Genomic DNA, 206,608 nt, shown 5'->3' on the forward strand with positions numbered 1-206,608 from the left:
AGGAGCTCAGGGGCGTAGGACCAAAAGATCCAACCCTCTCATCACCTGGTTGGTTCCCCTGGCAACCAGCCCCCTTCCTCAGGTGCTTTCCAAAAGTCACCATAGTAACATAAACTCAGGTGTGGTTGAAAGTGGCTTGTTAAGAATAACAAGACACCTTCATCACTCTTATCACAGGAGATTCCAAGAATTTTAGGAGCTCTGAGCCAGACACAGGACTGAGACCAAATATGTAGCATAGCATGCATGCTCAGTCATGTCTGACTCTTTGTGACCCTGTGTACTGTAGCTCAGGAGGCTCCTCTGTCCATGGAATTCTCCAGGCAAGAACACTCAAGAGGGTTGCCATTTTCACTGGGTAAGCCTGAGAGCAAATATATTCCTTACTATAAACCACGACATCACAGGCATCTTACACAGCAAAAGAGACTTTGCAGATGGAATCAAGTTAGGAATCTTGAGATGAAGAGAGAATCCCGGACAATCCTGTGGGCCCAATGTAATCACAAGGGTCCTTATCAGACAGGCGGGTGACTTTCCTGGTGGTCCAGTGGCCAAGACTCTGAAATCCCAATGCAGGAGGCCCCAGGTTCGATCCCTGGTCAGGGAACTAGATCCCACATGCTGCAACTAAGAGTTCACATGCCACAACTAAAGATCTCACATGCCACATGAACACTGAAGATCTTTACTGCCATAACTAAGAGTCAGCGCAGCCACATGTATATATTTACATGCATGTGTGCTCAGTCACTTCAGTCGTGTCTGACTCTTTGCGACCCCATGGACTTCAGCCCACCAGGCTCCTCTATGGGATTCTCCAGGCAAGAATACTGGAGTGGGTTACCATGCCCTCCTCCAGGGGAGCTTCCTGACCCAGGGATCAAACCCATGTTTCCTGCGTCTCCAGCAAGGCAGGCAGATTCTTTACTGCTGAGCCACCTGGGAAGCCTTTTTTATGTATATATAAAAGAGGGGCACAGGAGGGTCGGAGTCAGAGAGAGGGGATGTGATGATGGATACAGAGGTTGGAGTGATGTTGGGCCGTAAGCCAAGACATGTGGGCAGCTTTCTAAAAGCTGGAAAACCTAAGAAAATAGATTCTTCCTTAGATCAGTAGCAATAAGAAATTAATACAGATTTAATAGAGATTTTACTTTTCTATTGCTGCTGTAACAAATTACCACAACTTAGGGTCTTAAAACCATCCCAACGTGTGATCTTATTGCCCTGGATGTCAGAGTCTCAAGTGGGTCTTAGGAGACTAAGCTCAAGATGCGGCAGAGCTCTGTTCTTTGTGGAGGCTCTGGGTGAAACCCTTCCTGGCTTGTAGAGGCTACTTGAATCCCTTGGCTCATAGCAGCATGACTCCAACCCCTGCAGCAATAAAGTAGCGTGCCAGGGAGATGTTGTGACTGTTTGTTAGGCAGCGTTATTGTGGCAACAGATAATGGATACGCAGAAGCAGGTAGAACACACACACACACACACACACACACAATTGCAAAGCAGTACCTCCACTATGCCAAGCAATTGGTACAGGCAGGAAGTATAGCTGGACGGTGGAGGAGGGCTTCTCTGAAAAGGCAGTGTTTGAATCCTGCCCTCAGCAATGGAAGTGGGATCCGCAGAAATGAGAGGGCAGGGTGGGCTCTCTAGGTGAGGGGCGTGGCAGAAGCAAAGGCAAGCTAGAAGGAAAATAAAAGCTGTGTTTAGGGCCCCTGGGGGCAAATCAGAAGACTGGATGGTTTGGGTGGAGCAGTGGCCTAAACAAAAACGCAAAAGACTGCTTGTGGCCAGAGCAGGCACCGAGTGTTGGCCAGAGAGGTTGCTCTTCCCCCTCTGGTCCCTGGTGGTCTCAAATGCCTTTGAGCAAAGGCGAGGGGGGCTGAATGAGACGGTTCTGGAAGGGGCAACCTGGGGGCAGTGTGAGCTTTTCAAGGAAGGTGATGTTATTAGCACCAGCTTGGAGGAGCAAGGAACAGGTGTCTCTCCCCACAGATTTTCCCTGAGGCTTTTCTGCTAGTAACTACATATCCATTAGCGACTCTTTTCAAAGCCTTCAAAACAGAACTAATTCAGTTACTCACTGCTTAATGTTTAATGCCACAGATACTACACCTTGAGTTGGTAGTGTGTCTTAGAGGCTTTCTTGCCTTTAATAGTTTCTTTTCCCCAATATATCCTTGTGGCACATAGGACTCATCACTAAGATCTCAAAATTCCTTGAAACAGTAAATTAGGGAGGAGAGAGTGGGGCTTCTAACACCAACTTCCAACCTCGACTCTGACTTCCAGCCGAGAAAACGAAGATGCCAAGAAGCCGGGAGACCCATCCACCCTTGTCCTCCCACCCTGCCCCCACCCCAGTCTAGTAATATAAAAGATTTGCATTTTAAAAAAAATCACTTTACTAATTTACTATTTACTCTGGTTTTACTCTTCCGCTATTTGATTAACTTAATCTTATTTTCCTCCAGAGGCTATTGCTAAAGTGATTTCCTTCTACTAATGTGGGTTAAGCTCTGTATTGATTGTAAATACGTTCCCTGTTTTTTGCCTCCTCAGCGGTTTTGCAAAGGGTACAATGAAAAACAGAAGTACATTTTTTTTTTTACTATTCAACTGACTGCGAAGGCCATATTCTGTATTGATCTGCTGTTACTCAAAATTCCTTTTTTTCCTTCCCCCACTTGTTTCCTACTCCCTTCTCCTTTGATTTGTGGTTGGGAAGGTTTTGTTTCAGTGTAAATTTGGATTTTTCACCTGGTTGCCAGGCTACAGAAGCCACCCCAGTCAGGAGGCACACAAATGTTAAATTGTCCCCAGCCACCTCTCGAGGCTGGGCCTGTCAAAACTCCAGTGTGTATACGGGTCACATGGAAGAACTGGTTAAAAATGCGGCGGTGGCAAACCTGAATCCCCAGCAAGCACTAATGAGCAGGTGTGGGGAGAGGGCAAGGATTTGGCTTTTAAAACCAGTGGCCCCTGTGATGGCAGGTGGTCTGAGAAACCCAGCACCTAAGTGTCAAATGGCAAATAGCAACAAGATGAGGCTGTTTTGAGTTTCAATAAGGAAAAAGGACTGGGACTTCGCTGGTGGTCCAGTGGTTAGGAATCCGCCTGATGTTGCAGGAGACACGGGTTCAATCCCTGTTCCAGGAAGATCCCACATGCCATGGAGCAACTAAGCCTGTGTGCCACGACTACTGAGCCTGTACTCTGGAGCCCTTGAGCCACAACTACTGAAGCCCACGTGTCCTAGGGCCCCGTGCTCTGCAACAAGAGAAGCCTCCACAATGAGAAGCCCGCACACCACAACTAGAGAGTAGTCCCTGCTCGCTGCAAATAGAGAAAGCCCACACACAGTAATGAAGACAGCACAGCAATAAATAAATAAATAACTACGTATAGAAAAGAGATGAGAAAGTAGGAAGGAACCAGAGCTAGTTTACTCATGTATAGGACTATTCTGTTCTGTCCTATTCTATTCCATTCCATGCTGTTATGTTCTGTGTGTGTTGTATATATTAACTCATTTAATCCTATCGCAACGCAATGAAGTCAAAATCATCACAACCTATTTTACAGTGAAGAAATGAAGGCACAGAGAGGTTAGGCAACTTATCTAAAGTTGCACAGCTCAGAAGTGGAGGAGCCGGGATTTGAACTGTGATAGTCTCTTAGCAGCACTGTGTCAACTGGAAAAAAAAAAAAAAAGGCACAACCTAAAAGATTGCCAGGAGAAATATCAATAACCTCAGATATGCACATGACACTACCCTTATGGCAGAAAGTGAAGAACTAAAGAGCCTCTTGATGAAAGTGAAAGAGGAGAGTGGCTTAAAGCTCAACATTTAGAAAACTAAGATCATGGCATCTGGTCCCATCACTTCATGGCAAATAGATGGGGAAACAGTGGAAACAGTGGCTGACTTTATTTTTTTGGGCTCCAAAATGACTGTAGACGGTGACTGCAGCCATGAAATTAAAAGATCCTTATTCCTTGAAAGGAAAGTTATGACCAACCTAGACAGCATATTAAAAAGCAGACACGTTACTTTGCCAACAAAGGTCCATCTAGTCAAGGCTATGGTTTTTCCAGTAGTCATATATGGATGTGAGAGTTGGACTATAAAGAAAGCTGAGTGCCGAAGAATTGATGCTTTTGAACTGTGGTGTTAGAGAAGACTCTTGAGGGTCACTTGGACTGCAAGGAGATTTAACCAGTCTTTCCTAAAGGAGATCAGTCCTGGGTGTTCATTGCATGGACTGATGTTGAAGCTGAAACTCCCATACTTTGGCCACTTGATGTGAAGAGCTGACTCATTTGAAAAGACCCTGATGCTGGGAATGATTGAGGGCAGGAGGAGAAGGGGACGACAGAGGATGAGATGGTTGGATGGCATTACCAACTCAATGGATGTGAGTTTGGGTAAACTCTGGGAGTTGGTGAAGGACAGGGAGGCCTGGCGTGCTGCAGTTCATGGAGTCTCAAAGAGTCGGACACGACTGAGCCACTGAACTGAACTGAAAAGTTAAGAATTATGTTTTAGGACAAATTCTTAGAAAAGTATAACTTTCCAAAACTGAACCAGGAAGAAATAGAAGATCTTAACAGACCCATCACAAGCAAGGAAATCGAAACTGTAATCAAAAATCTGCCAGCAAACAAAAGCCCGGGACCAGATGGCTTCACAGCTGAATTCTACCAAAAATTTAGAGAAGAGCTAACACCTATCTTACTCAAACTCTTCCAGAAAATTGCAGATGAAGGTAAGCTTCCAAACTCATTCTATGAGGCCACCATCACCCTAATTCCAAAACCAGACAGAGATGCCACAAAAAAAGAAAACTACAGGCCAATATCACTGATGAATATAGATGCAAAAATCCTTAACAAAATTCTAGCAAACAGAATCCAACAACATATTAAAAAAATCATACACCATGACCAAGTGGGCTTTATCCCAGGAACGCAAGGATTCTTTAATATCTGTAAATCAATCAATGTAATACACCACATTAACAAATTGAAAGATAAAAACCATATGATTATCTCAATAGATGCAGAGAAAGCCTTTGACAAAATTCAACACTCATTTATGATTAAAACTCTCCAAAAAGCAGGAATAGAAGGAACATACCTCAACATAATAAAAGCTATATATGACAAACCCACAGCAAGCATTACCCTCAATGGTGAAAAATTGAAGGCATTTCCCCTGAAATCAGGAACAAGACAAGGGTGCCCACTCTCACCACTACTATTCAACATAGTATTGGAAGTTCTGGCCACAGCAATCAGAGCAGAAAAAGAAGTAAAAGGAATCCAGATAGGAAAAGAAGAAGTAAAACTCTCACTGTTTGCAGATGACATGATCCTCTATATAGAAAACCCTAAAGACTCTACCAGAAAATTACTAGAGCTAATCAATGAATATAGTAAAGTTGCAGGATATAAAATTAACACACAGAAATCCCTTGCATTCCTATATACTAACAATGAAAAAACAGAAAGAGAAATTAAGGAAACAATACCATTCACCATTGCAAAAAAAGAATAAAATACTTAGGAGTATATCTACCTAAAGAAACAAAAGACCTATACATAGAAAACTATAAAACACTGATGAAAGAAATCAAAGAGGACACAAACAGATGGAGAAACATACCGTGTTCATGGATTGGAAGAATCAATATTGTCAAAATGGCTATTCTACCCAAAGCAGTCTATAGATTCAATGCAATCCCTATCAAGCTACCAACGGTATTTTTCACAGAACTAGACCAAAGAATTTCACAATTTGTATGGAAATACAAAAAACCTCGAATAGCCAAAGTAATCTTGAGAAAGAAGAATGGAACTGGAGGAATCAACCAGCCTGACTTCAGACTCTACTACAAAGCCACAGTCATCAAGACAGTATGGTACTGGCACAAAGACAGAAATATAGATCAATGGAACAGAATAGAAAGCCCAGAGATAAATCCACGAACTTATGGACACCTTATCTTTGACAAAGGAGGCAAGGATATACAATGGAAAAAAGACAACCTCTTTAACAAGTGGTGCTGGGGAAACTGGTCAACCACTTGTAAAAGAATGAAACTAGAACACTTTCTAACACCATACACAAAAATAAACTCAAAATGGATTAAAGATCTAAATGTAAGACCAGAAACTATAAAACTCCTAGAGGAGAACATAGGCAAAACACTCTCTGACATAAATCACAGCAAGATCCTCTATGACCCACCTCCCAGAATATTGGAAATAAAAGCAAAACTAAACAAATGGGACCTAATGAAACTTAAAAGCTTTTGCACTACAAAGGAAACTATAAGTAAGGTGAAAAGACAGCCCTCAGATTGGGAGAAAATAATAGCAAATGAAGAAACAGACAAAGGATTAATCTCAAAAATATACAAGCAACTCCTGCAGCTCAATTCCAGAAAAATAAATGACCCAATCAAAAAATGGGCCAAAGAACTAAACAGACATTTCTCCAAAGAAGACATACAGATGGCTAACAAACACATGAAAAGATGCTCAACATCACTCATCATCAGAGAAATGCAAATCAAAACCACAATGAGGTACCATTACACGCCAGTCAGGATGGCTGCTATCCAAAAGTCTACAAGCAATAAATGCTGGAGAGGGTGTGGAGAAAAGGGAACCCTCTTACATTGTTGGTGGGAATGCAAACTAGTACAGCTGCTATGGAAAACAGTGTGGAGATTTCTTAAAAAACTGGAAATAGAACTGCCATATGACCCAGCAATCCCACTTCTGGGCATACACACTGAGGAAACCAGATCTGAAAGAGACACGTGCACCCCAATGTTCATCGCAGCACTGTTCATAATAGCCAGGACATGGAAGCAACCTAGATGCCCATCAGCAGATGAATGGATAAGGAAGCTGTGGTACATATACACCATGGAATATTACTCAGCCATTAAAAAGAATTCATTTGAATCAGTTCTAATGAGATGGATGAAACTGGAGCCCATTATACAGAGTGAAGTAAGCCAGAAAGATAAAGAACATTACAGCATACTAACACATATATATGGAATTTAGAAAGGTGATAACGATAACCCTATATGCAAAACAGAAAAAGAGACACAGAAATACAGAACAGACTTTTGAACTCTGTGGGAGAAGGTGAGGGTGGGATATTTCAAAAGAACAGCATGTATACTATCTATGGTGAAACAGATCACCAGCCCAGGTGGGATGCATGAGACAAGTGCTCGGGCCTGGTGCACTGGGAAGACCCAGAGGAATCGGGTGGAGAGGGAGGTGGGAGGGGGGATCAGGATTGGGAATACATGTAAATCCATGGCTGATTCATATCAATGTATGACAAACCCACTGGAAAAAAAAAATTAAAAAAAAAAAAAAAGAAATGACAAAAAAAAAAAAAAGAATTATGTTTTATGTGGGACCTTGCTGAGAACTCTAGCCTGGGAAAGGCAACATCTCAGATTGGTCTGTGGAACTGTTCCAGAGAAGAAAGATGTAGGGGTATGTAGGCATTTTTGCTGAAGACAAATGGACATGAAGTCAAACATCAAAAGATTACTGCTAGTCACACACATGCACAAAACCCAAGCCCTCTCAAGTTAATGATCTTAGTGGTGTTCTATGCATGGGAAGATGTAAGAGTCTAGGTGCATTGAAATTATTCCTTGAATATGTGTCTTTTAACTATCCAGGGCCAGTATCCTGTTTTTCTCCATCCTGACTCCCCATCTGGGTACGCTGAGGGGAAGGGGTGGGTTGTCCAGTTGTTTACATAGGAATGGCGGGAACATTCTTTGTTTACTGAAATGGCAGGCAGCTTTTTTTTTTTTTTTGGTCTGAAACCAGGTGGTGGTTAAAAATGCAGATTCTCAAGCCAGACGGTCTGGGCTCAAACTCCATTTCTAATACTTACTGGCTGTGTTGACTGGTTGAGCTGCTTTCGCTTTGAAAGTGAAAGTGTTAGTTACTCAGTCATGTCCAACTTTTTGTGGACCCATGGACTGCAGCCTCCAGGCTTCTCTCTCCATGGAATTCTCCAGGCAAGAATACTGGAGTGGGTAGCCATTCCCTTCTCCAGGGGACCTTCCTGACCCAGGGTTTGAACCTGGGCCTCCGGGTTCAACTGCAGGCAGAGTCTTTACCATTTGAGCCACCAGGAAAGCCCCAAGCTCTTGCCTTAGTTTCCCAAGTTTTAAGCTGTGGAGAGCAATGGTAACATGTCAGAGTATTCTGGTAAAGACTGGCATTTGATAACTGTTAGCCATTATTTTAATTGATTTCTGAAGGGCAGTGTGGATTGAGTGCTGACTTTCTGCTTCCTTGCTGATCAGCATCTCCTGTTTGAACTTGGCCCTGAGGCTCAGGGATGGGGCAGAAGAGTCAGAAACAGTGTGAAGGATATCACTGCTGTTGGATAAATAACTTTGTAATTTAAAAGGTTGACTATCTAATAGCTTGTGCTTTTTGACTGGGAAATAGGTGTGAAGGTCAAACTGGCCACAGCATCTAAATGGCCATGTTCAAAAGGGTTTGCTTGATAAAGGCCACCCTTTACTTGATCCTTTCATATTAGCCACTCTGTCAGGGTATTTGGGATCGCTTCTTTTCATCTGTCCTTTAAATGCTTTTTTTTTTTGATGTGGACCATTTTTAAAGTCTTCACTGAATTTGTTACAATATTGTTTCTATCTTTTGGTTTTTTGGCCAAGAGGCATGTAGGATCTTAGCTCCCAGACTAGGGATCGAACCCACATCCCTTGCATTGGAAGACAAAGTCTTAACCACTGGACCGCTGGGGATGTCCCCTTTTATTGCTTTGGAAGTCTCTTCCTTTTGGAATAGAGTCTGAAGTCAGCTGGGAATTAGGTTCAGGGAGAGAGGACTGAGGGAGAAGGTGGTACTCTCCCTTTGGGGTCCTTTCTAGGGATGCAGCCGTGATGGGGCAAAGGTGTCGGGAGGAGGGTGGACAGGACACTGAGAACTGCCCTCCAGATCCGTGTCAGGAGTCCACAGCTCTTCCTCTGGACCCTGAGAACGCCCTCCTGCCCTTGGGGGATGGCTTCAGCTGCAGAGCGCCAGGGCTTCTTGTCCTACACTGGGGACAGCCCTGCAAGGCCATCTTCAGAATTCGCGGCAAGGTTGGTGGAAGTTTCTGTTGAGACATGGCAGCTCAGGTTCCCTCCCCGCCCCATCCCCACCCATCAGCCTCCTGCCACCCCTATCTCAGACTGGGCTTCCTGGGGGCACCCAGCCAGCCGCACGTAGTGAGCAAAAGACGTGAGAAATCCTAGGCCAGTCAAACAAAAGGCCACAGCCAGTCGAGTTGAGTCCACTTTTTAATATTTTGACCATGATGCAAACAGGCATAAATAGACTTTTGTTGAATTTCATCAAATTAGAAGAGTGATACAGAAGAGCATGCGGCGAGCACAGCCTGGACAACCTTGCAGAGCGCGTTCTGGGAAGGTGCTGGAGCGCACGGGACACTTGGCGGCGTTAGCAGCATCGAGAGCTCAGAGGTAGGGGCAGTCCGAGTTTTCTGACGGTGCAGTGTGGTGAGAGGCAACGACACCCGCTCGGCCCACCTCCCTGGCTTCCCAGACCCGGAACAGAAACCCACCACCTGCCCAGCGACACAGGGCGACCCCCACCCACAAACCTGTCCGGCGCCGCCTGGAAAACCACTGCTGAGCCCGGAGTGGGCCTTACAATCACAATGACAACATGAGAGCAAGGACAGGAGGGTGGAGGCGGGGTGGGGGTGGGCACAGGAGAGCACTGGGCCTCCGCGAGTCTTCATCCGAACTGGACGCCAAGGGCACAGCATCTTACTGAATCGGGGCTGCCATCTTTCTGTCCTGGGAGGGAGTTGGTGAAACTGTAATTGTCCATTTCCTCTTGAAATCCTTTGAGTCTCCGTTAGGCAGCAGATAATGGAAGGAAAACCAGCGGGCTGAGAAATGCCTCGCTTATTCCAGGAGGTGGATGGTAAGAAGGCCTGGGGCAGCTGGTAGACAGTCTGTTGTCCCCAGGCTTCATCTGGCAAGGTCTGAAGACACAGTTGGTTGTCACAACTTTCGGGGGGGTTGGGTGGGTGGGTGGGTGCGTGGAGGCCAGGGATGCTGGTCAACATCCTACAAAGCCCTGGGCAGCCCCCCACCCAAAGAATTATCCAGCCCCAAATGCCAACAGTACTGAGGTTGACGGACTCCAGACTAGAGCCTCCGAGCATCTCCTGGGAGCCAAGTCTGGGCACTTAGATGTCCTGGGGCCAATTTCTACAAGACTTTGGAAAGCTATATCTTCAGGCAGATCTGTTCCCGTCTGCCAGGGCCACCTGCTTAAGAATGGTCTCTGCTTGGGACCAGACACGCAAGCCCTGCTTGCTCAGATATTCTAGGAAATAGCGAATTCAGAAACATGCCGAGGTGTGTTTACTCCCAATCACCTCCCATGCACACGGCTCAGACAGTATTAATAGAGAACAGACCCCCAAACAGTTCCTGCTTTCCTGGCATGAGAGTTTACCTGAGTCCTTGCACCCGAAACACGTCAGCGTGTTTGTGCCACCAGGCAGAGACTGGCAGGTGGACCAAGGTCTGGGAGGGTGTGGGAGAAAGAGGAGAGGCCAGGCTGCTGTTAGTCTGCCAAGGCTTCAGGTTTGTGGGAACCATCTGTGTTGAGTCCCTAGGGAGGGGGGCAAGGTTGCTTTCACAGCCGCTCAGATTCTTTATCCTCCATCCCTGCCTTTGGGCTTTCATTCTTGAGTCAAATGGCACACTCAGATGCAGGAGAGGGCTGGGAGAAGACAGGGAGTGTGGGCAGGTCCCAAGGGAAGCCCAGATTAATATTTCTTTTTCCTTGTCTCTGGCAGGTGGTCTCAGATTAACGTGCCTATTCAGACAGCAGGCTTCGAGGGTAAGGCAGGTACAGCGCCATGCTGGATATTGGTGGCAGGGGCGATGGACATATACAAGGAAACATGGTCAGCCTAAGATCTGAAGTCCATGCTTTTCCAAATGGCATGAATTTAAAGGGACCAGGGTCACAGTGGTCAGGGGTCCAGACATTGGCTTGCTGATAATCATTCTGGCACCATGATCTGGGTCAGAGAATCTTGTGGCAAACCTGACTTAGGGCAAAACCTGACCTCCTTTTGGAAGCCCCAAGCAGGTGGCTGCAAAGAGTGTGTTTGGCAAGAAATTCCTGTGTTCTCGGGCCGATGTTTGGTGGCCTGGGGTCAGTTCTCTTTCTGCCCATCTAGGCGTGGACCTTGGAAGAATCCACCCTTTTGACTTGGGGGGAACCTGGCACTCCTGTCAGCTCTGAAAACTCGGTTCTCCTTGGAGCCTGTTTTTTCCTTCTGAGACCTGTTTCTCAGCCTAGAGGCAAGACTCTTGACTTTCCCTTTGTTCTCCTTGTTCACAACAGGTCGGAGTCCAGGTCCTGGTAATTCAACCCCTGGAATGTCTTTATCGCCATAATCTGCCCCCTTCCCTCATTCAAGTCTTGGGTTTCTGCAATAACTAGCCGATAGTTCAACAGGTCAGCAGTCCATGCTCTATGCTGTAGCCAGAACATTCTTTTCCAAGCAAAACCCCCATCACCTCATCTTCCCCTTAAAAAAAAAAACAACACTCCTAAGGACTCCGTGTTGCCTACCAAATAAAGTCAAAATCCCTTGACAAAATTCCATCTGTTCCCTGCCTGTCTCTGCTGCGTACCTCCATCTTCCTCAGCCTCCCAAAGCTGGGCTATGTCAGAAGCCAGACCTGCTCCATCCTGCATGCTCTCCATCCATGTATCACCGCCACACCCCCTGCCTCCACTGAATTCCTACATCCTGGCAATCTCGTTCCCCCAAACCTGCCAGGGGAATCCTGGCGATCGCTCAAACCCCAGACCTGCACATTGATTCTAAGACCTGCATCTCTGCATCACAGATCCTAACCGTCTGTAAGAGAGGAACTGTGTTTTGCTTGTACACTTGACTGTGCCTTCCAGATACTGGAGAGGTAAGATGACACAGATTAAGTGAAACAAAATTCGATCACTTATCATGGGCCAAGTATGGTAACGGGCATTTTGTGGACATTATCTCATCTAGTCCACTTTGTGATAAAGGGGGGCATATAGACTCAGAAGGATTAGGTCACCAGGTCAGGGCTGTCTGCAGAAATGGTGGCAGAGTTACTGTTTGGACTCAGGACTGCTTTTAAAACTCCACTTTGGTGGGTCTGAAGCATTGCCCCCAAAGCAAAGACACCTGACTGTCTCATTCCGTAGAAGCCAAGGGGAAGCCTGTATCCTCTTTGGGAGGTTAAAGACTTCTGCTTCTTTTGCAGCACAACCGTAGGAATAGGATTCACAATGACAACCAGAGAGCATGACTGTCCCACTTTCCTGTGGCAAGGGATTTCATGTCCCTCCAGGCCAAACTTCACTTTTGTTAAACGGAGTTGGAGCTACTGCTGGCCAGCTTGAGAGGTAGAGGGAAATAAGAGACCTGCAACTAGGGTGAAGCTCCCCCCGGCCAAATCAAACGCCCAGTCAACCCCATTTTTGCTCACCAATTGTTAACACCAAAATTTGCAGGCTGCTGGGACTGAACTACACAGCACCACAAGAGGGCAGTGTTTAGCTACTGTGGATCAGAGCTGAGCCTGAAATCGGGGCTCCACTCCTGCCTCTTGATGGCTCATTCATTACAGCGAGGCTTTGGGTATCAGAGATTCTGTCAAATAAGAGACACACATCAGACTAATCTCCTGTTCTCTAGCCAGCAGTTATGAATCAGCTTGTGTTGAGGGTTGAAAGGTACTTGCTTAAAAACCAAACCAAACAATCGTTCTTGGGAAGAAAGATGAATCCTGGTGATAAGATTATTTCTTTAGGCTACCTGATAAAACAAGACGTTATTTCCCTCGGCCTGCCTGCTACTAGATGGGCAGGGCTATATGAGGAAGGTGCCTGGCATGGAATAAGTGCTCTTAAGTATTTACCTGGCGATGGAAAAGCATTCATGCATAAAACTTGATTTGGAAAGGGGAGCACTGGTTCATTTCTCTGTGATGGGGGTAGGACACAGGAGTTCAGTCCCCCAGAAGCTAGTGACATCTTAGGAGCTATCTCCAAAGGGCTCAAACGGCTGGAAAGAAAGCTGCTGGGAGGAGAGCTCCTAGCCAGGATCATGTTTGCAGGAAAGAAAGGGTTTAGAATGGGCTTCCCTCCAGGTCAGAGAGGGTCAGCCGAGCATGCTGAGCGCTTGGTCTCTGTACCATGGAAGCCTGAGCGGGAGAAAATAGGATTAAAGGCAGGCAGGGTAATCAGAACTGGCATGAAGTCGAACTCTAAGCGCCAGGGATATGACACCAGCGGGGGCTGCCGGGAAGGGTGGAAAAAGGGAGACAGAGTTTGCTCTTTGTCTTTAAGGGCACCTCCTGGGGACACCTCTGGCATCCCAGATCTAAGGCCCTTCCAGAGAGGGCCAGGGCTCTCTCCCTTTGGCAGAGAAAGAAAGAAAGAAATGCTCATGTGCTGTATAGAAAGAAAAGGGCTAGCTTTCTGTAGGACAAGACAAAATGAAATAAGATGGAAGTTCCAAACTGGCTGGCTGCTTGCCTTTCAACCTTGGGGAAGAGGTTCCTGGGGGCAGCAGCTGTCTCTGGGCACTGCTCACCATTGACTTTTAGCTAAGTGTAGAAAGGGACCTTTCCATCCCATTTCCTCGGAGAAGGTGAACTTGGAAGGTTGTCTGCCTGGGACAAATGGTACCCACCCTGATGCCTGCCAACGACTTTGCTGCCTGCTTTTTGATCTGAGTTGAGGATCATTTGTCAAGATGATCTTATCAGGTTAAAAGCTGGGGGGAATCTCTTTTAGAAGACCAAAAGCATGAAGGCATGAAGGCAGGTCTCCCCACCCTGGCTGTAGAGGAAGCCATGAGATGCCTCATGACAGATTCCCTCTCCAGCCTGATCTGCCTTCACCGGCTTCCATTACTTTATCCCCAGGGATGAAACAGCAAGCCCCATGTGGGAGAAAAAAAAACAAACAGTGTTATTCTTCCTTGATATTGTTTCCAGTTTTCACAACTTTAAAGTTTGATCCATTCATACTTTTTAGCTTCATAACACTATGATTAGGGGAAATTAAGCAACAAGTAATGTTTCCAAAGTTACCCAGCAGCAAAGACAGGAAGACCCTTATTTCCAGTTCATTCCCTTGGACGATGTTGCTTAGGGTCTTGGGTGAGAGTGCCCGAGAGGGCCGATTAGGTGATCCTGGCTGGGGTGGGTGGGGCTGGGAAGTGGGTTTGCCCAATCCATCAGATGGGTTAATCTCCCAGTAAGAGCTCCGCTAACTGGTGCCACTACCTAAATGCATCTAATGTCCCCTTTCACTAGAGATTTCCCCCTTGGTCATCAAATCCCACCTCCATGCTCTGATCCTTTATAACCAGAATTAGGATGCGTCCATGTGTTTCAGGTATGCTAGCACAGACCCTTAATTAGGGATGTGTGAGGCTCCAGTACGGGTTAGGGCATATTTCTTGGCACCGAGGGTCTGGAGGCGACATGCTTGCACAGGCAAGAGGACAGAGGGAGACCCAGGCCCATCACGCGTGCACGCACACACACACGCACACACACACACGACCGGAACGTCATCATAAAAAAGGATCGGGTGGGATTCAAATGGCTGAAGGACTAGCTCAAAAACCTCTTCTGTCTGGTCCCTGCAGCCTCTCCAGGGCAAATCCCAGAAAACACCCTAACCCGAGCCCTGGCCATGTTCCAGTGGTTTCATGCACTGGTGATTTGCCCTTGTTGGAAAGAGAGAGAGAGAGGGAGATGGTTTTGTAAGAGCCACTGCGGACTATAAAGGCATTGCACTGCAGCACGAAAACTCAAGGGGAAAACCCAAGGGGGCCGGGAAACCACTGAGAGGCGAGAACCCAGGAGAGGAGGACCAGGGCATGGCGACAGGACGAGAGGCAGAGCGGGGCCACGTGGGGGTGCCCGAGGGGAAGGTTCAGCAGTGTCCGTGCTTACAAAACCTGCAGCCACCCCGGCCGAGTGAAATGGGGCGGCCACCCTGCCATCCGTCTGGGCAAGAGGGTCCAGTTAGGAGCTGAAAACCCTGTAGGAGGAGAAGTGGGGAAGGAGTTAGTGCCAGAGGAGCAAGGCTGCTCTGTTTCCTTAAAGAGACTCAGAGAAAGGCTCCTGAGTTCTGGACTTTGTCTCTTTCACTTCCTCGGCAGCCCCAGTGACTGGGACAGGCCCTGGCACCCAGGTGGGACTCATCTTGAGTGAATGAAGAATGAATCAATGAACAGATGAATGAGCCTGGCTCAGCCATACAATAAGACAGGATGAGCTGTGATCTTCAAGGCAATAATGTCAGCCTGCTAGACACCAAAGTATGTTTTCAAGACTGCCATGTTGTCATAAGGGGGAAAATAATGAGGAAGCTTATGAAATGGAGTGTGTGTGCCCTAGGCTACTGAAAACGAGGAAACTGAATTCCCGCCTAATTTTAAGGGCACTTGGTGGTCGTTTCGAGGCCCACAATGCAGGGAGTGAGCTTACAATGAAGGGTGACGTGTCATGGCATTAATGTAAGGTTTGAAGAGTTATGCTCAATCCCAGTTGTGTGGTACCTCAGACCATTTCCAGCAATTTCTAGAGGACAAGTGGAATTGTCAAAATAATGGAGATTGGAATTTGCATCCATGAGAATGCTAGCAATATTTGGGGGGTGAGGGAGGTAGTATAAACCCTAGGAGCAGTGAATAGGAACACAAATTTTGCAGTGGTGAGAGCCATCATTCAACTTGGAGGTGCCCTGGTGGAAGCTGACATCCATAGCTGGGGTTCCCACACTTGAGGGGAACTCAGAATGCCCTGCAAGGGTGGTAAAAACACCAACTGCTCAGTGCCCTGACCCCAGAGATTCAGATTCAGCAGGGCTGGGGCAGCCTGGGAATTTGCATTTGTAACACATTCCCAGGAGATGCTGATGCTGCTGGTCTGGGGCCCCAGCGTGGGAAAGCCATGGTCAGTGGAGTCAGACGTCTCTGTCTGTTAGGGCTCTGCCCGCCCCTCACCCTTGGGAAGGAGCCAGCTTACTCATCGGTGTCTTTTTTGCTCTCCTCAATGAAGGCAATGGATTCAGATCTAAGGCGGTTGGTCACTTCATATGTGCGCAGGGTGACCCCGAAAATATCCTCATGGTAGCGGTTGTCATCCTAGGGGACAGAAACAACCAGGAATCAGACTTCAAACGCTAGCTGAGGGCATGGAGAAGGGCGGACACACGGACACCCTGGAATGGAATATCTGTGAAGAAGACGGTTCCTTAAGATACTGGGTGTAGGGAGTTCCCTGGCGGTTCAGTGGTTAGGACTCGGTGCTTTCCTTGGAGTGGCCTGGGTTCATCCCTGGTCAGAGAACTAAGGTTTGGCAAGCCCTGTGGCATAGCCAAAAAAAAAAAAAAAGAAAGAAAGAAAAAAGAAATGAGATGTAACTCAGGGCCCCCTGGAGGCTCCTCTGGTCTCCAAGACCGTGTTTCAGCAAGAGCCTCTGCCCTATAGGGCATCGGGGTCTCTCTAAGCCCAGATGGCAACAAACACTTTTGTTCCCATCCAGAAAGAGTGCTGCTGCTTTGTGGGTGCTAAGTACAGAACAGCTGAGGGGGTCCAGGGGAAACTTCAGCTCATTTCCCCATTTCCTCCCTCCTCCTTGTTCCCACCAGTTCAGATCTGGGGCACGGCTGGGTTTAGTGTGAAACATCACCATCAGTAGAGATCAGCAGAGACAGAGGAAGGACAAAGTGCCCACTTAGCTCTCAGGAAACACCACGGTTGCCAAAGTGAAGGCTTCTCCGGACATAGTTTATCTGACGATGAGTATCTTAGCTCAGCTTTGCCCAGAAACAAACAAACAAGAAAACTCGAGAAACACCATGAGTGAGGATGAACTTGGGGCATCCAAGGGTTTCTGGAGCCACTGGAGCTCCTTTGGCAGAACTGAGGGATAGGCATTAAGGGGATCCCAGAGGGCATTGTCGCTGAGAATTAAAAAGGGGGTAAGGTGTCCCCCCACCCTCACTGAGGAAAGGCGGTGTTTGGGGAACACGCATTGAGCAGAGTTAAGTTCTTTCTGGCATCCACGGTCCCAAAGGTTTTGAAGAAACTTGCCCATCTGGAGAGTGGATTCATTTTAAGTTGGGGTGGTTTTCCGACCTTCTTCTGCAGAATCTATGAAAATGTGTCCCAAGGACTTAGAGCAAAGAGACAGAGTGGTAGGGGACTCTGAAGCTCTCCAGGGTACTCTGGCATTTCTACTAGGAAGCTGTTATTGTTTTAACTTAGGAGGGGTTTAATATCAAAATTAGAGCAAGGGTTTCTTCTACAAAAATGTTTGACTGCTGCTTATTTAGGGAAGCAGGGAGAAGAACGGGGTCACCTTTGGAGCTTTGAGGAGGCCTGCGGCTCAGTTTACTCTGTTTGGGGCAGCTGACCACAGACTTGGGACTTTGCTTCCTGAGCTGCTACTAGCCTTTCTGCAAATTAGGAAAAGACACCCCTCCTTCGGGGGGAGAACACAGTTCCATGCCAAGGCATGCTGCTTGGGAAGCCAAGCCTGGTGGTGACTTTCATCCCCTACTTGCCCTCTTTGGACAAACCCTTTTGTGCAGTGGCCAACCTGCACAACTGCCCAGGGCAGTCCTGCAGCTTGGTTCTGGGGACAGGAATGGTTGGGTTAGGATCGTTTCTAACTACTATGGTCCACCCGCTTTGTCATTTTCATACACCACAGCTCTCTATTCTATTTAATATATGCACTGCATGCCCAGCTGTCTTTCCTTCTCTCTCTACTATGGTTTGGGATCACCTGCATCCTCTACCCCCAGTCATAAATGGGAAGATGGGAGCAGGGATGTCATCACGGGTCCCCCGAGTCACTGAGACAGGTAAGACAAGGAAGAGGAGACAGGATGCCAGAAAAGGGCTCCCAGGAGCCAGTCCATCACTCACCCTCAGCCTGCTGATGAACACGCCAGCATCCTCCACCGAGAGCTTGCCCTTCTGGGTCATGATGCGCTGGATGGCTTTGAGGACATCGGCCGCCATGGTGACATCCCCGCACACGTAGATGTGGCCCCCTTGCTCCTTCAGGGCTCGGTACACAGGTTCCGCCAGCTGCTCTTGTAGGATATCTTGCACGTACTTCTGTGGGATGTGGGGGGGGGGCGGGGAGTGGGAGCACTGGTGAGGAGGAGCCAGGCTGTGTAGCTCCCCCCTCTCCCCCCCACCACCCTGGGAACAGAGCCTGACCCAGGGGCTTGGGGGCAGGTCTATGTTTTGTGCAGCGATGCAGGGGACTGGGAAGAATGAAGCAGGGGAGGAGGGAACGTCAGTCTGAGAGAGTGATGAGCAGTGCCTCTGCTCTGCAGCTCACCTCTGCTGAGGACCCTCGAGGGGGCCAGGCTGCCCACGCCCCAGAGCTGTCCCCTGAAGGCGTACCAGCTCCTCTCTCCCGTGGCCAGTGGTCACCCCGGGGGTGTTTACACCTGTGCACCCTGAGGTGCGGGGCTGGTACTGCAGGCATCCTATGCCCGGCTGCCGGAGAAGCCCCAGACAGACAGCAGGACACGGGAGAGGGGCTCACAGCTGACACCTGAGCAAAGCCAGCTGCTGTGGGAATTGCTGGAATAAATGGTGGGTTAAGGAAGTATCGGGTGGGCACAGGGGGTGTCCAGTGCAGCCTCTGGGGAATTTGTCTGGGTTGTTCAGGAAACCCCCCCAGGTGAGCCTGGCATTCAGCTGGTACTTTCAGGCACGACCATACCAGCTGCTGAAACACTGATGAACTCTCATGCCAGGGGTCCAGTAGCTGCTCCAGTGACCGGACCCTCGAGGACCCCCTTCCCCGGCTGTCCTGGGTCCTTTCCTGGGACACCCCTGGGGTCCAGTTGAAGTTCCCTAAGATCCAGCAGGGATGTGCCCCTGTCTTGTAGCCCCTGTCCATTCTGACTTGGAGTGCCTCTTATGGGCTGTTTAATTTTTTTTGGCAGGGGGAGGTGCTGTTTAACTTTTTAAAATTTTTTATTTAATTACTTTATTTTAAAAATTTATTTTTTGGCCCCGAGGCATGCGGGATCTTAGTTCCCTGACTAGGGATTGAACCCGTGTACCCTGCATTGGAAGCAAGGAGTCTTAACCACTGGACCACCAGGTAAGTCCCTTTTAATTCATTTTATAAATATTTTTATTGTGATAAAGTGCACATAATGTAAAATGCAGGTGTGTTTTACAATGTGCAGCCCAACGCAGTGGGATTGAGCACATTCATGGTATTGAGCAACCACCCCTTCTATCTAGGTCCACAACCTTTCCACCTGCCTCACAAGGACACCCTGTACCCATTAATTGTCAATCCTCACTCCTCCCTTCCCACCGCCCCTGGAGACCACAAATCAGCCTTCTGTCTCTATGGATCTAGCTGTTCTGGATATTTCATGTAAGTGGCATGATAGAGTACAGGCTGTTAAATATTTTAGGTTGAATGTTTATGCTCCAAGCTTCCTGAAGTTCAGAGCGATGTCATGGAAGAGAATTCAGAAGGGGTGAGGGTGTTTTGGGAGCAGGGTGTGCATGTGTGGATGGGCACATGTGTGTGATGGGCTGGGCTTACCTTTGGTTTATCTGGCTCCCGGGAGTAGGCCGTGTACAGTTCTCTGAAGACCCCCTTGCTCTTGGCCTGCAGGGTCTCCTCCCTGTAGATGTGGTCTGTCTTGGACTGCCGGCACCCGAAGACCAGGACCATGGGGCAGGGGCTCATTCCTGGGGGCCGGGGAGATCTCCTGTCGGCTCTGATGCCTGATGTAGGGGTGCCAGGGTGCTGGGAACCTTAGCACATGCGACACTGGGGCAGGGGGTATGTGTTCTGTCTCTCTCTCACACACACATGCACAGGGGTACACACACATGCACACACTAAGGGAAGTAGGTCAAGCATGTGCAGACTTCAGCAGACCTCTTTTCTCTGGGTCTCAATTGTTCCTCTGTCCCTCCCCAGCACTGGTAGCACCAAACCCCCAGACTTGGAAGCTAGACTGCTTGGGTTAAAATCCCAGCTCTGTGTGATGCTGAGGAATTAACTTTCTATGTCTCCGTGTGCCCATGTGAAAAATGGAAGCAATAACAGCATCTAACCTCATAGGGTTATTTTAAGAAGTAAATGTACATTAGACCCCTGCCCAGTACATAGTGAAGTCCCTTGGTATCCCAGGGGGTCACTTCCAGGACCCACCCCGATACCAAAATCCACTGATGCTCAAGTGCTATAGTTGGTCCCCTGAACCCGCTGGTTCCACATCAACGGGCTCTCAACTGGCCTCGGATGGTACATATGTATTTATATGAAAAAAATTCTCATATAAGTTGACCCATGCAATTCCCATGTCAGTCAAGGGTCAACTGTACTTTGTAAATGTATGTTTGCTATTCCACTAGAATGACAATTCCACTGGGGCAAGAGAGAGAGAGAGAGAGAGAGAGAGAGAGAGAGTGTGTGTATGTGTTTCCAGTTGTTTCTGTCTTGTTCATTGCTACGCCTCTAGCACCTACAATAGTGTTTGGCATCCATGAGATGCTCAGTAAATCTCCGTTTAACGCATGTCAGAACTGTATTTTTTTTTTTCTCCCTCTCTCCTCCCAAAGCTGATCTGTTGTGTTTCTCGCACAGCAAACCCTGCACTTCAATAACCGCCTTTGCAACAGTCCCAGAAACACACATCCATTGGATAAGGCTTAATGCATACCCCTTCTAGGACTGCTTACATTTTAAGATGGGGTTCCTATCTTAATAGTCCAAGAAATGTCTTCTGGGGATGGGCTTTCAGGCCTTGCAACAAGCTGTGTGGATGACTTGTTTGGATGGGTCCTTTGAGTTGCACCATAAACTTCGCCTGTGGCTCTGATTGCTACAGTATTCCCCGTCCCTCCCCAGGCAGTGATGCAAAGGAGACAGAACAGCATCATGCCTCCTGGCTGCTAGGATACAGGCGGCCCTCCGAGGATCCAGGGGGAGGAAGCCATGTGCTTGCTGGACCACAACCCACCTTTGTGTTGGATATCAAATTGCCGCTGCTGCCAGAAGCTCCGGAAGGGGGCGATGCCAGTGCCTGGGCCAACCAGGATACAGGGCACTTGGGGATTTTGGGGCAGGTGGAAGCTGGGCGCTCTGGACAAGGAAGGGAGAGTCAAGAGGCTGGCTGAGTTCAAATCTGATCAAGAACTGTAGTTCTTGATCAGATTTGAGCTCAGCAACAGCACTGTGAAACAATTATCCTCCAATAAAAAAATTAAAAAAAAAAAAAAGAAAAACCCTGTTAGATCTTAGGTAAACCAGATGGCTGATCTGGGTAGAAATACAATGGGACTTAAAGCTCTTCAGTTGGGGTCAGGTGGCCCTTTTCATGGTTGGGAGGTCCCATAAATTTGGGGAATTTCCCCAAACAGGAGACCCTCAGGATCTGCCCATCGCTCCACTTTCTAATTATCCACATTGCTGAGCTAAGCCACAAAAGGGAGTGGGATGGATCAAATGCACGGCTTGCCTACCTCAGCCCTCCTGACACTGGGGGCTGCACAATTCTCTGTATACAGTCCCACCACCAAGAAGGGAGGGCTGTCCTGTGCATTGTAGGATACTGACTGGAACCCAGGACTCTATCTATTAGATGCCAGGAGAACCCTCCAGCTGTGATAGCCAAAAATATCTCCAGACTCTGCCAAGGGCCCCTGGGGGGCAAAATCACCCTTGGCTGAGAACTACTGAATTAACCATCTATGAGATTTTCCAAATCTGGGAGCTGCAAATGTCAGTGTACAAAAGAATCACGTGGGGATGTTCAAAGTGGGTGTAGATTGCTGGCAATGTAGTCAGTCTAGGCTCAGGACTCAGCGTTTTTGAAGCACCCCAGGGGATTCTGGTGCTGGTGGTATGTGGACCATACCATGACCATTCTACCCTTCACAGCTGAGAAAAATGACTATCCAAGTCCACAGTTTAGGTAGGGAAGTTATCAGCTGACAAAGCAGGTAAGTACAGAAGGCCTAAGCTCAGGCATATCAATGATTTTTAAAATTTTTATGTTTTTAAGGCTATATATTTTTTGATTGACTGATTGTGGTAGGAACACTTAACATGAAACCGATCCTTGTAACATGTTTTTAGAGGCACAATACAATACTGTTAACTGTGGGCAGAAATATCGTTTAAAACTGAGTTTGGAAGGGGAAGGTGGTTGACAGGGAGGGTGGTTAAATCTTCCTGGTCTCTAAGAAACTGGGAACACATGGGGTGGCCAGCAGGTTTCAGATAGAAATTTCACTGGCCTGCAAATTCCAAGAAGGCTGAAACTGCATTTGCCTGGCTGTCTATGGCAGCCCCAACTAGCACAGGGCATGCACTTGATAAATATTTGTTGCACTGACCTGAATTTGACCACAGGACTTGCTTAGTTCCTGCTATGTTGCTCTGTCCCAGTGAGCCTGTTGCCTAAAAGCTGGGAGTGATGCTGAATGTTGATCTCAGTCCTGCCTGACTCGGTCACCTCTCTAGAACCCTTCCAGCTTGTCCACCGGCCCCACCCACCCCATCTCAGGACCTCAGGATGCAGATTCGGGATGGCTGCTTCTTTCTTTTCATTTGCTACTCACCCTCTCACGAAACAGGGCACCACTTCATCAGCCTGGATCCGGTTGAGCCAGGAGGAGCACACGCCGTGGTGAATTGGTCCTTCTCCATCTAACAGGATAACCGAGGTGATCTGGCTCATCTACTGTCCCTCACGCTCCCCCATCCCCAGCCTCCCCATCCTCCAGCACAGGAGGCCCACAGCCCCGATGCCAAGTTTCTGCCTTGGGGTTCCCTGTCTGGATCCCTTGTTCTGATGGTGAAGAGGAAATGGTAAAGCTGGGGTGGGTCCATGGCTGTGAAACTGTTGGGTGGGGGTGGGTTGGATTCCAATTCTGTCCACTGCAAGGGCCTGCCAGGACCCCGGTCTCAGTGGTCTCTCAGGCACCGCACACTTTTTTTCTTTTGGCTGTGCCTTGTGGCTTGCAGGATCTCAGTTCCCTGACCAGGGAGTGAACCCGGGCCCCAGCAGTGAAAGCCCACAGTCCCAACCATGGGACCGCCAGGGAATTCCCAGGCACCATGCATTTTCACCTCTTTACCAAGGATGGAAAACACAGGCACAGAGGTCAGGCTATCTGGCTGCCCTGCAACCAGCTGGGTGTCATGGAGCACAGAGCTCCCCCTCCGAGGGAAGAGGGGGTGGTGGTTTGTTCCAGTTGCTACCTTGGGGGTACACAGGGGGGAAGGGAGTAAAAGGGGGTCTTGGGCTTTGGGAGCAGAGGCTTCCAAATGCACAGCTCACTTCTTCCCTAACTCTGCACAGAGCTGGCTCTGCCTAAGGGGACAGTTTGCTGCACTGGATCTTCTCCCAGTTTTCCTGACCTTGGAGGGGGGTGGGTCTCCTCCCCGGGGTTTGGGTCTTGAAAGAGGTTTAGGCAGATGTCCAGGGGCCCCTGGAAGTTGGGTGGGAAATGCAAAGCCGGGGGCTCTCCCAGCGCCTCTGCCCACCTCGGGTGCGGTAGGAGACGATGGCCACGGTGAGGTGCACCTCATCGGGGTACATGTCTGGGGAGGAGCTGATGGAATAGTAGCGAGGCTGCAGCAGGGACAGCTGGGTCAGGAGCAGGGTGGAGGGCATCTGGATGGACGGGAACTCCTCCAGCACCTCCACGATGTTGGGGTTCTTGCCCCATTTCCACTCCTCGTACTCCTGCAGACCCTGCACCATGGATAGGGACAGAAGGGAACCTGCAGCCAGACCCTGGAGTGAACTTTCAAGGCAGGCTCGCACGCGGAAGTTCAGGGAAGAAGGGAAATTAAAAAATAGTTATGAGAGAAGCCAAGATGGCAGAGGAATAGGACGGGGAGACCGCTTTCTCCCCTACAAATTTATCGAAAGAACAATTGAACGGAGAGCAAACTTCACAAAACAACTTCTGATCGCTAGCTGAGGTCATCAGGCGCCCAGAAAAGCAGCCCATTGTCTTCGAAAGGAGGTAGGACAAAATATAAAAGATAAAAAGAGAGACAAAAGAGCTAAGGACGGAGGTCCATCCCGGGAAGGGAGTCTTAATAGAGGAAGTTTCCAAACACCAGGAAACCCTGGCACTGGTGGGTCTAGGGGAAGTTTTTGAATCTCGGAGGGCAACCTGACTGGGAGGGGAAGAATAAATAAAACCCACAGATTACTTGCCTAAAAGCAACTCCCAGCAGAAAAGTACCCCAGACGCCCGCATCTGCCACCAGCAAGTGGGGGCGGAACGGAGAGGAGCGGGCGGCATTGCTTAGGGTAAGGACCAGGCCTGAGTGCCCTGAGGACAATCGGAGGGAGCTTTTGTGAGTTACCAACTTAAACTGTGGGATAGCAAGAGAGAGAGAGAGAAAATTAACCAGCCTGAACACATTACCGGCCGTTCGCAGAATAAAGGGTCTGAGCAAGTCCAGTGAAGAGCTCGCAGGCTGCGGACTGGCCCAGCCCCGCCGGAGGCAGAAGGCAGCGGGGAGGGGAAAGGGGCAGGCTCGGCCCCAAGGACCGCATCCCCTACCGCACTGCAAACAGGCCTCCAGTTTCTAATCAAAGACCTCCTTAGATTCTGGATGGTCGACATCCGCCGGGAGGGTCGCGGCGAGACACAGGGCGCGGCCGGGGACTGGGGCTGGGGACACCGAGGGGCGAAGGCGCACGCACCCGACCGGCGCAGGCAGAAACTGAGACTGGGACCGCGGAAGGGAGTGGGCGCGCCGCACCCGGGGACAATGCGCCCGTCAAGCCCCTGGCTGCCTGAACCGCTCTGACGGGGAAGGCACAAAAAGCAGGCACAGTTTTTTATTCCGCGCTTTTGTGGAACACCTGAGGGCTGGAACCGCATGCAGCGCAGGGCACGCTCCATATAGAGCAGCCGGGAGCCTGAGCAGCATAGACCGGGAAAGCAGCACAGGTCCCTCCCCGCAGCGCGATGGAACTAGCAACCTGAACAAGAGACCATCTCCGCCCGCCTGTGTCAGGGCGGAAATTAGGCAATGAAGAGCCCCGGCAAACAGAAGCCAAATAAACAAAGGGAACTGCTTCCGAAGGGACCAGTGCAACAGATTAAAAGCCCTGTAGAGAACACCAACTACACCGGAAGGGGCCTGTAGATATCGAGAAGTGTAAGCTGGAACGAGGAGCTATCTGAAACTGAACCGAACCGACACTGACCACAACAGCGCCAGAGAAATTCCTAGATATATTTTTACTTTTTTTTTTTTAATTAAAAAAAATTTATTTTCTTTTTTATTTTCTCTTTTATTTTCTTTTAAATTCCCTATTACTCCCCCATTACTCCTTAACTTTCACTTTCATAGATTTTTATGATTTTTTTTAATTAGGAAACATTTTTTTTCTTGTTTTTTTTTCTTTTTCTCCTCTTTTTTCTATTTTTCTTTTTCTCTTATTTCCTTTTAAAGTCCTCTATTACTCCTCTACTACTCCTTAATTTTCATTTTCATTACACTATAACCTTGCAAAAAAAAAAAGAGAGAAGCCCTATTTTTAAACCGAACTTCATATATATTTCTAAAATTTTTTTTGTGTTTTGGTTTTTGAATATTGTATTTTTAAGAGTCTAACCTCTACTCTAGATTTTTAATCTTTGTTTGTCATATGATATAAATCATGGACATTTAAGAATCCAACATTCAGTTCCCATTTTTATTCAGGAGTGTGTTGATTACTCTCTCCCAATCTTGACTCTCCGTTTTCTACCTCAGAACACCTCTATTTCCTCCTTTCCCCTTCTCTTCCCAATCCAATTCTGTGAATCTTTGTGGGTGTCTGGGCTACGGAGAACACTCTGGGAACAGACAACTGCGTAGATCTGTCTCTCTCCTTTTGAGTCCCCCTTTTTCTCCTCCTGCTCATCTCTATCTCCCTCCTCCCTCTCCTCTTCTTCATGTAACTCTGTGAACCTCTCTGGGTGTCCCTCATGGGGGAGAATCTTTTTACCATTAACCTAGAAGTTTTATTATCAGTGCTGTATAGTTGGAGAAGTCTTGAGACTACTGGAAGAATAAAACTGAAATCCAGAGGCAGGAGACTTAAGCCCAAAACCTGAGAACACCAGAAAACTCCTGACTACATGGAACATTAAATAATAAGAGACCATCCAAAAGCCTCCATACCTACACTGAAACCAACCACCACCCAAGAGCCAATAAGTTTTAGAGCAAGACATACCACGCAAATTCTCCAGCAACGCAGGAACATAGCCCTGAATGTCAACATACAGGCTGCCCAAGGTCACACCTAACACATAGACCCATCTCAAAACTCATTTCTGGGCACTCCATTGCACTCCAGAGAGAAGAAATCTAGTTCCACACACCAGAACACTGACGCAAGCTTCCTTAACCAGGAAACCTTGACAAGCCAAACGTCCAACCCCACCCACTGGGTAAAACCTCCACAATAAAAAGGAACCACAGACCTCCAGAATACAGAAAGCCCACTCCAGACACAGCAATCTGAACAAGATGAAAAGGCAGAGAAATACCCAACAGGTAAAGGAACATGAAAAATGCCCACCAAGTCAAACAAAAGAGGAGGAGATAGGGAATCTACCTGAAAAAGAATTTAGAATAATGATAATAAAAATGATCCAAAATCTTGAAAACAAAATCAAGTTACAGATAAATAGCCTGGAGACAAAGATTGAGAAGATGCAAGAAATGTTTAATAAAGACCTAGAAGAAATAAAAAAGAATCAATTAAAAATGAATAATGCAATAAATGAGATCAAAAACACTCTGGAGGGAACCAAGAGTAGAATAACGGAGACAGAAGATAGGATAAGTGAGGTAGAAGATAAAATGGTGGAAATAAATGAAGCAGAGAGGAAAAAAGAAAAAAGAATCAAAAGAAATGAGGACAACCTCAGGGACCTCTGGGACAATGTGAAACGCCCCAACATTCGAATCATAGGAGTCCCAGAAGAAGACAAAAAGAAAGGCCATGAGAAAATACTCGAGGAGACAATAGCTGAAAACTTCCCTAAAATGGGGAAGGAAATAGCCATCCAAGTCCAAGAAACCCAGAGAGTCCCAAACAGGATAAACCCAAGGCGAAACACCCCAAGACACATATTAATCAAATTAACAAAGATCAAACACAAAGAACAAATATTAAAAGCAGCAAGGGAGAAACAACAAATAACACACATAGGGATTCCCATAAGGATAATAGCTGATCTATCAATAGAAACCCTCCAGGCCAGAAGGGAATGGCAGGACATACTTAAAGTAATGAAAGAGAATAACCTACAACCTAGATTACTGTACCCAGCAAGGATCTCATTCAGATATGAAGGAGAATTCAAAAGCTTTATAGACAAGCAAAAGATGAGAGAATTCAGCACCACCAAACCAGCTCTTCAACAAATGCTAAAGGATCTTCTCTAGACAGGAAATGCAGAAAGGTTGTATAAACGTGAACCCAAAACAACAAAGTAAATGGCAATGGGACCACACCTATCAACAATTACCTTAAATGTAAATGGGTTGAATGCCCCAACCAAAAGGCAAAGACTGGCTGAATGGATACAAAAACAAGACCCCTATATATGCTGTCTACAAGAGACCCACCTCAAAACAAGAGACACATACAGACTAAAAGTGAAGGGCTGGAAAAAAATATTTCACGCAAACGGAGAACAAAAGAAAGCAGGAGTCGCAATACTCATATCAGATAAAATAGACTTTCAAATAAAGGATGTGAAAAGAGACAAAGAAGGACACTACATAATGATCAAAGGATCAATCCAAGAAGAAGATACAACAATTACAAAAATATATTCACCCAACCTAGGAGCACCACAATATGTACAGGAAACGCTAACAAGTATGAAAGAGGAAATTAATAGTAACACAATAATAGTGGGAGACTTTAATACCCCACTCACAACTATGGATAGATCAACTAAACAGAAAATTAACAAGGAAACACAAACTTTAAATGACACAATGGACCAGCTAGACCTAATTGATATCTATAGGGCATTTCACCCCAAAACAACTTCACCTTTTTCTCAAGTGCACACGGAACCTTCTCCAGAATAGATCACATCCTGGGCCATAAATCTGGTCTTGGAAAATTCAAAAAATTGAAATCATTCCAGTCATCTTTTCGGACCACAGTGCAGTAAGATTAGATCTCAATTACAGGAAAAAAATTGTTAAAAATTCAAACATATGGAGGCTAAATAACATGCTTCTGAACAACCAACAAATCATAGAAGAAATCAAAATATGCATAGAAATGAATGAAAATGAAAACACAACAACCCAAAACCTATGGAACACTGTAAAAGCAGTGCTAAAGGGAATGTTCATAGCATTACAGGCTTACCTCAAGAAACAAGAAAAAAGTCAAATAAATAACCTAACTCTACACCTAAAGCAATTAGAGAAGGAAGAAATGAAGAACCCCAGAGTTAGTAGAAGGAAAGAAATCTTTAAAATTAGGGCAGAAATAAATGCAAAAGAAACTAAAGAGACTATAGCAAAAATCAACAAAGCTAAAAGCTGGTGTTTTGAAAAAATAAACAAAATTGACAAACCATTAGCAAGACTCATTAAGAAACAAAGAGAGAAGAACCAAATTAACAAAATTAGAAATGAAAATGGAGAGATCATAACAGACAACACTGAAATACAAAGGATCATAAGAGACTACTACCAGCAGCTCTATGCCAATAAAATGGACAACTTGGAAGAAACGGACAAATTCTTGGAAAAGTATAACTTTCCAAAACTGAACCAGGAAGAAATAGAAGATCTTAACAGAGCCATCACAAGCAAGGAAATCAAAACTGTAATCAGAAATCTTCCAGCAAACAAAAGCCCAGGACCAGATGGCTTCACAGCTGAATTCTACCAAAAATTTAGAGAAGAGCTAACACCTATCTTACTCAAACTCTTCCAGAAAATTGCAGAAGGTAAACTTCCTAACTCATTCTATGAGGCCACCATCACCCTAATTCCAAAACCAGACAAAGATGCCACAAAAAAAGAAAACTACAGGCCAATATCACTGATGAATATAGATGCAAAAATTCTTAACAAAATTCTAGCAAACAGAATCCAACAACATATTAAAAAAATCATACACCATGACCAAGTGGGCTTTATCCCAGGAATGCAAGGATTCTTTAATATCCGCAAATCAATCAATGTAATACACCACATTAACAAATTGAAAGATAAAAACCATATGATTATCTCAATAGATGCAGAGAAAGCCTTTGACAAAATTCAACACCCATTTATGATTAAAACTCTCCAGAAAGCAGGAATAGAAGGAACATACCTCAACATAATAAGAGCTATATATGACAAACCCACAGCAAGCATTACCCTCAATGGTGAAAAATTGAAAGCATTTCCCCTGAAATCAGGAACAAGACAAGGGTGCTCACTCTCACCACTACTATTCAACATAGTATTGGAAGTTTTGGCCACAGCAATCAGAGCAGAAAAAGAAGTAAAAGGAATCCAGATAGGAAAAGAAGAAGTGAAACTCTTGCTGTTTGCAGATGACATGATCCTCTACATAGAAAACCCTAAAGACTCTACCAGAAAATTACTAGAGCTAATCAATGAATATAGTAAAGTTGCAGGATATAAAATTAACACACAGAAATCCCTTGCATTCATATACACTAACAATGAGAAAACAGAAAGAGAAATTAAGGAAACAATAACATTCACCATTGCAACAAAAAGAATAAAATACTTAGGAGTATATCTACCTAAAGAAACAAAAGACCTATACATAGAAAACTATAAAACACTGATGAAAGAAATCAAAGAGGACACAAACAGATGGAGAAACATACCGTGTTCATGGATTGGAAGAATCAATATTGTCAAAATGGCTATACTACCCAAAGCAATCTATAGATTCAATGCAATCCCTATCAAGCTACCAACAGTATTTTTCACAGAACTAGAACAAATAATTTCACAATTTGTATGGAAATACAAAAAACCTCGAATAGCCAAAGTAATCTTGAGAAAGAAGAATGGAACTGGAGGAATCAACCTACCTGACTTCAGACTCCATTACAAAGCCACAGTCATCAAGACAGTATGGTACTGGCACAAAGACAGAAATATAGATCAATGGAACAGAATAGAAAGCCCAGAGATAAATCCATGAACCTATGGACACCTTATCTTCGACAAAGGAGGCAAGGATATACAATGGAAAAAAGACAACCTCTTTAACAAGTGGTGCTGGGGAAACTGGTCAACCACTTGTAAAAGAATGAAACTAGAACACTTTCTAACACCATACACAAAAATAAACTCAAAATGGATTAAAGATCTAAATGTAAGACCAGAAACCATAAAACTCCTACAGGAGAACATAGGCAAAACACTCTCTGACATGAATCAGAGCAGGATCCTCTATGACCCACCTCCCAGAATATTGGAAATAAAAGCAAAAATAAACAAATGGGACCTAATGAAACTTAAAAGCTTTTGCACAACAAAGGAAACTATAAGCAAGGTGAAAAGACAGCCCTCAGATTGGGAGAAAATAATAGCAAATGAAGCAATAGACAAAGGATTAATCTCAAAAATATACAAGCAACTCCTGCAGCTCAATTCCAGAAAAATAAATGACCCAATCAAAAAATGGGCCAAAGAACTAAACAGACATTTCTCCAAAGAAGACATACAGATGGCTAACAAACACATGAAAAGATGCTCAACATCACTCATCATCAGAGAAATGCAAATCAAAACCACAATGAGGTACCATTACATGCCAGTCAGGATGGCTGCTATCCAAAAGTCTACAAGCAATAAATGCTGGAGAGGGTGTGGAGAAAAGGGAACCCTCTTACATTGTTGGTGGGAATGCAAGCTAGTACAGCCACTATGGAGAACAGTGTGGAGATTTCTTAATAAACTGGAAATAGAACTGCCATATGACCCAGCAATATCACTTCTGGGCATACACACTGAAGAAACCAGATCTGAAAGAGACACGTGCACCCCAATGTTCATCGCAGCACTGTTTATAATAGCCAGGACATGGAAGCAACCTAGATGCCCATCAGCAGATGAATGGATAAGGAAGCTGTGGTACATATACACCATGGAATATTACTCAGCCATTAAAAAGAATTCATTTGAATCAGTTCTAATGAGATGGATGAAACTGGAGCCCATTATACAGAGTGAAGTAAGCCAGAAAGATAAAGAACATTACAGCATACTAATACATATATATGGAATTTAGAAAGATGGTAATGATAACCCTATATGCAAAACAGAAAAAGCGACACAGATGTACAGAACAGACTTTTGGACTCTGTGGGAGAAGGCGAGGGTGGGATGTTTCGAGAGAACAGCATGTATATTATCTATAGTGAAACAGATCACCAGCCCAAGTGGGATGCATGAGACAAGTGCTCAGGCCTGGTGCACTGGGAAGACCCAGAGGAATCGGATGGAGAGGGAGGTGGGAGGGGGGATTGGGATGGGGAATACATGTAACTCCATGGCTGATTCACGTCAATGTATGACAAAACCCACTGCAATGTTGTGAAGTAATTAGCCGCCAACTAATAAAAATAAATGAAAAAAAATAGTCATAGTTAACTCTTACATAGGAATTATTCTGTGCCAAGTATTTACTTATTTCATCTTATGAAATAAACCTGGTTGTCACCCCTATTTTATTGATGGGGAAACTGAGGGATATAGAGATCACACAGCTATGAGGCGGTGGCAAACTTTAGCCCACAAACCACCTGCTCATATGGCCTGTGAACTAAGAGTTGTTTGTATATGTTTTAATGGCTGGAGGTAGAGAATCAAAAGAACAATACTATTATCTGATGCAAAGAACTAACTCACTGGAAAAGACCCTGATGCTGGCAGGGCAGGAGGAGAAGGGGGGTGCAGAGGACGAGATGGTTGAGTGGCATCACTGACTCAATGGATTTGAGTCTGAGCAAGCTCTGGGAGATGGTGAAGGACAGGGAAGTCTGGTGTGCTGCAGTCCGTGGGGTTGCAAAGAGTCCAACACAACTAAGGAGCTGAACAACAACAACAAGGGTTCCAAAGGAAGGAGGAAAAAGTGTTACCAATTTCTACTGCCGTCAGAGAACGTGGAGATTCAATGGGATCGCTCTTTGGTCCTTTTAGACCTTTGTTAGAAGGAGGGGAGATGGCCAGGTCCAGCCAAAATGGATTAGCTAATATGGTGACCTGCAAACTAGACGGTGGCAGCCCTCGCTCAAGGCTACCATCTGCTGAAACACTGTTGTAATAACCACACAGGGAAGAAGTGAAGTTGCTTAGTCATGTCTGACTCTTAGCAACCCCATGAACTGTAGCCTGCCAGTCTCCTCTGTCCATGGGATTTTCCAGGCAAGAATCCTGGAGTGGGTTGCCACTTCCTTCTCCAGGGGATCTTCCCAACCCAGGGATTGAACCCAGGTCTCCTGCATTGCAGGCAGACTCCTTACCAGCAGGGCCACGAGGGAACCGTAAAATTCTCCAGGGAGCAGGGGGTGAGGTTGAATGAGGCCAGGGACCTACCTTGCTGAGGACCAGCAGACGCTGCTTCTCTTTCTCACTGGTGGCCAGGGAGGCAAACTGCTGCAGCTGCAGTGGCGTCGGAGGCGTGGTGATGTCCAGGTAGTACTTGAAGGCCTGGAAGATGGTGCAGGGCGGCAGGCGATGCTCATCGGTCCAGTTACTGATAACCCCTGCAGAGGAAAAACAGAGATGAGAGATGGGTGGGGGAGGGACAGTGTGGGCCCTGAGGGTTTGGGTCCAAGTCAGGGAGGCCAGACCTGCTTCTGGAGCAGAGGTTGGGGCCCGAAGAACCGACTGCCCCAGAGCCAACTGACCCCTTGGCTGGCCACCTCCATCCCACATCTACAGCCAGGTTTCCTGGGGACCCTGTGATCGCCTCCTGTATGCAAGGAGCATGTCCAAAACCAGCTGAGCAAACTAGTGCCAGAATTTAAGAGTAAATATTAAAATAGCACGAGACCATGCTTTGATATTCTGAGCAACGAGCCATCAACTGAGCACGAACTATGAATCCATTTTTTTCCCTGCCTCTCTCCTCATGGTGTCAGCCTTTTGCTGCTCTGCGTGCGATTCTAGCATTTAAAATGACAAACATGCCAAACACTTACCTAGCCCTTCCTATGCACCACGTCATTTCCTCAGCACTTTCTATCAGTAACTCTTTTAATCCTCGCCACAATCCTAGGTGGTGGGTGCTATCATTATCTCCACTTTGCAGTTGAGAAAACGGAAGCACAGAGAAGTTAAGGAATTTGCCCAAGGTCACCAGGTGACGCTAGTGAAGAACTCCCCTGCCAATGCAGGAGATGTGGGTTCCATCTCTGGTTTGGGAAGACAACCTAGAGAAGGGAATGGCAACCTGTTCCACAGTATCCTTGCCTGGAGGATCCCATGGACAGAGGAGGCTGGTGGGTTACAGCCCCTAGGGTCACAGAGTCAGACTTGACTGAGTGCAACAACAACACAGCTCACATTCATAAAGTCAGGCAGTACTGCTCCAGACAATATTTGAACTACTGCCTCTGTGTACTTCAGTGCAATAGAGGCCCTGCACACAAGCCTTTACTTCATCAGGAGCTCAACTCAAAAAGATATAAAATACTGTTCCAATGTTGAGGAAGAACTGGCTGGGTTGGATTTCATAAGAGCAGGTGTGTTTCTCCAAAGCGGTACCTTCCTAAGGGATGTTCAGCAGGGTTTTGACTACGTACTGTTTTCACATTCTGCCCTGACTTTATGTCCTGGCTCCCTTGTAGAGGAGATGTATCACTGTATCATGGGCTACCACATGCAGTCACTGCAGTTCCTTAAGTCCTGAGCTCACTCATGACTACTGAGATGAAGCACGCAGACCCATTTGCCTTGCAAAGTTCTTTAATAGGAATGTCAAGGGTAGTCCCCCAAACAGGTTGGGACTTGATCTAATGATATCAGAAATCAGGTTTGATCCCAATGGGCCACCGAGCTTCATATAGTGCTTTTGGATTCTAAGAGAAGGTAGAAGTGGACTTCAGATGCTATTTTCTCTCAGTGGGCGGTGAGGCTGGGGTGATGAAGGAAGTCAGACAAGTAGCCTTTGCTAAGATCGGTGTCTAGCTGATGAAGGAAGGTAAGATTCTTTCCCTCAAGGGTGAACCATCAGTGTCCTGGCTTAAATGGACACTTGCTCGGCTAGTTGGGTCAAGGTTGTTCAGCCATGAGGAAGGGGAGCCTTCAGTCTCATAAGCAGGGGGTGACAGAGACCCACTCTCCTGCCTGGACTGGCAACTGGGAAGAAAGGGTTTCCTCTTCCCTGGATACCCGCTGGGGAGGGAAGGCCCAGACAGACCCTGGGACTCCTCGGAGAAGGAAAGGGCCCTTGGGAGTGGCTGGGTGGGGTACTAGCTTGGCCATAGTTACCCAAAGCCGTGTTCCGCTCCTCCAGAAGCTCCACCTTCACCAGCTGGTTGACAGGGGGGGCGTCCTCCAGTCGCTCAATCAGGGCATTCACCAGATCCTCGTGGTTGCCGGGGAAGACGCCCAGGTGGTCCCCGGGCTGGTACTGCAGCTCCTGATTCCCGTTGGTGTGGAGACGCACGAAGATGGTCGATCGACTGGAGGGAAGGGTGGGGGAACAACAGGCTGAGGGCCACCAGCTTGTGCCCCTTTTCTTTGCTCCTCTGTCTTTGTGGCTACACCTCCCCTCCTTCCATTCTCCTTGGGGCTCAGGCCAATCAGACTTCCACCCCCACCAGTTCCACAGGGCGGGTTTCAGCAAGGTCACCCATGAGCTCTTCTTTGCAAACCCAACAGCCAGTTCCCAGCACTCACTGTGCTCATCAGAGCAGTACTGGACGTGGCTTCTCACGTCCTCCTTCTCAATCCCCTTCTCTCCAGCTCCCCAGGCTCTCCTGGTCTCTTCTCTGGCTGTTCTTCCTCGGTCCCCTTTGTTGGTTCCATCTCATCTCCCCTAACTCTGGACATTGGAGCACCCTGAGATGCAGTCCCCAGATCTCTTTGCTTTTCTGACTTCTTGTCCCTGCTTTCCTTTTCTCCATAGCACTTACCAAACTCCATAGAATGGAGAGTTTACTCCATACTATGGCATGTGGTCTGTCTCTCTGCCTGCCCCTTCCCCATCCCCACTCCGAGGACAATAGAAGAGACTAGGAATCTGTGTAAACTCTAAGATCGGCAAGGAACTTGTCTATTTTCTCCACTACTCTATTCTAGCACCTAGGGCAGTGCATGACACATAGTAGATACTCAAGAAATATTTATCGATTGAAGGAACCTCAGACCCTCAGGGTTAACCAGCTGCTGGAAGAGGCTCTATTTTTGATACCCAATTTCTACCAGGAACCACTAAACCCCACTGGAGCTGTGGCAGTGATGTCCCCATTCTGTGAAATTCCACCTCTCCTGGGAATCCAAAGCTCCACCTCCTTTTGCAAACTGGGGTCCTCACCTTGTCCTAGAAAAGGGAAAAGGGCTTGACCTTAAGCTCAGGTTCTTATTATCCCCAATCCACTGATACTATAAAGTTTATAGAACAAAGGAGAAAACCCAGAGGGAAACTTGTTTAGGCCTGCCGAGTCATGCCCTTTCCTTCAATAGTTGGATTTCAAGTGCAGGAGGTCTATGAATGAATCCTCAGAATAGGATTATTCTGGTTCTTTTAAAGTTTTAGTACCAATACACTGCATTTTTATGCCTGAAAACTTCGGGATTGATGACTACACTTGGGTAAATCAAATCTTTTTGTATTCTTGGAGTTACATTCGCATTTTCAGATCCGCTTTTTCTTCCTTGCCAACTGGTTTTCAGTTGATAGCGACACTTGATATTCAACATGAAGTTTCTACATTCTTCGTGGTATGTAAATCAGCACTTGAATAGACCAATGGGACTCGCTATTTGAAGGAGTTTTTGGCACAACCAAAAGTTCTTTTGTGCTGCAAATAGCCACCATTATTAAAAATAGTTGTGCTGGCATCTCTGCTTTTTTGGGTATATTTTCTTGAAGCACGACACCCCTGTCCTTAGTAGGGTGGGGAACTCGGTGACTGAGATTGTGAATGATGGTGGTGGGGGTCTGGGCTCCCACTCTCCTTCCCTGGGCAGATTTTGTCCTCCCTGGGACACTGATGTTACCTATTAAATGGGCTTGCGTGGATGACTCTGCTCTGAGCTCATGCCAGTCTATCGGTTCCTGGAGAGCTAGAGAGACATGGTCACCCTCCTGCCAGCTCCAGGAAGGGATTGAGCAGAGGCTGACAGCCAGCAGGGGGCGCTGTGGGGTTGAGAATTTGGGAACCTCCAATGCCAACCACGGGAAGTCTTTGAAAGGCCCACAAATCAATTCCCACTTTCTCCCAGATCATCACGAGTTGTTGTTGTTGTTGTTGTTTTTTTTTCAGAAGTATATTTGCCTCCGTTCCTATGGCCGGTACAAAATAGAAACGTGGAGGCCCCAAACTTGCTGAGCTGGCTTGTGCTCACAGCCGTTTCCCCTAAGTCCTCTTGAACGCGGCTGAGGGTGGTCAGGCAGAGAACGGGCAGGGATGAGGATGGACCTGGCCTGTGGGCCACGAGGTGGGGGTAGGCTCTGCTGGGAGTTGGACCATGGACACTGTGCACGCGTCTGACTGGAGAACCCCAGCAGTGAATGGCTGCATGGCCTGAGGACCCCTCTGTGGGCTGGTCCTTGAAGCTTTGCTGGGAGCTGATCCCCCAGTGGGTAGCACTAGCCTGGAGACCTACTGCCTTATATCTCTGTTCTGCTGGGGATTTCTAAGTATGGGACTTTCTAACCTTTTTCTTTTTTTAAAAAGAAAAAAGCTTGGGATATACATGGGTTGTCGGAAAGTATTAGGGGAAGGACTTCCCTGGAAGTCTAGTGATTAAGAGTCCACACTTCTACTGCAGGGGGCATGAGCTCAATCCTTGGTCGGGGAAAGAAGATCCCGCATGCCACGTGGCGTGGGCAAAAAAAAAAAAAAAAGTCCTTTCCCAAGCTTAAAAAAAAAGTAAGTATTTGGAGAGGGGAAAAAAAGTAGCATTGGAAAGCCAACAGCCATTCAAATGCCTGTCCCCTGAGTATGGCCTGCTTGTGACGTATTTACATCCACCTACAGCAACATCACACACACACACACACACTCATGCACACACACAGTTAGCAATGGTTCAATGACAGGTTCACAGGGCAAAGAATAGTCTGCTAACATCCAGCATTAAAAGGAGGGGCGCTGGGAAACAGCTCACGTTCGTTCATTCATCAGTGAAAAGAGTAAACATGGTCTCTTGTGAGCACTTTGAGGTGATAAGGCTCATAGCTTCAACGAATTTGTTAACACTTTCTAGGCCCTGATGAGAGAGTGATGGATGAAGAAAACACAGGGCCCCATTCTCACTGAGAAGCAACTGGAAAAGATCATGGATGGGGCTGGTGATGTGGAAGGGTGGGCGCTGACAGGTTGGGGGCAGTGGGCTCAGTGACCAGCAGATAAGGATGGTCGGGGAGGCCTTGCTGGTGATTTGATGTCGGAGCAGAGATCTGAATGATGAGGAGGAGGGGACGTGCAAAGATTTGGGGGTAGAGTGTTCCTGAAAGGGGGAGCAGTACATGCAAAGGCCCTGAGGTGGAAAAAGCATGACATGTCCGAAGATGGCAAAGAAGGCTGGAGGGTTTGGAAGGGGGTCAACACAGGGCTGAGTGGCACAGGAGGAGGTCAGAGAGCTGGGAAGAGGCCAGATCAGGAGGGTCTCATTGTAATCTGTCCAGGCAAGGACTTGGGAGGTTTCCTGAGATCAGTGGGAAGCCATTGGAGGGTATGAAGCTGCAGGAGGATGGGTTTCCATTTCCGTTCTTAAAAGATTAGTCTGGCTGCTATTTGGAAGATGAATCTTTGAGAGAAAAAGCAAGAAACAGAAGGACAAGTTAGGTGGCTTTGGGAGGCCCTCAGACCACAGATGATTGTGGCCTGTCTTATGGTGGCGGCTGTAGATCTGAAATAATGTATTTGAAAGACAAGCCCACTGTATCAGCTGAGAGTTGGATGGATATTAGGAGGGAGACAGAGGAGGCAGAGAGGAAGCCTGAGTTTGGGGCTTACACTGAATGTTGATGTCCTGTGTTGAGATGGGGAAAGCTGGAAAGAAGTTATTTTATTCAAGAGGAGCTGGGAATTGAGAGTACTCCCATGCAGAACTCTCCATTACAATGTCCCATCTTTCTCTGATGTACCACAGCACTCAGGCCCTTTCAGCATCTTTGCTCCTAGATGGCCCTGTCTGTTCTCTATCTTATCTAAAGCCAACCCAGCGTCTCCCCTCCTCCTCCTGACTTCTAGGACTTATGTGGCCCATACCCCACCCATTAGTGCTCCATTACACTCTTTTCTGTATTGTTTGCTACTTGCCGCACACAGAAAAGTTTATTTCCTGGCCAGGCAGTAACTGCGGTCAGTTGCTTTTCTCTTTAGAGTTGCAAGGATCACCCTCAAAAGGTGGTTTATTTCCTCTTAAGCACTTTGTTTGCTTAAGGGTCTTTTGTTATGGGTGGGAGCGGGGTGGGGAGGGTGTTTCATAGTATCTTTATGCGGTCTCCTGGCTCAAACATCCTGACTTTGGCTGTGGGCAGGGGAAGATGGGAGAAAGGGTCATACGTTTTTACTCAGTCCTTACACACACACACACACACACACACACACACACACACACACACACACCCCTTATAAAGCTGGGCAGGGTAGTAAGGCCTGAAAATAGGCTCAGTCCTTACACACACACACACACACACACACACACACACACACACACACACACACACACCCCTTATAAAGCTGGGCAGGGTAGTAAGGCCTGAAAATAGGCTCAGTCCTTACACACACACACACACACACACACACACACACACACACACCCCTTATAAAGCTGGGCAGGGTAGTAAGGCCTGAAAATAGGCTCAGTCCTTACACACACACACACACACACACACACACACACCCCTTATAAAGCTGGGCAGGGTAGTAAGGCCTGAAAATAGGCTCAGTCCTTACACACACACACACACACACACACACACACACACACACACACACACACCCCTTATAAAGCTGGGCAGGGTAGTAAGGCCTGAAAATAGGTAGTGCTGTGGAGTCTGATTTCAAAGGGTTAAACACCGAGACCCCATTTGATTCTTTTAAAGCTAATCTATAACTGATTTTAATACTATCTTCTGGTTACTAACCTTTCTGAAATGCCCTCTTGCAAGTCACTCAGCACAGTCAGCTGCCCTTTCCAGAGGTGGATGGTTTGGTGGTGGGGGGTGGGGGGTGTTTATTCTGGGACTTGGTCCAGCTTAGCATCAAAACATTTGCAAATTACCTTGCTTTTTATGTGCTATGGTTTGGGAGTAATTTTTATCATCTGGTCTTTCATGGTTGGTAGCTGAGAGAAATGTCCAGTAGATTCTTAGTCCCTTCTTTTCCAATGCCACTGAGACTGTACTTTTCCATGGGACAGAAATAGGGAGTAAGATGTATATAGAGTCCCTTTCTATTGGGTTGGCCAGAAAGTTCATTCACTTTTTGGCCAACCCAATATATCAGAGATTATTATGCTCTGAATATTACATGTAACTAATTATTCAATTACATTAATTTCCAAATCCATTTCTTCAGTGTTTGAGGGTGTCTGGGGGAGAACACGAGCGCCATGGGGCTCCATCCTGTTGACCACATTGACCACTTTATCATAAGTTTTACATCCAGGCATAGAGAACAGACTTTTGGTTGCCAAGGGGGTAACGGGTTTGGGGAAGGATGGAGTGGGAGGTTGGCGTTCACAGAAGTAGCTTTTATATGTAGAATGGATAAACAAGTTCCTACTGTATGGCACAGGGGATTATATTCACTATCCTGTGATAAACCATAATAGGAAAGAATATTTAAAAAGAATGTATATGTATAACTGAATCACTTTACTGTACAACAGAAATTAATGCAACATTGTAAATCAACTACAGTTTCATTGAAAAAAAGGTTTTATATCCACATAGAAAGCACACATATTAAAATGTGCAGATGTATGAAACTGGGATGGGTAAAGGATAGTAACAGAAACATAGGATACCCGAGCTGCTCTGTGTGTGTTGTTTTTAATATAGCAGTCTTGTGATGCTGTTGATGCCACAGGTATAGCCATTTGGCGTTTTGACTTTGGAGTCAGAGAACTGAGTCTGTGTGACCTTAAAAAGGTCACTCGCATTTTCTAATTGTCATTTTTCCTATTTAAAACATGGGTGATAACAGTACCTATTTCCTGGGCTGTTCCGAACTCTGGGAGAGCCTGCACAGACAGACCTCAAAACTGTGCTTGGAACACAAAAATTACTAGATAAGTACTAGTTCTCATTTTAGGTAAGGAGACAGGTGTTCTGAAGGCCTAAGGGACTTGTCCAAGGTCACAGGGCTGGGGGATGGCAGCACCGGGGTAAGAACCCAGAGTGGTCTGGCTCGAGAGGCCACCCTTTGCACCACACCATGCAAAGAACGAAGATCTCAAAAGACCTTCATGGGCTAGAACTGCTAAGTGAAGAAGATTCCATCCGATGGGGATTCAGGCAAAGACTTTTGTAACTGCTAAAAAATGTACTTATACATGGAGTGATGCAGAGATATGGCCTGATCATTTTGAAAAGATTCAGATCCAAGAGCAGAAAGGACATAAGCTTAATGGGAGAGCGGCAAGGCTGTTAGGACAACCCTGGGCCGCTTTAGCACCTCCTGTCCAGACTGAGGATGGTAATAATAGCCTTGGTGCACTTGGCATTGATCACAGGACCTCCACTGCGCTGGGGCCAGGTCCGAGGATGACATTTCCAGTAGGACAGAGTGTCCTTCTACTACAGCAAAAGGTCTGGGAAACCGGGTCTCAGGAGAAACAGTTGGAAGGAACAAGGATCAGGGAGAGTGGCTTGCTGTCCTTGGCTATTGGCAGCTCTCTCATTTGGAAGAACTGACTTTGTTTTAGGTGTCACTGGAGAGTGTAACATAGGACCAAAATGGAAGTGCTAGGAACACAAGCTTTGGTTATAAACAATAGGAAGAGAATTTCTAACAACTGGGACCTCAGAACACAGAAGGGGCTGTTTTGTAGGTTAATAAACCTCCCATCATCCCAAAGGACTTAAAGTAGAGACTGAGCAGGCATTTCTCAGGACACCAGAGAAGAATTATCTGCAAAGAGGAGCTATCTGGACTAAGTGATTTCTGACTAAGGTACACATTAGAGTGAATATTAGGAGTTCAACGAAGGTGTGGTCTCTATTAAAAAAAATTCCTCATAAAACCCTTCTCTTTCCCCTTTCCACAGAGATTGTCACCATTCATTTTTTTTTCTTTTCTTTTTAGCTGTACCAAGTGGCTTGTGGGATCTTAGTTCCCCGACCAGGGATCAAACCTGCACCCCCTGCTGTGGAAACCTGGAGTCTTAACCACTGGATCACCAGGGATGTCCCAACCAGTTACTTTTTCCATCCCTGCACGTTGGAGCTTGGCAAATGGAAAGCAGGAAGCCAAGATGCTGCAAGGCAGCAAAGGGGGTCTGGAGGACCCTTCCAATGGTAATAGGAAGTCAGTCCCTGGAGCCAACAAGGGTTCATTCCTTGCTGTGGGTGGCATCTGGGGCAGAGGCGGGGAACCCGAAGGGACCAGGATGTTCCTACCTGGATTTTGGACTCTGAAGGTTTTGGCGGCTGAGGAGTCGAGCGGCTGAGACCCGCTTTTTGTGGACATTGGATAGACCTGGGGGGAGAAGAACAAAGGTGCTCCTGAGATTGGGTAAAACAGTTGTTAATACAGAGTCTCCAGCTTCTCCTGACCCTCTGCATGAAGCAAAGAGACAAAAGAAAAGAGGTCAGACAGGCATTGGGGTGGGTGGTTGTGGATACAGCAAAACAGAAAGCAAACCTGGCTTAACTTGGCAGAGAAGAGGAGGTTTAGGGTAACATGCTGCAGGGCTAGAGAGAGAGCCCAGAGCAGCAACAGCATGTTTATTTGGGTGGCCTGCACGTGTTTATTTCGGTGGAGGTGGGCACGGCAACCCACTCCAGTACTCTTGCCAGGAGAACCCCATGGACAGAGGAGGCTGGTGGGCCATGGGGTTGCAAAGAGCTGGACATGACTGAAGTGACTGAGCACGCATGCATGCACTGCAACGGAGACCGAAGCAACGAAGCCCACCTTCTCTAAGGACCTTTCGGAGGTGAGAACTGCTGTCTCCTCTCCCCACACCAGGGTCTTGGGTGTCTCCCCCGGCGGGTGGTAGGAGGTACCTTGTGTGAGTTCCGGAGCTTCCGCCACGTAGGTGAGACGGAACTTGTTCCTCTTCCAGCTGCGGTCATTGCTGATGAGGGAGTTGTTTGCCTTCTCAATGTTGACGTCATCACCCACGCAGAACACATCACAGGCTGCCTGTGGCACACATTATACACGTTAGGAGTCACTCCCATTTTCCTCTCCCTGTCTCCCCTGCCCCTGGGAATCACTAGCCTACTTCTTGTCTCTCTGAATTTGCCTGTTCTGGACGCTTCATCTACATGGACTCGGACGGTAAGTGTCCTTTTGTGTCTGGCTTCTTTCACGTAGCACATGTATTCATCAGTACTTCATTCCTTGTTGTGCTCGAACATTCCATTGCAGGGACACACTACATTTTGTTCATCCATTCATCATATTTAATGCTAAACAGTTTACACTTAAATCTAAATGACCACGTGTGGCCAGTGGCTACTGTACAGGTCGTTGGAGAGCTAGCACAAGAGGAACAAGATTGTCAAAGCAGACAGATTGGTGAGATCTGAGATCCAGCCTGAGGCATGGCCCCCTGGGTTGGTTAACCAACTGTATGTTTTTTATTTACTTGTCTATGGAATGTGAGTGAAGGATGGGTTCCTCCCAGCTCTAAAATTCCAAGGCTCTATAATTTTTCATAGACTAACTCTTTACCCTTAATACAGGAGGCTGGATTCCAGGTGGAAAATGTGTCTTAGGACCACCCAAAGTTATCTGACTTGTTTAAAGCTGTCTCCTGGTTGGATACATAAGGGAAGTACCAAAGATTTTCTCAAGTTTTTTCTATATTTGATGGTTTAGGTGATCTGTCCTTGGGGGTCCCTGGGGACATGACTCCTCCCCATGGGTCTCTAAGATTGGGGTAGATGGTTACCTTGAAGACCTTCTTAGCCCAGGTCCTGAAAGCCTCTTCCTGCCCACAGAGCTCGTCCCCCTCCCTCATCTTCAGGATCCTCTCTCCTCCAAGCTCTTCCAGGAGGGTGTCCACGGCGTGTCCAAAGGCGCAGAAGTGAGGGTATGCCCGTGAGCCAAGGCCGAACACAGAGAACCTGCCAAGAAGACAACAGAAGGTCTAGAATAGGGGACTGTGGAGAATGCAGCAGGGGTTCTGGGGTCATGGACTGTTAAGTCCCCATAAATTCACATGTGAAGCCCTGTCCCCCAGTGCGACTATTTGGAGATGGGGCCTTCAAGGAGGTAATTGAGGTCAAAAGAGTGGGGCCCTGATCCTTCTAAGAAGAGGGAGAGGCCCCTGAGAGCTCTCTTCTCCACCCCCAGTGACAGGCTCACAGAGGAAAGTCCACGTGAGGACACAGCAAGCAGATGGATGTCTGCAAGCCAGGAAGACAGGCCTCACCAGAAACCTTGATCTTGGACTTGCAGCTTCCAGAAGTGTTAGAAACAAATTTCTATTGTCGAGGCCCCCAGCCTGTGGTACATTGTGATGGCTGCCCAAGCAGATAAAGACAACTGGTACCTCCAGAAGGGCAGTGTTTAGCCTCTGGCGGTCAGACCACCCCACACCCCTTTGGGGAAGGCCATCTTTAAGCCTGGGAGCCCCTAAACCCTGCTCTCCCTTCCTTCTGGTCTCCGCTAGGTACCACTGTCCTCAGGAGAAAACTCCCAGTTGGTCCTTAGGAGGATGGGTGACCCAGGACCATTGGCTGTTTCTTGAGTGTCCTTTTCTAAGCTGGACTAATTGGGGCAATAAATCTACTGGATTAGCCAAAGTTCGTTTGAGTTTTTCTGTAAGACATCACGGAAAACCCTGAATGAACTTTTTGGCCAACTCAGTACATCAGTGGAAGACTTGACTCTACTCAGGATACAACTAAATTAGTTTCAAGTACAAAGGGAATGAAAACTCTAGCATAGCAGTTCTTGGGGACATGTGCTAACAAGGAGATCAGAAGAACTGGTCATTAACACATCCAGTGTTGGTGTGTAAACAGGTTCTTCTAAAAGGGATTGAAAGATTTATAGATATGCTGGCTCCACCCTTTGCAGCGTCTGTGTAATTGATTTGTTTCACAAAGCCTCTTTGCTTGGAATGGACATATACACTCTGCTATATTTAAAATGAATACAACAAGGACCTACTGTACTGCACATGGAATGCTGGTCAATGTTATGTGGCAGCCTGGATGACAGGGGAGTTTGGGGGAGTTTGGGGAGAATGGATATATGTATATATATGGCTCAGTCCCTTCACTGCTCACCTGAAACTGTCACAACACTTGTTTGCTAATTGTAGAAAATTGTAGAAAATAAAAAGGTTTAATTTAAAAAAATGTCTGTTTGCATAGATGCCACAAGAAAACGTTGGGGTTTGAATCGATGGGGGTCAACTTAATGAGAATTTTCTGAAGTCTGGGAAGTGGAGGGCTGTGTCCCAGATGACCCCCCCAGTCCTGCAGAGACTTGACACCACACTTCCAGGACTTGGTCCTGGCTGTGGGTCTTGACCTCACTGGCCCTAGATGGACAAGTGAACAAGTGGGATATGAACAACACCCCAACTTGCATTTTTTTTTCCAGGTTGGAATGTGACTATCCTGTGGGTGACTGTCATTTCAGACAAGTCAAGGAGTGGAGCTGTTTAACTGGCTCCTTACAGAATCTGACTCTGTCCCTGAATCTCTTTCTTGTTAAAGAATGATGGAGCCAGCCATCGCATGAAAGATTGCAATGGGGGATGAGGGGAAAACAGCAGAGCAAGTTGGGAAGGGACCCTCTTGTTATTGGAGAATGAGCTTGAGATGGGGTCCAGGTGTCTCAAGAGATCATGTGAAAGTTAACATAGAGTAATATCCCCTCCTTTGATTGATCCTTCTTCATCTTATCCTCCTGCCCTTCTTTCCTGGGCATTCCACAGTCTTCCCAAGGGAGGGATGTAGGATTAGGTAGCATGTTTCCCCATCACTCCTTCACCCACAATCCTCCTTTACTTGGATTCCTCACCTTTTCCCTGCAGGTGGTGAGAACTGGTGGCCAGCATGGGACTGCTTGGATGGGGGCCAGGAAGCTGCTCTCCTGCCCCCAGCCAAGGCCTGAGCCTAATGCAGGTTTGAAAACTCAGTGCTAGTCATGCCTTGTGGTTAGAGAGTTGTTCCCTAAACCTCTATTTATTTACTTATTTTAATATTTATTTATTTATCTGGATGCACTGGGTCTTAGTTGCGGCATGTAGGATCTTTAGTTGTGACATGTGGGATCTAGTTCCCTGACCAGAGACTGAACCCAGGCCCCCTGGATTGGGAGTGCAGAGTCTTAGCCACTGGACCGCCAGGGAAGTTGCTCCAATATTGATTATGTTTGAGATATCTGCCATACTTGACTACCTCTCACACTGTTATTTACTTAATAGTTGCTATTTAATTTGCTTTTAATTTGTACTCTATTTGCACAAATTATTTGTACAATTATTTGTACTAGCTATTCAAACCCACTGGTGTTCACTAAGATACGGCCCAGGGAATTAATTCATTAACATGCTTCCCAATGCATCTGAAGGCCTGTGTCACAGTCACCTCCTATATACACATTTCATCACAGTCTAAACCATATGATTGCAAAATTCCTATTTTAAGCTTCCAAACCAGAAAACTTGGCAAAATTATAATAGGGGCTAGATAGTAAATATTTTCAGGCTTGTAGGCTAAGAAGCAAAATTGATGCTATTATGCAGATATCTGTATAATAAGGAAGAAAATAAATTTCTGTATGCTTTTGGATAAAATTAAAAATATAATAGCAACAGTTATGGGGTACATTTTTCTAGTTATATATAGCTACTAGTGAGAAGAATGGAATCCTTTTTTGAGGGGGATATAGCATTTTGCTTAATTGGGGCTTGAAGGGAATATTTTCTATCATTAAATAAATTGTAGATATTCATCTGTAAAAACCATTCTGGGCTGTACAGAAGTATACAGTGGCTGGGCTGGATTCAGCTCATGGGCTGCAGTTTGCCAACCCCTGCTCTTGGGCATGATAGATTTAATAAGGGAAAAATGGGTCTGACTGTCAAACCATGGATGTTTCAATGTCAAGCTAAAGAACACAAACTGATGTCAAAACCCATCAGTTCGAGGGTGAACCAAGGGGGAACCCTAATGCAAACTATGGGCCCTGGGTGACAATGATGTGTCAATACAGGTTCATCAACTGTATAAATGTACCACCATGGCAGGGGATGCTGATGATGGAGGAGGCTCTGTGTGTGTGTGTGTGTGTATGTGTGTGCACACGCACCGAGGGTTGGGCAGATAGTACACGCAAAATCTCTGTGCCTTCCCTTCAATTTTGCTGTGAACCTAAAGCTACTTTAAAAAAAATAAAGTTTATTAAAAAGTGTACTGATGGGGAATTCCCTGGTGGCCCAGCGGTTAGGTCTTTGTTGTTCAGTTGCTCAGTCATGTCTGACTCTTTGCGACCCCATGGACTGCAGCGCCAGGGTTCCCTGTCCTTCACCATCTCCCGGACCTTGCTCAAACTCATGTCCATTGAGTCGGTGATGCCAACCAATCAAGTTACGTGGTAAGGCCAAAAAAGGAAAAAGTGTACTGATAGAAACAATACTCAAATATCTGGGAAGCCTGTGAGCTCCATCATCTTCTGAGCATTGCCCTGAGCCGGCGTGAAGGAGGCTGCACTGGTGAAGGTCTAAGAGGTTCCTGGCCGGGCCTGAACACTGCTTACACAGTAGCCTCATCTTGACCAGTATCTATGAAACCAAGGGTTTGACATCCAGTTTTCTTCCTTTCCAAATACCCATGAAACTGAATCCACAACCACTGAAGTAAAAAATACCTGTCCATGTACTACCTAAAATGTTCTTGTGGGATGTGACTATGCTTTGGCAAACAAGGGGTTGTGACAATATTTTTTTGAATCTGTACATTGGAGGCAATTAGGGAGATTGAAAAAAAAAACAAACAAACAAACAAGCAAAGCTTGGGTCCAAGTTTAGACCCAACTACATCAAAGTCTCTGGAGGTGGGGCTCAGGTATCTGTACATTGTGAACATGTAGTGGTTCAATCTCCAAGTGATTCTGATGAGCATCCGAGGTTGGGAACCATCAGGCCCCAGTGGGGTGTCCCCATAAGCTTCTAATAAGTAAGATGTAGTAGCACTCATGAAGGGAACTCGCTGAGTTACATCTGGGGGATTAGCATCCTTTAGCACAAATGATATGAAGTTCATGCAAAGGGGTGAAACTTGGGTGATGGTGGCTCTGAAGGAGTGTGATTTGGGAAGAGGTCATAGGAGGGGTCCAGGTATGTGCTTTAATGAAGCAGGGGGACATCCCCAAACAGCGAGAGTGCAGCTGGTTACTCAAGGGATGAACGGACACGGAAGGGAGACCCCTCCCCAAACAGAGAGCCCACTCTGTTACTCTGTCCGGCTCCCCAAGAGCCTTCATCATCCCTGATGCCCTGGGCCCCTCTCTCACCTCACGTTGGCCAGGGGTCCAGTGCTCTCAAAGTTGTCTCTGAGGTCTGGCCCATCACCCGACGATTTGCGGGAGTCGGAGTACGAGGAAACGCTGTTGAAACGCACTTTGTAGCTCCTGCCAAGACGAAAGAGAATCTGTGAACTCTGGTTCAGAGCCCCCGTCCTGGGGTCAGCACCCCCATGGCTATCTATGTTGCCAGTCCTGGTTCTAGGACCTTCCTCTGAGTGTTGGGTGAGATCATAACACATCCGTGGCCTTGACCAGAACATATCAACTCACCCTCGCCCAACACAAGGACACCTAGACATCACTTGATGCTATGTGTATTGAAAAGGTTTTAGCAGAAACAGAATCATGGACACAGAGAACAGACTGGTGGTTACCAAGGAGGAGGGGGTGGTGGAGGGCTGGCGTGGGAGGTTGGGGTTAGCAGGTGTGAGCTTTTATACAGAGAAAGGATAAACAACAAGGTCCTACTGTATAGCACAGGGAACTATATTCAATAGCCTATGATAAACCATAATTGAAAAGAAAATTTAAAAAAGAATGATTATATATAACTGAATCACTTTGCTGTACAACAGAAATTAATACAACATTGTAAATCCACTATACTTCAATTAAAAAATGTTAAGACTGAAAAAAAAAAAAGGAAAAGGTTTCAGACCACATTAATTGTCCATTCCTTAACCCATTAGATGATGTTTCCTTACTTCCCACATGTTAGCCAGGACAAGAATCATTCTGGGATCTTGTTAAGATGCAGATCCTGACTCAGTAGGTCCAGAGTAAGGCCTATGATGCTGCATTTCTAAGAAGTTCCCAGGAGATGCCACTGGTCCCCAAACCTTACACCAACTAGTGAAGAATTACACTCCTGCAGTCTGCTATAGTAACCATGAAAGAATGACATTTCTGCTGTCTGCTACAGTAGCCATGGGTTGTGTGTAACTGTTTAAATTCATTCAGATTGGATATAATGAAACATTCTGCTCCCCACGGTGCACTAAACTCACATCAAGGGCTTGACAGCCATGTGTGGCTAGTGGCTAATGTACAGGATGACACAGACATAGAACATTTATGTGCTCGTAGAAAGGCTTATTGGGCAGTGCAGGACTGTCTCACTCAACAGTCTCTTTTTTTTTTCCTAAACAGAAAAATTGAAGTATATTGGATATACAGTATTATAAGTTACAGGTGTACAACATAGTGATTCACAATTTTTAAAGGTTATACTCCATTTAAGGGCTTCCCTGGTGGCTCAGTGGTAAAGAATTCACCTGCCAATCCAAGATACACGGATTCAGTCCCTAGGTTGGGAAGATTCTCTGGAGAAGAAAAGGGCAACCCACTCCAGTATTCTACCTTGGGAAAGTCCATGGACACAAGAGCCTGGTGGGCTAGTCTACAGGGTTGAAAAAGAGTTGGACACCACTTGGTGACTAAACAACAACAACTCCATTTATAGTTATTCTAAAATATTGACTACATTCCCTGTGTTAGACAATATAACATTGTAGCTTATTTTACACATAACAGCTTGTACTCCTTAATCCCCTACCCCTATTTTACCCCTTCCCCTTCCCTCTCTCCACTGGTAACCACTACAACATTCTCTTTCAATAAAGTTATCGTCTTTAGACATTTCAAGGGTCTTTCACATTTCACATTTCAAATAAACATGAAAACTGTTCAGACACAGCCTGAAAAGAGATTGGATTTCTAATGTTGTTTCAAAGAAGGAGAAAAATGTCACTGGGACTCAAACCTTGGCATTGGAGGCTCAGGAGCCTCGAAATTAAAAAAAAAACAAAAAACAAAAACGGTCTCCCAGTTTTCCTCTAAAAGTGGTAAGTTCTGTTCTCAGACAAGGCAAAAACCAAACCAAACCAAAAAAACTCCAAGACCAACAAAACAAAACAAACCCCCAAACAACAACAACAAAAGACTTCCATAAAATGCTCAAATCAAAACCCCAAACACAAAAACTCAACACACAAATCTGAGTGCAAAAGACAAAAAAAGAAATTGCGCATTCTGGCAGCAGGATTTCTAAGCTGGATGTTCTTCAAAGTTTTTGCTCCAGCATCAGGAAAGTTCTAAATATATGTAAGTGTATTTTCTGCCCTAAAATAGTCTCACATTGAGTCACATCTCCAAATAAGTCCTGTAACATATCAGGGGGTGGCTGTGTTGTTAGTGTGGGAGGGAGGGTTGATGGTTGTGGGGTAAAAATATCAGCGCATGTATTTGTATGAGGTGTGAGGCTTTTCCAAATGTGTTCCTCTTTGTTATCATCCTTCGATCCCTGCACCAGCTCCCAGAGATGGTCAGGGCAGAGATAGTTTCTCCCTGTTTGGAAGGTGAGAAAGATGGAGAAGCCCAGAGAGGTCAAGTAACAAGCTCAAGGTTACTCAGCGTGTTAGTGGCATGGCCTGCGTTAGAACTCAGGTCTCCTTGAGACCTGGGAGTGGCCTTCGATGCCGCAGTATCGGGCATGCGCACGTACATCCTCATCACCATGCGCGCGAGGGCTTACACCATTCACGCACGCACATGAACGCCGGGCAAGCACGATCACACGGGTGCATCCTACACATGCATGTGAGCACACACACACACACACACGCACACATGTGCACATATGGATGCTCTACCTGCGCTGGCTGTCACGAACTGCAGCCAGACCGTGGACTTCTGTGTCACCACGGGAGAGGGGAGGCCCTTTACGGGGAAAGAAACGCAAGGGTTCCGGGTACCTAGAGGGGAGAATGGATGGTGCCCTATCTCTCCCTGGAGGAGGGGTGAGGGGGGCCTGCTGAAGGCCACCAGGATGGGGTGGGGAGGAGAGAGGCAGAGAGGGTGAGGAATAAGATGCTGGTCTTAAAAACAGAAGGAGGGCTGACGACCAGGGACTCAGCTGTCCCCTGGGTATGGGATGTAGGCAAGTTTGGCAACGTGTGCTTGGCTGAAAGAGAACCAAGAGGGATGTTCTGCAGAATGCAGCCTCTGAATGCCAGTCAGGGAATTCCCTGGCAGTCCAGTGGTTAAGACTTCACCTCCAAGCGCAGGGGTGCAGGTTCCAATCTTGGTCAGGGAGCTAAGATCTCACATGCCTTTTGGCCAAAAAACCAAAACATAAAACAGAAGCAGTACTGTAGCAAATTCTGTAAAGACTTTAAATGTGGCCCACATTAAAAAAAAAAACAAACAAAATAAACAACAAATAAAATGCCAGCCAGGAATGACATCCAATGCTCAGCTTAAGACCTACTCCATGGTGGAAGCAACACCACGTGTCATGCTCTTGAAGAAAGGCAGCTTATTACTCACAGGTTGTATGTCCTCTGCTTTGAGGGGATTTAAGGGATTTTCAAGGGTAATTTTGGTTATGAGTGTTTGTCACCTTATGAAATATCTTTAGAACCCAACCCCATGTTAGGTGCAGTTTTACCAGTAACATCTTTTGACCTCAGGCATTTTCTTTGCCTTAGGAGGTATCTTGTTTGAAGTCAGCCTCCACGTGAGTGGATGCAACTCCGCCATGAACATCAGATGGACAAGTTCTAGGGAAAGAAGCTCACTGATTCTGAATGTAAGCTTCCAAAGGGTGGAGTAATAAGAACTATATTTACATGGCACTCAGCTTCTTCATGGGGCTTCCCTGATGGCTCAAGCAGTAAAGCATCTACCTGCAATGCAGGAGACGTGGGTTCTATCCCCAGGTCAGGAAGATCCCCTGGAGAAGGAAATAGCAATCCACTCCAGTATTCTTGCCTGGTAAATCCGTTAGAGGAAACTGGCAGGCTGCAGTCCATCGGGTTGCAGAGTTGGACATAACTGAGCACACATGCACAGCTTCTCATAGGATGCTATCTACTTTTTACCTTGATTCTTACAAATTAGAAAGTTCACGCAGGTAGAATAAACCCAATTTGATGGAAAAAGAAACTGAGGCACAGGGCTGTAAGGTGATTAAAGACCAGAATGTCCACCTCAGTGGACCACAGACACCCACTGGCTAAAATAAGTCATAGATGAACTTCAGGTCACAAAAGTATCCAGAACTCAGAGGCGAACCCCAGATGCCAAGAGACAACTTTCGGTTTCCCCCCCAGAGTGTCACGGGACACTGGTGGGTCGTTTACTTACTTCCTTTCCTCGTGCACAGAGTTAGGGTTCCTCATTTCCATCAAAGCGCAGCCAAATTTCTGGAGGTCAAAAGAGACAAGCGGGATGTGAGGCAGATATGGTTAAATTGGGAATGGGTTTGGGCAGAGGGTCTGGGAGTCCCAGCTGGCAAAAGAGGAGCCTGATGCCTGGGGGCCAGGGTGTCAGGGGCTTGGGTCAGGCAGCAGTGGTGTGTGTGGAAGAGGACTGTTTATAAAGGGCTATAATTGTGGATGCCCCCCCGCTCCCCGCCCCACCTCAGCATGCAAATTCCCTTTGTGGTGGTTTTCTACAAAATATTGTCCCTGCTTCTCTCATCTGGGGCAGGGGACACCAAGCTCTTGACTGGAGCATCCATTCCAAAGAAGTAGTGAGCTCAGGTGACAACATTTTCAGGAGGGCTAGGCTGGTCAGTGGACGCCAACAGACTGAGGACTTGGAGTTGTCCAGTCTTGGCACAGCCTGGACCCAAATCGAGGTCACTGGCTTTGAGATTCTGGGAGGATTTGCTACTGAAGAGCAGGCGTCACTGCTGCCCCTCTTCCCTGCAGATGGAAACGGGTGCCAGAACAGGTAATAGGGGCTCATCTCACCTCCCCATTCTCAGGGGGGTCTCCATTGCCGAAGGTGCTGGTAACCACCAGGACCAGAGTTTCATGTTCCAGGTGTACAATGTCATATTCTTCCATAGACATCACCTAGGTGGGAGATCAAGAGGGGAGAAGGGAGAAGGTGATGAGGAGAGAGAAGAGGTAGGAGAGAAAAAGTGATGGGGGAAGAGAAGAGAAGAGAGGAAGAACAGGAGTTATCTTGAGCCATCTCCTTAGGACAGAGATCCAAAGGTTGTGGGTGCCGCTGTTTCAGTGGGCCCAAGTGGGCAGAACTAAAAGCTTGTTGGTAGTATGGGTTGCCTGTGGGGCCTGAAGGACCACAGAGAGTCTGGGGCAATGCGTTGGCTGCCAGTAGAGGCAGATCTTGATTGGGACTCCTGGGCCTCTTACAACCAAAGTATGCTGGAGTCTTCTTGACCACATGTAGGCTGGGAATGACCCAGCTGGATCTGACCAACTGTGTGCTCAGGTTCCTTTCTAATCCTCCATCCAGCGGTGTGGAGGACCTGAGCCAAACACGTCAGTGCGCTAAGTCACTTCAGCCCTATAACTGTTTACAACCCTATGGACTGTAGCCCATCAGGCTCCTCTAACCATGGGATTCTCCAGGCAAGGATAGTGGAGTAGGTTACCATACTGTCCTCCAGGGGATCTTCCGACCCAAGGATCAAACCTGTGTCTCTTTAGTTCTGCACTGGAGCACCACCTGGGAAGCCCACCTTGAAGACTGCTTTGCCCTATGTCTTAGAATTCCTTGGGTACCATTTCTCAAAGTAGGTCCTAGGAAAACACTGTCTCCTTAGATGCGCTTTAAAAATAAGTGAGCCATAAGCAAACATCTTTGGGAAACATTTATATTCTCTCCTCTCCTCTTTTGGAGATGGTAACACACATGTGCAGAGTAAAGGCTCTCAGAATTCCTGCAGCAAAGAAACCCACTGAATTGTATTAAATGCGGGGCTTTCCAGACTGACTTCCAGATTTGCTTTTCAGAAACTTTCTAACATTTTGGTCTAGAACTGGGGGTTATGATTCCTGAACTCCTGAAGAGTTCACAGGGAGAGAGGCATCACTGTCCCTTGAAATACATGCAGGTGGGCTGACGGGCATCTTCAGATGCGCTATTACCCACTCTCAAAGGGTTCTTCTCTGCTGACTTCCTCTGTTCCCTCCCCAACTTCACCAGGAGGGCCCAGAGAGCAATGGAACTGCCTGCTACCTACCTTGGCATCAAAGGCGTGTTTGAAGATCTCACATAAGGTTTTGGCATAAGCCTGCGACTTGCCCGTCTCTGTGGCATAAAGGATGGTAGCCTTAACCCTCTTGGCCATAGCCTGCCCCATCAGTTTGGCTGAGAACTTGACGGCTCTGTGGGGGAAGAGGGTGGAGAGAAAGACGGGAAGTGTAGAAGGGAGGGAGGATGTCAGGCTGGGACTTGGGGGCAAGAACCATGATCCATGAGATACAACGGGAGGAAACATACTCTCCTCATCTCTGATGGTGTCAGGGATACTCAAAGTGTGAGTTGAGGAGCCATATTGATCCCTTTCTTAAGTCCCTCCAGAGCAACTAGTCATGAGCTAACATGGTTGGTGAGCTTTGTTAGTTTGTTACTTGATGGATCAATCCCAGCCATGAGAACCTTGGTTTGCCAAGCATTGCCTCAAAAGATGACCATTCATTCATCCATTCACTCATTTGGTCATTCATCATGTGTTCTGTTGAGGCCTAGCTATGTGTCAGGCATTGTTATAGGAATGGAAAAACAGAGAAATGGCTGTCATGGGGCTTCCATTCTTATGTGTGTGTGAGAGAGACAGACAGAGAGAGAAAATGAATCACTAATAAATGAACAGGCATTGAGCTTGAGGGGATTTTAGAGGTTTATAACTCCACAAAAGAAGGACCAGGTCTGGTTTAGTCAGCCTTGCACATCCAGAGTTTTGCAAAGGGTGATTCTTAATAGGCACTAAATATCTATCAAGAGCAGAAACGGATTTTAAACCTGCTGCTACCACCAAAGCCCCTGGGAGCTTAAAAGTCAAGTCAGGGCTCTTTCTGGTTAAATGGAGGATCCAGAAACAGTGTTTCTTCTTTCTCATCTATGAGGGTGTGGGCTTGGCAGGTGGGCCAGAGGCTCAGGAATGCCTGTGTTCACCTTCCAAGCAAGCATCCCTGTTCTAAGTAGGAATCTCTTTGAGTAGATAAATTGCTAATTACCCTCACCTGGGGATTATTGGTGGTAAATTCATCATTTTTTAGACTCAGGGAAACCACCCACGCTGCCTGAGAGTTAAGGGGGAGAAACAGAAAAGAATAAAAGGCACCTGGAGGGTTCCCTTTGAATGATCAGAGCAGAAAAAAGCATCTGTAATTAACTCCCATTGTTTCTACCTCAAACTTAATAGTGCAATTAATGCTTTAGATTTTTCCCTCCCTTCTTCCCTCAGAGACAGGCTGAACTGAACTGAAGCCAAAGGCTGCTATGCCTGAGAACTGGTGATGCTCTCGTTAGGGAAGGGATGGCTGCTGATGTGGTCCAGCTTGGCTGGAAGAGAACTGTTAGGTAGAAGGAGAGAGAGGAGGGAGGGAAGGAGAGATCCCATGGACCATATGGGTGGAGCCAAGGCCTAGGTTTCAGTCCCTGCAAGATCTACCAGTCACCTGTAGAGAGCAGAGAGTTCTAGAACCAAGGGGCTGAGAAAGTGAGTGAGTAGCTCAGTGCACACTAGCTCCTCTGCCAAAATAAGGGGTCTGTGAGGAGTGGATCAGGGAGTTCTCTGTCTTTAGACAGAAGGCAGGCATCCCCATTAAACCATCTCAGTCGACCCCACCCCACTTGTCCCCTGGCTGACCACAGTTCTTCAGGACAATGACTCTTCAGTAGCCTTGGTCCCTAACCCTCTCCCCTCCCTCCTTCTCTCAGTGAAATCTTTCTTCATTTCATTCATTAACTCAATTGGCATCTCCTGAAGGAAGGCCCCTTTGACCTCTCAGACTCGGTGACGTCTATGTTGGACTTCCATGAATCCTTCCTCGAAGGTAGCTGTGAGCTTCATGCCGGCAGGATCGTATTATCAGGCTTGTCAGTGCCTGGCACTGAGTATCCATTTTTGTTGGCCAGATGAGTGAATTGAAGGAGCGAGATGAGATTCAGTCCTGATGACTGTCCACTCTAGGCAGTGGTGTGCTGGAGCCAGCTCATCCCAGCTCCTCCTGACTCTGGCTTCAGTGACTTCCTGTTGGGGGCTTAAAACTGGCTATAGTGGGAATATTTACACCATGGAAATTGGCGAATGTTACAAGTCTATTAATGTTATATTACTGTGGCCACCATTATTATTAGGAGAGCTGGTTTATCAACACAACACTGCCTCCAGGACAAGAATTTGGGAACCTGGGGGTGGGAAGAGAGGTTGGGAAGGAGAAGGGTCATGGCAATGTTCACATCCCAGACTCTGGGGCAAAGGAGGGACAGGGGTGTTGGAGAAAATGGAGAAGTCACGTTACCCAAGAGGTCAGAGGCACAGCATCCTCCCAGCCTTCTTTTCTGGGGACACATACATCACCCCTCCCTACCTGCTTTAGGAGACTTACTCTGCCAGCTTCTTGAAGCCGATGGCTCGCCGCTTTGTGGGGGTCCCGTTGGTGCCTTTCCAGACATGGGTGTTCCAAGGGTCAGGCTGGGGAGAGAGGACCATGGTCACCACAGTGAGGGAGCCTGGTTCCCCTTGGGAGATGCCCAGGAACCCTGGGGGCTTATGGCTGCCTGGCCACGCCCAACCCTTAGCCCTCGAAGGGAGTGAGTCTGCCAGCGGTGACCCCAGGGGACCAGGCAGAGTGGCTGGCCCAGCCTCCCTGCACTGTCCTGCCAGACCTTCCCACTCAGACCCTCTCCTACTCATGACCCCTGACTACTTGTTTCAGTTTCATTTGTCTTTCAGCTCGAGCTGTATTGTCCAATCTCATGGCTGCACTTGAGAGTCTGAAATGCAAGTTTGAACTCAGGTGTGCTCTAAGCCAGCAGACCCCAGCCTTTTGGGCACCAGGCACCAGTTTTGTAGAAGACAATTTTCCCACAGACCTGGGTGGGCGGGGGATGGTTTCGGGATGATTCAAGCGCATTCCATTTATTGCACACTTTATTTCTATTATTATTACATCAGCTCCACCTCAGCTCATCAGGCATTAGATCCTGGGGTTTGGGGACCCCTGCTCTAGTTGTAACATGCACACTGGCTACTGGAGATTTAGGACCAAAGAGGTGAAGAGGGGTGGGACCTGGTATTCGAAGGAGGGTGTGAGTCGGTAGTTGAGCATCTCCTGGTGGAAGACGGGGGTGATGCTGCCCGACATGGGGGGCACGATCCACACCCAGTCAGCGGGGCAGCCCCCCCGGCAGCGGTATTCGTTTTCCATGTGCTTAATGAAGGACTCAGTGGCGGAGTGGTGGTCAACGATGGTCACCTTGTCACTCTGTGGGAGGAGACGACACCAGGAGTCAGGAGGAAAGACAAGCTGGGCTATTTCGGGGCTCCCTCACCCCCAGAGCAGTGTTTCCTAAAGGGTGGTCCTGGGGATGATTCTAGGCAGTGTAAAGCGATTCTCTGCATTGGTTTTTTTTCGATCCTGATCATATCCAGGAAAAAAACTCTGTGCTGTGCTTGGTCGCTTAGTTGTGTCTGACTCTTTTCGACCCCATGGACTGCAGCCCATCAGGCTCCTCTGTCCAATGGGGATTCTCCAGGCAAGAAGACTAGAGTGGGTTGCCATGCCCTCCTCCAGGGGATCTTCCCAACCCAGGGATTGACCCCAGGTCTCTCTCATTGCAGGTGGATTCTTTACTGTCTTAGCCACCAGGGAAGCCCAGAGAGACTCTATTTGATGCTAATTCATCTTTAACATTTCTCTTGCCAATATTCCTCTCTCCTTCCTCCCTCTTTTTTTTTTTTTTTTTAAATGAGAGAGGAAACTCAGGCAACTAGAATATGACAAATTGGTGCTGTTTCCCTTGTATTTGTTTATATATTTATTTAAGTTTACCATTCTCTTCTGTTTATGGCAAACGATACTGGTTCTCCATTTATGAAGGTGATACAGAATCCTTTTTTTAAAATTGGAGTATAATTACTTTACAATGTTGTGTCAGTTCCTGCTGTACAGTAAAGTGAATCAGCCGTATGTACACATCGAGCCCCTCCCTCTTGAACCTCACCCTTCCCCACTCCTCCCCTCTAGGTCCTCACAAAGCACCGAGATGAGCTCCCCGTGCCTGACAGCAGGTTCCCACTAGCTGCCCGTTTTACACATAGTATATTATATGTCCTCTCACATCTCTGCTGTCTGTGGCTCACCAACCTTCATACCAGTCCACCAGACCACCAGAGCATCCGCCTTCATTTTCAGCAACTCCCCAAACTTCACTCCTCCGTGGTCAAGAGTGAAGGGAGGGGGCTTCTTGCCCCTTCAACCCCATCTCAGCTGGTTTCTGCCCTGGGATATACATTTCCCAGTTTGCCCAGTCTCCCTGTTCCTGACATGGGGACCTGTGGTTCATATTCAGGTCTTTATATGCTCATTCTGCTGCCTGTGGGTGCCTCCCACGTATGTCTATGAGGGTCCAGCTCTGCAGACTGTCACTCCTAGAAGACAGAGCTGGTCTCTACTACAGGAAGTGGCCTCTCTTCTACGGGTCTCCTGCTTTGCCCAGGAGAATCCCAGCTTATGCCCATGTGCTGTCACAATTATTAGTGGTGCCCCCACTTTGCTCTCTAAAGTGTCATGGTTTAGCACATAATCTTTTATTGGCTGTGCTGTATGGCATGCAGGATCTTAGTTCCCTGACCAGGGATCAAACTTGGGCCCCCTGCAGTGGAAGCTCAGAGTCCTAACCACTGGACCACCAGGGAATTCCCTAGCTGCTAATTTTTAAAACCATCATACTATATATATAATGGGCTTCCCTGGTGGCTCAGTGGCAAAGAATCCGCCTGCCAATGCAGGAGATGCAGGTTTGATCCCTGGGTCAGGAAGATCCCCTGGAGAAGAAAATGACAACCCACTCCAGTATTCTTGCCTGGAGAATCCCATGGGCAAAGGAGCCTGGTGGGCTACAGTCCATGAGGTTTCAAAGAGTCAGACATGACTTAGCAACTAAACAACAACTCAACTATATATATTTTAGCATTTACCATGGAGCCACATGCACTGGGGGGCCTATATGTCTCTGATCACGACGATGAATATTTGTCTCTGCTATGTGAAAGTCTGAGTGTCTAAGAGGTCAAGACACAGAGGATGTTTACCATTTCAATTCTAAAAAAAATCAAGCAACAAGTCATAAACCCTCTATCTTTTTGTCTCTCCCTCAAATGGTCCCCCTCCCCCAAGATCCATGATGGAGAGTCAAGCATACATGATGGGAATGACACCTTGCTTATGAGCAGAGCCCTGCAAACAAGGTTCCTGGGAGCTGGGCTCTTCATCTGCCCTACGACTCTGAACGTTTTTAGTTCCCCTTTGCGGCCTGGCAGCCGGGAGGCGGGCCCTGGCGCTACCTGGAAGCTGTATAGAACCGCAATATTGATCTCCACCAGGGCCTGGTCCTTCCACAGAGAGGATGTCTTCCTCATGTCCAAGTTCATCTTCTTGGCCACGTCCTGAAAGGGGAAGGAAACACAGACTCACAGGCCGGGCTCCCTCTGGGTTTCAGACTCAAGAGGGACTGGGCTAGCATCACCAATAAAATTCTTCATTAATTAATGAACTCATATGCAGACTAATTCACTCATTTTTTTTTTTTTAATTGAGGACATACTGGTAGCAGGAAACTAGAGGGACTTGACTGGCCCTTTGGTTACTGAGCTTACCTTCTAGAGGGGGGGAGAGACAGAAAATAATACTGTGATGAGTGTTAATTCCTAGGAAGAAAATAAGGCAAGGAACTAGGAGAAAGAGGGATATAGGGGTAGGATGCATTGAACCAGGATAGTCACTGAAGGACCACTGCAACGGTGGCACACACATGAGATCCAAATGATGAGAAGAAGCAAGACATTTGAAAAATCTTGGGAGCAAATGTTCTAGGCAGAAAGAACAGCATGTGCAAAGACCCTGGGGTGGGATCAGGCTGATGTTGAGATACAGAAAGAAGGTCAATGTATTTGAACGGTAGGGAGTCAGGGGGACGCAGGACTCTGATGAAAAAGAGAGATGCAGGACTGGATTATGCAGGGTGTGCAAAGGGGTCAGGATTTTATTTCAAATATGATGAGGAGGGTCTTTGAAGGGCTTTAAGGAGCTATTCAGGTCTGGGAGTGATAGCAGTTGCTTTCTCTTTTTTTTAAAATTCTTTTTCTTTCTTATCATCACTACTTTCTATTGGGGAAAACTCTCCACCCATTCCATTTCATCTCTGGAGTGGCCGCTACTTGTAATCTAGATCATGAGTATTTTGAGTTTATGGAGACACCTGTCGACTCCATTTGACAGATGAGGAAACTGAGGTTCAGACTGCTGCACAGACTTGCTTGCAGTCCACAGAGCCAGTTGGCCTCAGAGCTGAAGCCCAGGGAGTTGAGTAACACCCAAGACCTGGGAATGGCTCCCTAGCCAGCTGACTCCTCTGGCAAAACTGCTTGGCAAAAACAACCCCTGACATTTAAGTTACGGCTCCAGCTCCAGTAGGAGCTGATGTCAGAAGCAGGGAAGACCCAATAGCAAATCCATTAATTAGAGCCTGGCTTCTCACTTCCTCTGTCAATTCTAGTCATTTGTGGGAACCTAGGTCTCATTATGGGGCTAGAATGTGACAATTTCTCAAGTTTGAGTAAATTGCTTCGCAGGCCCAGCTGTCAACATTTGTACATAATGGCAGTTAGTGTCGGAAGGCTGGGGCGGGAGCGAGTCTCACTTAAGTTACCCAGTGACTACTCTTTGCAATCGAAATGTGAACCTGAATCATGAAAGCAGACATTAATTTACTCTTTGGAGACTGGGGCATTAGGTTCTGTTTGGGGGTCTTTTAGCGGTGACACAAACGCAAAGAGTAGGAAATTGGCTGCTTTACATAAATACATATAAAACTTGAGTTATATAAGAGAGTGTGTACAGTCAGTCATGCTGCTATTGTTATTTCTACCACATTATTTTGGTTAAAACAATAGAAATTAGTTGCAGCGTCATCTAATGACTTCTTTTAAGTCATATGTATTAAGTCAAATACATAAGACTTAAAAAAATCCCCAAACATGACTTGAGCCACATCTCTGGAAATTGCCTAGAAATGTTTTTTCCTTTCTGTCAGGAGTTTGTATAGATCAAATGTCAGAGGTATTGGTTTGGTAACATTTATATATTGCAGTATAATCACTGCTGTAGGGTGAGTTAACACCTCTATCCAGTCACATAATTACCATTTCTTTTTTCTGTGGTGACATTAAGATATAGTTTCTCTGCAACTTTGAAATTCATAACACAGTATCATTATTGACTATAATAACTACACTGTGCATTAGATCTCCAGGACTTATCTGCAAGTTACAAGTCTGTACACATCAAAAAATATCTTTCCCAGTTCTCCTGTCACCTGCCCCTGCCAACCACCCTCCCTGCCACCCCCTCACAGCCCCTGGTAACCACGGACTCGCCTCTCTGTCTTATGGAGTTTGGCTTTTTTAGATTCCATATAGAAGTGAGATCACCCAGTAACTGTCTTTTTATGTCTGATTTATGTCATTAGCATAATGCCCTCAAGGTCCACCCAGGTGAATGTCCCTGGATTTTTAACACTATAAACCTAACGCTTGGCTCTGAATTCGAATTTTGCTCTGTGCTCCGTTTACTGTGTGACACGGGCTCAGCGCTTAACTTCTCTGTTCCTCAGTGTTTTCTTTTGAAATAAGGCCAACCACAGCAGACTGTTGTTAGAGACAGCATTTGCTGACAAAACCGCAGCGATGCTGACACATTCAGCAAAGCGGAGCTCCAGGGAGCAGTCCGCCCCAGCAATGTTCAGTAGATGAAGATGACTCAGCCTGGGGTGGGGGTAGCAGGGGAATGGGGGGTGGGGAGTCAGACCCTCCACTGAGAAATGCACATGGTGGGAAAAATCACTGCCAATGCTCCCTCCTTGTTTTTTTCAGAAAAGAGACCAAAAAATGCCCCAAGTTCATGCCCCTTCCCAAAGCTTCTAACCAGGTTTGACCTGGACAGGCAGGGCAGTAGAATGGTTATGAACTTGGGTCATAATACCAGCCTGGGTTCACACCCCAGCTCTGCCACTCCCTAGCTGTGACTCTGAACTTGTCATGTTAATCCACCAAAAGGCCTCAGTTTCCTCACCTGTGAAGGGGGGATTTTCACACCCGGAGGATGTGATGAAGATCAAATGAGTATACAATAATCTGCATAGCGCTTGGAGTGGCACTCAGCATATAGCACACATACTCTTAATGCCACGGAAGCCTTCAGAGAGGCCAGGGGCTTCCTTATAGCTGCAGGTTCTGTGTTAATTTCTTCTAGTTTCTGAGCCTCAGAGCTCAGCTGTGGGGAAGGACCACTGAGCCCACGCCCCCCACCACATGCATCCCCCATCAGGATGGCCTGGGAAAGGCCTCACCTCCAGGATGTTGTATCGGGAGCTGTCGCAATAGTCGCGGACGCCAATCTCTGTGCCCATGTACCAGCCGCTGAAGGGACAGGCGCTGAACTCCAGGCCGCCAATCTCCAGGAGCATGTTGGACACAGCGGGGAGGCCATACCACTTCAGTCCAAGGTCCTTGAACCACTCGAGCCTATGGAGAGCAACACAGCCCAGCTTGCTGTGGGACGTGGGACGGGAGCCTCAGGGGAAGACACGTGGGCAGGATCTCCTTTGGAACCTGATTTCTGGGCTTGCGTCTGACCTGTGGAATCACACTGCCATCCACATCAGAGGCCAGAGAATATGCACTTTCACATATTTCCCAGGTGATGTGCATGGACATCCAGGCCTGGGAACCACTGCCATGGGCTGCTCTTTATCCCCTAAACTCACCTGGAAGGTGAATTCAGGAGAAAGTGAGCATCGCTGAGTTCCTTTTTCTTTTCTATTTTTAATTAACTTTTTGTTTTGTATTAGGGTAGAGCCAATTCACAATGTTGTGGTAATTTCAGGTGAACAGTGAAGAGACTCAGCCGTACATTTACATGGATCCACTCTCCCCCAAACTCCCCTCCCATCCAGGCTGCCACAGAACATTGAGCAGAGTTCCCTGTGCTACTCAGTAGGTCCTTGTTGGTTATCCATTTTAAATATAGAGCCGCTGAGTTCCTTCTGACCTCAGGGCCTTTGCGTGGCAGTTCCTTCCTCCTCTTTTCCTCCTGTGCCTGTCCAGCTCTTACCCACACTTTTGTTCTCAGCTAAAATGCTGCTTACTCTGGGAAGCCTTCTCTGATGCACGATCTGGGATGGGTCAGACACCTTTATGCCTCTAGGTACCATAACATTTATTTTGCAACACTTGATTGGAATTAAGTGGTTTGTTTGGGTAACTGATCTCCTTTTTGAGATTGAAAGCACCACAGAGGTGGGGAGCAAGTCAGTGACAAAGGCCTGCACAATGCATGACCCAGAGTGGGAATAATAAACAGTTTTGAATGACAAGTGAATGAATGAATGGAGGCCAAGTCTCACCGTTGAAGATGGTTGAGCTCCCAGATATCGGGCAGTGTCAGGAGCCTTAGGACACTTGCTCCATCTCCAGGGCCTGGAGCAGGGTGGGCAAGTAAGGCCCTGGCCTTGGGTGCAAAATTGAGGGGCACCAACCCAGAAATCAAGATCAAATATTCTAAATTAATTCAGTGTCTTTTAAAAAAAAATTAACACAAAACCTCCACGATGAACAAAACATCAAAACTTTACATAAAGACAGGATCTCACTCCGCACTTGCATACTTTACCTCACCTGCTTACCTTAATCTCAGCCCTGCACTTTTCCTTGTTTAAGAATTTTGATACATTATGTATCACGGATTTAAAAAGCTAATCTTGATTTTTTTAAATTACATTAAAATACTATTTATTTGATGACTGATTTTTTTGGTGCTTTCTCCATCAATTTCGCTTCTGAGGCCAGGTCTTATTGTGGAGTTCTTTTATTCTCAAAAACTGTAAATTCTATTTGCATTGCTGGCCTCAACCCTCACAGCCCCATCCCAACTCCAAACTACTTTTGAACTTGAGCCGCATCAGGTCACATAGTTTTCAATGCTTCCCTCTATTTAAAATTTGCACCCATAACAATACAGGAAGTGCTTCTGCTCTTTCGCCCCTTGTGTGTGTGTGTATGTTGGTCGCTTTAGTCATGTCTGACCCTTTGTGACCCCATGGACTATAGACCACCAGGCTACTCTGTCCATGAGATTCTCCAGGCAAGAACACTGGAGTGGGTTGCCATTGCCTTCTCCAACTTCAGCCCTTCGGGTTGGAAAACGGATAGGTCTAGGTTGATGGCTTAAAAGGGGTGGGGTAAAGAGGGAAATTTTTGAAGAATTGAAGTATAGTTGATATATAATATTATATAAGTTAAGGTGTACAATATAGTGATTCACAATTTTTAAAGGTTACATTCCATCTATAGTTGTAAAATACTGGCTATGTTGGGGCTTCCCTGGTGGCTCAGAAAGTAAAGAATCTGCCTACAATGTGGGAGACCTGGGTTCGATCCCTGGCTTGGAAAGATCCACTGGAGGAGGGCATGGCAACCCACTCCAGTGTTCTTTCCTGGAGAATCCCATGGACAGAGGAGCCTGGCAGGTTACAGTCCATGGGATCTCAAAGAGTCGGACACGACTGAGTGACTAAGCACACAGCACTGGCTATATTCCCTATGTTGTACAATATATTCTTGTAGCTTATTTATTTTATCCATAATGGTTTTTACCTCTTTATCCCCTATACCTCTACTGCCCCTCACCTATTTCATCTCCCCACTGGGACTATTATTATTCTCTATATCTGTGTGTATATCTGTATTCTCTATCTCCTCCTTTTTTGTTATATTCACTAGCTTGTTGTATTTTTTAGGTTCTACACCTAAGTGATATCATATAGTATTTGTCTTTCTCTATGTGACTTATAAGGAGGGGGATTTTGATTCAGAAAATATGATGGTCCCTCAGATGGTGAAGGAGGAATTACTGATCTCGAGGGAACCCGCCTTGCCTTGGCCCCATGGTGAGGATAGGAACCAAAACCCCCTTTCAGCCTCTGTCTGGGCTGGAGAGACAGGAGCGGGCTCCGGGGTTGGGCAGAGAGGGGTACTGGGTAGAGAGGGGCACTGGGTAAACTCCCTCCCCCTCCCCACGCCAGGCCTCTTACTTGGGGTGCCTGATGGGGACTTCCAGCACCAACTCTGGAGGGATCTGGAAGAGCTCCGGGTCGTTGCCGTTAGCCTGGAGCAGGAGCGGCAGGACATCAAAGCGGCTTCGTGGGGGTTTCCAGCCCTGCTGTATGCAGATCTGCAAGCCAAGCCACCAGGTCAAACCACTGAGCCCCAGGCCCTCCAGAGGCAACAGCGGTGAGGGGAGGGGCAGAGGTCCCAGGGCCCGCCCCCCAGCGGCCCCTTCCTCTGGAGGCTCCAGGCCAGGCCACCTCCTTCATGAAGTTCTCCCTGACATCATCCCGTAACTAGTACAACTTCCCGTTCTTCCACGGGATGGAAGACAAACCCGTCCTCCGGCCCCTCACTTGGTGATGTTTTCCGGGCCTTCCCTGCCTTCTGGGAACTCCCAGAGCAAGGATTGAACTGACACTTGCATTGGAAGTATTTGCACTCAGTGCCCTGAGTGCAAAGACATGAAGAAAATCTACCAAATTGGATGAGGGCAGATCTCTCAGAATGACCACAGAAAAATGCACCTGTTAAAGCAGCTATCCATCGAAAATATAAAGCCAGCCATGCAAGTAATTTAAAATTTTCTAGCAGACACATTTTAAAACGTATTAAAAAGACACCCCAAAACCCTAAAGCAAAACCAGGCAAAGATAAATTTAAATAATATATTCATTTGAAATTGTTTTAATTTCAATAATATTTAATTAGTTATTAATTATAGCATGATATTGATTATATAAATAGTAGTAGTAATTTATTAACACTATACTAAAACATTAATATAAAATATGAATAATATAACCACATGTTAAAATAGTATTATCAATATTATATTATTAATATTTATATAAAATATTAATGATATATAAATATTATATGATATTGATAGCATATATAACTATAAACTATAATATTAGTATTCTAATAGGGGCAGTGGTGAAGAACCCACCTGCCAATGCAGGAGACAAAGACTCAGACACGACTGAATGACTGAGCAGGTGCAGAAGTGTGCAAGCGCACACGCGCGTGCGTGTGCGCGCGCACACACACACACACACACACACACGTGGTGTGGTTCAGTCACTAAGTTGTATCTGACTCTTCTGTGACCTCATGGACCGTAGTCCACCATTCTCCTCTGTCCATGGGATTTCCCAGCTAAGAATACTGAAGTGCTTTGCCATTTTGTTTTCTGGGGGATCTTCCCAACCCAGGAATAGAACCCATGGTTCCTGCGTTGGCAGACAGATTCTTTACCTCTGAGCCACCAGGGAAACCTTATTAACAGTATATTTGGCACTAAAATTAGATATGAAAATATTAATTCAATAAAATACATATAATTAAAACACCATTAACTGATTAATGATAAATAATATATTTAAAGATATTTAACATAAAATTAACTATATGTGTTAATACAATAAATGCATTTATTAATAAATAGAAATAAATTAGTCCCATATTACCCACAACATTATTTTTCATATTTTTCAGGTAATCAAGATACAAATTACTAATGAGATCGTTCCACTCTTTTTTTGTTCTCCATCTTGCAGACTGTGTGCCTTACACTTAGGGCACATTTCCATCTGGACTCACAGCATTTCATGTGGTCACTGGCTAGGTGCGGCCAGTGGCTGCCATGCTGGGGCTTTCGAAAGTTACAGTTATGTGGTAGTGTTTGGGGTGATTCCCTCTGCTGGGCTGGTGGACAGAGGAAGCACAGAAGTGTAGGTTTGGGAGAGCATGTGGTATCAGTGAGGTTCCTGGAGACAGAAGGAGAGGAAGAGGCTGTGGCATGTCTGTCCTGGCCGCCACAAGGACAGGGTGAGCCAAGTATACAGTTAGAGCTCAGCCAGGTGGAGCAGAGAGTCTGGCCGAGGCTAAATGGCGCAGGTGTGGCTCCTGGTCGCCCTGCTCACAACCCCCTTCCCAGGATAATAGCATTTTAACAAGAAAAGCTCCCTGCAAATGAAGTTGGCAGCCAAGAGGATGGGGGGCAGCTCCCTCATGGGGAAGGTACTGGGGTGAGGCATGAGGGTGGTTTGAGGAAAGAACAAGGATGAAGCAGAATGGTGGCTGAGTGGGTGACAAGTAAAAGGGGGTACCAGGCCTGTATGCCTGAGGTGCTCCAGGAGTGGGGTCAGCCTATGATACCTCCTGTGGGCGCAGGTGTTGGAAGCTTCCAGGCCGTACCTGTGCTACCTGTGTACACCACCACCTGGAAGGAACCTGGATGGGGAGAAGGTGGTGTTCGTGTTCCCAGGGGCTTGTATGAACTGACTTGGGCTGCCAGCAAGAGTGGGGTGTTGGAGAGTCAAGTTCATCCGGAGAGGGGTTGGGAGGGTGGGCAGCAATGCTGTACAGAGACATGAATGAAAGGATGAAGGGGACGAGGCTGACATATACCTCACTCAGAAAAGAGGGCTGGGACTCTGCACTCCCAAGGCAGGAGGCTCGAGTTCAATCCCTGGTCAGGGAACTAGATCCTACATGCCGCAACTAACAGTTTGCATGCCACAGCTTAAGAGTCCACGTCGACTAAAAGACCCCACATGCAGCAACGAAGACCTGGTGCAGCCAAATAAAGAAGTATTTTTTAAAAAAGAAAAGATGATGCTAGATATGACTTCCACATATTAGTTCCCCTCCTCCCAGGGGAAGGCAGGAGATTTGGCTTGTACTTCTGGCTTTCCCTTTGCTAGTGCAGGAGCCTTGGATAATGCATTTGGCCAGCCTGAGTGGGACTCAGTCTACTCATCTGTGAAATGGGACAACAGTTCCCATCATGAGGTCTGGGTGACATAATGACATGAAAACGACCAGCTGTAACAGAACCAGCTGGACTGGAGGCAGGCAGACACAGCAGGAGGTCTGGAGGTGAGTAATCTGCCTACTATCTCTCTGATGATGTTAAACAAGAAAAGTCTGTGGATAAAGAGAGTTTGGGGGATGAGAGTCTGTGTGGGGGAGGGGTGGGGGCACGTACCTCCGTGAACTCCACGTTGGCTGGATCCCCCAGGATGGAGCCATCGGGTTGCTTGTAGCCAGCGTAGCGGATGAGTTGAGAGTTCCAAACACGGAAGTCGTGCTTGCCGTCGGTCCTCTGGGGAAATATGGTGATTGCAGATCTGTGGTGGAGAGAGGGGGACATTTGGCATCGGGGCTGGGCTTGCACTTTGGAGAAAGACTAAAAGAAGAGCTGCTCAGGTCCATGGTGCACAAGGCTCAGGGTGGATCCCCATCTGCTCTGAGGCCCCCAGGGCCCATGGAGCAGTTGTTGGAAGGGGTGGGACTTTGTTCTGTCCCTCCACTGACCACTAGGTGAGGAAGGGGGGAGGAAGGGATGCCCTGGGCCAGCTCACAGAAGGAAACAGAATGCTTCTCCAACTGGAGTCTTTTGAACAATCTTGACTTGGGCCATTTTTCCAGAAAGTTCTTTTGCAGCAGGTAATCCTCAGGGGGAGAAAAAATCATCAGACTCTGTTTCCTGTTAAGAACTTACCACTGATTCCCAGTTTCAGTCTTTCTTTTACCACCATCATTATTGCCCCAGTTGCTCACCCCCTCTACAGATTTATGATTAATAGGAGATCAACTTTCATTTGTACTGATATTTATTGACTTAAAAAAAGTGAAGACTGCCCCTGGCCTCACTCACCCAAACAGGCAACTGTGAGACCCTGTATTATTATTAAACTGTAGAAAGATGTTGTTGCCTGCAGAAGGCAGCTCACTGGAGCCCTGCCCTCTTTTTGTTAAAAGGGAGACCAGCAGTCTGGAGAGATGTTAATGATGCCTTATTCTTTTTGGCACCATCAGAAAGACTGAAAAATATGGAAAGGAGAGTAACTTTTTCACAAAGTGATTCAGTGTAGGGATTTCCCTGGTGGTCCAGTGGTTAAGATTCCATGCGCCCAAAGCAGGGGGCCTGGATTCAATCCCTGGTCAGAGAACTAGATTCCACATGCCACAACTAAGAGCCAGTGCGGCCAAAAAAAAAAAAAAAAAGAGTGGTTCAGTGTTATCTCCTGTCAGGAGCTCTTGTTACTTGGATTCATCAGTTCCATCCATGGACCAAACCCAAGGCTATGGAAGCCACATCCTGGCTTATGTCAACATGGGGGTGACATCGTAGGTCCAACTCCATGCTCACAGATCTGCTCCCATTCATATCTTGCCCTGGAGCCCTACTCCTGCTGCCTGCCTTGGTTGGAGTCCGTTTCTGCTGTCATGTACCTGATTTCAAGGCCCAACTCAAATCTGCCTTCTTCACACAGCATCACCTGTCTTATCTGGTTCCTAGGGCCTCCTTTGTAAGCACATTTAGGTCTTGCTGTCTGCCCAAGATCGTATGTCATTTAATTCTGCAGGGAGTGGTGTGTCACACCTTGGGGTGAATCTGGAATCCAGGCTGCAGGTGAAGTCACAAAGAGCCAAAGACGCTCTTAAGAATCTCTTGGCAAGGGTGCCATATTGGAGACGAACACAGACTGAGTCAAATTGTCAGCATTTCCCTCCAGTGTTAAAACACATGGCTGTTTGGCTGAGCAGCAGATAACACATGTTTGTGTTTGTTTACATATATTTTAAAAGTATGTTTAGAAACTTCAGAATCACACGCAGTGGGATGGGATGCTTACTCTGTGCAAGAATGAGCCCAGAGGAAGACACGGGACAGCTTTACACCTCCCATCTCCCAAGTCTCCTGAGCTTGTCACAAAACGGCAAGTCAAATGCCCGTCCTGTTTAAATTTCATCTCTCCCCTTCCCTTCCTCCCGCTTGCCTACCTTCCTCTCTTATTTTAGATTATTTCTATATATGGCATACATCCTCTTATGGCCTCTCATTGTGTCCAGATGTGTAGTTTAAAACTTGTTAAAAAAAAAAAAGAATCAGCTGAATATTTCATCAATAGAAGATCTCATTTAGACCTCCACCAAAAGAAAATTGAAAAAAGTAAAGTGCACTGCTTGGCCTCTGGTGACCCCTGTCCCAAATCACTCCATCACAGCATCATTTGAAAACTTTCAAAATAACTCACAAGCTCCTTGAGGCCAAGACCTTGGCTAGGCCATACTTTGATGCTTAGGATATGCAGTTGAGAGGGGTTCTTTGTTGTTCTCTGAGGGGCAAGGTCTTTTTGGGAAAATTTCTGAATACTAATTTCCTCAGCAGGCCTTAAATGACAGGCTCTTTTCCCACTGGTGGGCTCAGGTGGCAAACACAATTTCCTTCTCAAGGAAGAGACATGCCCAAGAAAAGCCATGCTTAATGCCAATAAGCCACTTCATGGATGAGCTCAGCATAGCCCAAGGGCTTGTGGGAATATCTTTGCAGTGGTCCTGTGCAGCCCCAAGGTGAGGCTGGTCCTCAGCTGCTGGGAACAGATGCAGGGGCAGGACTGAGGGAGTACGATTAACAAGTGTCACCGACTGTCTGCGGGGCCTCAGCTGTTCCTTCTCAGCTGCTCTTCTCCCAGCTGAGACTTGCCAGTGTGGAAGCCACCAGCTCACATCAGCGCCTGTCTGCTTTGGCCTGCACCCTGCAGCTTTGTTCTTGGTGGGAGGTAACAGAAGTCCCAGATGTGGCTCAGCTTGGTGAAACCAGAAATGGTGATCCCCACGGCAAAGGGAAAAGACATTGCGTTTGAAACCCAGGGGACCTCGGGGTGGCTCTAGGCAAAAGAGCAGGTGCTGGTGAAAGCGGGTCACCACCAGCAAGGGGGTTTTCCTCTTCCTGGGAATCTGAAACATCTCATCCTGCTTCCTCTAGAGGCTGATGTTAAACTGTGGGATGAATGTGACTGTGGTTGCTATACTTCTGCAAACCACAGGGGAGTCTGTGTCTCTCGGGAGAGAAGGCACGTGGAGGTCAGAATGAGGAGGCCAGGCCACCTCTCCCCATGTGGCACTGGCCCCGAGGAAAGAGGGGGAGCATTTCCATGGCAGGGGAGCCAACTCCAGACTCAAGGGTCAACACCGTGGGGATGTCAGTTTCCCTTTCCCCAAGCTGGTTGGCTCACCTGAGGTTCCCTTTGTTGGTGGCATACTTGATGTGGTTACAGATGTAGTTGAACATCCCGTGAGCAGTGGTACAGTCTCGGGCATCAAACACCTGTAAGGGGTACATTGTGGGAACGACTGCCTCCTCTTTCCCCATTCAGCCCTGCCCAGGGCAGCCCTCTCATTGGAGAAGCACCCAGAGCCCACCCCAGTTGCTGCCCCATTGGGGTAGTGAGCATTTCATTACTGAGCCTCCACCCTGTGTTTTATAGTATCTTTTTATAATCTAATAACCATGGGCTAATCAAACCAGGAAAAAATCCCCTAAAAGCAGGCATGGGGTGTAAGTGAACGTGGGAAAGGAATACTGAGCAGAGGAGTGACTTGTAATGGACTGCCTGTATCTCCTGTGAGGTTGCTAGGGATTAGGGACTTTGTCACTTTGCCAACAAAGGTCCGTATACTCAAAGCTATGGCTTTTCCAGTAGTCATGTATGGGTGTGAGAGTTGAACCATAAGAAGGCTGAGGGCTGAAGAATCAGTGCTTTGAAATTGTGGTGCTGGAGAAGACTCTTGAGAGTCCCTTGGATAGCAAGGAGATCAAACCAGTCAATCCTAAAAGAAATCAACCTTGAATATTCATTGGAAAGACTGATGCTGAAGCTGAAGCTTCAGAACTTTGGCTGCCTGATGAGAACAGATGACTCATTGGAAAAGACCCTGATGCTGGGAAAGATTGAGGGCAAGAGGAGAAGAGGACAACAGAGGATGAGATGGTTGGATGGCATCATTGACTCAACGGACGTGAGTTTGAGCAAACTCCGGGAGGTAATGAAAGACGGGGAAGCCTGACGTGCTGCAGTCCGTAGAGTCACAGAGTCATACAAGACTTAGTGACTGAACAACACAACAGGGACTTAAAAATAAAACAAACAAAAATCAGACAAACTCCCCCTGAGACTGATAACTAATCTATTTCCAACTTACAAATATTCCCCAAGGGAAAAAAGTCATACCAGGAGATGCAGAATCTAATGCTTTCAGGGAGTAAGCAAATAACGTAAATAAGGAATGAGAGTAGGTATAAGACAAAAGGGACGAATGGGGTCTGTGGTAACCTGGAGAGTATAAGCCTTACCTAGAGACGTCAAATTCAGGTTTTAAAAAAGATTGCTTTGGCTGAATAAAACATGACTACAAGCCAGATTTGGTCAAGATCTGAGAATCTGGGACCCCATGATGACCACTTGATAGCTCCCATGGTCACCAAGGGCCCTCGGTAGAAGCTGACCTCTTTTAAAGCTCATTTCCCCCACACCAGCCCCCACCAAAGGGGTCTTCACAATATCTGAGCCTGACTGCCCACCTGCAGCTTGGACCACTGGATCCTGCCAACGCAGCGGGAGGCGTTCCGCCAGGCGTGCTTGGCCCCGTAGATGAGCTCTGTGTCCTTGAGCTGGTAGGTGCTGGTGGTTTCAATCTCTTTGTTCACCTCTTCCAGCCTCTCCATGTGGGCTTTGGAGCCGAACCTGAGGGAAGAGGGAAGGGACATGGGAGCATTACTTTCTCTCCTCAATTAGAGGTTGGTGGAAGGAGTGAGCTATTACAGGAGGCCAGAAGCCACGGAGAGTCTGAATTGATATCTGGACACGATAGTTTGTGCATAAAGCAAACGTTGGCAAATTCAAATGCCTCCACAGGTCCGAACATGGGACTGAACTGGCTGGGTGGGGACTGTGGCAAGCAGGCCAGCCCAAGACTAGTCCACAGAAGGCAGTCTCAACTCTGTTCCAGACCGCTGCTGTCTGACCGGGGGCCGGTACTGCCAGGTCTTCTTTCAAGAGAAACTGGGAATCTGATTTTTAAAGGGAACTCTTCCCATTTCTAAACAAAATTTTAAATTTGTTTTTAATTAAATTCACTTTGAGAAAGTTAAAAAAATTCTTATGAAAAGTTGCAGGCTGAAAAAAGGTATAGAAAATAATATAATGAACATTGGAATCCCAAGCCTGAGAAATCATTAATAAACAAGAAAATATTTTATAATTCCTTGGGGACTACTCCTTACCATAGCTCACTTTCTTTCCAGAAGTGGCTGCTATTTTGAATGTGGCATTTAGCATTCTTTTGCTCTTGTCTAGATTTTTGACACTTGTGCATTGGGTTGACCAAAAAGTTTGTTCAGGTTTTCTGATGTTATGGGAAAATGAATGAACTTTCTGGCCAGCCCAATATATATCCCCCTAAATCATGTATAGTATTATTTTTTATGAATGGTGCTGTCCTAAATCTATCTTCTATAATAGATACACTGTATCTATTGAGTAGGATATATCTATCTTTTCTTCCCTTTGTTCAAAGTTATTTGTGAGCTTCATTTCCATGAACACACAGAGCTTTCACTTGCTCATTTTCATAGCTGTATAATATTCCATTACAGAAACTGCAACAGTTCACTTACACATTCTCCTAACAATGCAGTTGAGGTCATTTCCAGCTGGTTGCTTAATTTCATTTTTTCCTATAATAACTATGCTTCAGTGAACATTCTTATGCTGACCTTCTTGTGAACAAGTGTGAGAGTTTCTTGAGGGAATATACCCAGGTGTGAAATTGCTTGAAGAGTTTCAGAGTTAAGAGACACTCTTTAGGCTAAACAAAAACATTTCTAGGGGCCAGATCTGGCCCTTGTACATGATCAGGCTCAATTTTCCACCTTTGTGCACGGCGGGCAGAGGTGCTATGCTCAGTCTTGGTTCAACTGAGCAGAGTTGGACCTGAAGTCTTCGTACCCAGTACTGGGGCTCCCCAGTGTAGACATGAACTTGCCTTTTAATTGATGAGTAGTACTGATCAATGAACTCTTTGGCAAGAGGAAAGAGCTGTTCTTTTGTGCGGACGTCTTCAGGCTTTCGTATTTGCTGAGAAGGGAGCATGACAGACCCCATGCAGATGTGCTCAGTGCATCCTGTTCCCTGGAAGGAAAAGAGGTTTGGGCTGTTACTTAGCTTCACCCAAGTGTGGCATGTGTAGGGCTGAGGACTTGGCTCTGACATTCGTGGTAGAGTTTCCCTGGCCTTTAATTCCCAAAGTGAATTTCTCACATACCAGCTTCCAGTCACTGTTGTACCTGGTGATTAGCCCAGGTGAGGAAAAGATAACCAGCATTTTAGTGTGTGTTAGTCACTGAGTTGTGTCCAACTCTTTGCGACCCCATGGACTGTAGTCCGTCAGGCTCCTCTGTCCATGGGATTCTCCACAGGCAAGAATACTGGAGTGGGTTGCCATTTCTTCTCCAGGGTATCTTCCTGACTCAGGTCTATCAAACCCAGGTCTCCTGCATTTCAGACAGACTCTTTCCCATCTGAGTCACATCTGAGTTAGGGGAAGCCCTAACCAGCTTTTTAAGGTTCTGTAATTATTTGCTCTACTCAATGAGGTGGGGTGAGGAGAGGGGCTTTATGACTGTCATTCTCTGGGAATCAGAACCATTGATGTTGAATCTCCCAATATTTAAAAAAAAAATTTTTTTTTTTGGCTGCACCATGCGGCATGTAAGATCTCATAGTTGCCAACCAGGGATCAAACCCATCTCCCTTACATTGGAAGCATAGAGTCATAACCACTGGGCCATCAGGGGAGACCCCTCCCAACTATTTTTTGACCCCATTTTGATCAAGAAGGACTAATAGAGTGATTACAATAGCTCTTTTGAACAGGTCTACGGGATGTTGATTGCAGAAAATAGCCCCAATTCTTTCCCTCCGTCTATTCATGCCCTTTACTATGTAACTTTACAGCAATTCTCATCAAGAGGAGAAGCCTGCTCCCTCTCCTTTTGGATCTGAGCTGGTCTGGGCCAACAGAAAATGGCAGAGGTGACATTGTGCCCATTCTGATTCTAGGCCTCAAGACATCTTACATGTTTCTGCTCATTCTCTCAGGACCCTGCATCCAGTGTATGGAGGAGACCAAGCTACCTTACTGGAGGCTGAGAGGCCCCATGGAACAGAGCTGACTTATCCCAGCCAAGGCCCTCCTAGCTCAGCCTGCCCAGAGCTGACCCCTCAGGATAATCGCAGAAGCATGAGATCAGCAGAAGCATGAGAACCACCCTGCCAATCTGTAGGTCTTGGAAAATAATAGTAGTAGTTGCTTTAGGTCACTAATTTTGGGGTGGTTTGTTACACTGTGATAGCTAACTGATACAACATTCCTCCAAGTGTTAGTTGCTTAGTCATGCCCGACTCTTTGCGACCCCATGGACTACAGCCCACTAGGTTCCTCTGTCCATGGGATTTTCCAGGCAAGAATACTGGAGTGGGTTGCCATTTCCTTCTCCAGGAGATCTTCCCAACCCAGGGATAGAACCTGGGTCTCCTGCACTGGAGGCAGATTCTTTACTGACTGAGCTATGAGGGAAGCCCACTTTCTACAATATAAAGAAACTGATTGATTGATTGACTTTAAAATACATAAAAATTTAGAGGACAGTTTGATAACTAAGAAGGGTTTGTTCAAAACTCCATCAGTGGTTGGATTGTGAGATGTAAAAAGAATGTACTTAGGAGCAGCAATCCCCTTTTGGATACAGGGGACAGAAATAACTAGTATTTGCACAGGTAAGTATCCACCAGTGGTTCTCAAACGGGGGTGGATTTCCCACCCAGGGGGCATCTAGTAATATCTGGAGACAGATTTGGTGGTCACAACCGGCATCTGGTGGGCACAGGTCAGGGGTGATGCTCAACATTCCACGATGCACAGGATGGTCCCCACAACGAGAATTATCCTGTCCCATGCGTGGATATTGCTGGGGTTGAGAAAAGCCTGGTCTCTCGCCGTGCTGGGATACTCACCAACGTGCTCTTGAGGTGGAGGGTGTCAGAGAGAACCACATCAGTCTCCCAGTTCTTGACCTTGAGGAAGCGAGGGCACTTGGAGGGGCTGCCATTCTTCGTGGGAGACTGTTTTCCCGAGGCAGGAGGCTGGAGGAGAGAATGAAGATGGCATATTAGGCACTGGAAGATTGTCTCCACTGGGGTGGGAAGAGGTGATGTTCTTCCTGGACTCTGCCCCTAGTCACCATCTGTCTGTGACTCTCTGGGGTGGACAAGTGCAAGGTGACTGTCCCTCTACTTATACAGAAGGAGGTGCCATGGAAGAAGGTCTCAGGATCTGTCCTGGGGAGAGGGGTCAGGAGCTCAAAAGCTGGTCTCTCTGGCCTCTCGTACAGGGTCTGGCACAGAGCTGGGACTCAATGAATGCTTGTTGAATGAATAAGTGACTGAAAGAACTATGGTAACAGCCCTCAGGGCTGAGGAATCAAACCTGAGGTTGGGTCAAGTTACTTGGATTTCTGGGCCGTCCTGCCATAGTCCAAACTCACCATTTTAGGCAAATACTGGGAAAACAAGAAGTCTAAGTGAGAAAGGTTTGAAGCATAGCATTCTCAGTCATGTCTGACTCTTTGTGACCCCATGGCCTGTCCCGCCAGACTCCTCTGTCCATGGGATTCTCCAGGCAAGCATACTGGAGTAGGTAGCCATTCCCTTCTCCAGGGGATCTTTCTGACCCAGGGATTGAACTCTGATTGCCTGCATTGGCAGGTGAATTCTTTACCACTGCACCACCTGGAAAGCCCTGGAAGCATAGAATATCTTCCTCCAATTTCAGGTTTCTGTTTTTCAAAAAGGCCAAGCATGTCCCTGCCTCAGGGCCTTTGCACATACTATCCTCGCCATCTTGCACATCGTCAGTCCCCCATTTGTCTTCACCTCTGTAAGCAAACTGCCCAGTAGGTGAGAGGGGAGAGGCCTGGCTGACACATGTTGCCCATCCATTTTAAGCCTCACTGATAAGGATCACCTTCTGTTCTTAGGTGATTCTGAGTGGGTGTCTACCAGCCTGGAGAGAGGTGTGCTTGTGCATTAGACAGGCATCAGCAGTTCTAAGGGAGAGGCATCAGGTATACCCTGATGCAACAGCTGAGCAAGGGAGGGGACGGGATGAAACAGTGTTGAGTGACACTCATGTCAAAGAGTAGTGCAGTGGGCAGTGACCTAGAGCCAGGGTATTCACACATTCAAACTGTATTTCTTGAGCATCTACTATGTGCTAGGCACTGCTAGGTGCCGGGGACACCAAGGTGAACAAGGCAGTCAGGATCCTTGTTCTTCTGGAGCACTGTTTTTGGAGAAGTAGAGATAAATATTAAGTAAACTAATACATGGATGATATAATTTACGGAGGTAATAAGAATATAATATATAGAGAAGTAATGGTGACAAAGTGGAGTGGGCAAAGGCCCTGAGCTAGGGATGAGCTTGTAAGTTTAAAGGACCAGCAAGGAGGCCAGTGTGGCTGGGGTGTTTGAGTGTGAATGAATACAAAGGAGATGAAGTCAGAAAGGGGGCAGGATCCACATCTCATCAGCATGGAGGTGCTCAGGCTGGTGAGAGAGCTATGAATTAGGACTGAATTGGGTTAAGTCTGGGACAGAAATCACAGAGAACCCTGAAGGACAACTACTGAAAACTAGCATCCACTGAACACTCGCTATGTGCCAAGCAACAACCTTATCATCCCCATTTTACAGATGAGGAAACTGAGGCACAGAGAAGTTAACTAAGTTGAACAAGATTGTAGAACTAATAAACTGGAGCCAGGAGTCAAATCCTGGCAGTCTGGCTTTCAAACCATGCCCTCCACTGTTTGACCACTCTGCCTCTTGGCCATCATGTACAATTCACTCATTCACTCATTCATTCATTCATTCACCCAGCACAGGTTTACTGAGTATCTCCTATGTTCCAGGCAAGTCAGTAAGGGCAAGGGCTATAGTAACAAACACAACAGACATGATCTGTGCCCTCATGGAATTTATGTAGCCCAATGGGGATGATGATTAAATGAACTATTATAGTTGAATGAAATGAGTATCATAACATGGGATGTTGGCAGTGTGCAGGGGACTGTGAAGCACACAGAAGGGGCATCTGACCAGGGTCATTTGACTTCTAAGTCAAGGCCTGTTAATCAGGTAAAGAAGAGGGAGCGGAGTCTTGCTGGTAGAGAAGTGAGAGGCATAGCCACCTTTCTGCAAGTGGAGCTGTATGCTAAAGCATCTGTGCCACCATGTTGGATTTTGGGGAACGGGAGGCAAGTGGCAGCATGCCACCATTGAAGACTCCCAGCACAGAGCAGGGAGCGAGAACAGAGAACAAAAGGAAGGTCCTGTGACTCATGATCCTCCAGGCCTGGTTGTCCCCAGTGGCTCCCATCTCAGCACCAGGTACCAACATCCACCCACCACCTGTGCACGCCACAGGAAGGAACTGTCCTGAACATCATCTTCTTTATCCCCCACACCCAGACCACCCCTGACTGCCATCCATTTAGCCTTCTCAATGGCTCCAGAATCCTCATTCTCTCCATCTACTGTGTAGCCCTCTATCCAAGCTCCCACCATCTTTCATCTGGGTGATTGCAACAGCCTCCTAAATGTTAGCCACTCCTCATCATTGTTGGTGTCATTATTCTACTCTAGTACAACTTGCAGTCTTATTACAACTGTGCTTGTGTGCTAAGCCACTTCAGTCGTGTCCAATTCTTTGCAGCCCCCATGGACTATAGCCCACAAGACTCCTCTGTCCATGGGGATTCTCCAGGCCAGAATACTGGAGTGGGTTGCCATGCCCTCCTCCAGGGCATCTTCCCGACCCAGGGATTGAACCCACGTCTCTTACGTCTCCTGCATTGGCAGGTGGGTTCTTTATCGCTAGCGCCACCTGGGAAGCCCTGTTACGACTACTACTCCTTTAATTGTTACTACTGCACTATCACCCTGGGAGCAGGAGAAGGATTTGAATGAATTCTTCCCTCCATTCCCTATCTGCCCTTCTATCCCACTAAACTCTTAAGTTCTTTTACTTATGTCCCCACATGAAGCCATGTACAGACGACTCTACTTCCTTTGAAGGCCTGTCTAGACATCCTGAACTTCTTTATTTAGGATTCTATTTCTACTCCCGTCTCTCCCAGCAGATGTCCAGGTGATGGAGGTCGCCTCTAGGTGGGCCTTTGTGGTGACAAATTCCTCTGATCATGCCGGCAATCTGCATCCCTAGGAAAATAAAATCCTACCTTGTCCATATGGGAGGCACTGTAGCCATCCTTCCTAAATACTGGGCATCCATTAGCCAGTAAAGAAACTCTCTCTTGACACCCCAGAGTTTGAGGAGCAGCTGCAGTCCCAGAGTGGGGATAACAGACGTGGTGTTGGCATTTGGGGTCAGGCCCAGGGCCCGTGGGGGTGACAGAGGGGCAGAAGGCAGGGGTGGGGGGACCCTGACAAGGTGGGAGGAAGCCAGAAGTCTTCACAGGCAGGATGGATGGAGCGAGATACAGGCAATCAAAGAGGCCATCTGTTGAGGGTCCAGATGTGCGAGGGGTGGTCATTACGAGACAACTAACTGGGGGCTCAGGCATGGGCCATGCCACTCTCCGCCCTAGGCTGTGAAGGGCACACTTGAAACCAGGCATTAGGAGGCCTCTGGCAGGGCTGCTGTACTTGGGTTTTGATGTTTTAATTAGCCAGCAGTAATATTAGATGACTCAGGAGGGGACAAACGGGGAGATTAATATAGCAGTCGGGGGCCTGGCGTGGGGGATGCAAATGACTTTTCTGAGTGGGGACTGAAGTGCTTGGTCTAAAAACTCAGGATAGTGGCACTCGTGGGTTGTTAGGCTGGCGACACGGCACAAGCGGGCTTGGTAACAGAGTGTGTTCTTCCCTAGATTTGTGTTCAGGGTAGACAATGGAAACTTTTCAGGTGGTGGGAGACACTGACTCGACTTCAGTGGGTTCAACAGGAGGAATCCTCGGTGCTTGCTTCTAAATTTGCAAAGTAGGCTCTGAGCTCCTGGGAGTTTCAAAGGCTTTGTCAACACCTCTTCACTCTGGGAGTCTTTAGAGAGGTCCTGAGGAAATGGAAGGAAATGATCTTGCAGCCCAAGAGGAGATAGCAGGTGAGGTGTTGTCAGCCTTGGGCTCTGAGCCAGGAATTCAGCTTGTAGGATCGCTGGCAACTTGATTTCCACACCCCCTCCATGCCTCCCTTCTTTCTCTCTTTCAGCAAATACACAATGAGTACCTACCGCGTGCTATGGACTTGTGTTCTAGGCTCTACCGCGATCCCCACTCTCTTGGCAGCAGCATCTTACAGCGGCATGCTCTGAAGCAGGGGTTTGCAGACGGCGGCCCATGGGCCACATCTGGTCTACCCTCTCTTTTGGTATAGCCCATGGGCTAAGAATGGTTTTCCCATTTTAAACTTGTTGAATAAAACAGTCAAAAGAAGGATAATGCTCCACGACATGTGAAAGTTATATGATGCTTGAATTTCCGCGTCTGTAAATAGAGTTTTATTGACACCCAGCTACCGTCATTTGGTTCCATGTTGTCTATGGCTGCTTTTGAGATACAGCGGCAGGAGTGGGGGTAGTTGAGATGAAGATTCAGATGGAATGGCCCACAAAGTCACATATATTTCCTATTGCCTCCTTTCCAGGAAAACTTTGCAGACTTCTGATCAAAAGGATTGAATTCCAGTGGCTGAAAGCTAACCTATCTTACTTAAGTCTCCATTAACTTAAACATTAGTTATCTGTTTTATATATGTGAAAGTGAAAGTGTTAGTTACTCAGTGGTGTCTGACTCTTTGCAACCCCATGGACAGAGGAGACTGGCAGGCTACAGTCCATGGGATTTTCCAGGCAAGAATACTGGAGTGGGCTGCCATTCCCTTCTCCAAGGAATCTTTCCGACTCAGGGATCAAACCTGCATCTCTTATGTCTCCTGTATTGGCAGGCGGGTTCTTTACCAGTAGTATATATATGTCAATCCCAATCTCCCAATTCCTCCCACCCCTTTTTCCGCTTGGTATCCAAACATTTGTTCTTTACATCTGTGTCTCTATTTCTGCTTTGCAAATGAGATCATCTCTATAATTTTCTAGATTCCACATATATGTGTTAATATACGATATTTGTTTTTTCCTTTCTGACTTACTTCACTTTGTATGACAGTCTTTAGCTAGGTCCATTCACATCTCTACAAGTGACCCAATTTCATTCCTTTTTATGGCTGAGTAATATTCCATTGTGTGTGTGTGTGTGTGTGTGTGTGTGTGTATGTGTGTATCATATGTTCTTTATACATATATCTTTATAGATGTTTGTATATAGATACCACTTTTTGCTGACACATCATTCACTTTGCTCTATCTCCAGTGCCAAGCCGGAGAAGGCAATGGCACCCCACTCTAGTACTCCTGCCTGGAAAATCCCATGGACGGAGGAACCTGATAGGCTGCAGTCCATGGGGTCGCTGAGTCGGACACGACTGAGCAACTTCACTTTCACTTTTCACTTTCATGTATTGGAGAAGGAAATGGCACCCCACTCCAGTGTTCTTGCCTGGAGAATCCCAGGGATGGGGGAGCCTGGTGGGCTGCTGTCTACGGGGTCTCACAGAGTTGGACACGACTGAAGTGACTTAGCAGCAGCAGCAGCAGTGCCAAGCACACACTACCTGTTCAACAAACATTTGAGGTCTGCTATGGACTGAACTGTATCCTCTCAAATTCATATGTTGAAGCTCCAACTCCCATTGTGACATATTTGGAGATAGGGCTTTTAGAAGGTAATTATGGTTAAATGAGGTCACAAGGGTGGGCCCCTAGTCTTACAGGATTAGTGGTCTTATATGAATAGGAAGAGACATCCATTTCTCTGAGTGCACAGGCTGTTTAAGGACACAGTGAAGGTGGCTGTCTGCAAGCCAGGAAGAGAGCCCTCACCAAATGTGACCACTTTGGTACCCTGACTTTGGATCTCTACCCTCCATAACTGTGAGAAATAATTTTCTATTGTTTAAGCTGCTGGGTCTGTGGTCTATTATTGTGGCAGCCTGAGCTATTTAATATAAGACCTAAATGTATTTCTAAATTGTGAAGTCCCTTAAATGTTAAGCTGAAAGCTTTGACCTTGAATGAGTAGACAGTGAGAACCCCTGAAGCTGCCTGGTGAAGAGGGTGGCCTTATCAAAGCCATTTTAGGAAATACATGAGTGCAAGGACTGTAGGAGGGAGAGGGTGAAGGCTGAGAGACCCAGGAGGGAGCTGCTGCACCAGGGCAGTTGAGAGGCCAGGAGAGGGGAAAACACAGCAGCAGCAGCAGATGACAGGAAGGGAGGAGATGGGAGTTGGGGTGTCAGGAGCAGGACAAGAGCTCTGTGGCTTGAGAGGATGGGAGAGAAAAGAACAAGTCAACACTGACGCAGAGGTTTTCCATCTGGGTAAGTGGGAGGATGTGAGACTTTTAGCAGAAGTTGGGAAGTGAGGAGCTAAGGTGAGGGGAATGTGGAGGGAGGATTTAAGGCTGGAAGATATACACTAGACATCAGAATCTTGGTGGTCTAAAAAAAGAGAGCAGGCACCCCATCCTTCAATCGCGGGCAGGAGGGTCACAATGAAATCAGGACAAGAGCTTGACAGAAGGGAAGAAGGGAGGTACCTGTGCACCACCGAACATCTTAGGATGTCCCTCCAATTCATATCTTGATGTCCTAACCCCCAGAATCTCCAAATGTGACCTTATTTGGAGTCTTTAAAGAAGCAATTAAGTTAAAATGAGGTCGTTAAAGTGGCCCTAATCCAATATGACTTGTGTCCTTACAAAAAGGGGGGAATTAGGAGACAGACGTGTACACCAGGAGAACGCCACATGAACATGAAGACCATCATCTACGAGCCAAGGAGAGGAGCCTGGAGCAGAACCTTTGCTCACAGCCCTCAGAAGGAACGAACTCTGTAGCCACTTTGATCTCAGACTTTTGGGTTTCCAGACTCAGACAATAAATTCTGATTGTTGAAGCCACACAGTTTATGGTGCTTCCTCTAGAAAACAGCTCGAAGAGATGAATCCAGGAGCTGAGGCCCAAACCTGTTCAAAGCGAGCCAGTTCTTATTTCTTTCACTGTTGGTACCAGTGCCAGCTCCTCCCTCTGAGGCCTGCAGCAACTTGCCCTGCTTGGCTTGCTGTAAAATGAGGGCAGCACGTTGGGGCTGAGCTGGGCAGCGGGCCATCCACACCAGGGGCCAGATGCCACACACCATGCCACAGCCCCTTCGCTGCAGCTCCAGGCAGTGCTGCTCCAATCTGTGGGTACCACCTTTTAGAGCAGCAAGCGTAATTATTAGGAGCTGCGGCAGCTCAGGTTCTAGAACAACAGGCCTGCAAACCAGCAGGTATGCACCCATCCATGCAATTAAAAAATTGCTACTTATAAAACTTAACCAACAGTGTTAAGTACACTGGAGTATAATTTCCTTGTAGTGTATTCAAAGCATGATTTCTAAAGTGATTCATTCTTTATAATAACTCCACAGAAGCTTGAAATTGCTTATTCTTCACCCCTCTTCTCTTTCCCCCCTATTCAATGGTCCATGTTCTCTATGGAGGATGGTTACAGAAGGGAGTGCTTGGGAGTCAGACTCATCATGGTCTGGGTTCACAGACAAGAGCCTCTGGAGATGAGGATTTTTGTTTGTTTGTTTTAGCCATCCTGTGGCATGCAGGATCTTAGTTCCTCAACCAGGGAGTGAACTCATGCCCCTAACAATAGAAGCACTGGGTCTTAACCACTGGATCCAAGGGGTCTTTAAGTTAGATTGTTGATGCTTTCTCCAAATGAGGTGATGCTTACAGTCATGATGACCTCATGAGAGAATTCGATTATTAGACAACTTTAAACCTGATCCCATTACCAGATCAGAATGTATATGTGCACTATGAATTAATTTTGAGGAATCCTGTGAGTATCTCGGGGCCCATCCCTCTTATATTGCATTGTACTATGTGTGTTTATTAAAAGCATTAAACTGCTAAATGTAAATATTTAAAATGCATGGCAGAAATAGAGACAGAGATGTAGAGAACAAACTTATGGATACCACGGGGGGCGGAAGGAGTGGGATAAATTAGGGGATTGGGATTGATGTATATACACTACTATGTACAGCACATATAATTAATGAGACCCTACTGTGTAAACCCTATTCAATGCTCTGCGGTGACCTAAATGGGCAGGAAATTAAAAAAAGAGGGGATGCATGTATACATAGAGCTTTGTAGTACAGCAGAAACTAACACAGCATTGTAAGGCAACTCTACCCCCAAAAAAATTTTTTTTAATTAAAAAAAATGCACAACAAGCTTTGTGATTAATGTTTCGGACTTTTTACCTTTTAAAACATCCTGGGACCCTCAGAAAATAGAAGTGGGTTGTGGCTCTGTGGGGCTCTGAGAGTCTCTGTGTGAAGGGAGTTTTGATGACTGATAACCATTTGTAAAGAGAAGAAGAAAAAAATGGTTTTGATCAAGGGGAAGAATCTGAATATGGTTTGAAGCCATAAATGAGCATCCAGAGTGCTATCACTGATTCACGAACCAGAATGCCATTGTCCTTCTCGGACAACACTCAGACAGCCTGCGTTGAATATGCACGCTCAGTCACTCAGTCGTGTCCAACTCTGCGACCCCATGGACTGTAGCCCACCAGACTCCTCGTCCATGGCATTTCCCAGGCAAGAACACTGGAGTGGGTTGCCATTCCTTCTCCACAGGACCTTTCAGACCCAGGGATGGAACCTGGGTCTCCTGCATCTCCTGCATTGGCAGGCGGATTCTTTACCACTGTGCCATCTGGGAAGCCCCTGCATTGAATATGCCCACTGTTAAAATAAACAGTTAGCAAAATATGTGGAAATTCCAGCAGGGCTGAACCCAAACACCCGTCAATTCAGGCCCTACTTCCTGGTTCCACCCTGCCTCTGACGGAAACAGGTGGAAGGACATGGAAGGCTGGTCCCCTGACTAAATGACCTGCAACGACCCTGGAGGTCACTGGGTAGGTGATGGTCCAGGTGGAGGGATGTGAAACATCAGCAAGACTGGGATTCTGCCACTGGGAACTGAGGGACTCTGTTCAATATAAATTCCTGGAAAGCATCCTTTGTGCCTGTTTGAGGGTGCTCCAGGAACCCTCAAACAGGTGGAGGAAGGGGTGGAACATGCTTTGTGGAAAATTTGACCTGAATGTCTCACTTCAGCCATGAGCCAGATCAAGGCCAAGGATACCTGGCCAGATACAGTTGGGGGCAGAAAAGTGCTTAGTCGCAGCTTCTAGTAGGGATTGGGACACTTTCTCACAGAGAGAAATGAAGTTCAAAATAGAGGAGGTTTCTCAAGTACTTAGAGACAGGCTTACGGCAGGGAGCAGTGAGCAGGCGCCCCCAAGGAGGCAACGTAAATGCAGCCGACGAAATCTGCTGGAGCCAGGCAGGGGGCACTCTGCGTGGAATGTCTGCGCATGATCCTACAGAACCCTAAATATCATGGTGTGCCAACTACCGTGTATGTGGCTATGTCTGGAGCTTGTCTAGGGAGCGGGAGTTTCTGGACACTGAGACAAATATGTCTCAGTTCTGAACTAATGTCTAGGTTCTGAACTCGAGGGCTGTGATTTCAATTTCATTTTGAGTGACATTTATTAAATGCCTATTGTGTGCCTCCTCTAGGCTAGGCCACTGTGTACCCACCAGTTCGTGGACTCCTCCTGGTAACCCATTTTTCAGATGAGGAAATGGAGGCTCTGAGATGTAAAGTGACTGTCCCTAAATTAACAACTGACAGGCCACAGAGCTGTGCATGGGCTCCAGGCCCTCGAAGTTCCCATTTTTTTTCCCCATCCAGGTCTTTACTGCTTCCCTCCTCTGCATATTCCTAGAGTCTGGCCCCGGAAGATAAAGACCAGATGCTACATTGATCTGAATGATTGACAAGGATGATGATGTCGCCATAAAGGGAAAGAGGTGTGCCTTTGCCACCAAGACTCAGCGGGTGGTCACCTTCCCTTTCTAGGCCATAAGGGTGTCACCTGCAAAATGGGGCAGTGCTTCTTGCCCTATCAGCCTCACAGGAGCAATATAACCATTAGCAACACTCCTTTACCTAAATACACAGTATGATGCCTAGATCAGCAATATGATAATCAGCTAAACAACGACAATAACAATAATGAACTTTTTGGGGAAGCACTTATTTTGCGCAAGGCCTTGTAGAGTTGAGAGTGGGCTGTAGAGCTCTATGGCCTGGGTTCAAGTCCCATCTTGCCCACTTACTAGTCAAGTGACCTGCCTCAAGCTATTAAACTCTCTGGGCCTCAGTTTATTCATCTGTAAAATGGGAGCAGTAACAGTACTCCATTGGGTTGGGTTGGAGATTAAATGAGATTGTGGATCTAAACTGCTTGGCACAATGTCTGCCATCGCTTAACACATATTATTTCTTATCATGAACAGCAGATGCAATTGTTTCGTATGGTATCTTCTTCCTCACAACTCCACGAGCCTATTATCCACTATGAGCTTCAGTGTGGATGCTAATCAGCTGTTTGACCAAGGTCACCAGGAGGAGAAGACCAAGCCTGGGTTGACCCCTGAGCTGAGATCGTGACCCCAGTGCTGTGGGTGAGAACAGGGATTAGAACGGCCGCACCCTCACAAGGTGGTATTGTTGTCAGCGTTATTGTTATTTTTATCCTGACATCATTAGCGTGCAGTGAGTCAGGGCTGACTTAGAAAGCTTCCCTGAAGCATGCTGGGTTGTCGCTGAGAAGCAGAGGGTTGGAATGGTTTGCCTTCATCCAGACACAGCCTGGAGGGGTCTGGCTGCCTGCTTTCGGTCTTCAGCAAAGCCAGCAGCACTGGCCACTTGGGATGCTTGCTCCTGAAGAGAGGGGCCCTGGACACCTCTGACCCTCTGAAGACTGGGAACCCATAAGCACTCCCCTTTATGCCTTATAGTTTGGAGCTCTGCAGAGAGGCTAGTGGAGGAGGCTGATACTTCCCTGGAAGGAGGGAAAAGCTTCTCAACAGATTTTGACATTTTGAAAGGCAACAAGCCCTATGTCCCCAGGGGTGAGGAAATGCCAGGTTGCTGATGAGGTGGTGGGGATGGGGTGGGCAGGGAGATTTCAAAATGAAAATCATCTCTCTGACTATCTGGCTGCCTTTGTCAGCAAGAGGCTGGAGAGAGGGGCAATGGGCTAAGTAAGAAAGAAGAACCCAAATGGAAATGCCACTTCCCCCAGACCCAAGACCCCTTACACTCACTAAGGGTTGGATGGATACTTAATTTGTATCTGAAAATAGACATTCTACCTCCAAGCATGACACAGTTCCACTCCTACAGTTCCACTCCTTAGGAAAGCAAATCAGGCATGCAAGAGAAATAGGTGCTTAATAGGAAAGGAAGCAGAGAAGGGCTTGAGTCAAATCCTAAGGTTTTGTGGGAAGAATGAACAAATAGCACCTTCTTACTAATCTAGGGGAACATTTCCACTTAGGAGGGTTATTATGTATGGGGCTTTTAGAATGGTGTCAAAACTCAAAGTATCTCAGGTGGAATTAGCACCAAAGACAACCTCAGCAATCAAATAATAATCCTCAGTAAGAAAAAGAAACATAGTTTGTCAGCCCTCGCGGTTTCTTTGAAAACTATAATGCTTTCCCCAACTTTCTTCTAGGCAAACTCCTACATGATCTTCAAAACCCAGATCAAAATGTCACCTCTTCTGGTAAATCTTTTCTTATACCTGCTGAGGTATTTATGGCCTCATAGTGTCTTGTGCCCCTCCCTATCTTAGGATTAACTGCTCTGTCCATGTGTGTATCTCCCCACACTCATCCGTGAAGGTCTTGAGGGCAGGGAGGGCAAAGTTTGCTAGCCTATGCTTCTACCCCAGAGGTGTGTACGTGGCAGTATTGAGTGACTATCTATTTGTGCAATGGGTGAATGGATTCATTCTACCCACCAGTGCAGGCCAGATATAATTTGTCAGGGGATGTTAAAGATAAGCATCACCAAGTCATTCACACACTATGTTCTAGTGACCAGGAATTTGAGTCTCACTGGCTCTACCCACTGCTGACCCAAGCTATCAGCAAGAGAGATGACCACTAGATATAGACGCGCATCCCAGATTTCTGAGGCTAACTTAAGAGAAGGTGCTTTTACGGCTGAATTTCTGTTGAATCTGGACAAACGAGAGTATCAGGGAGAATGGGGCAGACCATAATATTCCTTCAGGGACCTAACAGTTGTCTGAGTCAGGAAGTCCTTTCTCATGTCTAGCCTGCATCTCTCCCACTTTCCCTGGGCTCTGTTGCCTTTTGCCAAGTCTTTGCATGGAAAATGCAGACCAGCTGCTCTTCCACCAGCTCCTGTTGGCAGGTAGTAGCTGGGCCTTTGTGTTCTTAACAATGCTACCCCCTCCCTGGATGTCTAAAAAATCAGCAAATGTGGGTTACAACTGGACAGAAGGGAGCCGATTCCAGGCACTGCAGGTAAAGTGGCTTTGAGCAGATAGAGAAGAGGCGGAACATAGGAGCTGGTCTTTCAGGCCAGAAAGAAACTCATTGGGTTTTCTACTAATTTGCTTCGCTTGGGAAATGTTTCTGAGCCCTGTGGCTGTGGAGGTGTCTAGCAGGAGGTCGCCGAGCTGTTTGCTTAGCTCTGGGACTTCAATATAACTGAGCACTTGGGTCTCTGCTTCCTTTTCGCTCTATTTCTGAGAGGCATTTGGAAAATTGAGTCTCAGACAGCAGAGCCTGGATAATCTCACAGGCCAGTGATTTTGAAGCTTATTTTGGGTCACAGACTAACAGCAACGTTACTCCTTGATAACGGTCAAGGAGTAAGTCCAAGCACTGCTGGTCTGTATGTCAGGAGCTCCCTGTCTAAAACTGTTTGGCCGTCTTAACCTCAGGAAGACTATCTTTTCCCCCTTTCTCCAGCACCCTTTCTCCTCCACAGAAATGGAGTTTCCATTTTAGAGGCAGCCTTAAGGCAAGTTCTCAGTGCCTTCCCCTAATTGCTATGGACTGAAAGTTTATGTTCCCCCCTTCCACCAAATTCATCAGTTGAAACCTAACCTTTATGTGATGGTATGTGGAGGTGAGGCCTTTGGGAGATGATGAAGTGATGAGGTTGGAGCACTCATGAATGGGATTAGTGCCCTCATAAAAGAGATCCAGAGAGAGCCTTTGCTCTTCTGCCACGTGAGAGCACAGTCATAAGAAAGCAGTCTATGAGCCAGGAAGCAGGTCTGCACCGAACGTCAGATCTACCGGTGCCAGCCTCCAGAACAGTGACAAATACATTTCTGTTGTTTATGAGCCACCCAGTCTATGGTATTCTGTTACAGCAGCCCAGACAGACTAAGACACTGATCATTTCATCATGATGCCCCACAAAGGTCCCTGAGCCTATTAACCCTCCTGTCCTGTCCTCAGTATTGAGCCCTACTACTCAGGCTTGAAGTTCAAGGTTATATATTTTTTAACTGGTCACTGTCTGACCAAGGTGGAAGGAAATAGTCATCAGACTGCAATGGCTCAGATTTCAGCAGGACTTTAAGGGTCTTTCTGGTGGGGTCAAGGCCTCCTCTGCTTCTTCCCTACAGCACAGATCTTAGGAGTTACTGCAGGCCAGTGATGATAAACTCTGATACCTAGAGCAGGTAGGTAAGGCAAATCAGTAAAGCCAGCTGGGTAATCTTGAGACAGAACACTTGCTTGCATATCAAACACATAAGAATATTCTTTATTCTTACAAAACATTGAAATCTTTCTCATCTTCCCTGAAATGTGTGAATCTCTTGGTCCATATCTACCTACCACTTATCCTAACTATTATAAGAAAACCAACAGTGCTAATGTTATGATAAATGACAACGAACAGTTGGTGGTAATAAGAGGAGCATACTGGAGAGTGGTGGGGATTGGGGCAAACTGGAGAGCCCATGCCCTGTGTAGTGGGGGCAGCAGTTACTCAGTCTGGGCAGACTATTTCCCCATAAGAATATAGGCTCAATGTGGTCAGATTGTCCATGTTCGTAAGAGAAGTTGCAAATATGATAGTTACATAAAAAATTGAAACACTGGCAATAAATTCAAAATATAAATATAAGTTATCTATAGGACAATATAGTGCAAACCTAACAAATCATGTCTACAGCCTGGATCTGGCCTGAGTCTGCCCCTCTCTGCCCTCCTTTGTCTTGGGAGGGTTTGCATTATGGCAACACCCTTTACTTTCAACTGAGAAAATATGAAGAAAACTCAAGCTCTATTTGTTCACTTAATCATTGATGGATAACAATAGTCCTCACACTCACAATATGACCTGGATTTTTGAGGACAGCATAATAGAAAACTAAAATTGTGCCTTGTCCACCAGACATTCCTAGGTGTCATTGTAGGAGACAGAGTGCTTGGCCACTGGCATCATGGGTCTGGCCTACTATTGCATCCCTGATGTCCTTTTCCTGGCCAGCCATTGGCAGCTAAGGAAAGCAAGTTCCACTGACGCTCTGGAATGTACCATCCTCCCCCATGAAGCTACGTACAGAGGCTACGGGTCACTGCTTACATGGGTTGGTGGTGAAAAGTGCTGTCCAAAGACTAAGCATTGAAAGAACGAGCTTGGCAACCCAGCCTGTGCCATCCAAGGCTTGAGGTGGGTGGAGGGAAGGAAGAAGATGGCCATTCCAGTAGTACTTTGCTGCAGCGCAGGGGAGGGGTGGGAAATTCACATGCTTCACCAGGGTTGCTCTGTTACCTGCCTGGGCAGGTGAGAAACAGGCTCTGCTAATCTCTAGCCAGATCTAGACACTCTCAGGAAACCATATTGACTCTGTTGTTAAAACCCTCCTCAGCAAATTGGCAAAGACTGAAAAGTCCGGTAACACTCCAAGCTGGAAAGGCTGGGGGGAAATAGTCATTCTCCTACTTATCAGATAGGAATGGTGCAACCTCTGTGGTGAGCAATCTGGCCATTTCTGTCCAAGTCACAACTGTATATGACCTTTGACTCAACAACTGCTTCTAGGAATTTATTCTTTTGATAAGCCCACCCATCTGCCAATGAGGTATTTGCACAAGGTCATTCATTATAGTGATGTCGTGGCAAAATATTGGTGATAGGCCATGTGTTCATTTTGGAGGCCTGGTTCAATAAATATGGCAGAGCCACAAAAGGGAATATTATGCAGCCATGAAAAGAGAACCAGGACTCTCTTCACCTACTAATCAGGACTAGTCTCCAAGATACATTAATACGTGAAAGAACAAGGTACAAAACAACACAGGCATATGGTGGAGATATTGTGGGTTCATTTTTGGACCAACAGTAATCCAGCAAATATCACAATAAAGTGAGTCACATGAGCTTTTTGGCTTCCCAGTGCATATAAAGGTTACATGCATTTTTATACTGTACTATGTGTGTGTGCATAAGTCACTTCAGTAGTATCTGACTCTCTGTGACCCTATGGACTGTAACCCACCAGGCTCCTCTGTCCATGAGACTCTCCAGCCAAGAATACTGGACTAGGTTGCCATACCCTCCTCCAGGGGATCTTCCCAACCCAGGGATCAAACCTGCATCTCTTACATCTCCTGCATTGCCAGGCGGGTTGTTTACCACTAGCACCACGTGGGAAGCCCATTCTGTACTTCTTATGCTGTAGTCTATATGCTGTGCAATAACCTTGTGTCTAAAAATGCACATACTTTAGCTTAAAAATAATGCAATTGGAAGAATGGCACCAACAGACTTGCTCAATGCAGGGTTGCCACAAACCTTCAATTCATACACACACACACACACACACACAAATTATACATGTAATAAAATGAAGTGCAATAGCATGAGGTTTGCCTATATGTGTGATGTGTTCTCATCTGTATAAAAACATAAGAAAATAATGTGTATGTATTTGTTTGTCTATGCATAAAACATTGCTAAAAGGGCTACAAAAATGATGAATAATGAATACTGCTTGCCTCTGGGGAGTGAAGCTATGTGGCTGGGATGAGGGAATGAGAAGAAGCTTTTACCATCTATCTTTTTTACCTTCTAAATTCAGAATCATGTGAATATCTTTCCCGGTAGAAACAATGAAAATTTGAAAACTGGCAAGCTAGCAAAGAAAACCCACCAAATCAAAGCCCAAAGCCACAGTCCAGGGTAAGTGCTGCTAGCCTCAGCCCCCACGCCATTTCTCCAGCCACGAAGGCTGGTTTTTTCCCCAAGGTGGCTTGGCACTTGTCTTTCCAAGAACATTCAGGGAACCGTGGAGTGTGGGTACCAGGCTGACACCACCACATACCTGCTCCTTCTCTGAGTACGGGTTGTTGAGGACGACGGGCATGTTGCCCTTCCCCCACAGATCATTGAAGACTCGGTCGTTCTCCACGCCGAGGGGCAGAGGTTTATGTGATTTGCCGTCCAGGTCTCTGAAAGGCAAGGCAGGAGAGGTTGAGGAAGACGCGACATCTGGAGTGACCGGCTGGTCACCCTGGTCTGAAAGCCCTGAGTCCGTGACGAACCCTCAGGGTTTCACCCACATGACCCTCCATGTAGCCAAGGAGCTTTGGGTCCACAGCCTGCTGCTTCGCAGGATCAAGCGTGAAGGTGAGCTCAACTGACTTGGCACCCACGGCTGGCACATACCCGTTGTGCGGAGACAGTTTCAGGATGACTGTGACATAGACTTTGTTTCTCCCTCCCCTGCCCCCAATTTCCTGATCTAGGAAGCCAGGAGGCCCCTCTCCTAGCAGAATCCCCTGCAGAACCCCTGGACGGCTTAGCATCTATGAAACCTAATGGTAGAAGATACAGGAAGCAGGAGGGACAGGTCAGAAAACCAGTCCTGTGGGCCAACGGCAACTAAGCACTGATCACAAGGCTAATGGTACCAGCCCAGGATACACAGGAATGATTCTGAAAATAAGGGGAACACAGCGACAAAAAAACTATTAATACTGTCGGTGTTGATTAAGAACTTACTGGTGTGTCAAGCACTTATATGTTTTAGTGAATTTAGTCCTTGGGACAGCCCGATGAGGTCAGAATGAATGTTTGTCACCATTGTACAGACGGCATAAGTGAGACAGAAGCTAAGTCACTCAAGGTATTGCAGTCTGTCACTGTTGTTCAGTTGCTAAGTTGTGTCCGACTTTTTGTGACCCCCATGGATTGTAGCACGCCAGGCTTCCTTGTCTTCCATATCTCCCAGAGTTTGCTCCAATTCAGGTTCATTGAGTTGGTTTTCCAGCCTACTCGTCACGTTTATTCTGAAGTGGAGGCTGTTACTATTACCCTCACTTATCATCACCACCATCATTCTTACAATCGGTAACATCACCATCCAACTTTTCCTTATCAGCATCAGCATCGCTGTCACCACCGCCATCAAAAGTGCCCTCATCAACACCAATGTTGACATCATCATTTTCATTATCACCAACATTATTGCCAAAATCATTCTCATCCTTCTCATCACCATCACCTTCGTCCCATCAGAATCTTCATGACCATCACCATGTTCATTACCACCATCACCACCCTTGTGATCATTATCAGATGAGGAAACTGAGGCTCAGAGAGGTTAAACCACTCACCTAAGTCTCATAGTCAGGGTTGAAGGAGTTGGGGTTCAAACCCAGGCTTATTCCTGACTCTAAGCATGAAGCTTTCCTGGCTCTCTGCCCTTGAACTCAGATAGGTTCAGGAAGAGGCTATCTTGGCTAGACCATCCTCTGAGCTGGAGGGAAGTCGTGGCTGAGATGGGACTGACTGCGTCAAAATCCAGACCTCCCAACCTGCCCCACCTCGTCTCCATCCTTCTGCCCTCCTGCTTTCTAACTGTCTGCCTCTTTCTAACCTCCCTCCATTTCACTCAATGGCATCTGTCTGTTCCCCAACTTTGGGCAATGTGGCTTGCTCTGTGGTCCATCTCACTTTTGGTCCCAGGTGTGGAGGCTGGCCGTATCCAGCTCTCCATCCTATGTTCCCAGCTTCGGGGACTCTTGGCTCCATAAATTCCCCCAGCTCCCAACCTGGTGCTGACAGTCATTTGGGATGACTCAGGGGCCAGGGCCTGGGCTCTGAGTGTAAGGCCCTAGGTGGCCCCTCTGGCTGCTCGGACGGAGCCACCCAGAAGGCCCTCCTTGCTTTGTCTGGCCGCTTCCTGGTGGCCCATGCTGAAACCACTTCTGCTCATCTTGCTTGGAGAGGTCTGCAGTTGTAAGAGGGAACATCATGTTTTACTCTCTTAAAAATGTCACCAAAACACAGCAGGAGTGGTTCTTGATTACAGACATTTCCCAAGCCAGCGGTTTACCTACATGGTGATAAACAGAGCCATTGTCTGCGGAGACGGATGTTCTAAATGTCACGCAGCCCCTCTCAGTGCTAAAACTCCAGCTCCGAGGATGTCATGTGACCATAAGTGGGGAATCAGCAGAGAAGAGAGGAGTTTAGCGCTGTTTGAGTGTTGGTAATGTACCAGGTACCAGCACAGAAGTTATTTCATTCCTCTCAGTAGATATTAAAAGCCTCCCTATTTTACAGATGCAACAACTGAGACCAGAGGGGTTATGTTAATTTCCCAAGGTTTCTCAGCAAACACAAAGCAGAGCTGGGATTTGAAACTAGGTCTGACTGATGCTCGGCCCAGATCCTTCCTTTTTTGTAAACAGACTGGGAAAACGAGTCAGGATGCATAGGATAAGCCAGAGGCTAAAGAGCTAGGAATCCAGCATCTCTCACTGAATGAGGCCAGTTTACAAAGATTACAGGCTATGATTACCCAGGTGACCCTTAAAACGGCTCACACAGCTTGTCTTGTGTGAATCTGCAGGGAGAGGTGCTTTTATCATCATCCTTTGCTTTTTTTTTTTTTTTTTTAAAAAAAGCCTTTAACACTTTTGTTTAAATAATATATTTGAAGTGTTTTGTCAACACAAACTTAGGTAAGAGCCCTGTGATGAGCCGGGGAAGAATATTTTTATTTGAGACAACTGTAATGAGGTGAACGAAACTAGAGCCTGTTATACAGAGTGAAGTCAGAAAGAGAAAAGCAAATGTTATATGTTAACACATATCTATGGAATCTAGAAAAATGGTACTGATGAACCTGTTAGCCTGGCAGGAATAGAGATGCAGGTGTAGAGGATGGTCTTGAGGACATGGCAGGGGAAGGAGAGGCTGGGAAGAATAGCAGAGAGCAGCATGGAAATATATACACCACCGTGCGTAAAAGAGAGAGCTGATGGGAAGCTTCTGAGTAACACAGGGAGCCCAGGCCCCATGCTCTGTGATGACCCAGAGGAGTAGGATGGGGGTGGATGGGAGGGAGGCTCAAGAAGGAGGGGGTATGACTTGCTTTATTGTACAGCAGAAACCAACATAACAGTGGAAAGCAATTATCCTCCAATTTAAAACAAGAATATTTTTAACATGGGACCACAGGGAACATCCTTCAGCACCTGACAAGAAGTTATTTTGCCTCTCTGCATCCAGGGACAAAATCAGGAGTAGATTTACGTAGATTCTCCCGGCCCCAGGTTTTCAGTAAAAGTCAGCTCTGAGGAAGATGAGCAGTTTATTGCCATGAATTTGCTTAGCCTGGGATGTGTCTGTTTGCTAGGTTTATACGGGCAGTGGGATCCATGGGCTGTGGATTGGGTGGAGCTGGGTTCAACTCTCAGCTTTGCTGGTTGTAAGCTGTGTGACTTTGGATATTATGGTCACTTAAGCTTTCTAGTTCTCAGCATACTCATCTCTAAAAAAGGGTTAATAATAAAACCCAGTTCATGGGGTTACTGCAACAGGAGGTAAGGCTCACAGCACTTAGCCTGTGGCATCTGCTACTGCTTTGACTACTGATGTGTCTGTAGGCTGATCAGACAGAAGCAGAGAAAGGAAAATGCTAGTTCTTTCTAAAACAGTCAAGATTCCTCTAAGTCAGCACGGTCTAGGAGAACTTTCTGAGTCAATGGAAACATTCCACGTCTGCTTGCGTTTTTGGTATTTTAGCCATGGACCACATGAGGCAACCGAATACTTGAAATGTGCTTAGGGACTTCCCTTGTCATCCAGCGGTTAAGACTCTGCGCTTCCACTGCAGGGGTCATGGGTTCAATCCCTTGGTGGAACAAAGATCCCCTATGTGGCTCAGCTAAAAAAAAAAAGCACCTATTGTCACTGAGGGATTAATTGAATTTTTAATTTTATTTCACTTTAATTAGCTATATATAGTTAGTGGCTATAGCACTGGGTGGTGCTGGCCAAAGCCTTAATGTCTCTAAAGACTGAAGGCATATACGGCTCCTAACTGAGAAAGGGGCATCTTCCCTGGGGGCTTATGGGGACACAGGCAGGGATGTCTGCACTCAGACACTTTCTTTTTTAATTGAAGGATAGTTGACTTACAATGTTGCATTAGTCTCAAGTGTACAGCAAAGTGATTCAGTCATACATACATACATTGCTATTGTTTAATCATTAAGTTGTATCCAACTCTTTTGGGACTCCATGGACTGTAGCCTGCCAAGGTGCTCTGTCCCTGGGATTTCCCTGGCAAGGATATTGGAGTGGGTTGCCATTTCTTTTTCATGGGTTCATATACATATATATGTGTATATATACTACATATACACATATATATGTACATATATATATAAATGCACATATATTATATACAAGGATTCCCAGGTGGCTCAGTAGTAAAAAATCTGCCTGCTAATGCAGGAGCCATGGGTTTGATCCCTGGGTTGAGAAGATCCCCTGGTGTAGGAAATGGCAACCCACTCCAGTATTCTTGCCTCGAGAATCCCATGGACAGAGGAGCCTGGCGGGCTGTAGTCTCTGGGGTCACAAAAAGTCAGACACCACTGAGCTACTCAGCACAGCAGAGAGTATATTTGATTTACAGTGTTGTGTTAGTTCAGGTGTCTAGCAAATCGATTCACTGATACACACATACAGACACACACACATATATGTTTTCAGATTCCTTTCTATTACAGGTTATTATAAGATATTGAGTATAGTTTCCTGTGTTATGCAGTACAACCTTGCTTTTTTTAAAAAACTATTTTCTATACAGTAGTGTGCAAATGTTAACCCCACACTCTTAATTTATCTCCCCCTTCCGCTAGATAAATTTGTTTCCTATATCTATGAGTCTATTTCTGTTTTGTAAATAAGTTCATTTGTATCATTTTTTCAGATTCCACACATAAGTGGTATTATATGGTATTTGTCTTTGTCTGACTGACTTCACTCAGTACGATATTCTCTAGGTCTATCCATGTTGCTGCAAATGGCATTATTTCATTCTTTTTTATGGCTGAGAAATTGCCCATTGAGCTATTATGTCTTGTTTACAGAGCCTAGGGATTTGGGAATTCTCTGCTTCCTTTCCAGACTCCCACCTTCCATCATTCTTAGCCCCGGCCTCCGCTCTCCTCTCTTCCCAGGGAGCACACTATGTCCACTCCTACATCTATCCTTGCCCTCCCTGGAATGCCCTTTCATCTCCCCTCTGTTAAGAGTCAACTCCTACTCACTGTTACAAGGCCCATTTCACACACCACCTCTCCTGGGAGTTAAATAAGATCATGCTTGTAAAATGCCTAGTATACAGTCAGCTCTGACCAAACATGAACTGTATGTGATCCCTGGGTCAGGAAGATCCCCTGGAGAAGAGAATGGCTACCTATTCCAGTATTCTTGCCTGGAGAATCCCATGGAGAGAGGAACCTACTGGGCTACAGTCCACGGGGTTGCAAACAGTTGGACACCACTGAGCAACTAACATTTAACTTGTGGTGATTGAAGTCCAGAGAGATTAGGTAACTTGTCAAGATCATACCACCAGTGAGAAGCAAAGGACGTTTTGCAATCAAATGTCTCTTTCTCGCTGCCTTCCTCATTGAGAATCACTGAGAACAGGGCTTGGGGGGGGGCATTTGATTGGATTTCACACTCACGAAGAACCTCAAATTTAGATATCGAATGTTTCCCCCCAAATGAGGTGGTGGTAGGTAGGTAGTTAGTGAATGTGTTTATCCACTAAATGCAATTTTGGTAACTCCGGGTTATCATTTCTTCATTTAAGTTAATACACTGGGAGCCCACAGATGGAGGTAGATGGGGCCTGGCTTGACTTCTGAGAAGCCTGAATGGTGACTCTCCTTGGCCAGTTACTTTTGAGTCTTGGTCCTGCCCAGCTGCCTGAGGGATCTTGGTTTAGATCAGAAATTCTCAGCCTGTAACTACTGGAATTTGGGTTCAGATAATTCTTTATAGTGGGGGCTGCCCTGTGCATTGGAGAATGTTTAACAGCATCCTTGGTCTCTCCTCACTAGACACCAGTAACATCTCTATCACCAGCTGTGACAAATGAAAACATCCCAGGACGTCGATCAATGTCCCCATGGGGAGGGGAGGAACTAGACTCCTCCCTATTGAGAAGCAGGGCTTAGCTTCAATCAAGGACCCCAAACCCATGCTTCCCAGCTCTCCCATCCTTGACCCATACCCACCCGGGGGTCTATGAGGATTTATTTACTAGCTGTCCCTTGTTCCCAGACGAGACTGAGGAACCTGCCTTTGCTCAGCGGCTCCCACATCTGCTTGGTGTTCTTATTCCCCTGAAAAGACATCCTCCAGTGAATCTGGCATTGTGGCAGACCAGCAAGGCCAGAGCCATCATGTGGTCAAGCTTGGTGGTTCTCAAACGTCAGGGTGCATCAGAATCAATTGAGGGGCTTGTTAAAATTTCCCCTAGCCCATCTCCGGAGAGTCTGAAATAGTGGGAAGCCTGGACTCTGCATTGTCAAAAGCACCCACATCAGCCAGAGACAGCTGTGAGGACCTCTTTCCCTGGGAGAACTCTGGGCTAGACGCATGCAGTGAGCAGCCAGGTGCCCTCCTGGCTAGAAGCGCCGCCCGCCCCCAGCTCTTCTCCCCTCCGGCCCCCGCCTTAGTGTGAGGCCCTCCCTCCTACCTGGCGAGCATCTTCTGTGCTTCTTGGCAAGAACTAAACTAAAGCCCTTTCCTTCCACTTCACTAGTTGGATCCTCATACTCAAGCCAAGAGTCGGTCTAGCATCTCTAAACCTTCTGAGGATCTTTGCCAGATCCTTTCAACCGAGGCTCCCTGATCTCTCAGGCATGGGGATGGGGGTCCCAGGCTGGACTCCACAGGCAGTCTGCACGTGTATCGGCTGGCCCCATGCTGACCACCAATCTCCCCCGACCAAGGACCCAGGATGGGGAGCAGGTGGGCCAGGCCTGGGTGCAGGGCGCAGCCTGGAGGTGGGGGCCGCCCGCTCTGGCCCAACCAGGCGAGGAGGCCGCCGAGGAGCAGCTGGTCCTGGCAGGAAGCCCTGCCCGTGTCTCTCCGCAGACACCACGCTCTCTCCGACTCCCCCGCCTCGCCCTCCACACTCCAATGGTCTTTGGCTTCTGCTTCTACCTGGTTGCAGATTCTGAGAGCTGAGTCGAAGCAGGAAGATTTGGGGGGCTGTGCAAGCAGGTGTGGGGTCTCTGTGCAGCTTTCTTTCTAGATTCCATCATGTGGGAGTTGGGAGGGGTGGTTCTTGATAAAGGTACGCTCTTCAGAGCAGGAATTCCATGGTGAGCGCTGTAGCTGAGAAGTGAGGCAAGGGCCTCTGGGCTCAAAAACAACCATGACTCTCATTCCTAAGATCACAAAAGCTGGGCAGGATTCTCCAACTCATGTCTGTAGGTCCCAGGCTATGGGGGATGGGGCTGAATTTGGATCCCAGCTCCTGAGGCCGATTGTCTTACTGGGATGTGACTTCTTGCTAACAGCCCCTCTGATATATCTTTTTTTTTTTTTTTGAGAGGCTGGGAATAGGTTTTAATGTAAAATATCTTGATTTATCTGTTTTGCCACAAATTCACTTTTTAAGAAAAAGTTTTTTTGGCTATGCCCCATGGCATGTGGGATCTTAATGCCCCGACCAGGGATTGAATCCACGTCCCTTGCATTGCAAGGTGGATTATTAACCACTGAGCCACCAGGGAAGTTCCAAGGTGTGTTGTTTTAAGGCACCAAGGTTGTGGTCATACGTTAGCAGCCACAGGAATGATGGCGGATACAACGAGCGAGGGGGGGATGGCTGATGGTCCTGCCCCGGGGTCTATGTCTGACCTTACTGCTTATCACTCTCCTCCTACTTGCTACACTCAAGGCCTCCCAACCTCGTTCCTGCCTCAGGACCTTTGCTCCGGCTGTGCCCTCTGCCAGGAACACCCCTGCCTAGATTTTGCATGGTTCTGGCCTTGGTACAGATGCCTGCAGAGAGGTTTTCCCCAACCTTCCAATCTAACATGCTACCCAACCCCAAGCCACTTCTCTTGAAACCACTGTATTATCTCCTTCGCAGCACGTATCACTATCTAAAACGACTGCATGTGTCTATTTATTATTCCTTGCGTGTTGTCTATGAGATGACTCTGTAGTGGATCATCAGTGGATCCCCAGCTCTGAGGACAGTATCTGAGGCAGAATAGATGCTCCATAAATATCCAGTGACTGAGAGATGCTGAGAAACCATCAGTGACATGCAATTTGAGGTGAGTGAGCTTATTTCTCCTCCAGAATGAGGGGCTGGGTGCCCACCAGACCAGGTGGCAGGGACATCCATGGGAGGAGGGCACAGAGCAAGCACATTAACTGGTATAAATAGGGCCCCTGTCCCCTGCCTGGGAAAGAGTGCATGGTGTTGGGGGGCGGTGCTGGAAGTCACTCACACTCGAACGGTCAGGGTGAGCATGAAAAGTTGCTCCCAGATTCTGCATGATGGCAAAGTTATCAGAGTTAATTCCTGAGTTGAAAAATGCCCCCGAAAATAGAGAAAGAATTAAAAAAAACAGTAGAAAAGAAAAAATGAAAATGCCACCAGAGTGATCCACAGCCATGAGAAAGGTCAAGTGCAGCCTAGGAGGAGGGTCTCTAAGGCAGACAGTCCTGGCATCAGTGCTGACATTGGCTAATCTGAAGGTCATCTCTCTAGGGAGGCTGTCTTTAGTAGATGGCAACCTCAGGGCCTTGGTTTCCCCTCCAGTCTGAGAAAATACTCTGATATCCTCAGAAATTTGATGGCTAGTGGTTAAGGGCACTGTGGCCAACAGTGCCATCTACAAGCTTATTAGAGGTCAAGAACGTGGGCTTAGGCTCAAGTTCTGGCTTTGCTGCAGGCTGGCTGTGTGACCTGGCACAAGTGACTGCACCTCTCTGAGCCTTGGTTTCCTATCAGGAAAATGGGGTGCTATGTGCAGTAAGTGAATTACTTGATGTGAAAACCATAGCCTGGGGCCAGGCCCACCTGGAGTGCTCAGCAGAGGCTGGCTAACATGACGGGGATGAAACTCAGGCTTGTCACAGGAGGAGGCCCCCTCCCCACCAAAGAGCTGATTCTCTAGGGTTAAAATCAACTTCTGTTCCTCCAGCCACATTGGCTTGTCTGGTTTCTTTTTAAACTCTAGACACTCACTGTGAGATTTCTAGGTGGAACCTGGATAGAATCCTGTGGCGAGTGCTGTGTGACCCTGGGCAAGTTGCTTCACCTCTCTGAGCTTCAGTTCCTTCTTCTATAGGCGGGGGCTAGAACCACAGGTCCTACGTTGGGAGCTGCATTCATACAGGTTCTAAAGAGGTGACTGTTGTGAAGGTACTCCTATAAGTAAGCAAGGGAGGGCCCTGCAAGCGGATGAGGAGTTATCAGAGCGCAGGGCGAGGTGGCTGGCCGGCTGGTCCAGATGGATGCTGGACCGTGGACCTTGGCCTCTTTAGAACCCTCCTTCAGGGCAGCAAGCTGAGCAACCTGGATATCCTCTGATATGCAGCATTTTAAAGTGACCGCTCCCAAGTACAGAAGGCCCCGAATTCGCCGCCTCCCTTCCTGATCACCCTTCACCTGCTGTCACTGCCTGCCAGGGCCCCCTCCCTCCTCCTGGGATGAAAGGAGGAGAATGTGTCTCAAGTCAACATCACTTACCTCCCCAAACACGGGCTGACACCTCAAACAACAGGACAGGGGTGCCCCCTGAGGGAAAGGGACTAGCTGCAGCAGGGAATAAGTCCAGGTCCAAGAGGAAAGAAGGATGGAAGGAGGAAAATGAGGCCAAGAGAGCAGAGGAGTCAAGGTCGCTGCGGAGAACCAGTGATGGCCCAGCCTCTGCTCGGACCCAGAAGCCACGGATGCCGAGTGGGACCCGGATGTGGGGCTCTGGGCCCAGCGGGCTGCTGGCTTCACTGTCACCCGGCAGCTAGGATGCATCTAGGATGCTGGTCTGACCCCACCCCCAAAAGCAGCCTGGATGGAAATGGGCCTGGGAGGATGAGTCATTTCCAGGCAGCCGTGTGTGCTGTGGTGCTTGAACATTCCCAGGCCAGCAGCCCCGAGATGGGCTCCAAACGACATGCTGCCTCTGGGGTTGCGTTTCCTGACTTGGGACACTGATTCATAACGAGACACTTATTTTAGCCGTGAGCAGACAGCTTTGCAATCTGTGGGGGCGCTTTTGAGGTTGTTACGACGATGGCCGATGTGTCTGACATCACAGTGGGAGGGAGGTGATGTCATGGGTGAGGGACACCCTGGCAACACAAATGACAAAGCCACTCAAGAGGAAGGGTCCTGACTGCCTTGCAAACTTTGGACATCTGCTTAGATTAAAAACAAAAATAAAAACATGAAACATGCTTCAATTTCTCAGCCAAAATCTCAATGTGGGTTTATGTATAAATTCAACTTTAAATTCTACTGAACTTGCAACTATTGGGAAATCAAAGACAGGACATCGTTTTACCAGGAATCATTCGCCATTTGGGAAAATCGCATCACCAAGGCGACGCTGTGTTGCAGGTGGTGTCTAAGTTGCCAACACAACACACCTGTGTCAATCTGCATCGTGTTTGCAGTGATTCTATCTTTAGGTGCCAACATGTGACATTCTGGTGGAGCCGTGCCTGTGCGCTGATATGTTAAATTACAGGCTCTTTTATTATAAATGACTTTTATGCTCTATCGCCTTTATTTTATCATTAGGGCATTATACTGATTTAAAAAATGTAAAGTGTGGGTAGGCTACATGCTCCATGAAGGAGCTTCTGGTTAGTGAAGGGGGCATTTCAAAATATTTGTTAAAAAAACAGAGTGAAGAGGGGGAGCTTTGCATCCAGCTATGGAGCCGGGGGGGAACACATGCTATTACATAATATTACTCATCCTTAGAGCCATTCATCTCAGTGGCTTTTGTGGAGGCACATACTTGCCCTGGGTCACTTTCTCCCAAAACGTATCTCTACCAAAGCAGTTTTTTCGGCTACTTGTGGTCAATCACACTGCAGGTGATGCTGGGTCCCTGGAAGGAGTTCCCTGATGGATGAGGGCAGCTGAGAGCTCAGATGTCACCTCCTGAGGTGGGAAATGGGTCTGTGGGAGCAGCACCCCCGGGGCAGATGGGTCTATCTCTCCCTCATTCTTGGGGACACAAAGGCTGCTTCCCCGAGGTGGTGTTTGGAGAGGCCCCTTGGGGCCTGGCTACCAAATGAGCTCCCATTAAAGTTCATGGGACTCAAGGACCTCATCCCAGCCTGGGGCCCTGTCCGCAGCCTTTATGTCCTAGACTGCAGGCTAGGAGAGGGTATTTGCTAGTATTTGCTCCTTGGATGGAGCATGCAGCTCCCACCTATAGAAGGGACTTCTCTACTTCATAACTGGAGAGTCAGACTCCGGGGCCGGGGTGGGGCTGAAACAGAGCCCTTGGGGTTCTGAGGCTCACACCCCACGCCTAGTTGAGAATCAGAACCAAGCATACGGGACATTAGACCCAGGGGCTCCACTGGCATGCAAGGTGAGATGGTCCTATTCATGGTCTCACTCCTGCTTCTGCAAGAGGCGGTGCTGAGGATGGGCGGGGCACGTATAGGATTCGGCGGGGAGAGGCCATGCCCAGGAGCCTCTGAGGACGGGCACTTCTGATGCCGCCTAGAAAAGAAGGCCAGTGATTGATTCTGGAGTCTCTAGCTGCCTTAGAACTCAAGCCCACGGGGTGAGACTTGGGAGTGCCCATTGGCTGCCCAGAAACTACCTCACGGCTACACCCGCCATCTCCACCGAGTATGTCACAGGGGACATGTCACATGGGGACCCCTGGGAAGTGGGTTCTAGCCTGGAGCGGGGGGGTGGCTCCTGTGCTGGTTGTGGGAGGATGAGATGCCAGGTCACTGCCACGGGGAGAACCCTGAGGATGTGATCCTGGCCTCCAGCTCTGGAAATGGACATGAGGCCACTGGGGACCCCCAAATCATCTGTCCCACCAAGAGGGTCACACCACGCCCTGTGTACGGGGCCTAAGTCTCTCTGTCTCTCGTGGAGATGGGACCAGGGTAGGGCAGAGACACCAGGGTGTCTGTGGGGAGCTCGCAGGAGAGAGGAGGAGTGGGTGGGAGGCGGGAGCTGGGCGGGCAGGGGGTGCCCTCTGTCGCCCTCTGCACAGGCCTTCCGACAGAGCCTCCATGTTCCTCCTTGGGGGTCTTGCTGGCATTGGCTCAGTTTTTGGCCAGGCGTGAGATGCTGGAAAAGCCCCAGGATGCAATGGTGGCCAGGGTGGGCTTCCACAGACGGGGGTGCACAGTGGGCGATCTGGGGGCTGCCGTGCCAGGACTGGGTCCCTTGAAGGCACAAGTGCACCTCAGGACCTTGGCACCTGCCGTTCCCTCTGCCTGGATGCCCCCCCCCAGCTGCAGCTGTGAGCCTCCCCCGCCCCTTTCTCCGGGTCCTCCCATGTTGCCTTCCTAGTGCGACCTGCCAGCTTCCCACCTGCAATGTTACCCTCCCCAACACTTCCTAGCCCTTCCCCGATCTATTTATCTCCTCAGCACATATGACTAATGATTTACAGTGCTAACATCTCGCTTCTTCTTTGGCTTCCCCACTGCACTGCAAGCTCCCCAAGTCAGGGAGTTTGTCTATTTCAGTTACCCCCCCAGAGGACTTGTCCTTGTCTAGTCCAGGGCCCAGAAGAGTACCTGCACAGAGCAGATCCTCTGTGAACACTTCCTATATGAATACAGGCAGGGGCCTGGGAGCTAGTCAATTCAGGTCCCCACAGGATTTCCCAGTGACCTCTGAATGCCCTTGGGACTCTCAGGGGTCCTTGAGAAGAGGACTGGGAAAGCTTGGCCTGGATTTCTGGGGACCTCAGGCCAGAGCCTCCCTCTGTGGCTCACAGGATCTGCCTAGTAACATTGTGGGCTGTAGTGTCAGTGCTAGACCTTAGAGGGGAGTGGAAGAAGGCAGAGAGAAAACCTGCCTCCCTCCATGCGTGTGTTTGCTCAGTTGCTCAGTTGTGACCAACTCTTTGCGATCTTTTGGACTGCAGCCTGCCAGACTCCTCTATTCATGGGATTTTTCAGGCAGGGATACTGGAGTGGGTTGCCATTTTCCTACTCCAGGGGATCTTCCCAACCCAAGATCGAACTCGTGTCTCCTGGGTCTCCTATTTCCCCACCACCTGGCCCATCTGCTCCTCACCGACTGTGCAGCCGCCCTTCTCCCCCAGAGGGTCAGAAAATGCCAATCCGGCAAATACAGCGGGGCTGGTACCCAGTTCTGTTCTGTTTTTTTTTTTTTTTTTTAATTTTTTGGCCATACCACTCAGCATGTGGGATCTTAGTTTCCTGACCAGGCATTGAGCCTGTGGCCCTTGCAGGGGAAGAATGGGGCCCTAACCACTGGACCCCCAGGGAAGTCTTTCATACCCTGTACCCTGTTCTTCAACTGCTGGCCTTAGCTTCCATGTAATCGGAGCAATGCCAGTGTTTTGGGGAGTGGGCACTAATTCTCTACTTTGTCTCCAGTTTCTCTCTTTTGACGTTTTCTTGCCCTGGATGGGCTGCCCCCAGAAGAGAGCCAGTTTGGGCTGAGGGTCGCCCAGCACCCAGCTCTTCCTCTCTCTCCCCAGATTCTCAGCATCCATCCACACCCAGGTCGGCCATGCCCAGGCGCCTCTCCTTATGCAGTGACCTCAGGGAAGGCTGCACCATCTGAGCCTCAGTCTTCTCACTTTTGAAATGTGGATTGCAAAAATACCCACCTTGTGGGGGTGCTGGAAGATGGGGCCTCAGCTACCATGGTTATGAGCTCTGGGTTTCATGGCAAGAGGTACGCACTAGACATGCCCATTGCATTTCGCAATGGCAATTTCCAGGGCAAGAGGCAAGGGGGGTTAAGCGGGTGTATGTGTGCTCAGATGCCTGAGACACTCAGCTTGGCTCCCGGGCTGTGAGACTGAGTTGCCACACATGCTTGCGTACAACACACGTACCCCAGGAGCTTACCTGTCCACCTGGATTTCCACGTCCTTGGTCTCTGTCTTGGCAGGTCCCCCTCCGTTGATCGCTCTGCCCCCACTGGTGAGAAGGTTCAGGACAGGCTCTATCTCTTTGAGCAGTTTATTGTTCTCCCCGCTGGCCTGGAGGGTGACCCCGGCACTTTTCTTGGCAGGGTCCTGGCCTGGGGGCTTGGCAGCCAGGCCATTGGCATGGGCGAGTGAGCCGGCTTCCTGCCCTGGGTCTGGCGCATGCTGGGGCCCATTGCCGGGACCTGTGGCCCCGTCCACCGCCAGCGTCTGCTCTCTGCCGGCTGATGCTTGGTGGGACAGGTCAACGGCTGCCGTGGGGGGACCCAGGGGCCGGGTCACCCGGATGGTCTTGGGGGTCCCATCCCCGGTGAAGGTGGTTTCCAGGTGCGTGGTGAAGCCCTCAGGGCCCCTGAGGATGAGAACCACGTGGGTCTCGGAGGCAATCCCCCTGAGCACCTCCAGGGCGCTGTCGTAGCTCAGGTCCACCAAGGGCTGGCCGTTGACGGCGAGAATGATGTCCCCGGCCTGGATGAGGCCGCTCTGCTCCGCGGCGCCCCCCTCGGATCAGGTCAGAGACAATCACAGGTGGCTTGCTCACCCTCTCCTTCACCAGGAACCCCAGGCCCCCCACTTTGCGCTTGAAGAGGCGGACAGAAATGACGTTGGGTTGGATCTGCTGAACGCTGAACATGTGGCTCTCCATGGTGTCTAGTGTCCAAGGGTCCACAGACCTCAAAACGGGTCAGGCCAAGGCCAGGTCCCCAGGAGCGGCCGGGCTTCAGGCTGCGCCGGGAGGAGCCGGGGGGCTGGCGCTGCAGGGCTGGAGCCCAGACGGGGAGCTGCTCTCCGGCTGGTCTTCTGTGCCTCTGACGTCAACTCGGCGTCACTCGCTCATTGCTGTCGGGCCGTTGGTGGCATGATTTCCTGCGTCTGCCTCCTTCCTTGGTCTCTAAGGAAGCGTTGGTTGATCAGGCAGACGTCAGGGGAAGCGGTGGGATGAGTCCCTATGCCACAGGTCAGGCGGATCCGGGAGGAGATGTGTCTGGTGGCTGTGCCTAGGGGTGACGCATGCTAGCGCGGACTACCCACTGGGCATCGCCAGCCTGTTAGAGGCAGATCCGATCCAGGGCTTCCTGAGGTCAAGAGAAGGAACAAGGGAGGGGAGGAAAAGGATTAAAAAAAAAAAGAGATGGATGTGGGATGCCCAAGACCACCTTTAAAACTAACATGGGAAACGCAGCCAACTGAGAGTCTAGCCATAAAATGCTCTGGAGCTCCGAAGACAACCTAGACACAAAATTCTTCTTCCTCTGGGGCGGGGGGCAGGGGGTGGGGGGCAGGCGGGCACACTCGCAGGTGGCTGCATATTGCTTGGTTTCATTTCCATGATCAAAGCCCTGTGACAGCGGGGGGCTCCTTGGGGAAACCACTGAGGAGTCAGCCCCAGAAATCAAATGGCAAGAACCCTAAGACCTCTCATCTTTTTTTCACTGGAAGAGGTCAGCGCTCCAACCCTGTCATGCAGCCTTTGCCTCTCTGCTTTTTGCAATATTTTTCCATCCTCAGGTCAGGAGCTTGACCGACAAGGACTGTGGGGTGTGGGGCTCTCCATTCCCACCACTCCCAAAGCCCCCAATGCAAACCCATCAACAGGAAATGATGTCACCTTCTACAGAACCATGGATGAGGGAGGTCAGCTGGACTTTAGGACCATCATTTTTGTAATGATTCACTTATTTCAGGTTCAAAAGGACAGACTTGGCCACACTCCATCCCATGATAAGCCAAAATTGGTATAATAAATACCAAAGACACAGGCCCACGTCAAACTCTGGAGGGCATTTGTGTATCACAGACATCTGAAATCCTAACAGAGAAACATTAGGAGGTGTGGACTGTGTCCCCCTAGGGTTAGATAAACACAGAGCTGGTGTGCAACAAATATTTGTGGAACAAGAAAAATCCCAAAAGACAGCGAACACTCATTGAGTGCATATGTTCGTACAGTGTATTTTTTTCCTCCTTTGATCTTCACAGTTCACCCTTCAACAGACGAGAAGACTGAAGCTTGGGAAGGTTCAGTGACTTGTCCAAGGTCAGGTGGAGAAGGATGGTGGTGGGAGGACTTGAACTCAGATCTGCTCCATTCTTGAGTCTGAGCTTTTAAACACTCTAGTTTTTAACAATTTATAATCTAGTGACTTTTGCGACTCCCACCAGCTTCACCAGACTCAGAGAAGCGGTTGGAGTGCCGAAGGACCACAGGGAGGACAACTGAAGATGCTGTAGCCCAGGTGAGGTGTGTGCACCCATGACATGGGCCCAGGGAGCAGCTATGGAAGCACATCTTATGTGTCTGGATTGGGGCAGGTGACCTGTGGGTTACGGGTGGAGTGGGGCAGGGTGGGAGGTAGCAGAAATCCCTTCATCTCTTTTCCTACCCCCCAGCTCCAGCCTCCATTTCCTCTCTGCCCCGGCACCCCTTGCCGTCAGCATCCTCAAAACTCCTTCGCCCAAGGAGGGAGCCCTTATCTGCTGCTACTGACAAAGCGACACTCCCTTGTTTCCCTTTTAGCAACTTTCCGGGGTCACCCCAGGGCTGAGGCAGCCGATAAACTCCTGCTGCCTCTGAAAGCAGGGGGTGGGTGAGGATAACTCCCCCTGCACCCCGAGAAAGAGGCACTACCTCCCAGATCCCCCTCAAGGGAGGGTGGTGGTTAGCAAGTTCAGCCTCTCCCTTTTGCAGCTTGCATTATGTAACTCCGCCAGCCCCTCTGTGTGGGTGAGGGAGTCATGAATACCCAGACCCAGCCTGGGCTGCTCTCTCCATCTGGCGTCGCTGTGTGTGTGTGTGTGTGTGTGTGTGTGTGTGTGTGTGTGTCTGTGTATTCATGCATCGCCCTCCTGCTGTGTCATTTCTCTGCTGTGTGAGCCTGTGTGGCCCATGTGGCCCGTGTGTTGACAGGCTGAGAGTCTTTCGGCATCTTGCTGCTGGCCTTCTGGCCTGCAGAGAAAACCGGCCCGAACTGCTATGTCCTTCCTCACTGGGGAGGATTGGTCCACCTCCCTACCCGCCCCCACCCTGGGCTCTGGTTTCCTTAACTCTCCCGGAACTCTCATGGTACCCATTTCTTCCGGGTACCAAACCCAGGATGCTCATTGTTGAGTTGAAGGCAGAGACAGCTGGGACCTCCAAATCTCTTGGGTGTTCTAGTTCGGCATTGGGCTCCATTTTTTAATTCAAGAAGGGACTTGACGGTGAGCTCTTCGGGAGGTAGGGGCCCCCAGCTTGCTTCTACCCCATACTGGCTTCAGCCAGAACTTACCAAAGGGACCTTCCTGGTGGCTCAGTGGTAAAGAATCCACCTGCCAATGCAGATGACATGGGTTAATCCCTGATCTGGGGAGATCCCGTGGGCCGTAGAACAACTAAGCCCGTACACCACCACTACTGAGTCTGTGCTCTAGAGCCTGGGAACCACAACTACTGAGCCCATAGGCCACAATTACCGAAGCCTGCTTGCCCTGGAGCCCCGGTGCTCTGCAGCAAGAGAGCCGCCACAATGAGAAGCCTGCATCGCAACTAGAGAGTAGCCCCCACTCCTCACAACTAGAGAAAAGCCCGCACAGCAACAAAGACCCAACACAACCAAAAATAAATAAAATTATTAAGAAAAATAACTAGTTGAGACATTGCATTAAAAAAAAAACACTGCATTAAAAAATAAATGCTGAAAAAAAAAAAAAAGCTGGAGAGGGTGTGGAGAAAAGGGAATGCTCTTGCACTGTTGGTGGGAATGTAAATTGATACAGCCACTATGGAAGACAGTATGGACAGTTCTTAAAAACCTAGGAATAAAACCATCACATGACCCAGCAATCCCACTCCTAGGCACATACCCTGAGGGAACCAAAATTGAAAGAGACAAATGCATTCCATTGTTCACTGCAGCACTATTTACAATAGTTGGGACATGGAAGCAACCTAGAAGTCCATTGACAGATGAATGGATAAAGAAGATGTGGTGCATATACACAATGGCTTCCCAGGTGGCTCAGTGGTAAAGAATCCGCCCACCAGTGCAGGAGATGGAGGAGACATGGGTTCGATCCCTGGGTCAGGAAGATCCCCTGGAGGAGGAAACAGCAACCCACTCCAGTATTCTTGCCTGGGAAATTCCGTGAGCAGAGGAGCCTGGCGAGCTATATCCATGGGGTCGCAAACAAGTTGGACATGACTGAGCGACATGGAATATCACTCAGCCATAAAAAGGAACTCATGTGAGTGAGTTCTAATGAGGTGGATGAACCTAGAACCTATTATACAGAGTGACGTGAGTCAGAAAGAGAAAGATAAATAGCATATTCTAACGCATATGTATGGAATCTAGAAAAATGGTACTGAAGAATTTATTTACAGGGCAACAATGGAGAAACAGACATAGAGAACAGACTTATGGACATGAGGAGAGGGGAGGAGAGGGTGAGATGTATGGAGAGTAACATGGAAACTTACATCACTCTATGTAAAATGGATAGCCAATGGGAATTTGCTGCATGGCTCAGCAAACTCAAACAGGGGGTCTGTATCAACCTAGAGCGTTGGGGTGGGGAGGAAGATGAGAGGGAGGTTCAAAAGGGAGGGGATATATGTACACCTATGGCTGATTCATGTTGAGGTTTGACAGAAAACAACAAAATTCTGTAGAGCCATGATCCTTCAATAAAAAATAAATAAGAAAAACACAACTTACTAAAGGACAGAGCTGGGACTTGGCTTAAGAAAAAAGAAATAAGGCAAGCCCGCAGATCTCCCTGGTCACTCCTAGCTTCTCCTCTCTCTTCCTCAGCTGCTTTCTAAATTGGCAGAGGGGGCTGCTGGCTGGATGGGAATTGGGAAATTGAAGTGCTGTTTTTTAGACCTTGTCCCAAGAAAGACAACTTGATCTTTAGAAGGAATGGAAAGAGGCAGGGCTTCAGTGAGGCAGTGATATTCAGCATCTACTGAGAGTCAGGGTGGGGGGTAAACAAGCTCTAGGTCTAAGCAAGTGGATTCTGAACCTTCATCAGGGACAATCCTAATCTTAAGGACAACCCCCCTTAATAATATCCCTCTTTTCCCTCCCCCCAAACACACCTTCACCCCCGTCCTGTCCAGGATCAGGTTTGACATCCGCAAAGAATATACTAAGGTGCTAGATGGAGACGCGTCTGTCCTGCTTTGTGAATGCCCAGTATCCACAGTGTCTCCTCAAACCTGGGCCTCCGGGACGGCTGGCCACCCTTCTGCCACAGGGAAGATCTTTAAGGCCCTTTCTGGCTCTATCTGTGTGTTTCTGGGTGAGTTCTTTATTTTCTCTGAACCTCAGTTTCTGTATGTGTAAAATGGGCTCCTTAAGTAATTCTTCACTCCCTGGGTAACTGGGAGGATTGAATAAAATAGTAAGTGCATGGGTTTCAGTAATGTCACAGAGCGAGTGCTCAGAAGAAATGGCTTCTTACCACTGTCGTGTAATATGTAATGGTTCTGGCTCCCTGCCCTTGACTCTGTGTGCTTGCTACTCTGTCGCAGCCTCTCCAAAGGCACGTCATGTGCCAGGAGGGGGCTGAGGCTTGAAAGCACAGAGAAATCTCACGCCGCTCATGATACATGGCGCAGAATACAGGGAGACGGGTGGGTGCTGGGTATCCTGCCAACCCAGCCTCCGACTCTTGGAGCTGTGATTTTAAACACGGCACATGCGCGCGCACACCACGGCACATGCCATGGAAACAATACTTGGACCCAGGCCTCACTGGAGTAGTTCAGTGGTTTCGGGAGTACCTTGCTGTGGAGGAAATTCACGGCTGACTTTCGAGGACGACTGCCAGGAAGAAGGAGGGAGCCAAAATAGGCCAGCGTCTGCTACTACCATCTCACTGTGTGACCTTGGGCACGCCACCCTCGCCCCATCCTGGGCCCACGTCTGCATGCAGGACGGTGATGGTAGCAGTTCCCAGTGATGGAGAGTTTAGCCTGCCAGTGCAGGAGACGTAAGGGACATGGGTTCAATTCCTGGGTCAGGAAGATCTCCTGGAGGAGGGCATGGCAACCCACTCCAGTATTCTTGCCTGAAGAATCCCATGGACAGAGGAGCCTGGTGGGCTACAGTTCCATTGGGACGCAGAGTCGGACATGACTGAAGTGACTGAGCACTCACACAAGCACAGCGCGAGCCCTCCACACGGGTGTCTTATTTCATCCTGACAGTGACCATGTAAAGCACATGTCAGTTTTATCCCCATTTTACAGAAAGACGGGCTTCCCAGCTGGCTCAGCAGGAAAAAAACAATCTGCCTATGAAGCAAGAGATGCAGGTTCAATCCCTGGGTTGGGAAGATTCCCCTGGAGAAGGAAATGGCAACCCACCCCAGTATTCTTGCCTTGGATATCCCATAGATAGAGGAGTCTTGTAGGCTACAGTCTTTGGGGTCACAAGAGTCAGACATGACTGAGCGACTAAACAATAACAATTACAGAAAGACAAGGGGACTGGGGTTCAGAGAAGCAAACTGGAAGACTGCCCTGGCTCTAAGTGAGCGGGTGCTGGGCACACACTTAACCCTAAAGACGATCCCCTAAGACGATGCCTCCCCCCAAACACACCTCATTGGCTGCCATACTTTCCATTCTCACCCTGCCTCATCACATTCAATGGTCTCCATTTTACAGAGGTTGAGATTAAGCTACCCATTCATTTCATTATTAGCACTGGAAGTCCATGGACATGAGGATGATGAATAGCCACTAAAATCCAAAAGACTGTCCAACTCCCACACTCAAAAATAAGGACACAGAGGCCCGGAGAAGGGAGGAGGGTACTCATTCATCATGGATCAGCCACAGTTGGGGTGTCAAGAGCTGTCTGTCCAATAGAGCAGCCACCAGCAACATGTGGCCATTGAACCCCTAAATTGTGACTGATTCCTGGAGATGTGACCTAAGGGTGAAATCTACATGGGGTCTTGAAGACTAGGAGGAAAAAAAAGAATGTCAAATAGCTCAATAATTTCCCAATATTGACTATATGTTGAAAGGATAATGCTTTGGGTATACTGGATTAAGCACAGTTATTATGAAAAAATAACTTCAACTGTTGCTTTCAGTGCTTTTATATGCAACTACTGTATAGTTAAAAAAATCAGATATGTGCTCACATTGTATTGCCATTGGGTAGTGGAGGTCTAGAGTCTGACCCTCGTGGTGCCTGGACCAGAGGGCCTCCCTGCACCCCCACTGCCCCTTAGGTCCCCTCAAGCATCTACTGATAATCTAGGCAGAAAGAAGATAATTCTGCTTTCTAAAGAAGTCAGAAAATGACACAGAGGGTAAAAGCAAACATCTTGCCATTTATTAAGGTTGACCACTGGATAGCAGGAGTGGGGTGGGGGGCGGGGAGAAAACCCACCTCAAACCATGTGAAGAGAGAGAGTAGGGTGTCACCTAGGCTGGTTGTCCAGAACCCAACAGCTTGCTGTCTGAATGTCATTTGAAATCTAACCCACCTGTGCAACACATTTCATTTAAAAAGTGACACAGATCTCTTTTTACAGGTGGGATATGAGCTCCAAGATATACCACTAGGTGAAAAAAGAATGGTGCAAAAGCATACATTCTGTACATGGTAAGTGGAGAGAATGTTCTGGAAGGAATGGGTGTCACTGGCTACATCTTAGATGGAATTCTGGACATCACTAGTAGGAGGGAGACAGACTTTGCACTGACTACCTTGACAGATTTTATTTTCTTGGGCTCCAAAATCACTGCTGATGGTCACGCAGCCATGAAATGATGCTTGTTCCTTGGAAGAAATGCTATGACAAACCTAGACAGTATATTAAAAACCAGACACTTTGCTGACAAAGGTCCATATAGTCAAAGCTATGGTTTTTCTAGCAGTCATGTACAGATGTGAGAGGTGGACCATAAAGAAGAGTGAGGGCCAAAGAATTGATGCTTTTGAATTGTGGTGCTGGAGGAGACTCTTGAGAGTCCCTTGGATGGCAAGGAGATCAAACCAGTCCATCCTAAAGAAAATCAACTCTGAATATTCATTGGAAGGACTGATGCTGAAGCTGAAGCTCCAATACTTTGGCCACCTGATGCAAACAGCTGACTCACTGGAAAAGACCCTGATGCTGGGAAAGATTGAGGGCAGGAGGAGAAAGGGACGACAGAGGATGAGACGGTTGGAGAGCATCACCAACTCAATGGACATGAGGTTGAGCAAGCTCTGGGAGATAGTGAAAGACAGGGAAGCCTGGTGTGCTACAGTCCATGGGGTCACAAAGACAACTTAGCAACTGAACAACAACAACAAATTATTAAAGTCATCTAAATGTGTATACCATTAAATATTAAAGAAAACGACACAGCCTGTGAACTGGCTGTTTTCACTTTAAGCACCCACAAAATCTCTAAAGGAGTCACAACCCTGGTTCCCATGTCCCTCCAATCTCATTTAAAAACAAATCCCAAGCCCTCCATGTCTTAAAAAGCAAGACAGGATACTGCCACCCCCAACACAAACAAAAGACCAAAACTGTAACCCAACTGTGCTCTTTAAAAAAAAAACAAAAAAACCACCAAACCACAAAACACAGCAACCAACCAACTTCCTTACATCTCCTGAACTGCTAATTTGCAGTCTTTCCCCAGAGAGAACACCCCCTGGGAATCAAAATGACGTGCTTTCTCCCACGCTGGCAAGTCATAGCTACAAATCCTCCAACCTCTGTAAGCTGCTGGTGGGGGGTAGGGGTAGGTTGGCGTTCTGTGTCTTGGGGATCCCAGAGACACAAACAGCCTGGTGCCAGGGGGGTCTCCCCAGTCACGTAGTAATTCCCCATTTCATGGCTATAGTTTGTTCCTGATCGTCTCAGATCTAATGTTCACAGATCATCGGGGCAGGAAGGAGCATCGTTTAGAGTCAGGAGCGTGAGGATGAAGGACTGTTTATAGAGTTTGACAGTACACTCTGATGTGAGGCTTTGAGAAATTTACACTCCCATCTATCATGCTTTGTATAGCCTCTTTGTACAGCAGATTGACAGTATCTACACAAAAATTGAAAATACATGGATTTTTGGCCTGGCAATTCAATTCTTAGGACTTTCCCCTGCAGATAAACTGAAAGGAACATCCTTACACACACACACACCACACACACACACACACACACAGGGTTGTTCAGAATATCAAGAGACTGGAAAATCTGAGTATCCATTAATAGAGAACTTCTACATAAACTATGGCACATCCATGCAATGGAATACAGTGCAGGCATTAAATAAGGGGAGATTAGATCTATAAGGACCAATAAGGGGGCACTTCCCTGGCCGTCTAGTGGTTAAGCCTCCCAGCTTCCAATTCAGGGGGCGTTGGTTCGATCCCTGGTTGGGGAACTAGGATCCCATATGTTGTGTGGCACAGACAATAATAATAACAAATAATAAAGGACCAATGGGGAATGATCCTTAAGACATAGTTAAATTAAAAAACAAGGTAGAGAACACCAATACATAAATATATTTGCGGACCCATTGCATGTATTCATCTATACTTCCGTGTAAGCTTGGAGATGTACTCAATATCTTTGGAAAAATACTCAAGATGTTGGTCACAGGTGGCTGCTGGGAAAGGGGACAGGGAGGCAAAAGGTTGGGTGGGAGGAGGAAGTTCCCTTTTATTATATATTCTTTCATATTGTTTATTTTTTTACTGTGCTTTTGTACCAGCTTTAATAAGACGACAAGTCTAAACTCCAATGAACAAAAAGATTGTTAGTGAACTTAGACAAATAACTATATTTCCATGAAAATAAGAATACTCAGTCTCTGAATTCTGGGGTGGGGGGATCAGGTAGGGAGAAAAATCAAAATGTTTAATCGTTTTCACAAAGATACATTTTATCGAATTGCTGTAAATCAGAGTTAGCTTAAGAGAAAAAAGAAAAAGCTTTCCTTAAATCTAGAAAAACAAAACATTTAAAAAGTCAGCAATATTTTAAAAATAAATTTTTTAAAAAAACTTAAAAAAAAAGACAAGGTCTTTGAAATCAGATTATTTTGTATTTGAACCCTAGTTTCCCCATGTAGCTTTGTGATGGTCAGCAAGTTACTTAACCTCTCTGAGTCACGGTTTTGCATCTATAAAATGGGAGTGATAATGGCACCTCCTCAGGGCGTGTGTGTGTGAGGACGGAATGAGATAATAATGAGTATTTTCCGAGTTCTTACAATGCGCCATACAGAATGGTAAGTGCTCAGTTAATGGAGCTTCTCCTGCCTCACTTCTTTTACTAATTATTAAAATGCAAGCAGATTTTATTCTACTGGCTGTCTGGAGTATCCCAGGGACATATGTTCCCTAAAGTACTTTGTGCAGGAGGATCAGGTCAGTGCTGTGGACACACAGGTTGGTCCTGCTTTCCAATGGAATGGGAGCCTGTCACGGGCTCCTTTCTAGGAATACCAAGAGAACAGGATTCGTTGTGTCGGAATGTGGCACTCGAGAGACAGCCAGAAACTTGGGCCCTGGGATTTCGTGATGAGTCATCACCAGTGGGAGGGGGCTGGGGTATCACTGGTCTGGTCCATCATCAGGAGGGAGTTTCACGGCTATCATCCCCATGTTGGAATAGATCTGGGGAATTATGAAACCTTCATTCCATCTTCATTTTGCAAAGCTTGTTTTTATGAACAAGTTCAGCCAGCTGTAGAGCACTATATCCATCACACAGACTGAAAATGTAAGGGTTCGGGGCTAGGGTCTTAAATTCTTCCATCTGTGGACCCCCCCCCCCCCAGTGGCACAAAGTCCTGAAGGATGTACCTCTGCCCCTGTTCTTGCTAGACACACCCCATCACCGACATTGTCAGGTGGGGGTTGAAGGCATTTGCACTGGGGTTTGAAAGACAAGGGTTTGTGACCCTCCTCTGCCACATACTAGCCTCAGATTCCTCATCCGTCAAGCAGGAGAAAGAAGTTACATGGAATAAGTGGATGGAAAACATTTGATGGGACAGTCCACGCAAAGTGCATGGTGCTTCTATTATTTTAAGAGTCACTTTAGATGACACCTCAAGGAAAATGAAGTAGTTCAGCCCAGATAGGTGAACAGAATCATGGCCAAGAGGACAGCCTCCTTACTATAAAAAAGAAACAAACTGGGACTTCCCTGGTGGTCCAGTGGCTAAGACTATGCTTTCAATGCAGGGGGCCTCAGTTCGATCCCTTGTCAGGGAACTACTAACAAATTCCACAACTAAAGGTTCAAATGCCACAACTAAAGATCCCCAGTGCCATAACCAAGATCTGGTATAAATTTTTTTTTTAAAGGAAACATATATTACCAGTGGTCTCTGAAACATTTCTTAAGAATCATTACAAGGAAATGGCACATATTTCCTATCCTCAATAAACCTTACCCCCTTTTACTTTCTTTTCTTCTTCCACTTCTTTTTGCTCCTTCCCTTCCTGTCTTCTTTCCTTTGTCATTCACATCATCTATTCATTCACTAACCCTTACCAAGGTCTCAACTGGGCCAGCAAGAAGCTTGGCACTGAAAATGTAAGGTAGACAAGACAGATAGCATTCCTATCCTCGGATCTCCCAAGCCAGGAGTGAAGCAGGGAATGGAGAGTGAGATTAATGACAAGTGTAGTGAGTAGAACAAAGTGGAAAAACAGGGTGCTGATGGGACCATGGGAGGACACTTAACAGTCAGAGTGGTGGTGGTTAGGGAAGGCTTCCTGGAGGAAGAGTCAGGAATACAGAATGGGCCAGATGAAAGGGTGGGTGGTGGGAGCAAAGAGTAGAAGAGACAAAGCACTGAGGTGTGGGAAGGAGCAGGCTGGAGGCCCTGGACAAAGTCCACTGGGATAGGAGAAGAAAGCCAAGGTCTTACAAAGCTGGAGGGATCTCCAGGAGCTAGATCATGCAGGTATCTTGAAGGCCAAGAGAAACATTTTGGATCTTATTCTCACGGCAATGGCAAACACTGCAGGTATTCGAGAAGAGAAGTTCTGTTGTTAGATTTAGATTTTATTAAGATGCTGGACAGAAGATGGGTGGAAAAGCAAGGCTGGCTATGGGGAGCTCAGTTAGGAGGCTGCTGCAGGCCAGAGATGAGAGATGATGGTGGTCAGGATTAGGGAGAAAGGAGGAAAGTGGGTAGATTTAAGAGATATTTGGGAGGTTGAGTCAATAAGATCTGGTGACTGAAACCTGGGGTTTGAAAGAGGGAGGTATCCAGAATAACTTTTTAGCTCTGGCTTCTACAAGCGGATAGAACATGATGGGGTGAAGGAAAGGAAAATAGTGAATGAAACTCATTTGACAGAATTGTCCTTCTTGGGCAGTAATAAATAATTTAACTGCATTTTAGTATATTTCAAGAGTCAACATTTCCTGATGCCATTACTTTCTTAATTCTGAGAATTAAAGGGGATTACAGCAAATAGAATTGATCTGGCTCATTTCCCCAGCTGTGCTATTTACCAGGCATTTGATCTTGGGCAAGTCATCTTTCACATTTTGAATCTCAATTTCCTTTTGTGAAATTGAAAAGGTAATAACAACTACTTGGAAGGTTTTTGTGAAGATTAAATAAGACGGATGCTGGAAAGAGCACTTTGTGAACTGTAAATGTCAACTGCAGTGGTAATGTTGAGTCTTTTATTTTCAGGAGGGCATCAAGAACAGTATCATCCAGATAGCAGCTCACTGGTAATGGAGATTTAATTTAGTTTCTCCTCATGCCTGGCATCCTTGGGTGCCTCTGGTGCAGGGAAGCTGGGTCAAGAGGATGGCAAAAGGCGCTCATGGAAGGAAAAAGAAGAAAGAATGATTATATCTGTTCCCTTAACTCAAAGTGTTAATCGCTCAGTTATGTACAACTCTTTGCGAAGTCATGGACAGTAGCCCACCAGGCTCCTCTGTTCACGGAATTCTCCAGGCACGAATACTGGAGTGGGTAGCCATCTCTTCTTCCAGGGATATTCCTGACCCACGGATCAAACCCGGGCCTCCCACACTGCGGGCAGATTCTTTACTGTCCGAGCCACCAGGGAAACCCTCCTTAACTCAAAAGTTCCCTGCAAATAGATAACAGCATCCAGAGAGGCTTGAATCAACTACAAATGAATTTCAGCAAAGGGAGAACACATTAAGTAGAAAACACAAACTTGCAATGGCAGGGATAACTCACATATGTCAGATATATCAGTAATAATAATAAATGTAAGTGGATTAAACTTAAGTAAAAGATCAAGAGTCAGATCAGCTAAGTGGAATTGCAATTATCTTGTATTAGCATGGATGTAGGGACAAGAGCCAAGGACAGAAGGAAAAACAGTTTACTAAGGGAAGTATGAGCTTGGTGTGCATCTGTTGGTCACTTAACTCTAAGGCAGCAAAAGTCTGATTTGATTTGAAAGATGCAGTTGGCTCTCTTCTTAGATTAGCACCTAGTAAACACAGAGTAAATATTTACTGAATATATGATCAGCTAGCCAAGCAATACCTTTTAGTAAATTTGTATTAAATAGGCTGAAATATATGGAATTAGCAGGGTTTTTTTTGAAAATATCAAATTCAATAACTTCCTATAGTTCAATCTAATATTTCAAACATTTTTATACGTAAGAACTTTACTGAACTCTAGTTTTGTTCTTGCAACAAATATGAAGGACATGATAATATTATTCCCATTTTACAGATGCTGAAACTGAGGCTCAAAGATATTCATTAAGTCATAGACGTTTATCCAGCTAGTGTCAATGGTGGGGATTCCAAATGAGTTTGTTGGAACTCAAAATCTTTGCTTTTTAAATTTTAAATACTTACTAAACTCTTAATAGCCACAAGAATTTGTCTCAGATTTTTTTAAGCAATCATATCACCTACCAATAATGACAGCTCAAAGTCTTTGCTTTTATCACTTTCCAGATACTACAGTGTATTTTTGTTTCAGCTGGCCTGATCACCAGCTATAATTTTAGTAACTGGAAATTGAAAGGGACTCCAGGCATTTTCTATTGCATCATAATATGGAGTCTATGGGTTCCCTACAGGGCTCAGGAATCCCTGAAAATCCTGGAATTGTGTGCCAAAAATTTTGTGAGTACATGCATATGTGCATTTACACGAGGAGGGGAGCATAGCATTAATGTGATTTACTAAGCACTCCTTGACCCAATAAGCAGTAAGAGTGGAAGTTTTTGGATTAACCTTACATTTTACAGATGAGGAGACTAAGGCTCTAGATGGGGAAGAACTTGCCACATGTTCTGAGAGACAGAGTCAGATCTGATTCGAACCTCTTGCATGATTTTTTCTCAAATGAAGGTTACATGCTCATTTTCCTCACCTCTCTTGTGAAATTAGGAAATCCTCTCAAGGTCCTCTATTCAACAGCAATGTTAATCTCAGGATGTCAGCTGAAGCCTTTTTGGTACCTGCCCCTTCTATCTAGCTATACTATTTCTTGATTATTCAAAATAAGCCCAAGGCATCAACAATCTCTTCATCCCTCCCCTCCTGGTGAACCATCTCCAATTCCTTTATACTTCTCTAGGACTGGCATCTGAGGGCACTCTGACAGGTGAGAGTTAGGGGCAAATTGCCATAAAAGATGTGCATACAATTCCAGGATTTCCAGATAATCCAGAACCCTGCAGGGATCCACAGATCCCTTACAGATTGCTTACCAAGGTAAACATTTGTAGACTAATAAGTTCCATTTACTCACCTTTTAGCAAGTAACTAAGAAGAAAAGGAAAGATATACCCATTTGAATGAGAGTTCCAAGGAATAGCAAGGAGAGATAAGAAAGCCTTCCTCAGTGATCAATGCAAAGAAATAGAGGAAAACAATAGAATGGCAAAGACTAGAGATTTCTTCAAGATTATTAGATATACCAAGGGAACATTTCATGCAAAGATGGGCTCAATAAAGGACAGAAATGGTGTGGACCTAACAGAAGCAGAAGATGCTAAGAAGAGGTGGCAAGAATACACAGAAAACTGTACAAAAAAGATCTTCACTACCCAGATAATCATGATGATGTGATCACTCACCTAGAGCCAGACATCCTGGAATGTGAAGTCAAGCAGGCCTTAGGAAGCATCACTACTAACAAAGCTAGTGGAGGTGATGGAATTCCAGTTGAGCTATTTCAAATCCTGGAAGATGATGCTGTGAAAGTGCTACACTCAATATGCCAGCAAATCTGGAAAACTCAGCAGTGGCCACAGGACTGGAAAATGTGTTTTCATTCCAATCCCAAAGAAAGGCAATGCCAAAGAATGCTCAAACTGCTGCATAATTGCACTCATCTCACATGCTAGTAAAGTAATGCTCAAAATTCTCCAAGCCAGGCTTCAGCAATACGTGAACCATGAACTTCCAGATGTACAAGCTGGTTTTAGAAAAGGCAGAGGAATCAGAGATCAAATTGCCAACATCTGTTGGATCATCGAAAAAGCATGAGAGTTCCAGAAAAACATCTATTTCTGCTTTATTGACTATGCCAAAGCCTGTGACTGTGTGGATCACAATAAACTGTGGAAAATTCTGAAAGAGATGGGAATACCAGACCACCTGACCTGCCTCTTGAGAAACCTGTATGCAGGTCAGGAAGCAACAGTTAGAACAGGACATGGAACAGACTGGTTCCAAATGGGAAAAGGAGTACGTCAAGGCTGTATATTGTCACCCTGCTTATTTAACTTATATGCAGAGCACATCATGAGAAACGCTGGGCTGGAAGAAGCACAAGCTGGAATCAAGATTGCTGGGAGAAATATCAATAACCTCAGATATGCAGATGACACCACCCTTATGGCAGAAAGTGAAGAAGAACTAAACAGCCTCTTGATGAAAGTGAAAGAGGAGAATGAAAAAGTTGGCTTTGACATTCAGAAAACTAAGATCATGGCATCCGGTCTCATCACTTCATGGCAAATAGATGGGGAAACAGTGGCTGACTTTATTTTTCTGGGCTCCAAAATCACTGCAGACAGTGACTGCAGCCATGAAATTAAAAGACGCTTACTCCTTGGAAGGAAAGTTATGACCAACCTAGACAGCATATTAAAAAGCAGAGACATTACTTTGTCAACAAAGGTCCATTTAGTCAAGGCTATGGTTTTTCCAGTGGTCATGTATGAATGTGAGAGTTGGACTATGAAGAAAGCTGAGTGCTGAAGAATTGATGCTTTTGAACTGTGGTGTTGGAGAAGACTCTTGAGAGTCCCTTGGACTGCAAGGAGATCCAACCAGTCCATCCTAAAGGAGATCAGTCCTGGGTGTTCATTGGAAGGACTGATGCTGAAGCTGAAACTCCAATACTTTGGCCACCTGATGCGAAGAGCTGACTCATTTGAAAAGACCCTGATGCTGGGAAAGAGGAGAAGGGGATGAGATGGTTGGATGGCATCACAGACTTGATGAACATGGGTTTGGGTGAACTCTGGGAGTTGGTGATAGAGGGGCCTGGCGTGCTGCGGTTCATGGGGTTGCAAAGAGTCAGACATGACTGAGTGAATGAACTGAACTAAACTTTGTTCTCAAAAAGGATGACTCTAGTGAACTGTGAGATTGTATGCACTGTGGAGACAATCTCTCCATGGTGATCACTCTAGAGATCACGGTTCCCTGGTTTACTTGGACCACTGGAGCACAGCAAAGTGCTGGGCACATAGTAGGTGCTCAATATACCAGAGTCTCAATCCCCATGTCTATGACTTGCAATGTAAGGTATGGTCCATGGACTACAGACATCATCTGAAAGCTGGTTAGAAATGCAGAATCTCAGTCTCCACCCCAGACCTATGAATCAGAATCCACATTTTTAAGACCTCTGGGTGATTGGTGTGTACATTATAATTTAAGAAACACTGTACGGTTTGGCTCCAAATGCCTGTGTTACATTTTCACAGCCGAATGAAGCTTCAACCAGAACATTTCAGTCTAGGGTGTGTGGTAATATTACGCTGAACCACGTACAACTGCAGATACTCAACCATTTCGTGACCTACAAAAATGGCAATTTCCAATGAAATTTCAATTTCCTTCCAACTATAAACTGTTCTGCACAAAACTGTCTGCTTCAGAGAGGCAGGATATTGCTTGCTTCAAAAAGGCTCTGGTCAGATTTTACAAACAACAGCCCACAGGCATACAGATGACTTCCGTTTAGTTAACAGACTTAAAAAAATTTTTTTTTTTCCAAATTGGTTACCACCATTAAAAAACTGTAAGTTTCACATGAAAGCCAAATTTTTGGCTTTCTTGGGTTCCTGGAAGGTGCATTCACACTGGGTCTGCATTCCTCAATGCTGGCTAACAGCTTGAGTGAGAGGTGATGCCCCTTTTATGCGGGGCATGAGCTCCTCAGTCCCCGGCCCCTGTGAAGCCCCCTCACTCAGTTCTTCCGTGGGACCCCGGAGAGATAGTGTGTTTTAGAGGGGAACAAGGAAGGTCACCTTTAGAAGCTGCTCAGTGAAGGGAGGTGCTCAGTGAGTTGGGTCCCATCACAGGTGCGCTCAGTCGGTCCCGATTGGGTCTCATCACAGGTGTTGAGAAGCTCACCTTCCTGAGAACTCTCTGCTGCTGTCCCAGTCTGTGCACTCTGGTTGATGCTCACCCTGCCCTTGTCTCCCTGGGTTAAAGCTACTGAGAACAGGACAGCATTTCGCATAATGTGTGTGTGTATGTGTGTGTGAATCACCCAGTTTTGTGACCCCGTGGACTGTAGTCCACCACTCTTCTCTGTCCATAGAGTTCTCCAGGCAAGAATACTGGAGTGGATCGCCAATCCCTTATCCAGAGGATCTTCCTGACCCAGGGATCGAACCTGAGTCTTCTGTATTGCAGGTGGTTTCTTTACCGTCTGAGCCATCAGGGAAGCCCACTCCACATGACAGTCATCCTCAACTCCCTATCTGCTTCTTCTCATACCTCGGGGTTGTTTACAAAAACCCTTCCTGGAGTGACACCTCTCTCTCTAAATGGAAGCTTTCTCTTTTGATGTCAAGCTGGTCTGTGCCTACTCATTCCAATGAGAGCTGAAGGGAAACCAGTCTCCTTCCTCTATTGGGAGGGAACACACAGTCCCAGATTCTATATGTTTTCCTTGGTGACTCCAGCTGGGTTCCCTGAGCTGGCTGGGAGTTTATCTCCTGTTATGCCAGTGCCCCTCAAAGACATCCCTTCCTTGGCACTGAGGGACACATTCCCACCTGATTCAGCCTTACTGGACAGAGTTCTGCAAATTTACCCCTGAAATAAAATCACAGGAAAAAAAAAAAGAGAGAGAGATTGATGTCACTGGGATCAGTATCTACACATTTATCACAGAGGTGGGAAGGAAGGCTTATGGGAGAAGATCATGGTTAAGATTTTAGATTCTGGTTTCAAATCCTGACCCTGCTAATGACTGAATGTGGTTTTGGGCATGACATTTAGCATCTCTGTGCCTCTATTTCTTCATCTGGAAAATAGCATATATTGACAGTATCTACTTTGCAGGGCTCTTGTGATGATTCTGTGAAATCATATCATGTTTCCCTGACTGGTCTTGCCACCTTCATAGCTTTGTGCCATACCTGTCCTGTGTACTATGCAATTATTTATTAGTTTCCCTTAATGTCGACTCATTTTTTCCCTTAAAAACATACCATGGCCTCATCCAAAGGAAGAACATTCATGAAATTATGGTACGGAGGTGCCAGCTACATTTTTCTATTAACAAAACAAATATTGAATGAGTGAATTTGAAAAATGGATACCGCTTTGCTCCAATCATGAGAAAACATTGAACAAAACCCAATTTAGGGAGTTCTAGAAAGTAACTGGGGTTTCCCTCATGGCTCAGGTGGTAAAGAATCTGTCTGCAATGCAGGAGACCACGGTTCAATCCCTGGATGAGGAAGATTCCCTTGGAGAAGGGACTGGCAACCCACTCCAGTATTCCTACCTGGAGAATTCCATGGACAGAGGAGCCTGATGGGTATATAGTTCATGACTTACAAAGAGTCAGACAGGACAGAGTGACTAACATAACAACACAGAAAGTAACTGACCATTCATCTTTAGAAGTCTCAAATGCATGAGAGGCAAGGAGAGATTCACAAACTCACAGATCAGAGAAAAGAGAAATCATGCATTAAAAGCACTGTGGGATCCTGGGCCCTGGAACAGGAAAAGGTTATCAGTGGGAAAAGTGGTGAAATTTAGAGAAGCTCTGTTGTTTAGTTAATAATCTTGCTTCATTGTCAGTTTCCTGCTTTTGATAATTGTATTGTGGCTGTGAATGATGATAACATTAGGGGATGCTGGATAAGGGATAATAAAGAAAATCATTCTACTATTTCACAACTTTTCTGTAAGCCTAAAATTACTTCATAATAAAAAGTTTGAAAACGTGGGGACCAGTTGAATCGGTCTCTGTCTTTCGTCCTCTCCCTGTAGTGCCTGGCAAACACTAGTTTGCTTTTTGTCTCTACGGATTTGCCTGTTCCAGGCATTTCTTATAAATGGAATCCTACAAATGGTGGCCTTTTGTGGCTGGCTTCTTTTACTTCCCATGATGTTTTCAAGGTCCATGCACGCTGTAGCAGGTATTAGTACTTCACTCCATCTCTTACAGTTGAATTCCACTGAATGCATAGACCACATTTTGCTTATCCATTCATCCATTGATGGACATGTGGGTAGTTTCCACCTTTTGACTGCTGGGAACAATGCTGCTTTGAACATTTGTGTTCAACCTTCTGTTTGAACACTTGTATTCATAACCCAAGGGTATGGGGTTTCCTACTGGGATGATGAAATGTTTTGGAACTAGACAGTGGTGATGATTGTAAAATATTGTGAATGTACTAAGTGCTACTAACTGTATATTTTAAAATGATGAAGTTCATGTTATGTAAATTTTATCTCAATCAAAATGGGCACGACTGGTGGAATAAACATCATATTTGGAAAATCTGTGCTTATGAGACCCCAGCGCTTAACATAGTACCTGGTTCTCAGAAAATGTGTGAAAAATGTTGGCCGGTGTTAGTATCTTTGCAGGAGTAACATAAGACTCCCCAGCTCCCTCACAGGAATTCTGCCAACAACATGACATTGCTTTCACCAAGAAAGTTCCTCCATGTTTAATCTACTACAGTTCTTGAAGGTACAAAAAAAATATATCTCAGGGACCTTGGGATACCACCACTAGAGTGCCTTGCTTGGCATTCATGAACTTCTCCTATTTTCACGAAGTACACACCTGGCTGGAATGACACGGCTGCCTACTCCCCAGACATGTGCTCAGAACGCAAATGAAGTTCAACAGATAATAAACCAGTTACCTGTTGACTGAATACTGAACCTATTTCAGCAGCTTATTCAACAAGTCTCTTCAACAGACCGAATGCCTTACTGAGGACTCCACCTTACAATTTTCCGGTTAAGTCTCAATGCCCCAGCACTCTTCATTTGATTTTCTAGTGCCCAGTCCCAATTCCTCAAAGCACCTAGAGATGTACTCCAATATTTGAAATGAAAGCAAACGCGTGATTCATTCTGAGGCTTTTATGGGGATCCTACAAGAAACTGGGGACACTCCAGCACATCCCAGATCAGGGAAACGTCTCTCTGTTCAGAGCTGATGAACTGAGCTTGGTTGTACTGACCATTACCAGCAGAGTCATCCTCTTTGTCTTGTCTGTGCTGGTTGTTCTCTGTCCTTTGTTCCCAGATCTGTTCTCCAACCTTCTCCAAACTTTTCTGTGTCCTGGGAGGAGGTGGAGCTCTCTGGGTATCAATAGGCGCCTTGTCCTCTGGCTTTTGACTGGAGGCCTCCAAAGGGGACACACAAGGAAGATGAGACAGACGGAGGAGAGTGAGGCTGCGTTCTTCCGTCTCAGTGCTGTGGTCTGAAGATGTCTACCATCCCCCCTTCCCTGACTCTGCCAGCCCAGCCCACGGTCCGAAGGGCTTCAGCCACACTGGGCTTCCTGCAGCTACTTTAGGCCTCAGGTGATCCTCACTCCCCTTGCTGCTAGCCCCTGGACAATTCACCCTCCCTTGTTGGTGCCTAAAACCATGTTCTTAAGTAATTCCTTCATTAAATTATCTGGGAATAAAGCCTCACAGCCACAGGTGCCTTCTGTTTCTTGCTTGGACCCTGTCTAACAAACCTTCAACCTCATTGAACGTTTGGTTCAGGGATGAGGCATATAAGAAGTGATGCTATGGTCAAGGGCATAGCAGGTCTCAATTGAAGCATCCTAATGACCATCCTCATCCTTTCTAAGGACTTCTCAGGTGGCACAGTGATAAAGAATCCACCTCCCAATACAGAAGATGCAAGAGACAGGGGTTCGATCCCTAGGTCAGGGAAGATCCCCTGGAGGAGGAAATGGCAATCCGCTCCAGTATTGTTGCTGGAAAAATCCCATAGACAGAGGAGCCTGGTGAGCTATGCTCTGTGGGGTCACAAAGAGCTGGACATGACTGAGCATATACATGACATATACATCCTTTCTAATAAACATACAAGCACACAGTGTGAGTCAAGCACTGACTGGTCCCAAGCACTCAGAGAAGGGGAGTCAACCTCCTGTTAACAGAAGAAGAATTCCATCACCTCCACTAGCTTTGCTCATAGTGATGCTTCCTAAGGCCCACTTGACTTTGCATTCCAGGATGTCTGGCTCTAGGTGAGTGATCACACCATCATGGTTTTCTGGGTCATGAAGATCTTTTTTGTATAGTTCTTCTGAATATTCTTGCCACCTCTTCTTAATACCTTCTGCTTCTGTTAGGTCCATACCATTTCTGTCCTTTATTGTGCCCATCTTTGCATGAAATGTTCCCTTGGTATCTCCAATTTTCTTGAAGAGATCTCTAGTCTTTGCCTTTCTATTGTTTCCTTTATTTCTTTGCATTGATCACTGAGGGAAACTTTCCTATCTCTCCTTGCTATTCTTTGGAACTCTGCATTCAAATGGGTATACTTATCCTTTTCTCCCTTGGCTTTTGCTTCTCAGCTATTTGTAAGGCCTCCTCAGATAACCATTTTTCCTTTTCTCATTTCTTTTTCCTGAGGATGGTCTTGACCACTGCCTCCTGTACAATGTCATGAACCTCCATCCATAGTTCTTCAGGCACTCTATCAGATCTAATCCCTTGAACCTACTTGTCACTTCCACTGTATAATCATAAGCAATTTGATTTAGGTCATACCTGAATGGTCTAGTGGTTGTCCCTACTTTATTCAGTTTAAGTCTATTTGAAATCCTAAAAGATGATGCTGTGAAAGTGCTGCACTCAATATGCTAGCACATTTGGAAAACTCAACAGTGGCCACAGGACTGGAAAATGTCACTTATCATTCCAACCCCAAAGAAAGGCAGTGCCAAAGAGTGCCCAAACTACCACACAATTGCATTCATCTCACACGCTAGTAAAGTAATGCTCAAAATTCTTCAAGCCAGACTTCAACAGTACGTGAACCGTGAACTTCCAGATGTTCAAGCTGGTTTTAGAAAAGGCAGAGGAACCAGAGATCAAATTGCCAACATCTGTTGGATCATCGAAAAAGCAAGAGTTCCAGAAAAATATCTATTTCTGCTTTATTGACCATGCCAAAGACTTTGACTGTGTGGATCACAATAAACTGTGGAAAATTCTGAAAGAGATGGGAATACCAGACCACCTGACCTGCCTCCTGAGAAATGTGTATGCAGGTCAGGAAGCAACAGTTAGAACTGGACATGGAACAACAGACTGGTTCCAAATCGGGAAAGGAGTACGTCAAGGTTCTATATTGTCACCCTGTTCATTTAACTTATATGCAGAGTACATCATGAGAAATGCTGGGCTGGATGAAGCACAAGCTGGAATCAAGACTGCCAGGAGAAATATCAATAACCTCAGATATGCAGATGACACCACCCTTATGGCAGAAAGTGAAGAACTAAACAGCCTCTTGATGAAAGTGAAAGAGGAGAATGAAAAAGTTGGCTTAAAGTTCAACATTCAGAAAACTAAGATCATGGCATCTGGTCCCATCACTTTATGGCAAATAGATGGGGAAACAATGGAAACAGTGAGAGACTATTTTTTGAGGCTATTTTGAGAGGCTCCAAAATCACTGCAGATGGTGATTGCAGCCATAAAATTAAAAGACGCTTACTCCTTGGAAGAAAAGCTATGACCAACCTAGTCAGCATATTAAAAAGCAGAGACATTACTTTGCCAACAAAGGTCCCTCTAGTCAAGGCTATGGTTTTCCCAGCAGTCATGTATGGATGTGAGAGTTGGACTATAAAGAAAGCTGAGCACTGAAGAATTGATGCTTTTGAATTGCGGTGTTGGAGAAGACTCTTGAGAGTCCCTTGGACTGCAAGGAGATCAAACCAGTCCATCCTAAAGGATTTCAGTCCTGAGTATTCATTGGAAGGACTGATGCTGAAGCTGAAACTCCAATACTTTGGCCACCTGATACAAAGAACTGACTCATTTGAAAAGACCCTGATGCTGGGAAAGATTGAAGGCGGGAGGAGAAGGGGCTGACAGAGAATGAGATGGTTGGATGGCATCACCAACTCAATGGACATGAGTCTGTGTAGGCTCCAAGCGTTGGTGATGGACAGGTAGGACTGGTGTGCTGCAGTCCATGGGGTCGCAAAGAGTCAGACATGACTGAGCGACTGAACTGAACTGAACTGAACTGAACAGAAGAGCAAAAGGACATTTCAAGAGAGATTAAACAACTTGCCCAAGGTTACAGGGTAAAGGGTAGTGGACAGACTCAAATCCAACTTGGTCAGAATCTTGCCTCCTCCGCCTCACCTCAAGTCCAGAGGCCTCTGATACATTCAAGAGTTGATGTCATGGCCAACTCGACCCCAGTGCCTGGGAGAAAAGCTTGCTGACACTGAGAAGGATGTCAAAGCTGCAGTTTTGAATCACCCTTTTTGAGTGCACACACATTCAGGTATTTCCTGGCTGTAAAGCCCGTGGTGGAAAAGGCAACTTTGGAAGATATTCCATGGGCAAACCTCAAGCTTATTTCTCAACTCCTCAAGAGGCCCGGAGCCTGCTCTGTGGCTGATAGAGGGAACTGTCGCCTGCTCACTGCCCCTGATGTAATGAGCACCGTGGAAGAGGGCTCGACTGGGATGCTAAACAGCCGTAAATGACATTGTCACCAGCCTTCATAAAGCACAGTGACTCACAGCTCTAATTAAAATGCTGAGGGAAAAATGTAAAGAAAGGCTGCCATGGAAAAACAGTGACATTCTGCTAAACTGCAGGATTATTTTCTTCCAGGAAAAGAGGCGCTTATGAGTGTGTGTGTGTGCATGCATGTGTGTGTACATGTGTGTGTGCATATGTGTTAATGGGTGTGTGGGGGGAGAGGGATTGGAGATGCGGAGACTGAACATTATTCTCTTAAGAAACTTAGGTAATTTTAATACAGAACAAAGTCTAACTAAAGCTTTTCTTGCCACCCAACTTTTTGAAATTTTTAAATACAGAAAATTTAAAAGGATAATGCAATAGCATCTATAAACTTTCCAACTATATTCAACAGTTATTAGCATTTGCCATATTTGCCCTGCCTATTGTATCTATCATCTACCTATTGATCCACCCATCCATTCATCCATCATCTCTTTGACTCTACCTACCTACCTATCTATCCATCCATTCATCCACCCATCCACCTCCCTTCCTACCCATATATCTGTATCAGTTATCTCCCATCTCTCTCTATCATCTTTGCACTGAACCATTTGAAAATAATTTGCAGACATCATGATGCATCAGCTCTAAATTCTTAAGTATGCATATCCTAGACAAAACTCACAGCACCATCATTACACCTAAAGATACTTGCAAATTACACCAAATATTCCGCTAAGGTTACGTTTTAAATAATGGCAACCGCAGTAGTAAGTCCAACAGCTACTGCTCAGGAGAGAAGAGTCAATCTACTGCACCAAAGCAGGCTGTCAGGGATTTCTTGAATGGGAAGATTTTTGGCTTCATGGCTGGGTGCTGTCATCACAGTTTCAAGGTGAAATACACAGGGCATGATGCTTGACTTAGATGCCAGTTTAGACCCGGACAAGAAACCCAGTATGATTACATGATATTATTTTTAAAAAGAGGCCCCCTCCTAACGAAATCATCACGCGACTTCATTCAATGGAACCTCAGCTTTTAACAAAATGTGGCTCCCAATGCCTTCCTGCTATTTCTGAAAAGCAAATGAACTCTTAAAAGCCCAATGAGGTAGCACTGGTAGGGAGATTCTGAAAGAAATATTGTAATTTCTGAAGGCAAGTCTTGAAGACGATACCCCCAAGAAACCTTGGACACTGAAGGCAGCAGTTAAGGAAACAACCTTTATCTGTAAGTAAAAGTTGTGCATATTTGTTAAAAAAAAAAAAATAGCAAGCCTCCAGATTCAATCAGTCTCATCCTTTTAGAACACACATTGTGAGAAATCAAGGGATTTCAGTTCAGTGATGACCATGATATTAGGAGAGAAATGACAAATGAAGGTCTTTGCAGCTAAGACTTATCTTAATAAACTAGCACGGACATATTATTGACTCTTTCCATTACCTGAATTCTGGTACATGAATATAATTGGTTTTCATTTGCCTTATTGAATATTCCAAAGAGACTGCTTCAGAAATCAAAGAGAAAAACCTGCCCAAGATATGTCAGTGGCTATCGAATACCATTTTGATTTATCCCTGTGGGTTACATTTTTATGCTTAAAATTCCTGGAATGAAATATAGCACAATGAAATCCACGTGGCTATTTTCATGACCAAATAGGAAGGATTGCTTGTATCGCCTGCCTTGTTGCATTCCAGTTACTGGCAAGTGGATCCCTTTCTTGGACTTAAGGAATTACTTGGGAGTGTCTTCCACTTCTTTTTGCCCCAACCTGTCCTATAGGTTCTGGCCCGTAGCTGGGAGCTCAGAGTTTGCTTCTCAGATGAAGGAGCTGCTGCCCCAACCCTTGTTCACAACAAGAAATCCTTTAAGTGAGAAACAGTGGCTGCTCAACACTATTTAAAGTCAGGCAAGCTGTCTGAGTTCACAAGCTCCTTTCCTCATTCCTACCTGCAGCTGGGTCCCAGAAAGACTCACCTCTTCAATCCTCCATGGGGGCAAGTTAGCTGTCGGGCTTGGAATAAAGAAGAGAGTCCTGAGTATTAATGCTGGTGGGCACAGTTCCCAGCAGCAGCACTTTCTAGAACACCCCTGAAAATCTGTGGAATTTCTTTCAGGTGCCTTTAGCCCATGCAGAAGCATCTTGCGTGGCCAAAGAAAAGGTTTATGTTTTCCAGGGATCCCGTTTGAGAAGAGGTGATCTAATGAACATACAAACGAGAGGCGGGGAGAAAGAAGACGCTTCCCAGGCTGCAAATGGAGACTATGCCCCTGCAAAGGCCATCTGCTTTCAATCTTAACAGAACCATTCTTTTTTAAGGAACTGTCAGCAGAAGTCACAAACGCCACTGATGGACAAGAATGTTTTTCTCGGGTGAGGCACAGAATGTAAGGTGGAAAAGATCTTGGGAGGAAGTTAGTCCAGGGTTCATACATGGAAATATCTCAAGGCAGGCAAGTAATATAAACAGTATTTAATGATGGGGATCTGTGACCTAAAGGAGAAAAAAATGACCAAACCAAAGCAAAATGCAAACCGTGTGTCAGCCAGATAGAATGTATTTGCACGTTTCCGAATGGAGTTGCCCTTGAATTCCAGGTCCTTCATTTCACAGATGAGAAAACTGGGGCTGAGTGAGGGGAAGAGCAGGGCCCACATCAGCTAGCTAACTAAAAGGTCTCTCTTTTTTGCATTTCTTTTCTTTGATCATTAACTCAGCTCTGATGCTCTCTGTCCCCTGTCAAGAACTGCATTTACACCACCTCCCTGAATCCTTCCAACAACCCATGCAGTCGTTATAACCTCCATTTACTGATGACAGGCCTGAGGTTCAGAGAGGTTAACTCACTCACCCCAAGTCACAGAATCCACAAGTGCCCGAGCCTGGCATCAGATGCTTTCCCAGATGACATCCTCATTTGATTTTCCTCTGCCTTTTGACCTGGTTGCACTTGACCCAGTTTGGTATCAGAGACCCTTCCACTGAGCGGGTGCTACACATCAGACAGCTACCAGTTCTGAGGTCACCTCCTCTGTGAAGCCTTCCCTGATACCTCCAGTCACCCGTCTCGAGCACTGCAGCAACATTTCACCTCTCTTGTCAAAACTTCGAGCTTGGTATAGGGCTGGTCTGGCGCCCACTACCCGACCAGACTGCAGGCTTTGTCAGAGCAGGGCTCGCATCACCTTAATCCAAGCACCTGCCCTTGGGGCCGGACTCTGGGTCTGCCATTTAGCACTCATCATTACACATTTGACAAATGCGCTGACGTCTGCCGCAGAACCACACAGAACTGCTGTTCGTCTCTGGCTGATCATTGCTAAACACAACTATGCCAAGATCCACATCCGCTGCACCCTGTCGGCTACACTTGCACTGGGGACTGAGGGGCATTTTCTGTTGACAGATCCTTTTCATTTGGTAGATACACGTGGACTCGATTTTCCAGCATTGCAGGACCTTGCTCACCATTCTCCTTCCCTAGGAACGGGCATGTAAGCGGCATAAACGGATGCGGGACTTGCAAAGCTGGGGTGGGGGCTGACTTGGCTGCTGAAATGAGCCCATATCAATGGCTTTGGTGAAATCAGGAATGGGTAGGTAATAGGTAGACACGGTTTATTAGCTCCTGTGATTACCTGGTTCCTGAAGCCATACCCACTAGCTCCCTTTAAAAAAAGGAATTTCCTCTTTGAAAGGACAGATGGATCAACCAAAGGGGCTAATGCCCAACATTAGACGAGGACTCGGGGCTTAGTGTACAAGGTCAAGGTGGCTGGGCTCATGCTCAGTCTTTCTTGAACAGTTTATCCAACCTAGGATGACAATCAGGAAAGAGACGGGATTACATTTCCTTTCAGTACTGAATCTGTGGGGCTTCTTTACACTGAAGTGAATGTGGCGTTATCATAAACAAGCACTGGGCAAAGAGCCAAGACACTGAGGTCCTACCCTAGCTTTGTCAATTCTGTGCTGTGTGACTTTCAGCAAGTCATGTATCTTCTCTGGGCTTTGGATTCTTCATCTGTAAAATAAGGGTACCAGACAAGAGCTGAGGGCGCTGGAACCTCATGGAGAAGTCTTGTTAAGAATACAGAAACTGCATGTCTCCCCTGGGGATACTGATTAAGGAGCTCTGGGGTGGGACCTGGCATCTCTGCTTTTGCTCAGTTCCTTGGTGAATTTTGACGTTGATGGTCCACTGGGCTGATGTTTGGCATCTACTGGATTAGATATGCCCAAATGCTATCCTGTATTAGAATGAGGGAAATGGTCATGTTTACGATTGTTGCAGCCTTCATGTTGTTAACTAAGTAAACCCACCCTGACCAGTGGTGGGAAGAATGCCTGGCCAGATGAAAATTGCTCCCGGAATGATGCCAGATTCAACTTCTGAGCGTTCTGGTTTCTAATAGGAAAAAGCTCCAGTTCTAAGGGTCATGATGGTTGCCTGCAGCTCTCAACCACATTCTAGGGCTCACCACGGCATGTACAGACCCAGGAGCCTGAGTGACAGGCAACATAAGCAGTCTTGTCATGAAGACACCTCAGAACATACACTGAAGAAGGCAGCACAGCCAGACCAATGTGGGCTCACAACACATGGATGAACTGACCCCCCAAGTCTCCCTGCGTGCTAGGAAATCAGCAACCCCCCCATCAGTGGGTGGGAAAGTTTTTGGATAACTGCCGGCGTGGTACCTTGGACAGCTCCCTGTGGATCAGCTGTGGAGACCCTCAGAGAGCAGCCTACCCCACCACACAATTCCTAGCCTCTCATTCTTTCTGGTGAGGTCCTGCCCCAGGGAAGATAGAGCCTTTGGGGCATGGGGAGGGTTGAGGAGGTGGTGGGGTGGAGCTGGCTTTGGCCATTTGGGAAAAATGAAGAGGCAGGAAGAACAAGCAAACAGCAGACAGATCTAGAAAAAACATCAACACGACGGGCCCCAAACAGTGCCTCAGACTTCCCTTTTGGGCAAGTCTGACTTCTATTATCACCAATCTTGGCATAAAACCATTGTTTCCAGAACACTTGTCACATACCTTTTCCCAAAATCTTCAGAACAAGCCCTTGTGGAAGTTATTGTTCTCATTTTACAGATAATGGAACTGAAGCCCATTATCAGGTTAAGGGATCAGCCAGAGGTCACACAATGGAATGGGCTAAGCTTGGCCTCAAGCAGGGGTCCTTACCAGATCTCTCTACTAGGGGCTTGCTCTCTCCTACATGGCTGGGATTTTGCGGGGAACTCACAATTTCTGGAGACGCAGTCAGGTCTCTGACTCTTGAGGTAGCCTCTGGCTGTGCAGACGTATCAGGAAATGAAGCTGTGGGTGCTCAGGCAGGAGCACAGACTGCCTGTGTGCCCAGATGTGCGTAAAACCCCCCAAATTAAGTAACTAAAAAATGGCACTGAGGTCTTCAGCTGTGCCACTTACCAGGTAGGTGGCTATGGGTGGGTCTCTTGGCTTGCCCTGCCTCAGTTTCCAAAGCTGCCAAATGGGGTTCAGATCACTGTGCTGGTGACCTGGGGGGAGGTTTTAAGAGTCTGCCTGGGGCGGGGGTGGGTATACATTGTACGTAACAGCACCTTGAAGACGACACAGAGCTGTGAACCCTTTCAGGGGCTCCTAGAAATTGGATTGGTGGAAAGGACTGGGGTGATGGTGGTGGAAATGGTGGGGTGAAACTACTCCCTCTGGATACACGCCAAGCCCTCTCACATCTGTCTGCTGAGATCCTGAGGGCACAGGAGAATGGACACCACTCCACTGCCAGCGAGGGCACAAGAGGCTCCTTCCCTGTTTTATCTTAAATTCAAAATAACAATGAGGGGAAAATCGATGCTCCCTTGCGCCTTTGTGAATGCAACCTGTTTGCCCCAGTCTCAATTAGAGAACTGTATAAGAAAGAGAGAAGCTTTCCCTCATTCCTCTGGGGCACCAGCCTGAGAGATCAGTTCCTTCCTTCTCTCTTCCGAGGTTCTGGACCACCAGAGACCAGACAATGTGTCCTGGGTGTCCTCCCAGCCCTGCACGCACCTTTGCCCAAGGACGCTGTCTCCCCTAGCTGTTCGGCTGCTCTTCTGGGCTCCAAAGTCAGGGTTTGAGCTGGGCTATGTGATTTTTTTTTAAGGTCCTCACGACAGTCTCATGAGAAAGGTACTGTTTCCCCATTTTACAGACAAGAGCACTGAGGCTTAGAGAAGTAAAGACACTAACTTAAAACCACGGGGTAAGTAAAGAGTAAATCTAGGATTAGAACCTAGGTATATCCCTCCAAAGATGCCTGCCCTCGCTCTAGTGACTTCTGGGCGAGCGCCTCTCCTTTCTGGGTGCCGCCCCAGGCAACGGTGTCTGAGCGAGCGCCCCGGCCATGGCGCCCCGGCGATGGAGGTCCCTAGAGCACAGCTCGGAGAACCCTGTCAGGACAAGGAACCCTCGGGTGGCTCTTGAAGTTGGATCTCATAGGTATCCAGCTCTGGACCTTGGCTACCTGGCAGTAAAAACTACCGCTCTTGGTGGCATACGGCCCGGCCCCAAATCCCTGCAGAGTGCGCCCCTCGCCCGTTTGGGAGCTCTAGAGCCTCTTTCGAGCAGGAGACACAACTTTCCTAGGTTCCGGGAGCCAGCTCTTTTGCACCCTTAATCCCGCCCAGAAGCTAGAAGTAAGAGGTGCAGGCGGCCCCGCTGTTACTGGGAGCGCAATAAGAACCCTGGCAAAGTTGGAAGCCAGGCGGGAGCAACAACGTACCCCACCCAGGAGCACAACCCTCCCAGCCTTGGGGGCCCCCCACCGAGGGTGGCGAGCGATGCCGAAGAGTCCGCCATTACCGCAGGCTGGCGGTGGCCGTGCTTCTGCCGAGCCGGGCGCGGAGGAAAGCTGAAAGTTGAGGTTGGGCAGGTGCAACGATCCCCGGGGACTGGCGTCCCCCAGCCTCTGGCGGCCCGCGGGGGGTAGCGCGCCGTGCCAAAGGGGCCGCCATTACCGCAGGCGCGCAGCTCGGAGCCGAGCGTGCAGCGGAACGGGGACGCTGGTCCCCGCAAAGTTGGAGCGAGAGCGCAGCGGGCGCGACGATCGCTGGGACCCGAGCCCCCCGGCCTGGGGCTGCCGGCTGGGGAAGAGATCGAGGCCAGCGGGACCAAGTTGGGACGCAAGCAAGCCCCCCAAGCCTGCCCGCGAGCACTGGGGGCTGGGAGCCCGAGGGGACACCGAGGGGACGCGGGACGCCTGGGCCGAGAACTCACCTGCTGCCGAGTCGGGCAGTGCCGAGGCTGCCTCTTCGCGCTGCGCACCCGCCGGCCCGCCGGTCCGCGAGCCTGCCCGCCTCCTTCCTCCTCCTCCGTCTCCCTTCTCCTCCTCTTTCTCCTCCTCCTTCTCCCGGGCTCCTGCAGCCACCGCGCTCCCGGTTCCAAACCCTCCCGGTCCGACGCCCCGCGCGGCTGTAAGGCGCCAGTCGTACCCGCTCACCTCTGGGTAGGAGCCGCGCGCATCCCTCCGCCTTCCCCTCCGCCTCTCCGATCCCTTCCCACCCCCTCTCCCCGAGCCCCCACCCCTCCCCAAGTCCCCTCCCCTCCCTCCGCCCCTTGCGAACCCAAGTTCGGGACCGAGGCTGTGGGCTTCCCCGGCGCGGTGCTGGGGCGCCCCGCGCGCGCGCCCCTGGCTCACCCCGTCCGCCCGGCCGCCGCTCGCCGCCTGGCTGCCCCTCGGAGCAGCCCCGGGGCTAAGTAGCTGCTCGCCCAGAGGCCGGAAACGCGGCATAAATATGTAGGGGCAGAGCCGTGAGCTCAGCGAGGGTCGTGAGGGGGAATTTATTTCTTAATGTCCCTCTTTTATCCTATCATCGCTGAAACAAATTAGCGGTGACGTCCAACCCGGCTGGTTTATGGGTGTGGGGAGGGAGACGTCGCAACCCTCATTAAAAGAGCCGCTCTGGGCTCCAAAACATACATCTTTTATATAACCTAATTTCCATCTTTTTTCTATCAGGAAACACACACATACACATACACACACACAAACACACACACACACACACACACCCCATGACAATTTCTGGGAGCCTGGAGGGGGCCCAGTGTAGTAGCCACAGGGCAGCTCTGAGAGGGCCCCGTGGAAAGCAGAGATGGTTATTTCTGCTTCTTCATCAGCCTTGGGATAATGTTCCTCAATGGGACAGTGGGGTGCACTGCCTTTCACTCTAGACAAGGCCAAAAGACACCCAAACCTGAATTCTGGATCTGGCTCTTGGGTGGGCAGACAGGAAGAGAGGGGGCCGGTGGTGGAAATGCTGCCTTGTTCTGGTCTTCTTGCCCTGAGCAGCGCTTAGTCCTGACAGCTGGCGGCGAGGGGGAAGGATGGGAGGGCGCAGGCTTGCTCACCTGTGGCCTGGAAAAGCTGCAGGTAAACCTGCGGGTTGGAGACGCCCAGGGTTGGGCTGGGAGGAGTGGAGGAGGCAGAGAAGCAAGCTTTCCTTCCTTTCTTAGGGGCCCTAACATATGGGTAACCATATAAACCCGGCTCAAAAGCTGTCTTTTCCCGGGCAGATTGCAAAGAATTTTGCATTTCACTGTTGCTGCTGCTGCTCACACACTTGGGAAAATGGGAGAAAACCAAGCAAAGAGAAGACACACACACTCACACAGAGCACCTGGCTCTAGATGGCTTGAAGAGGCAAAAAGGAATCCCCCACTTTGTCACAAATGCTTTTCTAATCGTTTTTCACATCAAGCACCAGGAGAAGGGGGTGTGACTTCGGGGGACAGGAAGAAGGGTGTGGGGGATGAGGAGGGGAGGAAAGAGTGAAGAAGCTGGCAGAGAGGTGGCTGCGTAGCCTTCTGTTGGTCTTCAACACACTGGAAGGAACACACGAGAAATTCCCTCTCAGCCCCAGGGCTCTGCCACCTCCTGACTGTGTCACATGGTGCAAAGTCCAGAGCCTGTTTTCCCAGTGGTGAAATGGCCCCGGGGTCATTGTAAAGATGCCGACAGCGAGGTGATGCTGGCTGGGGAAGCTCTTGGCATAGAGCCTGGCATATAGTAAATGCTCAGTAAACAGTAACCCCAAGTACTAATAACCATGATGAGAATCAGAACAGAAGCATACAAGGTGTCCCTGGGCCCAGCTTCCCCTGCCTGAACCATTTCAAAGTTGAGCGCTGGGCTTCAGTGCTATCAGAGTCAGACTCAGAATACTGCTTCCCTCAATTACCATGGCAACTGGGGAAAATCAGGAAGCCAGAGGAAGAGAAGCTGCTCTTCCACTGGGTTGGCCCTTCACCTGCTCAAAACAGCTACCATGTCATGCCTGTCCATGTGGGGGTGGGGCCGGGGGAGACCCCAGGTTGGGGGGGCACCTTCTCTTTTGGATCACCAGCTGCTCTGACTCGGGGAAAAGGGTGGTTGGTAGGAGACAGGCAGCCACAAGATGGTGGGGTCCAGGCCAAGGCTGGCGGTGCTTACAGAGGCAGAGTTAGCTTGGGTTCAGGGAGAGGGGGACAGACCACCTCCCCAATCCTGTCCTTATCAGCAGGTGTCTGAGAGCAAAGCACAGGCATGCAGGTCCTGAGATGGAGATTTGGGAAGATGGGCTTCCAAGTCCAGGGAGGGAGCCAGTTACCACCAGGGCTTTTGAGAGTGTGTGTGTGTGTGTGTGTGTGTGTGAGAGAGAGAGAGAGAGAGAGAGAGAGAAAGAGAGAGAGAGAGGAAAGGAAGAGAGAAAGAAAGAGATCCTTCCCTTCCTTCCTTACTCTGGTTATTTCTGTAGGGATAAGGGGACTAGTAACAGCACTAATTGTGGCAGAAAGGATAATGACTGTCTTGTATTGAGTATGTCTCATTTTGCCAGTCTTGAGCCACGCCTTCTCTAGGTGTATCTCACTGAATGATCACAAAAGTTGTAAGGGGTGATTACTTTCTCTTATTCCCATTGTTCAGAGGGGAAAGCAGAGGCTCTGAGAGGCAAAGTGACTCAGTCCAGTTACCTGGTGGTAAAAGCAGTTATGAGCGCTGGGTCTTACTGACCTCAGAGTGAGGCTCTTCCTGCCTCCCCACCGCCGCCTTGTGGAGAAAGAGGGAGTGAAGATGTTGCTGTCTTTTGGGGTGGAGGGCGTTTGGAGGCCCTTCTTGCTTGTGCCAGAGGTCTTCAGAAACTGGCGCTTTTAAGCCACGTGGTGGCCCTCGAACTGTGCAGAGGGACTGCCGCCCAGACGCTCCTCAGGTGTGGTACCCTGGGAAGTCTTTCCTCTTTCTAGGCTGCTTGGGGCTTTCCCTCTAAACTGATTCCTCGGGACCCCCTTGGTGTCAGGGGAGATGTTGATAATGCTTCTCTCCCCACTCCCACAACCCCACCCAGAGCACTGTGGTGCTCAACAGCCGAGACCTACCCAGGGGTCAGCCCGGAGCTAAATGGTCACCATGATAACGATTATTCTTGGATCTTCTCTCGGGCCCACACCCTCCACCCCTGTGCGCAGGCAGGTGGGTAAAAGGCTTCTCCCGGCTGAAGGAGGGCCGTCCCCTCTACCTGCTCTCTGCCCCTCTGGACCCTAACCAGTCGCCACCCCAGCAGCTTAGAGGTGAGCCTGGGGGAGCAGAGGGCTCTGGGGCGGCCAGGGGAGGAGAGGGAAGGAGGGGTTGGCCAGTGTGCTGCCACCGAGGGGGTAATACATTATCCAGGGCTAATGAAAACATAATTATCTTCTTTTGGCTGCAGAGAGGGGCTAATTTAATAGGCTGCGATCGAAAGGCATCTGCTGAATTCACCCAGCAGTGAAAACACTTGAAGGGCTGGGGCGGAGGGGGGACGGGCAAGCGGGCAGAGCGCGGCTGGCTGGCAGAGCTCTGCAGCTGTGTCAAAGTGGTGGCTCTCCCAGGGGAGGGGAACCTGGGGGCTGCGGGGCAGAAGCAGCAGAGAGGATGTGGCAGCTGACAGGTGTCCTCATTACAAGCTGGGGCTCCTTTCTTGCCCTTGAACTTGGACCTGTCCTTTGCCTCTCTGAGCCTCAGCTTGCCCATCTGTAAAATGGGGCTAATCCCGACTCCCTCCCATTAACTGGGAGGAATCGATGAGAAATGAGAGAGGAGTCCTGGCACCTACTCAGTAAATATTTAACGAAACCTCCCCACTCCCCTGCTGCTTTGCTGGGTCGGTTCTACTTAGCCTTCTGGTCTTAGCATAAACAGCCCCTCTTTGGAGAAGCCCCTGCCCCTCCCCTTTCACTTCACAACATACTTTAGAATGTTTGCTGGTTTACAGCTGGACTGTTATAGCTCCACAAAGGCACAGCAGGTCTGTCTCATTTGTCACCAGAAGCCAGTGCTTCTCAAAGCATGTTCCCTGGACCAGAGGACTCAGCATCTCCTGGGAATATAATTGAAAGGCCAGTCCTTGGGTCCCGCCCCAGACCTGCTGAACTACTACTCAGGTGCGGGCTGGGCACTCTCTAGGTGGTCCTGATCCATACTCAAGTAGGAGAACCTCTTCCTCAGCCCCAACCCCAAAAAATGTTTGGTTGAATAAATGAATGAAGAGCTTGCTGGGGTCCAGCTATGTAACAGCCTTAACTCCCTTATTAGCCATCAGCTGCATACCAATCGACCCAGGGCCCCTGATTCTGGAAAAGAATTCAGCTTTCAGACCTGCTGCTGGAGTTTTGGCTGGGGAAATCCCTCAGATGTGCTTATAAAGGACTGCGCCCGGCAGCCAGTCTTGAAAAGTTAGAGTGAGAGGCCCCGGCACTGCAGCAACCTTGGAGATGACTGTCCTCAACCTTGGTTTTTCACACAGGGAAGTCAAGGTCCAGGGAGGTCTGGCAGCTCATCCAAGGGCACCAGCTAGTTAATGGCCCATCAGATCCTTGCCGTGGCTCCCAACTCAGGATCCCTGAGAGGGCTGGGTCACCAGTGTGGCCCTGGAGGGTCCGGGGATGGCAGGCCAGCAGAGCCAGGGTACAGGAAACAGAGTTGTCTAGGAGCCTGGAACCCCCAGAAGGCTTGAGGGTGTCACAGTCCCTGGGATGGCGGCTGTGGTCAAATACCCTGCAGACATTCACAGGATTCTGACAGGGAAGAAAGGAGGAGGAGCCCTTTAAGGCTTAAAGAGGCAGCCTGAGCATAAGACACACTAGAACATCTGACTCTCAGACCTGGCTTTGCCACTAGCGGGTTGTGTGAGTTTGGGCAAACCGCTTGGCATATCTGGGTCTCAGAGGTGATCTTAACCCAAGGATAGTCAGCTCCCTGGAATCATATGCAAAATCAAGCAGAAGTGTATTTTTCTGGGGTAGAGGATTCGTAGTATTAAGTGGTTTTTTAAAAGAAGGCTGAGAACTGGAAAAGGTTAATTGCAACTGAACCAAATGATATCTCGGGGCTCTTTAATGGGCAGAAAAAGGAGATATCATTGCTGAGAAACCTGGCGGGGAAGTTTGCCCGGCACCCTTTGCCCTACGCAGCCTATTTGGCAGAGAGGCAGTTCCCCCCAAATGACCGACAGATGGCGCTAAACCTTCACTGTAGCTTTCCTGTTCTCCCCAAGACCTGCCAGGTAGGTCCTGGCTTCTGTTTGCTCAGCTTTGGGGACCAAGGGCCCGGGTCCCTGCTCTGCGGGGCTGACTTGAGCGGGATGAGAGTGCTGGGTCACCTCTGGGTTGTTTGTATCTCCTGGCTGCCACCCTGTCTTGCAGCGTCTGTCCACAGAGGAGGCACCGAAAAGGATATGAGGGTAGGGGCATTAGTGTGTAGGGGAGGGGTGGGGGGGAGGTCTCTACCCTAGGAGACCACCTGAAAAACAGGAAGGGACCCTAAGTTTGGTGTTCATATCCCCTGCAACCCAAATATAGCCAGTGTGTTCCAATTCAACACATCCCAACTCTCAGAACCCTGTAAAGCTGGAGCATCTCATGGTCTGTCACTGGGATGGGAGGGGCCAAAGTATGTGGACCTTGAACCAGTGCCACTGGGAGACAGAGGAAGCCAGCTGGGTCAGAGACAGCAGGGAGTGGTGGGGCCTGGGGCTAAATGGAGGGAGTGCCCCCAACTAAAGGGCTTCATGTGCAAATGTTTTCAAAGCAACACTTTCTATCAGACTAAACAGCTTTGGCCCACCTGTGTGAGAACTATGAGCAAGAAAATGGACTTTAGCACCTGAGTGGAGGTGTTTGAGTGCAAGGGAAGTCTTACTCAGAACAAAAAAACAGCAGAGATCCTTAACCTATCAGGTACACAAAAATTGCATGAGACGAGGGCTACCGCTGCCTGGACTCTGCCTCCGCAGCTTATGAATCTGTAGGTCTCAAGAGGTGGTATTTTTTTTTTTCAAGCAAACTCCTGGGGGAAACTGAGGCAGGTGGCCTTCTGGCCCCAAGTTGTCTACTCTGTGCCCGTCCGTCCACCCCAGTGAGCTGGGTGGGGCCTCATCCTCAGCCTGCAGGCACTGAGTTCAGTGACACAGCATCTCAGCAGCAGTGACACCCCTGCCCCCATCAAAGTGGCCCTGTCTTGTAATTCTCCTCCTCCGCACCATACTGCAGACATGCACGGAAAAGATGACACACCTGGGCTTATTTCTAAGAATTGAGGAAAATTCTGAGACCAGCCCCTGGGAGAGGGTAACAGGGAGGTGGCAGAGAGGGGGCAGGTGCAGTTCCAGCTCGGTATTCCAGAAAGCCACCCAAAGTGGGGACACAGCGACTTCTTGTCTGCTGTCTGTGTGACCTTGGCCAAGGTGCCTCCCCTTTCTGGGTCTCAGTTTCCCCTTCTATAATTAAGGGGGTTGGACTGGAGCAGAGCTCCCTCCTGTGTCCCAGGATCTCCCTGGGGCTCTGCAGCAGTGTTTTGGACACTGCCAGCCATGCAAGTGGAGGGGGAAGGGTGCTGGGGCTCTTCTGCCATTCCTGAGCTGACCTGCTTCTAATCTGACTATGGATCTAGCTTCCTCCTTTAGCTTTCATTTGAAAAACAAATGAGAGCAACAGGTCCGGAAGCTTTCTGTGGCATCTTCCATTGTCCATTTAATAGGCATTCATTATTTCCCCCTCTTTTTTGGTGGGCCAGGGGCTGGGGCAGTTGAGACCCCCCCCCCGCCCCCCAATCCAGGCAGGATTTCTGGCTCCTGGAACACTCAGTCAAGTGGGGGAAATCAGACAAACGCCCAGCCCATCAGAGGTGACAAGCCAGCCTGCTCGTGAGCTGGCACCATGCCGACTATACCTCCCCAAACCCCAGAAAGGGATCCTGCTGGCATTACTCTGACTTTTAAAGCCATAATGAGAGAACCCACTTCCTTCTCCCCAGCCTGACAGCCCAGAGTTTCATTAGCGTCATGTGTTTTGGCATTTGATTTATTCAAACTGACACTCAAGCAAACTGTCTTATACTCCTCTCTAATTGTGGGGAAGGGAAGAGTGTGCAAGTTTATGGTGTGATTTCAAAGCTTCAGAGTCAGTCTTGGGTTTTGCTGCTTGCTGGCTATGTGCCCTTAGGCAGGTTAATTACCCTTTCTGAGCCTTGGCTTTCTCAACTGTTAAAACTGGGGATGATGATAGGTCCTATCTGATAGGATTGTGCTGATTAAATGAGATTGTACTTGTGAAGTCCTTAGCACAGTCTTTGCCACTCAGTACAGGTTCAATTAATGGTAGTTCCCCCTCCTTTTGAAACTATTATTATTAATTCTGTGGGGTTCCTGTCTCTGTTTTGAGATCAGAAGCACTTTGAGGGATTTGGGCTGTATCTGAATCCATTTTTGATGTTCTCCAATATGCCTAGCAGTTTGCTGGCACATTCTAGGCACTCAATAGCTAGATTTATCTAATTGCATGGAGGAATCAGGAGAAATTCTCTGTTACAGTGGTTCTCAAAGTCTTGTCCTCAGACCAGCAGTGTGAGCATCACCTGGGAGCTGGAAATGCAGATTTTCTGGACCCATCTCAGACTCACTGACTCAGCAGCTCTGGGAGGTTGTGGGGTAGGGGTGGCGGTCTGGCACTTTGGGTTTTTACAAGCCTCCAGTAATTCTGATGCATTTTTAAGTTTGATAATCACCTTTCTACACCAATGACTTTCAAACTTGTTTTGAAACTTAGCAATACTTTTTAAAAAGTTCCAAATGAAATCATATGCAGAAGTCAAGATATAATAGGTGAAAGAGAAGCTACTTAGGAATCATGGGGTAAGAGCAAGACCCCTGCCTGCCTATCCTTCTCTTAGGAGTCCTCAAACACTTAAGACCTCTGGAAATAGAGTTGAAAAAGCACGGCCTTATGATTTTTCATCCTCCTACTCATCACCTAGCCGCTCATCTATCCACCCACTCATGCATCCACTCGTACACTCAGTATCTCTTAGCACTTACTACATTCCAGTATTTCAATATGTTACCTCTCACCTACTTGGTAAGTGGGAGAGCCAGGATTTGAACCCAGCATGACTGGCTCCAGGGTCTATGCAATTAACCATTACATGATGGTTGCTGATATTGAGAAAGAAATGTGAAGAAGGAGCAGTTCAGGGCTTAGAAAGATAGGATAGCAACTGACAAGTAAGCTAAACATCACTTCTTCAAGATCACCATGGTTACCATTTCCAGAGCACTTCCTATGGGCCAGGCTAACCCTCCTTCATCTTCACAGCCACCTGGCAAATTGGATGTTACTGGCCTACTTTCTGGGGAAACTGAGGCACCAAGAGGTAGAATTACTTGCTCAAGGGCACACAGCTAAGCAGTGGCAACCCCAGAATTTGAAACTAAGTTTGTTGGACTCCAACCCCCATAATCTTAAGGGGATTAAAAAGGTGAAGGGGAAGCCTTAGAAAGTTGGAGTGACCTCAGGGCAAGGGGGTCTGTTGACTGGGTTTGGGGACAAGGTTGGGCTGATCCAGCCTTGGAGCCAAAGAGAAGACAGAGAGACAAAGAGGATGAGTGAGAAAATCAGGGCCCTTCCTGGACTTTCCAGCCCAGAGTGTCCACATCATGGTTGTATCCCACCAGCAGACTTTATGAAAAAGTGTGTGGGCACTGGAGCCAAGTGGTGGTGGTGGTTTAGTCGCTAAGTCGTGTCCAACTCTTGTGACCGCATCGACTGTAGCCTGCCAGGCTCCTCTGTCCGTGGGGTTCTCCAGGCAAGAATACTGGACTGGGTTGCCATTTCCTTCTCCAGGGGATCTTCCCAACCCAGGAATCGAACCTGGGTCTCCTGTACTGCAGGCAGATTCTTTATCGACTGAGCTACAAAGGAAGCCAAGTGAGACTGGGCCAAATCCTGGCTCTGTCTCTTGCTGGCTGTATGACCTTGGGCAAGCTACCTAACATCTCTGAGCCCCCGTAACTACTTGCCTTTCAAAACTTAGAAAATCATGTTAACAAACAAGGCACTTGGGTAGGTAGTAGGCATTCAAATAATGCCCTATTGCCAAATGCCATTCATTGATTCATTCACTGGGTAAATATTGACTGTAGCACATGCTGTCAGTGCCCCAGTCACCTTGGTGTCCACCATCCATTCCCCTATGTGCTCACATCCAGCTGCCAGTACCTGCAATGGTTTCCTAGAGGAAATAATGGGAAATTAACATCCCCCACCCCCTGAAGTGCCTTTAACCAATACCTGATAGGAGTTGGAGGACTTCAGCTCCCTTGACCCCGAGGAGGGTAACTTTGAGATGTATGGTCTACACTGGCTCCCAGGTGCCCCCACAAGGTTCAGCTGCAGTTGCCTATAGTGGTAACTTACTAGATAGCGCCCCCTTTCCTGGCTCCTTCCCTTCCCCATCCCTCCTGCACACTCTCCTCTGGGAGTTTCCTGGGATTACCTCCTGAAGAAATTTCCTTGTACTCCAGCACCTCAGGTTCTGCTTCTGGGACATAAAAACTCAAACTAAACTAAGACATTGATTAAACTCCTACTATGTGCCTACCAGGTGCCATCCTATGCCTAGATTAACCAGACAGGGTCCCTGCTGTCAGCTCACTGCCTACAGTCAGGCCATCAGAGAAACAGAGAATAAAAAAGCCTGTAAAGATTGAACTGCTTTCAGTATATGAAGCCCCAGAATGTTAAGGCCTCTTTCTTAGAACACGTCCAAGAATCACAATTATTTTTCTCCAGTCTTTCTTTGATGACCTAATGAATAAGCATTTTGAGGCCAGAATCCACATCTTCTAGTTCATTTCCCACTCCCCTGCAAATTGCCTAGCCCAGGGCTTGGCATTCACTTATCTGATAAAAATTCAATGAGCACCCAGAGTATGTTCTAAGTTGTGGGGACACAGCTAGCCGTGAGCAAAAGAGACCCGTTCCTAGCCCTCATGGACTTGACCGAATGCAAACAAGTAAAGTGGAGAAGGAAATGGCAACCCGGCCCAGTATTGTTGCCTGGAGAATCCCATGGACAGAAGAGCCAGGGGGCTACAATCCACAGGATCACCAAGAGTCGGACATGATTGAAGTGCCTTAGCACAAACAAGTGAAGGCAAACATAATATAAAAGTCCACAAGTAAACAGAGAGTATAACGTCATTCTGTGATAAATACAAAGACAGCAGGGCGAGGAGGAGACAGAGAGGGAGCTGGGGCAGGGAGAGCATCTTGGAGGATGTGCAGACCGTTGGTGCTCAGTAAAGGCTGTTGAATACAGGAAGTACAAGCTTTAGCTTTTGCGGTCAATGAGTAATGCCACAGTGAGAAGAGCATCTTCAACACAGAAAACTGTTCCAAGCACTTCAAACCCCGCTGACCCCTCTCTGAGTTGATGCCACAGGAAAGATTTCAATGACTTCATTCAGAAATCTGTTAGGTCCCCAACACAGACAAGTACTTGGGCCAATTAACACCCCTGAGAGGAAGGCAGCCTTGATGTTTGATAAATACGAGTAGGAGTGCGGCCAGAATCAATGAGGGGCTGTCTGAGGTCTTGGGAAACCACACGGCACTGGAAAAGCAGGTTCTGGAGCAGTTTCTGCAGGAAGTCTCATGACCACGAAGTGGCTAAAACCAGCAGCAGTGAATCCTCACCGCCTGCTTCCTTGGCGCTGGGCACATTGCTAAGAGTATCATGAGGGCCACACCCGCTGGAGGCTCACAAAGACCCTGTTTGCTGCTGATGTTGTTTATTCACTAAATCGTGTCCGACTCTTTGTGACCCCATGGACTATAGCCCACCAGGTTCCTCTGTCCAAGGCATTTCCCAGGCAGGAATACTGGAGTGGGTTGCCATTTCCTTCTCCAGGGGATCTTTCTGACTCGGGGATTGAACACAAGTCTCCTGCATTGCCAGGTGGATTCTTTACTGTCTAAGCCAGCAGGGAAGCTCAAAGACCCTGTTAGGTGGCTACTGTCATAACCCCATTTTCCAGGGGAGGACATAGAGGATCAGAGGAGCTTAAGTAACCCACTCAAGGTCACGCAATGACAATGCGGTTTGTTAAGGCCCACGAGGGGGGCTGCTAGTGGGAGCATAGAGGAGGTGTGCCTACCCAGTCTGGGGTAAAGGAACTCCTATGCCTGTGGGTGTAATATTCTGAGTTGAGGTCTGGAGAAGGTTGAAGCTGATGCAGAAATGGTGGGAGGTAAGGAGGGAGAGGAACTCATTCCAATAACATGCAATGCTTGAAAGTGAGGGCACATTCAGGAACCTCTGGGAGGTAGAACTTTGCAAAAAGGTAGAATTAACCCCTTGCCTTATTTTATGTGGTTCAGGGTTTAGCTGGGTGGATGTCACATTTCCGGAGCTGTGGTTTAATGCTAGGCTGGCTGGCACTCCCCAGAAGGGCTGTGTGGGTGGTGTGGGCATCTTAGGGGTGATTCTGAGGGATTCCCTACTCCTCCTTCAGGTGGCGAGGTTATCCTTGTGCCTGTCTCCCTGGGCCCCATGGAGATTCCTGGGGTCAGTGATTGGACTCCACCATCCCAGCAGGATGAAGGCTATTCATGTTGATTCTTAGATTAGCTTGTGGAGTCCACAGAGGTGATGAGCAATTAGGGGTGAACACAGCATCTGATGAGGTTGTCAGCATGTGCTTCTGCCCATACCCAGGGTGGCAGCCTCCCACCCAGGCCCTCTGAGGGTGCTGGGAACTACATTGAGCAGCTTGATCAGTGGTCATCTGTGTATAGTCTCCAAGGCTCTGACTGTGCCCCCAAGCCCCAAATTGCTTGATGTGACCCTCTCTTTCCCTCTCTCTGACCACGCTCTAGTCTGAGCTGCCATCTTCCTCACCTGGGACACTCCATCAGCCTCAAGAGGCTCCCTGCCTGCTGTGATCCAGTCTCCCCGCACAAATCAGAGTCACCTTTCCAAAATGCAAATGTGACCACGTTAAAGTCTCCAGTGCCCTCGAGTGCTTAAAGCCCAGATTCAGTTCATTAATTTTTCCAGCCTACAAATGGTGATTGAGCACCACTGATTCTTCTGAGGTCTGATGAGGCATTAGCCTCTCCACTGACTTGACTGTATTGCCGTTTTGGTAGGAGTGAGTCTTGTGAGGACATCTCTTATTTTTGGGGGCCCAGCATTTACATCCCTTCTTCTGGCAACTGCACCCCAGTTTTCACTGGCGAGTGCCCCCCTTTCACATGCAGTCCTGGAGCCCATGAGGCTCAGCTGTTCAGTTATTCCTCAGAATCTTAGGGCTACCTTGAATTCCTCCAGTACAGTCCTTGTTTTGTGAGACTCAGTTGTTGGTGCTTGAAACCAAAGAAACCCTGATGGATGAGTTCACCTCTCCTCTTTCAGCCTGAAAGAGCTGTGAGTTGGCTATACTTTGCCCAGGTCCACTTGGACCCTTCTGCACCCTGTGTGGTGCCCTTGGAGGCTGAACCAATCAGCCTAGGCCCTTGCACCCAGCTTGCAGGGGGATTCAGCCAATGGAAAGCATCACACAGCAATGTGGGCGGGAGGAGAGAGAGGCTGGATTTAATCCTCCTGGGTCCCTCCCTGAGGGCTGGAGGTGCAGTGGCTGTGCCCCTCCGTTAAAGGCAGTCTTTCACACGCAGTTCACTCCCCAGGTCCTGTTAGCACTCCCTTCCTCTTGCTCTTTGAGGCTCCCCCTAGTTCTGGTTTTGATCTCCTTGCTGTCTAAACGACTCTCAAGAGTCTTCTCCAGCTGTTGAAGAAGACTCTTGAGAGTCCCTTGGGCTGCAAGGAGATCAAACCACTCAATCCTAAAGGAAATCAACTCTGAATATTCATTGGAAGGACTGATGCTGAAGCTCCAATACTTTGGCCACCTGATGTGGAGAGCTGACTAATTAGAAAAGACTCTGATGTTGGAAAAGATTGAGGGCAGAAGGAGAAGGGGGCAACAGAGGATGAAATAGTGGGATGGCATCAGACTCCATGGACATGAGTTTGAGCAAACTCCAGGAGATGGTGAAGGACAGGGAAACCGGGCATGCTGCAGTCCATGGGGTTTCAAAGAGTCATACAATGACTTAGCAACTGAGCAACAACAACTAGTTCTGGGTCTTGCACTGCCTCTTGCTGGTTCCCCTTGAACCAGACCACACCTTTGTAAACAAACCCTCCACAAATCTCCCCTCCAATTACATAGTTTGTATGTGTATCCTTTTCTTGCCAGGGCCCTGACTATTTCAGGGGAGGCATCTGCCACCACCTGTGCCTGTTTGTTAGACACTGTGGAGGGTCTCCCAGGGTCCCGGGTGCATGGGGGGTAGGGTGGGGGCTGGAAGACCCAGGAGAAGACAAAGAGAAATCTCCTAAAGTACCCCTAAAATGGGAATGCTAAGAAGAGCTCCATCTAGAACAAGCTCTGGGCTGTAAGTTCACCATTTCCTTGCTGTGTGACCTTGAGAAAAACCACTTCCTATCTCTGAGCCACATCTTCTCATCTGTCAAATGGGAATGATAATAGAACTTCCTGCATCGGGCTCTGCTGGAGAGTCAATGACATCATGGTATTCATCCATTCATTCATTGACTCACTCAACAAATATGTATTGAGGGACTTCCCTGGTGGTCCAGTGGCTAAGACTTTGCTCTCTCAATGCAGAGGGCCCAGGTTTGATCCCTGGTCAGGGAGCTAGATTGCACATGCCAAAATCAAAAGAACCTGTATGGCACAATGAAGATCAAAGATCCCATGTGATGCAACTAAGACCTGGTGCAATCAAATAAGTAAATAAAATTAAATATTAAAAAATGTATCGAGCCCCTGCTGTGTGCCTGGCAACGTGCTGGGTGCTGGGACCCCAGCAGAGAGCACAGATACTGCTCTCAGCCTCCAGCAGCTCCCAGCCTATGTGGGGAAAAGCACACGGACAAAGAGCCATACAACCAAATATCCAGTCGTTCACTGTGGAAGTCCTTCTATGGCGGGCCCAAATGGGACTGAAAAGTCTTCTCTGAGGAAATAGCTAGTGTGTGAGCTGAGTCTCGGAGGATGAGGAAGCCCAGCTGGAGGGTGTACCAAGATAACAGATATGTCAGGGGCAGAGGTGGCTGTTGGAGGGGCTGTGAGTGGCGGGGGAACAGACGATGAGGAAGAAGAGGTGGCAGAGATCAGGCTAATCAGAGCTTTGCCTCCCTCAGTGACGGCTCTGCATGTTATTCTGGGAATGAGAAGAGACATGGGTGGTCTGATTTATGGCTTGAAGGACCACTCTGGCTGTTATATGAAGAACAGACTAGAGAAGGGCCAGGATGGAGTCAGGGAGACCAGAAGGGGACTGTTGCAGTTGCCCAAGTGAGGCAGGATGGTGGTTTAGGCTGCGGAAGTGGCAGTGAAGTTGGAGGAAATGAGCTGAGGCAGAGATGGCCTGCTGGCCACCACAGATCCACTTCCATAGTGTATTGCTGTGGCTGGGAAGCAGCTCTCCTGCCGTGGACTACACTTTCCAGTGCCCTTTGTGGCTGGATGAGGTCATGTGACTTGTTCTCACCAATGAAATGAGAGCAGAAGTGATGGCCTCACTTCTGAACTGAAGCAGGTGTGTCTTTCCCTCCTTCTCTTTTCCTGTCCATTGGTTGGAACCAAAAAGCCCTACAGGATGGTGGAGGCACAAGATGGGAGCCCCTTGGGTCCCTGAATCACCATCTGGACCCCTAAGTGGACTTTATTTGACCTGTGTACACATTTCTCTGCTACGGAGCCACTGAGATTGTAGGGTCTAACTGTTACAGTTAGACTAAGCAATGGGCAGACCAGTTAGAAGAAAGAACCAGAAGGACTTGGTGATTGGTTGGATGAGCAAGGAGGAGGTCAAGAATAACTTCTATGTTTTCGCTTGAGCAATTGTGCAGAGGAAGTTAATGTTTCCTGAGCTGGGGAAGATGGGAAAGGTGGAAGAGAGTTTTTTCCCCCCTTCTTTCTTCCTTTTATTTCTTTGTAGGAGTGAAGAGTTGAGTTTAGAACATAATGTTTACAATGTTTGGAAGACATTTGAATGGAGATGTTAAGTAGAAAGTTAGATGTAAGAATTCAGAAGAGGTCTGAGCCAGTGATGTAGTTTGGGATTTGTTGTTTTGTAGACAGTGTTTGAAGTACATAGTAGGTCCTTGATAAATGTTCTCTGAATCAGAACGTGAGTCATGTCTTCTTCACTTCTACTCAGCATTTGGAAGTCGATGAGCGCAAATCATCCCAAAGTAGTTAATGACCTCTATCCCCACCCCAACAGCAAGCTGAACAACCACCCACTCTCTGCTCTGCGCTCCTCTGCTCATTGAAGAAGAGTCCCTTTGAGCTCAGAAAAAGTTGAGAATCTAGCTATTCAAAGGCTGAATGAAGGTAATTCTGATGACGCTTGAAACTGCCTTCCTGCTGTGTTGGGTAAAACACTCCTCTTTGATGCAATAAAATCACTTGTATCTCTGCCTTTTATGTCCTCAAGCAACTTCACCTAATGGGCTGGGGTATGAAAACAGTGTGTGAAAGAGCAAGGCTGGGCTTCACCTGCCTCCAGATGAGGCCACTTGTCTCTTCCCAGGTCTTTTATTCCCCGGATTTTACAGTGGCTGCTGCATAGGGAAGGTCTTCTAGGCAGACTGGGGAAGCAGTTTGGAAGAAATTCTTGGCAGAGCTGGTATTTTCACCCAATGGCCTCTAACTCCAAGGAAGCAAAACAAATATAGGCACCCCTCAGCATTCATGGGGAATTGGTTCCAGGAACCCCCCCAACCCAGTGATCCCAGAATCCATGGATGTTCAAGTCCCTTATATAAAATGGGGAAGCACAGTTGGCCTCTAGTATCTGCGGGGTCTGTATCTGTGGGTTTTGGATTCTTGAATTCCAGCAAACGAGGACTGAAAAATGCAGAACTGGTAAATGCAAAGCAATGGGATTGGCAGTTGGTTGACTCTGCAGATGCAGAACTGGACGTGGAAGGCTGATTGGACCTGCAGGAGCCCACCAGTTGGACTCAAAGAAACTGGTCACATGGGGACTTGAAGAATTGGGGAGTACAGGTTCTCTCTAAAGGGATGGATGCAATGGGGTTCCAGCAGATTGTTGCCATGTGGAATGCAAATCCAGTATCACTGGGTCTTCTGACTTCTCAAGAGATGCTTCAAATACAGATTTTATATGAAATCTAAATTTAAAATGCTGGCAACTAATTACATTTTAACAGTGTTTGTGGGCCAAACAAAGAACATGTGCTTGTGCATATGATGTCTTGAAACCAGCTTGCAGCCCTCAGGGACTTGTGGGGTGGACGTGTGCCTCTTTCCTAAGTAATTGCCTATGGGGGGGGAAATATGTAATCATTTTGGAATTGCTATTGAACCAGTGCAAGTTCATCAACTCAGCTCTATAAATTGTGAACCATAATTTGTGTGTGTGTGTGTTTAACCCCCTCTTCCCTGATAGCTCAGTTGGTAAAGAATCTGCCTGCAATGCAGGAGACCCCAGTTCCAGTTCCTGGGTTGGGAAGATCCACTGGAGAAGGGATAGGCTACCCATTCCAGTATCTTGGGCTTCCCTTGTGGCTCAGCTGGTAAAGAACCCACCTGCAATGTGAGAGACCTGGATTTGACCCTGAGTTGGGAAGATCCCCTGGAGAAAAGAGAGGCTACCACTCCAGTATTCTGACCTGGAGAATTCCATGGACTGTATATAGTCCATGGGGTCACAAAGAGTCAGACACGACTGAGCGACTTTCACTTCATTTCACTTCACTTTGGTGAGGTAAGCCTTTTAGGTTTTTCAATAGGTGAGAAAGAAAGTCAAGATAATGGTAATGGGGAGCAAACCAGACCTCGAGTGGGAGGCTGTGTGTCTCACTCGGTGCTGAATCCTCGGAACTGAGCAGGTGCTTGAAAATATTGTTGGATAAAGTAATGAATGGGAGGGGATGGACAAATAAAAGTAGAAGCAAACACAGAATCAGGTTTGCATGTTCCAGAGCGTGGGAACCCTTAGTGGCCCAATGGTCTCCTAAGCCCCACATTTTAGTTCTGCTACATTTATTTATTAGATAAGTGTATGTACTTGCCTACACTGGGGCTTAGTTGCTTAGTTATGGCTTGTGGGATCTTAGTTCCTTGACCAGGGATTGAACCTGTGCCCCCTGTGGTGGAAGCGTGGAGTCTCAGCTACTGGACCACCAGGGAAGTCCCAGTTCTGTGACATTTCAATGATCTTCTGAAGAGGCCACCTCTTTTGTGCTGGTGCAATGTATAATGGTTGGTTCTTTCCTTACTCCTTCCTTTTCTCCCACCCCTCTACTGTCATAAGTATTGAAGAGGATTGGAGAATCAAGAGGATGCAGAGTCCCGTGTCCACACAAGAGTCCCTACCATCCAATCCATTTTTCTTACTGCAAAAAGAGTGACATCATCCTGTCACCCCCTAACTTCAAGTTCATCAGTGGCCTTCCATTGCCCTCAAGATAACTACTGACTCCTATCAAGTGCATCTTCTGCCCAATCCTCCTTCCCTGGCTGTCCCCTCCCACACCCGATGACCTAGACTCCAGCCAAACACAGAGACTCACAGTTGTTAGCAGGGACTCACCCCAGGGCCTTTGCACAATTGCATCTTTCTGCCTTGAAGCCATTTCCACTCCCTCTTTACCTGGCTAAACCCTATGTCTCTTTCACATCTCAGCTGAGACCTCACTGACCCCAGGAGTCCTCTCTTATCTCCCGACACTGGGTTTCACGGCCCCCTCTGTGTTTCCTGAGTTCCCCAGACTCCCTTCCAGCACAGATGACACAACTCTCAGCTCCCTGCCTGCCTGCCTCTGTCTCTGTGTCATGTTCAGGGTTGGGTGGCTTTCTGTTGCCTAACAGAATTGCAGGAAAGACTTCTGAATGAATACTATCTCTCCTTTCCCCTCTGCCTCCTGAGCCTGCAGGGCCCTGTGAATTTTAAAGAGAGTTAATGGTCCTCCACAGGGTAGGGAGTGTGAGGTTATGGAAGGGGTCCCTTCCACAACAAAGCAGGAACCCATACCAATGGCAAGTCAGGGTCAAAAGAAAGCACTGTTCCCTTCCGGGGGAGGGGGTCCTCAGATAGAGACCTCACAAAGTTGGTGCCACTTCTGGTGTCAAGGGAGCATCCTATGGGACAAAAGACCCGGAGAGGGGTGTGTATACGTGTGTGTTACACCCCAGTACTTTGCAAGGGTCTTAAATTCAGACTCATCAGCAGCTTTGCCCCCAGGTGCTGGGTAAGAGGCTCTGTGGTGTGGTGGTTACTTCCTCTGACTGTAGTATCCAGCTTCCTGGGTTTGAATATTGTCTCTACTATACTTTAATTTATATAATATTACCCAGCTGGGTGCCCTTGGCCAAGCCATTGAACTTCTCTGTGCCTCAGTTTCCCCCTCATGTAAAATTGTCTTGAGGAGGACAGTATTACGTGTTGGGGTTGGAACGGGCATTCGGTGCTATGAGGTTGGCTGAAGGGTTCAGTGCTGGGCTGGGGTGGGGTGTAGGAAGAGCTGGAGAAACCTCTGTGTTTATCCTTGTTCTGCTTTGGGGACTGACATGGAAATGATTCTGCTCACCACAAGACCCAGCCTCCCCTCCCAGCTCTCCTGCAGACTCTCTGGGCAGCCCTGAGCAGGTTCCTTCTCCTTTCAGGGTCTCCCCAGCTGCTCATGGAGTCTCCCACCTCAAGACGGATGGGCCGTGCCAAGCATTTGGGAAACAGCTGTATGACTGCCTGGCCTGAGCCTGCCCTTTCGGGGTGCGGGTTAGAAGGCAGGTGGGTGGGAAGTGGGTCTGAATCACCGCGGGGACTGACTAGTCTGTGGAAGCCCTGGATGACGGGGGTACAGGGCCAGCAAACCAAGGGGGCCACAGGCGGGGTGACCAACGGTGCCGGTTTGCCTGGGACTGTCCTAGTTTTATCACTGAACCTTCCACGTACTGGAAACCCCTCGGCCCTGGGCACACTGGGACCACTGGTCACCCAAGCACATCAGACGCCCCCTGAGTGGGATCCTAACACTTCTGGGATAACAAGGTTGAGGGAAGATCAGATGTGGCTACTGGGGACCTGACAAGGGCAATGCAGCATCCCACCCCTGGTCTTTCTCTTCTTGCATAATTTCCCCCCAGATGTCAGACACCCTATGAAATGAAAGCTGAGACTTTTCCAGCCACAGGGCCTGTTCAGGCTGTACCCTCTGCCTGGAACTGCCTCCCTCCGCTCCTTTTCTCCAGAAACAAAGGTATGTTGTATAGTACAGGGAACCGTAGTCAATATCTTGCAATGACTTATAACAGAAAATAATTTTAAAAATAATGTATGTGCACAACTGAATCACCTTGCTATGTACCTGAAACACTGTAAGTCAACTATATGTCAATAAAATATATATATTAAAAAAACAAAAAAGAAATCCTACTCATGGCTCAAGATCCAGGTCAATTCTCTGCCCCCATTTCCTCACCTGCTGGCTGGACAGCCGGGTTCCAGGCAGAGCAGCAGTCACCCCTCCCTGCACACGACCCCCCTGGGACCCTGTGGACATCCCCCCATACTGCTGCGGGTGCCCACAGGCAAGTTGCTGGGACACGTCCATCTCCTTGTCCACACAACAGAAACGTAAGAGAAGCGGCCTCTTAGGGTTACCAGGACACACACCTCCCTTCTCCTCCTGGTCCTTTTCTCTTACCTGCTTAAGAACTGGGAGCCCAGAGTGTAATTTGGTGAAGCCACTATGGAGAACAGTATGGATGTTCCTCAAGAAATTAAAAAGAGTTGCCATTTGTGCCAGCAATCCCACTCCCGGGCATAGATCTAGACAAAACTATAATTCAAGAGGACACATGCACCCCAGTGTTCATAGCAGCACTATTTACAACAGCCAAGACATGGAACCAACCTAAATATCCATCGACAGATGAATGGATAAAGATGTGGTGCATATACACAATGGAGTACTACTCAGCCGTCACAAAGAATGACATAATGCTATTTGCAGCTACATGGATGGACCTAGAGATGATCACACTAAGAAGTCAGAAAGAGAAAGACAAATATCATATGATATTACTTATATGCAGAATCTAAAATATGACACAAATGAACATATCGACAGAACAAAGACAGACTCGCAGACATAGAAAACAGACCTGTAGCTGCCAAGGGGGAGGGGCAGGGGAAGGATGGACTGGGAGTTGGGGATTAGCAGATGCAACCTGTCATATATAGAATGGATAAACAATAAGGTCCTACTGTATAGCACAGGGGACTATATTTAATCTTCTGTAATAAACCGTGATGGAAAAGAATATGAAAAAGAATGTGTATATATGTATAACTGAATTACTTTGCTGTACAGAAGAAAATGAACAAACTGTAAATCAACTGTACTTCAAATGAAAAAAAAAAAAAAAAAAAGAAGAACCAGGCTTACATATGTATCCATCCCAGGCTGGCCTTTAGCTCTCTGTACACATGTGATGTTTCATTGTTGAATCACAGATTTCAAAACCTCCTTTCAAAGGCCTTGAAAGGGCCTTTGGCAAGACAACTACGAGCACAGTGAACATCTGTCGAGTGCTTACCGTGGCCCTGTGATGTTCCAGGCTGCAGCCGCTTTGAATTCAGACATCGCTGCTGGTCTATCAAGTGTTGACCACATGCCAGTCACGGCACAGAGCCCTCCACACCAGTGATTCTCAGCAGGGGTGACTTGGACCCCCGGGGGACTCGAGGCAACCTCTGGAGACATTTTTGTTGCCACGGCTGCGGGAGGGGTGCTACTGGCATCCAGCAGGTGGAGGTCAAGGACGATGCCTAACGCCCTACAAGGCACAGGGCAGCACCCCCCCCCCCCCAAACAGTTATACATACCAATGTACCGACCATGCCAAGGTCCAGAGACCCTGCTCCACCCGTGTGAGCTCTTATTTCACAGAGGAGGAAATGGAGACTCAGGTCCTGGCACATGCCCGGAGGAGTCTGGATGGGACCCCCGGTAAACATGATGCCGAGTCCCATGCTCTTTTCACCCCAGCTTGCGGGGAGCGACTCAGAGGGGTGTGTAGAGGCGGCTGCCTTGGCAGGAGATGAGGGGAGGCTTGGCTGGAGTTGAGGGACCCTCCTGATTAGCTGAGTGCAGCCCTGTCTGAGGGTCACTGGAGGGTCGGCTTGGGAAAGAGTGGCCTGCCAGAGCCCAGAGCCAGCCCTTCGGGAATTCTCATGGCCAGCCAGAGCCACCACCAGATGGGAGGCCGAGTGGAATTTAATATCTGACCATCTGCAGCCAGCAGCTCCCAAGTTTGGCAGGCAGCCCTCCCTGTAGATGGAAAGGGTCTGCTGGCAACACTCTGTATTCTGCTGCTGGTTCTAGAAGACCTGATCGCCGAAGACACAGTACCTCACACACCACCCCACATCTCATACACACACACACACACACACACACACACAGAGCTTCAGTCCCTTGGGTGCCATGAGCTCTGATGGACACTGAAACCATCCATCTTTCTGTCACATGCCTGCTCCTGCTTCCTTAGGAACCTGGTAGACACCAAGCTACGATAAAGGGGATCTTGGTCCCCTACATCAAGCTGAAGGGAAAGCATCAACATTTCTGGGTGCATCAAAGGACATTCATGACTGGCAAGGGGAGAGGGTCCTTTATCTGACCCGGGCATGCCCTAAGCCATCAGAAAGGCCTTATTGGTCCCCTCCCTCCTGTGAGCTGCCTGCCAGCACTTAAGTCTCTTGATCCACTTCCAGGAAGATATAACCAGCTTCACACCTTGGGGACCCAGGGGTCCTGAGGTGTTACAGAATCATTCTAAAGAGGCACAGTTCTTAATCGCAGCAGGGGTTCCCAGTAATGAAAGGTTTCTATCAGGCACCAGGCACTGTGATCCATTGTCACCTTTAAGTCCTGAGGATGCCTCTGATATTGAACCCCATTTTTGGATGCTCAGAAAGGTGAGGGCTTTCTCCCAAGATCACAGAGCATGTGCATGATTTCAGGGTTTTCTAGTAAGTTGAGAGTTGTCACAGCTCATGCAGAAGGGTCCAGGGTAGAGCTGGCATACGGCAGACACCCCAGACCAGCCCATGTCCCTGTGGGGTCTTGGGAAGCCCTGTGCAACAAGCAACAAGGGCTGTTCCCCATTAGCCTCGCACCTGGATACCTCCCAGGTGTCTGGGGCATGCTCTTCTTTCAAGGTGGTTGAAACACACCCACTTGCCATCGATGACTCTTTTGATCAAAGCCTTCTTTAGAAATAGGGCCATGACCCACTTTGTAGCGATTACACGTCTGAGAAAGGTCCCAGCTCCTGAAGTTGCATCTTGTGAGCCCTCGCCCTGTCCGGAAGTTGCATCCTTCCCTGCTGGTTTACTTGATTAGCCAGGTCTGAGCCCAGCACAGGGAACACCAGCATGAGGGCAGCACGCCTCTGCCTGGCACATCCCATGTGCTGAGGAGAGCCGGCGTTAGTTAGCTTGGCACCCACTCTCTGAGGGGTGCTTTGCAGTCTCATGCCTTCTCATCCTCTCAGTGGTCCTGCGAGGTTGGATTACCATCATTTCCTCTTTGAGGCCTGGCAGCTGGGGCTTCCAGGGGTTTGCGGTTTGCCCCAAGTCCTGCAGTCAGGTGGTGGCCAAGCTAGGGCAGGGAACCAGGTCTGGGCTGGGGTGTGTGTCCCCGTCCCTCCTGGGAATGAGCTCTGCAAGCCTGCCCTGTTGCCCTGAGGGGGTCAGGAAGGGATGAGACCATTCTCTTGGCCTCCTGGGTTCTACCACCTTTCGAAGTTCAAGGCAGTTTCTTCACCAATGGGACCAGCTCTACACTCTTGCTTTTAACCTGAGCAAACAGGGCTGGCTAGCTGGCTACAATTCTCCAGTAACTTTCAAGTGTCCAATGTAACCAAGCCAGATAGGCTAAAGAGTTTCCTTCTGTTGACCCGGGCAAGGAAATCGTATTACTGAATTACGGTTCATTTGCAAAGTTCCCTTGACCAGCCAGTAGGCTGGCTTCCTGACCCCATTAATCAGATAGTCAACTTCCATGTTCAGGGTGGCCCAGACGGTCTGTGGCTGGATCCCAAAGGACAGTGGCCTGACCTTTGTGGAGTGAGAGGTCAATGATCGAAACACGGCTCAGATTCCAGTGGCTCATCTCAATTTCTGGGAGAGTTACCTAACTCCTCTGAGCCTCAAATTTCTCACTCATAAAACAGGGATGGTAACAGTATTTGAAAGACTTTTCTCCCCCTCTTTTATTATGCATTTTCCTTTCTTATCAGCACCCCCATCTTTTAAGGGGTGGTTTGTCTTTCTCTGTTGGATGATCATTCATTCTGCTCATCCCTTGCCAAGGGGTGGGTAAGACTTAGCCTAGGGGGCTGTAGTGAGGATTAAATGGGTGTTGCCTGCAAAGCATTTAATCCAGTGCCTGGCATTCAGTGAGGGTGCTAATTGTCTCTCTGGGGTAGAAAGCCCCCATGGTGTCCCCGACGACCCTGCCTCCCAGTAATCATCCTTGTATCCCTCTGAACCCTCCCCCAATGAGGTGTGGCTGGGACCTAGCAATTGCTTCTAACCAAGAGAACCCAGCTAAAGCAATGGATGTCACTTCTTAGATTTGGTTCCGAAAAGATAGAAGCTTCTCTTTTCTTGCCTTTTCCTGTCCTTGCCTTAGAGACGGGTAAGTGAGACAATGCCTGCAAAGCATTTAACCTTGGCTCTCTCTCTCTCGGAGTCTTCGCCCTGGGGGAAGCTGGGGAGAAAGCCAGGAGCTGAGGATGGAGAGCCCTACATTGTGGTGAGGAGCTGATGTCTCCTGGCAACAGGCGGCGAGACCCACACTGCAGAGACTCGCTGACCAGCTGGGAAGTGGATCTTCCCGCAGTGGAGCCTGGAGATGACTGCTGGTCTTCTGTCTTGCCTGACCCTTTGGGGGATCCATGAGGACTATGGTTTGTTTTTTTCTCTATTTCAAAAAATTTTGGTTGTACCTGGCAACATGTGAGACCTTAGATCCCTGACCAGGAATTGAACCTATGTTGGAAGGTGGAGTCTTAATCACTGGACTGCTGAGGAAGTCCTGGGACTGTGGTTTTTAAAGTGTTCTGCAAGCTCTGAAGCCCCCTAAGGGATTTGCTATTTTTCTGTAAACTATTACTCCAGCAGCTGCCAACTCAACCTCTCAAGACCAAAGTACACAGTGTTGAGCCCATTGGTCCGCTTGACATTTCAAATTCCTAGTTTGCAGATGTGAAAACTGAGGCTGGGAGAGATTAAGAGATGTGTCCACGGTCACACAGCCAATACAGGGCCAAACTGGGACTTGCCAGAGTGGGCCTGGTCAATGAACATCTGCCTCCCGACAAATCTGGGTCAGTCTTCTGAGAAACGGGTCCAGGGAGCCCTTTCTCGTTCAAGAAACAACCTTAGCCTGTGCCAGGGTTGGCGAAGGTCATCCGTGCTGTCTTTCCCAAGGGTCCGCCAAACCTGAGACTGGTCCCAAGAGACCCAAAGATTAATGCGTCTGACCTTGCAGCATCTTCCTCTTAGGTTGAAGAGGGTGCTGGGACAGCCTGAGTGGAGGCAGGGGGATGGCTGAGGTGGATGACCAGGACCTGAACTCAGAGGCCCTGGCCACAGGCCTCTGACTGTGGGTCTCTGGAGGCCCCCCTAGTGGAAAGTGGCCTCCACCTGTATGATTGAAGGCTGAAGGATCCACACTATCAGTCTCCTTCCCAGGGACTCTCATCTCAGCCAGAGGTTCATGGTTGCTGTGACCTCATCCCCTGTGTCCGTCCCTGCTTCCCCGTAATTTATGTCCACGTCCACGTTAATTGATGCTGCAGAGGCCGTGAACTGGGCTAATAGTTTCCAAATAGCCGATTGCAAGGTTTCTTGGCTGATTATGAGGCATTAGAGTGGGAAGTGGCAAGGTTCTGCTGTAGGATAATTAGTGAAGGACCCGGGGGACGCCATCTGCCCGGATGGGATTCAGAAGCCTCCGTGTGGCGTGGTCACCCGGCGCCCTCTGAGGTCCTCCAACCCCAGACGGCAGGAAGGGTACATCTCCTGGGCGGAGCTGGAGGAATTCTCCTCTGGGGTGATTTCTTCAATATCCCGCATTTTCATGTGGTGATGACGTGACAGACAGAAAGAAGCCTAGAGGCACTTCCCTGGTGGTCCAGTGGCTAAGACGCCACGTTCCCAAAGCAGGGGGTCCAGGTTCCATCCCTGGTTGGAGAACTAGATCCCACATACTGCACCTAAAGATTGCACATGATGCAATGAAGACTGAAGATCCTGTGTGCCACAACTAAGACCTGGCACAGCCATATAAATAAATAAACAAAAATAAATATATAAGAAAGAAGCCTAGTGATAGGCTTCCAGGACCCAGAGGAAGCAAATGCTTATCAGATAATAATAATATTCATTTTAATAGTATTTGCTATATGCCAGGCACTGTGCCAGGACTTTCCTTAGATCTCATCTAATTGACATGCCCCCCTGGGGGGAAGGGCTCTTGGCATTCCCATTCTACAGATGAGAAAACTGAGACATGAGAGGTGATGTCACATACCTCAAACAAGAGGTGATGTTTGAGGAAGAGCTGGGCTTACCTCTGTGTGGTCTGGCTCTAAACCACCACTCCCCACAGCCTCTCCAGGGCACAGTGGGACAAGTTTTGGGGTTGTTTTTTCTTTTCAACTTTCTATTGCTCCCCAATTACTCCAGTTTCAGTTCATTTCTAGGTCAGCCCCATTGCACATGCCCTTACCAGTTATGCCGGGGTGTCCTTCCTCCCTTGTCTGACTTCCCACCTCCTCAGGATGGATGGCTGTAGGTGGGGAAAGGATGGGAAGAAGGGAAATAAGCCTCGCTGAATCGTTCTGCATATATGATTTCATTTAATCCTTAAAAGCTCCTGTGTGATAGCAGTGATGGCACTGTGACAATAATGAAAAGAAAAAACAGGCTCAGAGAGGTAGGTGACTTGCCCAAGGTCACACAGCAGATACATGGTGGAGCCAGGAGTGGTCTGATCTCAGACTCTGCTCTTTACTGTGGCATGTGACCTTGGGACAATCCCTGTTACCACTCTGCATCTATTTCTAGTGGGACATTTTTCTCTGGGAAGCACAATGTTGGTCCATTCGATCAGCTGTGGTAAATATCTGGCATGTGTACACAACCAACTCTTCCTCTGTCCTTGGCAGACATTACTAGTGGCTCGCAGCACACTTTCCTTCTGATCCTGTATCTTTGCCTCAACACAGTGGTCCAGGCAGCCATTACCAACTGCTCTGAGATGTCATTTGAGATGAAACCAGGTGTTACTCTTTTCCCAGTCTTCTTGAGGACAAGGCAACATGACTAATCCCTTGGACACCAATCTCAGGACCTCAGATGACTTCCCAATAATATGGAGGAAACCTGAAAACTCTTCCAAGATTGCTGAAAACAAACCCAACCTGAAGCTTGGCCTCCTTCCCAAACACAACTGTTTCTGGGACCTGCCCTTTCAGGAGTAAATACCACCTCAGTCCCACTAAATTGTAAATCTCAACTCTCACTCTTCTGAGACCCACAGAACAGATGAGGCAGTGCACTCTCATGGGCGTACCTGACCTTAAGCCCAGAGAAACATTTAGCAGACAAGGAATGCAGTACAATAGCTGATGATCACCAGGACTGCCAACTCCCACCCGTCAGGAGCTCACAGCATCAGGCATGGTGTGGCTGAAATTGGGTGGATGATGGGGGCAGAGCCTCATGCGTCTGTGATGCTGCCAGATCCTTCCCTCATGCTTGTGAAAGTTTCTCAGGGGCCTCCTGGAATCAACTTTGATATGAGTCAGATATTGGTATGCTCAGGTGCTCCAGGGTCCCTTGCTTAATGACAACAAGCCACTGTCCCACCCTGGAGGCGAGAAGTCATGAGGCCAGAAATGACTCCTCCCCACTGGTACCCAGAATCTCTTCCACAACACCTGGAACAGAGAGGGTACATACCATGGGACCTGGTATAGGGTCTGTGATCCTGGGTCCCGAGTCCTTGAGTCTACTCCCTGCATGGTCTGAGGAGGACACACCACCTGGATTTGGCTAACTGTCTCTATCCCACCCTGTTCTGGGAACATCTCATTGTTTTCTTTTGGGACAATTCTCCCCTTGCTGTCATTGTCATGAGATTGGTTGAGCAACAGGAGCCTCCAGCCAGGGCAGTCAGAGGTCCTACACATCAGCTGAATTCTCACCTGTCTACCCCCTGCCCATTACTCTCCAACTCCCTCCCAGTTATCACTGGTTTAGGGAGCTCAGTTATCCTGTTTACTGTTTGTCTCCCCCACTGGAACATAGCCCCAAAGGACAAGGACTCTGTTTACTGATGATTCTTCGATTCTTAGAACAGTGCCGAAACACAGTTAAGGACTCACTCAGTTAAGACTTGTTCAGTGAATAAATGGTCACTTGAACATGGTTGAAGTGATTAGAAAAGAGAACCTCTTTTCCCACTAGAGTTGCTAAAGCTTGCTCCAAGGAGACCCTGCCTGAGAATGAAGACAGCACAGAGGAGAGAAGATCTAAGTAAACAGAGAAAGATTCCTGATGACAACAATCACCTAGATCCAACTGTGCCTGAAGCCAGAACTGGAGTCACTGTATGGGATTGTTGTTGTCTCGTTTATTATGTGTAATTCATTGAATTAGATTCTGGGTTGTACACTGATAAGTAAAACATCCATAGTCCTGCCTTTTTAGTCCAGAGGAGGAACTAGACAACATAAAAGCAAGCAAATGCACAAAAACTATCATTATAAGTCATGACAAGGGCGAAGAAGAAATGCCATAGGGTGCAGTGAAAGAGGAAGATAGGAGATTTTTTTCAGCTAGGTATTTTGGAACATTATTCTGACTTGAAGCTTAAACTTGAATGAGTCCTTCTGCCTTTCATGTGAAGATGGGAGTATTCCAGACAAAGGAGAGAGCATGTGCAAAGGTCCTGAGGTTGGAACAGATGTGGTATGTTTGAGGATGCCAGAATCCTGATGGGGACAGGGTGAGGGCCCACATGGCTTGAGATGAGGCAGGACAGGTAGATTCAGCTCATCATTTAGATTAGAATTTTCAGATCAAGGTGAGGCATTGAAATTCTCTCTGATAATCATTGAGAAGCTACAGAAGGATCTGGAACAAGGGAATGGCAGTCACCTTGTCTCTAGACAGAACTCCTCTGGTGCCTGAGACGGGAAGGAAGGGCACCAGCAAGGTGGTCATTTAAGGCTCCGGGGAGAGGCATCAGGGGCTTGGAGCAGCGTGGAGAAGCTGGAATTTTCCAGGAGTGGGCAGATTCAAGGCTGGTGGTCTGACTGGACTTTCTGAGCCCCACTCATCAGCATCAACTGTTTAGAATCATTCTGGTGGCTCCCCTGTGGGACACCCACTCCCAGTCTGGCCCCAAAGACACTCTTAGTCATTTCCAGGCACAGCCTTCTGGGATCCTTCCCTCACCTGCTTTTCTGTCTGTGTTTTAAGCCCTTCATTATTCCTAATTGCCCTGGTTCCAGTTCTTTCTTGTTCTTGTCAAACACCAATTTAAAATATGAGTCATCATTAACTTCACGCCACTCCTCATTTATAAATAGGCCCATTTCCCCACTCTTCCTCTCTGTCTCTCTCTTTTTTTTTTTTCAGTGTTGAAAAACTAGAAGAGGAAAAATAAAAGCTATCTTTTTTTTGACATCTTTTGTGTCTCTTCTGCTAGCACAAAGGCCATTGGCTGCTCAGCTGTCTCGAGGTTCCCTTCAGCAGTTTAATAGAGCAGTCTTGAGCTTCTGGCTAGTTTAAATGTCCACACACGGATCTCAGCTGGGGAACCTGAGAGGTGCCAGGATGCTTCAAGAGAGTGCCATCAGCTGTGGCCTTTGGTGGCTCTTGGGGACATGTCTCACTGAGCCCGACCTCCAGGCCCCAGGGTGCAGCCTCCCATCTGGCCAGCTCAGGTGTGAGTCAGGCTGAGGCTAGACCACTGGTGACGTGATTCCATTGTTCACCCTATGAGTAAAGCTGGCCTGGCTTTGAGCCCTGCGAAGTGAACCTAGGCTGTTTCTGATGCAGCAGCTCCAAAGATCAGCAGAACAGTTGCTTTGGGGGGAAGAGGATTCACTTCAGTAAGTCAGTCAAAAAAACACTGTCATGCTTGTCTGCTGGGTTACAAGGTTCTGTTGGGAGGGAGGCAGGATGGGCTTAGGGTTAAAGGCGGGCTCTGGATTCAAATTACTTGAGGCTGCTTCTTACAGGCTGTGGGATTTGGGACAAATGTCTTAACCCCTCTGAATCTCAGTTTTATCATCTGCAAAATGCAGGAATAAAAACTCCTTCCTTACTGAGAAGGAAGAAAGAATTTTTTAAGAACTGAAAAGAAGTAGAAAGCTCCAGAGGAAAATGTGTCTTACACAGGAGATGAGGCACAAGGAAACGTTCATGGATGCGGTCACTGGTGCTTTCTGGACCGAGGGTTCAGAGTGAGTAATGAATTAAAAACACACTGGTTAGCTATCAAGAAGGGGCCTCTGGCACAAAGAGATGCATACTGTGTGATTGCATCTTGGGAAGCTCAAGAGAAAAGAACTATTCCTTCCTAGAACACCTCTTGGGGCAGGTTACTGATTACCGGGCACGGGAGAAAGACAGCCAGGCGCACTGGGAATATTCTGCACCTTGATCTAGGTGGTGGACACACAGGTGTAGAACCATGTAAATATCCATCAAGTGTGCGCCTTTAGGGTGATGCGCTTTACTGGGTGTACTTATATCTCCATTCAAAAAGGGGGCCATAGAGAAATGGAGGGTCTGGGGGAGTTTGCAGAAAGGGCTGAGCGAGGCGAGCAGAGAGGAAAAGCTTAGGGATCCGGCTGAGCACCCTGAACCCCAGCCGTGCTAACGTTTCCTCCCCGTACGAAAGCTGGCCCTCTGGAATGCAGACCAGGTGAGTCGACATCAAGTGGAAACTTGGTAGAAATGCAAATTCCTGCCCTCCAGGGGTAGGGTTTCCAGCTGGCTCAGTAAAGAACCCACTTGCCAATGCAGGAGATCTGGGTTTGATCCCTGGGTTAGGAAGATCCACTGGAGAAGGAAATGGCAACCCACTCCAGTGTTCTTGCCTGGGAAATCCCATGGATGGAGGAGTCTATAGGTGGGCTCTAGTCTATGGGGTTGCAAAAGAGTCAGACACGACTGAGTGACTAAACAACTTTCCTGCCCTGTCCCAGACCTATTGACTCAGGGCCTCTGGGGCGGGACCTGGTCATCTGAGTTTCATAAGCCCTGGGGGTAATCCTGCTCTCCCTCCACAGGGGACCAGCTGCTCTATGCCAAGACTCTGCCAGGGGAAGCCCTGGCCTCTGAGGACCCCCACTCTCTGGGAGAATCTCCTTTGGTTTTCACTTGCTGCCCTGTCCTGCCCCTTCTCGGGCTCTCTGCATGCCTCTTCCTGTGTTGTCCTGCACATGTTTCTTTATTCAGGGTTTTTCCCAGTCCCTCCTCTTTTCTCTGTCCTGGGCTCCCTCTTACTCACTCCAGAAGCTTCAACCATCACCCTCCCCCTGCCATGTCCCCAAGCTCTCCCATCAATTCACACTTCCATCTAGAGCTCCCAGCAGGTCCCTACACCCCTGCCTGGGTGGAGTCTGGGCTCCATTGTACCTGAGCAAGGAGGCGGGGAACTTGCCTCTCAATTTTACTCTCTGGAGCCTCAGCTGTTTTACCTTCAAGGGGAAATAGTGATGCCCACCTCATCAGTCTGCTCTGAGATTTAAAGGAGATAAAATATGGATTCAAATCTAAGCTCTGCCACATACCCCTGGACCCTTCTGAGCCTCACTTTCCACATCTGTAGAATGGGATATTCAATGCATGTACTCGACAGAGCTGCTGGGAACACGTATCTGAGCCTGGAAGGAGATCGGTACTGGCTGGTCTTGTAATCTGTGATTTTACCAAAGCCTGGGCTGTTCACCTAGCTGGAGTGGACTCAGCATTGACTTCAAGGTGCTTGGGGAAGAAGGAAGCTCCTTCTGAGGTGGAAACTGGCCCCAGACCTCCCCTCCTTCATAAACAAAAGCTCTTCCAAGGCTTCAGGGTCCTCGTGTAACTCCTTTCCCCTTTTCTCAAAACCTGAAAGTACCGTGGTTTCAGCAGTAAAACAGGCCCTAGGTCATGACTACACATCAACAGCACACTTGGTCATGGGTGCAATTTAGATTCCAGAAGAAGGTTTCTGGACTGTGTAATAAAATACAAGGAGTGTGTTACCAGGTGAGAGCTGATCTCTACTTAATTAGATGCTGGCTTCCTATGGCTCCAGGGAATGGTGAAAAGACTTCTGGGCTAGAGGGTGATTTTTGCAGCCGAGTCTCTCTTGTGTTTCTCTCTGGGACATCTGTTGAAATTACCCATGGAATATAAAAGCTAGAGAAAAGCCTTTATTGGAAGTGGAAACTAGGGAAGGTTGGCATTCACAGTGCCCCAGACTTCAGATAATTGTGCAAAATAGCATGGAGATGGGATTAGATTGGAGGAAGGTCTGAACAGATCCATGGAAGGTCATGTGTGAAAGAGTAAGTCACTACCAGTAAGGACCTGCTGTATAGCACAGGGAAACACACACACACACACATACACACATGCATACTGTATGTAACGTAGTTAGTCAACAAGCACCTACTGTGTAGCATAGGGACGTCTATTCGATACCCTGCAAGGACCCATATGGGAAAAGGACCTAAAAAGAGTGGATGTATATGTAACTGATTCACTTTGCAGTATACCTGAAACCCACACAGCGTCGTAAATCAACTATATCCCAATAAAATTTTTTTGAAAAAAGAATAAGTCACTGTCAAGTCAGGAGGAGAGACCCTAGAGCATACCACTGTCAGGAATGGGGAGTAACAAGCTGTTCACTTACTGGATTTTTTAAACCTTTTTTTGATCATGCCCCACAGCATACGGGATGCTAGTTCCCCAAGCAGGGATCAGACTGGTGCCCCTTGCATTGGAAGCGCAGGGCCTTAACCACTGAACCACCAGGGAGGTCCGAAGCAGTTCGTTTAGATCTAGCTGGTGCCTCTGGGAAGGGTGTAGTATGGGCCACCATGCTGTGGGGAACCCCACGGGGAAGCTAGTTATCTGCTAGCATCGCCATGACTGGCTGACGCTGAGGGAAGCTGGGCTTGGCGAGGAGTTAAGGGTGTTGCCTTTGCTATTCCACAACTGTCAGAGACAAGACGCTATTTGACCCAAAGCTGTGCTTCCTAATGAAGCTGGCCGTGCGGTGCAAATCTCCACTCTGCTCTCGGAGGTCCCTAGAATTCCAAACCAGAAATGTTCCTCTGTAACAACTTTAGTTTTACTCCCTCTCACTCCCACTGTGCCTGAAAGGACCAAAAGGATGCATAACCTTAGAAAAACTCAACTCAATACCCTAAAACTCGATTCAATACCCTATCAGCAGAGAGCTCCCTTAGGAAGGAAGCAGAGGAATGATATGAAACCTAAAAAAATGGTGGTGCATCCAAGAGAATAGGATGATGCATCCTTATGGGAGGGAGAGATTAAAAGAAATCAGAAAAAAACTTGGTTAAATTTTTAGTTTGTGTTCTTGGCACAACTCTAATGGATGCTACCCCTAAGAAACTATAGGAAGCATTCATGAAAGAGGCATATCTGAGATTAAGGTAGACTGAAGAGATGAAAACATAATTGCTGAATTAAAAACTGCAATGGGTATTAGAGAAATACAAATCAAAATGACAGTGAGGCACCACCTCACACCAGTCAGAATGGCCATCATTAAAAGAGTCTACAAACTATAATTGCTGGAGAGGATGTGGAGAAAAGGGAACCCTCCTACACAATGATGGGAATGTAAATTGGTGCAGCCACTATGGAAAACAGTATGAAGTTCCTCGGAAAACTAAAAATAGAGTTGCCATATGACACAGCAATCCCACTCCTGGGTATATAACTGGACAAAACTATAATTCAAAAAGAAACATGCATCCCAATGTTCATAGCAGCACTATTCACAATGACCAAGACATGGAAGCAACTTAAATGTCCGTCAGCAGAGGAACGGATAAAGAAGGTGTGGCATTTATACAAGGGAATACTTGTGCTCACGCTTACTCGCTCAGTCTTGTCTGACTCTTTCTTACCCCATGGGCTGTAGCCACAAGGCTCCTCTGTCCATGGGATTTTTCAGGCAAGAATACTGGAGTGGATTGCTGTTTCCTCTTCCAGGGGATCTTCCCGACCCAGGGATTGAACCCATGTCTCCTGCATTGCAGGCAGATTCTTTACCACAAGCCCTCAGGGAAGCCCCGCAGTGGAATGCTACTCAGCCATAAAAAGAATGAAATAAAGCCATTTTCAGCAACATGGATGGATCTAGAGATGATCATACTAAGTGAAGTAAGTTAGAAAGAGAATGACAAATGTCATACAACACAACTTACACCCAGGAGGAAGCAGTGTTATCTTCTTTGTAAGAAATGGGGAAAGAGAGGGTATCTTAAATATCCACTTGGTCCCTTGTTTTCCTAACTGTGCTTTTTTCTCAGAGGGCCCTGGCTATGCAGTGACTGATTGTAAGGCCTGATGGACATGCCATGTGTTGTTTTGGTGGCTTGTTTCCACCGAGCTCTGTGCAACTCCACTGGTAGAAGGGGAATCATGCCCTCCTCGGGGGACTGAGGAGTCATTGACAAGTTCTCACTAACATAGCATGTGGCGACCTTTCTGCAGGCAAGGGATGATGACCTACCTCCAAAGTCCCCTGTTCTTCCCTGTCCAGCCAGGAAAGGTTTTGGCACCCTGGAGCACTGGCCAGCAGAGGCCCCTCTCCAGGGGCTTAATAAGAGGATGATGCTTTTGTAATGAGCATTTCCCAGGGATTTTCCAGCAGCCCTGCCCCATTCTCTGCCTTTGAAACGAGCTGCTCTCGAACTAAGACTTAAACAGAGGCCCCCTTCCCTCTTATTGTCTCTGGTGACTGGGGTCAGGGGGTGGTGTCCCTGGAAGTGGCCTCTTTTATTCATGTACTCATGCATTAATCTATTCCCTCAATGTCATGGAATGTGCCCACAGGAGGAGTGAGGGAGCCCAGTGAGTAAGACCATGGCCTCCAGTCTTAGCCAGCTTGGGGTTCAAATCCTGGTTCTGCATTTACTATGTGTGTGGTCTTGGGGAAGTGACTTCACTTCCCTGTGACTCAGTTTCTCCTTCTGTACAATGGAGTCATAAGGAGCCCTACCTTAGGGAGCTGATGTGAGGATTTGAGCACATAAAATACTTAACCTGTGTTTGGCATATGGTGAGAAGTCAGAATGATAACTGCAGTGATAATGATGATGATGGTGGTGGAGGTGGTGAGGAAATCTTGGCTTTGCATCCCGGTGATACCCTCACGTTTGGATCACTTTGGAAGGTTGCAGAATCTTCCTAGTGTTGAGGCTGGAAAACTAATGCAGGGGGAGTGCATGGAACAGTGCCTGGTACAAGCAAGGGTGTAAAATGTATGAAATCAGTACAAAAGGGTCAAATTGGTTCTCTTGGCGACATGTCACATGGGTACCGGGAGAGAAAGGCAGGGTGCATTTGACTGGTGGCAGGTAGAGAGAACAGTGGCTCGGGCCCTCCTGCAGAAAAAAACCCCAGGGCCTCTGTCTGCTTTGCCTGTTTTTGTTTGTACCCCTCCCATGTCCTGCCCGCAGGTGTAGACTCTTTGGAGCCAGCAGAGTTGACGGGGTTGCTGTGTTGTCCTGGGTGTACGCACTTCAGATCTAGAAAGAACCAGTTTGAGTCTTGACTCTGCCACCTCGCACCTGTGTGATATAGATGAATTCTTTCTATGCCCAGGGCCCCAGTTTTCTCATCTGCAAAATGGGGGTGGTAGTAATGGTACCTGCTTGGAGGATTAAATGAGATCACGCCACACTGTCCTGGATCTCTTAGGTGGGGCCTGATGCCAGGTATTGGGGTATGACAGTGAATGACACAGAAATGGTTCCCGGCCTTGAGAAGAGACGTGTCACAAAGTCAGCATTTGATAACAGGGATCAATCAGTCATAATAACTAAATGACAGTGTTCATTCACTCCACAACTCGAGGGTCCCTTATCCCAGATGGCAGGGTCATGTTCTTCTTTTTGCATGGCTGGTCTCAGTTTCCCCAGGATTGTGGGAGGCTTGGTGGTCCCTGGGCTTCCTTGCAGGAGGGGGACCATGCACTGAGCCAGGCAGATATTCCTCTGCAGACCTGGCCCATCCAGGACACAGCTCTTCCCTGCCAGCTCAGAACCTGCAGCCTGTAAGGTGTCTCAGAGCATGCAGGCTGTGTTTACTGAATGGTGGAGAGTCTCTACTGGGTGAGAGGGGTTAAGTGAGACCAGTACAGGTCACAGAATCACCATGTTTTTGCTCTTAGACCAAATAATGAAATCATAAAAGGGGCTCTTAGTCAAGGCTTAAGTAGTTGAACTTGAGTGAAAAAGAGCCTAAGAGTTTCCGGCGCAACCACTTGGGTTTTCCTTGGGAAAAGAGACAGGAGGATTGATGGAGAATCCACCAGGAGCTTGTCAGGCTTCGGCTCCTGATAAATTGCAGGAGACGTGGCTCATGGGGGGAGAGGCACGTGCCTGATGTGAGCAGCCGGGCCTCCTCCTGTTTCAAGGACAGGTAATAGGATAAGGGCCCCTTCTCCCTCCACTATCTTATTTGAGTTTTATGGTAACCTGTGAAGCAGGTAGGATGAGTACATTTTTTCCTATAATATAAAGAAAAAACTGAGCCCCAGAGAAATTAAGTAACTGACCAAGGCCACATAGCTAAGTGACTGACAGTTTTGTGGAACGAGATTAAATGCTGGTACCACCAACCATGAAGACTACATAAATAGGTACCTTGGCCTACAAGGAAAACACTGTCAGAGGAGGCTGCATGGTGGTAATACTTTGGGTGGAATCTACTTCCCCCACCCCGTGGGTCTGGGCTGGTCATGTGACTTGCTTTGACCAATAGAATGCAGCAGAAGTGACCAGTTACCAGCAAAGGCACCAAGAGTCCACATATCTCCTCTCACACACTTAAAATCCTGCCACTGCCATATACATGAGCTCAGACTAGTTACTGGAGGTTGAGTGGCCAGGTGGAACAGAGGCAAGTCATCCAGCTAAAGGCCTTCTAGATCAGCCAGCCCCCAGTCAACTTGGGAGCTGACCACAGATTCAAACTGCTGACCCACAAGATAGTGAACTTCTATAATGACTTTAAATAAAAGACATCCTGCAAACAGTTCAAATGTATCATTTTTCTAGATTCCATACATATGTGTAAATTTACAATATTTATTTTCTCTTTCTGACTTACTTCACTCTGTATAATAGGCTCTAGGTTCATCTACCTCACTAGAACTAACTCAAATGTGTTCCTTTTTATGGCTGAGTAACATTCCATTGTTTACATGTACCACAACTTCTTTATCCATTCATCTGTTGATGAACATCTAGGTTGCTTCCATGTCCTAGCTATTGTACATAGCGCTGCAATCAACACTGGGGTACATGTGTCTTTTTCAATCATGGTTTTCTCAGGGTATATGCCCAGTAGTGGGATTGTTGAGTCATAAAATTCCTAGTGTTTTTAAAGGAATTTCTGTACTATTCTGCATAGTGAACCTATTTTCAGGGAAGGAACAGAGATGCAGATATAGGGAATGAACTTGTGGACACAGCAGGAGAAGCAGAGGGTGGGATGAACTGAGAGAGTAGCATTGAAACATATATATTACCGTATATATATTACACTGGGGTACGCGTGTCTCTTTCAATTCTGGTTTCCTTAGTATGTATGTAAAATAGATAGCTAATGGGAAGTTGCTGTGTAATACAGGGAGCTCAATCCAGTACTGTGACAACCTAGAGGGGTGGGATGAGGTAGGGGATGGGAAGGAGGGTCAAGAAGGAGGGGACATATATATACTTATGGCTGATTCATGTTGTTATATGGCAGAAATCAACACAACGTTGTAAAGCAATTATCCTCTGATTAAAAATAAATTTTAAAAAAAGGCATTTGCTTTCGGGGTGGTTTGTTACATAGCCAAAGCTCACTGATAAATCACAAGGAGAGGCAGTTTCTTTTGGCCCGACATCTGTCAGACTTGAGCATCTATGGAGTTAGGACCTCACTCCCTCATGAGGCCAGGGCCTCCATCCATGCAGTCTCCTGATCCGTCCCCTTGGGGACTCCAAAGTTGGGAACCCAGATGCCTCCTGTGCAATGAACATATGGAGGTGTTCCCCATAAAATAGCAACCCCAATAAAAAGCAACCATTTTATTGTATCACTGATACGATCTAGCAGTGTTTAAGTGGATGGGGTTTGGAGACAAGGCCAGGTTCAACTGTGATACTCAACAGTCACTCTCCCTCTCAGAGCCCCATTTTTTAAAAATTCATAAAATGGGGAGTTTTAAAAAACATCAAAGGATTGCTAATGACTTAACCAGATTGCTACAGGCTTAGCACAGAGTTAAACATCAACATTGTGTGAGGTGATATCCCTCCTGGGCCTTTCTCTGATTATAGGTTCCAGGCAGCAGAACACATAGCATTTTGGCTGCTCTTCTTGTGTTGATATTTACAAGATGAGGGTGTGATATCCTGATAATGTAGCAAAGAGTTAGAAGAAGGACTTCACTCTGCATGCCCAATGCAGGGGCCCTGGGTTCAATCCCTGGTCAGGGAACTAGAATGCACATGCTGCAACTAAAAGACTCCACATGCCACAACTAAGACTTGGCCACAGTCAAATAAATTAATAATTTTTTTTTTAGAAAAGATGAGGTTAAAAAAAAGTTTAAATGTTGATATATGATAGAAACTAACACAATATTATAGAGCAATTATCCTCCAATTAAAAATAAATAAATTTAAAATTTAAAAACATTAAAAGAAGTACAAAAACACACAGCCCTGGGTCTCTTGACCTCAGCACTATCGACCTTTGGGATCATTCTTCGCGGTGGTGGTGGTGTGGAGGCCTGTCCTGGGCATTGCCACATGCTGAGCATTACCCCCGGCCACTAACCACTGGATGCCAGTTGTGACAGCTAGAAATGCCTCCAGACACTGCCAAGTGTCCCTCAGGGGACAAAATTGTCTCCAACTGAAAACCCACTGACATAGCCATCCTCTGATGCCCAAAGAGCAGGGCTGAACTTCCTCCATCCTGGAGGACAGCAGAAAGTAGAGAGAGGATGCTAAAAATACTGACTGCCCAATCAAGACCCATCAATCACTGTGGAGGGAGCTCTCTTGCCCAGATGATGCCATCTGCTTCCAAGTTGGTGGTGGAGGTGCCCGAGGGGGTTGTCCGGGGGGGGAGGGGAAGGCAGAGAGGGGAGGGGCGATGGGGAGGGTGAGGATGGGAGGGAGGGGCCCCTGGGAGGCCGAGATGGAAAGAGATACTGTCTTTGGTTGGGTTCCCCAGCATCAGACCCTGAGATGAGGATTTGGGTGGCAGTGATTTATGGAAACTGTCTCCATGAAAAGTGGTCGGGGAGGGTTTCCCACTGGTCCAGTGGCTAAGATTCTGAACTTCCAATACAGGGGGCCCAGGTTCCATCCCTTGTCAAGGAACTAGATCCCACAGGATGCAGCTCAGAGTTCACATGCCAAGCCACAGCTAAAAGAACCTGCCTGCCACAATGAAGACTCAGTGCAGCAAAATAAATAAATATTAAAAGAAAAAAAAAAAAAAGAAAAGTGGTAGGGGAGAGTGGGAAGGAGAAACCAGGAAGGGAAGGTGACCAAGAGAGGATGTGCTAATACACCGGAGCTGTCCTTATTAGGACACAAGGTCGCTGCACCCCTCAATCACTGGGTAGGCATCACCCCCAGGAGGATGTCAATTCCCGGGCACTCAGGTTCTCTCCCAGGCAAAGCAGGTTCCGGCTGTTGGGAGTGATGTGCATGGAGAGTAGCTGGGCACGCAGTGGAGGCGTCTTGGTGAACGTGTACAGGACACGGAGCTTGGAAGCACGCCTGCTGCAGACACTCAGGGGAAGAACTAGATGAGAAGAAGAATGTGCAGATGCAGTTGTCTTTTACTGAACAGGGTGCCAGATACTGTGCCTGCCACCTGACCCCACGTGCAAGCCTGTGACTTGTGATGGAGGCTGACGCTCCAAATCCAGCCAGCCAGTCAGAATCCTTCCCTCAAGAACTGAAGCCCCCAGACACTCAGAAACAGTCCTGAGTCAGAGTTATGGAGGAGGTCGAAGAAGAGGTGGTCAGAGGTATGGGTGCTGAGAAGACGGTAGCGCACACTTTGCAAACATTATTATTTTTTTAATACCTGGCACACCCCCCAGGTCACCTTTGGTTGGGGGTGGTCTCTGAAGGAGCCCCTGCTTTGTCTGACCGTCAAGTGTGTAAGCTCCATGCAGGTTGGAGGGGGGTGTTCCCTGCTCAGCGCCACCCTCTGCACACAATACACTCACTCTGCATACTTCTTGTTCAACAAGGCTGCTATAGGGGCTTGACAGCATATGACATCTAAGGGCACCTTACCCAGGGCCTGGCACACAGCAGGTGCTCAATAAATGTATGCTGCATGTGTGAAGGAGGGAAAGGGTGAATGAAAGAATGCCAGTGCCTACCCAGGCAGAGCAAACCATCTCATGCTTTTGAAGCCACAGCTTCTTACATTACAAAATGGCTCCGAATGTCACTCAAATGCCACCTCTTCCAGGAAGACTTCCTTGATCTCCTCCCTGCCCTCAATTCAATGAATTATTCCCTTCTGTATAAGATCATCTGCTTGAGCATATCTCTACTAATCACTCATTTATTTGAAGTGAAACTTATTTTAATGCCTGTCTTTGCTCTCTAATATGCTGGAGGCCACAGGACTGGAAAAGGTCAGTTTTCATTTGTATCCCAAAGAAGGGCAGTGCCAAAGAATATTCAAACTACCATACAGTTGTGCTCATTTTTAATGCTAGTAGAGTTATGCTCAAAATCCTTCAAGCTGGGCTTCTGTAGTAAGTGAACTGAGAACTTGCTGATGTACAAGCTGGGTTTAGAAAGGACAGAGGAACCAGAGATCAAATTGCCAACATTTGTTGGATCATAGAGAAAGTAAGAGAATTCCAGAAAAACATCTACTTCTGTTTTATGGTTTATACAAAAGGCTTTGACTATGTGGATTACAGCAAACTGTGGAAAATTCTTAAAGAGATGGAATTACCGGACCACCTTATCTGTCTCCTGAGAAACCTGTATGTAGGTCAAAAAGCAAAAGTTAGAACTGGACATGGAACAACAGATTGGTTCCAAATTGGGAAAGGAGTACGACAAGGCCACATACTGTCACCTTGTTTATTTAACTTATATGCAGAATATATCATGCGAAATGTCAGGTTGGATGAATCAGAAGCAGGAATAAAGATTGCCAGGAGAAACATCAACAACCTCAGATATGCAGGTGATATCATTCTAATGGCAGAAAGCAAAGAGGAATGAAAGAACCTCTTGATGATGGTGTAAGAGAAGAGTGAAAAAGCTGGCTTAAAACTCAACATTCAAAAACCTAAGATCACGGCATCCAGTCCCATCACTTCATGGCAAATAGAAGGGGAAACAGTGACAGATTTCATTTTCTTGGGCTCCAAAATCACTACGGATGGTGACAGTAGTCATGAAATTAAAAGACGCTTGCTCCTTGGAAGGAAAGCTGTGACAAACCTAGACAGCATATTAAAAAGTAAAGATATCACTTTGCTGACGAAGGTCCATATAGTCAAAGCTATGATTTTTCCAGTATTCATGTACAGATGTGAGAGTTGTACCATAAAAAAGGCTGAGCGCCAAAGAATTGATGTTTTGAAACTGTGGTATTGGAAAAGACTCTTGCGAGTCCCTTGGACTGCAAGATCAAACCAGTCAATCCTAAAGGAAATCAACCCTGAATATTGTTGGAAGGACTGATGCTGAAGCTGGAGCTCCAATGCTTTGGTCACCTGATGCAAAGAACTGACTCATTGGAAAAGACCCTGATTCTGGGAAAGATTGAGAGCAGGAGGAGAAGGGGGTGTCAGAGGATGAGATGGTTGGATACGACATGAGTTGAGCAAACTCCGGAAGATAGTGAAGGACAGCGAAGCCTGGTGTGCTGCAGTCCGTGGGGTCACAAAGAGTCGGACACGCCTTAGCAATTGAACAGCAACAACGACACGCTGGAGGCTCCTTGAACACAGGCGCCTTGATTCGATTTCCGTATATCCTAGTGCCTAGTATTGTCCTTTGTGCATTGTAGGCACTGAACTGTCAGACATTAAATAAAATTTCAGAGCCTCTTGATAAAGAATAAGATTTAGATGTACATGGGAAGTCACCCCAGCAGCTTCCTCTCCCACTTCTCTGAGCCTCAGTTTCCTCTTTAATAAAGTGGGGATATGGAGAGAGACCTCTTGAAACCATTATGGGAACTTGCGGCGGATGGACTCAAGGATGGCCTTTGATGGGTCCCATCACCAGGTGTCCACACCCTTGTGTGATCCATGACCCTTGAGTGGTGGGCAGGACCTGTGATGTGCTTTCAACTAATAGAATACAGAAAAGGTGATGAGATGCCAGTACTGCGATTTGTTTACACGAGAGTGTGACCTCCCAAGTAACTAATGAGAACCTACTATATAGCTCGGGGAACCTTACTCAGTGCTCTGTGCTGTGCTGGGCTGCACTTAGCTCTCAGTCATGTCCAGCTCTTTGCAACCCCATGGACTGCAACCTACTAGGCTCCTCTGTCCATGGGATTTTCCAGGCAAGAATACTGGAGAAGGTTGCCATGCCCTCCTCCAGGGGATCTTCCCAACCCAGGGGTCAATCTGGGGTCTCCTGCATTGTGGGCAGATTCTTTACTATCTGAGCCACCAGGGAAGCCCATGAATACTGGAGTGGATAGCCTATCCCTTACTCCAGGGGATCTTCCCAACCCAGGAATCAAACCGGGGTCTCCTGCATTGCAGGCAGATTCTTTACCAGCTGAGCTAGCAGGGAAGCCCAGTCAGTGCACTACGGTGACCTAAATAGGAAAGAAATTCAAAAAAGAGGGGATATATGTATACATACAGCTGGTTCAGCTTGCTGTACAGTAGAAACTAACACAACACGGGAAAACAAATATATTTCAATTAAAAAAAAAAGAAGGGTGTGACTTCCAGCCAGACAGCAGATTCTATTGCCTTTTCAGCTTATGTACTTTGATGAAGTCAATAACCATGCTGGAGAATCCCACAGGCATGAAGTCCACCAGCCCTCAAGAAACTCACTACTTTCAACAAACACAGGAGCCTGAAACCTGTCCTTCCCCAGTTGAACCTTCAGATGAGACCCAATCCCTGGCTAACAGCCTGATTTCAGTCTCAGGAGACACAGTGAAGCAGAGGACCCAGCTAAGTCATGGGGATTACTGACCCACAGAAACAGAGATCACATCTGTGTGTTCTTATAAGCCACTAAGTTTGCAGTGACTTTGTGCAGCAATAGACAAATATATATATATAAAATAACATATACTATACTATATTAAATACTAAATGATAATATATACATTTATCTGCTATATATGTAGTTCTGATGCTCTCAATTAATGGCAGCCATGATTTTTAATGTTATTATTTTGGAGGGAGGGAAAGAGCCACCCCATCCCAACACCTGTGTACTTTCACACTCCTAATGACAAACATTCCTGATCATTTTGCTTTCCCATATTTTCCCATTTGTCTACAAGGAACATAGATGTATGCAAGTTTTAAAAACCACATTGACAATATTCACAAATAAAGAAAGTTTGGCTAAACTGACTGCAGGAATTAAAGTTCCAGTTTCTGAATATGCTAGAGAGGGCTTCCCTGTCTGTACCTGCCTGCCCACTTCTCCATCCTCAGTTCTCATACCAAGGGCTCTAGCCTCATCTGACCAGTTTCTGCTATTCTTTCCTCCTGGTACCTCTTTTCCACCCTTCCTCACCTGGCTCATGCTTAATCATCATTCAGGTCCCAGGTTAGAGCCACCTCCTCCAGGAAGTTCCCCTAGTTTCCCCAGGCCCAGTGAGATGCTTCCTCCATCCTCCCACAGTGCCCTGCCTCATCCAACCACATCTCCTGGGCACCCCTACCAGAATCCCACATGTCTCCCTAATAACCTACCCACAGGTTTTATTCTTCAGCGAGTAAGAGCCCCAAACTCAGTCACCTAATGTGGTCTCCAAGTGTGCTCATTCATACACGCACCAAGACACAGCCATAGGATCTCAAGTAGATGATATTCATCAAGTAACTTTTAACTTCTGCTCATGGCACACTATGAATTCATATTTTTAAAAAATCCCATCATTTTCTTCTGGCCAGTGTGCTTGGTGGTTGTTAAATACAGTTGTATTAGTTCACTGCAATCATTAAACATATAGCGGAGAATTTTTAAACTGTTTTGAAATTTCCTCCTTTTTCCATATACCAGGGGCCTCAGGAAATGACCGTGCTCTGGATCCTTGTCAAACGCCCTGTTCCTGCTGTGGCCATCGCTAGGAACGCCTTTCTCCTTCTTTCCTGCCCATTCAAGCCTGCCCTGGCCCCTCCAGCCACAATGCGCCATTTCCTTCACCAGATCCGGACGCTGCCCGGGATTGTAAGGGTGGCTGGTACCCGGGCGGGGCCACCCTAGGGGCCTTGCGGAGTCTTGGCAGAAAGCCTCCCCTACCAGGCCGACTGGCTGGGCTCCTCCCTGCCCGGGCCTTGTACCTGTTGAGGCCGCTGAGACCCTTCGAGTCTCCTCCTCTTCCTCCTCCTCTTCAGAGCCGGCAGGTCCAGAGGACACCTCTGGCTTGGCTCTCCACAGGCTCCTGGCGGCCTGGTGCTGACCGAGTCTGACCCGGGGCCTCTGCGAGCCCTGCCCCCAGGGTTCTGGGCTGTGAGAACCAGCCCAGGTGCGTGCCCGGGGCCCTGTCTCGCAGGCCCAGCTGTGCTCGTGATGTTGCAGCTGCACGGAGGCTCTGGGGCTGCAGCTGGGGCGGAGGTGTGGGGGCGCCGAAACAGCTCACTCACCCCGGGCGCAACCCACCGTCTCGTCTGCTGTCAGAACAGGACTCCAGTTCCAGCGTGGGGTATCCACAGAAGGCTACTAGAAATCTCTACCTTTTAACAGGTTGTACCAGTTGAGGCAAGGGTGAAGGAAAGTTCTGGAAAGAAGCTTCTGCTGAAGCAGGACCCCTGGCCCAGGCTGTTAGCAGGACCGAAGGAGAAGCATAAGGACAGGCTGGAGCACTGGCAGATGGACAGTCAGCCAGATGGACAGACAGGCAGCAGCCTGGTTATCTTTCCCAGAGTCTTGGCCCAGCTAGTGATTATATATTTGGCTGTTTGTTTACTTGTTATTGCCGTGTCCCCTACTAGAATGTCAGTCTTGGGAGGGCGGGGACTGTGTCTGTTCCAATGTCCCAGGCCTAGCATAGTACTAGGCACATAGTAGGTACTCAATAAATATTTGTGGAATAAATGAATGAATAAAGTGGGTGCTTGAGAGGAGGAACTGGCAGTCAGGCAGATAGAAAGGTGGGTAGATGGGTGGATGGATGAATGGATGGACAAAGGCAAGGAAAGGTAGATGGATAGGCAGCAAGGTCAGCACTCCAGGCAGCTTCTGCCCAGTCTCCATCCCTATATCTCCATCCTGAGACCTTCCCAACCTCGAAGCTTCTCCCCATCCCTCTGCCAACGTGCCCTGAGACCCCTCTAACCTCTCAGCAGGCGGGCTTCTCCCTGTGTTGTCCAACCCCAGACAAAGAAAATCTACTCAAAGAGAAAAGCTGCCTCCTGGGTCACACTGAAGAGTTCCATAGGCCAGGTCAGAGCTGCCCTGAGTACGGCTGGAAGCTTCAGACCCAAAGTGGAAGGGTGCACTGAGGGCTGACCCTGTTTCAGCCGCTGAGGCCTCAGAAAGACCTTCTCCCAGCCTTCTAGTCTCAAGGTGGGGTGGGTCATAAATTTTTAAAAATACAGAGAATAAAATACAATAACTACCCTGCATAGTTCGACCACCCAGCATTAATCTTAGTTAACATTTTGGCATTCTGGCCTTTCTTCTAGACATACGCTTTAAAGTTTTATTTTATGTTTACTCTGAACAGGAAGTTCAGAGTTCCCATATGCCTTCTGCCAACCCCTCCTCCCCCAACACACAGCCTCTTCCACCACTGACCTCCCTCTTCAGAGTGGGATATTTGTCAAACTGAAGAGCCTACATGGACACATCATTATCACCCAGAGTCCATGGTTTGGACATTCAATGGGTTTGGACAAATGTATAATGACAATGTGAGAGTTTGACCATAAAGAAGGCTGAGCACCAAAGAACTGATGCTTTTGAATTATGATGCTACAGAAGACTGTTAAGAGTTCCTTGGACAGCAAGGAAATCAAACCAGTCATTCCTAAAGGAAATCAACCCTGAATATTCACTGGAAGGACAGATGCTGAAGCTGAAGTCACCTAATGCAAAGAGCCAGCTCATTGGAAAAGACCCTGATGCTGGGAAAGATAGAGGGCAGGAGGAGAAGGGGGTGACAGAGGATGAGATGGTTGGATGGCATCACAGACTTAATGGACATGAGTTTGAGCAAACTCAGGGTGATAGTGAAGGACAGGGAAATCTGCTGGGCTGCAGTTCATGGGGTTGCAGAGAGTCAGACACGACTTAGAGATTGAACAGCAACATAATGGCACGAATCCATCATGACAGTATCACAGAGCAGTTCCACAGCCCTGAAAATCCTCTATGCTCCACCTAATCGTCCCACCCTCCTCCCTAATCTCTGGAAGCCACTGATCTTTTTACTGTCTCTGAATCGTAAATCTTTTCCTGAATGCCATATAGTTGTAATCAGACAGTATGCAGCCTTTTCAGACTGGCTTCTCTCACGTAGGAACACGCATTTCAGTTTCCTGCTGATCTTTTCATGGCTCAAGAGTTCATTGCTCTTTAGTGCTGAATAATATTCCATTGGATGTACCTCAGTTTGTTTGTCTACTCACCTACTGAAAGACATTTTAGTTGCTTCCAAATTTTGGCAATTATGAATATAGCTGCTATAAAATCTGTCTGTAGGCTTTTGTTTGGACCTAAGATTTCACCTCATTTGAGTAAGCATCAAGAGTATGATTGCTGGATCATATAAGAATATATTTAGGCATATACTTTAAAACCTACATTATTACTGTATGAATACATTGTCCTCTAGAAACATGGCTAACATTTACTGAGCATGTGCCATATGCCAGATGGTAATTCCATGAATTTTATGACATTCTCACTGCTTCTTTGTGAGACAGGTATTATTGGCTCCATGTTCCAGATGAGGAAAGCAAGACCAGAGAGATTAAGTAACTTGCCCAGGGTCATACAATCTTGGGGTCAGGATTCAAACCCAGAAATCTGACTTCAGAGCCCATGCTTGAAAAATCAGAATATTATGGGTAGAGCTGAATTATCCTTTGACACCCCCAGCCCTGACCCTGGTCCCTACCAGCCTTCCCTAGCAATGGGATACCAAGTGTTGGACTGAGGGGGTGGACAACCCTGTAAGCATAAAATAATGAACTGAGCTGTTTGTAGAAAAGTTTACAGTAAAGCTAACTTGGTCTGCTTTTTATTATCATCACAAACTATGTATTCACTGATTCTAGTTGATGATCAAATACTCCTCCACAAGAAAGTGTTTTAGGTTCTAAACTATTGCCACATTGCTGTTAAGGTTTAATAATAAGCTTCAAATTAGCCCATTTTTATTACTCATGCTTTAATGATCATAGTATCCTATGGAAGCTAAATCAGAGAACCCCTCAATTATACACTGGCCCCTGACACAGGCAAACTCAGCTACACATAATTGTTTTGAAACTTCAAACATTCCCAACAGCTTGGAATTGTTCAAAGTCACTTTGGGCTCAATTTGTGTTTCCAGCTTCTGAGAGAATATATATTCCTATGTTTAAACCATAGATTCAAACTAAACAGTGATTATAGGCAGTTTTGCTATTCTTTGCCACCATGCGAAGCAGTGTTTGAAATTAATATGTGTTTAAAATGTAAAACAGTGAAATGGAGTACAAATTGTTAGATGTAAAATTTCTGGGTTTTTTTTGTCAAGCACAAGTGTTTAGTTTATTCATGACCTATTTTACTGAATTTGAATACATCGAAATGTCTTTCTTTAAACATTTTTGGTTTAAAAACCCAAGAACAAGCCCTGAAAATAATGCTTGTTATGACAGAAAATAATTTTGCCCTGTAGAGGTGGGTAGTGTTAGAAAAATGACCCACTCTTGGGGCTTCCCTGGTGGCTCAGTGGTAAGGAAGCTGCTTGCCAGTGCAGGAGACATGGTTTCCATCCCTGGTTTAGGAAGATCCCACACACCATGGAGCAGCCAAGTCAGTATGCCACAAATACTGAGCCTGTGCTCTAGGGCCTGGAAGCCACAACTTCTAAGCCCACACACCTAGAGGCCAATGCTCAGCAACAAGAGAAGGCACCGCAATGAGAAGCCCACGGACTGCCACCAGAAAAAGCCTGTGTAACAATGAAGACCCAGCAGAGCCCAAAACAAATAAATAAAATGATTAAAGAAATAGTATCTTTCTAAGAAAGTGACCCACTCTAGGTATCACATATCCTGAACATTCTTGTTCCCAGAGGAATTCTATGCTGTGAGTTTCCCGTGTCTTTCCAAATTTGCTTTATCCTGATGCAAACAAGTTTATATATCGATAAAGTAAATATGTGGCATTATTTTGTATGTGCACACATATTTATATATATGGGAATACTATCACCTTTTTTACCTTATTCCATAAAATCTTCTCACTTTGCAGATGTGTTTGAGGTCTTGTCATGTGAATGCTTTTCTTTTCTAGACTAGTTTTGTAACCTGGCTGTATTCATCATAGAGAACAAACGTATGGACGCTGAGGGGGAAAAGGGTGGATGGGATGAACTGGGAGATTGGGATTGACCATGTACACACTATTGATACTATGTGTGAAACAGATAACTAGGGACTTCCCTGGTGGTCCAGTGGTAAAGAATCCAATGCAGGTTTGATTCCTGGTTTATGAACTAAGATTCCACATGCTGAGGGGCAACTAAGCCCAAGTGCTACAACTAGACAGCCCACACCCTGCAACTAGCGAAGGCTTTGTGCTGCAATGAAGACCCAGCATAGCCAAAATAAATAATATGAATAAATAACAATCAAAAACAATAGATAACAAGTGAGAACCTACTATCCAGCAGAGGGAACTCTGCTCTGTGCTCTGTGGTGACCTAAATGGGTGGGAGACCCAAAAAAGAGGGGATAAATGTATACAGACGGCTGATGCACTTTGCTGGAGGAGAGATGAGCACAACATTGTAAAGCAACTATACTCAGATAAAAACTTAAAAAATAATAAAATACATGGCTGTATTCTTAAAGAGATTGAATTATACTCACATAATTTCCTCCCACCTGTTATTCAGGCTGTTTTCAGTTTTCTTTAAAGTATTATAAGCAATGTGTCTGGGCTGGGGTTTCTCTAGAGGTGACAAGGTTGAAGGCAGGGCAGGTGCCCTCCCAAAGTCCTCCCTAGCCTGCAGCTCCTGACGGTCTAGGGCTATTTTCACTCCTGCCCTTTCCCCGATGGCCAGGGCCAGGCGAGGCAGGCCAGAGATGCCATTCCCATCTCAGATGGCGCCTCCTGCATGGATCCCGTGACCCTGTGGCTGTCACAAACCTCAAGCCTTGTGATCTGGGCTGTTTAGGCAACCTCCCCCCACTGCAGTACAACACACACACACACACCCTCCCTTGGTCTCTTCACACCAGAGAGATTTCTAGCCCCGATCAAGTTACACTACTCTGTGTTCTGGGGCTGGCAGCTGCAACTGGGGATCCCAAGGACTGTTCTTACTGCCCATCTATACCCACAGCTTCTTCCTCTTCCCCCAAATCTCCCCTGGCCCTGGCCCATGCCTGCAAGAGACACCAGGCACGGCTGCCTTCTCTCTTATGGGTATGTCTGCTTCCCCAACTTGTTTGTGACACCCTGGAGGATAGGGACAGTGTCTTGCTCACTCAGCCCCCAGAACTTGGCACAAGGAAAGTGCTGGGTCAGATGTGAGAGTTGGACCATAAAGAAGGCTTGAACGCTGAAGAATTGATGCTTCTGAATTGTAGGGCTGGAAAAGACTCTTGAGGGTCTCTTTGATGGCAAGGAGATTAAACCAGTCCATCCTAAAGGAAATCAACCCTGAATATTCATTGGAAGGACTGATGTGAAGAACAGACTCGTTGAAAAAGAACCGTGAACTTCCAGATGTTCCAGCTGGTTTTAGAAAAGGCAGAGGAACCAGAGATCATATTGCCAACATCCGCTGGATCATCGAAAAAGCAAGAGAGTTTCAGAAAAACATCTATTTCTAATTTATTGACTATGCCAAAGCCTTTGACTGTGTGGATCACAATAAACTGTGGAAAATTCTGAAGGAGATGGGAATACCAGACCACCTGACCTGCCTCTTGAGAAACCTGTATGCAGGTCAGGAAGCAACAGTTAGAACTAGACATGGAACAACAGACTGGTTCCAAGTAGGAAAAGGAGTACATCAAAGATGTATATTGTCACCCTGCTTATTTAACTTATATGCAGAGTACATCATGAGAAACGCTGGGCTGGATGAAGCACAAGCTGGAATCAAGATTGCCGGGGGAAATATCAATAACCTCAGACATGCAGATGACACCACCCTTATGGTAGAAAGTGAAGAAGAACTAAAGAGCCTCTTGATGAAAGTGAAAGAGGAGAGTGACAAAGTTGGTTTAAAGCTCGACATTCAGAAATCTAAGATCGTGGCATCCGGTCCAATCACTTCATGGCAAATAGATGGGGAAACAGTGGAAACAGTGGCTGACTTTATTTTTCTGGGCTCCAAAATCACTGCAGATGGTGATTGTAGCTATGAAATTAGAAGACACTTGCTCCTTGGAAGGAAAGTTATGACCAACCTAGACAGCATATTCAAAAGCAGAGACATTACTTTGTCAGCAAAGGTCCATCTAGTCAAGGCTATGGTTTTTCCAGTAGTCATATATGGATGTGACAGTTGGACCATAAAGAAAGCTGAGCACAGAAGAATTGATGCTTTTGAACTGTGGTGTTGGAGAAGACTCTTGAGAGTCTATTGGACTGCAAGGAGATCCAACGAGTCCTTCCTAAAGGAAATCAGTCCTGGGTGTTCATTGGAAGAACTGATGTTGAAGCTGAAACTCCAATACTTTGGCCACCTGATGCGAAGAGCTGACTCATTGGAAAAGACCCCGATGCTGGGAAAGATTGAGGGCAGGAGGAGAAGGGGATGACAGAGGATGAGATAGTTGGATGGCATCACCAACTCAATGGACATGGGTTTGTGTAGACTCTGGGAGTTGGTGATGGACAGGGAAGCCTGGTGTGCTATGGTTCATGGGGTCGCAAAGAGTCAGACATGACTGAGCGACTGAACTGAACTGCACTGATGCTGGGAAAGACTGAAGGCAGGAGGAGAATGGTGTGACAGAGGATGAGATGGTTGAATGACATCACTGACTCAATGGACATGAGTTTGAGCAAATTCCAGGAAAGAGTGAAGACAGGGAAGGCTGGCGTGCTGTAGTCCATGCAGTCACAAAGAGTTGGATGTGACTGAGCAACTCAAAAGCAACAACAAGGTGCTGGGTCATTAGAGAATTAACAATTGATAAATGAAATAATTACAGCCACTCTGTGTTGGGTCTTTACTCTGTTGGGCACCATTCTTTATAAGCATTTTCTCATTGAATTCTCACATAGCCAAATGATTAGAAGCTGTTGTTATTCCTGGGGGGTGGGCAATTATCCGTACTTTATGACTAGGGAAACCAAGGCTCAGAGAGCTTAAGCATGTTGCTCAAAACCACAAAGCAAATTCCTCCAAGGCCAGGCGCCTTCAGTGAATCACAGTGACAAAAATCACTGATCACAGACCATCGTCACAAACAGATAAATGGAACAGAATGAAATATTGCAAGAATTACCAAAATGTGACACAGAGACACAAAGTGAGCAAATAGTTTTGGGGAAACAGCACCGAGAGACTTGCTGTTTCCTAAAGAATCTAGTATCACCCCTGGACAGCAGGCTCCCAGAGCACTGTGGCTGGGACCTTGGAATGATTTGATTTCTCATGTAGAGCCACTCCTGGTCCAGGAGCAGGTAAGGGAGACCTAGCCCAACCCCTGTGGGTCCTGCTGAGATCAGGGCTTGGTGCTGGGGGGGTGGGATGCATGCCCTCCCATCTGGGGGTGCACCCAAGGTATGCACACTTTTGGGGTCAACAGTCGGGATGGGAGAAGACTGGCCCAGAGCCCCCTTCGGATCTGAGCTAAAAGCCTCTTCATTCCTTGGCACTGAATTGGCGGTGGTGGTGCTAGTGGCTAGTTTTAGCATGGAAAGCCCCTGGGGAATTGTCCCTCCCTTGTCTGTCTGTCTCTACTTCTCTTTAGTCTTTCCTGTCCCATGTTAAGTAATTATCCATCCCCCACCCCACCCTCCCACCAACATGCCAGACACCGGGATAGAGCTGACAGTGAGCATGGGTCAGAGAGAGGATGGTCCATGCCAGACTCCAGCCCAGGCATGGCTCTCTCAAAGCCCCCGGGGGTTCTCCCCTTGCAGCTTTCTGGTGTGTCTCCATTTAAGACTGGCCATGGGGATGCCACCTGCCCCCTGGGAACACTGCCTGACCCGACTTTAGTTGGGAGTGGTTCCATCCCTTGTCTTCTTCCTCATGCAGGAAAACTGCACTGCAAAGTCCTGCTCAAACTTCCTGACATCCCTTTGGGGTCAACCTTGGTCAAAGCTACCCACAAATTGTCACGAGAGGCTGGGAACCCAGCACACAAACATTTGTTCTTACAAGATTGCGTGCTCAGTTGTTTCCATTGTATCTGACTCTTTGTGACCCCATGGACGGTAGCCCACCAGGCTCCTGTGTCCATGGGATTCTCCAGGCAAGAATACTGGAGTGGGTTACCATTTCCTACTCCAGGGGATCTTCCCAACCCAGGGATGAAACCCGAGTCTCCTGCATTGGCAGGTGGATTCTTTACCACTGGGCTACTCAATTATCAAAGGGATCACAGATTCCAAGCCATCCTAATATGGTCCTGAGTTTCTATGAAGTCCCCTCTCATTAAGGTTGAATTAGGCTCCCCTAACCCTGCAACTTCCAATTTATATACTGACATCCTAACCCCCAGCACCCCAGAATGTGACTTTATTTGGAAACAGGTCATCGCAGATGTATTAAATAGTTAGATGAGGTCCTACTGGAGGGGGGCGGGAATTCAGCATGACTACTGTTCTATAAGAAGAACTCCATGGGAAGGCACAGAAGGAAGATGATATGAAGACCGGGCCACGTCACTGACAGGTCGGGGAACCCTGAGGCGACCAGAGCTAAGCGAGGCACATGGCATGTTCTCATTTACACCCCTCAGAAGGTGTCCCCCAACCTTTGTCTTGGACTTGTAGCCTCCAGGACTGAGATAATACACTTATATCACCAAAGCCACCCAGTTTGTGGGACTTTGTTATGACGGCCCTCACAAATGAACTCATCTCATATCCAGAGTGGTGAATACCCTGCAGTCCAACTGCAGAGAGGATTGCCACGGTCCCCTTGCATTTCAGAAGCGGGCGCCCAGCAATGTCAATCACATCCACCCGGTGTCCCCCAGCACTTCTGGGCCTGAGCAAGGGGTGGGCTTGGAACATTTCCAGGCTGCCTCTTCCCTCCTTTCTGCTTTGGTGACATCTCCCGCATTCTGTGGGTGGAGATAACAGAGAGAGGCAAAGGCTGATGAGGGCTGTAATTGGCATGAGCTGGTCGGTTGGGCGAACACCCTGTGGATGGTGGCCAAGCCCCCAGGAGGGGCCAGGGGACTGAAGTCACCTACATGATTGGGTGCTGTGGCCCCATGCATGGGGAGACATCGCCACCGAGCCATCAGCAGCCTGGTACTTCCCTGCCTATCTGAGTCATGGTGGAGCAGAACCCGCTACTGGGTCCCAGCCAGGAGACACAGCCTCCAGGCGACCAATTTCCTATGACTCCCACTGTTGCTCCTATTATTAGACAGTCTCAGAGTTCTAGGAATGAGATTGAGCATCCGATGAAAGGAAAGAACGCCCATGTGCTGCCATGAATGGGGCTGTCCTGCTGTTCTGTGCCACTGAGGAGAGCAGCCCACATCCCGCCAGCCAGGGGCATCCTGCCCTGGAAATCTTGGGGGGCTTTGGGAGAGATGGGCTCAGCACACAGCCACATCCCCAGTGTGCCCCAAGGCTGGGAGCAGAGCGCATCGCAGTCACCTCCAGGATCTTACCAGGGAGTCCCGATGTATCCGCTCTGCTGCTGATCTACCCTCATGAGCTCTGACCCAACAAAGAGCCCATCTTACTGCATTTATCTGTGGGCTGTGTGTAATAACATCCTCTCACATCAGAAGCCCAGGTTAAAGGGACTCAGGTTCAAATCCTAGCTCTGCAGCTTACTGAATGATCCTAGGCGAGTAACCTCACCTTTCTGAGCCTCAGTGTCTTCACCTGTAAACCGGGGCTTATTGTACATGGGATTGCTTTGTCTGGACAAAACAATGTGAATGCATGTAAGAGGCTTCATGCCATGCTCAAAACTTGAGAAATGTCCAAACAACGGTGGTGGTGGTCATTTTTTTTCTTTTTTTTAAAAAATCAATTCATGGGTGCTTTAGAGCATTTTTTTTGTTTGTCCATAGAGAGATTTTCAAACTGAGTCATCTATGGTTCCTTGGGTTTCCAAAATCCGAGATCACTAAAATGCTGATGTGAGCACCTACATGGCTTCTTCCTTGGCCCTAAGACCAGGAGGTCTGGCCCTGGGCCCAGGGTGTTGTACGAACCTCCTGAGATGACATATGCAGTACAGAGTGTATGTGAAGTTTTCTTCAGAAGTAGGTTCTGGATGTTGTCAGATTTTCCAAGGAGTTCTCTGTCTACAAAGGGATCATCTCTGAGCATGCTCTGAGCAGGTTGTGCCCAAGGGCTGGCAAAAGGGACCCACTGCTTCCTGAGCCCAAGTGCCAAGCTGAAATACATTATCCCTATACTAACAATTGGGCAAAGTATGTACCGTCATTCCCATTTTCCAGATGAGGAAACAGAGGATCGGGGAGCTCAATCTGACAGCCAGACACTAGACTTGGCCACTTGCTTGTTCCATGGCTGGTTGGCACTGGCCTGGGATTTCAGCTCAGGATACTCTGATCCCAAGGCGTGTCCTGTCCTTGGCACTGTGGTGCCTTGGGGAAACCCAATGAGGTACCCCAGCCAGGAAGTGCCCTTGGTCAGAGCCTCCGCTCAAGCTTGACCCCACATACCTCACCAGGCATGGAGGCACCAGAGCCCACAGGACGACGACCCTCAGGTCCACAGAGACTCCATGTTCCTCTCCAAGTGCTCCCCAGGTGCCTGACTTACCCCCTCGTGGGCCCTCTCTCATGCTCTGCTCTGGGCTGCAGCCCCCAGTCAGGCAGCTGTTAAAAGCCTGGGTCCTGGCTGTTGTTCAGCCACTCAGTCATGTCTGACTCTTTGTGACCCCACGGACTGCAGCACTCCAGGCTTCCCTGGCCTTCGCCATGTCCCAGAGTTTGCTCAAACTCATGCCCATTGAGTCGGTGATGCCATACGACCATCTCATCATTTGTCATCCCTTCTCCTCCTGCCCTCAATCTTTCCCAGCATCAGAGTCTTCTCCAATCAGTCGGCCCCTGGAGTCAGGGAGAATGCTGATTCTGCCACTGATCAGCTCTGTGATTGAGTGACTCACCTCATCCCTCTGAGCCTCACTTTTTACGTTTATACAATGAAGCTAAATAGTACCTGCCTCACATGACAGAGTATTCTATTTTTCTTGTACTTTCTCCCAACAAGACCACCCTCTCTTCTTTCTCCATCTCCATCTATTTCCCTCTGAGCACGAATTCAATAAATGTTAGCAACAGTGGCTGCTGTTGTTATGTTATTATCCACGGTGAGTACACCCACATCCACTACTTTCCCCACATTTTAAGCTCCAGGGAGGCAATGATTGTTTATTTCCATGTCCCTAGCACCTACAGTAGTTGCTGGAGCATAATACAGCATCAGGAAATGTTTGCTGCTGAACAATAAACTCAAAGAAAGTCCTGCTTACACCACTGATGGTTAACATCGAACATTCAGAGCCTCAGAGGCACTTCATAAAAGTACAGTTTTCAGGAAGGTTCAGAGAAGTTTTTGACTGAAATATCCCTGCTAGGTTACTGGGGAGAACTGGGAAAAGTTGGGACATGAACTTAACCTTAAGGCTATGTGCAATAGGACCAATTAAACCATCTTATGGCACATGTTTTGATATCTCCATCAACAATGGAATTTTAGGATGAAACAAATACGAATCTTGTTGATATTTCTTATTAATACACTCCTTTTTGTTGTTGTTGTTTAGTCACTAGGTTGTGTCTGTCTATTTTGTGACCTCATGGACTGTAGCCTGCTGCAGGGATTAAAAAGTCATCTACCTTCCATTTTGCTAACTGCAAACCTTTTTGCCCGCCTATGTATCCATACCATCCTTCCAGTTATCCATCCATCCATGCATCCAAATATCCATTCAAACATTCATCTATCGATCTATCCGTCCATCCATCCATTCATATACCCATCTAAGCATTCATCTGTCTGTCCATTTATTTACCCATTCATCCATCTATCCATCCATCCGCTCATACACCTATTAGTACATCTATCAAACTATACACCCATCATTACTGTATTTATCGAACACTTTCCAGCTTCCAGGCATTGTGCCAGACATTGTTGTGACCTATCATTGAATAACCTATGGATCCCACTTTCAAGGAATTTACATTTGAGAGAGAGACAGACAAACAAGTAAACAGGTGCTTTTAATTTGGCATGATACGGGATATGGTGGAGTATGAATGAGAGTCTAAGTGAGGACACAAGACCTAGGAGAGTCCAGCAAGAGTTCCTGCCAGAGGCAATGTCTACACTGAGGCAGGAAGGACCAGTAGGGGATGCTCTGTGGGGAGATGGGCTGTCCAGGCAGAAGGAGCAGCAGGTGCAAAGGTGAGGGCAAGAGGAAATGTGCTGAGCTGGGGGAACAGTAAGTTCTGTCCTGTCCGGATGGACTATGGGAAGTGAAGCTGGGAGGAATGAGAGAGTTGGCAAGAGTCCAGGGCCTTGAGTTGAGCTTGGACTTTGTCCCAAGAAACTGAGAAGCCATGGATGGTTGTAAAGAGGCTTGAGTGAAGGGAGTGGCTTTAGAAACTTCCCTCTCACAGGAAATGGATTCCCTTTTTGAACAGGAATGGCACTTGGGAAGCAAGTCATCAAACTCAGAATGATACGAGAAAGGCTTCTTTCTTCTGAAATTTGCCATCTCCTTTCCCAGAATCATTTTATGCCTGGCTGAAAATCCAGTGATCCTGGCAGGAGGGGAGGTAATGGCTCATTATCTCTCCGTCATTAATATTCTCCCTGAAGAAGCTTCCTTGACCCCCAAGTCCAGGAGAGAATTTCTGTAGAGCTTAATTACGGGCAATGATGCCCTTTGCTCAGTCAATAGTGACGTTCCATTTCCTCCCCTGGCCATGGTGGCGTGTGGGGGCCTGTTGCCAGGTTAGGGGTACCTACTATAGCCAAGGCACAGAGCACGGGATTCAGACTCACTGCCACCTACTGTGCGCCAAGCACTGTGCTGGATCCATGAGAAACCAAACCAGGACTCTGTTTTCTAGAAGCTTATAACCGTATTAGGTAGATAGGACCTGTGTAGAGAATGAATCAGTGATCCACATCCATCAGACAAGAAAAAGGAGAGAAGAAAGGAAAATAGAACTTCAATGTCTCATCTGAAATGGTCATGGAGTCAAAACAACCTACTTGTGGCTGATGATGTAAGAAATGAAAGTGGAAGGCATTTCTTGAAGTTGCCAAGGTAACCAATGTGGGACTGAAAATACTGATAGACTTACATTGGGAGGACAGGGCAGGAACACGCTGATAGATAGGTCTAAGGTCCAGAAATCAGTAAACATCAAGTATATGTGTGGTATTGGGAGATTTGGAGATAACCACAGAAGAAACTGCTAGAAGACATAAGAACGGGAACCCTTGGGAAGCTGACTAAGGGTAGGAAGGGGTGGGACTGGGAGCTACTTCCCAGGGTAAGGCTTTGTCTCCTGTTTTTTTTTTTTTACCATGTGTATGTTCTTAGATAAGAGTTTTGAACATTCAAATGGAGAGAAATCTTGGCTTAAAAGAGTCAGTGGCAAAAGCTACGTGTATGGTGCAGGCAGTTAACACTACTGGCTTTGGAGCAAAGGGTCTCTGGATACAATTAAGAGGGGCTGAGAACTTGGTGGGAAAAAATAATTACATCTTTATGTTATTAACCTTGAACTGAAATTTAGCATTTGCTTTCCTTACAAATACAGGGGAAAAGCCACATTGGTATTATGAGACTTGTGACTTTATCACTGATAGAAAATAGTAGGTATTTTCATATTACCTTACAGCTGTTAACAAATATCCCCAAATATTTATGCTCATCACCTCTTCAATTTTGCAGTGTGTTAGGCTCACAGCTACTCATTTAGTTAATACATAGATAAAGAAACACATGTATTCTCTCATATTTTTTATAAAAATACATTTTTGGTAACTACAGCTCGACAAAATTGGTTCCTTCACAATCCTGTGTGTTATTTTGTATGCATTGAAAAACACTCTTCTGCCAAGGGGTCTGTGGGTTTCGCGAGATGGCCAAAGGGTGTGTGGCATGAGATAGGTTGAGAAGCTTCTTTAGAGACAGGAGAGCAGCTAGGGGTGAAGGCGTTTGATAAACTGGGGGGAGGAGGATGTACCTGTTGAGGGGAGCTGGGACCCAGGCTGATGGAAGGGATGTGCGATGATATAGAGATACGATCTCAGGAACAGCAGCAGCAGAAGCTGCGATTTCTGAGCTCACAAGGTTCTAGACCTTTCTGTCTGACCTTGACAATAACCGTAAGAAGGTTTCTAATTCAATTTCCCTTTCAGAGCCAAGGAAACACAGCTGCAGACATGTTCAGGGGCTTGTCTGAGGTCCCATAGCTGGGAAGTCAGAGAGCTAGAATTCACACCATGATCATCTCATCCCCTGACTTGCTTGTCTCTTCTGCCAAGCATGGTAGAAGGTCTCAGTTAACCGACCAAGAAGCTGAGGATGGAACAAGTCAAGGGAAGCCGAGCCCAGGATCCCAGCATGCCTGGGAAAAGCTGAGCCTCTTTCCTTGCCTGGCTTCCTGCTAATTCCTCTTTCCTGGCACCTCATGGTTCTGGGAGGCTCCAGGAACCTCATGCCAGCTCTCTGGGCATTACCGTCAAGCCCAAACCCTGCAAAATCTGCCTTCAGCCCATCACTCAGACCTTCTGTCTCATTTTAGCTCTTGGAGCCCTCCTGGCATCAAATCTTAACCATAACCTCCTAACCAGGCCTAACTGGAATGCACATTTCTTCATACGACTAGATGTGCCTGAACTGGTATTTCTGAAATTAAGGTCCCCTTGTTGTTCAGTCACTCAGTCGTGTCCGACTCTGCAACCCCATTAACTGCAGCACGCCAGGCTTCCCTGACCTAACTGTCTCCCAGAGTTTGCTCAGACTCAGGTCCATTGAGTCAATGATGCCATCCAACCATCTCATCCTCTGTTGTCCCCTTCTCCACCTGCCCTCAATCTTTCCCAGCATCAGGGTCTTTTCCAATGAGCTGGCTCTTTGCATCAGGTGGCCAAAGTATTGGACAAATTATTGGCCAAAGTATTGGGGTCCCCACGGGGGTTCATAAGACACTCTGATCATTTAGAAGTGTTATCATTTATGTGTAGGACACAACCATTAGCCTTTCCTGGATCTGCTGATGACTGTCTCATCACTAGGAGCTGCCACTTGATTCCAGTGACTGTTCTGTGATGATGGCAGCTGGGCTGAGCTGTCCTGCTTTAATTACTGCACAGGAATGAGAAGGGGCCACTGGCAGGACACAGAAATGATCCTCCCCGTGCCTGGAGAAGGCCACAGGCTGGAACACCATGTTACACAGACAGCGGGCTCTAAGCAGTGTGAGGAGGGGTGGGGGAGGCGGAAAGTCAAGTCCTCACAGGGCCTGGCGGGCAGAGCCTGGGGGACCCCAGAGGGCCTTCTGGCCCATGCATCATGTATGATACTTCTGTTGCAAACAGAACTTCACTCAAGCCATCACTTACACGTTTTGAGCTCAAATCGGACTTGCTTTGTAATTGGGATGGTGTTCAATTTGTGGATTTGCTTTGGTTTTGTGGGAATATAAGCATGAAGAACTCATACCTGCGGTTCTGCGAGTGAGCAATTAAGCAGCATCATAGTCAAAATATGTTATGACAACACGGAGGGAGAGTGTCTGTGAGAACGTGCCCTTGAGAAGTGTGCCATATTTGAAAGGCATGGATCTACATGCCACCTTTTGAATCTTTTTAAACTTTCCCTTTCTTTCTTTATTCTCTATTGAAGTATAGTGGATTTACAATGATGTATTAGTTTCTGATGTACAGCAAAGTGAGTCAGATATATAAGTGTGTCTTTCCCATTATAGGTCATTACAAGGTATTGGTTTCTGTGCTATGTAGTAGGTCCTTGTTGGTTAACTATTATTTTTTAATTAATTTTTATCAGAGTATAGTTGCTTTACAATGTTACGTTGGTTTGTTTTTTCTAATTTATTTTTAATTGAAGGATAATTGCTTTATGTTGGTTTCTGCCAAACATGGTCAACTATTTTACAGACAGTGGTGTGTATCTGTTAATCCCAGACCCTAATTTATCCCTCCCCAACCCCTTTCCCCTTTGGTAACCAAAAATTTGTTCCCTATATCTGTGAGTCTGTTTCTGTTTGGTAAATAGGTTCATTTGTATCATTTCTTTGGATTTCACATACAAGTGATAAAGGATATTTGTCTTTTTCTGTCTGACTTACTTTAGTATGATAATCTCTAGGTCCTTCCATGTTGCTGCAAATGGCATTATTTCATTCTTTTTTTTATTATATGCTATCGTCTTGCAGGCTACACCCTCTGCTCAAATATTGTTGCTCATTTAGAATTAAATTCCAATCCTGCCAATCCCCATGGATAGGCTCTTCACTGCATCCAAATAGTTTGATTTAATCGTTTTCAGCTAGTCTGTGCCAGTTTCCATCCATGGCAGGTAAGGATGGGGGTGCCAATAGCTCAAACCAGCACCTGAAACACCAATCAGTACCCGATGGGTAGCAACCACGACTAATACCAGCATCGTTGCTGGCTCATGGGACTGATGGAAGTGACACCCAATGGCATAAAAACATCCTCTCCTGACATAGCAGTCTTTGCATCTCACAACCTGGCCAAGAGAATACAGGAGAAAATGAGGTAAAGGTGCCAGCCAGAGTAGAGAAACTCCTGGGAAGGAGACATGGGAGGCTCCATGATGACACGGGGAAGAACATTCTGGACTGGAAAACACAGTCTTGAGGGGATGGCCCAGCTCTGTGTGACCTTGGACAATCTACCTAGCCTCTCTGAGCCTTTGGCTGTCAGTATATGAAGGAGGACAAAGGATCGTCCCCGTCTCACCCATTTCACAGAGCAGGTGGGAGGAAGGTCAGGGAAGGGACGTGGAAGGAGGGAAGGAGGCAGTGACAGCGACGTGAAAGGCTACCATTACTATCACTAGAGTGGCAGTGACAAGGCAGAGCCAGAGAGATGCTCACAGAGCCAGTGAGGGAGGGAGAGGGAGGGAGAGACAGGGGAGGAGAGGACCTTCATTGCCTCGACCGTCTGTCCCCTCCCCAGTGCTAACCTGGCACTGTCCTGAGAGATTTCCCTCCCAGCTCCCGCCCTTGTCTGCGTCCCGCTCACACAGGCTCCCTGGGGCTGCCTTGTTTCCTGCTGAGGTCCCAGTTGGGAGGCCAGAGGGTCAGGTCACAGCCCCGCTGGAAGAGGAACCTGGTGGGGACAGAGCATTGGCCACCCAGAGTGGGGATGCCCAAGGCTGGGCCGTGCTAAGCTCAGACCACACAACGGCAGTCTCAGAGCTCAGCACTGACCCTCCGTTCCTCTGAATGTAAGAGAGTCACCACTTCTATCTTCCTGAGAGAACCTGGGGGGCCCCGAGGCTAAGTAGGAAGATCCTTTGGGGGCGTTAGCTAATATGCAGATCTAGTGGGCAGAAGGCAGCTTGTTTCCTGAATCTGTAGGGATTGCTGGCCAATTGCACAACTGGCTTCCTTAAGACTGAATTTGTTTTCTCTGCTTTGGGGTTTGAGTCTTTCAAAATATTTGGTCTTTATTTGAGATAGTTTGTTTTTCTTTGTAAGCAGCAAATGTCTCTGTATAATGCATTGTTCCAGGAGAATCCTGGTGAGCATTTGCGAACCCATTTTTTTCCCCCTAAATTTTCTTGAATAATGAGCCCACTTTGATTTAAACATTTTTATAAGAATTTTTCCTGTTAATTCTAAAGTGATTTTTTAAAAAAGACATTTGGCATGAGTGGGTGTGGGTGAGGAATGTGTCAAAGTTACAGACTCATTCATCCCTAATGAAGTGGAAGGGAAATGGAACCAGAGGAGAAATAGGATAAAAAAAGAAAGCAATAGAATCAAAGGAGAAAAGGAATAGTGTAATAGATGTGTGTGGGCTTTGAATAGGCATCTTGTTACGTGGGTACGTGCTTGAGCTGGAAGAGATACAGGGAGGAGCAGAGCTGGAATCTGGCCAGAGACAGAGTCCTGGGATCTGAAGGTGCTGCCCCCACCTCCCTCTCGGCCTGGGGGCCTCAGTTGCCACGTCTGTCGAATGGGTTGAAGCCACGTTCCCAGGGCTGCTGGGGGTGGGCAGGGAACAAGGAATGAATAGGAAAGTGCAAGCTGTAGGGTGCTGTGCATGCATGAGGTGGCTTGTTATTGGGGTGGGCGGGTGAGGGTTGGACTGAAGGGGATTCAAGACTCTCTCTGGCTCTTAGAATCCAGAATTTGATGAAAACACACAGACACACACTTGCAAGTATAGACCCATGCACACAGATACACAACCCCCTCCCCACACACCCTCTCACTTGCTGGTTCTCACACACCCTCACATGTGCCTGTGTATGTACCACACACAGGCAAGCTCATTCATTACACACCCCCACACGCCCATATACACACCATTCAATACATAGTGTATCCCCCCACCACAACTGCTCACACACACACCCTCACAGGGGCTTCCTCACCACACGCACTCCACACTCTATCACACACATGCCCTTAAACACATTCTTGCACACATACACACCCTCCCATCCACACGTCTACCCACCCCTTCCCACGATCGTCCATACACAGCCCTGCACGCACATTCTCATGCACACATGTGATCTTCAGTTAGACAGTCATTCCTGGCCTGCACGCCACCTCCCTTTCCCAGCTGAGCTCTGGATGAAAAGTGAGGCAGGAGGTGGATGGGCCCCAGGCTGGGCAGCTGGAGTTCATCCCCTGTGGACAGACACTCCAAGATGGAGAGGAGGAGGAGTTGAGTCCTGCCCAGACAGGAGGCCACGTATTCCTCATTCTCAAGGTCAAGGTGACCTTCCTGACTATACTTGCCCAGAAAGGCTCCTTGGAGGTCAAAAGGGTGGGGGTGTCACCTCACAGTAAGTGATGTCAACCTACCCATGACTCTTCGCCAGAATCCATCTTGGCCGAGAGATGTGTGTGCACAGATGGGAGGATCCTGACTTAAACCAAATACGACCTAGGAATCAGGCAAAGCAAGACAACTGGCCAAAGAAAACCAGGAAGAGATGCCCCAAAGAAGTGATTCAAGCTACCACGGGGGAGTGTGACTCTGAGTCCACCCACGTGTCTATCTACACACATGGTACTCTTCCTCCTAATAAACATTTAACTTGCTCCACTACTTTCTGTCTTTGGGAATTCTTTTCTGCAAAGTTGAAGAGCGAGGGCCTTGTCACGGGCTACTGGTCTGGTGACTAGGACTTAGCGCTCACCGCCACTGTCCAACTGCAATCTCTGGCTGGGAACTGAAACCGGCTTCAAGTCGCTGCAGGCTGAGGCCACTCAAGGTCAAAAGCAGAGTAGATCCTCTGTCCTCTCTCCCTGCTGAGCTCACACCTCACAGCCCTGCACCCAGGCCTCGGCGCCCCCACCCCCACCACGCCCAGAAACCGCTCAAAGCTTTCATCTTCTCAACCCCTTGGCCATGTCCCTCTTTCTGTCCCCTGTCCTTGAGGTTTAATGACCCCCCCCACCCCCACCACAAACTGAGTTCCATGAGATTAGGGATCCTTTCTGTCTTACAAACACATCCTCAGAGCCTGGCACATGTAGCCAGAGTTGTGGAAATAGTTGTTGAATAAATGGATGGATGGGATGGACGGATGGTTGGACAAGGGTGTGGTACCTAGGGGAGGAGATGGTCTGCTCAGACCTGGGCTCTGCACTTTTGGAGCAAGGCATGGGGAGACCATGGGGGGCCTGCCCCCTCTCGGTCAGTTCCAGGGCCCTGTTCCCTCCTGGGGCAACTCTGCTCTGCCCACACACATCCCTTCTTTGCCTCCGCCTGAAGGACCCACAGTACTGATGACACTCGGCACCTGACCCTGGCAGCCATTTCTGGCTCACCTCCTGGGACTCCCAGGTCCCTCTGGGACTCGCAGGAAAGAACTGGATTCTGTAGGCTCACAGCACCCTATGACCTGACCCCGCCTCCATCCACAAGCTCCGCCATCTGCAGTGTCCCAGCACTTACCGTGTGTGCCAGGAACTGGGCCACTCGAATCACATGCCAGTCCTACCCACCGTTCCAGGAGGGAGTCCCAGGTAGCATCCACAGCCGAGAGCTGACCAAGCAGAGGCTTCGGGAGGGAAGGAACTGGCCTAGGGCCGTCACCGGCAAGTGGCAGCGCTAGGATTTGAATCCAGGCCCCAGGCTGCTCGAGGCCACGTTTCCCTGACTTCCCACACTGGGTCTGGGGCCCTGTCCTGGGCTCCCCAGCCCTCTGCGCTTCTCCACTGGGCCAGGGCACCCTCCCTGATGATGAGGGAGGCACCCTCCCTCACCTGTCCACTGCCTGCCTCCCCCACCCCACTAGGAAATTCTCAGGGGCGGCACAGGGGGCCACTTTGGTGCCTTGCCCGAGTGTCCTTTGTCCAGCAATGTTATGCACTCCCCAGCTGCTGATCTTTGTTCCCGGAGGACGGCCTTATGTAGCCAAGCCGGTTTGTTGGGGAAAGATGACACCCCTCACCCTAACAGCACCAGTGACTGGCCAACATGGGGATCCTAAAGGCTCACCTCCTTGCCTCAAGGTGGTATCAACTCTGCTGTGCCACTCACGCTCCGGAGCCCTCCTTGGGGTCAGCTGAGCATCTCCAGGCTTGTTAAGCCCCTTCGGCTGCCCTCTCCTGCTTCCCTCACTCTCCCTTTCTAGAAAGCACTCCCTCCACCTGTTAATCCTTATAACCCCAGTGCCAGGATCAAGGCCAGGTGGCAGTATCCCTTACTGAAGGAAGGGGCCATTCCTTCTGCCCTCAGTGCAAAGGCTCTGCTCTGTCAGGCTGTGTTGAGGATCAGTTCTTGGCAGAGGGAAGGAGCGTGGTTTACCATCGTCGCCACTCTAATCCTTGTGCCTTGACCAATACCCGGCCTGGAGTAGGAGCTTAGTGAGTATTTGCTGAGTGAGTGAAGCAATGAATGAATCAAGCAATGACTGCTTCATCTTTCCCCAGCCCCAGTGCCTTCCTTTCTCCAAACCTTTCAGGCCACCTCGCCGTCACCTGCCAGGTATCCTCACCTGTCCGGTAACCTCACCCACCATGTTCACCTTGGCTGGCTTTGACTTCACACCAAAGTGCTTTGCCAGCTGCCCACACACCCCAGGGGTTCACTGAGGGACCTTGCCCCCCTCCCCAAGGGCAGGGGATCAGAGGGAGTCCGGGCTGCTCTGGGCCAGACCCCCACCCGAGATTCACCCAGGCCAGCTCTGCTCTGCTCTGCTCTACTTTTGGACAAAAGTGCTCTGCGGCTGCAAAGACTTGGAAGCTCTTTGCATTTTCTAGCTGCTCCACCGCCCGCTTGAGTAGGGCACATCCTCCCTTTTGTCGCCCCACTCAAATTTTGTTTGCAGATGTTCTGCTCATGTCCCTATCTAGACGGAAACTCCCTAAGGACTCTAGCCTAGAGGTTAAAAGCTCGGGCTCTGAAGTAAGGAAGGCCTGGGGCAGGTTATGAAGCCCCCTCATAGCCTCATTTTTGTTTAGCTATAAAATGAGGAAGTAATAGGGCTGCAATCTGACCTGGGCAAGAATTCAAAAAGATGAATTCTGTATATGCCTGACTTGTGGAAAATAATAAGTGGCACCTTCTAGTATTTATTAATTACCTGAGCAAGTGCCGGAGGCATACCTGGTAGTTAATCATCAAAATGATCACACTTTCCTTTGGAAAAGGAAGTTAAACCACGTGTGTGCGTAAAGCTCACCCTGTTCTGGTCACGACCACTGGGTTCCAATGAAAGTCACTAATTCCAGGTAAACACTGGGGACATTCTAAGTGGCAGCTGCATGGCTAAATGGGGCCCTTATGCCTTGCTGCGAAAGGACCAGAGAAGGGCCCTCGACGTTCTTCTGTTTCTTAAGCACCTGGCTTTCTTCCAGATCCAGGCTTTCTGTGTACAGACAGCAAGGAAAGTTGGAAGAGATGATGATTTCTCATTTCCCAGACTCGCTGGTGTAGCTGCAGTGGTGAGCCCAGCATAGCAGTGCATAGCGGTTGCTCCATAAATATTGTGGGGTGAATGAAGGAATAAAAGGAAGGAATGGATTTGAACTCTACCACGAAATGTCACCACCAAGTTTAGGGGTCTATCAATCAATACTTTTGAGTGAATGAATGAATTCTAGGTTTACTCTCACAGTGCCAGTTCTGAGCCCAGGTTGTAGCCTGGAGGAGGCCTGTGATAAATATTTATGGAGGAAATGAACTAGATCCAGTACTTCCCAGAAAGCAGCTGAGCTTCAGCTGTGGTCGCCCCCACCCCCTTTCCCGCTTGCCCCAGGCCCACAGACGACGTTCCAGGGACCGAGCCTTCAGATTCCAACCACCAGCCTGGCTTGGCCTCAGCCCAGTGGGAATGGCATCTGGGATACAGACCAAGTTCAGGGCCTGGAGTACACAACTGGGACCTAGCTGGCTCACCAGGGAGCTCGTGGGTGCTCCCCTTGGGAAACACTGCCCCCTAACCTCCATGATGGACTGACTGGCAAGAGCAGATGCAACGACCCAGGGACACTGCCAAGGAGCCCCCCGTCTGCACAGCACTGGCATCAATACAACCACACACACACACAGATGGGGACGTGTAGCTGTGCCCTGCTGGCCACAGGGCTCCCTGCCCACGGCCCGTCCTTCCTCCCGAGCCCATGTGTCGGCGCCAACCATGTGTTGGAGCCACTGTCCAGAACGGGCTCCAGTGATCCACACAGGTGATCCTCCTCAGCTCCTAAACTCACCCCATGTGGCGCAAGCACGTGGACACGCACCTGGCATCGCTCCATCCCCCCAGGGCCCGCCATCCTGTTCCAAACACACCTTGCCTCTGCCCCAAGCTGGCGGCGGCCGCAGACCACCCAGTGGTACCACCAAGAGCCAACGCCGTCTGTCACCAGGGATCTGGTTCATGGATAATAGCACAGCTCTCAGCCAGGAACTAGGACCCACAGTTCAAACCATGGGCCCTGGGACAAGTCTCCGCATGGCTGGGAGGTACTGAGCTGGGCCTCTCTCTGACCGCCCCCCTGGTCTGTGCCATGGGTTGGCAGCTGTCCCCTCCTTTGCCACTATTGCAACTGACTCCCCACTGGGTACCAGGGGGTAGCTCGGACCCTGCAGAAGCCTCAGAGGTCCTAGGCCAGGGCCCTACTTGCCCCCAGCCATGCACCGAACCATCGGCACTCTGAAACCAGAGGACTCCCCCTGAGCTCTGGCCTGGGGAGGAAGCAGCCCCCCAAGTCAGCTTCCTGCAGGGGTCTCATGCCGGGCAAGCAAATGGAGCCACCCCACAACACAAGCTGGTGGGCTGGAGGAAGATGCGTGGCCTTGGGTGCCCAGATGGGCGGGCACAAAGAGCCACTTCTTCCAGGGTGACAAGAAAAGAGCTGGGACCCTAAAGCCTCCCTCTGGGCTGACTGGCTCTTTGTTCATCCCTCAGGTCCCCTTCAGCCACAGGCCAGGGGCAGCCCCTGCAGCTGACGATCCAGGCTGGCATTTGGTCCCCACAGGTCAGGCCAAAGCAACGGGGGTCAGGGATGGAAAGGCCTGAGATGCGCCAGGAGAGCAGAGACCACGGTGAGCCCCCACCCCCCGCCCTACCACGGCCCAGCTGGGCTCGCCAGCCCCGCTGGCCTGGGAGCGGGGCCCCCAGCCTGGGTACTCACTGGCTCTGGCGAGGCCTCCTCCTGGCGTGATGGCAGGCGCCCCTCTCAGGCCGTGCTCCCCATCTGGAGAGGCCGGCGGCACTAATCAGCCGCCTGGCGTGGCGTGAGCCTTGTGGCTGGGGCTTAATTGACACCAGGTGGCCCCTCCCCAGGGGCAGGCTGGGAGGCGGCTCTGCCGGGGCCAGGGGGTCAAAGCTGGGGCAAGGGGGGCTGCACCCAGGCCCAGCCGGTTCAGGCCTCCCCTGGAGAGACTGGGGCAGTCAGGCAGCCTCTGGCCACCCCTCCCCTCCTCTCCTGCTGGCGGCCTCCATCACACACCCAGCCTGGCTTCCCTAGGCTCTGACCTTTCTTTCATTTCAGAGGCAGCTGTGGCAGTGACAGCCTCTGCCTAGGAGGAGGGTGGCTCAGGTTTCCCCCCAGCTGGCCGGGGGCAGCCGCGAGTGTGTGCGCTGGGTCTGCAGTGGCCAGGCTGGGCCCGCAGGGTCCTGAGGAGGGCCACCCACTGCAATCACAAAGGATCCCCAACCATCTTTTATTGA

At 47.7% G+C, this 206,608-nt stretch overlaps 1 protein-coding gene and 1 non-coding gene across 2 annotated transcripts; one reads left to right on the plus strand and one right to left on the minus strand.

Annotated features, from left to right (window-relative positions):
* Positions 1-9,354: 9,354 nt before the first annotated feature.
* Positions 9,355-206,396, minus strand: NOS1 (nitric oxide synthase 1). The gene is given in 31 exon segments (XM_043901783.1): positions 9,355-15,178; positions 16,168-16,286; positions 18,078-18,272; positions 19,738-19,886; positions 21,167-21,288; positions 22,770-22,857; positions 23,698-23,908; positions 32,782-32,951; positions 34,681-34,874; positions 41,993-42,071; positions 42,602-42,740; positions 43,495-43,669; positions 48,078-48,194; positions 50,741-50,842; positions 52,236-52,294; positions 52,847-52,951; positions 54,088-54,232; positions 56,462-56,547; positions 57,146-57,340; positions 59,422-59,523; positions 62,484-62,658; positions 65,226-65,365; positions 68,234-68,375; positions 71,271-71,362; positions 72,617-72,779; positions 74,080-74,225; positions 76,110-76,238; positions 92,550-92,676; positions 106,610-107,190; positions 107,192-107,765; positions 206,070-206,396. Coding segments are annotated over 30 exon segments (4,407 nt in total). The 5' UTR covers positions 107,336-107,765; positions 206,070-206,396; the 3' UTR covers positions 9,355-15,162.
* Positions 151,845-151,917, plus strand: TRNAE-CUC. The gene has a single exon. It is a non-coding gene; the product is annotated as a tRNA-Glu (tRNA).
* Positions 206,397-206,608: the final 212 nt, after the last annotated feature.

Source organism: Cervus elaphus, chromosome 5 (genome assembly GCF_910594005.1).
Source record: "Cervus elaphus chromosome 5, mCerEla1.1, whole genome shotgun sequence".
Lineage (NCBI taxonomy): Eukaryota > Metazoa > Chordata > Mammalia > Artiodactyla > Cervidae > Cervus > Cervus elaphus.